This window comes from Muscardinus avellanarius, assembly GCF_963383645.1.
Source record: "Muscardinus avellanarius genome assembly, chromosome: 5".
NCBI classification, from domain to species: domain Eukaryota; kingdom Metazoa; phylum Chordata; class Mammalia; order Rodentia; family Gliridae; genus Muscardinus; species Muscardinus avellanarius.
This window is the reverse complement of record NC_137790.1, coordinates 77,663,271-77,906,083: the sequence shown is the minus strand read 5'-3', so window position 1 is coordinate 77,906,083 and position 242,813 is coordinate 77,663,271. Positions and strand designations below refer to the sequence as shown.

General features: G+C 38.6%; 2 protein-coding genes across 2 annotated transcripts; both read right to left on the bottom strand.

Annotated features, from left to right (window-relative positions):
* Positions 1-4,941: 4,941 nt before the first annotated feature.
* Positions 4,942-143,654, bottom strand: ACAP2 (ArfGAP with coiled-coil, ankyrin repeat and PH domains 2; the record flags this gene model as incomplete). The annotated part of the gene is made up of 25 exons (XM_080696547.1): positions 4,942-5,042; positions 10,704-10,765; positions 13,499-13,609; positions 15,402-15,511; positions 16,345-16,532; positions 17,732-17,824; positions 18,206-18,310; positions 18,719-18,882; positions 20,983-21,074; positions 25,462-25,531; positions 25,876-26,084; positions 29,008-29,113; positions 30,414-30,514; positions 34,279-34,330; positions 37,624-37,644; positions 43,567-43,679; positions 50,055-50,129; positions 53,404-53,499; positions 57,527-57,571; positions 62,283-62,466; positions 64,378-64,436; positions 81,186-81,239; positions 82,025-82,144; positions 93,230-93,287; positions 143,602-143,654. 25 exons carry the CDS (start codon positions 143,652-143,654, stop codon positions 4,942-4,944), a joined length of 2,442 nt encoding a protein of 813 aa, XP_080552673.1.
* A 52,903-nt stretch (positions 143,655-196,557) lies between these two features.
* On the bottom strand, positions 196,558-227,305 carry PPP1R2 (protein phosphatase 1 regulatory inhibitor subunit 2; the record flags this gene model as incomplete). The annotated part of the gene is made up of 6 exons (XM_080696145.1): positions 196,558-196,649; positions 199,447-199,611; positions 208,678-208,772; positions 209,372-209,449; positions 212,370-212,477; positions 227,184-227,305. 6 exons carry the CDS (start codon positions 227,303-227,305, stop codon positions 196,603-196,605), a joined length of 615 nt encoding a protein of 204 aa, XP_080552271.1. The 3' UTR covers positions 196,558-196,602.
* Between the last annotated feature and the right edge of the window lie 15,508 nt (positions 227,306-242,813).

Below are 242,813 nucleotides of genomic sequence, written 5' to 3'. Positions count from 1 at the left end.
GAAAGACACTTCATGGGCTGGGATGCAGACCAGTGGCAACGTGTTTGCCTTGCAAGAGCACCACCCTGAATTCCATCCCCAATTCACAAAGACAGACAGACAAGACAGACAGACAGACAGACAGACACACACACACACACACACACACACACACACACACACACACTCACACACTCTCTCTCTTTTTTCTATCAGCATGTGTTCTTTCTCTTCAGAGGACTGTTCTGAAAATGAAACTGAATAAAGCATGTTCCATGCAAAAAGTTGATGTGTCTGTTTTCAATTAACTTTAAAAGGAAAGGCTAAAACAAGCAATTCATTTCCATTTTTTTTTTCAACTCTCCATTCCTTCAATCCCAATTCACATGTTTTCTTTGTTTGCTTGCTTGACTACTAAAAAGCTGGAATATAAATGTGCTTCCTAGATTAGGTACTTCAACAGAGTGTTGAAAAAGATAGAACAAGGGCCAGAAACAAAGCCTTCTGTGGTTTTTTAGTCAATGAATTAGGGGCCATAACAGCTCTGTGATTAGAAAGAAAAAAAAATACTTAAAAGATCAAAACAACGGATTTCTTGATTGAAATAATCAGCAACTAGAATCAATGTCAAAGAATAGAAAGGTATATTGTACCTTAACTATGACAGCTATGTCTACAGTGCAATTCACAAGAAAGTAAAAGTCTGAACATTAAAAAAAAAACTATGCCAGAGGTGAAATTTTTATTGACTTATTATTATAATTTTTCAGCATACAAAGTGCTTAATCAAGTATATTTACAATTCTTACATAATATACATTTTAGAATAACTATAAAGATAATGTACTCTGCTCCATTTACAATGACAAACTACAATAATACTACATTCATGAATTAGATACAAATCTTCTACATACTAATAAAAAGTAAATGGAGTGTTGGTTATACATTCTTTAAAATATACCTCTTCACAGATAGCAAGAAATATTACATGTAATTAAGTCTTTATGACTGGAATGATCCAGAAATATCACAAAGCACAAGTAAACACATACAGAAAAGTAGCCCATCATTTCCAAAAATTAATGTTTAGCTTTTGTGTTAAAATAAATGGTGCCAATAATCTTTATAATGTAGCAAGCTTTCCCTGTTTAAAACTCAAAAAAAGGAATGGGGAATTTGAACAAAAATAAAGTCTAGAACATGAAGCAAAGACCATTGTAGAGAAAACTGCATTTAATCAAATCCTCCTTTGTCTCTACATTATCCCATTTTAAATGGATAAATTATCTTAATAGATGGTAGGAGTCGTTAAAACTGAACTCAAGTCCTTTTTAGGTATTTTATCTGAAAGCATCAAGAAATTGCTGTGTGAATTATAATTACCTTTTTATAATTTTTTTCTTTATTAATGTCTATTATTGCAAAAAAATGTGAAATTTCCTACAATTTGATGTCTTCAAATCCCAATCTATCCCTCCAAACCTTGTATTAAGGTTCTTCAGAATATTTGTAACCTGTTATGAAACACAAGGAAAGCCAGCAGTCATTATCAGATTTCGCTGCTTTTACAATGATTTCAAAACATTTCATGATAAAAGTAAAGTGCCGCTGATTTGTTGCCAGCCAGACCCGGGTCATGGTGTCAACTCTGCCACCAACTAGCAAAGGCAGATGCTGCTGAAGCTCTTAGATTAAGATCTCAGAAGTCCTACTGCGAGAATCAGATAAGTAATGTCCAACAACATTGTAAATAGCAGAACATACACAAAGGGATTTTTTTTTAATATTTTCACCCTATTTCATCCACTCATTTTATTTGTGAGGAGCCCTGAATCCAGAAAGGACAGTGACTACTAGTCCACTGCTCTTTCTATTATATCATGCAATTGTAAAGCCATTGTGGACATATAACTCTAAAAAAATACATCATCTTTCCAGCGCATGTCCATGGTCAAAAGTGCTATCACATGGAAGAGTTAATCTGACAACATAAGAGTGAACTGGGAATGTCAATGGGTAGTAAATTTAAGCTTAAACACAATTTGGCTAATTTTGACTATATTTAACATGTATAAAATTATATTTCCAAAATATTTACTAACATTATCACAAACTTAAGTTGTTCAGACTGTGAAGATCTAAATTATTTTTTCCAAAACAAGCTTATGAAAAAACTAACATACATGTTACAAATTAAGTCCCTATGTCTGAGGAAGCCAACACCAAAGTTCATTAAAATCTACAGTGAAGACCAGTATAAATTAGACACTGTAATAAAAAAAAACACCTACCAATTTCTGAATTTCAAAGGATTATACTAAAATTAATTTTTAAAACCTTAGAAATCTTATACATGTAAATGCTATAATAAAGCATTGCAAATCTGCTCAATTACCTTTTGTCTTAGCTCTAAAATCAAACTGTGTTTTATAAACTCTTCAGCTTGTGCTATTATTCTTACTTTGATATTAATCCAATTTTTAAGTTAATGATCGTAAGCTAACAGAATATTGATCATCAGAAATACCAGCAGATAAATTATGGAAAGAAAACAAATGGTAATCATGTAAACATAGACGCCCAGGAGTATGATTAACATCATTATCATTTCTCATAATACACTGAACTGTTCACAGCATAACAAAATTAGATTTGTTATACACTATATAGGTGACACAGCAAAAATTACTTCAGAGCCAACCTACCTTGTAACTATTCATTTAAATCTTTGCTGTTTACTCAATTATTTCTGCCAAATTTAATCCAGATGGGTCTAAGCATATTGAAGAAATTAAGCCACAGAAATGTATTTTTGCATTGCCAGCTTCTCTGCAATAGTAAAGATTCAGCTTTCTCTAAAGATACACAAAACTGTGATCATCTTTATTGCACTTCAAATACCTCTAACCATAAATGTAATTACACTAATTACTGCCACATCAACAACTCACAACTTAAGCCAAAGGAGATAAGCATGTAGTGAGAAATTGCCCTTACAACCACAGAGCTTCCAGAGGTATCTCAAGCACCAGGGGCTGGATGCAAAAGGAAATGAGCCCACCATTTTCTCAAAGGCCAGGAGCTTTAGGAGTAACGTGCAGGATTAAAACAAGAGCAGACACTGAAGGAAAACTGACGTTTCCCTTTCTCCTGTCTTCCTTTCTTTCTGTTTATTTTAACATGTATCTCTTCTTTGAGTTTTTAGGGCAATTTATTTCAAAAGTCATTCTAATAAAAATGTTACAAATCATTAGATATAGTACTTGCAAAGCTAGATGCCATGTGACTGAGGTGAAACAGGAAAAGCTAAATAAATGTCTCTGTTATGTTGTAATTAAAACACAATGCTATGATAGTTAGCGTTTCCTCAGAAATAACTCAAAAATATATAAATATATTTTTATTCTCAGCTAATATATCCTTGTGGCTATTACTAAATAAGCATTACTTGCTTATAATTTGGCCAAATTATGGAACCTTCCCTGTGACCTGAATTTATTTCAATATATTTCCTGCTTGGATTCTGATATAATGTTTAATCAACTTATAAAACTATTTGAGGGGAAATGTTAAAATTTATTATCTAATTAAATATAATTTAACTTTTATAAGTTTAAAAACTTTTTATTTAAAAACAATATCAATAGCATTATATATAATTTATAAAAGACTTAATTATTGACAATATTTGGAAAGGAACCATAAGACTAATTATTGTACATTCTTGATAAGACATAGCAATCAAAGATTAAGTCTGACTAATCTGAAGCATATAAATGATATTCATAATATGCTAAAACTCAAGAGTCTGTGACTGATATAACCAAATCCTAAACAAATCCTAAAGCTGTATACATGATATATTTAAAGGAATGTATACTGCATACAGTACACAGGATAGATGTAGAAACATTAAAAAAAAATTACTACTGAATATCTTAGGATAAACTAAGGAAAAATTTACTTTTAAAAAAATTTCTTTATACAAAGAGACTTTTTTTCATCAGGAGCAATAGCAAATATGTATCTTAAAAAGGACAATTTTCAAATATAAAAATGACCTATTTTATAAATGAAGTTTTCCTTTGAAAGTAACGTTTTGATGGAAGCATTATTTTGCAACGTTCAAGTAACCTTTGAAACACAGTTTTATTACATATAAATTTATCAAGGTTTTAGGACATCAACTCAACAATGAAGAACTACAACTTCCAAACTGAGATTCTTTGGGTGGTTGAAGAAAAAAAAAAATTAAGAGCTTCTTTGCTTCATAAGAGGAATTAACCCTAAAGAGCTGAACTATAGTTTTCTTGTACAGCTGTTCTGTGTTTGTTAAAGTACTGGGCAAGAACTCGATGACCTAGTATCTGAGGAGTGTAATTATTTTTCTAAGCAAATGGAGGAAAGCAGATTCTCTTGTTCTAATAATTAAATCATACAGTGTGTATAACAGATAAAGTACCAAAAAAAAAAGGCCCAAACAACTAATTCTGAACCAGCAAAAATCATGAGAGAGGGAGGCAGAAAGAAGAAAAATATATGTATTCTTAAGGCAGGCAGGATAATTGGCTCCCACTTGAAACACACATGCTTGACTGATGATCCTGGGCATGATATGTGGGGGGAAAAAAAAAAGCTACCACCCATTGGCAAACAGAAGGGGAGGTTTCTAATATTTTAGCATGTTGTAACCTAGATATAACTTTCATCTATGAAAAAATAGCCTTTTTTATTAAACAGGCTTTTCTTTTTAATGAGAAGTTCTATTGTAGATTTCCTCTCCCAACTATTAGAAGCCTATGTTTTAATTTATAAAAATATCAACAGATATCTTTCCCCTAAACCATTCAATATCTACCAAATTAAGTAAATAGAATTACAGCAGTAAAAGTTGTGAGTTTTCAGCTGTACACATTAAGAAATCATTAGATTTCATATTTTCCCCCTTATTAAAAAAATTCAGAGTTTCTGTGAATCTTGCTGGAAACGATTTAGCTTCTCTGGATTATTGGATGCCATTTGCGAAAAATCACGAAAAATGTCTTGGTAAGTTTCATCACCTGCATGAAAGTAAAATAAGGACACTAAAAATGTATACAATGAAAGTATTGATAACACTCATTTTTATGACTAATAACTATTTTATAATTCATTACACTAATATTTTTTCATACAAGCATTTTCAAAGAGAATAGAAGATTCAATAAATATAAATGCCAGAAAAGTATATAATGAAAGAAAAAGAAAACTATACCTGAAAAAAGCCCCTCAGACGCAGCCACAGAAGAAAGTTAGGTTAGAAAAGAGCAAAGATGCAGTGTTTTAAAGCAAAGTGAAGAAATATTTATTAACACAGGAGAAATGAAGTCACTCTAAATGAGGGAGAGTAAACAAGGCAGTCTTTAGATAGTTCTTTTGATAAATTCCAAAAGAATTCAGAAAAAACAAATACTAATGTTTCCGATGGATGCAAGTTATTAACAAAACAAATTGATAATCAAGTAGGAAAAAAGCTTCCCATTATAGTACTCTTTTAATTAGAAGAAATTTAAATTAAAATAGCATGTGAAAAAGTAATTCTTAACTCAGCTGTAATGCATAAAACTAATATACCTAATTCACTGCTTACTCAGCTTAGGAAAAAAAAAGCCTAAAAAAATCACAATAAAATCATAGTTTCACATTGCTAGACGTTTCTCATTTACTGTAGGTCATATAAGAAAAAAAATGTTAGAATGCTATAACAATATGGAAATAAATACTAAAGACATTTACTAAATTAGAGAATTAAACATGTGCATACATACATTATAGCAGATTAAAAACTTTTTCTTGCCATGAGAAACTATATATACACATACAAATTAATCCCTCAAACAAAGGAATCTCATTTTCAAGATGAATCATTCATCATGAATGCTTCTTGCTAAACATTAGCACTATAGAGACACTTGGAGTAATTCTGCTCTCAAGATTTTGAGTATGAAATACTATTTTAGGTGATTATTGCTACAACATGATTTTGTAATTATTTCTGTTGAGATATCTTGCATCCATCTTTTATAACAAACCCATTGCTACAGTCTGTTGTTAACAGTACAGTAAGTTTTGTCAGTTTTATAAAGCTAGATTGTTGAAGCAATAGAAGTCATACCAAAAGCAAGAGAACTAGAAAAATGTTGGGGATGGGGGATAAGGATCTAGTAAAAAGGCCTAATGGCCTAACCTAAGGTTTTCAATATAAAGATTTTTAACATTAAATATTAAGCTTAATATTTAGTTTCTTTTAATATTTAGTCTATGTAAAAAGCAATTTATTAAAATCAGTAGATAGTTTTCACTTAGCCCTGGAAATCTAATCATGACCCAGAATCACCATTTTAATCTAATCAATCCACTTTAAAGAGAAAAAATAAATAAAAGTAAGAAGTGAATCATAATAGGTTGGCTGAGAGTAGCATCTAACCCATGTCATTGTTACTAAAGAAAAAAATAAAGGTTAATATACTGGAACAACTGGTAAGACAATCTAATTGTACTTATGATTTCTTAAAGATTTACTTCCACAATAAAAGACAAACTACAATCTATTCCATTTTCACCATTCTGAAATATATAAAACAAACTGAGAAGAGAGCAACATTAAATAGCAATTAACAAACCATACAAAATATTTTAAAATTTTGCTTATTTTTAGATGTTGAATCAAAATCTGTAAAATATTTATTGTAAACATTATAAATATTTTAAAATACTATTTAAACTAGATAGTCTAGAATCTTACTTTCCAAGAAAGTGTAAAGTGCAGATTATAATACAAAAATACCACACTAAGTTTACCATTCAACACTAGAAGTAACTTAAAAGGCACACTTTATACATTCAGGAAGAAATAGGAAGAAGGATCTAGCAGATGCTAATGTCAAATAGTTTACAGATAGCACCAGATGAGCATTCTTAAGTATTACAACAGTACAATGGCAATATATGGCTTCTACAATTGGCAATGCATATTTTGTATAACAAGCTGTAAGTTTTTAAAATGTTTTTCCAGTTTTTGTTTTCAAATCATCAAGTACCAATTACACAAGTACATTTTAGTAGGACCATTGTACCATGCAAAACAAATCATAAGACCTTTCATTTGCTGAATTAAATGCTTCCTTGAAGGAAAGTATTGGTGCTATAATAATCATTGGTTTCACTGACTGAATACATTTTAAGAGTTAATACAACAAAGCAAGTTTCCATCTTTACAACACACACACAAAAAACTTTTCGCTAACACCCAGTTTCTAACAAAATATTAATTAGTGCACTGCTAAGATACTACCTTTCTTAGACTTCAAAATGTGTTGTCAAAAGCAAATGTTACAAGAACAATAGTGACTAAGATATTTAATATAGCTAACACAAACTGAACTTCAATGTTGTTATTCAAAGCTTAAATATAATTTTAATCACTTGGAATTTTTCCCAAGGCAAATATAATTTGTCTACACTAGAACACATAAACAAAACCCAGAATATCCTTCCCTGGAATGTTCCCAGAAGTACAAATAACACTTTATTACAAATAATAAACAACTAATCTCCCATATGTATAACGCTAAGCTGAGCATATTCTTTAACTTATTTAAGAACATTTTTTTTTCCTTTCATAGAGTTAGCTTTTTTATGTGCCTGGACAATTCTGAGTTTTTCAAATGTAGATTGATATGTTTCCACTGAAAGTATATATTAATTTTTATTTTTGGTATTTAGAATATCTATCAAAACAACAGTTAGGATGACTCAAGAGTTTACTGACTCTGCTTATGAAATGAATTCCCTCAAAATGATGGCAGCATGGAGCCCACTGCCAGGCAGCCACAGGCATGAGCCTGCCCTTTCTGGGATGGTAAGTTTCTTTTCTGGATCTGATCACATTCCTGGTTCCCAACCTCTGCCAGCTATGTACTCATATAACCAATAGCAGTTCCCTACAGGAGCCGTTCTCAACTGGCTGAGAATTTGCCAACAATCAAGAAGAGTCACAGAGCCAAAAACTGGGAACCACCGAACTGATTTCCAACACTGGAGAGCGGGTTGCGCTATTTCCTTCTGCCACTCAGGCCTCCTAAGAGCTTTGTGGACTGCTAAAAAGGAACATATCCTTTCAGTGATTTTGTGCTCTTAACATTGCCCTGTTTAAAAAGGGGGGTGGGGGAGTACCAGGTTCTTAGGGTTGTAGATAAGAAAGTTCAGAAATGGAGTTTCCTAGAAATATAGGTTTATGATGGCCAAACTTTACATCTGAGTCTTTTAAATGGCATGCTGTTCATTACAAGATTGAAAACTTGCCAACAATTTGAATTGAAAATTCTACAACTGTGAACCACCCAGAGTTCTAAGGTTTTCTATTACTGAAACAATTTTTTTAAAAAAGATCTCAATAAAACAATCAATTGAGGTCTTAGAGAAAAATGTTTAGTGATAAGCATAAGAAAAGGAAAGATCTGCTATTAGAGCCAAACATATCTGTTCTCCATAGACTCATAAAGGAACAGAAAAGTACCCAGAGAGCAAATGCTGTGCTATTTCACCACATCACCTGTAGAAGCATAAAATTACTCTGCTTTAAATATTAGGCCCTGCAAATTCGTTACAATCTAATTATATTCAAGATGATTCTCTAATTGATCCAAACTAATCTCAGTTTATTCTGATACATATACTACGTCCAGTATCATGACCTATTTTTTAACCTCTAAACTAAAATTTGAAAATGGTTTTTAAAAAAAGCTTGTTTTAAAATAAGGCCTGTTTTTGTCCAAATTTAAAATAAATTGAAAAAAATCTATTTTTCTACCAATGAATGAAGGTTGTATAGTTAAATGTAAACTCAGACATAAACAACAGTGAAATAGACATCTCAATGTTCCTAATGATGGCAGAAGAAGCCCAAGCAATTAGGTGGAACTAGAAATGCAAGAACACAAAGGTTCTGTACTTTCAAGCTTCCAACTCGAAAGAAGAGTCGTCCACTGACCTTCTGACTAATCAGTTGGGTGAACTTCATCAGCAAACACCTTAAGGAAAGAGCAACTGACCAAACACTTATGTTAAAATTTCAGGAAGAAAAAAAATTGTTTAACTTAAAATCATGAAGTTCACTATTATCTCACAAATGTCAGATCATCTCCTTTGACCAATTTTTATTTTAAAGTGCTTAAACACAAAGGCCTCAAAAATGGCCTAGTAGTAATACTATCACTTAAGTTTATCTGCTATAAAATTATAACTTATTTAAAATCTAACATTCAAGTTTAAAACAAATGGGTGAAATCCAGAATTAACACTAGAGCTTCACCCAAATCAGCACTCTTACATCTTGGAATACCATGAGTCAGTAATGTGTATGATCCATAGGATTAAAATGGGACACCCTAGATTAGAAGTATCTAGCTGCAGTGCCTCTATTCCCAAAGTCCTTACTTGCTCCCTATTAAGTCAGGTCAAAAATAACTAGTAAATATTGTCCTCTGAGAAAAGAATAGCCCCACACTATTACTTATATATTCGTTTAGTTAAAATAAAGTGAATGGCTGAATGCTAGCTTCAGCTAGCATAAACTATAGAAATCTCAAAACATATATAAACAGAAAGAAGAGATGATAACACCAGGCCACTTTTTAAAAAATGTTATCAATATTCATTTTTAAAAAATAAAATATACTCATGTATTTTAGTCATTAATTCTGGAAACTTTTTACCAATGTGTATGAATTTAAAACAGATTCATAATTCATGTACTCAAAATCATGAAACTAGAAATCAAATAATTATTATTTTCTTTGTGAAGAATGTCTAGTTAGCATGTATATATAAAAGAGAGAAATATGATCAACATTTTTTTCCTTGCTTGATATCCTGACTCACAGGTAAATATTACTCAAAATGAAATTTGAGGTTATCATGAGTTGAGTTTTCTCTAATAAGAATAAGTATACTTTGCCATCAGGTTCACAAAATACTGTTCTAAATACTTTGATATTGTACAACTGCTTAGGGCAAAGTTAAAGATAAAATGAGACCTTTTTTTCTTCATCTTTTAAAAACTAACTCCACTCCCATTATGGCTCTTCTAAGCCTACTGGTAAATTTTGACTTTAAATCTTCAACTCAGTTCTTAGATTGGAATATAGATTTCCTCACAAGACTTTTTCTTGCTATTTTCCATACTGACTTTTTATATGCCAAATACAAAGTGATTTGTTTGTTTGGTTTTTTTTTTCCCTGAACATAATTTATAGAAATTCCCTGAATAACAAAAAGAAAGCAATTTATATTTACTGGATAACTAAAAAGAAAACAACTATTTTGCTGCTGGAAGTATATAAAGAATACTTCATCATTCCATTCACTTCCCTGGAATGTATTGGAAGACATCTGTACAGCAGATAAGGAAGTCAGCAGCCAGAGTTTAATACAGCAAGTAAATATGTACTGGAAGAGCAAGAGTCACTGATTTTTAAAGGCCCGAGATTAGCCACCAAAGAATTCAGTAAATACAGTACATAGCTAGCAACTCATAATTTACAAGTATGTTATAAAAAAAAACCCTCTAGAGCATCATGTTCATTGGCTAAAGAACTATGAATCTTCCAATTGTAAACTGATAAATTCCTGAATGCATTTCTTATACTGCATTTCAGTATGGTTATTAGTGGAATATTGACCTGGCTGTCCATAAAGTCCTTCTGATTCCCTCATTTCTTCATTCATTCTTGCTAAACGTAACCTAAAATTAAATAAAAAGGACCTTTTAGATGAGGTTATACAATATAAGTGTTCATAAACAAATGACTTATATAAGCAGGCAATATGTGAATTAATGTAACTTTTTTCCCTTTATCAATATTTGCCACTAGCTTCTAGTTTGTCAAGCCCAACCATCAGAAACACAAAAATAACTTTCACCTTCATACAGTTTTCATGAAAATAGACAATAAAAGATTTTTTTTGTGTGTGTGGTACTGGGGGCGGAACCCAGAGGCTTTCTATCTCAGAGCTATACTCCCAGACCCATTTTATATTTCATTTGGAAACACGGTCTCACTAAGTTGCTGAGAGCCTCACTAAGTAGCTGAGGCTGGCTTCGAACCTGCGCGATCCTCCTGTCTCAGCCTCCCAAGCGCGGGGATTACAAGCGTGCACCACCATGCCCAGCTTTTTTTTTTTTTTTTTTTTTTTTTTTGGTACTGGGGTTCCTGGGAGCCCTTCTACCTCCGGGCTACACTCCCAGACCTATTTTTTTATATATATATTTTTGAAACAGGGTCTCTTATGCCAGTGCGGCTGGCTTCGAACCTGAGCGATCCTCCTGTCTCCGCCTCCCAAGCAAGGATTACAAGCATGCGCCAACACGCCCGGCCACGCCCAGCTTTAAAAGATTTCTGACAAGTGCATTTTAGTTTTACTTAAGCAGGTTCCCTGCAACATTTTCAGAGTTTTGAAAATTCCTGGCTCCTATGGCAACCTGTCAATATATCAACTGTCAACTCTTGAAATTATTGCTTCTATAGTATGGAAGCAACAGCCTGTCAAACCCATTCTTAAAGGAGGTAGTTCTCAATTATAAAGACCCTGTGTTCCCTCTAAATATTAGGAATATACTTTGTTATAAAAAAAAAAAACTATAGAGCTGGGTGTGGTGGTGAATGCTTGTAATCCCAGTATTCAGGAGACTGAGACAGGAGGATCACAGTTCACAGACAGCCTCAGCTACTTAGTGAGGTCCTCTGCAACTTAAGTGACACCCTGTTTCAAAAATAAAAATAAAAAAAAATAGGGCAGGGGATGTGGCTTGGAGGTTGAATGTCCCTGGGTCCCATCCCCAGGCCCCCCCCCAAAAAAAAAACTATAATAAATGACTATGGATTACCAAAATTTTCCCAAGGTTATTACATTGCTTATACATTCCTTTTGGGGTTATTTTTCCTAGCAGAAGACATATAGCATTTGATTAAGAAGACAAAAGTTCCCCCCATGCCCTTTTTTTAAATCTAACTTTAAGCAACAATAATTTTTTTTGTGGTACTGGTGGTGGAACCCATAGGCCTTCTACCTGCGGGCTATACCCCCAAATCTATTTTTATATTTTATTTGGAAACAGGGTCTCACTAAGTTGCTGAGAGCCTCACTAAGCTCCTGAGGCTGGCTTTAAACCTGTGATCCTCCTGTCTCAGTCTCCCAAGTACTGGGATTACAAGCCTGTAACACCACACCCAGCTCTTAAGCAACATTTTTGTGTGTGTGTGATACTGGGGTTCCTGGGAGCCCTTCTACCTCCGGGCTACACTCTCAGACACCTATTTTTTATATTTTTATTTGGAAACAGGGTCTCTTAAGCCAGCATGGCTGGCTTCGAACTTAGGCAATCCTCTTGTCTCTGCCTCCCAAGCACAGGGATTACAAGCACGCACCCCACACCTGGCAGCAACATTTTGAAATAGTCAAATATTCTCTTTGCAACCCCTCTCCTACTTTGCACTACTCATTTGTACTTCTGAGCCACCAAATATGCCCTGCCTTCTATCACTCTCTTCTTACATGTTGTCTCTGGCAACTGTAGCATCTGACATGGACTTTTCCTGTTTTTAAACAACCACAGCTCCCTTCATCTCCTCTCTCAACCACTGTGTGAATTAATGATAGCTTCATACATCTTTCTTTAGTATGTGGATTTTTAGAGAGAACACTTGCTCTCTACTATTCCAATCATTTTTATTACTATTTTTCTCCTAAGTTTATAATTGTTTAATAGTTCTATATTCCCCTACAATACCCTCTACAATAATAATAAATCATCTAGTGGGGAAAGTGAGCTCTGCTGTTTTGTTTTCTTTTCTAATTTGGCAGCAATCAGAAGGAGCAGTACATGGCAAGTCAAGATTTCTTAGTGGGCACTCAGGAGCTTGAGGAAGCCATGGGAGTTTCTCTTTGTGATTGACAGTAGTAAAAATGGGCCTATTTCTACTCAAATGAGGGAGGGTGAGTGAATACAAATTTAGGGCTTCAGCTAGCCCAGAAGAGAATAATTCTCTAGGTAAGAGAATTATTACCTATTACTCTACCAGTTCTAACCTTTGGTCCTAGTAGTGTACTACTAAGAATTAAAGAAACCACTTCAGAGAAGGCATTGTTTTACTTCCTATGTGTACAGCAATACAACAGAAGTGACTAAGTGACTGTAAGTCTCAGCTCTACCACTTACTAATTCCTCAAACTATCTGTGGCTTGGCACCCTTATATATAAAATAAGGAGTAATATCTTCCTAATATGGTTGTGGTGAGAACCAAATCAGTTTGTGCATTGGAAGTGCTTATTAGCTTTAATTTGTTTGGAGATGTACACAGCACATAGCAAATACCAACCAAGTTTAAAGTTCACACAAAGCATGAAGCTCTATGTTAACACCTGTACAAGTAACACACTGTAGAGTCAATAATGGAGTATAACAGGAATACATACAAGGTTACTATATCAGCATTGGCTGCTTCCACAGCAATGCTCAACGGATCTTTCCCTTCTTCATCAGTGGCATGTTGATTGGCACCTCGCTTCAGGAATAAACACACCTGCCTGTTTAAAGAAACAGCATTTTTGAAATATTGTAACAAAAAAATTAATATTCACCTTTTTTTTTTTGGTGGTACTGGGGTTTCTGGAAGCCCTTCTACCTCCGGGCTACACTCCCAGACCTATTTTTTATTTTTGGAAACAGGGTCTCTTAAGTCAGCGCGGCTGGCTTCGAACCTGCACGATCCTCCTGGCTCCGCCTCCCAAGTGCGGGGATTACAAGTGTGCGCCACCACGCCCGGCTTAATATTCACCTTTAAATCAGCTTCATCTAGCCGAGCGTGGTGGCGCACGCTTGTAATCCCAGCATTCGGGAGGCTGAGACTGGAGGATCGCGGTTCGCGGACAGCCTCAGCTACTTAGTGAGGCCCTCCGCAACTCAGTGAGACCCTGTTTCAAAATAAAGAATAAATAAAAAAAAAAAAACAGCTTCATCTAACTTAACTAACACTTTCATTAGAAAATTATTTATTTATTCTATAAATACTGAATGAACACTGACTCCAATAATAAATATCTACCAAGATCAATGTTTTACAAGTTTCAAAGTATTTTCATTTACATTATCTGGTGCTATATAACATTGTGGGGTATATAAACTATGTTTCATACCCTTAAAGAATATCATAAAAATATGTACACAGATAATGAGAATTCCATTATTTGGGAATGAAGGAAGCCAAACCAGTGAAACACTAACATACTAAAATTATAATATGCCAGGCGTGGTGGCGCACGCTTGTAATCCCAGCGCTTGGGAGGCGGAGTCAGGAGGATCGTGCAGGTTCGAAGCCAGCCTCAGCTACTTAGTGAGGCTCTCAGCAACTTAGTGAGACCCTGTTTCCAAATAAAATATAAAATAGGTCTGGGAGTATAGCCCGGAGGTAGAAAGCCCCTGGGTTCCACCCCAGTATCACCCCCCCAAAAAATTATAACAGCATATATTAAGAAGTAATCTTCCTGTTATACTTTACAAATGTGCATAACTTGAACAAATTGGGTAAAAGTTTAAAATAGAAAAAATGAATAAATAAAGCCTATAAAATGCAAAGGATTATGATAATTTAAGAAAATACAATGGATGAATTAACTACTACCATTTTTAAGGTTAGAAAAGTTTTTATGATGAAGTTATTGAACTAAATCTCTCTGCTGATAAAAAAAATATAATAAAAATGAAAGTTTGTTAAGTTTTTTTTTTTAAGAACAGCTTCTTTATGCAGGAAATAATACTTGGAAACCCTAACATATTTTATTGAAAAATCAATCGCTTATGACACAAACTTTTTATATAAAACCAACATTTACTTCACTTATATTTTCTAACAGAAAGTCCATTTTCATGGCTTTATTGTTCTGTGAGTCTTAATATTGTTCCAAAAGCCACAATGTCAATTGACCAAACAATTTTGTTCACAATTTAACTAGCTGCCACATGGAAAAACTAAAAGCTCCACAGGTGCAAAATTCTCCCAAAATAGGTTGTAAGTATGTGCACTGTGTAGATAATCACAGAGTGAAGTTGTCTGAAAAAAAGCACCACTACTGCAATATAGGAAGTTAAATACTAAAATTGATTTGTTTAATGACAGTTTAAGGTCCAATTAATCACTGTAATCTTCATATCTGAAAACTAACTGTAGCTTTTTATATATAAATAAGAGCTTTTAACTCTAAATCATAGGAATATTTCTCTTTACAAAATCGACCTAATAGCTTCAATCTGAGAAAAAGCAAACCACTATTTCAAATTTCTTAAATAAAATTGACCTAAAGGTTTAAGCACTGTAATTACCCTGTGTGCCCTAAGACCGTGGCATGGTGCAGTGGTCCCCGCCCTTGGACATCTCTTTGGTTCACGTTAGCACCATTCTGCAGGAGGAACTCACATGTCACCAAAGAGCCCTTAAAGGGAAAAAAAGAAAATAAAGGTGTACAGATACAAAGTATGAGAAACAGAGAAACCTTTCTATTTAAAACCATTATAAGAGCTGGGCATGGTGGCACACACTTATAATCCCATTACTTGGGAGGTGAAACCAAAATAAGAAATAAAGACAGATGGGAATGTAGCTCAGTGGCAGAACACCTCTGGATTCAATATCCACTTAAGTACATTCAATCAATCAACAAATTTTAAATATTTGCTCTTTGACAAGGCTATTAGAGCCAGGTAAAATGGCACATACCTATAGCCCCAGCGACTTGGGGAGCTAAGGCAGAAGGATGGCAAGTTTGAGGCAGGCAGGACAACTTAGGGAGACTCTTTATAAAAAATAAAAATAAATTTAAAAAAGCTGAGGATGTAGTTCAGTACTAAAGCATGTGCCCCTGGGTTGGTTTGATTCAACCCCTTGTACCACAGAAAAAAAACTACAGTTTTATTTTATAGTGCTTCTATTTCATTCCTCCTGCCTCCCTTCTAAAAATTAACCCCCAGTAAAGGCAAAAAATGATAGGTTATATTAGTTTCTTGCCAAGAGTTCCTTCTAATAGGGAATAATAGGTTCTGATGCAGCAAAATAGACTACTGTCATTATCAGAATTCTCTTCTATTAAGCAAAAAAAAAAAAAAAACTGGAACAAGCAAAGGATGTTTAGAAGTCACTTTTAGGTACACAAAGTCTTCTTTATTTTCCAACCATCTCTTAAAATAAAAAAAGTACTAGATCCATGTTCAGAGTTTACAATATTTTATATTTTACCATCAAAGAAAATCTCAATGAATAAATCCATACCCCTAATACAGCCTGAATAAGTGGCGTTGCTTTGTTTTCCTCTGAGTTAGCCCAGTTCACATCTGCACCGTGAGCCAAAGCCTCGGCCATTTTAGGAAGGTTTTTTTCATATGAAGCCCTATAAAGCTGAAGTCCTGGATTAAAATGTTTAGAGTCAAGAAACACAGAAGAATCTTGCCTTTCTCCTTCTGAAAAGCAAACACAAATACATTAATAAAAATACTCTCTTGGCAAGAAAAGTATGAGTTGCTTAACAGATACAGTGTCAGTTTTGCAAAATTAAAAAAACAAAGAATTCAGTGGGTAAACAGTGGTAACAGCAGCACAAAAAAGTGAATATACACTAAATACCACTAAAGAATACATTTAATCATGGATAAAATGGTAATTTTATGTTATATGTATTTAACCACAGTTTTTAAAATACAAACTCTGAGTTTACCACAATGTGAAAGTTATGACAAAAGAAACCATTAATCTAGCATAATGAGCTTATGAGAAATTCTCACACAGGTATCTTATTTCCTACAGACTAATCACTCCCAAAACATTCAACCATCTCTTATAAAGAAATCAACCGGTAACTAGGCCTTTGTGGTCTTGCTGTTAACACTGATCATATTCCTACAAACCTGTACTTAAACAGCAACAAGAATCCCTAAAGAATTTGAATACTAGACCAAACCTTGCTTCATTCCTAGATGATCCAATATCATCACAATTTGCACTATTAGAAGTTCAAATAATGTGAAGAATGCCTGCTCCTCAGAGAATTCTACAAGACTAAACTCATTGAAATCATGAGAGAATACAAGCATAAAACACTAGGCAGAGAAAAGCCCCAATGAAGGAGTTGCTTGCTGATCTCTATTAATAAGAAAAGATAACCACGGGGGAAGATAAAGAATAATAAGACATACAGTGCAAGTGGATTAAAAACTATCCTTGGGGCTGGGCGTGGTGCCACATTCTTGTAACCCCAGCATTCAGGAGGCTGAGACTGGAGGATTGCGGTTCCTGGACAGCCTCAGCTCCTTAGCAAGGCCCTATGCAACTCAGTGAGACCCTATTTAAAAAATAAAAAGACTAAAAACTAGGACTGGGGGTGTAGCTCAGAGGTAAAGGGCCTGGATCCATCCCCAGTACTGGTTCGGGGGGGGGGGGGGTTTCCTTGGCTAATGAGTCTTGGAAGAATGTACAAGTAGGAGAGAACGCAAAATATGAAGAGGAGAAGTAGCTGCTTAGCTGCTTTCTCATTTAATATTATTACGCCTCCCTTAGTTTCCTCTAAAAGACTAAGAACTTCATTTAGAAACTATTAATCAATACTGGATAAATTACTACATAAAAACTACACCAATTAACGCGAAATGTCATCAAAACTCACCAGGCTCATATAAACTATTGGCTGACACTGTGGAGGGTAAAGATTCTCTTCCATCATCAGAGCTTTGCTGAATCCCACTGTCATTACTTTTGACTGTTAAAGAAAAATCAGCTAGTGATTAAAGTTCACGCCATTTAGAAAGCAATTTCCCACAACCAACAAGGTTTTAAAATGAGCTTTTACATGTCAACAAAGACTCAGCCACCACCAGTAGAATAAATTTAATGAAATTTTGATCCTTTTGAACACTTAGCTTATTATGATATAAATCAATCACCAAGCCTGAAACTTATTTTCTCAGTTGTAATGTATCTCATTACCCCATTAAATGTGAGGGGTAGTAAAGAGCTAAATTTATCATATGACTGTAAGTAATGTGTAATTCTGAGACGATGGGTAACATCCAGAGAAATGGCCACACCGCACAACGATCACTGGCACAGACTCGGAACGCTCCACAAGAGTAGTACTTACTACTACGCAGTTTTGAAGAAGTATCAAAGTAGGAGAAGAGTGAGTCTAGCTCATCAGGACAGAACAGAGACTCCCGCCTGGCCTCGTCGCTATTTACAGCAACCACTGGGGACATGCAAGTTAGCAAAGCACAAAGCAGGCCATAAGAAGGGAAGAGGGCAGGAAAAAAAAAAAACGTTACTGGGAAAAATTGAGGCGGAAAATATAGGAAGGAAATCAGGTAGTTAATCAGATACTTAGGGCTTTGGGCACAATAGATTTTAATTCCCATTTCCCCTTGCATTTTAAGCAGTTTTATTCCTTAGAATATACACATTACCTAGAAATGTGAATGATCATGGTACTATTTAAATTTAACTGTTTTAAAGATGTAGAAATCCAATTTTCCCTTAGAATATGCAAAAGGAAACAGGCTTTTTAGCATTCAAAATATCTAAAATGGGCACTAATTCAGAGATTAAGAAGGGCAGTTTCGGCTCTAAATACATTTACATTCACAAGAAGCTGTGATACCTGAACTCTGGGCAGATGCCCTGACCTGGTCACCAGGCCTCTTTTCTTCACAACCTTTGGAGACAATCTTTTTTTCTTGCTCAGGAGGTGATGATAATAGAGAGTATTTATCCACAAATTTCCTCTCCACATATTTTGCTCTGATATATGCCTCTTTCTCCTGTCTAGTACACATAAAAAGAAATGATTAATCATTAGCTTGGCTAATACTGAAAAGATACCATTGTATATTAAATATCTTTTTTTTTTTTTTTTTGCAGTACTAGAGATGGAACCCAGGGGCATTCTACCTCCAAGCCACACCCCAGCCCTATTTTTTATTCTTTATTTTGAAATAGGGTCTCATTAAGTTACAGAGGGCCTCACTAAGTAGCTAAGGCTGTCCACAAACAGGGATTAAATATTTTCTAACAAAATCTCTTAATGCAAAACTGAACCTGTAACATTACGCATGTTCTTATTACAAATATTAAATGAGCTGGTTTCATAGTCAAATAAAATGCAAATAATAACCTAACTGAAAAATCACAAGTCTCAACATGGCAGTCTCTCATTCTCTCAAGTTCTGTGCCCATTCATTTCTACACATACTACCCTCAAGCTTTGTAACAGTATAAAAAAAGTTACCAGGAAAACTATAAAAAATTTGCCGGGCGTGGTGGCGCACGCTTGTAATCCCCGCGCTTGGGAGGCGGAGACAGGAGGATCGCGCAGGTTCGAAGCCAGCCATGCTGGCGTAAGAGACCCTGTTTCAAAAATATAAAATAGGTCTGGGAGTGTAGCCCGGAGGAAGAAGGGCTTCCAGGAACCCCAGTACCACCAAAAAAAAAAAAAATATATATATATATATATAGACAGATAGATATAGATATTAATTTTAATTTCATTTTTACTAAAAAAGATAGTGTCACATACTAAACTGATGGCCATAATTTTCATAAAATAGCCATGTTAAAACAATACAGCAACAGAGTGTAGTGGTACATCCCTGTTATCCCAGGACGAAGGAGGCTGAAATAGAAGAATGGCAAGTTTGAGCCCAGCCTGGGCAAATTAACAAGACCCTGTCTCAAAAATTTAAAAAGGCTGGGAATATGGGAGTGTAGCTTGGTTATGATACAGCACCCCTAGGTTCAATCTCCAATACCAAGAAGAAAAAAAAAAAGCCATGCTAATTTATAGATGAAAAAAGTCATCACATTTTAAACTTTTGACTTACGTTACGTTCATAAAATACTAAGCCTGCTCCATGGTTTTTCTTATATCCTTTTTAAATCTTTTTTTTTTTTTGGTGGTACTAGGGGTGGAACCCAGAAGCTTTCTACCTCCAGGCTACACTCCCAGACCTATTTTACATTTTATTTGGAAACAGGGTCTCACTAAGTTGCTGAGAGCCTCATTAAGTAGCTGAGGCTGGCTTCGAACCTCCGTGATCCTCCTGTCTCAGCCTCCCAAGCGCAGGGATTACAAGCGTGCGCCACCACGCCCGGCTCTTTTTAAATCTTTTGATCTTTGGCTGAAATAGGACATTTCAAGACTAAACTAAGTCATATTTTAGCAAACACTAAAATTCTGATTTAAATGATATAGGCTTAGAGAGCTAAAATTCTATAACATAGAACTGTGACAAAATGAAATTTTGATACTAAAAATAACAAATGAGGACTAAAAACAGCATTAATAACAAAAATTATATGCCTTGAAAGCAATGAATCCTAACTGCTTCCTCTAGTAAGCCTCCTTGCCTAGAAGCAGAAGTGGAATTTCAGAACAGCAAGTAAGCCCTCTCCTCCACCACAGCTACCTTCTTTATCTTTGATTTCTTCACTGTTATATATGAATGAAGTATGTGATTAACAAATATTTGCTAAACTAAGTCAAACAATGTAGAGCTATTCACAGTAGGTAAAATAAACTTGATCCTTGGAGAAAATAATGAACAGATTCTTTTTATTGCCTACCATGAACAGAACTTTGGAATATATTAACGGCTAAGAGCTTTTACAATCCTACACAGAGATTTAATTTTTAGGAGTTCTTCTAATCTAAAGACTATGATTGACTATCTGCTTTTTAGTCAAATATAATTACCTAATTAATATGATCAAGACAGAGATGGCCACATTTAATAGAAGCAGCAATTATTACTTCAAAACACTCATATTGATGTTATATATTATTTATGGTGAGGTAAAGTCATAGTTATATTCCTGATTATGAAAAAGAAAGGGCAGCACATTAAGACAACTGAAATAGTAGAGTACCTTTGTCCTGGTTGTGGTTTCTTTATTCCCATTTTTTCCACTTTTGCTTCATAAACACGATTTATAACATCATTCCCCAATTCACACATAAGCTGTTCATCAGGGGAAACAGAAAAGCAAGCTATAAATTAAAAGTCCTAAAAATTAGCAAACATTTAGAAGTCCTTAAAGAAATTTTGCATTCTACAAAGAAGTTTAAAGTTAAAATAAAAATGAGATAAGGACTGAGAGTAATATTCTCATTTTGCAATTCTTCATCAAAATACCTTTCCTAAAACATTACTACTCCTATACCAAATACTATCTACCTATCTAACTAACCATATACGTATACAGACACACAAGCACAAAATCACATCTACTTATCTACATATCACAACTGTTTTATCTATATGACCATAGCAGAGAAAGAGGTATGATAATAAAACATTATCTATAGAGTTTGTTACATTTAGTACTATGCGGGTTTAGGACAATAAGTTAAAAATATCTATTTTTTTTCAGTTTCTCGTTTCCACTTCCTAGAAATATGCAAATTCATCAAACACAGTTTGCTGAAATTATTTCTGGAATTTTCCTTCTCTTTGAGTTCTTTTTCCAAATAACTACTACTTTATTGTTATACATTATAATATGTTTTAGATTTTCATTTCTATCTGTCCATTCCCCACCTTTTTTTTGTGTGTGTGTGGTACTGGGGATGGAGCCCAGGGGCATTCCATCTCTAAGCTACACCCCTGGCTCCTATTCTTTTTTTATTCTTTATTTGGAAACAATGTCTCACTGAATTACAAGAGCTTCACTAAGTAGCTGAGGCTGTCCTTGAACCGCAATCCTCCTGTCTCAGCCTCCCAAATGCTGGGATTATAAACTTGTGCCACCATACCCGGCTTTCCATTCCCCACTTTAATTCAGTCTGACCATTCTGTACCTCACTAATAAATTATATCTCTAGTCACTAGGTAAATTATATTGTGATATTGAAATTTTTCATAATTTTGTAATTATATTTATAATTATTTTAATTATATTTATAGTTATTTATAATTATTTATAAGTAATCAAAATTAATTATATTATGCCCAATTCTGCGCTTCACTATTAGACTAAACGTGTTTGCTATACCAAGGGCACCCAAATATTTTCTCTGAAAAATCCTACCTGGGTAAAAGATACCCAGATAAATGGATAGACATTAGGATGATACAGCTAGCAACTTCAGAGAATAGAGTTAAGATGCTGAGACATGTGAGTTGGTGGAAGACAGAAAATGCCTGTGATGAGACAGGAAGAAGGTAAAAATGCAACCTGAAACCAAGAACAGCAGCAGTCTAAGAAGGGGACTCTCCACAAATGGGCACTAGGCAGGAAAAAACGGTTTCCCTTTCTCTCCTTTTCCTTAGCCATGAGCCCTGTTAGAATCTCATTACTTCTCTGACATACCTCTTCTGTCATGTATCCTGTCCTTGCTTCTATTGCTTCTCCTTTCTCTCTCCCACAATCCCACAGCCCAGCTACCTCTTATAAAATTTAAATGAGCTATTTCTGCCTGGCATGCTGGTACATGCTTGTAATCCCAGTATTTGAGAGGCTGAGACAGGAGGATCCAGGTTCTGGCCAGCCTCAGTTACTTAGGCCATCCCCAAATTGGTGAAGCCCTGTTTCAAAATAAAGAATAAAAAATCGAGCAGAGGTGTAACTAAGAGGAGAATGCCCCTGGGTTCAATCCCCAGGACCATCAAAAATAAATAAATAAATAAATAAATAAATAAGCAAGCTATTTCCTTCTTTGAGCAATTATGACTTCCAGTTTTTTGTTTTCTGCTTTTTAGGATGATTTTCAGTACTGAGGATAAACCCAGGGCCTTGCACATCCCAGGCAAGTACTCCACCACTACATGTGATAGTTGATTTTATTATAGGACTAAAGAATGGGAAAGAATATATTACTGACCTAAAGTACATTTTTCATTCTTAAAGATACTAATTATTATATATTGGCTTTAATAAAACATGTGCTAGTACTATAAGATTAATAAATATATCTGGATGAAAATTAGTAGCATAGAAATCAATCCTATTTAGAAAAATTTAATATAGGGCAAAGAAGAAATAGAAAAATGATGGAAAAGAAATAACTATTCAATAACTAATGTTAGAAAAGTTGGTTAAGAATTTGGAAAAATTTTAAGAGGGAAGCATTTTATACTATCCACCAAATAAACTCCCATATACACTATGATTAAAATATATGCAGTATTCTTACAAAAATGAGTTAATTTCACCAAAAATAAAATTCTGTTAAGAAAAATAATTATAGGAATTATTATTTATTTTCCAAAATTTTAGATCTGTAAGCTATTGTTCTATCACTTTCCTTAAACCGTAAGGGATATTACATAAGGACAGACTAAAAGTCTGGAAAGATATGTGGTAAAATATCAAAATATTTAACTTTGAGTTGTTTTTGTTTGTGGTTCTTCTTCTGAGGATTGAACCCAGGAGTGCTCTACCACTGAGCTATATTCTAAGCCTTTTTTTTTTTTCTGAGACAGGTTCTCACTAAGTCACTGCATCAGGCCTCTGTATTCATAATTCCATTATTTAAAATTTGCACTAAGATATCAAGTGCTCATATCTATCATCTAAAAATCTTTACTTATATTTGCATTCTTTTGTGTGTGTGTGTGTGTGTGTGGGTCTGGGAATGAAACCCAAGGGCATTTGACCTCCAAGCTACACCCCTGCCCTATTTTTTATTCTTTATTTTGAAACCGGGTCTCACTAAGTTGCAGAGGGCCTAAGTAGTAGCTGAGGCTGTCCGCGAACCGCGATTCTCCAGTCTCAGCCTCCCAAATGCTGGGATTACAAGCGTGCGCCACCACGCCCGGCTTATATTTGCATTCTTAACACCCTCGTGAGTTTAAGCTTCTTAACAGTATGGTAGCCATCTTTTACTAGTTTTCCATCTCTCCACTATAGATAGCACAATGTTGCAAATTATTCACAACATCTGAAGTAATTGAAAAAAGAAGCCAACAATCAGACAAAGTTTCATTTATTTATTTATTTATTTATTTATTTATTTGAAGTACTGGGATTGAACCTAGGGCCATTCTACCTCCAAGCTACACCCTAGACCTATTTTTTATTCTTTATTTTGAATCAGTGTCTAAGTTGCAAAGGGCCTCACTAAGTAGCTGAGGCTGGCCGAGAACCTGTGATCCTCCTGTCTCAGCCTCCCAAGTACTAGGATTACCAGCATGCACCACCATCCCTGGCTTTTAAGTTTTAACCACAGTTGCAACAGCTGGCATTGCCCGGGATGTACTGGACCCACTGCAGCGCACTTTCTCCTTTCAATAATTTCTCCTTAAATTTGCATATAGTACATTAAAATATTTTGTTTAAAAGTTTCACTAATATTTTAATACATCAGATAGACATGTTTCAGTTTTCTAAATTGAATCCACTGAATTTTTATCTGCACACAAAGTTGATATGGAAATTAGATTTCTGCCTCCTATCCCCCAATTTTCTTTTGAATTAATAAAAATTCATAGACTTTATCTAAATAGGAGTCAATTTATCACACTTATTTAGATACTTACAGAATTCACAAAGCAAAATTCTAAGTTACATAACTGATATATTTAACAATTTATCTATAGATGAATACATTAAAAACACAACTTTTTGCCGGGCATGGTGGCGCACGCTTGTAATCCCCGCTCTTGGGAGACAGGAGGATCACGCAGGTTCCAAGCCAGCCTCACTGGCTTCAGAGACCCTGTTTCCAAATAAAAAGTATAAAATAGGTCTGGAAATGTAGCCCGGAGGTAGAAGGGCTTCCAGGAACCCCAGTAACACCAAAAAAAAACAAAACAAACAAACACAACTTTCAGACTGAAATAAAAGTAGAGTATAATCCAGTCTTTAACCTATTTTCTACAACATGGTAAACTAGACAGCGGAAAATAAAGCAGTATAATATTAACTACTAGAAATTTTGTAAATATCAGAGGCCTAGTAGTGGTTTAAAATTACTTAGGACAGTTTCATATATATAAATTCTTAGACACAGAAACAAAGAATATCTTGGTTTGATGACTCCTACTATAACAAATAAAAACAATTCATGGCAGGATTTACTATAGCAATATATCTATTTAATTTAATAAGATTTAATTATAAAAGATTAAAATCATGGCACAGAATCTGAAATTTTTTAACCACAAAAATGTGTCAGAACACTGATTTTCTTAAAGAGTGAAATGACTTAGAGTTGAGAGTGTTATATAAACTTAAGAATTTCAAAAATCTATTATAAAAACACCAGGTTTACCAAAACAGCCTCAGATGTATTATAACACAATTGTAGTGCGTTGTTAGTGCAAATAAATCATAAATCTGCAAACCAAGATTATAAAACCTTCTCTTTTATGTGAAAATATAAAATTTTTTCATGAAAATATTTACCTTTAAAAGTTCAGGCTCCCAGGTGTCTAAAGTTAAAGATCGTACTTTTGAAAAGTGAACCCCAAGACTCCTGCATGGAAAAAAAAAAGGCTGATTTATTTATTGATTGAGTATAAAGCTATTAATTCTCTACTTGCATATATTGTGCAAATTCTTTTTCTCTTTGGAAATGGCATATAAACTAATATAGCCCTCAAAACACATACAAATAGGGACAGATATTCTCTGACTATAAATGGGAAGATAAAGTCCTCAAAAGCAAATTACAAACCATAATTATACAATGTATAAAAGGTACAAAAATACTAACAGTAGTTCAATTAGGAAAATAGGAAAGCTCCTCTAACAAACAGAACACACTAATTTGCAATATATGTTTATCTAAAAGTCTCCCATCTGGGCAGGCCTACCCACCGGTGAATCCCAGAGCACTCTATGCACAAGGTGATGCCCAAGTTGATGCTGGCCCATCGCGGATCAGCCAGACCACAGTCACAACAGCTGGCATTGCCCGGGATGCATTGGACCCGCTGCAGCGCACTTTCTCCTTTTAATAATTTCTCCTTTGACTCATTTCCAGAATCTAAGCTTCCTGTTGAAGGAGATGATTTCTTATCCAGCTTCTAAAAGAATAGGAATTATTTGTTCCTTTTTAATTAAACAACATTATTGCTTTAGACTACATTTTTAAGGTATTAAATTAATTGAAAAAAGCTATTTTAATCACTGCAGTCAATAACTTGTAAATATATGGTCTTAAATAGTTTATAATTATGATTATAATAAAAAACAAAAAGCCTAAAATTTCAAGGACTATTATGTAAACCAGGCTGATAAGCAGAAAGTTAATTTGACAAGTACACAATAAAGTTTATACCAATAATTAAGATATTTAATAAGCACTTGTCTACAAAAATCAACAACAACCAAATACAAAGATGTGGTTGATAGATTCTAAGCAATTAAAGATAACAATATATAGAAAGTCTTCTGGTTTAAAAACATTCCAAACTTAAAAAACCAGTATTTTAGTACAGAATGATTACAATGTAATCTCTTTTTTTGTGTGTGTGTGGGTCTGGGGATGGAACCCAGAGGCATTCGACCTACGAGCTACACCCTCTGCCCAATTTTTTATTCTTTATTTTGAAACAGGGTCTCACTGAGTTGCAGAGGGCCTAAGTAGCTGAGGCTGTCCGCGAACCGCGATCCTCCTGTCTCAGCCTCCCAAATGCTGGGATTACAACAGTGCACCACCACGCCCAGCTCATAATCTGACTCTTGCTTTGTCCTTCCTGAAACTCAATTCCATGTCAGTGAGGTAGGGCCAAGCAAGGTAAGTGAATGGACCAGTATTAAACAAATGATTGACTGCATGAGGAATGTTATCTACTTGAGAGCACAACCCTGTGCAGGCTAGGCCTCAAGCAGGGGAAAAAGCATGTCTGCATAGGGAGGCAGTCCAGAAAGGGAAGTAGGAGCCTGAGGAGGGAAAGGAGGGCATCTAAGAAGTGCGCCTAGTATGAGGTGTCAGGGGGGACTGAGTGGGTAAGAGGGCACCAGCGCAGGGCTGGCAGGACAAGGTCAGGGCCAATGGCAGCAGAGACACAATATTGGTACCATTTATATAATGTTCCTGCCAAAGAATCATAACCTCTTGTAAACATCATAAATAAATAAAATTGAGGCATATTCTACAAGATAGTTTTTTTCACAAATGGGAGAGTGTCAATCATAAACAGATAACTAGGAGTAAAAATAATGAGAACTAAATTTCTCACAGAAAAGAAAGGCATTATTTAAATAGAAAATGAAAAAACTAAGGCCAGGCATGGTGGCACATGCTTGTAATCCCAGCATTTGGGAGGCTGAAACAGGAGAATCGTGGTTCACGGACAGCCTCAGCTACTATTTAATAAGGCCCTTTGCAACTCACTGAAACCCTGTTTCAAAAATAAAGAATAAAAAATGAGGCTGGGGGTGTATCTCAGAGGTAGTATGCCCTTGGTTATATCCCCAGTACTGCAAAAAAAAAGGAAAAAATCTAGAATAAATCTTATTATAATAAATTAGAATTAGATATACCAGTTAGCATTCTAATAGTTTTCAATATAAAGAAACATACACACACACACACACACACACACACACACACACACACACACACACACATATTATGAACTTTATCTTGGTTTCTAAATATCATTCACCAGCAAAAGAAATTATAGCTCTCTGGAGAAAATGGTCAATTTCGTGCCTAATACAGATAAAGCAAAAGAAGATGAGCCTGAAACATCTTATGCTAAGAAATAAAGAACTCAAAGAAAACCAATAAGGACAAATTAAAAGAATAAAGAGAACTCCACTAGCCAAACCTGGATCAACTTCAGGAACAAAAATTAATAAGGACAGTATTGGATTATAACCCATTATTTAAAAAAGGAGTCCATACTAACCTAACTAAATTTTGTCATAAAGTTGAATCAGCCAGGTTTAGTGGTGCATGCTTATAATCCCAGTACTTGGGAGGCTGAGACAGGATTGCAGGTTCAAGGCCAGCCTCAGTTACTTAGTGAGGCCCTCTGCAACTTCATGAGACCCTGTTTCAAAATAAAATGTAAAAAGCCGGGCGTGGTGGCGCACGCTTGTAATCCCCGCACTTGGGAGGCTGAGACAGGAGGATCACACAGGTTCAAAGCCAGCCTCAGCTACTTAGTGAGGCTCTCAGTAACTTAGTGAGACCCTGTTTCCAAAAATAGGTCTGGGAGTATAGCCTGGAGGTAGAAAGCCTCTGGGTTCCACCCTCAGTACCACAAAAACAAAACAAAAAACAAACAAAATAAAATGTAAAATAGGGCTGGGGGTATAGCTCAGAGGTAGAACACCCCTGGGTTCCATCCCTAGTACCACAGAGGAAAAAAAAAAGTTGGAAGAAAAACAAAATGTTTATATAATATTAAAGTACTCCCCCACAAAATACTTATTGCCTACAAAGGCTAAAAACTGTACTTAAAGAAATCTAGCAAGAATGTACCTTAACCAATTACTCAAAGTTCATATTACCAGTAATAGGACAAATAAATATCATTGCCATTTACAATAGAACACAGTTTCGTTTATATAATGCTTCTTCCAAAAATTTATAACTTCCTGATTAAACATAAGGAAAATCAAAATTGAATTATATTCTCAGAATTAACTAGTCTTTAATTTTCAACATTTTCAAGATCAAGAAGATCAGGTTGGGCTGGGGATGTAATTCAGTGGTAGAGCACTCATCTAGCATGTGCAAGGGCCTGGATTCAGTCCCCAGTAGCACACACACACACAAAAAAGATTAAAGTTAACAATGAGGAACTATTCCTGAAGGAGAATAAAGAGACATGATAACCGATGCTACCTGTGTTTCTGGAGTAGTTTTGTTTTTGTTTTTTGTTTTTGCTATAAAAAAAACATTATTGGGACAATTATAGTCATAAAATGTTGCAACTAAAATTTAAAACTTTGGACAATATGCCACTTAGTATTGACAACACCTCTACTAACCTCAGATTCATCACCTTTCTCTCTATAAGCAGTTGCAATACTGGTCTGAACAGCCTTAATCCATGCCTGGCGCAGCTTTTCAGAATCTGCCTGGAGCATACAACTTCTAAAAAGAAATAACATATTGTTTTCTAAGATATCAAATTAACCCAAAAAGACAACAAAAGAAAAAAATGGAAATCCATAGGCATTACTTTTGTCCACTTTTCTATTTAATAATTTTCTAGCAAAAAAAAAAAAATTCTATTGAAAGAAGTTTTATAAGCTGGGCATGGTGGCAGACACTTGAAATCCCAGCATTTGAGAGGCTGTAGACAGGAGGATCATGGTTCTCGGACAGCCTCAGCTACTTAGTGAGGCCCTTTGCAACTTAGTGAGACCCTGTCCCTGTCTGTCTGTCTGTCTGTCTCTCTTTTTGGCGATACTGGGGATAGAACCAAGGGGCATTCTACTTCTGAGCGACACCCCCAACCCTATTTTTTATTCTTTATTTTGAAACAGGGTCTCACTGAGTTGCAAAGGGCCTCACTAAGTAGCTGAGGCTGGCTTCAAACCTGCGCAATCCTCTTGCCTTAGCCTCCCAAATGCTGGTATTATAAGCATGCGCCACCATAACCGGCTTCAACCCTGTTTCTAAATAAAGAATAAAAAATAGGGCTGAGAGTGTCGCTCGGAGGTAGAATGCCCCTGGGTTCCATCCCCAGTAACACAAAAAAGAAAATAAAAAGGTTTATTTTAGTTGTCTTTAGGACAAAGTATGTTCACAAAGACATCAAGGTTCTAATGAAACAAATTATTTCTTAAAAATAAATCATACATTCCTGTACATTAAATATAAATGGACTCCTAAATTTATCATATGAACATAACAACCATCTTTAATTGGTACAAATATAAAATAATAGTCATCAAAACAATTCATGTGAAGAATGATTTCAATTCACTATTATAATAGCAAAAAAATCTTTTATATGGGCACATAAATAATCTTTGTAAATTTTAAAGAATATGATGGATGGGAAGAAGTTACTTAATATCTGGTTATAATATTTGTAATCATTAATTGTTAATTTTTTTGTGTGGTACTTGGGATGGAACCCAGGGGCATTCTACCTCTTAGCTACACCCCAGCCCTATTTTTTATTCTTTATTTTGAAACAGGGTCTCACTAAGTTGCAGAGGTCCTCACTAAGTAGCCAAGGCTATCCTTGAACTGGGATCCTCCTATGTCAGCTTTCCAAATGCTGGGATTACAAGCATATGCCACCACCACACTGGGCTTGAAATTTATTTTTAAAATAGCTTTTCCTCTTCAGTATGGAAAACTGTCAATCACAAAATTCTCTATTGTGGATAAGTTCTATTGAAACATAAAAACAATTCTCAAATCCTTAAGACCTACTTACTTTGTTGGAGAGACCACCTCAAAGCAGAATCGTCTTTCTATGTCTTCACAATGCTTCACTGTACATAGCCGCAGGTCTTCAACTACTACAGTGGGGTTATCCTACAATAAGGAAACAAAATGTCCATACTTATTCACTTAGATTTTAAATACTACTACAAATAATAACACACTTTCAAAATTTTTAGACTTGAAATAAATGTTCTAATATTAAATATTTCTATTTACCTTATTTTAGATAAGATGGGGTTACTGACAGAGATACAATCAGTGTAGGTAATTCTGTCCTGTTAATAATTTTATATGCCTCACAAAATTATATACAGTTAAGCAGTATATATAAAGAGCTTAGTCCAATGCTTGGCACGTAGTAAATGGTAAGCAGATGGGTGTGGTGGCACACGCTTGTAATCCCAGTACTTGGGAGGCTGAGACAGGAGGATCATGGGTTCATGGCAAGCCTTGGCTACTTAGGTCCCCTGCAACTCAGTGACAACCTGTTTCAAAATAAAGAATAAAAGCCAGGTGTGGTGGCGAAAGCTTGTAATCCCAGTACTTGGGAGGCTGAGACAGGAGGATTGAAGGTTTGTGGCTGGCCTAGGCTACTTAGTGAGGCCTGTTTCAAAATAAAGAATAAAAAATAGGGTTGGGGGTGTTGATTGGAGGTAGAATGCCTCTGGTGCAATCCCCAGTGCCCCCCATACACACACACACACAAAATGTTAGCTCCCTATTTATTTTATACCTTTTTTGTGGCATTTTTTTCTTTATTTTGAAACAGGGCCTCACCAAGTTGCAGAGAGCCTTGCTAAGCAGCTGAGGCTAGCCAGGAACCACAATCTTCCTGTCTCTGCATCCCAAGGGCTGGGATTACAAGTGTGCACACCACGCCTGGGATTTTCTACCATTTTTATTCATATTCATTACTCCCCTAATCTACACTCACATATAATAAAAGCTACTTTTCCTCCAAAAGGCAATTCTTTAATGAATCATAAAATTTCAGGGGAAATTTATAAATCCTTCTTAAAATACCTAAGAAAATGAGAAATATTTATTTATTGCCTAGTCCTTAATTTTAAAAAACTCAAAATCAAGTTTATTAGAGTAGAAAAACCATGAACTAATTAGCTAAAGAATTTACAAGAAACAAAACTGCTACTATAGAACCTAGCAAGTAGCCAGGCGTGGTGGCACACGCTTGTAATTTCAGTACTTGAGAGGCTAAGACAGGAGAATTGCACAGGTTCAAAGCCAGCCTCAGCTACTTAGTGAGGCTCTCAAGAGTAAAGTGGATACTTAAAATTTACAGTTCACTGAATATCATTTATAAGGACCAACTAAGGAGAAAGTTATCAATTAACAAATGATTCTTTTTCCCATTTCAGTATTCTCAAGTCACAAGTAACCCCAGTACACCTTGCAAATTAATAAAAATCCCTTACCCTTAAAATAGGCTTGCGGAAAGCAAACATATAAATATAATATTAAGAGACCTGGGATATGTGAGAGTACTGAGATGCAGGCTCCTGCTTGAAGGGTTAATGAAGCAACTCTGGCTCCTGAGAAGCAGCTTGGAATGCCAGGCTGGGAGGCAAGCATACTTCCTCTAATTAGTGAGCTATGAGTCTTGCCAAGTTGCCTTCAAGGTCAGAAGCAGCTCAGGCCCTCTCGCTGAAGGTCCTTCCCAGCATAGACATCTCTCAAAAAACTTATTGGTATGATAAACAGCTTGAAAAGTTATGAGCAGTCACAGGAGTTCTTTGCTACTAATTGTAAAACAAAAAGTTGCTTTGAGACTCCTTTGGCTTTACTCACACACAGGTATTGTTGCTTTAAGATAACCTTGTAGCCGGGCGTGGTGGCACACGCTTGTAATCCCCGCACTTGGGAGGCGGAGACAGGAGGATCAGGTTCGGAGCCAGCCGAGCGCGCTGGTTTAGGAGACCCTGTTTCCAAATAAAAATGTAAAAATAGGTCTGGGAGTGTAGCCCGGAGGGAGAAGGGCTTCCAGAAACCCCAGTACCACCAAAAAAAAAAAAAAAAAAAAAAAAAAGATAACCACCTTGTAATGTCTAAAATAGTTAACTCATCTATGGATCCCATGGAAGCTTTCTCTATAAAAGTCTGATGGCTCTTTCAATAAAACATGCAGTGTACATGAAACCTGCATCCCCTGTGCCCCGTGAATCGGCTTTACCCTTAGGTCTCCAGTGCACTAGACACTGACACTGGGGTTTTTATTTAAATTACTTGGAGTCCACATTTCAATTAATATCATTTTTAGCCTATGTTAACACTATTGGCCTTTACATGATATTTTTTAAGAGACAGACTCTCCTTTGGCCTCAAAATAGTGCTATGGAATGATGCTATTCTTGTCACACAACTAAATAAAGAAACTATATAAGTAATCCTGAGACATAGAATAATCCATTTCAAAACTAGGAATTAAAAATTCAATGCCAGGCGTGGTGGTGCACGCTTGTAATCCCCAAGTTTGAGAGGTGGAGACAGGAGGATCACGCTGATTCGAAGCCATCCTTGCTGGCTTAAGAGACCCTGTTTCCAAATAAAAATATAAAATAGGTCTGAGAGTGAAGCCCGGAGGGTAGAAGGGTTTCCAAGAACCCCAGAACCACCAAAAAAAAACAACAAAAACAAAAAATTTAAATTTAAAAAATTTAAAAAATAAAAATTCAAGATTCAAAATCAAGCTATGTGTGGTATTTGGGAGGCTAAGACAGGAGCATTGCAGGTTCAAGGCCAGTCTCAGCAACTCAGACCCTGTTTCCAAATAAAAGATAAAAAGGGCTGGAGATATAGCTTGGAGGCCAAACATCCTGAGGTGCAATCCCTAAAATAAAAAATCTAAGAGGGTTCAAAGTCACTTTTTTAGAATCAAATACAGCCAAGTGTGGTGGTAAACGATTCTTATCCCAGTACTTGGGAGGCTGAGACAGGATGATCACAGTTCGAGGACATCCTCAGCAAATAGTGAGACTCATCAACTTAGCAAGACCCTGTTTCAAAAAAAAAAAAATAGGGCTGGGGACATAGCTCAAAGGTAGAATGCCCATGAATTCAATCAACAGTTCCCAAAAAAGAAAAAAGATCAAATGTTGGTTAAGTTTCTACTCTAAAGTCCTCCTATACTTGTCCAAACATAACTATAGTAATATTGTATATGTGTATTTATGAACTTCAATACTTACCAAGAAAATTAAAAGACAAAAATTAAAGAAAACGGGTGTGGTGGCACATGTTTGTAATCCCAGCGCTTGGGAGGTTGAGACAGGAGGACTCCACAGGTTCAAAGCCAGCCTCAGCTACTTTAGTGAGGCTCTCAGCAACTTAGTGAGACCCTGTTTCCAAATAAAGTATAAAATAGGTCTGCGAGTATAGCCAGAGGTAGAAAAGTCCCTGGGTTCCACCTCCAGTACCAAGTATAAATTAAATAAATAAATAAATAAATAAATAAATAAATAAGAAAGAAAGAAAGAAAGAAAGGAAGAGAAAGAAGAAAGAGAGAGAGAGAGAGAGAGAAGGAAAGAAGGAAAGAAGGAAAGAAGGAAAGAAAGAAGGAAAGAAAGAAAGAAAGAAAGAAAGAAAGAAAGAAAGAAAGAAAGAAAGAAAGAAAGAAAGAAAGCCGGGCATAGTGGCGCACGCTTGTAATCCCCGTGCTTGGGAGGCGGAGACAGGAGGATTGAGCAGGTTCGAAGCCAGCCGCACTGGCATAAGAGACCCTGTTTCAAAAATATAAAATAGGTCTGGGAGTGTAGCCCAGAGGTAAAAGGGCTTCCAGGAACCCCAGTACCACCGGGAAAAAAAAAAAAGAAAGAAAGAAAGAAAGATTTTTTACCTACCTTAAACTTTTTCTGGTACACCAACTGATTGTTCTGTATTGAAAACCAGCGTCTAAATAAAGACAAAAGAAAATTAGTTTTCATAAACATGTTACTTCTGTAGTTGGTAAAAATAAAATATTTAGGAAAGACTGGAAATCAGTTTACAGTAATTACATTTTAAGAAATACACTGATTTGTTTTGCTTTATATAAACTGATGGAAATATAGGGTAACTACTAAAAATAAAGAACATTTTAAAACCACAGATGAGGAAAATAAAAGTGATATATTCTGATTCATTTTGTTATAAATTTATAACCTAACACAAACTAATTTTATGGTATCACCAAATAATTGCTTTAAAGTACAAATTTATAGTTTTTTGAAGTTCTTCAAAATAACTGATGTCTTCCCCAAAATTATTTTATTATAAAGTTAAAGTAAATTTATATCATTAATAAAAATACCCATTGTTATGCAATAAAGCATTAAGATAAATGGTGCTTTATTTACAACCTTTCAGCAGATAATTCATCCAGTGTTTGATAAGCAAAACAGAAAACTAATCATTCAGAGCTTATATCAAGTAGAAGATAATCCCCAATTAGCTTGGTCTTACTTTTATACAAAATGCTTCAAAGCAAAATAATTAAAATTATTACTACAAATGATTCACCCAACTATCTATATGATTCTGCTCATTATTTTAAATTATTAAGGAAACAATTTACTTGCAATCTTCTTTAGAAGGAAAGGCTAAATTATATATACCATATTTACTAATTCTAACTTATTGAAACAATAAAAAGTCCTAAAGACTTATGGGAAAATAAAATCACAGCCGAAAGCCATTCCTAAAAGGAAGCAGAACTGCTCATCAAGCATGAAAGGTGAAACAATATTTGAGTCATTATTTTAAAATTAGTTTCATGTGAGATGATTTTAGTTATTAATTAGCAGATATTCTACCTTTTCATTGATACTAATACAAACACTAGAAATTGTAATATATCTAGAATTTCTATTTTTAAAAATTTAGTTACTTTGCCAAAGCTAAGAAAATGAATAGGAGATGCTTTTTTGTTTTTAAGCCTTTTACTAGATAGACTGTTAGGTTTTCTTGCCACGTAAAAAGGTATCACATAGAGACATGTGTTAAATAAGCATCTAGATAAAACATGTGTGTTGCCTCCAAATGCAGATCATCAAGAGGCCAGCAGAAAAGGAAGAACTTCTGGGTGTCTTTATTTTGGGAGAGATAGTTGGTTAGAAATGTTAACAGGAAATACCTACAATACAAACAAAATGGTGCAGCCCTGCCACATGGGATGACATGCAATGGAAATTGTCTCTGACACTGAGTAAAGCACTTTGAAAAATATATTTATTTATTTGAAGGAGGGTAAACTACATTAATAAAGACTTGTAAGTTTTATACCATAATAATGTCTTTATACAATTTGTGAAACGTACAGTTTTACTGGACAATGAAAAACACCCATTTAACACATATTAACTTTTCATGCTTCTGAGTTCTCAAAAAATAAATTTCTTAGGACAATATCCTCTTTAAAAACAGGATGTACAAGATAAATATCTTTGTCAGAGAACACTCCTTCTGATTATTAACTTTATAGAATATATATATATATATATATATATATATATATATATATATAAAAATTTCTGAAACCCATTTATCTACTTCTGGATGATTTCACATCATTGTTCTTTGCACACTTGGGAAAGACAACATAAATTAATCTTTATTTGGTCTTTCTAAGGAAAAAAGTCATAAAGTATATATCCTAAAAAAATTGTAATTACAAAGACCTGTATGTCTTGACACTCTCTCACCTCCAATGCCATTAAAAATAAAAAGAGCTAACTATACTCATCTAACATTGGTCAAAACTTTAATCAGGTAAATAAAATGAAATATAATTTTAATTGTTCTGATTAATAATCCTAGTTATTAATAACATTTCTAAGAAAAAAATAAAGATGAGCACGACAGTGCACACTTGGAATCCCAGTACTTGGGAGGCTGAGACAGGAAAACTGCAGGTTCGCTGCCAGCCTCAGTAACTCGTGAAGCCCTCCATAACTTAGTGAAATCCTGTTTCAAAATAAGGAATTAAATACAGATGAGGTATATCTCATATCTAGAATGCCCCTCGATTCAATTCTCAGTACCACAAAAAAAAAAGGAAAAACTTACAAACAACTCATGGCCTATGAGATACAGAAAAATACTTAATATCTGAAACACTTAGCATCTAGAATTTGAAAGTATTAAAATAAATATTATATACAATCTGGGCCTGCTGACCATGATTGTAAATCCCAATATTTGAGGGGCTGCAACAGGCTCACAGCCAGGCTCTGAAATTTGTGAGGTCCTGCGCAATTTAGTGAGACCTTGTTTCAAAATAAAGAAAAAAATTGGGCTGGGATGTAGCTCAGAGATAGAATGCCCCAGGTTCAATTCTCAGTTACCACAAAAATTACAGATCCAAAGTGATTAAAAAAAAATAATGGAAAGCACTGTGCTAACAATATTCTACTCTACCAGATTAAGAAACTAAGCACAGAGCCAAAATACAAGGCACTTTTCTAAAAAGAAAAACTTCTTCTTCATTAAAAAAGACATCATTTTATATCTCAAATTAAATTCAGTATAGTTAGACCAAAATATTAAATTTGTAAAAATTTAAATATGAAAGCTCTCCTATGAGAAAATTGGAGCGGGAAAGAAAAAATATATGTAAATTAAGTTCTTTTACCATGTTTGATTCCTTAGTTTCAGAAATACACTTGAAATCAGGAACATGAGTAAAAGTCAAAGGGCTAAATGTGCAGAAGCTATAAAAGTAACAGGTTCATGCACATATTCATCAAGGGGCCAAGTAGATAAACAATAAAATAAAAGCTTGAATACATACCCTCATTTATTTTAAATTCAGCTTGTTTTATCACAAGGAAAAAAACTGGTAAAACAAAGTAAACCTAGAAACTGACATAGATTCTTTCAACATAATTAATATTTTTGTTACCAAAGGGACTAATCCTAATTAGTATTCAAATGTTTCAAAAGGGTTTGCATCTTTGGGTAATCTTAGACATATCAAAAAAAATTGCAGATTAAAACAAATTGAGGATATGGGCAATTAAAAGGTATAATTCCATTCCTTGAATAAAATGCTTTTTATTTTTTGTATTTTCTTTCCAATTTGAAACATAAAGAGACCTTTTTATCCATTGCAAGTAATCCAACTAAAATGCAGGTTAATTATGAGCTTTATCGTGCCAAAGAGGAAACTGGAGTAAGATGAGGGAGAAGGGAAGGAAGCCATTTGGTACCTGATATGATCGGGCTTTTTCCTGTCATGTGAAAAAATGGGGCAGGATTAAAACAAAAAGGAAAGGTGGTAAAAGAATGAAAACGCAAATGTGCAAAATAAGCAAAGGACTAGCATGATACGAAAATAAAGCAAGAATTAAAGGAACAAAGCTTAAGCTCATACCTAACAAAATAGCCAAAAGTGTCTATTGTATTGTATTATGACTATGAATTTGTAATCAACTCCAACTCTTAGGAATCTAAAATGCTAATATTTTGAAAATATTCAAAAACTTGCTTCAAGTATTAATTTTTTAAAAGTTCTGGTAGGACTTATCATACTTGGGCATATCTCTACTATTTTATCCCTCTATGGTGATGACTATAAAATATAGTTAATACCTTGGTACATCTTAAGAAGCTGCTCCTAAAAATTGAGGGAAACAAATCACTGTAGATACATCTATATAATCCCAGAATAAAAACTTTTTATACGGAAAGTAGAGTCACTAATTAAGAATTTCAAAGAACATAAAATATTAGCTAAATAAACCTCACATCTGCCTACTCTATTTTCATCAAATCAATGACTCTAAGGCCACATACATATATAGGATTCATTTTGTAATCTATGTAGGCACTTACTTTTAAGAAAAAGCCAATAAAACCAAAATATGTTTACCAACAGCACATAGGCCATTTTGATTTTAAAAATTATGCACTATATATTATGCTCTTAGATAAATTTTCTAGTTCAACAGAAACATTAGCTCCTTTATTAGCCTTTCCAAGTTATTGCTAAGTAAATCATGTTAACATTTATTTTCTTCATTGTTCTTCTTTTCTAAATTTATTATGAAAAGCACGGAGGAATATAGGCTTTAGTGGTTCACTGGTTTAGGCCTGAAGTTAAATTGCTCTATTGAAAAAATGAGGTGAGCATGGTGGCGCACGCCTTTCAGCTCAGAACTTAGGAAGCTGAGACAGGAAGATCACTAGGTTTGAAGTCAGGCTCAGCAACTTAGTGAGTTAGTGACGCTATCAACTACTTAGCAATACCCTTTTTCAAAATTAAAAAAAAAAAATAGAGCTGGGAGTATAGTTCAGATGTAGAATGCCCCTGGGCTCAATCACCTGCACCACAAAAAAAAAAAAAAAGGAAAAAAAGAAAAAGAAAAAGAAAAAATGACTTAATCCAAGAAAAAATCACTGCAGTAGACCTTACATGTGTCTTTGGAAAAATAAGTAGTTCCTTGATATCTATGATTCGTTCTAGCGCTCTCCCTTAGACATCAAAATATGCAGATGTTTAAGTGCTTTATATAAGACATAGTATTTGCATAAAACCTACATATATTCTCTAATATCCCTTCCCTTCCTCTTCCCTCTTTCCTTGCTTCCTTCTCCTCCTCCCTCCCTTTCCTCGTGTTCTCTTCCTTTCTCTTCCCTACTTCCTACAGTCTAACTATGTTGCCCAGGCTGTCATCAAACTCCTGGGCTCTAGCAATCCTTCTGCCTCTGCTTCTTGATTAGCTGGGATTTACCCATGCCTCCATTAAAACTGGCTCTCTCATATACTTTAAATCATCTATAGATTACTAATAATACCAAATATAATATAAATACTCTATAAGTGATCATCAGATTATATTGTTTAAGGAATAATGGCAAGAAAAATCTACATGTTCGGTACAAACTTAATTTTTCCCCAAATATTTTTCAACCCATAGTTGGTTGATTTTATGGATGTGGATCTCTGTACATGGAGGGCCAACTGCATCATCTATACGTACATAAAATTTTGAGACAAAATCTAAAATCATTCAGAAACAAGCTCAGCAGTCCATAAATGATGTAAAACTTTTCATTCCTTATACCATTTTGGATCATATCACACAAAATATTCTGTTCAATTTCAGATTTTAGAATGCTTCTTTCAAAAAATACTTGTAATTTATAAGGCATGGATGAGGTTTAAAATCTGGAGTAAATTCCTGGTCATACTTGCATATGACTCAGAAGGGAGTTCTTTTTAAAAGTATTTTGAAAATATATGTCATAATTCCATAAAATTAAAGATTATGACAAATGTGTCATTATAAGATTGGTACCTTATGGTAACTACAACAAAACAATATTCTCTGAAACTAATCAAATAATCTTTTAAAAAATACTTAAGTAGTAGGTAGAAAAAATCTTAATATCTAAATAGCTAGAGTCCTGGATGTTTTTAAAGTCAAGTATAAATATCACAAAGACTCTACTTAATCTTACTAAGAGACCAATAGACTGTATTAAATTAAACTGAATAGAGAACAAATTAGAGAAGTAGGCCAGCATCTAAGCCAAACATGGGTAAGGGGAAATTGTGTTTTCCAAGATTAGATTTTTGATAAATATCATTCAAGAAACTTAGATACATTCTAAATTTTTAATATTAAAAAAGAACATTCTAGCGCCCGGCGTGGTGGTGCACGCTTTTAATCCCTGCGCTTAGGAGGCACTGACAGGAGGATCGCGCAGGTTCAAAGCCAGCCGCGCTGTCTTAAGAGATCCTGTTTCCAAAAATAAAAAAGTATAGGTCTGGGAGTGTAGCCAGGAGGTAGAAGGGCTTCCAGGAACCCCAGCACCACTAAAAAATAAAAAAAAAGAACATTCTAAATAATACTTCATAGATTATTCTCTTTTCCCATTTACATAATTCCTTACTGTCATGCTTTGGATATAATTTGTGCCCCAAAGGGGGACTATAGCACTGGTCTTCAATGTAGCACTGTTAGGGTGACAGAATCATTTAAGAGGCAGAGCCTGGCATCAGGTCATTTGGTCACTGGGAGCACTGCCTGCAAAAGGGATTCATTCTGACTTCTTGGAGAAAGTCAGCTCCCAGAAAGTGGGTCGGTATAAAGAGAAGACTGGCCCTTTCCAGCTCTCTGGCTTCTTATCTCATTGTGTGATCTCCTCCCCACACATTTCTGCCACTGTGGTGCCATCTTCCTGCTGGTGATGCCATCAACCATGAAACCCTCCCTGGAGACCAAATCGATGGGGCCACACAATCTGAAGACTTTGGGTCTCCAAAATTTCGAGCTAAATAAATCTCCTTTCTCTCATAATCATCTCACCAAAACTCCATTTCTTAATTGAAAATTAGAGTGCTGAACTACAATCTATAGTTCACTGTTCTCTCACTACATACAAACGGCATCTCCTTCAAAGCACATCCTAATGCTGGATGTGGGGCACATGCTTGTAATCTCAGTACTTGGGAGGCTGAGACAGGAGGATTGCAGGTTTGAAGACAGCCTCAGCAAGTAATGAGACTCTCATGAACCTAGCAAGACCTTGTTTCCAAATAAGAAATAAAATTGGGCTGGGCTGTAGCTCAAAGGTAGAATCTCTCTGTGTTCAATTCCCAGCAACACACACACACACACACACACACACACACACACACACACACACACACACAATCTATCATCCTAGTTTCCAAAAGCAATGTCTTTTTCTACTTTGTAAGTGGTAGATAATATATCTACAACTGAGGATTTGGTAGTGACTCCTTACTTGATTTTTTTATATTTTAGCATCTATATCAATTAAAAGAATTTATAAAACAAAAAATGAAAATGCCCACAATTAAAGCAAAATTAATTTTCTTTTATTGCACTGAATGGTAATGTGATTTTCCACTACACTTACTGTGCTTTATTTTGAAGTCTGAGATGAGTTCTCATTGAAGTAGTCCATGGAAGTTCATTTCTTTTCTTCTTAATAAAAGGTATGTTTCTATGTATTTATTGTTTTGATTTTGTTAAATTTAAAAGGTTGCTTTGAAATATGAAGGTTAAATTCAATTCTAGCATTATATAGTAAAGCCTTGAGTTGAATCATCTGCTTTATATAAAGATTCATCAATCACACAATTTTTAAAAATATTCCTAGTCTAGCTACAGAACTTTGTTAGGAAAGACTTAAAAGATTATTGCCTTAATATTTAAAGCTTAGAAAATGTAATTTTTCATTTTTACTTTATAATTATTAGAAATTATTATTTCTAACCAGATCACTTTAGATGGTCTTTTATATTATGTATTATTTTGAAATTTCTAAAAAAACTTGAGGCTTATTATCAAATAAAATCACTATTTTACCACTTTATATTCATTCTAAGATAAAGAAAAATTGTTTCAAACAAAACCATGTACCACTTAAATATTGGTCAATATCAAATGCTAGGGAAATGCTCAATAAATCACTGGCAATGGAAAATGTTGGTGAATATATTTTTATGTAACTTTAAAATCAAAAGAAACACACTAGAAACTCATTTCAATAAGGCACCAAATATTTCTCTTTAAATTAACAAAAATATATGCTAAATTAAACTTACCAAAAAATTCTATTTATTTTGCTAATGTCCATTTGTTTTTAAAAAAACAAAACCAACCTTCTGAATCATTACGTGAATTCATATCCTGTTCAAGTAATAAAATATATACATTTCAACCAATAATACAATAAACCAATTGCCCAGGACCAGAATACAACTCAAAATTACTACAAAATTGTTCTAACTATATTGGGAGGGAGAAAAAAAATAGACATCCTTGAATAAAAGATTAATCAGTGATATTCAAAAGGATAATTCTGAGCTAAGCAGTCTTTTGGTGCATTATCTGACATTAATATTTATACATTCATTCTTATAATAGCTATTTAGTGGGTTTATCTTTTATAAAAACTAATTTAGCAAAAATTCAAGGTTTTTGGGTCACCAGGCGTGGTGGCGCACACTTGTAATCCCAGCATTCGAAAGGCTGAGATTGGAGGATCGCGATTCACTAACAGCCTCAGCTACTACTGAATGAGGCTCTCTGCAACTTAGTGAGACTCTGTTTCAAAATAAAGAATAAAAAATAGGGCAGGGGGTGTAGCTCAGAGGTCGAATGCCCCTGGGTTCCATCCCCAGCCCCGCAACAAAAAAAAGAAAAAGAAAGCAATAGCTACCACAATATATATATTCCTCAAACCCCTGGTTAATTACAGTGATAACAAAGACAAAAAACCAGAGTCATCTAGCTTAAAGACTCCTAAGCAAGCCAGGCACAGTGGCCCGAGCATGCCTATAATCTCAGCTGCTCGGAAAGCTGAAACAGGAGGATCTTAACTCCCAGGCCAGTCTCAATAACTTAGTGAGACTCTGTCTCGAAATACAAATATAGCCGGGCGTGGTGGCACATTCTTGTAATCCCCATGCTTGGGAGGCTGAGAGGAGGATCGCGCAGGCTCAAAGCCAGCCTTAGCTAGCTTAAGAGACCCTGTTTCCAAATAAAATAAATAAATAAAAATAAAATAAAAAATAGGTCTGGGAGTATAGCCCGGAGGTAGAAGGCCCCTGGTGTTCCATCCCCAGTACCACCAAATAAATAAATAAATAAATAAATAGCTGGGGATTTAGCTCAGTGGTAGAGCACCGAATCCCTAGTACTGCAAATAATAATAGTAGTAGTAATAATAATCATAACTAAGATTCATAAGCAAACGCTAAATAAATTTATATATAAGCATCAAATAAGAGAGGAACCAAAAGAAAAAATAGTTTACCTATTCTATTCATTCATCAATTATATTCAACATGAAACTTGTACTGCAATCTATTTGATAACAATTATGGGAAGCAGCTCATATTGATAATTTACTGTGATGATCTAGTCACTATACCAAGCACTATCAAAATTACCCTGGTGTCTTCCTTTAAACTTTGCTTACATTTTAGAATTAAATATGAATGTTTTCATTTTTTCACCTGTTTCTAAGAACCATCTTTTCTTCAATGGACTGGGTTTAGAAAGGTTACTAAGAAATTTAGAGAATTATAAAGAAAAGAGTTGCTAAATCACAGGGAAAATCATAAAACTGTAAATATGAAAGTATTAAGACCAATACTTAAAATTTGTTACCTGTTCCAAGTTTTGAAAGCATTGCTGGCTCGTTTGAACAGATATCCTTCCATGACAATACCATTTGCAGCATCTACATTGTATTCTAACTTAGAATCATCACTGGAGAAATCCTAGACAAAATAACACATAAAAGTTCATAAGATTTGATTATGTTCCCTAGGAAGACAAACTGATCCTAGGGGAAAAACTCAAAAAGAAGAAAATCTTTGTATTAAAACTGTTATAACAACAATATTTATAAGAAACGGGGAGAGGGACCTAAATAATCAATAATTGCTCAACATATTAAAGTATTTGAGTTCAGTGGACTGTTACCCAATAACTATTATAATGATGGCATAAAACACAGATGATTAATTGAATTTACTGCAAAGGAGAAACCGTATAAATTGTATTAAAAGTAAAAATAATATGCATTTGAATAGACATAGGGAACAACTAAATATTACACATGATGTTATGTTTAAAATGCTTTCATTTTATCCCTGTATTTTATGGTTATGTGTTTGTTTGTTTTTTTTTAAAAAGGCGTATTTAATTGAAATTATTTAAATCTATTACTGTTTTCTAAATATATTGCTACCATGGCAGTTTTTAATCTGATAGAAGTAATAACTCTACTATTGAGGAAAATCAGAAATAGGATAAATGAACTATGGAAATTTTTCCCAAAATAAAACTTAGTTTCTCAAAGAAGAAAACTACAGTTTGGAGTGGGCACAGCAGGCTCACTCTTTTGAAGACTATGGAATCACTCAGTCTTCTCCTGTCACTCTACCCATTCAAGTACACATTTGAATGCAAGTCACAATTTCAATTTTCTTCCAAAGATTTCTGATGTTCGGAATCAGAAATCTAATATTTAAAATGTTTCCTAATAAACTTCCAAAGTATTCTAAACAAAACTGCAAGATTGCTGGTATCGCAGCAAATTTAAAACTCTAAAAATCAGTCTCAGAACTTTCAAAGTTACTCCTGCAGCAATGATTAAAATTAGAATGCTACCTGTCTTGAGAAACATTTTGGCAGAGGCTGGATGACCTCCTGCTGAGAATGCTGAGGTGTGAAGGACCTGCATTGGAGGGGAGGCAGAGTGAGAATCGCCCAAGAGTCTTCTAAGTCTAAGAGTCTATTCTACTAAGACGTGAAAAGGAAATAGATTCAACTCAGAATTAAGAAACCTAGTGATACCTTTCAAACTTAACCATAAAAAACATAATAATTCAAAATAATCAAATGAAGTAGAATCGATAAATAAGTCTTTATACTTCTTCCTACTTTTTCTTTGAAAAACAAATCAGAGAAACTTTAATTCCCTCATTTAAAAATTTTGAGGCTATAATTTATTTATTATTTTTACTTTTATTTTTATTTTTACTTTGCAGCTAGGCATTGAACCCAGGCGCTAGTATGTGATAAACAAGCACTCTACCACTGAGCTAACTCACCAACCCAAGGCAATAATTTACTTAAATTTGCAGACCAGATAAGATCCTAAAGTTTTCATTTGTAACATCTGCAGTTTTTTAAATAACCCTGACACTAATTAAAACATAAAATAATGGGGTTAGGGCTGTAACTCAGTGGTAGAGCACTTGCCTAGCATGTGCAAGGCCCTGCTTTCAATCCCCAGAACTGCCAAAATAATAAATAAAACATAAAACAAGACTTTCTTGAATGTGCAAAACATTAAATGTTTCTCTATTTTTCAACTATATTTCTTGAAATAAACTAAGACTTAAATTTAATTACTATTAATATCAATTAATATTTAAAGCACTTAATGTGTGACAGATTAGAGTATTTAAAATGTACAAAAATCACAATATAAGCAACTAATAATGTTAGATGAAATATATACTGTCACAATATCTCTAAATGAATCGGTGATCTGACAAATTAGGAAAGAATATTGAAAGGCAAAAGATTAAATAAATGAAAATTGGAAGCTAAAGGAAAAACTAGTAAGATTCAGCTTTCACTTTCAAGGCATCTGCCTCTCAGGAGAACTTGAGCTCTAATGTGAAGCCTTGAGAATAAATGGGAAGCTAACAGCTTTTCTTTTAAAATCGCAGGCAAGACAAGAAAGACCACCTCCATTTGAGATATGATAAAGGTCCTAGCCAAGGAGATAACAAGAAATGGAAAAAACTGGAAAGGAAGAAAGAAACTATCATAATTTGTGAATACACAGAACATTCAAAGAATCCGTAGATAAATCAATATGAAAGGAGAATTAGGAGCTGGGTGTGGTGGCATACACCTGTAATCCCAGTACTTGAGAGGCTGAAACAAGAGGATGCCCGATTTGAGGACATTCTCAGCAATTTAGCAAGATTTTCAGCAACTTAGCAAGGCCCTGTTTCAAAATAAAAAAATAAAATAGGACTGGGGCTTGGAGCCAGAATTCCTCTGAATTTAATCCCCAATACCACAAAAAAGAAAAAAGAAAAGAGAGAGAGAATGAATTAGGAGTCAGGACTAGTGGCACACACCTGCAATCCCAGTATTTGGAAGCATAAAACAGGAAGATCACAGATTGGGGGCCAGCCTGGGCCACTAAGCAAGACCTTGTCTCAAAATAAAGTAAAAAATAAAGAGCTAGGAGTGTAGCTCAGTGGAAGAACACTCCTGGGTTCAATACCTAGTATGAGGGGGGAGGTATTAGCAAGATTACTGGTTGCATAATCAATACAGAAAAATCAATCTTACTCTAATAAAGAAAAAATGATAAAATAAAAAAATTTAAAAATAACATTTGCAGGCAGGTGTGGTGACACATGTTTGTAATCCCAGCCTTTGAGAAGCTGAGACCGGAGGATCACAGTTTGTGGATAGCCTCAGGTACAAAGTGAGACCCTTTGCAACTCAGTGAGACCCAGTTTCAAAATAAAGAATAAAAACTAGGGTTAGGGATGTAATTTGGAGGTAGAATGCCATTGGGTTCCATCCCCAGTACCACAAAAATAAGTAAATAAATAAATAACATTTGCTAGGCATGGTGGTGCATGCCTGTAATCCCAGTATTTAGAAGGCTGAGACAGGAAGATCACAGGTTCAAGGACAGCCTCAGCAACTTAGCAAGATTCTCAGCAACCTAGTGAGACCCTGTTTCAAAATACACAATTTTAAAAAGGGCTGGGAGTATAGCCAGAGGTAGAATGTCCCAAGTTCAATCCCTAGTACCAAAAATAAGATAATATTTACTAGAATATGTGCAATATAAATCTAGGAATAAATCTAACAAAATATGTATAAAAAATCATAAAATTATAAGAACCATTAAAGAAAACTTAAGTGGAGAATATAACAAAAACATGAATTAGATGATTTAATAAAGATATCAATTTTTCTCCAAAACTGATGTATAGATCTAATTAGTCCAAATAAAAATCCCAAAGGTTATTTTTTATGAAACCTGAAGAGCAGCTCCTGAAATTTAGATGGAAATAAACAAATACGGTGATTCATTTTTTAAAAAGAGAAGGTAGGAAGTTTTACTTTATTTGATACCAAGACACTATAAAATTTACAATACTAGACAGCATAGCATTGGCATAATTAAGATAAAAGGACAAATGGAACAGAACAGAGCCCCTAAAAAAGCCTCAGATACAAGGAAATGTGAGGTGTAGCCCAGCATGTATGACAGAGCACTGGGAAAGTAAAACTTGTGATAACTGATCTGGATCAACTAGCTACCAACGAAAAATAAATGAAACTTTATACCTGACACTGTACGCAAAACCCAGGTGTGCACGAAGTCGAGCTATAAACACGAAAAACAAAGCCATACAGGAGAGGGTTTTGGTATCTTGGAATGGGAGGGATTTACTGAACAAGACACAGAAAGCATCAAACATAAGACTGATAACATAAAACTATATGAAAATTTCAAACACATATATCCCCAGAGTGGCTTATACCCAGAATATAGAGATGATTTGATCAACAGGCAACCTGGCAGAAAAAGGGAAGAAAGAGTAAGAGACATTCTACAAATGAACTGTCCAAATGACCAATAGACAAAGGACAAAGTGCTGAAGCTGTACAAACGAGAGCCACAATGAGATAGCCGTATCTGTCCACCAAGCTGGCAAAAATTAGAAATTCTCACAATGCAATGCGGTGCCAAGGAATAATGGAACTCTCACACAGTGCTGTGAGGCACAAGTGAGCATCTCCTACTACACATACACACATGCAACACAAACACACTGACGCAGCAGTTTTACTTCTAGTTACAAATTCATCAGAAACATGTCATGTATACTAGGCATGCATATCAATATCCGTAGCATCACTGTTTCTCCAATTGATCAATGTCAAATTTTTAAAAATCTAAATAATAACATTAGATGTACCTTCTCTTAAATTTTAGTTGACTGGATTTTTATTTATTTATTTATTTTTTACCTGTAATGCAGCCTTGTGTCAGCATTTAAGGGCAGAAAAAGAGTAAGTATTCATAATAAGCAAAATGGCATTATTTTCTTAAGAACAGTCGTATGTTATTTAAAGCTAAATTAATTAATTAATCTCAGCTTTAATAATTTACCAGGGCAGGACAGTCAGAACAACACCAAACTATGCACAAAATTGAGAATGATATTAAAAGAAACATTCAAAGACAATTTGATTTAAGCAAATATTCATATATTTCTATAAACATGAGCTCTCATTTTAATTAAAAATGATTAATACCAACTTGAACAATCATTTTATTGCAGTATTATTAAAACAAATTAATCATCAAAATACCATATGTACATCCTAAATATGTATAATTTTTATTTCCCAGATAAAAGGATAAAACAACTTACTCAACCAAAAGTTAGTCTAATGTATTTATTTATTTATTTATTTATTTTGCAGTACTGGGGATGAAACCCAGGGCATTCTACTTCTGAGCTATATCTCCAGCCCTATTTTTTATTCTGTATTTTGAAGCTGGGTCTCACGGAGTTTCAAAGGGCCTCAATAAGTAGCTGAGGCTGTCCTTGAACCGCTATCCTCCTGTCGTACCTTCCCAAATGCTGGGATTACAAGCGTGCACCACCATGCCTGGCAAAAGTTAGTCTAATTTTAAACAAAAGAAAATATGTATGCTCATCTAACAATAACCAGGAATTAATTAATTTAAAGATAGCCTGAACTGGGTATGGAGCATGCCTGTAATCCCAGTATTTGGAAAGCTGTAACAAGGGGATATAGCAGGATTGAGGCCAATCTCATAAACCAACTGAGACCCTGTTCAAAACAAAAATAAAAAAAACTGGGAGTGTAGCTTGGAATTAAAATGTCCTAGGGTTCAATTCTCAGTACCAATAAATGAATGATTGAAAGGATGAATGAATGAATGTGATCTGATAGGAAATCTTTACTTTTTCAAACTAGTATCTCTCTGACTGTAAGAATACATCAATTAAATTTTCCTTCCTTTTATTACTAATTGCTGCTTTCACTTTTTTCCACTTTTATCAGATCTACAGTATTTTAAATTCTACATAAACCATAACAAAAGTTGGCTTGACTGAGCAATACTGAGAGAACAGACTTAAAGCCACAGGCATCGTATCACTCGCTTGTACTATTGCATCCGACCTCCAACTCTCCCCTTTTATTTTATTTTATTTTTCTGGGGATGGAACCCAGGGGCTTTCTACCTCCGGGCTACACCACCAGACCTATTTCATATTTTATTTGGAAACAGGGTCTCACTAGGTTCCTGAGAGCCTCACTAAGTAGCTGAGGCTGGCTTTGAAACTGTGTGATCCTCCAGTCTCAGCCTCCCAAGCGCGGGGATTACAAGCGTGCACCACCACGCCCAGCAATCCCCCTTTTATTTTTATATCACTGCAAAAAAAAATTACTGATAATTTAAGATAAAAAAATTATTGAGGTTGAGGTTCAGTCATATCACACTCAACTCATCATGAATAAACAAAAACTGCTTAATATTTGAGGTTTCATTTTTTAAAACGTATTTTTCAAAAATCTCCTTAGCTATGAGGCAATTAACAAGCAATGCAGTGCCAGCACCCCATGCCAGAGGAGGCTGCTCCTGAGGCTCCCTGAGGCTGGAGTCTGGAATACTGGCAGCACCTTGTCTCTCATGTGCTTACTCGCTGATGTGCTCACACTTTGACTGCAGGGTGGTGGTATCTGAAATAAAACTTAACAGTGTTTCAAATTCTAACTCTGGGCCACCTTTAACTCAATTCAGGCCTTGAGTGAGAAAAGTTTTTTTATAAACTGGTTTAGAAGCCCATGGCTTTCAAATGTTTAAACTGAAATCATCATAAAACACTTACCTCAATATCTGAAAAATCTTTTACTTTTTTGTAAAAAAAAAAAAAAAGGAATTTCTCTAACCATGTAATTATTAAAGCAACTCAAATAATTTATTCCAACACTTGCTTAAACCAACACTAATCAAGCAATTAAGCAAAATGGGAATCAATCTTTCCGCTTTCCGCGTGTACCTTTTGCTGAATGGTGGAATGTTTCTGCTCCATCTCTCTTTTCTCCTTTGCTGCATCAACAACCAGTCGATCCAACTACAAAGAAAAAGGAAAATGCGGGGCGTTTTAATTTAAGAAGATATGAGTATTTTTCATACCGTATTCTAAGTAACTGTACAGTTAAACACAGCAGTATATCACTGAATTTAAGTTTACCTAAAAAGGCAATTTGGCTAAAGTTTAAAGTTCCTACTTTTTCTGGTATTAACTACTCTTTGAGCAGGTCACTCTCTCTAAGGAGAAGGTTCTGAAGAAAAGTCATGGTGTCAACTACACAGGACAAGAGGCCTTGACTTGGGCACTGCTCTGGTGCTCATTCCTTCAGTAAGGAAATGACTCTAGTTTAAGCTGCCTGCTGACCCACCCAGCAAATTCAGGTAGGTACAATCAAAATTATAAAGAAGAGCCGGGCATGATGGTACATGCTTGTAATCCCAGCGTTTGGTAGGCTGAGACCAGAGGATCGCAGTTTGTGGACAGCCTCAGCTACTACTTGGTGAGGCCCTTTACAACTCAGTGAGACCTTGTTCCAAAAATAAAAAATAGGGCTGGGGGTGTAGCTTGGAGTTGAAATGTCCCTGGGTTCCATCCCCAGTACTGGAAAAAAATATTATAAAGAAGAGTTGCTGCTGACTTTCTTCCCCCCAAATAGCAAAAAGTCATACAGCTAAACTAGTGCAGCCATTTTCCACTTCCAATCACTTAAGATGCTTTGTGTTCTCAAGTTGGCTTCCTAACGTTATAAGCACATCTAATAGGTAGAAAAGATAATTGACAAATAAAAGAGAGCAGTAAAGAAAAATAAAAGAATAACAATCCCTTAGTTTCAGATCCCATTATCTACTAACTGAATTACTAAAAAAATATCCTAACTGGTCACTTCCAACTAGGCTGTATTATTATCCACTAGGCACTACAAGAAGTGTGGTTTATTAGATGTTTTTCAAAAGCTTACAGACTTGTTCATCATCTGAAGAAAAAAATCCAGTAAAACTAAAATATCTAAAAAGAAATATTTCAACTCATCAACTACAATTCAACTCAATTTTTTTATAAATTATACTTAATGTAAGATGAGAGAGCAATATAACATTTGATAGGTTGTGAGGAGTGCCTAGAATCTAGGACAGTCTTATTCCCCCCCAAGACAGTCAGATGTCCTGTTTATATGCTCCTACAATATCCTGACCCTCCCCTATACGGAAGAAAAAGCTAACTCTTCTCAATATCTATTTTCTCCTTCCTGAACAATAGAGCCCTCAAATTCTAGCCGGTCACATTCTGGCACTGAAGCTGTGTTTCCCAGGTTTCCCTGCAGTGAGTATGGCTTTGTGACTAAGCACTGGCCATTGAGATGTATTCCAAAGTGACATGTACGATTTCTGGGAAATGTCCTTAAGAAGGAACAATGTGTCTTTCTTCCCCATTTCCTCCTTCCTGCTACCTTGAATTTAAGTATGATGGCTAGAGCTGTACTAAACCACTTTCAACAGTAAGGTAGAATCAAAAAATAATTATGTCTGGGTCCCTGAGAATCAAGCGTCCATGATACCATGCCTTTGACTTCACATAGAAGAAATAAAATTCTAACTTTTGGAACTACTAGTATTTGCAGTTTTCTATCATTTACAAATAAACCTTACCCTATAATCAGAGCATTTAGCATAGAGATCAACAATCTATTGACTTGGTAGTTTATTTCAATAGTTGAACAGAGACAGAATGTATATAATTCACAGCATATGCTCTGCACACCATCCTTTTCCCACAACACACATACACATTTGTAATCCCAGCATTCGGGAGGATGAGACCAGAGGATCACGGTTTGTGGACAGCCTCAGCTAGTGAGGCCCTCTACAACTTAGTGATTCCTTCTTTCTTTCTTTCTTTCTTTCTTTCTTTCTCTCTTTCTTTTTTTTTTTTTTTTTTTTTTTTTTGGTGGTACTGGGGTTCCTGGAAGCCCTTCTAACTCTGGGCTACACTTCCAGACCTATTTTATATTTTTTTATTTGGAAACAGGGTCTTCTTGAGCCAGCAAGGCTAGCTCCGAACCAGCATGATCCTCCTGTCTCTGCCTCCCAAGCGCAGGGATTAAAAGCGTATGCCACCATGCCCGGCCCTTAGTGATACCCTGTTTCAAAATAAGAATAAAAAATAAGGCAGGGGGTAGCTCAGAGGTTGAATGCCCCTGGGTTCCAATCCCAGACCCGCAAACACACACACACACACACACACACACACACACACACACACACACTCACACACACACACACACACACACACACACAATCACATACTTCAGTCAGTGAATGCAATTCTCATTTAAATCTTATCTTTCTTCCACTTCCCTATTTTCATCTTCAATTCCCTCCCTCCCCACCAAAAAAAAGTACACTGAACCATCTTGGAAAGAAACCCAACTATGAACATGATTAAACCAAGAAAACTCATCAGTCAATAAAAAATAATGTCCCTAGGGGCTGAGGTTATAGTTCTACTTGACTAGCAATGTGAAAGGCCCTGGGTTCAATCCTCAGCCTCCAAAAAAAAAATTTTTTTTTGAGAAACCAAGTCTCTAGACACATTTAATATAAAATTCTAATAAGATGTAAAAAAACATAATTTAACATAATAAATTTGTCAGACATGTCAGATTCTTAGTATATGTTTATTTTTAACATATACATATATATACACACATACACACAATGAATTCATTATTTAAATAGCAGGATATATTATTTTAAAGAATAAAGAGCTGAGCCGGGCGTGGTGGCACATGCTTGTAATCCCAGCATTCGGGAGACTGAGACCGGAGGATCGTGGTTCGCGGCCAGCCTCAGCTACTTAGTGAGGCCCTCTGCAACTCAGTGAGACCTGGTTTCAAAATAATGAATAAAAAATAGGGCAGGGGGTGTAGCTTGGAGGTAGAATGCCCCTGGGTTCCATCCCTAGACCCGCAAAAAAAAAAAAAAAAAAAAAAAGAAATGAAAAGCAAATTAGGACAGTAACTCAATTACTCAAATATAAGTAATTTAAAAATAAATCCAGCTATGTGAACTATAAAAATGGACACTTTATTCTTACATTATCCTTTTTAGTGCCTTCATATATATCTCATAGCATAATATTATTTTTACCTTTACTTTCATCTTTGGTTATACATTTAACCCATACATAAATCTGCTACAGTATCAAACCTCTTTAGTAACTAAATGTCAAATACCCAAATATACCAAGTTTATTTAAAAAGAAAACCCAAATGTCAATGTATAACACAGAATCAAGAAATATAATTCAATATTACCTGTGCTCCAAGATCTTTCATGTAGGGCCCAAGTTCACTAAACAGATCATATCCTTGATGAAAGAAGGCCAGATGGGCATACATAAAGGATAACATCTAATAGGGGAAAAATATTGCCATTTAAAATCCATTTTTAGATAAGTTTATGAAAAATTTTAAAGTTATGATCCTATAACGTTTAAAATATATCACAAGAGCTCAAAGTGGCAAACCTATTTAAAATTAAAAGTAATTTGAGTCATTTTTCTTAAGATAATTTCATAAATATTTTCAAATATAATGGGAATAAATTTTGTTTAAAAAATTTTGCTTAAGAGTATAAATTTAAAACATTTTAAATGACCCATATTTTAGTTGTTTAAGCTATATCCAAATAATTGGATTTGATTGTATAACTGACTCAACTAATTAAATTTCTAATAGCTTACTATCTTTCTAGGTATATTATAAAATATCCATGTGCAGCTGGGTATAGTGGTAAACACCTGTAATCTCAGTATTTGGGAGGCTGGGATAGGAGGATTGCAGAGTTGAGAAATTTAGCAATGCCCCAAATAACTAATGAACACAGTTTCAAAACAAATTTAAAAAGGGAGGAGGGGCCAGTGATATAGTTCAGAGGTGGAATGCACCTAGGTTCAATTCTCACTAAAAAGAAAAACAAAACAAAATACAAAAACAAACAAACAAAAAAAACAATGTGTCAATGTGCTCCTTGAACTAAACTCACTGGCAAACCTTAAGCAAATAAGATTAAAATATTAAAAGGGAAAATAGATAACACTCTCAAAAGAAAGTAATTACAAATACTTCACAGCCTATGAGATCACCAAACACAATATAAAGACACCAAAGATATCAAAATAAAATGAGTCAACAGACTTTGTCCATAGAAGATTTTTTATATTCACTCCACAAATCCAAAAATGAGACTTTTTCCCCAAGTTTTTCTAGCTTTAACCTATACCTAAGGGAAAAAGTTATCCTTATTTTTATTAAGTTTTTACATGGAAAGGAATTAATATAATTAAGTGTATACTACAGAAAGACTCTCTTAACATCCTTGGCATTTTTAGCAAGAGGCTTCTGTTTAATTCTCTGAAATATAAAATAGGTCATATGGTCCATAATATTCAAAAAATGCTCCAAAGAAAATTGTGTTTGCAGGAGAAAAGCAAATTAAGTAAAATACAAAGATGAAAGACAAAATGCACCCAAAAGGAAAATTATTCTAGAATTAGATAATACCAATGATTATATAACTCTATGAATATAATTTTAAATACCCACGAAACTGTTTTAAAAGAGAGGAGGCTAAGGCAGGACTTAACAGGGCTACATAAAAATGTAGATGCCTTTACATCAAAACATATAATAGACATATTAAAAGACAGATTATAAACTAGGAAAAATATATGACAGCATTATTAACTTTATAAAAGACGTTACAGCCAGGCGCGGTGGTGCACATTTGTAATCCCAGCATTTGGGGGGCTGAGACAGGAGGATCACTGTTGGGGGACAGCCTCAGCTCCTTAGTGAGGCCCTTTGCAACTCAGTGAGACCCTGTTTCAAAGTAAAGAATAAAAAAGTAGGGCTGGGGGGTATAGCTCGGTGGTAGAATGCTCCTGGTCCTGACCCTGGTACCACAAAAAAAAGATGTTACAAATCAGTCCAACTGAATAAGAGAGGAAGGCTCTTAGGCTCTTATACAATGGCTATATATATATGTATATATATACGTACATACATACATACATATGAAAAAAATCAAACTAATGTGTATTAACAAAATGCAAAAAACATAAATGAGATCTCAATTTACAATTTCCATCTATAAATAGGGTAGTGGGGGAGGAAACTATACTTAGTAAAATGTTGAGAAAATGTTCATTTTCACCCACTATTAGTAGAAATATTGTATAACCCTTGAAATTTGACAATATTTTTAAAAACTCTTATTCAATGTTTTAACTCTCTAAGTAATCCCTTATCTATAAATCCATCCTAAGGTAATAATCAGACTATTCATTAGCATGATCACTAAAATGCTATCTTTTAATGTCAAAAACCTAGAAGTTACTTAAATTTCCTCTAATGAATAAATATAACCTATAGGATTATCAATGTGAGAAAACTATATCCAACCCTACCACCTGTTTTTGATTTTTACAGTTCAAAATAATTGTAATCCCAGAGCTTGGGAGGCTGAGACGGGAGGATCACGCAAGGTTTGAAGCCAGCCTCAGGTACTTAGTGAGGCTCTTAACAACTTAGTGAGATCCTGTTTCCAAATAAAATATATTTTTTTTAAAAAATAGGGCTGGGAGTATAGCCTGGAGGTAGAAAGCCCCTGGGTTCCATCTCCATTACCATAAATAAAAAAAAAATCAAAAGAAAAAACCAAGAAATTCATCTAATAAAAAAATCATATAAAAGTGAAATTTCTGTGTCCAAAAATAAAGTTTTTTTTTTTTTACAATACAGCCATGCCCATTCATTTACATATTGACATATGGTTGTTCTTTTATTATAAGGGTACAGCTGAGTAACTGCACCAGAGACCACATGGCCTGCAAAACATACTGTATTTACTACCTAGCCTTTACAAAAAGTCTGTCCATCCCTAATGCATCCATGTAGTAGAATTCTACCTGGCCACAAAAACCATCATTAAATATTACTGTCCGCCGGGCGTGGTAGCGCACGCTTGTAATCCCCACGCTTGGGAGGCGGAGACAGGAGGATCGCGCAGGCTCGAAGCCAGCAGAGCTGGTTTAAGAGACCCTGTTTCCAAATAAAAAAGTATAAAAATAGGTTTGGGAGTGTAGCCATAAGTTTGGGGGTGTAGCCCGGAGGTAGAAGGGTTTCCAGGAAACCCGGTACCACCAAAAAATTAAATAAATAAATATTACTGTCCACACAGTACTGTCAATCTGGAAATGGGGAAAGGGAAAAATATCCTCTTTTAAAAAAACAGCAAGTACATCACCGGCGTGGAGACACACGCTTATAATCCCCACGCTTGGGAGGCTGAGACAGGAGGATCGCATAGGTTCAAAGCCAGCCCCAGCAACTTAGTGAGACCCTGTTTCTAAATAAAATATAAAATAGGTCTGGGAGTATAGCTCAGAGGTAAAAAGCCTCTGGGTTCCATCCCCAGTACCACCATAAATAAATAAATAAATAAATAAATAAATAAATAAATAAATAAATAAATAAATATTTAAAAGTAAATAAAAATAGAAAAACAGTAAGTACAATGTACTTACCTGGCAAAATAAGACATGAATATAAACATAAAATTTAGAAAAAGGCTAGGTGAGATAAAAAATTTAAACCACCTTAAATATAGCCGTTAGAGAAAAAAATAACTTCTGCCAATAGGGAGAAATTATTTTGATACTATACTTGATCTCAGCCAAAAGACTGAGAAGCGATGAGGAGAAATTATTTTGAAAGTTCTCAAAATAAGAGAGAGTATGACACCACATCGTACCATCTCTCTGCTCACTTTGTTAGCTTTCAGACCAAGTAAGAAGGAGAGGGTATAACAACTATAAATCACTGTCACCATGGATGACAACTGCACACCAAAGAACAAACCAAGCGGCTCACACATCAATTTTATGGGAAAAATTCTCCAATGATACTATTCATGTAAGTCTTCAGTCTCAAAGATTTTAAAAGTCTAAATAGCAAAAAAAAATTGTGGAGAAAAATGCAAATGCTTCAAAAAGGGTTACACAGAAAAACTCAAAAAGCAATACAAATGAGAGAAAACTAAAATCCTAAAAGTAACCGTAATTTCTTTTTTACACTTTTTTTTTAAAATCCTGAAATATTCTCACAGGTTTTTATAACCACTTCCAATTATTCACTAAATATCACTGAGCATATAGTTTGTGTAAAACATTGTATTAGGATAATAGATAATAAAAGCAGAACAGTACAGTCTTTAACACGAAGATATGAGAAATTACTTTGATATAAGAAATAAAGATCAAAAGAAGTTAGAGAAATTATGAGCCAAGAATGTATATACTAGATGCTGTTATACATACATATATATAATTAGTTTCATATTATAGTATTTAAAACATTAGATCAATTAGTATCTTACTGATTTTAAGATTTCTGATCTCCTTTTTGATTGAAGAACATTAATCTAAGGGAAAACACATTTGGTTAATCACCCAGGCACTATTTTTAAAAATCCATATTACAATACTGTAAAAATTGTTTATCCTAGTGGTTTAATAATTTTTCAAAATAAAAACAAAACTCAAGTTCTTTATCCTTTAACCCTCTTTTGCAAAAATAGTTAAGAAAAACATACCAATAAAATTCTCAGTGATTTTTTAGTTCAATGAAAACCAAATTTATAGTATTGTAATAACAGAATTAATTTGATATTTAGACTTCTGAAAATTCCATCTCTTTCCCACCACTCTTACCTACTTGCATATCAAAGGTTCAAAATACAGCCTTATGCAAACTCTCATCACTGTACCACCATCATGTCTTCTCTGGACTGTTACAATAGTCTATGAACTAGTCTCTCTGCTTCCATTCTTAACCCCCCCCCCAATTCATTCTCCACACTGGCACCAGAGGGACCTTCTAAAAATAAAAATAAAGCTGGGCATGTTGGTGCACACTTGTAATCCCAGTACTTGGGAGGCTGAGACAGAAAGATTGCAGGTTTCAGCCAGCCTCAACAACTTAGCAAGACCCTGCTTCAAAATAAAAAGTAAAATAGGTTGGGGTATAGCTCAGAGGTAAAATGCCCCCTGGTTCAAGTCCTAGTAACCCCCCCACAAAAATTGTGTGTATATGTATGTGTGTATATATATATATATATATATATATATATATATATATATATATATGATGGAGATGATGGTGCATGTCTATAATTTTAGCACTTGGGAAACTAAGACAGAAGATCAGTAGTCAAGGCCAACACCAGCAACTTAGTGAGATCCTCAACAAAACAATATCCTGCTTCAAAATAAAAATAAAAAGGGCTGAGGGTACAGTTCAGAGGTAGAATAAACCCTGGGTTCAAGCCCCACCAATACATTAAAAATACATAAATATGCCGGGCATGGTGGCGCACACTTGTAATCCCCGCGCTTGGGAGGCGGAGACAGGAGGATCGCACAGGTTCGAAGTCAGCCGTGCTGGCTTAAGAGACCCTGTTTCCAAATAAAAATATAAAATAGGTCTGGGAGTGTAGCCTGGAGGTAGAAGGGCTTCCAGGAACCCCAGTACCACCAAAAAAAAAAAAAAAAAATACATAAATATAAATAACATCACCTCTAATTTAAAACTCTCTAGCTTTCTGCCCTGTCCCACAAGGTTCAATGTGAGGAGGCCCCTTCTTCCCTCTCCAACCTAGTTTTCTACTACTTTCTTCCTTTCTGTGCTCCAGCAACAGCCCAAGACTTCCTGTCCTGATTTCTTCATACTAGCTGTTCTATCTCCACACAAGGACGTTCTGCCTTCATGGGCATGGGCTCTGTCTTTACCAGTCAGGTCCACCTCCTCGCAAAGGTCTAAGGTAGCCCCATACACACTGTCTAGTATAATAACTCTACTTATTTTACCCATAGCATGTATAACACCTTGCATTTTCTTACTATGTCTTTTCTCTAGCTAACATATAAGTTTCATGAGATCAGGATCTTTGCCTTATTCTCAGCTCTAGTTCCCTGCTTGGGAAGCACTCTGCATACTGTAAGCACTCAAATAAATATTTGATCATTAAAATAATGGACCTTAAATAGTATAATTACTTATTGAAAGATCAGTAAATTAAGAAGAATGCCATTTATGGGATCTCTCTCAACTCCAGAAATTCATGACAAACATTTTTGTCTGTTCAGTGAAATAAAATATTTATTCAAGAATCTTTGTTAATACTGCCAAAAGATTACAAAATATATTCCTTTGTAATATGTCCTTTCTACTGAATTATCTGTCTATATTATATGATCATTTAAAAGCACTGATTAGAAAACAAAAAAGACCAAGAAAAAATCTAAATCATCTTCTTTGTGAGGAGAGGGTACTAAGAATTGAAATCAAGGGGGCTCTACCACTGAGCTATATCCCCAGGCCTTTTATTTTTTCATTCATTTATATATTTATTCATTCATTTACTTATTTGTGGCACCAGGGATTGAACCCAAGGACATTCTACCTCCAAGCTATACTCCCAGCCCTTTTTATTTTTTATTTTTAATTAGAATTTCATTCATTAAGTTTATGAGGCTGGCCACAGGACAGATAATGGATTGGTGAGAGAGCAGGTACAAGTAGTGTAAGAAAGCCCAACTTTATAATAATATCTTAATCCTCAAGAAGCACTAAAACTAATTTAAGACAGCAGCAAAGGTAAGGGAAAAAACTGACTGAAGAGGAACATAGGAGGAATTTCCAAGATATTCTAGTGGCAAGACATACAGCTTAGAGCCGGGCGTGGTGGAGCACGTTTGTAATCCCTGCGCTTGGGAGGCAGAGACAGGAGGATCGCGTGGGTTCAAAGCCAGCCGTGCGCACTGGCTTAGGAGACCGTTTCCAAATAAAAATGTAAAAATAGGTCTGGGAGTGTAGCCTGGAAGTAGAAGGGCTTCCAGGAACCCCAGTACCACCAAAAAAAAAAAAAAGATATATAGCTTAGGATAAACGTATCTGATATAATTCTCCCACTTTCAACTTCTGTGAGTGTAAGGGGATGATAACAGGCAGTTGGATGAGGGCAAGAGAGAAAGAGAAGCCATTTTGGAAGATGACAAATTTCAATTTTAGACACAAGCAGAATAAGACACATATAAGAAAAATAGATTTTATCCATGTACACATGGCAGTTAAAGCAAGAGACATGATGAGAATGTCAGAGAATAAAAAAGGAAATAGAGAATACAACCAAAGGTGGAACTCAAAAACAGAGATTTCTTTTTTTTTTTTTTTTTTTTTTTTTGGTGGTACCAGGGATGGAACCCAGAGGCTTTCTACCTCCGGGCTATACTCCCAGACCTATTTTCTATTTTATTTGGAAACTGGGTCTCACTTAGTTGCTGAGAGCCTCACTAAGTAGCTGAGCTGGCTTTGAACCTGTGCGATCCTCCTGTCTCAGCCTCCCAAGCATGGGAATTACAAGCCTGCGCCACCACACCCGGCTGAAAACACAGAGATTTAGAAGACAAAGGAGAGAAGCCAAGACAAAAAAAAAAAAAAAAAAAATTTGAAAAGAAAGAGAAGTTAGTAGGAGAACCCAAAAGTAATGTCAAGTAAATCAAGACAGAGGTATGTTTCAAGGAGAGTGCGGTATGCCATCTCAACGAAACAAAAATAGTTGAGTATAAAAACATAAGATGTACATTCCAAAACATATCCAAGTCAATCACTAAGCCAAACAAGAGAAGGGGAGAGGGGGAGGAAAAGGGATGGGAATTGGGGATGGGCTAAATGAATGATGGGTGCATGTATGCCTCTACCATCTTGTACCCCATTAAGATATATGACCAAATGCACCAATAAAAAATGTTTAAAAAGACAGTATGTCTGATGAATAGGACCTCTCATGAAACACTTCAGTGACATGTATTAGGAAGGTTGGCAGGAAAGGTAGGACACTGGACACAGGAAACAAAGACTACTCCATTCTAGAAGCCTTTCACTCTCAAAGACAGTATACTGCATTTTAAAATTTTTAATTTCCCACTTACCAAGCTGGAGCTTACTGTGGGGGTGGGGGACTTAATTCATTTTCTACTGTTCTGCAAAGTTACCTAAGTAGTACTTAACTACTAACTTGTGTACAGTTATATACATACACATATACATATTTTTTAAGACTCTGCAGTCATCATGAAGTCAATAATCCCTGAGGCCACCACTGTTTTGTAGAAGGAAATTTAGAAAAGTAACTCTCTAAGCTTTAAACTCCATGGTATATAGAAACACATATTGTACATATAAAATAATATAGCATGCCTTCATTTTTCACATGTCTCAAATTATTTTGAAGATGTCTCACAAACTTGTTTTAATTATACATTGGACATGTTGACAAGATCACCAAGCAACTTATGAAATACACATCTCTAATTTTTTTTCGGTTTTTGTTTTTGTTTTTGTTTTTGTTTTGTGTGTGTGTTGCTAGGGATTAAACCTAGGGCCTTAAGCTTGCTATGTAAGCACTCTATCACTGAGCTACACCCCCAGCCATAGATGTCTAGTTTTTAAAAGCAGCACATAATGAAAAATGTTTTAATTTAGCAATATAGTGAGACTTAATACCCTCTAAGAATCTGCTTTAAAGAAATAACCAGAAATGTGACAAAAGGTTATAAAAATATCAACACATAAAATTATTAAAAATTCATATTTTCACTATTGCCAGAAAAAAGTGACAATATCACAACAATCTGAGAGTCAAATATTAACTAAATTGATATAGCAACTCCATAGAATACAGTACATATTGCAACTAAAAATGCTTTTTAACATTTTTTAAAATCGGAAAGTTATAATTAAGTTAAAAGAAAAAGCCAGGCATGGTGGTACAACACCCGTAATTCCAGTACTTTTGAGGCTGAGACAGGAGAATTGCAGGTTTGCAGCCAGTCTCAGCAATTTAGTAAGGCCCTTTGTAATTTAGCAAGACCCAATTTCAAAATAAAAAATAATTGTGTTGGGGTGTATCAGAACGCTCCCCAGAATATCACATACAACCATACATACATACATACATTCAATAAGATGTCTTATTTTAAACTCAAATAAAAAATGTTATTCTTTTTAGTGTAATCACTCAAAAGCAACAACCTCTCATTAAGCACCTTTTGAAAACATAGTAACTTGGATACCTGAAGTACATAGTCCAGGGCGATGTGTCGAAAACATTTTCTTGTTGCTGTCAGAATGTTTGTGGCTTCTTCAACTTCATGCTGTTTATTCCTTTGTACTTGGGCATTTTTTACTAATGCATTCTCTTTTTCCTCACTGACTTTTTCAAATTGCTTCTTGGCATCTTTAAATTTCCTGAGATCTCTAAAAAATAAAACCTTAGTGAAGCTTTCATGAAATTTTCTTGATTAAAAATCTTTGGCAAAATAATTTTGGAATTTAATTTTCATGTCCCTCAATTTGTCTCATTATGCATTGATATTACTAGCTTTTCCAACTAAAATATATGTTATTTCCCAGTTATAGGTTGAGTATCCCTTATCTAAAATGCTTAGGACCCAAAGAATTTCAGATTTTGTAGGTTTCTGACATAGAATTACTTGAATAGATTTTACCAGCTGAGCATCCCCAATCTAAAAATCTAAGTTCCAGTGCTCAGAAATATTCAGATTTGGGATTCAAAGCATTTCAGATTTTAGATTTGGAGTTAGAAATGTTTAACATTCCTAACCCAAAACATACACATTAATCCTGATACACTGAGCTAAGATTTGATTATTTGAGTTTATATAATTTGAGTTGGAAATAAATGATCAAACTAATGACAGAAACATAAAGACAAAGCTAATTTTTTTCTAGAGATAAATTCTGGGACATGTAACATTGTTTTATAAAATGGTTTTTCAACAGTAGTGTACCTAAGAATCACAAGAGTGCACTTGTGTAAAATACAAACTCCAAGACCCCTTCCCAAAGATTATAGTTGATCAGTCTTTGGCATAAATCCCCAAAGTTTGAGGGGTTTCTTTTCTTTTTCTTAGACATATCCTTGATTTTACTGCTATGGGTGGTCTACAGACCACACTTTCAGAAATAACATTCATCTCTCACCAGAGGAAATCACTGGATCAAAGGGCACAGGTAAAATAAGTGTTGTCACACACACATGTACACACTTGTACACACACATATGCACGCACAAATTTTTAAAATATTATATCAATAAAGGGCAATTTCCCTTTCAATAAGGCTAAAAATGTGAAATCCTTGGCTCATTAATGATTTCAGGTAAGTCTAGCATCTCTTTGCTTTGACTCTTACCACTTGGGGATAAGACAAAGTAACTTGTACACAAATACTTTTAATCATAACAAAATATACCTAAGAAAGACTTTAAACTCTTTGAACGATGGCTAAGATTTTAGATAATGCATCCTATAAAGACATTCTGACTGTTAGTCTATTAAGAAGTAATTTATACAGAATCTGTTCAGTATCATCTCCAGGATAAATTTTACGAAAACAGCAGTATATCATGTTAATGGGATATGACACTATGTATAATTTGCAATCTCTATACTTAATCCTGAATGCCTTATCATAATCTTTATCTATAATTTTACATATTCTATCAGGAAATGAAAAAAACTAATAATGTGAAAAAGGAAAACATTCCTAAATTGGAAAGCTCAAACTTTTTTTTATTTCTAGTTCAGTTTTATTTCACTTATAAAATGTGATGAATCTAACACAAAGGTTTCATATGTTTAAAAATGTGCTTTTATAATTAAAGAAATGACAATTTCCAGTGTCAGGGAGGAGGAAGGATTAATGACTACTAAGGAATCTTTTTCCTCATATATTACATACATTATCTTTTCTTCAAAGAAAATACCACACTACAAGAGAAAACCTAGTTTCAACTACAATAACTAACAGTATTTTATCAACATTTGGGTTTTTGTTTTGTTTTGTTTTCTTAATTTCAAAAAGCCACTGGATTTTTTATCTACATTAAAAACTTTCTTAAACCTATGACAATCTTAGCTATATATTTTGAACACATATTCATGTTATGATTTACTGAAAAACATAAGATCTGATTCTCTTATAATAATTGAGAAAGAAATGTAATATACATTTCACAAAGCAAACAAACAAAAACTACCAATATTTTCAGTAATTTATTTGCTAAAATTTCTTTTAAAAGATACCAATTCCCAGATGTGATCATTAACTGGTTACTTTCTTTCCTCTTCACTGAAATTGACTTACTCTTTGACAAAGTTCTGAAGCTGTGCTTTAATTGATCTCTGGGTTTGATCAAACAGGATCTAAAAGATAAAATGTAATACTGGGTGACTGGAAAAGTAAACAAAAGATTATTTTCTTGTAGTTCTATAAATACGCATCCCTTTGTCAATGTTCCAATTATACTAATACCTATATTTATTCTTATTGAAGACAACAAAAGAAATAAGCAATTGAAAATAAGAACCTGGAACCAGGTTGGGTGACTATAATCCCAGCTACTAGAGAGGCTGAGGCAGGAGGATCACAAGTTCAAGACTAGCCTGAGCAACTTAAGAGAAACCCTATCTCAAAATAAAAAGCCCTGGGATATAACTTAGTGAAAGAGAGCCCTGGTTCAATCCCTACTACTACAAGGAAAAAAAAAAAGAACCTGATACCAATTTTAAGCCAATTTTATCTCTTAAAAAAGTAAACTTGCTTTTTCTTCAGAGAAAAATCTGTTTTGACACTGAAATAGAATGTTTGAACAGTAAAGAAATCTATTTCCTTTCCTTCTAATTCCAGCTTTGGAAGAAAACCTAAAAGAGCAAAAATTCTACTCCTCCCACTGCATGTTTCTTACTCTAAGACATGGAAGTCCCTCAAAGGGAAATCAGGTCAGGACTGCTTGATGCTCTACTTAGAAGCCATTCACTCGGGAAAACTTAGAAGTCATGCTCTCAAGCCAAGTCAACATTATATATAGTCCTTTGAGTTAAAGGACAGCTCAGATTGGAGACAAGAATGAACTCAGTCCTCATTGGCTGAGGATGTAGCTCAGTGGTAGAGGACTTGCCTAGCACATGTGGGGCCCTGAGTTCAATCCCAAATACCACACACACACACACACACACACACACACACACAAGCTGATTCCTCAGAACAGTATTTTGCTCCACTTAAATAGGCATACTTAACACTGATGGTTCTAAATATGGCAATTTTCACAGGATCCATTGTGGGAATTTTAAATCGTTTCATAATTTATAGAATTACTTTATTCAGAGTTTGGAACAGAAATAAGGACAGAAGAAATATTTTTTTTTTTTTTTTTTTTTTTTTTTTTGGTGGTACTGGGGTTCCTGGAAGCCCTTCTACCTCCAGGCTACACTCCCATACCTATTTTTACATTTTTATTTGGAAACAGGGTCTCCTAAGCCAGCGTGCACGGCTGGCTTCGAACCTGCGCGATCCTCCTGTCTCTGCCTCCCAAGCGCAGGGATTACAAGCGTGCGCCACCACGCCCGGCAGAAGAAATATTTTTTTTTTTTTTAATTTTTTGAGGTACTGGGGATGGAACCCAGGGCCGTTGTTCCTCCAAGCTACAACCCCAACCCTAGTTTTTAGTCTTTTTTATTTTTGAAACAGGGTCTCACTGAGTTGCAAATGGCCTCGCTAAGTGGCAGAGGCTGTGCGCAAACTGTGATCCTCTGGTCTCTGCCTCCTGAATGCTGGGATTACAAATCTTTCTTTCTTTCTTTCTTTCTTTCTTTCTTTCTTTCTTTCTTTCTTTCGTGGTACTGAGGATGGAACACAGGGGCACTCTACCTTTGAGCTACACGCTCACTCCTATTTTTTATTTTGAAACAAGGTCGCACTAAGTTGCAGACAGCCTCATTAAGTAAGTGAAGCTGTCCGTGAACCATGATCCTCCTGTTTCAGCCTCGCAAGTACTGGGATTACAAATGTGTGCCACCATGCCCAGCAGTAATATCAATATTAAAAACAACAATAACAAAAAATCCTTCTACTAAAACAGCACTGCAATTCCATTTCCTCTGAATCTGGACTTTTGGATTTTGAAATCTGTCAGTTTACTTCTAGAGAGAAATTTTTTCTATGATATGTTAAACCCAAAGTATTACACCCCAAATAAGCAGAAGAAAGGAAGTAGTAAGGATCAAAGTGAAAGTCAACTAAAGAGAAAATAGAAAATCAATAGAGAAAAATCAGTGAAACCAAAAGTTGGTTCTTTGAAGAGATTATAAAATTATGATACTTTAATACAATGAAATACTACTCAGTAATAAATAGGAAAAACTACTAACACATACAACAATATAGGTGAACCTCAATGCACTTTTCTAGGCATAATAAATCATATGCAAAAAGCCACAAAAGTTCTATCACATTTAGGAAAAGGCAAAACTATAGGAACAAATACCAAGCCAGTAATTTCCAGTGGCCAGAAGAAGAAATGGTTAATGAGGCCTACAGAAGGGCAATGTGAGGGTATTCCAGGAGTTGATGAGCTGTTGTGCATCTTGATGACGGGTATGGAGACACAATTGTCCAATCTCATGTAGCTTTATGCCAACAATAATCAATTTTATTATATTTAAATTTTAAGCAGCTTCAAAATATGAAGAACATGAGCAAAAAGCCTGAAGCCACAAATATATATTATTGGTGCACTGTATTCATACATCATAATGGGATAAAAAAAAAAAACTATTGTAGACATACATGCACACATAGCCCAGTTAGCCCCTACCCGATCCCCACCGCGTTCCCTCCCCATCCCTCCTTCCCATGCTTGCTTAGTGGTTGACAGTATTATAGCAATTTATCCAATATTAACGATGATAATCTCACAGAACAGTTTCATTTGTCTGATACCAAGCTTTTGATGACTTAAAGATAACATTTCAATATTTCTTTTTGCTTTCTTTCTTACCAGAGAATATTTTTTTATTTTTTTAGGTGAAACTATCATACATTTATTTTTCAGAAAAAAATCTATCCTAATATGGAATATGGACTCTAGATACCCAAAATGATCTCGAAAAAGAACAAAGCTAGAAGATGTATATTTTCTGATTTCAAACCATATAAAGCTACAATAATTGAAACAGTGTAGTACTGTTCTAAAAGCAGATATATAAACCACTGGAGTTAAAAAAAAGCCTAGAGATAAATTCTTCCATATATCGTCAAGTAATTTTTGACAAGGTTTCCAAGAACATTTGGTGGAGGAAATACTAATCTTTTAACTAAATATTGTTGAAAAATAATAATTACATGAAAAAGAATAAAACTGGACCCTTACCTAACACCATATACAAGTATTAACTCAAAATAGATAAAAGACCTAAATATAAATCTTAAGACTATAAACTTTTAGAAGAAAATCTGGGTCATAAAACCTCACAACAATGAAATTGGCAGTGATTTCTTGGATATGATTTCAATGGCACAGACGACAGAAGGATAAACAAACTCCCTAAAAAATAAAACAATATTGTATATCCAAAGACAATGTAAACAGAGTTAAAAGTTACTGATAGAATGGGATAAAATATTTCCAAATGCTATATCTGAAGGTATAGTAATATTCCAACTAGAAATCCTAAAATTTAGCAACAATTAAAGTAAACAATACAATTTAGAGATAGGTAAAAGACTAAAATAAATAATGAATCTCCACAGATAACCAATCTTAGTTGTCTGTTGGATGGAAAATCTTGTTTCTCTGGTTCTGGTGTGTGTTACCTATTTCTTCTTTGTAGTTAATCTCTTTGAGTATTTTCTCTAGCGCTGGTTTTGAAGACATAAATTCCTTCAGTTTCTGTTTGTCCTGAAAGCTTCTTATTTACCCATCTAATTTGATAGAAAGTTTTGCTGGGTAGGAAATTTTTGGTTGGAAGTTGTTTTCTTTCAGAGTTTGGAATATATTACTCCAAGCCCTTCTGGCTCTCATGACTTGGTTTGGGAAGTCTGGAGTGATTCTAATTGGTTTGCCTCTGAATGTCACTTGGCCCTTTGTTTTTGTTGCCTTTAAGATTTTCTGCTTGGCTTCCACATTGGTCATTTTGACAATTATGTGGCGTGGGGATCCTCTTCTCCGATCCTGTCTAAAGGGAGTTCTATAAGTTTCCTGGACCTGTGTATCGACCTCTTGCTCTGTTTGGAAAATTTTCTGCTATGACTTCCTTGAAGAGATTGTTGATCCCTTTGGTTTCACCTTCTTTTCCCTCCTCTATTGCCAAGACTTTGCCCTCTCGGCATCTGCATTCTTATTCATGCAGTCCATAGGCGATTCTCAACATGAGAAATAGCCCCGAGAGAAGGTGTGGTCGCTGCCCAAAAGTATTCTCCACTCTTAGATATTCTTTAATAACTATTATTCTTTTAGTAATGATTCTTTTAACTCTCCACACGAATTGCTCCGATGGTAAAATATCAGGACTGTGAGAGAAACTGAGTCCGTGAAAAATAAACTTTCCGGTAAACTTTCAGCTTTGTTCAAATGGTAATAACGAATTAGATGCAGTAGCAGCATTCCAGTTATTAATTACAAATGCAGAAACCCCCCCCTATCTTTGACCTTCAATACAATAGAGCAAAGGCTAAAAGGAATCTTGGCTTTTGCACCTAGTAATAGCGATGCCTGGAGATATAGCGACACCACCTGGTTAAAAATAGCTATGTCAAAACAAAGGACAGATGTGTAAAAGTGAAAGAAAGAAAATATGGTGAGAATAAGAAAGTATTTTTGTATGAAGAAGAGCTTATCCTAAGATTGTCCCGAATGGGAAAGAGAATTAGGGTAATCAGAAAAGAAAAGGAAGTTGCAGAGGGTTAGTGATAGGAATATGGATTATTAAAAGAGGAATAGGCTTCTAATAAGCCTATCGTTTGAAGAAAAGTGCTCAGCAGCTAGAGAGGTATATTTGACAACTAAATCTAAAAACTTCATATTATTTTTTGGTATTTACCTGCTAAACTGTGTTATGAGTTTGCTTAAGCTTTCAGACAGCAGATTTTATTGCAGACAAAATCCAGCAGACATTCATCGAAATTCTCTAAATCATCATAAAGGAACACGAATTTTCCCTATGACAACTATATGAAAGCTGACAACTATATGAAAGCTGGAATTTCGGACTTCGTCCCCCATTCAGCTCAAAAGGAGGTTGATAGATAAAGAAGGACATTGGACTAAGCCCTAGGAATGAAAGTTCCGAAAGGGTTAAAGAAAATCGGACTCTTCAAGTGATTTTGGGTGTGACTTTTATTCTTCTGGAATTAGCCAAATAAAAGCCTCTGCAGCTGCAAGGCCAAAGGGGGCTGAATCGAGGCACAAGACCCACCTGGGATAATGGGACTGATCTCAATCACAAAGACCTGTGATATCACAGGCCTTTACTTTTGTCTTGTCCAGGGTTGGTAATCTGCACGTGTGTCTCTCTATTGTACCTTGGGTGTTTTGCACTTTTTTACTAGAAATTCACTGGGAGAGGGGAATATATAAAAATCTTGTGTCCAGAATAAAGTGTTCGATTGCACAAGAAGCATTGATCCATATCAGGTTCTTTTCAAGAGCGCCGTCACTAGGGACTTAAAGAAATTTAGTCCCTAAAAGGGAAAGAATCACTGCAGATAAGAATCTGCAGTATTTCACTCTATCCTTCCCCATCCTTACTGAGATTCTCGACCGCGAGTAAATTCGCGCCCCAATTGGATTAAGCTGGCCTTCGGCACTCTATTCCAATTATTCTTAGGTTAGCTCTCTTAAAATGGGCCCATATTTCTTCAATGTCAGATTCCTGCTGTCGGATTTTTTTTTTCTAAATTAGAAACTATGAGTTCATTTTTTGAATGATCTTCTTCTAAGAGCGATATTCTATTCTCCATGTGGTTTAATAGGTTGTTTGTACTTTGAATTGAGGCCTTTACTTCATTAATTGCATCCTTTATCTCTTTTTGGCTCTCTCTGAATTCTTTACCAAACACCTCTATTATTTCTACAGTTATTTTCCTGATTTGATCTTCTAGAAATCTCTGAATTTCTGTTTTATCAGGTTCTGATGTTGTGGGGTTGTGGGCATTCATTGCTCCATTGTTATTCCTCTTTCCCATGATTTAGGAAGTTTGTGCCTTTTCTGGGTTCTTCCGTTGGGTCACTAAGACTTCACTTAAGGTACTCTGGATCTCGAGTCTGTGGTATCTCAGTCCCCACTACTCCTTTACTGGGTTGTATCACAGAGTCTCAGACCCAGGGAGTCAATCGAGGCTGCTTTAGACCATGGGGGTGCCAGGCTGGGCATTCTCCTATGGTGTGATATCTCTGCCACCGCCACTCCCCCACTGGGTCAAGTCCCTGGGAGTACAGTACTGGGATTTCTCCTCTAGGGGCTGCAATTTGACTCACTGTTGTTGAGTGCACAGATGGAGCTGTAGTGGACTCGGTAAATTTGCTGCTGCTGCCGCTGGTGGCAATATGGCGCCACTGCCGCGCCTTAGGCCCTGAGGCTGGTGTATTTCTTCTCTGTTTTTGAGCTCCACTCTGAGTCCCTGCAGGGTGTGCTGAGCCCAGCTCCTGGGAGCTTTAGATGCTCCCTGTGCTGAGAAATCTGCTGAATTCCTCCCGGCTGATCTGCAGCGGCTCACCTCAGCTCGCTGTCTGCCCCTCCTCTCTGGAGCCTAGTAGGCTGTTGAGTGCATTGGTCTGGTGCCGTCCGGTGAACTCGCCGCTGCCGCTGGCAGTAAGGCGCTGCTGCTGCATCCTCAGGCATTAGGCCGGCGTATCTCCTTTGTGGCTCTGAGCTCCGTTCTGAGTCCCCCTCCTCTCTGGGGCCTGGTGCTGCAAGAGAAGATGGCGCCCGCCGCTTCACGCCATGGCTCCGGCTGCAGCACTGTGGTCTGGTTTCTTTCTGGTGTCTCGTTTTTCCAGCCCTCTTTTTCTCTATCCCTTGTAATTACATTTTTTGTTTCTCTACTGATGGTGTTTTCTGGCTATGAAAGGCGCCGATTTTGTAGTAATAGAGATTGGTTGTTAGCGGGGCTCGTAAGCCCCGCTTTTCTCTATCGCCATCTTCCCGGAAGTCCACAAATTTTTAAATGAATTAAGAAAAAATAGTCAACACATTTAAGGACAGATACAGAAATATAAAACCAACAAGAAGAGAAGACCATGTTTCTGAGAACACTAGCAGCATTTGTGAAAACCGAACAGGCAGTAAGGTATAAACTAAGATTATAGTATCCTGTGGAACATATTCACTGACCTTAACAAAATTAAGTTACACTACAAAGTATTCATGAGAGAAAATGAGTGACACAGGCTACAATACAAATTGATCTCAAAAATTTTATTCCAAGTGAAAGAAGTCATACACACACACACACACACACACACACACACACAATACTATACTATACTATACTATATTATATGATTCCATTTACATGGAATTATAGAAAAAGCAAAACTAGTTTATAGGAAAAATTAGATCAATATTTATATTTGGAGATGTAGGATGGTACTACCTGATAAAAGGAAGAAATTTATGGATTATTATAATGATCTATATCTTAAAAATAATTTAGGAGGCTGAGACCATGTATGTCACAGGTCTGAATCCAGACTGAGCAATTCAGTGAGAACCTCAGCAACTTGGTAAGACTCTGTTTCAAAATTAAAAAAAAAAAAAAGGCCGGAGTACATGTAGCTTGGAGAAAGAACACCCCTAGGTTCAATCTCCAAAATCCCCAAAAAAGGGTGAAAAATGATCTGAGCTACAAAAGCATATGCACTTATCAAGACTCACTGATAAAAAGTATCAGGAAAAAAACACATACAAAGTTAAAAAGATAAAAAGAAAAAAACCCTCCTACGAAATAATAATAGAGCTACAAAAAAAAGTGTTCACTGCTGAACTCTACCAAGCATTTAAAGAGGAGAAAATAATAATAATACTACACAAACTCTCCCCCACAAAAAAATATAAGAAATTTTCTGATGCTAGAATTCTATGCAGACATCATAAAAATCCCTGGGGGCTGGGATGAATTTACTACCGTCAAGGTTCCCAACACTTGAGTCATGGCACACAGGTGCTAAAAGATGTGTGGACTATCTGTATAGATAGCCACCAATAACTCTTCCTATCCCTGCAGGTGTGTGCCACTTCCCAACAAGAGAGAGAGTTTATTTCCCTTATCTTGAATATGTCTTGACTTGGCCCTAAATCTTGCTTTGATCAAAGAATTCAGCAGAAGTGACTTTTAAGTCTAGGACTTAAGGACCATCACCTGCTGACTTCAAACCCTGGAAAGACAGCGATTATATTAAGAAGTCTGATAACCACATGCCTATAATTCCAGAGCTTGGAAGGCTGAAACAGGAGGATTGTTCATGGTCAGCCTAAGCAAATTTTTGTTTTCAGTACTGGGGATTGAACTCAGGGGCAGTCTACCTCTGAGCTACACCCAGAGTTCCTATATTTTATTCTTTATTTTGAAACAGGGCCTCACTAAGTAGCTGAGGCTATCCCCGAACCTTGATCCTCCTTTTTCAGCCTCCCAAGTACTGGGATTACAAGCATGTGCAACTATGCCTGGCTTCAGCCTCAGCAATTAAATAAGACCCTCTTTAATTCACTGAGACCCTATTTCAAAATTAAAAATAAACAATAAAGTGGGACTGGGGTGCCGGGCGTGGTGGCGCACACTTGTAATCCCCACGCTTGGGAGGCTAAGACAGGAGGATTGCTCAGGTTCGAAGATAGCTTCAGCTGGCTTAAGAGACCTTGTTTCCAAATAAAATAAAAAATAGGTCTGGGAGTGTAGCCCAGAGGTAGAAGGCCCCTGGGTTCCATCCCCAGTACAAAAAAAAAAAAAAAAAGTAGGACTGGGGGTGTAGCTCCAAAGTAGAACACCACTGGGTTCAATCCCCAGTACCACAAAATAATTAATTAATTAATTAATTAAAAGGGCTGGGGGTACAGCTCAGTGGTAGAATGCCCCTGAGTTCAATTCCCAATAAAATACACACACACACACACACACACACACACACACAGGGATGGGGACTGGAAGAGAAGGGAGGAGGGAAAAGAAAAGGAGAAAGGGGCAAAAAAGGAAAAGTCATAGGACTACCTTGCTGGGGAGAGAAACCAAATAGTCAATACAGTAAATAAGAAATAACTAGCAAGCAGGGCATGGTGGCTCATGCTTGTAATCCCAGCATTCTGGAGGCTGAAACCAGAGGAGGATCGTGGTTCAAGGACAGCCTCAGCTACTTAGTGAAGCCCTCTGCAACTCAGTGAGACCCGGTTCCAAAATAAGGAATAAAAAATAGGGCAGGGGTTATAGCTGGGAGGTCAAATGCCCCCGGGTTCCATCCCCAGACCCAGAAGAAAAAAAAAAGTAACTATCATACATATGATACACACACACACACACACACACACACACACACACACACACACAGAGTTATAATTTTATAGTGATTTTAAAAGACGTAAACTTTGATACAACAATTTTGAAGTTCTCAAGACACTACTGATATTTTGGCAAAATTATACCTTTATTTTCTACATTCCCATTTGAATTATCCAAAACTATTTAAATTATTTTAATAACTTGTCATCACTTCTTGTTCTCATTTTTTCATATTTTTTGTACTAACAAAGTACATATGGTTTATTCCTTAGCATGACTTAGTATTAAGTATTCCTATTAGAATATAATTGATATTATTTTTCAACAGTTATTTGCTAGTATTTATTTATTTATTTATTTTTATTTTTGGTGGTACTGGGGTTCCTGGAAACCCTTCTACCTGAAGGCTACACTCCCAGACCTATTTTGTATTTTTATTTGGAAAGAGGGTCTCTTAAACCAGCAAGGCTAGCTTCAAACCAGCGCGATCCACCTGTTTCCACCTCCCAAGCGCAGGGATTACAAGCGTGCGCCACCATGCCCAGCTTATTTATTTATTATTGGCTCTTGATATTAATTAGTCAAAGTCCGACTCTTGGTGAAATTTTGTCACCTTCATCTTTAATTATTTTTTAAAAGTTATTAATAGGCCAGGCATGGGGGCACAGGCTTGTAATCCCAGCATTCAGGAGGCTGAGACCAGAAGATCGCCCTCCTCAATTTAGTGAGACCCTGTTTCAAAATAAAGAATAAAAAGAATATTTTTATTCTTTATTTTGAATAAAATAAAGGGCAGGGGTGTAGCTCAGAGATTAAATGCTCCTGGGTTCCATCTCCAGACCCACAAAAAAACAAAACAAAACAAAAAGTTATTTATGAACATGAAATTAAATGTATCAATAAATCATTAAATATGTTTAAGTATGTTATAAAAGCCTTTATGGATTTAAAAATATTTGTGAAATTTTGATTTTCTGATTATACTTGACAGTAATATCTACTGAAATTACTGAATTAAAATGAGTTAAATTATTAAAATGAGTTAATATGAATTAATTTTGTTTTATCTATTAAGTGCTTAACCTTTTAATATAATTTATTTTTTAAAATTTAAGAATATAGGGGCCGGGCGTGGTGGCGCACGCTTGTAATCCCCGCGCTTGGGAGGCTGAGACAAAAGGATCGCATGAGTTCGAAGCCAGCCTCAGCTACTTAGTGAGGCTTTCAGCAACTTAGTGAGACCCTGGTTCCAAAAAAAAATTTAAGAATATAAGAAATTAATACATATATTTATATACATAATAATATCTGATACATACATATATAGTTTCTGAACCTTAAGACATATACTATCGTGCTTCATATTTCAAAATACTTATTTTACTACTGTTTTCCCACCACAATGAGCCATCTTTTCATTAAATAAATTACCTTCAGTATGAAAGTAACCTCAGGCCGGGCGTGGTGGCACACGCTTGTAATCCCTGCGCTTGGGAGGCGGAGACAGGAGGATCACGCAGGTTCGAAACCAGCCGCGCTGGCTTAAGAGACCCTGTTTCAAAAATATAAAATAGGACTGGGAGTGTAGCCCAGAGGTAGAAGGGCTTCCAGGAACCCCAGTACCACAAAAAAAAAAAGTAACCTCAATCAGAAGATAAACATAATAGTCCAAAATCTTCTTTCTTAACCAAAATCTTTTGTGTGTGTGGCACTGGGGATGGAACCCAGAAGCTTTCTACCCCTGAGATAACCCCGAGTCCTATGTTATATTTTGAAACAGGGTTTTACTAAGTTGCAGAGGGCCTAAGTGGCTAAGGCTGGCAGCAAAACTGCAATCCTCCTGTCTCAGCCTCCAAGTAATGGGATAACAGACCTGTACTACCATGCCCACCCAAAAAAAAAAAAAATGGCTTTTTATATCAAAAAGTTACTAAATAAAGCAATAGTATAAAAGCAAATCATAAAGCACTTCAACACGATATGGCCATTTTATTCAGAAAAAAGATTTTCTACAAACACAAAATAAGAGTCCTTTTATGAGATTTTTGGTTACAACAATATCAGATCAAACCACTCGTTACCAGATTACCCAATTAACAAGTAGAGCTAGAATACTCATAATATTGCAGAATTACAGAATATGCCAGCCTGCAAGGAAAATGTCAAGAATGTTATTAATTTCCTGAGAAGCAAAGGAAACAGAAAATGTGCCATGTTTGAGTAACAGAATAAACATAAGCATTTACTGTCAAGCCAAAAGACACCATAATGATTAAATGATTAATCCTAAAGCATATGGAGAAGTTGATGATGATTCTACCATTGGTAACCACTCAACTTATCAGCAATAGTTAAAACCTCTAAGCAGAAACTGCCTTGGAAACAGGTTGATTTTTTCCCCCCCAAGTACAGGGGATTGAAGCCAGGGGCATTCTACCTCTGAGCTATACCCCAGCCCTTATTTTATTCTTTATATTCAAACAGGGTCTCATTAAGTTGCAGAGGACCTCACTAGTAGCTGAGACTGGCCAAGAACCTGCCTCTCAATTACTGGGGTTACATTTGTGTGTATATGTGTGGTACTGGGGTGGAACCCAGGGGCTTTTCTACCTCTAGGCTATACTCCAAGACCTATTTTATACTTTATTTGAAAACGGGGCCTCACTAAGTTCCTGACAGCCTCACTAAGTAGCTGAGGCTGACTTCAAACCTGTGCAATCCTCCTATCTCCGCCTCCCAAGAGCAGGGATTACAAGCGTGCACCACCACACCCAGCCTCCAAACACTGGGATTACAAACACGCACCACCATGCCGAGCAGGTTGATCATTTTTGCAAAGTACAAAAACAAACTCCTAGAGATAAAATTCTCAAAATGCTAAGAAAACCACTTTAAAACAAAAATTATCTTCTGGAAATACTATAATTTTACATAGTAAAAAAGTAAAAAGCAAGCCAGGCATGGTGGCACATGTTTGAAATCCCGGCATTTGGGAGGCTTAGACAGGAGGATCGCACAGGTTTGAAGCCAGCCGCATTGGCTTAAGAGACCCTGTTTCCAAATTTAAAAAAAAAAAAAAAAAAAGTATAAAATAGGTCTGGAAGTGTATTCCTGAGGTAGAAGTGTTTCCAGGAACCCCAGCACCACCAAAAATAATAATAATAATAATTAGGACTGGGGTTGTTGCTTGGAGGTAGACTGCCCCTGAGTTCCATCCCAGTACCAGAGGGAAAAAAAAAGTAGAAAACAATGACTACAAGATACAAATTTAGACTTCCGGGAAGATGGCGACCGAGAAAAGCGGGGCTTAAGAGCCCCGCTAACAACAAATCTCCATTACCACAAAATCAGCGCCTTTCATAGCCAGAAAACACCATCACCAGTGAAACAAAAAATCACCAGGCTCCAGAGAGAAAGCGGACTGAGAACAGAGCCACAGAGGAGATACACCGGCCTCGCGCCCGAGGACGCGGCAGACGCGGCAGCAGCGCCATACTGCCGGAGGCACCTGCGAATTCACGGGACGGCTACAGCAAGCAGAGGTGAGCCACTGCGGAACAGCTAGGCGGGATTTCTCTGCGCAGAGAGCATCTAAAGCTCCCAGTGGCCGAGCTCAGCACACGCTGCAGGGATTCAGAGTAGAAATCAAAATCAAGAAGAAAAACGCCAGCCCCATAGCCGAAGGCGTAGCAGCGGCGCCATATTGCCACCGGTGGCAGCAGCAGCGAATTCAGCGAGGCCAGTACAGCTACATCTGCGTACTCAAGAACAGTGAATCAAATTGTGGGCCACAGAGGAGAAATCTCAGTACTGTACTCCGTGGGACTTGACCCAGTGGGGGAGGGGTGGTGGCAGAGATATCACACCATAGGAGAACGTGCAACCTGGCACCCCCCACAGTCTAAAGCAGCCTCTATCGACTCTCTGGGTCGGAGACTTTGTGATAAAACCCAGTAAAGGAGTAGTGGGGTCCGAGATACTACTGACTCGAGATCCAGAGCACCTTAAGTGAAGTCATAGTGACCCAAGGGAAGAACCCAGAGAAGGCACAAACATCGGAAATCATGGGAAAGAGGAATAATACTGGAGCAATGAATGCCCACAACCCCACAACATCAGAACCCGATAAAACAGAAAATCAGAGATTTCTAGAAGATCAAATCAGGAAAATAACTGTAGAAATAATAGAGGTGCTTCAAAAAGAACTCAGAGAGAGCCAAAAAGAGATAAAGGATGCAATTAATGAAGTAAAGGCCTCAATTCAAAGCACAAACAACCGATTGGAACACATGGAGAACAGAATCTCGCTCTTAGATGAGCAATCCAAAAATGAACTCATAGTTTCTAATCTAGAAAAAAATATCCGACAGCAGGAATCTGATATTGAAGAAATATGGGCCCATTTTAAGAGAGCTAACCTAAGAATAATTGGAATAGAGGAGGGAAAAGAAAGTGAAACCAAAGGGATCAACAATCTCTTCAAAGAAGTAATAGCAGAAAATTTTCCAAACATAGAGCAAGAGGTTGATACACAGATCCAGGAAACTTATAGAACTCCCTTTAGACAGGATCGGAGAAGAGGATCCCCACGCCACATAATTGTCAAAATGACCAATGTGGAAGCCAAGCAGAAAATCTTAAAGGCAAAAAAAACAAAGGGCCAAGTGACATTCAGAGGCAAACCAATTAGAATCACTCCAGACTTCCCAAACCAAGTCATGAGAGCCAGAAGGGCTTGGAGTAACATATTCCAAACTCTGAAAGGAAACAACTTCCAGCCAAAAATTTCCTACCCAGCAAAACTTTCTATCAAATTAGATGGAAAAATAAGAAGCTTCCATGACAAACAGAAACTGAAGGAATTTATGTCTTCAAAACCAGCACTAGAGAAAATACTCAAAGAGATTAACTACAAAGAAGAACTAGGTAACACACACCAGAACCAGAGAAACAAGATTTTCCATCCAACAGACAACTAAGATTGGTTATCTGTGGAGATTCATTATTTATGTTAGTCTTTTACCTATCTTTAAATGGTATTGTTTGCCTTTATTGTTGTTAATTTTTAGGATTTCTAGTTGGAATATTAATATACCTTCAGATATAGCATTTGGAAATATTTTATCCCATTCTATTAGTAACTGTTAACTCTGTTTACATTGTCTTTGGATATACACTTTTTTTATTTTTTTATTTTTTAGGGAGTTTGTATACTCCTCTGTTGCCTGTGTCATTGAAATCATAACCATGAAATCACTGTTAATTTCAATGTTGTGAGGTTTTATGACCCAGATTTTCTCCTAAAAGTTTATAGTCTTAATATTTGTATTTAGGTCTATTATCTATTTTGAGTTAATATTTGTATATGGGATTAGGTAAGGGTCCAATTGTATTCTTTTCCATGTAATTATTATTTTTAACAATATTTAGTTAAAAGATTATCATTTCCACCACCAAATGTTCGTGGAAACCTTGTCAAAAATAACTTGACAATATAGGGAAGAATTTAGCTCTAGGCTTTTATTTAACTCCAATGGTTTATATATCTGCCTTTAGAATAGTACTACACTGTTTCAATTATTGTAGCTTTATATGGTTTGAAATCAGAAAATATATATCTTCTAGCTTTGTTCTTTTTCAAGATCGTTTTGGGTACCTAGACTCTATATTCCATATTAGGATAGATTTTTTTCTGAAAAATAAATGTATGATAGTTTCACCTAAAAAAATAAAAAATATTCTCTGGTAAGAAAGAAAGCAAAAAGAAATATTGAAATGTTATCTTTAAGTCATCAAAAGCTTGGTATCAGACAAATGAAACTGTTATGTGAGATTATCATTTTTAATTTTAGATAAATTGCCATAATACTAGATGTCAACTACTAAGCCAAGCATGGGAGAGAATGGGGTGGGGATTGGGTGGGGGCTGACTGGGAAAAGTGTGCATGTATGTCTACAAAAGTATGTATCCTACTATGATGTATGAATACAGTGCACCAATAAAATAAAAAAAAGAAAAAAAAAAGATACAAATTTACATTAAGAATTTATCTGGGGAGCTGGGGTGAAGCTCAGTGCTAGAGTGTTTGCCTAGCCATTCAAAAGCCCCTGTTTTGATGAACCTATATCAAAGAGTCTTTGAAACTTCTGACAATTAACATACATACACTGACAAATTTGGGGGGTTCAAAGTGCTGGAAACTGGTGAGTCAGTGCTATCATCTACGTCCAAAAGGATCATCTGTGTGGGGGAGTGCGCTGTCATTCTATACACCCCTAGTCCTTTTAATATTTTTACTTTGAAAAGAGGCCTCACTAAGTTGCTGAGGAGAAGGAAAAAAAGCAGTAGAAAGTAACCACAGGGTGGTTAAGGAAGACCTTTATGAGAGGTACATAATTTATAAGCTACCATATTTTCAGCCAACTTTTTCAAAACTTAATAAAGGAATTTCATGTTATTCCAAATACAAAATATAAGCTGAGCGTGGTGGCACACACTTGTAATCTCAGCATCTGGGAGGCTGAGACAGGAAGGATCACGGTTCACAGACAGCCTCGGCTACTTAGTGAGGCCCTTTGCAACTCAGTGAGATCCTGTTTTAAAATAATGAATAAAAAAATAGGGCTGGGGGTGTTGCTCAGAGGTAGAATGCTGCTGGGTTCCATCCCCAGTACTGCAAAAAAATAAAAAAAGAGCCAAATGTAAAATATATTCTTTATTCCTGAAGGATTTAAATATTAAACACACATAATAAATAGTTCAATGATTATAGCAATCTTTGATATTGGAAATCGATTAGACAATATATTTGAAAAAAAAATTTTTTTTTTTTTGCGGGTCTGGGGGTGGAACTGAGGGGCATTCGACCTCCGAGCTACACCCCCTGCCCTATTTTTTTATTCTTTACTTTGAAACTGGGTCTCACTGAGTTGCAGAGGTCCTCACTAGGTAGCTGAGGCTGTTCACAATCCTCCTGTCTCGGCCTCCCTAATGCTGGGATTACAAGTGTGCGCCACCACACCCGGCTTATTTGTAAATATTTTTTAAAAATACAGCTAAGCCAGGCATGGTGGCACAAATCTGTAATCTTAGTACTTGGGAGGCTGGTTCAGGAGGATCATAGGTTCAAGGACAGTCTCAACAAGTAGTGCGACTCTCACCAACCTAGTGAACACTGTTTCAAAATAAAAATAAAATAGGGCTGGGTATGTAGCTCAGAGGTAGAATGTCCCTGAGTTCAATCCCTAGTAACACACACACACACACACACACACACACACACACACACACACAACTAAATTAGAAATGACTTTTACTTCTTCCTTACTCTTAAATGCTTAAAGACTAACAGAGTCAGAACTTAAAGGAAAAAATTACTTTAATGAATATATACTTCATTAATATTAAGCTCACCATATTAGAATGGGAAATAAAATGTGGATACTTTCTTTCTCTTCATTCCCCCCACAAAAATAGTATACATTTTAGATCCACCCAACTTAAAAGTTACTGAGCATCAAAGTCATTAAATTCAACTTGTCATTTCACAAAATATTGCCACTCAAGAAAAGTATTGAACTATTAACATGTTAATTATTAACACCTTATCACTGATACTCACTGTGTGAAAATTTATCATTTCTTGAAGACTGTCAGAAAACTTGGTTAAACTTGTCTATGAGAAAGAAACCAAAAGAAAATCAAGTTACTTAAGAGTCATTAAAATAGGCCACAAAAGTGTTACGTTAGCATTTCTGACAGAAGGATGAAGTTATACTGTAAACAGTAACATTGGCTTCCAAAGATAACCTCATGAGCTCATAGGCATGCTTTGTAGAGAGGTCAAGTCTGCACATGGTAACAAATAAAACCTAGAAAAGTCAAAGAATTAGTCAAAGAATTGTCCTCTCTCTGGTAGGTATAACCCAAAAAGTAAAACTGTTTGAGGGTATCAAGACTGTGCCCCTTTAAACATCTATGGATCAAATAATCATTAAATCACACCTAATTTCTTCACCAGTTATGATTCATTATGAAAGAAATATAATACCATAGAGCACAGCAAAGGATTCAAGCTAACCTAGGCTAGTTGGCTAACCTCTATGCACATGGGTAGGTCAGGTTCATAGATTAACACGCTCTGCTTGTGCCCATGTACAGCTACTGGTGACATAAGCCTGCTCTTCCTGTGGCAGAAGCTTCAGCCCACTCAGCAGCAAGCACACCTTAGTAAACTAGCAAAACACTGGGAAGCTGGTTTAGGAGAGATTTGCAAAAGCAAGTCAGCCTTCAAGGGCTAACTCTCAGAAAACAGAATAGTATAGCATAGCACAAAGGAGTGATAGCTTTTCTACGTCTAATTTTAAGTATCATTGCAACTATTAAGAAATCAAATGGATGCATGATTACATAAGGTTTTGCACTTATCACTTTAACTGTAATAATGATAAGTATACTAACCTCAACTACAGCATCGTTACTAGAATACTGTGCTAGGTCTCTAATTCCATTCATGAACTGTTTATTTGCAACACAAAAGGCTTTTCCAGTATCAATCATGGCAATACAAAGCTTCACAAGCTGAAAAAGAAAAAAATTACATCAGATTGAAATTTTACAAATAACATTAATTTTACAAATTACTTAGTTGAACAAGTGTTGACAATAACTACATGACTTAACCTAGTTAAGACAAAGTATACTTCATCAACAAACCAAAAACAGACTAATTGAAAATTCTTCTTTATTCCTTTGGCTTATGAAGTAAATTCCCAGGAAAGCTATACCAAAAGAGTGAACCTTTTAGGACCCAGAGGATATTAGATAACAACAACAACAAAAGTCATTTTATCAAGTCAAATTCAGTTCCATAATATAACCCATAAAGATCTATTAAATACCTCCTAGCAGTAAAATGAAAATATAATTTTTCTTTTTAAAACTTCAGTATGCTGGAGGAAAGGTGAGTAAACTGGTATGGTAGGTTAGTCATGCTGATCATTTCAGTGTAGTTATATAAGATGTCTGAATTGATTAACCCACCACAACTGAAAAAATACTTCTCCAAATGGCTACTGTTTGAGGCACTGTGCTAGCCTCGGGTCTGAGACTCTCTCTCTGTCTCTGTCTGTCTGTCTGTCTGTCTGTCTCTCTCTCTCTCTCTCTTACTCTCTCTGCCAGCCTTTCTTTTTCTCCTCCTTCTTTTCATTCTCCCTTCCACCATCCCTCTCTTTTTACCTTTACAACTTTCTTTCTCTCAGAAATAAAACATTTTTTGTAAACAAAATCTTGAGTGAATGTCAAATATTAAAAACAGATACAAGTGAAGCTGTTCTAGATGAAGAAGGGAAGAAGAGTGAAGGGGTTAGAAAAGAGGGACACCAAGAAAAGCAAAAAGAGCCAAGAAAAACTTTACAAAACTCCTAAGGATCTCAAGAGTATAATTTAAAACTGCTGTCCTAAGACCTAGAGGAACAGAAGTTAAAAATAAAATCTCTGCTCTCTTATTCTAACCAGTAGACAAACAGAAGGAAACAAATTTCTTAGAGCACAGACAAGTTCTATGACAAAACTATCCATGAGCAAATAAAGAACATTCAAGAGAACTGAATTCTAGAAAAGGTAGCACAAGATATTGCTAAACTTGTACACAAAACACACACAGCCTCATGCATGCCAGGCAAGTGCTCTACCGCTGAACTACACCCCACTCCAAAAGCTTTTCACATATTAATGTGCATCAAAAGATGAAATATGTATTTTCCCAAAATATTTGGCCATAGAATTCTTTTTGAAGGAAGCATTCCTATGTGACCAATGCTCTACAGAGCCCACTATAAGAAATGCCTGCAAGGCCAGAGATGTGGCTCAGTGGTAGAGCTCATTCTTTGTGTGTATGAAGTCCTAGGCTAGATCCCCACTGCCACAGAAAGGAAAAGAAATGCTGGAAGAGATGTCTTTCAAATGGTTTGCTATTTACAATATAAAATATCAGCCAGTCGTGGTGGCACGATTGTAATCCCAGCATTTGGGAGGTAGAAACTGGAAGACTGTGGTTTGCAGACAGCCTCAGCTACTTAGTGAGGCCCTTTGTGACTCAGTGAGACCCTGTTTCAAAAAACAAAAAGACTACAAAATAGAACTGTGGGTGTAGCTCGGCGGTACAATGCCCCTAGGTTCCATCCCTGGTACCATAGAAATAAAATATCTTAGCAGAAAAACTGACTCTCAAGTTCATATGAAGTAACCAACATAAAGTAGCAGAAAATAATTTTTCTAAAAAAGTAACAAAGTGAGAACATTAACCCTACATGATTATTAAAATACATCACAAAAATACAGTAACTGGAGGTCTAGTAGTGAATGTAAATAAACAAACTGATCATTTGAATTAGAATACATAATCAAGAAACATATAAATGTGCAGGATTTCATTAAAGTGATATCCCAGTTGGGGAGGGTGTTATCTAATAAATGACATTAGAGACACTGGATAACCATCTGAAGGGGAAAATAAGAGAAAAAAATTCCAAATTCCAAAATTAAATTCAGATTAAACTAAGTTCAGATTTAAACATAAAAATATGAAATCAGAAGCAGGGAATGGTGGCTCATGCCTGTAATCTCAATACTTGGGAAACTGAGATAAGAGGATGACATGTTTGAGGACAGCCTTAGCAACTTAGTGAGACTCTCAGCAACTTAGCAAAACTGTTTCAAAATTAAAAAAATAAAAAGGGGTAGAAGTGTAGTTTGAAGGTAGAACATTCAATTCCTAGTACCTAGTTTCAAAAAAATAAAATAAAATCAGAAAGCAAGAGTATTTTTTTACAATCTCAAAATGGGAAACACCTTTTCTGAAAAGGATGCAAACCCCAGAAACCACAAGGAAAACTTGTAATCCCAGTACTTGGGAGGCTGAGACAGGAGGACCGCAGGTTCAAAGATGGCCTCAGCAACTAGTGAGACTCTCATCAACCTGGCAAGACCCTGTTTCAAAATAAAAATTAAAAAATAGGGCTGAGGGTGTAGCTCAGAGGTAGAATTCACCTGGGCTCAATCCCCAGTAACACACACACACACACACACACACACACACACACACACACCAGGAAAAAGAAAAAGGAATTGATAAATTTGTCTATAAAATAAAATATTTCTAGACAGAAGGATCACAGGTTCAAGGCTAGTGAACAGTAACTTTGTAAGACCCTGTTTTAAAATTAAAACTAAAAAGGGCTAGGGGTGTAGCTCAGAAGTACAGCAGTCTTGGGTTCAATCTCCAGTACCACAAAAAACAGCAATAACAAGATAAATGTATAAATTATCATTTTTTTTACAGAACAGGATCAAAATAATATGGTTAAATACTATTTAGGGAGGATAAATAAGGGCAAACACGTACTCCTATACATTGTTAGTAGGAATATAAATTGGTTATATTTCTATTGAAGGCAATTTAGCAAGAGCTGTCAAACTTTAAAATATATATATATATACCCTCTAGCTTAGCAATTTCACTTTAAAAAATGTATCATACAGATTTATTTGCACATAAGCCACATGACATATCTGAAACTATTATTTGCAGTAATGGTAAAATAGAGATTGTAATCAATCTTAAGTGTCCATCAAAAGACAATTAGATAAATTATATCCATATAATGTAATAAAATTCAACCATAAAAAGAGGCTGGGTGTGGTGGAGCACCCTTATAATCCCAGCATTTGGGAGGCAGAGACGGGAGGATCATGGGTGTGCTGACAGCCTCAGCTACTCAGGGAGGCCCTTCGCAACTCAGTGAGATTCTGTTTCAAAAATTTTAAAAAGACTAAAAGAATAGAACTGGGGGTGTAGCTTGGAAGTACAATGTTCCTAGGTTCTGTCCCTGGTACCGCAAAAAAAAAAAAAGAGGGGACAGGCCAAAGGTAGAGTGCTTGCCTAGTTACGCACCACCCTGGTTATCCCACTGCACGCGCACACACACACACACACACACACACACACACACACACAAAGGGACAGCTCTGATTAATAACAAATATCAGTATCTAAGACATAAAAAGAAAAATCAAAATATAAAATGGCATTAATTTTTTTGTTGTTGTACTGGGGTTCCTGGAAACCCTTCTACCTCCGGATTATACTCCCAGACCTATTTTATATTTTTTTTTACTTAGAAACAGGATCTCTTAAAGCCAGCAAGGCTGGCTTCGAACTAGTGCGATCCTCCTGTTTCCACCTCCCAAGCGCAGGGATTACAAGCATGTGCCACCATGCCCAGCTAAAATGGCACTAATTTTTTGTTAGAATGGGAAGATATTTGTACTAAAGAGTGCAAATCCATGTAATCTTTCTTTTGTGTGTGTGTGGTACTAGGGGTGGAACCCAGGGGCTTTTCTACCTCTGGGTTATAATCCCAGACCTGTTTTATACTTTATTTGGAAACAGGGTCTCACTAAGTTGCTGAGAGCCTCACTAAGTAGCTGAGGCTGGCTTCGAACCTATGCAATCCTCCTGTCTCAGCCTCCTAAGCGCTAGGATTACAAGCGTGCGCCACCACATCTGGCAAATCCATGTAATCTTTCATATACTGAGAAATTTACTCCAAGGACACACAAGAAACTAGGTCAGTGTACTCCCCTAGCAAATCAATTATAAGATAACTAATTTTCACTGGGCACATACTTTTTTACCTTTGATTCTAAACCACACAGGTGGTACTACTTATTCAACAAATTAAATAATTCAAAAATAATTAAATCAAAGGTTCCTGTAAAGTAAAAAGGGACTATTAATAGCACAGCATAGCTAAAACACAGAGTTCTCAGCTCAGTCTGCTTAGGTTTAAATCCTGTTGCCATGCTTAACCATCTACCTGGGCCTGGGTAACATTAACCTCAGGAAACGTTTACTCTTTCTTCCATGTGGTACACAACAATGGTACTAAGCTATGTTAGGTTTCTATAAAAGTGTACAGTAATATACATGAAAACATAAGGACCACAGCACAACTTGTTAGGGCACGTGGTAACTGTCCAAGAGATTTGAGCTTCCTTGACAGAGAAGTCTCATCGATATCTGCTTTTGTTTTGTTTTTCTAAGAAACAACCTTGAGCATCTTTATCTGCTGAAGATAAACAGAAAGGAAAGAGATGGTAAAAGCAAACTGCTGACGAGGTAGAAAGTTTGGAATTACACAGGGAAAGATACTTACTTGCTCAAAGGAGGAAACTGAAAGAACAGATTCTAAATTTCTAGATTAGGAACAAGAAAGATATTCCCACCAGCAGAAAAAAAAGTCATTCTGCTAAGAATGAAGAAGAAAGTAGTAAATCTTGAGAAAACAGTGAAGTATTAAAGAGCCACGAAAGGCAGCAAGAGAAGAACTTAATTGCATTTTGGAAAAATTATTTTGTGTCCAAAATTTCAAGGATGCTCAGGCAAGTGGTTTCAAAGGGCTTTATAGCCTAGGTATAGGGCAGATAACAGAGATGGTTAGATAAGACGATGAGCGTTCTGCTGGATTTGGTCGTGTGTGCCCACAGTTGCAGCACTCTGGAGGCTGAGGCAAGAGAATTACTTGAACTCAGGAGTTCAAGACCACCCTGGACAAGATCCCATCTCAAAACAAAAAGTATAAATTCTGTAGGACAGGTGTATTATAGAAGGGAAATGAAAGTCTCTGGAGAGAATTGAATAATGTAAAATTAAAAGTAGGCTGAAGCCGGGCATGGTGGCACATGCTTATAATCCAAGCATTTGGGAGGTTGAGACAGGAGGATCACGGTTCACAGAAAGCCTCAGCTACTTAGTGAGGCCCTCTGCAACTCAGTCAGACACTGTTTCAAAATAAAGAATTAAAAAAAAAAATAGGGCTGGGGATGTAGCTCGGAAGTAAAATATCCCTGGTTCCATTACCAGTACAAAAAGGAAGGAAGGAAGGAAGGAAGGAAGGAAGGAAGGAAGGAAGGAAGGAAGGAAGGAAGGAAGAAAGAAAAGGAGGCTGAAAGGGCTAATCACAGAATCATTCATAATAGAAAAACAGAGAAAGAAATGACCCAGATGTCCATCAACCAATGACTAGATAAATATGGTATGCAGCAACATATAATGCTGCTATAAAAAAGAAGTGCTATACATGCTACAGCACTAATGAACCTCAAAAGCCTTCAGTTAAGATGGGCGTGGTGGCACACGCTTGTAATCCCAGCATTTGGGAGGCCGAGACAGGAGGATCGTGGTTTGAGGACAGCCTCAGCTACTTAGTGAGGTCCTTTGCAACTCAGGAAGACCCTGAGTTGCAAAATAAATAATAAAAATATAGGGGTGGGGTGTCTCTTGGAGTTAGAATGCCCCAGGTTCCATCCCCAGCTCTGCCCAAAAAAAAAAATTTTTTTAAATAAAATAAACACCTTCAGTTAAGTGAAATAAGGCAGTCACAAAAGACAAAATATTATATGATTCCCACTATAGGAAATGTACAGAAGAGGCACATCTATAGAAACAGAAAGTAGAGTAAGTTCCCATAGGATGAAGGGAAGGAGAACTGGGAGTGACTGCTAACAGGTATAAGGTTTCTTTTTAGATAATCAAATTATTTTGGAATTAATGTGATGGCAATACAACACCATGACTATACTAAAAACCACTTTGGTGGTACTGGGGGTGGTATACTAAAAACCACTTTGAAAATGGTGGATTTCATGGTAGGTCGAAAATGATGGGTTTCATGTTAGGTTGATGTTATCTTAAGAGTTTACCCAAAAAAAAAGTACACTGAAGGCCAGGCATAGTGACACACATCTATACTCCTAATATTTTAGAGGCTAAGACAGGAGGATACAGATTTGAAGCAAACCTGGGCAAAACTTAGTGAGACTCTGTTTCAAAATTAAAAGGGCTTGGGGTATAGATCAGTGGTAGAACACCCCTAAATTCAATCTCTACTACCATTAAAAAAAAAAAAAAAGTAAGCTAGGCATGTAGGCATGGTGGTGCATACCTGTAATCCCAGTACTTGGGAAGCTGAGACAGGAGGATTATAGGTTTAAGGACAGCATTAGCAACACAGTAAGACACTCAATAACATGGAAGGACCTTGATTCAAAACAAAACAACAAAAACTAGGCTAAGGGTGTAGCTCAATGGTACAATGCCCCTGGTTTCAATCCCCAGTACCCCCCCAAAAAAAGGAATTTTAGGGCAATACTGGGGATTGAACCCAGGGGCATTCTACCTCCAAGCTATACCCTCAGCCATATTTTTTATTCTTTCTTTTGAAACAGGGTCTCACTAAGATGTGCAGGGTCTCACTAAGTAGCTGAGGCTGGCCTTGAACCTACGATATTCCCACCTCAGCATCTCAAGTATGGGGATTAAAAGCGTGCACCACATGCTCAGCTACAAAAAAAAATTTTTTTTAAAGTCCACTGAAGTGAATTCCCAAAGGATCTGGAATATCCCCAGAAGAAGGGATGAAAGGCCGGAGGTCTGGGTGAGCTTGAAGAGCAGATGTGGCAGTGAGGCTGGGAACCAGGACGAGAGACTGCGTCAGGAAGCAGCTATCAGCATTCCAACCCAAGGGATACTGGGAGTGACAGGCCTGGAAACAGGCAATGAATTTGCATAAAGGTCACCATCACAGGCACCAGAGAAACAAGAAACTGTCCTGAGCAGAGACACAGAGAGACTGAGACTTTGCCTTTTTAGATAACAATGGTGAATGAGATTATAAATGATTAATATAAGCCCAAAAAGGAGGAAGATTTTTAACCTAAGAGTAAATGTCAAGTTAGTCAAAATTATCAAACTAGTAGCCCTAACTCATTCATTCAATAGTGTTGTCATGGTGACATGGTGACATGTGACATGGTGAGGTCACCATGTCACAGACAGCTTGTCAGATGAGAAGAATACAACTTCTCGCTAACTACCTCTAAGTAAGTAGCATCCTAATTCTCATTTTATCATGTGTAAGTCTAAGATGATACCAACTCTGCAACACCGCTGTGAAGATTAGGGATGATATAAGGAAGTACAGGGCTTTGGGCCCAGTGAGTGCACGACAAATGTGGTTTTGTTTTAAAGATGGTCTGCCTTCAAGGAGCTAATAATCTGTTAGATAAACATCATCATTTGATTTTACTATGTAACAAGAACCAAGTTAAGCACTTTACAATGCATTATCTCACTCTATTCTCACAAGAACCCTATGAAATAAACAATATAGATACTCTTATGTTCCCCATTTGGGAGATGAAGAAACAGAGGCACAGAAAGGTTGGGGAGCTCACCCATGTCCACACTGAGTGACAGAGCCACATTCAACCCAGGCAGCTCCTGGCTTTACCCTCTTAATTACTGGGCTGTGTTGCAAAGCAAAAATGACAATAACATTATCATAATTTAAACAGAAGTATGTGCCGGAAACAATGCCACAGAAGAAAAGCCGAAGTTTGGTAGCACTTGAGCTGAGATTTAGAGGGTGCCTACTTGACAAACAGGAACAAGCATACCAGTGAAAAGATGGAAAAGATACAGAAATTATATGTAGATGGCAACTACAATATTTTCAATGCCAGAACCCCTGGCAGCATGGATCAGCAACTGGACCAGCACGCAATGCCGATTCAACCCTTGAAGCATGACTCACGAGAAAGAATGTAACTACTGGCAGCATTCAGTACAAGGAAAGTAGATACCAGCAAAGCCATCAAGCCAGTTTAACCTGCAGTGGCATGATCTACAATGATACTATAGGTGGAACTTGCCTTGCACAAGGTTATGAAATCACTAAACTAGTCTTAGGACAACCCTTCCCCACCATTAGTCTGTCAATGACAACACCCTCACTAACAACCAATTCTTGGTTTCTCAGGCTCTATGACAACTCTCTCAATAAGTATAAATAACAGCTTAAGAATTTTGGAAATGTACATTTTATAAGGTATTCATATTTTAAACCAGAAAATTATAAGAGTACCTATGGAATTTGTAGGGGAAGGAGATATTTTAAATGCTGTCAAGTTTCTACCATAACCTTAGTAGACCTTCAGATAAGAGACTCTAGAATGAGCTTAGAGATCTTAATACTGAATGTCAATACTTTAATAATTTGTTTTAAATTTGAGTACATTGGTTTTAAGATTCTACCAGTGTATCCTAACCCCACCAAAATGAAACAAAGAAATAGAACTATTCATATAAGCAAAATCATTGGCAAAAACAATGTCAGTGGATTCTATCCATTTGGGTACTTTCAATTTTGAGGTACACACACACACACACACACACACACACACACACAGTGTTTCATATGATTTAGATGTAGTTCTTCTACCTAAAAAAGGTAGACATCTTTATTACACTACTATGTGATTCTCTGAAAAGCCTACCTGTCTAATAAACTCTCTGGTAAATTTACCATAAAATCAAAATCACATCTTCTGTTATCAGCCTTTAGGGTTTAAACTTTACTTCAAAAAGAATCTGAAAATTAATGTAACGCCTCAGATAAAATGGTAATAATAATAATGAATAAACTGTACCGAAAATCCCATACATACAATTTTAAGTAGAAAACAAAGATCTTGAAAATAATATACTTGCCTAAAATAAAAATATTAAATTTTTTAAGCACTTGCCTAGAAGCTTGCTACTGTTCCTCAAAAACATCCAAGTAGCACATGCTCCCAACATGGATATTAAAGCACAGTGGTACACAAGAGCACTGAACTATTTTTAAAAAGCAGAGGGAGAACTCTGGGCGTGGTGGCGCACCCTTGTAATCCCCACACTTGGGAGGCAGAGACAAGAGGATCGCGCAGGTTCGAAGCCAGCCACGCTGGCTTAAGAGACCCTGTTTCCAAATAAAAAAGTATAAAAATAGATCTGGGAGTGTAGCCAGAGGTAGAAAGGTTTTCAGGAACCCCAGTACCACCAAAAAAAAAAAAAAAAAAAAAAAGCACAGGGAGAAGATCTGACCCCTAGTTCTGCTCTTCTAAATTAGTGATTTGAATACAAGTCTTCTTTGCTTTCTTATGCTTGAGTATCCTCATCTAAAACATGAGAATAACAACACTTGTTCTACCTACCTCACAGAATTATTACAAAAATCTAAAAGATATTATGTATTACAGCAGCACCTTAGAAATTATACAAGAATAATATTATAACATTACTAAACATTTTTTAAAATTTAAATTTTAGCCGGGTGTGGTGGCACACGCTTGTAATCCCCGTGCTTGGGAGGCAGAGACAGGAGGATTGCACAGGTTCGAAGCCAGCAGCGCGGGCTGGCTTAGGAGACCCTGTTTCCAAACAAAAATATAAAATACATCTGGGAGTGTAGCCTGGAGGATGAAGGGCTTCCAGGAACCCCAGTACCACCAAAAAAAAAAATTAAATTTTTACATAAGTAACTAATATTATTGCTTTATGTAGTTTCTATAGTATCTGTATTATATAGCAATGTAACAATTTCAAGATTTTCAACATTTTAGAATGTTCCCCAGAATGTTCAGCCTAATTAATACATATATTTTATCCTTACTATCCAAAGTATGGTCCATAAGCCAACTACAGGGGTGTCACCTGAAATCTAGTAGAAACGCAGAATCACAGGTACCATTGATCTGTATTTCCACAAAATAAGATCCCCAGGGGATTAGGTATACAGTGAGATTTAAGAAGCACTGCTTTTTACCACAACATCATTTATAAAAGTAATTGCACAATTAGGAAAATATTTTCAGAAAAGATATTTCAAATATATACATATAAGCCAGGTGTGGTGGTGCACGCTAGTAATTCCAGCATTTGGGAGGCTGAGACAGAAGGATGTGATTCATGGATAGCCCCAGCTACTTAGTGAGGCCCTTTGCAATTCAGTGAGACCCTGTTTAAAAATAAAGAATAAAATATAGGGCAGGGGTGTCACTTGGAGATAGAAAGCCCCTGAGTTCCATCCCCAGTACTGCAAAAATAAAAATATATATATATATATATGTGTGCATACATATATTATTATATATATACACACACATATGACTTATTTCCAGAGATTAAAAGGGGCATTTCAGTGAACAACAGTTGCAGAAGAACATCTGAGCAAATGGATCAGAACCTGTATCTTACTCAGTCTATTACTTTTCCCTGGTACAGAGTAGACAATACTTTCTGGCAAGACATCTAAAAATATTATCAATATTTAATATAGAAGGTAGAAATCAATGTACACTTATTCTACATGAAATTTTACTGTATCATTAAGTATTTTAAGTATTTGTGGCATTTAATTGAAAATGGACAATTTTTTTTAAGGTTTAACATATTTTACTGAAACAACTGAACCCAGTATTATGTATCTTTCATATATGGAGATCAAATTCATAATTAAATGTGCCCAATTACATAAAAGATATTTAGTGCACTCTAAAATAAGATGTGAATACAAATTCTCACTCTGACCCTTAGATTGGACTTTAAAAAGAGCAAGCTACATAATGTCTCCAGCCTTAATTTCCTCATATGTGAAACTGGGATAAAAGTATTTACCCTCATAAAGACACAAAGAAATATGAACCAACAAGTACTGTATGTACTAATTGTTATTTACAAAAAATAAGAATTAGTGTTTTAAAAGGTAAAAATGTAAAAATTACCTTATCAAGTTTTAGTTCCAATTCTGCCACATCTCCTTCTACTTCTTCCAAAGCAGCCCTAGAAAAGTATAAAATTAAGTTATTGCATTTATATTAAAATGTATACTTTACTCTTGAAAAATAACTTTTCATTCTAAGTGAGAAGCTAGATATGAATGCTTAAAATATCATACTTCATGACGGGGTACAGTGGTACACACTTTTCATCCCAGCCAACTGGAGGATGAGGCAGGAGGCTGGCAACTTAATGAGACCCTTTCTCAAAATAAAAAGAAGCAGGGGATGTAATTCAATAGGAGAGTGCCCTGGGTTCAATCCTCAACACCACAAAAATAAAATAAAATGTGTGTGTGTGTGTGTGTGTGTGTGTGTGTGTGTATTTCACATAACACATATACATCAAATAAAGTAATAAATAACTTAGAATGAAGAATGAACAATTCGGAACTTCCAGGAAGATGGCAACTGAGAAAAGCACCGTTTACGAATCCTGCTAACACTCGATCTTTATTGCCACAAAATCAGCACTTTTCATAGCCAGAAAACACTATCAGCAGAGAAATAAAATATGTAAACACAAGGAACAGAGATAAAGAAGACTAGAAGAACAACCAGAGACCAGAAAAGAAACCACCCCGCTTTGTGGAGCCCACACTGGCACCATTATACCTCACAGCAGCAGGCTCCAGAGAGGAAAGGTAAGCAAGGAGCTGAAGTGAGCAGATGCGGATCACTCAGGTGTAATTCAGCAGTTCTTCCAGTGCAAAGAACGTCTAAAATTCCCAGTGGCCAAGCTCATCACACCTTCCAGGGACTCAGAACGAAGCTCAAAACCAGAAAATAAATACGCCAGCCTCATGGCCGAGAGCATGGGAGCAGTGCCATATTGCCAGCAGCAGCAGCGAGTTCACCATGCTCGCGACAGCTCCAGATCAGTGCACACAATAGCTGTAAGTGAAATTGCGGCCCCAACAGGAGAATTCCCAGCACTGCACCCCCAGAAACTTAACGCAGCTTTGATAATCTCGCTGGGTCTGAGCTTTTGCAGTCCAACCCAGTGAAGGAGTAGTGGTGACAGAGATACCACACCCTAGTCGCAGCTCCCCATGGCACAACACCCAGCCCAGCACCCCCACAGTCTTGCACAGCCTTGATTAACTTCCTGGGTCTGAGACTTTACAATACAATCCAGTAAAGGAGTAGTGGCGGCTGAGATTACCACAAACTCAAGATCCAGAGCACCCTAAGTGAAGTCGTGGTGACCCAGGGAAGAACCCAAAGAAGGCACAAACTTCTGAAATCATGGGAAAGAGGAACAACAATAGAGCAATGAATACCCACAACCCCATATTATCAGAACCTGATAACACAGAAATTCAGAAATCTCCAGAAGATCAAATCAGGAATGTAACTGTAGAAATAATACAGGAATTTCAAAAAAAATTTAGAGAGAGTCTAAAAGAAATAAAGGATGCAATCACTGAAGTAAAGGCATCAATTCAAACTATATACAATCGATTAGACCACATGGAGAATAGAATATCGCTCCTAGAAGATGATCACTCCAAAAACGAACGCATAATTTATAACTTAGAAAAAGAAATCAGACATCAGGAATCTGACACATTTTAAGAAAGCTAACCTACGAATAATTGAAATAGAGGAGGGAAAAGAAGGTGAAACCAAAGGGATCAATAATCTCTTCAAAGAAATAATAGCACAAAATTTTCCAAAAATAGAGCAAGACGTCGATACACTGGTCCAGAAAACGTATAGAACTCCCTTTAGACAGGATAAGAGAAAAGGTTCCCCATGCCACATAACTGTCAAAATGACCAATGTAGAAGCCAAGCAGAGAATCTTAAAGGAAACAAAAACAAAGGGCCAAGTGACATTCAGAGGCAAACCAATTAGAATCACTCCAGACTTCCCAAAACAAGTCATAAAAGCCAAAAAGGCTTGGAGTAACATTCCAAACTCTGAAAGAAAACAACTTCCAGCCAAAAATTTCCTACCCAGCAAAACTTTCTATCAAATTAGATGGGGAAATAAGAAGCTTCCATGACAAACAGAAACTGAAGGAATTTATGTCTTCAAAACCAGCGCTAGAGAAAACACTGAAAGAGATTAACTACAAAGAAGAAATAGGTAATACACACCAGAACCAGAGGAACAAGATTTTCTATCCAGCAGACAACTAAGCAAAGAATAATAAACAGTATTTCAAACAGAAATAAAATCTTAACATGTTAGGAAAGAAAAGTCATCTCTCAATAATCATACTGAATGTAAATGGCCTCTATTACCCAATAAGAAGACATAAAGTGGCAAAATGGATTAAAAACCAGAATCCATCCATCTGTTGCTTACAAGAAACACACTTTACAAGTAAAGATAGATACAAATTCAAGGTAAAGGGCTGGAGCAAGGTAATTCATGTTAAGTAGCCATCCTAACAAATGTGAAGTAGTATTTCACTATAGTTTTTATTTGTATTTCCTTAATGATTAGTTATATTATGATAATGATGAGTGATACTCATGTGTTTATTGGTAATATAAAAATCTTTGGAGATTCATTACCTATTTTAGTCTTTTACCTATTTCTAAATTGTATTGTTTGCTTTTATTGTTGCTAATTTTTAGGATTTCTATTTGGAATATTAATATACCCTCAGATATAGCATTTGGAAATATTTTATCCCGTTCTATCAGTAACTTTTAATTCTGTTTACATTGTCTTTGGATGTACAATATTTTTTATTTTTTATGAAGTTAGTTTATTCTTTTGCTGCCTGTGCCTTTGGAATCATATCCAAGAAATCACTGCCAATTTCAATGTTGTGAAGTGTTATGACCCAGGTTTTCTTCTAAAAGTTTATAGTCTTAAGATTTACATTTAGGTCATTTATCTATTTTGAGTTAATATTTGTATCTGGTTTGGGGTAAGGGTCTAATTTTATCCCTTTTCATGTAATTGTTATTTTTCAACAATATTTAGAGAAAAGATTATCATTTCCTTCACCAAATGTTCTTGGAAACCTTGTCAGAAATAACTTGACCATATATGGAAGAATTTATTTCTAGGCTTTTTATTTTACTCCACTGGTTTATATATCTGCCTTTAAAGCAGTACTACACTGTTTCGATTATTGTTGCTTTATAAGGTTTGAAATCAGAAATTGTACATCTTCTAGCTGTGTTCTTTTTTGAGATTGCTTTGGGTGTTTAGAGTTCATATTTCATGTTAGGATAGATTTTTTCTGAAAATAAATAAATATGTAAATATAAAAAAAGAAAGTAAAAAAAGAAAGAAAGATAGTTGGAATTGAACACCAAAAAAAAAAAAAAAATTATGGTGGCGCATGCTTGTAATCCCAGCATTCAGGAGGCTGAGACTGGAGGATTATGGTTCATGGACAGCCTCAGCTACTTAGTGAGGCCCTCTGCAACTTAGTGAGACCATGTTTCAAAATAAAGAATAAAAAATAGGGCAGGAGGTGTAGCTCAGAGGTCAAATGCCTCTGAGTTCCATCCCCAAACACACACACACACACAAAAAAAAAATAAAAATAAAAAATAATGCAATCACTTTGGAAAACAGTATGGAAGATCCTCAGAAGAAGGAAAACAAACTTACCATATGACCCAGCAATACCACCTATGGGTTTCTACCAAAAAGAATGAAAACCAAAATACCAAACTAATGCATGAGCAACCATGTTCATAGATGCACAATTTACCACTGCTACACTGTGGAACCAGCCAAGATGTCCTTCAACAGATGAGTGGATTACAAAACTCTGGGATATGTACACAATGGAATTTGCCCAACCATAAAGGAGAGCAAAATTATGGCATTTGCAGTAAAATGTCACAAAATATAAGAAATCAGATGCTTTCCCTAATGTGCAAAAACTAGGGAGAAATGGGTAACAGGAGGAACTCTAGATGAAGAAGAGATCATATAGAGGAGCAATTAAAGTGACCTATCTGAGGGGATGGTGGGGGGAGAGGGAAATTCTTTAAAGCAAATGATGTACTTAAACATATCAAAGTTAATCAGGAAACCAAGCATGGGAAGGAGGGAGGGGGAGGGTAGGGGTTAGGGATTGGGTAAGGGCTGATTGGGTGATGTGTGCATGTATATCTCAAGTTTTTTTTATCATATTAAGAAGTATGACTACAATGCACCAATAAAAATTTATTAAAAAAATAAATAAAGCGAAGGCAAATGAAAAAAAAAAGAATCAAGAGTAACATATTTCCACAGTGTAAAAGCAGAACTGCTTCTCCTCTGACCAACAGTTGGCCATTGTCTTCAGCAGTGTTTTTCAAACTATATATTGTTTGCTTAGTCTATAAAACATTTCTCCCTCAGTCTAATCTCATTCCCTTCATCTAAGTCATCATTTAAACTTATTTCTCACATTAGAACTAATATATCTGTCCAAGGATATTCACTGTTAGAAATAGGCTATACGCCGAGATTTCCAATAGGAATGATGTAAATAAATGATAATCCACCCTATTATACCTGTAAGCAAGTTTTTAAATGAGGCTGATCTCTTATCTGATGGAGAAATATGTACATGGCAAGGAAAAGCAAGTTACAAAATAATGTATAGTATGAAATCAATGTTTTAGAAGAAAAAAATGTTGGCACATATAGGCAAATGTATAAAAACATATATACTAACCTATTAACTCTAACTTGAAGAGTCAGAATTAGAGAACAGAAAGAGTTAATAAGGATTTGCAGTTTTTACTACTTTTACTTCTAAATTGTTTCACTATTTGGAACAACTGCATCTCGTGTAATTTTTAAGTTAATAAAAAGAAAATAAATAAATTTAGTTATCACTCCCCAAGGCAAGCACCTCTCCTCTCACCTACTCAGTCTAGGAAACAATCAAGAGTCTGAAAAGAAAGCCTACAGAATAGAAGAAAATCTTTGCTAACTATATTTCTCTGATATAGGACTAACATCTAAAATATATAAAGAACTTAAATACTTCACACCAAAAAAACAAATAACCCAATCAAAAAGTGAACAACTGAATTGAATAAATAAATCCCCAAATGGCGAATAAATATATAAAAAATATTCAGCTGGGCGTGGTGTCGCATGCTTGTAATCCCCACACTTGGAAGGCGGAGACAGGAGGATGGCGCAGGTTCAAAGCCAGCCATGCTGGCTTGAGACCCTGTTTCCAAAAAAAATATAAAAATAGGTCTGGGAGTGTAGCCCAGAGGTAGAAGGGTTTCCAGGAACCCCAGTACCACCACCAAAAAAAAAAATATATACACACACACACACACACACACACACACACACACACATATATTCAATGGCATTAGTAATTAGAGAAATGAAAATGAATACTACAGTGAGATTCCACTTAACTCCAGTTAGAATAGCAATCACCAAGAATACAAACAATAATAAATGCTGGCAAGGATGTGGGGAAATAGGAACTCTTATACAGTGTTGGTGAGATTTTAAATTAGTACAATCACTGTGGAGATCAGTATGAAGGTTCCTCCAAAGACTAGGAATGGAACCACCATATGGTCCAGCTATATCACTGTTTAGTATTTTTCCAAAATAATTATAAAATACTATAGTGATACATACATAAAATGTTTATAGCAGCATAATTCACAATAACCAAATTATGGAATCAACCCAGGTGTCCATCAACAGATGAATGGATAAAGAAAATGTGTTACATAAACACAATGGAATTTCACTCAGCCATAAAGATCAAAATCATGTCACTTGCAGGAAAATGGATGGAACTGAAGAACATTATGCTATGTGAAATAAGACACTCTCAGAAAGTCAAGGGTCATCTGTTTTCTCTCGTATGAAGACACTAGAGAGAAAATAGGAAACAAAAAGGACTTCAGAAAAAATGAGTAGAGAGACCAGAAGAACAGTAGAAGGAAACTGGGATAGGGAAAAAGGAGAACGGAAGAAGAAAACAGTTCAAAGAAGGTTAATAAGTCCATATATGAAAGTATCACTACCAATCTCACGCACATTTCAGAGAAGGAGGGGGGGTGTGGTTTGTATGTTGGGGGTAAGACATGAAGCAGTGTGTGCATGTATGATTGTATCTCTTTGATTATCACTATAATATATAATTATAATGCACCAATAAAAGTATTTTTAAAAAGTAGGGGCTGGGAATGTAGCTCAGAGGTAGAATATGCCTGGGTTCAATTCCCAATACCAAAAGAAAAAGAAAAAAAAGACTTTCTCATATATGACATACATATAAGAAAATAAGTTTCAGGACTTATATCTAGCTATTTGTACCCTCGTAAGCTCAATAAGCTCAAAATCCAGAAAAATAGATATTTATCTTTTATTAACACCACAACTCATCTATTTTTATATCAGTTTACATCAGTTTTTTATGATCAATTCAGTAAACAGTTAACTGAAAACATTAAAACCAGAAGAGAAAGAAACTCAGCAGCAAGTGTTAACACGGAGTCACTTCTAATCACATGGTGATCACTTTTATCTGTGAATTAAAAGAAACTCCATGAGAGGCACAAAAGTAGAACACACCCCATCTAGATAATTACATCCCCTGGTGCAGCAATAAACTTTTTAAACTACTGAAAAAGTATCCATACAAATTACTAAGTACGATGTGTAATATGAGCATTATATTTTCTATATAAAAATTATTTGAAAGAAAAAAGAAATATGATTAAGGAATTATTTTCCCATCTATTTAAGATTCATAGTGAACAACAACAACAAAAAAAAGCTTTCACTTCAATGTTGGCAATAACCTTAGAATGGAATTAATAATCCGTGGGGGGGCTGTGTGTGTTATTAAGAATTGAACCCAGGAGGGTATGGTGGCACACGTTTGTAATCTCAGCATTTGGAAGGCTGAGACAGGAGGACTGCGGTTTGCGGCCAGCCTCAGATACTTAGTAAGGCCCTCTGCAATTCAGTGAGACCCTCTTTCAAAATAAGAATAAAAAATAGGGCTGGAGCCAGGCGTGGTGGCTCACGCTTGTAAGCCCTGCGCTTGGGAGGCTGAGACAGGAGGATCACACAGGTTCGAAGCCAGCCTCAGCTACTTAGTGAGGCTCTCAGCAACTTAGTGAGACCCGGTTTCCAAATAAAGTATAAAAAAAATAGGTCTGGAAGTGTAGCCCAGAGGTAGAAAGCCTCTGGGTTCGACTCCCAGTACCACCCCCCCCCAAAAAAATAGGGCTGGGAGTGTCACTTGAAGGTAGAATGCCCCTGAGTTCCATCCCAATTACGCAAAAAATAAAAATAAAAATAAAAATAATTGAACCCAGTGGCACTCTGTCTCTGAACTGCTCTTCCAGCCCTATTTTATTAAAATTTTTATTTGTAAACATTCTCACTAAGTTACTGAGCACTGCTGGCCTTAAATCTGCAATCCTGTTGTCTCAGCCTCCCAAATCCTGGGATTACAGGCGTGCACCACCAAACTGGCCGGAATTAATAATTTAAAACCAGGTCACATGGTGATGCAACCTGAAATGCACCAACAGGACATTCAAGATCATGAATAAGCACATAAACATCCTTAAACAATTAGATATGGATTTGAGGCTCTAAGTCATACCTACCTCCTCAGAATTATCAAACAGATAAAATAATAATGCACATTCAAATTATAATACACAGGGCTGCAGTGCTGCTCAGTGGTAGGGCACCTACCTAGAATGAGCAAGGAGAGCCTTGGATTTGATCTCTACCACTACACATCACACACATTTTAATATGTATGTAATGTGCAGGTTTTGAAACTAAAATATGTATTCCTAATCTTATGTCTAGTATATAAAACATATTAGTATATGACATACCATATAACATTATATTCCATGTTATATAACACATTATGCTGTAAAATTATATATTCCTAAAAACTGATTTTTTATTGAATAATCACTCAGAAAAAATTACCAGTGTGTGTCAAGGTAACTACCATCCCTAGCCAACTCCCTCCTTTAGCTCAACTGCCTTCCCCACCTTGGGCAAGGCTGGACGACTGTTGGCAAAGGAAGAGCAACAGCTAGATGCTGGCTAAGCCACTAACCACGAGGCAGCCCATGTCTCGTTAGGTGACCAAAAGAAAGAAGCAACAAAACATATCTCCCCAAAAGACGTTTCCCTTTACGCTTTTAACAAAAAAATACACTTATTAAGTACTCTGAAACAGCCCCTCCCTCTTTTTTCTTTTGTGGTACTGGGGATTGAAGCCAGGGGCACTCTACCACTGAGCTACAGCCCCTGCACTTTTTATGTTTTATACTGAGACAGGGTCTCTGCTAGGTTACCAAGGCTAGCCTCAACCTGTGAGTCTCCTCCCTCAGCCTCCAGAGCCACTGGAATTACAGGCCTGTGCCACCTGCTTCTTAAGAGAAATCACTCATTAAATCTTTCATTAAATCAAATAATCCACTGCTTATTTTGTTTAGAAAAAGTCTAGATCCTGTGTGTGTGTGGAGGGGGGTGATACTGGGGATAGAACCCAGGGACATTTGACCTCTGAGCTACATCCTTCCCTATTTTTTATTCTTTATTCTGAAACAGGCTCACTAAGTTGCAGAGAGCCTCATTAAATAGCTGAGGCTGTCTTCAAACTGCAATCCTCCTGTCTCAGCCTCCTGAATGCTGGGATTACAAGTGTACACCACCACACCCAGCTCTAGATCCTTTATACTAGGTCTCTGTAACACTTTTATGTGGGAAGTGGTGCGATGGAATTAAAAAATAATCTGTTTGATGTCTACTTCTCAGTAGCTGTGTAATGCTGACAAGATCCTTGTTTCGATTTCAACTATAAAATACAGATGATAGAGAAGATGTATGACAAATTTTAAAGTACACATGAAAACTTTAGCACAGTGTCTGACAGTAAGTAACCAGTGAATGCCATCTGTAATGTTTATGTGTAAAAGAAACACACTGGAGTCTTCTCCTAACTTCTTTATAACTTCAATATAGACCCAGAGGAATATGTAATATGATAAACCCCACTTGGTTTCTAGGGTTATCAAGGTGGCATTCTGTCCAACTCCTCTAAGGGCCTATATAAACAAAAGTGAAGCAATAGTGCCATCAGCACAAAGGAAAATTAAGGCTCTAAATGTATTTGTATTACATAAGAATAGTAAACTATCTTTTTAAAAGTCTGCTTTTATTTTTTTCAAGAAGTCTCAATGAATGGAATAAAAAGGTCTTTCTTCTCCAAATATTATCTTAGAAATGTTATAACTGAGCCAGGAGTTACATGCTTGTAATCACAGTACTTGGGAGGCTGAGACGGGAGAATCAGGAAGATTGTAGGTTCAAGGCCAGTCGGAGCAATTTGGTGAGACCTCAGCAACTTAACAAGACCCTTTTTCAAAATAAAAACTAAAGCTTGTAAGCATGGGCTTGGGAGGCTGAGACAGGAGGATCGCACGGGTTCGAAGCCAGCCACAGCTACTTAGTGAGGCTTTCAGCAACTTAGTGAGACTCTGTTTCCAAATAAAATATATAAAAGGTCTGGGAGTATAGCCCAGAGGTAGAAAACCTCTGGGTTCCACCCCCAGTACCACAAATAAATAAGTAAATAAATAAATAAATAAGTAAGTAAATAAATAAATAAATAAATAAGACGGGCTAGAGTATATCTTAGAAGCAGAATGCCTCTAGGTACAATCCCCCAGTACAGGACAGGAAAGGAGAGGAGAGATAACTGTTCCTGTTTGCTCAGATTAAACTACTAAGAAAACCTGGCAGTATCTATAAAAAAAAAATTCAGTCCAATCATGGAAAAGAGAATAGTTTAAAAAAAAAAAAAAGCGTGTTGTGGCACACGCTTGTAATCCTTCTGCTTGGGAGGCGGAGACAGGAGGATCTCGCAGGTTCAAAGCCAGCCTTGCTGGCTTAAGAGACCCTATTTCCAAAAAAATACACACACACACACACACACACATATGTCTGGGAGTGTAGCCCAGAGGTAGAAGAGCTTCCAGGAACCCCAGTACCATAAAAAAAAAAAAAAGGCTAGACATGGAAGCTAAACTAAAATTTTAGTCTAATTCTCTATCAATTACTATAAAGTCTCTCACCCATAAAAGATGAGGCACAGGCTGGAACATTTGAATTATCACTTTAAGATTTAGCATTCTATTTTCTATTATTCTGGAATAAGCATTCAAAGGTAAGCTAGAACCTAAACTTGATTGTCTTCCCCCAAGCAAGATTTCTTCTAGGCTCTCCTTGTTTGTCTTTTCAAGAGAGAGAGAAAGAGAGGCACTTGTAAGTCATGAACTATATTAACTTTAACTTTATATTACCATCAGACTTTATATTAACAAGTTTCATTCTTCTCTCTCCAAGTCTTCTTTGCATACTTTATAAAAGGTAAGGAATATGAATATTGATGGAAATAGTTTTTTTGTTTATTCAACTTAACATTTTAGAGGAAAAAGAGCCATATTTTCCTCCCATCCACACTTTTATTTTCCTGAGCATGCACCATTATTTCTTTTTTTATAGATTGTGCACTTTATCCTTATTTCCCAAAAGAAAAGAATTTTGTGTGTGTGTGGTACTGGAATGGAACCCAGGGGCTTTCTACCTCAGGGTTACACCCCCAGACCTATTTTTATATTTTATTTTGAAACAGGGTCTCACTAAGTAGCTGAGGCTGGCTTTGAACCTGCACAATCCTCCTGTCTCAGCCTCCAAAGCGCTGGGATTACAAGCATGCGCCACCATGCCTGGCTAAGAAAAGAATTTTTAAAGGAGTGTGGTGAAAACTAAATGAACAAACTTTTTCCCTCGAAGCCTTCCCTGTCAATAGAAGTATCCAAAATAAAATCATGAGGGCCACAGCTGACTGTAATAAAAAATGCGGCCCAACTACAGTACAAGATTGAGATAAAAGCAGTAAGTGCTGGTGAATTAATATGCATAAGTTATTTCTCAAATGTCAGTGACCATATAAATCCCAGCTCATCAGTTTTCTGAAAAGGCTAAACTCTTAAAATATCACCCAGATCATCCTTGTGCACAGAGAAGTTGGGACAGGAGGAGAAGAAATGTCCAAGAGCTTCTATTCCTAAGGCTCTGGCTTCTCCCCTCAAAAGGTAGATGATTTCAATAGTCACTTCCAGCATTTCCTCTGTATAATAGATAGCAGCTATGTACTAAGTTATTTTTATCATATGCAATGGCAAATATTCATTACTTATAGAAAATGAGTGTGAGGAAATACAAGGAACACTTTATTTGATCCGATACCAAATAATTCTATATTTTTTCTTTACAAAAAAAAAAACAGTACTAGTTCAGAAAGCCATTTCCATTTCTTCATCCTCCTCTAACAGCCTGTGTTTCCTGTCTAGGGAATTAGCATATTGAAGCAGGTGAAATGGCACTATAATTACAGCAGGAATTAACAGCATTCTTCTCTGTCATAGGAAAGTATGATAGAACAAGAGACAGACAGACAGACAGACAGACACACACACACACACACACACACACACACACACACACACACGGCCTTGTTTCAAGCTAAAAAATAAAGAAATGGTCCATTTGTTATGTTTTGACCAGTAAATAAACAGTAACAAATGAATGGTTAACAGTACCTTCCAGTTTTCACCATAGAGGATATAAACTAAAATAAAGACAGTAGTTCATCTAAAGAGAAAGCTAAGCCACTTTAATGAAGCGCAGGGGAGGGGGGAGGAACTACAAACTTACAGTCTATACAATACTGTCAAAAATCATAACCAGAGACCTGCTATATTTCTGCTTTCATGACTGTTCTTCAATATCATTTTCAAGAACTGGAAACAGCATTTGAAGCACAGGACATCCTACAAATCACAGCAGGTAGATAACCACAAACAAAAACTTTTTTTTTTTTGGTGACAGGTATTGAACCCAGGTCATTCTATCTCTCTGAGCCACACACCCATCCCGCCCCCGCCCCTTTTAAACAAAGTCTTCCTAAATAGAAGCTCTAAATTGTTGAGGCTGATCTCGAACCTGCAACTCTCCTTTCTCAAATCCCCAAGTACTGGAATTACAGGTGTGCACCACCACACCCAGCATTCCCAGCCTCCTCCATTAACAACCAAATATCTGTATTAATACAGAATAAAGCACATAACACCTTCATACAACCAAATATCTATATTAATACAGCAACAATACACATAACACCTTTTATATGATACTGAATTTGTTATATTAAGAGAAAAATATAGAATAGTAACATGAAATATAAGAAAAAATATTAAGAGGAAATGAGCAATAACCCTAGAATTTTGAATTTGAAATATTAGTAAACTGAATGATGGAATCATTTAATGTGCTTAGAAAAGCATTTACATATTATTTCATTTCTATTAAAATCCTGCAATTATACAAGATTTGTAAATAAGACACAGAATACAAATTTAAAATCTTAATAAATAGGCTCAGTGTTTTAAAGGCAATGGTCACACAATAAATCACTTAGGATAGTAAACTTTTAATACTAAAGCACCTTCTACCCTTAGCAGAAAAAGTAGCCCACCACCACCATCTCCACACAGCACCTGGGCTCACTTCAAATAGAGCACTTGACATTCAACACAATGATAATTACTGGTCATCATGCCTGGACTTAGAGGTACCAAATACAGTTCAATTAGCTACCTGCCCATATTTCAGTTTGTTTCCAAGTACTGTTTACTAAATGGAAGGATGGAACAATGAAAGAATGGAAGAATGGAAGGATGGAGGGATAGAAGGATGGAAAGATGGATGGATGGATGGATGGATGGATGGATGGATGGATGGACAGAGCATTTAAAAACAAATGTGTCATTTGAGAGCCAGGACCACTTATAATGATTATATACCTCCATCTCAGTGCAAATGCATTTATGTTAACTTTCCAATATAGCCTGTAGTTATTCCAATCTGCCATTCCCCCATCCAGCCTCACACAGTTGCTACAATAAATCTTCAGAGAAAACAGAAGAAAAACAAAGCCAGGAATGGTCATATACACTGTAATCCCAGTACCTGGGAGGTTGAGACAGGAGCATCACAGGTTCACAGCCAGCCTCAGCAACTTAGTGAGGCCCTCCACAACTCAGTGAGATCCTGTTTCAAAATAAAAAAATAAAATAGAAGTGGGAGTAGAATGCCCTTGGGTTCAATTCCCAGTACAAAAAAAAAAAAAAAAATCATAGAATCCTTGAAAATTCAAAGAATTAAAACAGACTAACCAAAAGTAGGAAAAATGTTTAAAAAAACTTAAAATTTTTCCTAGAAAAATTCTGACAAATGAAGAAACTTGAAATTTCCCTTCTTTTATCAAAAAACAGCAATAAATATTGCTTCAGATGTGTGAATAAAATAAGCAGTGATCCTTCTTTTTTTTTTTTTTACATGGAAAAACCCTCTTGTTTATTTGATTAAGCAAAAATAAAATAAGCTGCATAGGAACAATTTTAAAGTCCAAAGAGACACTTTGTTTTAAGGCGGCAGTAGCTGCTACAGCATCTCCTTGCTACCCCCAGCCTCTTCTCTGTGGACGCAGTGATCCTTCCTAAAGCTTACATTCTGAAGGAGAAGACAGGCAATAAAAGAAATACATAGGGGAAGATGGCGATGGAGAAAAGAGGGGCTTACGAGCCCCACTAACAACTGATCTCTGTTACCAAAAAATCAGCACCTTTCATCGCCAGAAAACACCATCAGCAGAGAAACAAAAAATGTAAATACAAGGGACAGAGAAAAAGGTGGCTGATAAAACAAGACACCAGAAAGAAATCAGACCGCAGTGCTGCGGCCGGAGCTGTGGCGCAGGCGCCATCTTCCCTTGCAGCACCAGGCTCCAGAGAAGAGGAGGACTAAGAACCAAAGAGGAGATACGCCAGCCTCACGCCCGAGGACACGGCAGCAGCGCCTTACTGCCGGCCCGGCGGCAGCGGCGAGTTCACCAGATGGCACCAGACTAATGCACTCAACAGCCCACCAGGCTCCAGAGAGGAGTGGCAGACAACAAGCCAAGGTGAGCCGCTGCGGATCAGTCAGGCAGAATTCGGCAGATTTTTCAGCGCAAGGAGCATCTAAAGCTCCCAGGGGCTGGGCTCAACACACCCTGCAGGGACTCAGAGTGGAACTCCAAACCCGAGAAGAAATATGCCAGCCTCACGGCTGAGGGCGTGGCAGTGGCGCCATATTGCCACCAGCGGCAGCAGCAGCAAATTCACCGAGTCCACTACAGCTCCATCAGCGTACTCAACAAATGTGAGTCAAATTGTCGCCCCTAGAGGAGAAATCCCAGTACTGCATTCCCAGGAACTTGACCCAGTGGGGGAGTGACGGTGGCAGATATATCACACCATAGTCACAACTCCCTGCAGGAGAATGCCCAACCTGGCACCCCCCCCCATGGTCTAAAGCAGCCTCGATTGACTCCCTGGGGTTGCGATACAACCCAGTAAAGGAGTAGTGGTGACTGAGATACCACTGACTCGAGATCCAAAGCACCTTAAGTGAAGTCATAGTGACCCAGGAAAGAACCCAGAGAAGGCACAAACTTCCTAAATCATGGGAAAGAGGAATAACAATGGAGCAATGAATGCCCACAACCCCACAACTTCAGAACCTGATAGAACAGAAATTCAGAGATTTCTAGATCAAATCAGGAAAATAACTGTAGAAATAATAGAGGTTTTTAGAAAAGAATTCAGAGAGAGCCAAAAAGAGATAAAGGATGCAATTAATGAAGTAAAGGCCTCAATTCTAAGTACAAACAACCGATTAGACCACATGGAGAATAGAATCCCACTCCTAGAAGATGATCAATCCAAAAATGAACGCATGGTTTCTAATCTAGAAAAAAATATCTGACAGCAGGAATCTGACACTGAAGAAATATGGGCCCATTTTAAGAGAGCTAACCTAAGAATAATTGGAATAGAGGAGGGAAAAGAAGGTGAAACCAAAGGGATCAACAATATCTTCAAGGAAATAATAGCAGAAAATCTTCCAAACATAGAGCAAGAGGTCGATACACAGGTCCAGGAAACTTATAGAACTCCCTTTAGACAGGATCAGAGAAGAGGATCCCCACGCCACATAATTGTCAAAATGACCAATGTGGAAGCCAAGCAGAGAATCTTGAAGGCAACAAAAACAAAGGGCCAAGTGACATTCAGAGGCAAACCAATTAGAATCACTCCAGACTTCCCAAACCAAGTCATGAGAGCCAGAAGGGCTTGGAGTAACATATTCCAAACTCTGAAAGAAAACAACTTCCAACCAAAAATTTCCTACCCAGCAAAACTTTCTATCAAATTAAATGGGGAAATAAGAAGCTTCCACAACAAACAGAAACTGAAGGAATTTGTGTCTTCAAAACCAGCACTAGAGAAAATACTCAAAGAGATTAACTACAAAGAAGAACTAGGTAACACACACTAGAACCAGAGAAACAAGATTTTCCATCCAACAGACAAATAAGATTGGTTATTTTTGGAGACTCATTATTTATGTTACTCTTTTACCTATCTCTAAATTGTATTGTTTGCTTTTATTGTTGCTAATTTTCAGGATTTCTAGTTGGAATATTACTATACCTTCAGATATAGCATTTGGAAATATTTTATCCCATTCTATCAGTAACTTTTAACTCTGTTTACATTGTCTTTGGATATAATATATATATATATATATATATATATATATATATATATATATATATAATTTTTTTTAGGGATTTTGTTTACCCTTCTGTTGCCTATGCCATTGAAATCATATCCAAGAAATCACTGCCAATTTCAATGTTGTGAGGTTTAATGACCCAGATTTTCTTCTAAAAGTTTATAGTCTTAAGATTTATATTTAGGTCTTTTATCTATTTTGAGTTAATATTTGTATATGGTGTTAGGTAAGGGTCCAATTTTATTCTTTTTCATGTAATTATTATTTTTCAACAATATTTAGTTAAAAGATTACTATTTCCTCCACCAAATGTTTGTGGAAACCTTGCCAAAAATAACTTGACGATATATGGAAGAATTTATCTCTAGGCTTTTATTTAACTCCAATGGTTTATATATCTGCTTTAGAACAGTACTACACTGTTTCAATTATTGTAGCTTTATATGGTTTGAAATCAGAAAATATACATCTTCTAGCTTTGGTCTTTTTCAAGAATGTTTTGGGTATCTAGAGTCCATATTCCATATTAGGATAGATTTTTTTCTGAAAAATAAATAAATGTATGATAGTTTCACCTAAAAAAAAAGAAAAAAATATTCTCTGGTAAGAAAGAAAGCAAAAAGAAATATTGAAATGTTATCTTTAAGTCATCAAAAGCTTGGTATCAGACAAATTAAATTGTTATGTGAGATTATCATTGTTAATTTTGGATAAATTGCTATAATACTAGATGTCAACCACTAAGCCAAGCATGGGAAGGAGGGAGGGGGAGGAAACGGGGTGGGGATCGGGTAGGGGCTAACTGGGCGATGTGTGCATGTATGTCTACAATAGTTTTTTTTTATCCCATTATGATATATGAATACAGTGCACCAATAAAAAAAAATTAAAAAAGAAATACATAAATATATAAATACATAAAGAACTCGATTAGATCATATGCTATAAGGTGATAAGTACCACACACACAAAAAAAGTCAAGCAGAGTAAAGAAAGAATGGGACAGAGGACTATTACAATTTTAAATAGGGTGGTCATGCTGGGCGTGGTGGCGCATGCTTGTAATCCCCAAGCTTGGGAGGTGGAGACAGGAGGATCGCACAGGTTCGAAGCCAGCCTCGCTGGCTTAAGAGACCCTGTTTCCAAATTTAAAAAAATATAGAGAGTAGGTCTGGGAGTGTATTTTGGTAGAACCACAGTACCACCAAAAATTAAATAAATAAATAAATAAATAAATAAATAAATAAGGTGGTCATGATCGTCCTCACAGAGTAAGTGCTATCTGAGCAGACCTAAAGTAAAGTAGTAAGTCATGTAAAGAAGGACATTACTGACAGAATAGCACCAGTGCAACAGCAAGGGATGGCCAAGGCACCGCGAAGATCATGCATGGAGCAGGGCTGCGATGAGCCAAGCAAAGGAGACGCTGAAGGAGACGTTAGAGAGCTGTAGGGAGCCCCATTATGCTGAGCCTTGCAGATCCAAGTCAAAAAGCCAGCTTAACCCTGCAAGAAACTGGAAACTGCTGAAAGGTCTGAAGCAGAGAAGAGACTAATATGACTTCTTTTCTCAAGGCTCACTCTGAGGACTGGTTGGGAAAAATTACAATAAAACAAAATAGGAAGCAAAGAGACTAGTTAGGAGACTGTAGCAGTCATCAGATGAGAGATGAAGATGGCTCAAACCAAGCAGCCACCAGAGGTGAAAAACGCTCAGAATTTGGATACCTTGAGAAGGTGGAGCCAAGAGGGTTTTCTGAAGATTTGGGTGTGATGTGCAAGCATATGCATGGGTCCACCAGAGCATAAGTAACGTATAATCAAAGAATGACTTCAAAGTTTTTGGCTAGAGCAGCAAAAAAGACAGTTAACAACCACCTGGGTTTAATAAAACTCTGGGCAGAACACATTTATAAAGAGGACCTGGAATTCAGTTTGGGACTTGACTCTGAAATATTTATTAGATATTTCATTGGTGGCATCAAATAGGTAGTTAACTATAAAAGTTCAGAGTTCTGGGGGAAAAAGTCTGAGCTGAAGGTATACATTTAGGAATCCTGGGCATATAGACAGTATTAACAACCTTGAGACTGAACACATTTATTTTTGTGGTCCTGGGGATGGAACCCAGGGCATTCTACCTCCGAGCTACACCCCAGCCCTATTTTTATTCTTTATTTTAAAACAGGGTCTCACTGAGTAGCTGAGGCTGTCTGCAAACCACCATCCTCCTGTCTCAACCTCCCAAATGCTGGGATTACAAGCATGTGCCACCACGCCTGGCTCTGAGACTGAACATTATTTGAAAACAACAAAAAGATAGAGGACTAAGCCTTAGGGTATTTTGATATTAACCATCAGGAAGAACGGAGAGAAGTAGGCAAAGAAACTAAAAAGGAGCAATTGACATTATAAGAGAAAACCAAAACAGTGTGGTAGAGAGCAGAAAATTTAAAATTGTATCAACAAAGAGGGAGTTGACCAACTTTATCAAAAGCTACTGACAAAGTTGGGCAAGGTGGCACATACCTGTAATCCCAGTACTTGAGGGTGAGACAGGAGGATCACAGGTTTGAGGCCAGCCTCAGAAACTTAGTGAGATCTTGTTTCAAAATAAAAATAAAGCCGGGATGGTGCCACATGCCTATAATCCCAGTACTTGGGAGGCTGAGATAGGATTGCAGGATTGAAGCCAACCTCAGCAATTTAGTGAGACTCTCAGTAACTTAGTGAGATCTTGTTTCCAAATAAAAAATAAAATAGGTTTGGGGTATAGACTGGAAGTAGATAGCCCCTGGTCCCATCCCTAATACAAAAAAAATGTAAAAATAAAAAATAAAAATAAAATAGGGTTGGGAATATATCTCACAGGTAAAATGCCACCGGGTTCACTCCCTAGTATCACACACACACACACACACACAAAAAAAAAAAGCTGCTGACAGGTGAAATAAGATGATGGCGGCCAAGAATTAACATGAATTTAAGTCAAATTAAAATGGTTGGCTAAGGAGGCTGAGACAGGAGTATCACAGGTTAAAGGACGGCCTCAGCAATTCAGCATGACTCTCAGCAACCTGGGAAGACCCTATTTCAAAACAAAAAAATAAAAAAGGCTGGGGGTGTAATTTGAAGGTAGAATATCCATGCATGCATTCAATCCCCAATATCACACAAAAAAAAATGTTCACAACTTCCCAACTAGAAACTCTGAAATTACATAATATTCAAATCGAAATGTAGAGCCCGGCATGGTGGTGCACCCTTGTAATCCCCATGCTTGGGAGGCTGAGACAGGAAGATCGCACAGGTTTGAAGCCAGCCTCAGCTACTTAGTGAGACCCTGTTTCCAAATAAAATATAAAAATAGATCTGGGGGTATAGCCCGGAGATAGAAAGAAGGTCCCTGGTTTCTATCCCCAGTAGAGAGAGAGAGAGAGAGAGAGAGAGAGAGAGAGAAGAAAAAAAATAGCTCAGAGGTAAAATGTCCCTGGGTTCCATTTCCATTTCCGCAAAATAAATAAATAAATAATAAATAAATAAATAAATAAATAAAAACATAGATTCCCCTTCACCCAATCCCTATCCTAATCCATCTGTAAAAGCTAACAGAGAAACTAGATGAAAAAGAAACTCATTTTCTTTCTCAGATGTCTAAGGCAGAAGTTCTATTGCCACTAATACTACACAGAGTGTAGCTCCTACCTCTCCAGCTCTAACTCAAGGTACAGATCAGGGTCTGTGCTTTCTTATCTATGAAATCAGGATTGACTGGCTGTATTTCAATTCTATGGTTCAGTTTGTGTAGCTAAAGTTACTGTTGGCCAATGAATTCTCAGAATAAAAAGGAACTCAAATACACAAGACCAATCATTTCAAATTAATGCATTAACTGGGATAGATTAGCAAAAGCCAAACTGGAAGACTGGGTTAACTTTGCCTGAATAATATACCTACATTAATCTTAATGAAGTCATATTAATCTTCATATTATAAATTTTATTTTTTCTGAACTTTAGTGAAATCACATTAACTGTATTGCTAGAGATTTAAGAACCTTTATACTCAATAAGACAGTCCATAAGTCTAAAATATTTTGTGTTTAAACAATTCAAGATTTCATGATATTTACTTCCTATTTTGTTATTACCTTTCATTAGTCTTATATTAGCCAAAAATCTAATGGCAGAAAATAATTATACCCAATCTGCTGCTGTGGGGGTAGAAGGAAGAGACTATGGATTGAACGCAGGGCGATTCTACCTCCAAGCTACACTCCCAGTGCTATTTTTTTTTCTTTCAGGTACTGGGGATGGAACCCAGGGGCATTCTACCTCCGAGCTACATCCCCAGCCCTATTTTGTATTTTTCATTTTGAAACAGGGTCTCACTGAGTTGCAAAGGGCCTCACTATGTAGCTAAGGCTGTCCATGAACCATGATCCTCCTGTCTCTACCTCGCACATGCTGGGATTACAAGTGTGTGCCACCACATCTGGCTTAATTTTTATTTGAAACAGGGCCTCGCCGGGCGTGGTGGCCCACACTTGTAACCCCAGCATTTGGGAGGCTGAGACTGGAGGACCGTGGTTCATGGACAGCCTCAGCTACTTAGTGAGGCCTTCTGCAACTCAGTGAGACCCAGTTTCAAAATAAAGAATAAAAAATAGGGTGGAGGTGTAGCTTGGTGGTTGAATATCCCTGGGTTCCATCCCTAGACCTGAAAAAAAAAAAAGAAAAGAAAAAAATAAACGGGGTCTCACTAAATTGCTGAGGGCCTCTCCCAAGTTGCTGAGGCTAGACTCACACTTGCCAGCCTCCTGGCTCAGCCTCCCAAATACTGGAATTACATGCATGTGCCACCATACCCAGTCCAATCAACTATTTTTTTTAAAAGGCTGTAGGCCAAGCATCATTTCAAAGTTTTTTATTAATCTAAAATTAATCAATCAGTTTAAAAGTTGTAAGCCATACAAAGATAAGTCTATGGAAAAATAATTCTTTCTGTAGGTCTAGAACCCAGGGGCATTCGACCTCTGAGCTACCCTTGCCCTATTTCTTATTCTTTATTTTTGGAAAAGGGTCTCACTAAGTTGCAGAGGGCCTCACTAAATAGCTGAAGCTGTGTGAGAACCGCAATCAATCCTCCGGTCTCAGCCTCCCCAGTGCTGGGATTACAAGTGTGCTCCACCACGCCCAGCTTGGAAAAATAATTTTTAATGAACTATTTATAAAATGTCAAAGACTTCCCTGTCAAGCTAACTGTTAAGAAGAGATGGCACCAACATCTTCAGTAAACTCTAAGAAATACCTTGTAGAAATACAGAAAGTTTATATACAAGGGAAAAATAGTTTACCAATGGTTCCCCTCAAAATCAGCTATAAAGCAAACACCCTACATTACTGAACTTTCAAAGCGTCGTATTTCTTCAGAGCCAGTCAGTGTAAAATGTTCCCTTTCCAATTTCAACTGGTCCCTTCTGTAAGCCTTGTTTCTCCTCTCCCCAGTTCCTTCCCCAGTACCCTTCCACTGAACTGTTGCTTTCTCCCCTCATGGACTCAAGTCCCTTTTGTTTCTTATTTTCATTCTAGTTTCTTCATATGAGAAAAAAAAAAAAAAAAAAAAAAACCTGCCCCTTGACCTCCTGAGACTGGCTTGCCTTATTTAACATAATATTCTCTAGATCCGTTCATTTTCCTGAAAATGACACAATTTTGCTTTTCTTTATGGCTTTGAACTGAATATTTAATCAAACCCACAGCCGAGAAGAAAATCAAAACCCTGAAATCCCCACTTCATAAAAATTTAAACTGCTGCATATGCAGCATAAACAAAATATTTATAGTAAATATATAAGGGGTTTCTTTCGTCATATGAAAAGAAAATTTATATTAGTAAAAAAAATAATTTCCAAACTAAACAAATAGAAAAGGACTTTCTCAGCTATCAAAAAAAAAAAACCTTTAAAACAGTGGGATAACATTAATCACCTACTATAATTAACAAAATGTGTGTGTGTGTGTGTGCGTGCGTGTGTGTCTGTGTGTTTGTTCTACTTCTGAGTTATACTCCCAGCTCCACCCTTTTTTTTTTCTTATTTTGAAACATGATCTTTCTAAGTTGCTGAGGGCCTCACAGTAAGTTGGTAAGGCTAGCCTTGAACCTGTGATCCTCCAGTCTCAGACTCCAAAATAATGGGATTACAGACCACCACATCCAGCAAAATTTTAATACTCATTGTCAGCAAGATGAAACTAAATGAAAATATAAACTGCTTTCCAAACGATCACATCAATTTAGCAATAAGTATGGAGCTAAAAATGTTATTTTTTAATTTAAAATACTTATAAATGTTTACATTAAAAAGCAAAAAGTCTCATAATCAACAACCAAATTTGATAACTTAAGGAACCAAAAAACAAAGAATAAATAAATCCCAATCTACCAGAAGAAAAAATAAAGACTGCAGAAAGCTGGGCACAGTGGCACATGCCTGTAATTCCTGTAATTCCTGTATTTAGGAGGCTGAGACAGGATGATGTTTGAGACCAGCCTCAGCCACTTAGTTAGTATGACCCTCATCAACTCTGCAAGACCTGGAAAGGGGGGGAAGGATTCAATGTGATTTCTGTTACATTCCTTGGAGGGAATCTCATAAATATTTAAATTTAGACTTTAAAAGTACTCAAGATGTTCTTTCAGGCTACTTTAGTTTCAGCTGAAAGTCATTGTTGATTTAAAATTTTATTGATTCTGCCCTTTTTTTTCTTTCTTTCTGCTTTTGTACTGGGGACTGAACTCAAGAGGGACATTCTACCTGCAAGTTACACCTCCAGCCCTGTTGGTTAGTTGGCTAGTTGTACTGGGGGTGGAACCCAGGTGCCTTCTACCGCTGAGCTATACCCCCCCCTATTTTATTTATTTGAAAACAAGGTCTTGCCAAGTTGGTGAGAGCCTAAGTTATGTGCCACCACACTCGGCTTATTTTTTATTTTTAAACAGTGTCACTAAGTTGCTGAGGCTGGCCTCAAACCTGCAATCTTCCTATCTCAGCCTCCTCTCAAGTACTGGGATTGCAGGCACACACTGCTTCTGCCTTCATTCTGCCTTATTTTGCAGTACACAACAATCTTGATTTCTTATGTCAGAACATTCACCAATTCATTGGGAAACTAGTCTACAGACAGACAAAAATGCCTGTCATAGACTTAAAGTAAATATTGCTTAAGACAATGAGAAGACAAGCTATATACACTGAGGAAAAAAATATTTACAGAACACATATCTGATTAAAGGCTATTATCCAAAACAATATAAAAACTTTTTTTTTTTTTTTTTTGGTGGTACTGGGGTTCCCGGAAGCCCTTCTACCTTCGGGCTACACTCCCAGACCTATTTTTACATTTTTTTTTTTATTTGGAAACAGGGTCTCCTAAGACAGCATGCGCGGCTGGCTTCGAACCTGCGCGATCCTCCTGTCTCTCTCTGCCTCCCAAGCGCAGGGATTACAAGCATGCACCACCACGCCCGGCAATATAAAAACTCTTAAAATTCAGCAATAAGAAAATGAACAAGCTATATGTGTTGGCGCACGCTTGTAATACCAGCATGTGGGTGGCTGAGACAGGAGGATCGCAGTTCGAGGACAGCCTCAGCCATTACTTAAGTGAGACCTTGTTTCAAAATAAAGAATAAAAAATAAGGCTGGGGCTGCAGCTTGAAGTTGAAGGCCTGGGTTCCATCCCCAGTACCAAACACACACACACACACACACAAAATAAAAAAAAATAAAAAAAAACCCTCAAATATTTATCTCTAGCCCAGATCTTTCTCAGAGAGCTAGACTGCCTAATGAACACGTCTACCTGAATGGAATATCCCTAACTCAGAACTGGGCACTATCTCCTCCACCCAATCTGTCTTCTCTCAGTCAATAGCAACTCCATTCACATCGCTGCTCAAGACATAAATCTAGACGGTGTCCTGAACTCCTCCTTCCCTGTACTCCATACCCACACAACCACAATGCTTATCTTCCCATTCCATCTCCTGCATCTGAACTAACCCATTTGTATTTCCACCAACTCCCAACTCCCAAGAGCCAATCACCATTCCTTCAGCTGAACAACCACCTCTTTCTAAATAACTCTTTCACCCCAATGAAGTTTAATTACATCATCACACTACAACCAGTATGTTTTCTTTTTAACTTTTTTAGTTTAATTTAATTTAATTTTTGTTACTGCGGATTGAGCCCAGGAGTAGTCTACCTCTTAACTACAACCCCCCCCCCCAGCCTTTTTTATTTTTTATTTTGAAACAGTTTCATTAAGTTACTGAGGCTGGTCTTGAGCCTGTGGTCCTCCTGTTTTAGCCTCCCCAAGTACTAGAATTACAGGAACACACCACCATACCCGGCTAATCAGCATGTCCTTTAACAAAGTAAATATGATCAAAAACTGTTGCCTATTACTCAACTTAATAGCTTCCCACTATCTTCAGTTTAAAGTCCTTACTGTGACATAAAAAGTCCATGATGTGGACCTTGCTAATATACCTTCATCCCCCCCATTCTATACTTACATTAATATACCTCCATAATATACCTCTGGAAGTTAATATACCTCCATTCCCCCATTCTACAGTCTCTTACATGTAGGCCCTTGACTTTACAGTTCTCTCTGCAAGAAGCCCTTTTTCTCTCCCTCCCTCTTGTGTGTGTGTGTGGGGAAGGGGTTACTGGGGACTGAACCCAGGGAGCAGTCTACCTCTGAGCTACATCCCTGGCCCTATTTTGCTTTATTTTATCTTGAAACAGGGTCTCACTAAGTTGTGGAGCGCCTCTCTAAGCTGCTGAGGCTGGCTGTGAATCTGCAATCCTGTCTAGAAATACAAGTGTGCACCATGCCTGGAACCCTTCATTCTCTTAAACTCCTCTTCACTTTGATAATTCAGTTTGCCCTTTACAGGTCAACTTCAGTACTCCTTACCATCACAAGCCTTTCTTTCCTAAGCAACCTAGAGGTCTTACTGTTCCCACAGTCCCCAGGATTTACTTCAATTTTACCACTTACCACACTGTAAGTGTCCATTTGCTTTTCCATATAGATAACAAGGTCCAAGAGAACAGGGACTAAGTTCTTTGACCACTAAAGCTCTAAACCCTAGCTCATAAGAGTAATAGGTTGAATTTTCTACAAGAACAAGAAACTGGTTTTTACCAGTTTTACGAATTTAATCTATTTTAGGTGGTTACTCAGCCTTAAAATGCATCTTCAAGATTGTTTCAAATAATTGTTTAACTATCACTAGTCAGTTTTGTTAGTTTGTTTTTACAGTGCTAGAGATAAAACCCAGGGCCTCCCACATGCTGGCCAAGTGCTCTACCACTGACCTTCAGTTCTTAACTGTCAAAGGAATAAACAAGTTCAGGGTTAGAGGTGTAGCTCAATGGTAGAACACTTGCCTAGCATGTGCAAGGCCCTGGGTTTGAACCCCAAAACTACAAAGAAAAAAAAGGCACAGAGGAAAATATTATAAACACTATAAAAGTGTTTTACAGGTGTGGTGATTCACACCTGTGAATCCTAGTACTCCAGAGGCTGAGACAGGAGGATTACAGATTCAAGGTCAGCCTCAGCAGTTTAGCAAGACTATCAGTAACCCAACAAGACCCTATTTCAAAATAAAAAGGCCTGGAGTGTAGCCTGGAGTTTTTGCCCTTGGGTTCATTACTCAGTACCCCTCACCACCCCCCCACACACAAGTGTTTTGTAAGGAGTACCAACATCTAAGTATTATATATGAGCTACAAGAAAACATTGTGGCATTATATAACTTGGAGATACTTAGACTGAGTAAAAAGGAGCCTAGATAAATGTTTTTAAGTAGAGATTTGGAAATATGTATTAGGAGCATAAGCATCTTAAGTTATTTGTTACACAGTGACATACTTCCTTCAATATTTCCATAAATGATAATTCAAATTACACTCACATCAACCATATAAGGAAGAGACCCATTTCTTTACATTATGAGTACTAAATTTTTTAATAAGACAATTGAAAGATTTAAGATAATATCTCAATGTTGACTTAATTCTCATTTAATTAATCCAAAAGGTGAACATTTTCAGGTTTACTGGCCATCCACATTTTTTAATTACCTATCTATTATACTCGCTCATTTTCTACTGAATTAGTTTTGCAATTTAAAAAAAATTTAAATGCAGGATGGGCGTGGTAGCGCACGCTTGTAATCCCTGTGCTTGGGAGGCTGAGACAGGAGGATCGCACACAGGTTCAAAGCCAGCCTCAGCTACTAGTGAGGCTCTCAGCAACTTAGTGAGACCCTGTTTTAAAAAAAAAAAAAAAAAGGTCTGGGAGCTGGGAGTGTAGCCTGGAGATAGAAAGCTTCTGGGTTCCACCCCCACTACCACCAAAAACAACAAAAAATAGGGCTGGGGTTGTAGCTCAAAATGTCCCTGGGTTCCATTCCCAGTACCACAAAATAAATAAATAACAAGGCTAAGTTGCTAAGGGTCTCACTAAATTGCTGAGGCTCCTGTGATCTGCCTGCCTCGGCTTCCCAAGTACTAGGACTACAGCCATTTGCCACCTCACCCAGCGGTTACTAACATAGACATATAATCAAAGATCTTTAATTATTAATTTTTATTATGTCAGCCTTAGACCTAGATATCATAAGCAGAAAAAGGCACATAAGAATAGTGTCGGAAAGTATACCCATCTCTGATTATAGTAAGTTCAATTTTCCAAGGAAAGCCAAAGGACACTCCCAAATAAACAGCAAATGAATTATACAGCCATCTACGTGAGTTAAGAGAATCATGAATGGATGTAAATAGAGCATAACCCTGTTCCATTTAGGTCCATCTGATGTAACTATCAATCTAAAAAGGAACTGACTACTTAACTTTGAAACACTAAATTTGTCTCATAAACTGACTTACATGTTTTCCAAGAAAAATAGAAAGCTGACATGTCAAAAAAGCTATCTTTATTTAGAGGACTCTCACTAAATGTGGAATAAATTATAATAGGAAATCATGAAAATGTATTCAGTGGAGAACCATCTGGAATGGTTTTTGTGTTACAACATTAATTTGGGGGAAAAGGGGATAACTTTGTTGCTTTTTCTTCTTTTAGCCATTTGAATAATCTTTTAGAAACTGAATTTCAAAATAAATGACCTACAAATTATGCTAACTGTAATAAATTTATGCTAACTGTAATAAATCTTACACACTAATGGTTTCCTGAGGCACACAAGAATATGGTTTCCTGACTGAGATTGTTAATGGCTGATTATGCTAGTGCAAGAAATGCAAGAAGGTAGCATTACTTCCTACTTTTCTTCTTCCTGTTTCTCTGACAACATTATTATATTTTTTAAATGTCTCACTGTTGTCAGAATCAGGTCTAAATCATAGGAAATTTCATAAGGACAGATGACCCTTAGCTCAGTATAGGCAATTACCCCCAAAACTTTTGTTTTCTTCATTATTTAAGTTATACTGTTGTAGCCCATATAGTTAAAATGAAAAGAAAAAAATATATATATATATATATATACATAAAATTAAGCTTTTAGCCTGGCATTCATGTAAACTTCTTGGCACTATGATGGTTTCTGATCAATGTATCACTTTGATAACACCCACTGTGTGTTAAAAGCAAAGAATACAGAACTAAATGTGACTTAACAAATGTAATTCTCATTCCTGCATTACCTACTCGAGCAATAATCAATCAGTTATGAGGGGATGACATTCCTTTGCAAAAAAACAATCTTAAAATATCTAGCACCCAGACAATGCGATGAAATTGATACATCATATTTTCTAACCTTATTATCATTAATATGCTATGGCTAGCCAGGCATGGTGGCGCACACCTGTAATCCCCGCACTTGAGAGGCTGAAACAGGAGGATCGTACAGGTTTGAAGCCAGCCTCAGCTACTTAGTGAGGCTCTCAGCAACTTAGTGAGACCCTGTTTCCAAATAAAAATATAAAACTAGGTCTGGGAGTATAGCCCAGAGGTAGAAAGCCCCTGGGTTCCATCCCCAGTACCACCAAAAAAAAAAAAAAAAAAAAAAAATAGATGCTATAGCAAGCTGAGCATAGTGGCGCACACTTATAATCCCAGCATTCAGGAGACTGAGACAGGAGGATCACGGTTCACGGATAGCCTCAGCTACTTAGTGAGGCCCTCTGCAACTCAATGAGACCCTGTTTCAAATAAAGAATAAAAAATAGGGCTGGGGAGCCGGGTGTGGTGGCACAAGCTTGTAATCCCAGCATTCGGGAGGTTGAGACCTGAGGACTGCAGTTCGCGGACAGCCTCAGCTACTTAGTGAGGCCATCTGCAACTCAGTGAGACCCTGTTTCAAAATAAAAGAATAAAAAATGGGCAGGGGGTGTAGCTTGGAGGTCAAATGCCCCTGGGTTCCATTGGGTCTGGGTTCCATTCCCAGACCCAAAAAAAATAGGGCTGGGTATATATATATATATATATATATATATATATATATATATATATTATATATATATATTATTATATATATATGCTATGGCATATTGACCCATTCACTTGACATCTGACTTACTTATTATCTATAAAACTCATAATACTATTACCTACCCTACTGCTCTCAAAAGAATTTTAACAATCCTTAAAGTCTCTGAGCTGGGAGACATAACAGAGATGATAACCAATTTTACTCTTCCATTTTAGAAAAAAAGAAAAAAATTCCAGTAAAGTATCTAGAAGAAATTAGATGAATAAAAAAGAATAAAACATTAAATAAAGATAAAGAGTCATTGTTAGTAAGAAATGAGCTCCACAGAAGTTTAGAAAAGAGAAATCAGTGTAGAATAGGTATGAGATGACTGTGTTAATAAGGAAACTTAGAAATTAAAGAAGGAGAGGCAGTAAGGGCAATTGCAAACATCAATAAAGAGAAAAGACAATATAACAAGAAACAACATATTATGGCTACAGTTCATACCACAGATAAGAATATATGATCAATATCATAAAATACAGACAAAATAAAAAGTAGAGTTCCCACAGTTTCCTTGATCCCAAGCAAAGTATTTTTAAATTAAGTCAGAGTTCAGAAAAGTCCTATTATCAGCATTTAACATGATACTCAACTAAATGTGTCTCAGCCTTAGCTCCAACAAAGTATCTGACAACCAAAACCCAAAGTGAGACGCTAGACTACAAGAACAAAACCTGCAAATAAAGTAATTTAAAAAATATAAAAAGCCAACTTTTACAATACTTAACAGATCAACCAAAAGGGTGGAGATCAGCAAAGTTTGGTGAGATCAAAGATGAGATAGAAATTGGGGAGAAGATCCAGACATGGTGGCGCACACTTGTAATCCCAGCATTTGGGAGCCTGAGACAGGAGGATCGCAGTTCAAGGACAGCCTTAGCTACTTAGTGAGGCCCTTTGCAACTCAGTGAGATCCTGTTTCAAAACAAAGAATAAAAAATAGGGGTGTAGCTCAGAGTTAGAATGTCTCTGGGTTCCATTCCCAGTACCCAAAAAAAAAAAAAAAAGGAAAAGAAAGAAATTGGGAAGAAGATATTTCTTTAGATAGTTATCATTATCATTCCCAAATCAAAAGGTTCTTTTCCCTCATTTGTAGCCTCATAAGGAGACTTCCCAGAACCACTCTAAAAGCTTGGTATTGTCTACAGCCATACCACCCTGAAATCTTAATCTCATCTGAAATCTTGATCTCTCTTTTAGAGGTTATGAACTCTCTGAACTGATTGATTATATCTTTTACCTGAGAAATCTAGAGACTAGCATCTGGTTGAAGTGTGAATGGCAGCAGAGAAGACTAAAACTGCAAAGCAGCTGTACTGTCACTGATGCAGGCCAAGGTGAGAGTTTCCTTCACAAAAGACTTGAGCCCCATGAACGCTGTCTCAGATTTGTTTTATATCCTGGAATGTAAAGAATGCTGCAGAAAAAGGATGGAGATATACCACCACAAATGCTGAGAACTGACAGAAATACTGTAAACGGCCAAACCAACAAGAAGAGGCTCTTCCCTATGACAAGAGAAAATGCAGACTAGACATAATTCCCCACTGATGGGGCTTGGGGAGCCATAGCAATATAAGTCTAACATTTGCTCTAGCTGGACAAGCCAGGTGTGGTGCTGCACTCCTGTAATCCCAGTACTTGGGAAGCTGAGACGGGAGGATCGCAGGTTGAAGAGCAGCCTCGGCAAGTAGTGAGATTCTAAGTAAATTAGTGGGACCCTGTTTCAGAATAAAAAATAAAATAGGGATAGGGATGTAACTTGGAGGTAGAGTGCCCTGGGTTCAATCTCCAGTACAAAAATACAAAAACAAAAACAAACAAACCAAGAAACCTCTCCCACTTTCATTGAGGGATAATTGATACATAATAAAAATTATAAAGTGGACAATTTAATACATTTTGAAATATATATATATATATATATATATATATATACATACATACCCATGTAGCCACCACCACAATCATATAAACATATTCACCACCCCAAAAGTTTCCTTATAGCCTTTTGGTTTTAGGAGGAGTTCTTATTTTTGTTTGTTTTAAATATGAAAAGCTCCACAAATTTACATGTCATAGTTGTTCAGGAGGCCATGCTAATCTCTGTATCATTCCAATTTTAGTATATATGCTGCTGAAGTAAGGACAAGTGTGTGTGTGTGTGTGTGTGTGTGTGTGTGTGTGTGTGTGTGGTAGTACTAGGGATTGGTCCTAGAGGGTTTCTATCTCTAAGATAAATCCTCAACTCCTTTTTAATTTTTTTCTTTTTAAATCAGGGTGTCTGCTAAGTTACCACATGTGCTCATTTGGAAGTTGGGATCCTCTGTCTCAGCCTCCCAAGTACTAGGATGACATGCTTGCAATCTTATACTCTTGCAAGGTTTTTTGGTTTTGTTTTGTTTGTTTGTTTTTGCTTATTTGTACCAGTTAGAATTTCTAATACCTCTAGTACAAAGTTTAATAGAGTGGAGACAGCAGACATATTTGTCTTGTTCCTCATTTAGGAGTAAACAATTTGGTCTCTCACCAGTAGGCACGTCAGCTGCTAGACTGCCATGGGCTCCCTTTGTCAGATAGAGGACTTTCCCTTTAGCACTTAGTTTGCTAGAAACTTCTGCTAGAATTATTATAAGGAACAGGTACTAGATTTGGATTTTATTAAAGGCATTTTCCTGAGTACACTGAGCAAGCGTTTTCTTTTGTTTTTGTTAATATAGCTAATTACATTGATTGGTTTTAAATTTTAAACCAAACTTGCATCCCTAGACTAAACCTCACTTGACATATTATTATGCTTTTTTACAAATTATTACATACAAGTTGCTAAAACTTTAAGAATTTTTGCACACATGTTATTGAAGCATATTAGTTGGTGTTTTGTTTGTTTTTTCTTGTAAGACCTTTAGTTTTCCAAAAGGGTACCGCTGCCCTTGTAGAATGAGTTGGGGGAGTATCCCCTGCTTACCAATTTTCTGGAAGAATTTGCATATAATTAATATTCCTGCTTCCTTAAATGTTTCCTTAAATTCATGGTAGAATTCAACCATGAAGTCGAATCTGGAACTGGAATTTTCTTTCTTGGTAGTTTAATTACAAATGCAATTGCAAAATGGATACAGAACTATTGCTGATATCTATTTCTTCATGAGTGAGCTTTCATTCATATCCTTTAAGAACATTTTAATTTCATAAAAGTTGCCAAGCTTAAAGGCATAAAAGTCTTTGTTATCTTATTATCCTGGGATATCTGTACCAATATCACCTATTTCATGATCCTAAAGTATCAAACTGTTTTATAAGTAACTGAACTGTACCCCCAAGTAAATATCCAAAGATATTTTGTAATATTGATAAATCTAGCACCTAACAACGTAAAACTCATAATATCTAACATCAGAATACCAGCTAAAAACAAATGTTACCATATCACTTGCCTACTAGAAACATTTTAATGACTATTCATTGCAATTTTGAGAGACTTACTTGTTCTACAGTGATAAATAATAGAATTATAGACAACCAGTGAAAAACTATGCCTTGCCTATAACTATCAAGTGAAAAAAGAGAGAGAACTGACTGAAAATTATGTGCTCAATTATTATTATCTGTTAATGAAGACTTCTGGGTCTTCTAGAATAGTGGTCCTTACAGGATCATATCAGAATGACCTAGAAGGCTTTCTGAAAGTACCTACACCTGAGTCCTATTCACCTCCAAGTTCTATTCTGTAGGTCTAGGGAGGAATCCACACAAAGGTATTTTGGCAAAAAGCATCCTAGGTGATTCGGATGCATACTTCTGATTAGGAATTGTTATTTGAGCCAGGCATAGTAGCACATATCTGTAATTCCAGTATTTGGGAGGCTGAGACAGGAGGATTGCAGTTTCATGGCCAGCCTCAGCAACTTATGAGACCCTGTTTCAAAAAATAAAGAATAAAATAAGGCTGAGGGTACAGCTCAGAGGTAGAATGCCCCAGAGGTCAATCCTCAACACACACACACACACACACACACACACACACACACACACACTCACTCTCTCTCTCTCTCTCTCTCTCTCTCTCTCTCTCAGAAGTGCTATTTGACTATACAGATTACTTCATAAATGTTCAATTAGACATTAAAATAAACAAGAGGAAGCCGGGCATGGTGGCACATACTTATAATCCTAGCACTCGGAGGCTGAGACAGGAGGATCGTGGTTTGTGGACAGCCTCAGCTTCTTAATGAGGTCTTCTGCAATTCAGTGTGACCTGGTTTCAAAATAAAGAATAAAATATAGGGCTGGGGGTGTAGCTTGGAGGTAGAATGCCCTTGGGTTCCATCCCCAGTACTGAAAAAATAAAATAAAATATATGTTTCTTTTATTAAGATCAAGTTCTACCTCCATAATATTCTCAAACTTTTACTTCAATGACAGCTACTAACACCTGTGACCAGACACAGCTGCTGGATTCAAATCAGAAGAGATGCCATTGTTCATATCTGCTGGGATCACAGTAAAGCAGTTCTACTAATGCATTAGTGCTGCAGTCATAGGGAAGATTACACACTACTTACACAATAGCTGATTGATAAGCAAGAAATCGCTACAATAGTGTTCAGAATTCTGAGTGGTGACTTGAATTAAGTGGTTTTGTAATTTGTACAGAATTTTTCTAGCTTTATGCCACATTTAAAAGATTGCCAATTTTAAATAAACACTATAAGAGAAAGATTATTTCTTAATACTTTAAAATGCTGGGTTCAAGAAATTAAGAAACATAAAAATAATTTTTGCTAAGAACTCTTTGTCTAACCAAATATTTGGAAATACGTTCTTTTGGTGCATACATCCTTTATTGTGTGTGTGTGTGTGTGTGTGTGTGTGTGTGTGTGTGTGTGTGTTGCTGGGAATTAAACCTAGGGGCATTCTACCTCCAAGCTATGCCCTCAGCACTATTTTAATTAATTAATTTATTTATTTGTTTGTTTGTTGGAGGAGGTCTCACTAAGCTGCTGAGCACCTTGCTAAATTGCTAAGGCTGGCTTTAAACTCACGATCCTCCTGTCTCAGATTCCCAAGTATTACAATTACAAGTATGTGCCACCATGCCCAGCTTGGTATATACATCGTGACACTATTAATATAAAGAAAATTTCTAGAAAGTAACAGAAGTTTTGGATACTACACAACTTTCACATATAATTTAAACTTCTGGTTTTTTTTGTGTAAAAAACAAGGTGGCAATAGTGATATGTTTTTTAATCTCTTATGAAATGAATCAAAGACACATACACACACAAAAAAAATGGCATAATATATACTCCTATGTACCCATTACCTAGTTTTCACAATTATCAAAACCTGGTCATGTTTGTTTTAGGTAGGCCTATCCATTTTATTACTGATGTACTTTATTTTTTATTGTTGTATATTAATTTGGGGAGGTACTGGGGATTGAACCCAGGGGGTTCTACCTCCAAGCTATATATATTTTTTTTATTAACCAAGATTTTTATTTGCTCATTTCTTGCATAGTATATGTGCTGCTGAAGCGAGCACTACTTTTCTTATTTTTATCCAAGACTTTTTATTTTTTATTTTAAAACAGGATTTCATAAGTTGCTGAGGCAAGCCTCAAACCTAAAATCCTCCTGTCTCAGCCTCTCAAGTACTGGGATTACAAGTGTGCATCAACAGAGTGTGGCAGTGAAACTACTTACATACATGTTAGTCAGATCCACTGTGGCATATTCATACATACACAGAACATAATGTGATCAACTTCACCCTCCATTACCTTTTCTCTCCCCTCCCACTAACTCCTTTCTCTACACTAAGTCTTCCTTCCTTCCTTCCTTTTTTCTTTAGCCTCCATATATGAAGAGGAAACACAAAATACCTCTGAGTCTGATTTATTTTGCTTAACATGATTATCACCAGGTTCCATCCATTCTTCAAATGACAGTTCTGTTCTTCTTTATGGCTAGATAATACTCCATTGTGTGTGTGCATGTGTGTGTGTGTGTGTGCATGTGTTGAATTTTCTTTATCCATTCATCTGTTAATAGGCACCTAGACTAATTTTATAATTTGGTTACTGTGGACTGTACTATGATAAACATAGATATGCAAGTATCTTCAAAGTATGCTGGCTTTAATTCTTCAGGATAAACACTAGGGAGTGGTATGCTGGGTTGTTTGGTAGTTCTATTTTCAATTTATGAGAAACCTCTATACTGATTTCCGTAGTGTATGAACTACTTTACTTTATGTTCTTGTGAACAGCACATAAGGCTTCCTTTTCCCTGCCCCACTCCTACCCCAGCATATAATGCTACCTGTATTCTTGATGCTGCCAGTATGAGATGGAATCTCAATGTAGTTTTGATCTGCATTTCCCTGATGGCTAAAGATGTTGGACGTTTTTCTTCATATAATTATTCACAATTTACACAACTTCTTTTGAGAAGTATCCAGTTCATTTTGAGCATTTTTTTTAAATGGGTTGAGTTTTGGTTTAGTCTTGTTTGGTATAAAGTTATTTTAATTCTTTACAGATTCTGGACGTTAATCTTCTGTATGAATAGTAGCTGCAAAGACGTTCTCCCATTCTGTAGGCTGTTGCTACTATACTATTTACTTTGTGATGCAGAAGCTCCTTGATTTGATGCCATCTCATTTATTAATTCTTGCTGTTATTTCCTGAGCTTCAGGAAGTTACTTTCTGCCTATATCTTGAAGTGCTCTTCCTATATCTTCTTCTAGCATTTTCAACGTTTCAGTCTTTTATGTAAGTCTTTAATCCATTCTGAACTGACTTTTAAACAGAAAGATAGAAATCTACCTTTGTTCCTCTACATATGGATAAATCCACCAGTTTTCCCAGCACCTTTGGTAAAGAGGCTACCTCTTCTCCAACGTCTGTTTTTGGTGCTTCTGCTCTTAATCAGATGACACTAGCTGTGTGACTTTGTCTGTGTCTTTATATTCTACTCCACTGGTCTCCATGTCTATTTTAAGCTCTAATATATTTTGAAATTGAGTATTGTGATACCTCCAGCATTGCTCTTTTGCTCAGGATTGCTTTGGCATTCTGGGTTTTTTTTTCTTCCACATAACTTTAGGGTTGTTTTTTATAGTTCTGTGAAGAATCTCATTGGCATTTGATGGGGACTGGATTAAACCTATACTATAGAGAGCTTCTGGTAATATGGCCTTTTTGAACCCAGAGGCTTGCAACCTCCAAGCTACAATCCTTTCCCTTTTTATTTTGTATTTGAAAATCGGGTCTAAGTTGCTGAGGCTGGCTTCAACCCTGCAACCCTCTGGTCTCCAGTCTCCCAAGTACTAAGACTACAGGTATGCACCACCACACCTGGCTAAGGTGGCCATTTTAACAATATTAATTCTGCCTATTCATGAAGATGAGAGGTCTTTCCACCTTCTACAGTCTTCAATCTCTTTTTTCAGTGTTCTGTAATGTTTAGTGTAGAAGTCTTCCACCTCCTTGTTAGGTTCATTCTTAAGACTTTTTTTTTTAAGCTATTGTGAATGGACTTGTTTTCCTGATTTCTTTCTCAATGCATTCCTTGCTAGTAAATAGGAAAGCTATTGGTTTGGGATGTTGATTTTATATTCTGCTATTTTGCTGAATTTATCAGATATAAAAAGTCTTCTGGCAGAACTTTAGGACCTTCCACATATAATATCATATAATCTAAAAATAATTTGACTTCTTCTTTGCCTATTTTATCTTTTATTTCTTTCTCTTGCCTAACTGGTCTGGCTAAAATTTCAAGTACTATTGAAGAGAAGTGGTCAGAAGAGACATTGTTGTCATGTTTCTGATTTTAGGGAAAATACTTCCAATTTTTCCCATTTGGTATGATATTAGCTTTGGTTTGTCATATACAGCCTGTGTAATATTGATGTAAGATCCATCTATCCCTTGTTTCCTTAAGGTTTTTATCATGAAAAGGTATTAAATTTTATTGAAGGCTTTTTCTGTATCTACTAAAATAAGCATGTGATTTCTGTCCTTGATTCTATTTATGTGGTATATTTCATTTTTCCAGAATGTATTTGTCATAGTTTTGTTCAAGGCTGTGTTTTTGTTTTGTTTTGTGGCACTGGGGATTGAACTCAGAAGCATTCTACCTTTGAAATATACCCTTGCCTTATGTTTATTTTTTATCTTGAAACAGGGTTTCATTAAGTTTCAGAGGCCTAGGTAGCTGAGGCTGGCCACTAACCTGCAATCTTCCTGTCTTGGCCACCCAAGTACTAGGATTACAATCATGTGCCACTGTGCCCAGCTCCACGGCTATATCTTTTTGTTCCATAATGGGGTACATGAAAACATTTTGCCAGAAAAGATAATATGCAAATTTGAACATGTCTCGTTTCCCACTATGTTTCTTATAATGATCCACAAACTCTTTAACATGACATCAAATGTCTTGAATGATTTGGCTCTTATCCATCAAGGCCTCAGATACCACTGCAATCTTTCCTAGTTCCAAAATAATCCAAACTTTTATTAATGATCAAAGCACCCTAATGAAAGATGATAGATTAAATAAATCAAGAATGTACAGTTGGATAAAGCAAAGGAAAAGCAACCCAATGACGGACCATGATAAAAAAAAAAAAAAAACTAAATTGAAAGGGGAAGCCAGGCTCAGTAGCGCATGCCTATAATCCCAGTACTTGGGAGGCTAAGTCAGGATGATCACAGGTTCCAGACCAGCCTCAGCAACTTAGTGAGGCTCTCAGCAACCTAGCAAGACCTTATTTCCAAATAAGAAATAAAATTGGGCTAGGAGTGTAGCTTGAAAGTAGAATGCCCTGGGTTAAATCCCCAGTACCACAAAAAGAAAAAAAGGAAAATAACTAGTTATAAAAGGTATCATTGTAGCCACACATGGGGGTACACACTTGTAATCCCAGTAGTTAGGAAGCTGAAACAGAAGGATCACAGGTTGCACCCAGCCTCAGCTACTTAATGAGGACATCTCACAATTTAATGAGACCTTGTTTCAAAATAAAGAATAAAAAATAGGGCTGGGTTTGAAGCTTAGAAGTAGAATGCCCCTGGGTTCAATCCCCAGTACTGAAAAAATAAAACAAAATAAAATAAAAAATAAAAAGAGAAATAACTTCTAATAATCTAAAGTATAGTAGAGTAATTATGGATAACAATTAATTGAATATTTCATAATAGCTAGAAGAGGGAAATGCTGAACGTTCCTAACACAAAGAAATGATAAATGTATAAGATATCAGATATCTCAATTACCCTGATCTGATCCATTATGCACTGACTTTATATTATTTAATTATTTGCTTTTACATACTGGAAATCAAACCAAGGGGCACTCTACCACTGAGCTATATCCTCAGTCCTTATTTTACTTTTTATTTTGACACAGGTTCTCAAGAAGTTGCCCAGGCTAGCCTCCAAATTTACAATCCTGCCTCACCTCAGCCTCCTGAGTAGCTGGGATGATAGGCAAGCACCCCCACACCCAGTGATTGTATACACATATTGAAATGTAACAATGTACCCCATAAATATTTATAATTACTATGTGACCCTTTTTTTTTTTTTTTTTTTTTTTTTTTTTTTTTTTGGCAGGTCTGGGGATGGATCCCGGGGCATTTGACCTCTGAGCTACACCTCCTGCCCTATTTTTTATTCTTTATTTTGAAACCAGGTCTCACTGAGTTGCAGAGGGCCTCACTAAGTAGCTGAGGCTGTCCGCAAACCGCGATCCTCCAGGTCTCAGCCTCCTGAATGTTGGGATTACAAGTGTGAGCCACCACACCCTGCTCTATGTGTCCATTTTTTAAAAGCAACACTATATATGTGTGTATGCATGTGTAAACATATATACAGAAAGAGAGAGACACCTACAGAAAATATTTATTAAAAGACTGAGTAAACTTTTTTGTTTGGGGTTTTTTGTTGTTGTTTTTGAGGTACTAGGAATTGAACCCAGGTACATTCTACCTCTGAGCTACATCCCCAGCCCTATATTTTTTATTATTTATTTTGAAACAGAGTCTCACTAAATTGCAGAGAGGGCCTCACTAAGTAGTTGAGGCTGGCCAGGAACCTGTGATTCTCTTGTCTCAGCCTCCTAAGCACTGGGATTACAAACGTGCACCACCAGGCCTGGTTGAGTAAATTGTTTTAATATTAAAAAATAGAATGAACTGGGTTTGCGGACAGCCTCACCTACTTAGTGAGGTTGTATGGAACTCAGTGAGATCCTGTTTCAAAATAAAGAATAGAAAATTGGGCTGGGGGTATAACTCGGAGGTAGAATACCCCTGGGTTTCATCTCCAATACCACAAAACGAAAAAAGAAAAAAAAAATAGAAGGATAGGATAGCCACCAGATTAAGAACAGATATAGTAAAAATTGTTACAGTCTAGGAATAAGAGTGGGGAGTGGGTATGAGAGTGGGAAAATGACATGGGAAGATAATTTAGCTTTATATTTTATGCTTTCTGTACTATTTGGGCTGTTTTAAAGAAAAATGTACATATATTAAGCTTATAGTTCCAAAAAAACTAAACTAAGACACCTGTAAAAAATTAAAGTTAAACATAAGTGGTACAGATAGGGATAAAAAACATGAACAAAAGATAACAAAATGACAATGTGATTTTTAAAGAGCCAACCTACTATTCTGCATCTTCTTCAAACATCGAAGAAAATCAAAAGCATTTTCAGACAAAAATCAAGATGGCTCACAGACAGCAAACAAGCCCTAAAAGATATACCAAAGTCTTCAAATGAAATGACAAATATGCTAGATATATCTTGTTTTATTCATAAAACCAGCACTTCAAAAATACCTTCTAAAACCTACTCTCCTTACTATTTATTAGTAGTTCAAATACTTTCACTGAAAAAAAAAAAAAAAAAAACCACAGGGGAGCCAAGCATGGCGACACATGCCTGTAAGTCCAGTACTTGGGAGGCTGAGACAGGAGGACCACAAGTTTGGAAGCAACCTCAGCAATTTACCAAGGCCTCTGTAACTCAGTGAGACCCTGTTTCAAAGTAAAAAATAAAATAGAAATAGGGTATAGCTCTGAGGTGGAATGCCCCTGAGTTCACCCCCAGTACCAAAAACAAAACAAAAACAAACCCAAAAGGAAGCCATGAGTGATGGCTCATACCTGTAATGCCACTAGTTGAGAGGCTGAGACAGGAGGATTACAGATTCAAGACCAGTCGAAGCAACTTAGCAAGATTCTCAGCAACCTGGATAGACTCTGTTTCAAAACAAAAATAAAAATTGGGCTGGGGAATACCTTGGAGGTAGAATGCTTCTGGGTTCAATCCCCAGTACAACAACAAAAATAACAACAAAAACCAAACACTGGCATACACCTGTAATCCCAGCTATTTGGGAAGGCTGAGGCAGAAGGATCGTAAGTTTGAGACCAGCCTCAGAAAGTTAGCAGAACCTTATCTCAAAATAAAATTTTATATAAAGTTTTATAGTTGTAGCTCAGTAATATAGTACTTGCCTAGCAAGTGTGAGGACCTGGGTTCAATCCCCAGTATTGCCCTCCCCAAAAAATCAAAAGAAACAAATTTTTAACTTATTATAAAACTTCTCAAGGAGCAGGAAACTGAAACTAAAGTAAAACAACATGCCAACAACTTAAAAGCCATTAAAAAAATCAACAGGAAAAGTTCTGTTTACTTGAAAATAATCACATTCCTGGCTAAAACTATAAAAATAAAAACGATTAGTCTCATCAACTTTCATTTTCCATGATCCAATTTAAAAAGTTTACATACTCTGCTAACATTTTGTCCAAAATGTCTCTAAGATACATATAAAGTTAAATCCTGATATTAAGCATTCTACTGCCCACACTCCACTACTTCTCTTCAATTAAATTGCTCTCCTATGTGGGGGAGGCCAGACTTCCACTTCACTACTACTTTTCCGCTTAACTACTTGTTGTAGGTTCAGGTTATTAGAATACTAAATATTGCAAATTTTAAAAAAAAGAAAGAAAATTCATGTAATCCATTTACTCAGATTAACTGATAACCTTTTCTTTGTATGACAGATACTCCCAGCACCTTCATTCTCACAACTAAATAGAGTATCCTCACATGCCAGAATATATACATATTTTTCTGCTGTGTTTTAAATTGTATCTTCAGAAGAGGTTGGTTTTCTTTCTATACCCATTTATGCAGCTTACAATTACTACGGTAATTATGTAATTACTAGAAATACATAAATCACTAAAATGAGTTCAAAATAAAGTTATTATAAATAAATTGGTTTATAAATACTTGACAAAAATGACTCATTTAAAACTTTATAGTTAGCTGGGCATGGTGGCTCATGCTTGTAATCCCAACATTTGGGAGGCTGAGACAAACAAGAGGATTGCAGTTCACGGACAGCCTCAGCTACTTAGTGAGGCCCTTTCCAACTCTGTGAGACCCTGTTTCAAAATACAGAATAAAAAAATAGTGATGGGGGCATAGCTCAGAGGTAGAATGCCCCTGGGTTCCATCCCCAGTACTACAAAAAAATTTTAAATAAAACTTTATAAACTAGATATAAAATAATAATAGTCTCTTACTGGAAAGTCACTAGTAGTATACTACAGGCCCAATCTTCTAGGCTTAAGTGATCCTCCTGCCTCAGCCTCCCAAATAAACCACTTAGCTCTTTGAAGACCTTTGCTGCTCTCCTACAAAGTTAAGAGAAGTTTGTCCATCTATTTGACTCCTTTATCATCCATTAGATGGATAATTTTTATATTTACAACTACATGCTGAACTTCTATCTTATTTCCTTCATTGGTTCTAAAATGCTTCCCATCAGTATAGTAGTCCCCGCTCCCTATCTGCAGGGGACCTATCCTAAGACTACTAGTGGACACTAGAAATTATGACTAGTACCAAATCCTATGTACTATGTGCTGTCCTACATAGACATACCTATGATAAAATTAAATCATAAGCTAGGCACAAAAAAAGATGAATAACAACTAATAAAAAAGAGGATGGTTGTAACAATGTGCTACAATGTTGGTCTCTCTCAAGATATACTATATTCACACCTCTTCTTGTAATGATGTTAGATGACACTATGCCTACCTGATAATATGAAGTGAGATCACAAGACAGACACTGTATAGTCTACTGTCCATCTACTTCAAGCAGTCCTGGCTCAAGGGACGATGATGATGTTGATAGTTGGAGGTCAGGAGCAAGTGTCAACAGCTGGGGATCCTCAACAGTGGAAAGTTTTCAGGTTAAGAACTTTGGGAGAACACTATAATCAGAAGCTATCTTCACGACTTATGCTCTGGCGTCTACCTTGTGCTTTTATGAATGCAAGTCCAATTGCCTATCCTCTTCCAGAGGGATGGAGTCTCATCACTCAAGACTTACTTTGGTTGGTATCTTTATCCAACTTGTATAGCTCTGCTGGAAATGTTGCAGCAGCTTCTCCATCGGCAGATGCATCCTCTCCAGGCATTTTTATATTTTTCAGTTCAAACATACTCCTGAATCTGTGAAACCAACCCTAACTTGTGGTATCACTTGCTTGGCTTGGCATCCCTTGTTTCATGGGGTCCTTGCTGAGGGCCTTCAATGGCTAACCACTTTCTGGCACCACACACTGCCGTCAATTGAAACAGGTTTTCTGTTCACGTCTTCCACCTACAGACTTAATGCCTTTTGCATCACAGACACTTGCTACATACTGTATCCATAACTTCAGTTTGAGAGATAATTGAAAAACTAACAGGAAACATGAATTTTGTCCCATCTTCACAATTTCAGACATTGAAGATTCATTGTTTTTGGTGGAAGAGGGGGAAGTACTGGGAATTGAACCCAGAGGTACTCGGCCACTATTCTTCATCCCCAGGCTTTTTTGTTTATTGGTTTATTTACTCATTTACTTACTTATTTAGTGCCAGTGAGGATTAAACCCAGGGGCACTCTATCTCTGACATATAACCCCAGCACTTTTTATTTGGAAACAGAGTCTCACTAAGTTGCCAAGGCTGGCCTCAAATCTGTGACTGTCTCATTTTAGCCTCTCAAATACTGGGATTACAGCATGTGCTACCATTCCTGGTAGCAATTTCTTTTCTTCCCTTAGGAATTTTCACCTCTTCACTTAAAGTATTTTGCAGTTTTTCTGTCATATCCAAATTGCCAGGCTCACTATTACTCTTGTACTTTGAAGCACTTTGGGGCCATTATTAAGTACAATAAAGGTTACTTAAATAAAAGCACTGCAATACCAGCACAACCTATCTGATAATCAACACAGCTACTACATTGGGCAGGTAGCACATACAGTGTGGACACACTGGCCAAAAGCATGATTCACACCCCAGGCAGGGTAGAGGAGGACAACATAAAACTTCATCACACCACTCAGAATGGCAAAATTTAATATTTTCAGACAGATTAACGGCAGGTAAATGAGAGCTTGAAAGCAAAACCACAGATAAGGAGTACCTCTATAAATGAGTGGATTCACCTCCAGGTCCATCATTTTAAAAATCCAGACCATTAAACATTCCAAAATACCTAATTTGAGATTTTCTTTTTTTTTTTTTTTTTTGGCAGTACTGGGGATGGAACCCAGGGGGGCACTGTACCTCCAAGCTACACCCCCAGCCCTAGTTTATTTTTTAGTCTTTCTATTTTTGAAACAGGGTCTCACTGAATTGCAAAGGGCCTCGCTAAAGCTGAGGCTGTCCATGAAATACAATCCTCCAGTCTTAGCCTCCAGAATGCTGGGATTACAAACATGTGCCATCATGCCCAGTTTGAGATTTTTTTTAAAAAAAATTAGCTGGGAGCCGGGCGTGGTAGCGCACGCTTGTAATCCCCGCGCAGGTTCTAAACCAGCCGCGCGCGCTGGTTTAGGAGACCCTGTTTCCAAATAAAAATGTAAAAATAGGTCTGGGAGAGTAGCCTGGAGATAGAAGGGCTTCCAGGAACCCCAGTACCACCAAAAAAAAAAAAAAAAAAAAAAAAAAAAAAAAAAATTAGCTGGGCATGGTGGTGACGCTTGTAATCCCAGCATTTGGGAGGCTGAGACAGGAGGTTCGCAGTTTGCGGACAGTCTCAGTTACTTAGTAAGGCCCTCCACAACTCAGTGAGAACCGGTTTCAAAATAAAGAATAAAAAAATAGGGCAGGAGGTGTAGCTCAGAAGTCAAATGCCCTGGGGTTCCATCCCCAGACCTGCAAAAAAAAAAAAAAAAATTTAAAAATAGTAATTGCTACTTTATAAGATATTTCAACAGCTAATAAAAAGAACAGCTGTAAAAGCAAGAAGTATCAACTTTAGGTTTTGTTTTTTGTTGTTTTTTTTTTTTTTTTTGGTTCTACCTCCATGCACACCCCCCAGGCTTTTTTTGTTTTAATTTGGTACCGAAGATTTAATCCAGAGACACCACCATGCCCAGCCCCTTTTTATTTTTACTGTAAAACAGGGTCTCACTATATTGGTGAGGAGCTCTCTAAATTGCTGAGGCTGTCTTCAAGCCTTCAATCCTCCTCTCTCAGCCTCGCAAGTACTGGAATTTATGATATTACTTTTTTTTAATGTGTTTTGCTTTACATTACTAGGGATTGAGCCCAGGGGTATTCTACCTCCAAGCTACACGCCCAGCCTTTGTTTGTTTGCTTGTTAACAGGATCTCACTAGGTTGCTTACAGTCTCATATTGCCTAGCTACCCTTGAACTTGAATCTGCCTTAGGCTCCCAATTTACATTGATACTACTTTTTTTGTTTGTTTTGTAGTACTAGGGATTGAACACAGGGGCGGTGTGCCTATGAGTTTCACCCCCAGCCATTTTTTTTTTTTTTTTTTTTTTGCAGGTCTGGGGGATGGAACCCAGGGGCATTCAACCTCTGAGTTACACCCCCTGCCCAGTTTTCTATTCTTTACTTTAAAACAGGGTCTCACTGAGTTGCAGAGGGCCTAAGTAGCTGAGGCTGTCCGAGAACCACGATCCTCCAGTCTCAGCCTCCCAAATGCTGGGATTACAAACGTAGGCCACCACACCCAGCTCCCAGCCCTTTTTTAGTTTCATCTGTCTGTCTGTCTGTCTGTTTAGAAACAAGAGTCTCACTAGGGTGCTGAGAGTCTCAATGTATTGCTAAGGCTGTCCTAGAACCTGCAATCCTCCTGTCTCAGAATCCCAAGTACTGGGGTTGCAGGCATGTGCCACCATGCCCAGATTCTTTATAACAATACTACATTAAATGAGAATACAGGGACATTCTTCCAACTGCAATGAAGACTATCAGGATTCATGTATTTTGGTACTTAAAATTATAATTCCATTCTACCACTTCAGAGATGAAAATACATTTCCTCTTATCCCTTGCCTACTATATTTTAAATGCATAAGGTACCAATTGTTAAAAGAGTTTATATAAGTTGTTGATTATATTTGTTATAAAAATGTTTATGCCAATTGTTGATTATATTTGTTATTTTAAAAAATGGAATATAAGCCTGGCGTGGTGGTGCACACTTGTAATCCTAGTACTTGGAAGGCTGAGACAGGAGGATCGCATATTGGAAGCCAGGCTCAGCAGCTTACTGAGGCTGTCAGAAACTTAATGAGACCCTGTTTTTAAATAAAATATAAAATAGGCTGGGAGGATAGCCCAGAGGTAGAAGGCCCCTGGGTTCCATCTTTAGTACCACCAAATATAAAAATAAGAAAATTATATATATATGATGTCAAAAAATCAGGCAGGATTGGGACCAGTGTAATAGCAAAACATAACTATCTGGGCACAGTGGCACATGTCTATAATCCCAGTACTTGGAAAGCTGAGAGAGAGGATCATAGGTTCAAGGCCAGCCTCAACAACTTTAAAAGACTTGTTTAAATAAGAAAGAAAAAGGGCTGGGGTATAAATCAAAGATAGAGTGCCCCTGGATTCAATCACCAGTACCAAAAATTAAATAACCAAAGTATATAGCCACTTGAGGGGGGTAGTAGGAGTCTGGTGATTAAATCCAGGGACATTCAATCTCTGGCTATACATACCTAGCTAGTCCTTTTTATTTTTGTTGTTGTTACTGTTTTGAAACAGGGTCTCAAGAGTTACTTAGGATCTTACTAAATTGCTGAAGCTGACCTCAAGCCTGGGATTCCCTCTGTCTCAGCATTCCAAGTACTGATATTATAAGCATACACCACCTGGCCCAGCATATAGTCCCTTTTTATTCAAATGTCTTTAGCTCATTAAAACCTTCCACCCAAAAATGCATTTTTTTAAATATCTTATTGTAAGATACTGAAAAAATATCATATCTGAAATGGAATATATAAACAAAATTTTTCAGGATAATGCACAAGAAAGAATTTTTCTTAATGTGTCAGATAAAGATGTAGTGTTTGAAAGCTTATTAAGACAAATATTTTTATATTTGAACACTGCTTGGGACAAAATTCTTTCATGATTCAGAAAAAATTTAATCCAGATTTTTATTTTAAAAAATATTCACTTCCTGAATGAAACAGAACATGTTTAAATAAAGCAAACACATAACTTTTATTATGAGCTTATAAAATTTTAAAGAGCAAGTACATACATTTTAAAACCCAAACAAATTCAAACTTCTTCAGCAAATTTTTTATCAAAATGTAAAATTTCCACTAAAAAAAGTAGAGTACACATAAGACACATTTTATTCTTGTAAGTTTTTAGATGAACAAGATTATGAACAAGATTTTGACCTTTAAACAGATTTTAGAATGGTGTTTAAAGAACTAAAAAGAGAATCCAAATTACACAATGAAATGTACCCTCCAATCTGAAAACAAAATAACTTTAATTGGAATGTAAAAGTAACCAGTAGGTATATTCAAATTATAAAAGACAATGTTGCAACTGGAACATCCTCTATTTCTACCAGTTCTCCTATCCCCTTATCTTTTTTTTTTTTTTTTTTTTTGGTACTGGAGCCCAGGGACATTCTATCTCCCAGCTATGCCCCCAGCCCTATTTTTTTTATTTTTTTATTTGAAACAGGGTCTGAGTTGCAAAGGGCCTCACTACTCACTAAGTAGCTGAGGCTATCCTTGAATCGCCATCCTCTTGTCTCAGCCTCCTAAGTGCACCATCACCCCTGGCTCACTTTTTCTTTTCTTTTCTTTTCTCCCCCCCCCCCCAGTACTGGGGATGTAACCCAGGGGCATTCTACCTCTGAACTTCACCCCCACTACTATTTTTAATTCTTTATTTTGAAACAGATTCTAACTGAGTTGCAAAGGACCTCACTAAGAAGTTGAGGCTGTCCTTGAATCACAATCCTCCTGTCTCAGCCTTCCAAATGCTGGGATTACAAGCGTGTGCCACCATGCCCAGCTTCCCCTTTTTAATGCTAAAATGAATGCTTTATATCTTGAACAATGGAAAAAATTTTTCTTCAGCAAGCTCTGCCTTTTGCATTAATTCTTGAACAGTAGCAAAATTTTTTCATCAGTAAGGAAGATCTGCCTTTTGCATTAATTCTACAGGCATGTACACATGCCAGGTTTAAATGCCGTAAGATTCACTTGTGGAAGAAAAAAAAATAGAATTAGTGTAAAGATAGCACAATTGATCAGAACACTACAAATGCAGCAGTCTTGCTATTAAAAAAAAAAAAAAATTGGGAACATTGGCACCCACCTGCAATCCCAGCTACTGAGCAGCTGAGGCAGGAGGACTCCAAGTTCCAGTCCTACTTGGGCAACTTAGCAAGATTCTGTTTCAAAATAAAATTTAAAAAAGAGGCAAGGTAGCCAGGCCTGATGGCACATGCCTATAATTCCAGTACATGGGAGGCTAAAACAGGAAGAGTGAAGGTTCAAGGCCGGCCTCATCAGCATACCAAGCCCCTTAGAAGGGCTAGGGGCATAGATAGAATGCCGCTAGGTTCAATCCCCAGTACAAAAAAATAAATAAATAAAAAATAAAAAATAAGAAGAAGGAGAAGGAGGAAGAGGAAGAGGAGGAGGAGGAGGAGGAGGAGAAGGAAGAGATGGGGTGGAGATGTAGCTCAGAAGCAGAATGCTCTTGGGTTCAATTCCCAGTACCACCAAAATAAATAAGAAAAAAATTGTGTGTGTGTGTGTGTGTGTGTGTGTGTGTGTGTGTGTGTAGAAAGAAAAAATTTTAAAATAAGACCAGCCCTCACAAAATTTCTATTTTGCTCTGAGTTTGGTATGAGTTTCAATATGCCACTCATGAAACAAATACTACTCTTGTCAAGTTTCTCTTAAACATAAAGGCATGAATAAAGACTTATGAAATATTCTAATGCTATACAAATCTACATAGTACTAGGTTTATAGAAATAACTATAAACATTAGGAATGTGAATAATGAGACTTCAGCCTGGTGTGGTGCCAGAGGCTTATAATCCCAGTACTTGGAAGGCTGCGACAGGAGGATCACAGATTTGTGGCCAGACTCAGCTACTCAGTGAGGCCCTCCACAACTTAGTGAGACCCTGTTTCAGAATTAAGCATAAGCAGGATATGGTGGTGCACACATGCAATCCCAAAATTTGGGAGGCTGAGACAGGAGGATCATGGTTCATAGACAGCCTCAGCTACTTAGTTAATGCCCTTTGCAACTCAGTAAGACCCTATTTCAAGATAAAGAATGAAAAATAGGGCTGGCGGTGTAGCTCAGAAGTAAAATGCCCCTGGGTTCCATCTCCAGTACCGCAAAAAATAAAAATAAAGAATAAACTGGGCATGGTAGTGCATACTTGCAATCCCAGTTCTTGGGACGCTAAGACAGAATGATCTGGGTTCACGGCCAGCCTCAGCTCAGTGAGGCTCTCCACAACTTAGTGAGACCCTGTTTCAAAATAAAGAATAAAAAATCAGGCTGGGGGTGTAGCTCAGAGGTAGAACACCCCTGGATTCAACTCCCAGCACCACAAAAAATAAATAAATAAATAAATAAATAAATAAAAATAAGGAATAAAAAATAGGACTGGGGATGTATCTCGAAGGTAGAATGCCCCTGGGTTCAATCCCTAGTACTACAAAATCATCATCATCATCATGAAAACAACAATAATGAGTCTTCTGTTTCTTGGCATTCTTCTTTCTATTGCAAATCTAATCTAGTCTCAAAAATGTATACAAGATACTGGAGTTCTTGGACTCTTGGTATCTCATTACAATTTGCAGCTGACAGTAAATGGAATCCTAGAAACAGCTCCTGAAAATCTCTATCTTAATTAAAACAGAATAGGTATTACATTCTAGTTTAATATAAGTTCACTATACTACACCATTCGGTGATTTCTTTATTTTAAAAACAAACATCACATGGGTTGTGACTAACACCAATGGCTAGAAGTATTTCCAAATTACTTCTCAAGTTTTTTAAATCAAATTTATAATGTGAAACAAAGAGAGCACACAGCTACATTCTCCAAAGAGAATAAAAGGCTGTAATTGCATTTAAAACAAACGATTGAATCATATTAGTAAAATGTCACAAAAAAGCATAACTTTCTAGTGTGCCCTTTAAAATTTTGTTCCTTTGTAGCCGGGTCCTGGAAACTAACCTGGAAGACTATCCAAGACAATCCATTTCTGTGAATCCTTCAATTTACCCAGAACATAAAATCTTTAAGATCTAATAGCAATAACAGTAATCAAACCAAGTACAGTTCTTTCCCTACAAGCAAGTCCCTAAATTCCAAATAAAATTAACACCTAGAAAAGATCAAAGGGCAAAGACAAAGTATTCTTAAATTTTCTCTAAGAAGTAGAAGTTTCTTCATTTTACACTTCTTTCCTTCGCTTTCCACTGAAAGGAGAATGGGAAATCAAATTAGCAGTGATAAGAATGAGAACAGTTAGTTCCCAGGCAGAGGATGCAAGAATTTACAATCTAGGCTTGTAGCAGAGAGTTCAGCAAGCACATACACACCAATACTCAGAGGAAACTTTCAAGAAATGTCACTATCCAACAAGTTTTAAGGCCTTCATTTATTGAGGTCGAAAACCAGCCCTGTAAACACACTGTAAAATACAATCTAGAAAAACTCCCTTCTCGAAAACAATTCAATAGTTTCGTACGATGCTTGCAAGGGAAAGAGCATGTGTTCTGGTCCCCGACAGGACTGTGGCCTCTCCCACGGAGAGTAGGCAGCCCATGGTGAATCGGAGTGCCACCACATCAATTTATGTGACAGATCCACTAGGAGCATCCGACTGCGATCCCAGGGCCGCGGCTGTTGGAAGAGTAACATAAATGCAATCTTCAGGGCCCTCCTATTTCCGTTCTCAAAACAGAAATGCACTGTTTCTCCTAGTCCTCGCCCTCGGCCCAGTACCTCTCCACAGTCTTGGAAAGAAAAGCAGACCGTGAAGGACTAGGGTCGATAGAAGGCGGTTGGTCAAAGCACCCACCCCGACTCCCCTGCAAATCAACTGCGGGCGCCTTCCCGGTCGCTTCTTTGGCAGGAGACACCAAGCAGCAGCAGCCGGCGTCCGCAGCTCGCCCCCTACTCCTTCCTCCCCCGGGTAAGGGGAGCGGAAAAGCGCAAAGAGGAACTAAGTGAACTGCTGGAGGATGCCCTGCAAGCTCGCTAAAAGAGGGGGTGGGGAGGGGGTGGAAACCGAGAAGGAGCGGAAGGAAGGGGAAAGGAAGAACAGCGAGAAGAGGAAGGGGCGAGAGCGCGCGCCCGCCAGGATCGGGACTCGGGGAACGCGCTGCACCCCGTTTCCTCCAAGCCGGAGAGGGTGCGCCGGGTCCCGGGGTGCTCCGCCCAGGCAGGGAAAGAGGGTGAGGAGGCGACGGCCCCTCCGGGCCACGCCTCGCCCCTCCGGAGCGGCCGGCGGGCACGGGGCCCTCCCGGGTGGGCGCCGAGGCCACGGCGGCGCGGTCGGAGGCGCGGCTGCGGGCCCTCGCCCCCGGCCCGCTCTCACGCCCCCATCGCCGCAGGCAGCTCGGGGACGCCGGCCGGGAGCCCGCGGCCGTGCGGGTTACCTGAAGCGGGGCGAGTCCTTCAGACACTCCTCGAAATCCACCGTCATCTTCATCCTGCCTCCGCCTCGCCTCGCCTGGCAGGCGGCGCTGGGAGGGCGGAGGGGGCCGCGGGAGCGGCCGCACCGGGGACCCGAACGGCTTCGGCGGGCGCACGGCCGCGACTAGCGCTGCGCGGAGCTGCGGAGGGCGCCTCGCCCGCTGGTCATAGCAGCCGCGAAGACAGCGACAGCTCCTCAGGCCCCAGTCCGGCCCCTCTTTCTCCCGCCCCGAGCAGAGCGCTGGCCTCGGGGAAACGGCCCGGGAGTGACAGCCGCGGCCAGCCAGCCACGAACCCCGCGGCCAATGGGAGGGGCTTCCGGCAGCACCTCCCGCGGGCGCTCGGGCAACGCGCCTGAGTGACAGCAGCCTCAGCCAATCAACAGAGCGACCGCGGGCCCCTCCTTGCCACAACCGCCCCCGACGGCCAACCAGGATACGCGGGAGTCGTTAGGCGGGACGCACCGGTTGCTGGGAGGCCGGCAGCTGAGGCTCCTTGGGAAGGAAGTCACGTGATTGCGCCGCGCTTCCCTCCGAGCCCCCGCCTCTGCTCCAGCTTCCCCAGCCTTGCCCCTGCCACAGCGGAGGAGCCGCCTCCCGCAGATCTGAGGAGATCTGCTCTTTAAAGCAGCTTTGGCAGAAATCTGAAGAGGGAAGGGCAGAAATTATAAAGCAAGAGATAGGCTAAGCCACTGCTTCCTTTCATTTGAGAGAACCTGAGGCCAAGAGAGGAGTGAGGGCAGCTTTCATGATAAAATCCACCTTTCACTTGTTGGTTCCATCGCTTAATAATTTGGACATTGCTCCCACATACAGCTTTTTATGTAACCAGAGACCACTTCTTGAAGGAGCTGGCATTTGGCTGGGCATCGAAAAATCAAAAGGCTGTGTGTGTGTGTGTGTGTGTGTGTGTGTGTTACTGGGGGTGGAACCCAGGTGCTTTTCTACCTCCAGGCTATACTCCCAGAACTACTTTATATTTAATTTGGAAACAGGGTCTCACTAAGTTGCTGAGAGCCTCACTAAGTAATTGAGGCTGGCTTCGAACCCGTGCGATCCTCCTGTCTCAGCCTCCCAAGCGCTGAGATCAAAAGGATTTAGATAGGCGTGAGAGGTGGGGTGTTTCATGTAGAGGCTGTCAAAACCACAGAAGACATTCTTCCTTACACTTTTCTCCCAGCAGTTTTCGCCTGTTCTATGATGATAGAGGTCTGAAGACCAGGCTGATTGTACTCCGCTGTGCAACACCTGCCACTCTGACCCGCAGCTTTTTCTAGAAAGCACAAGCAGAGGATGCATGAATTTACAGCCCAGACTCGGCAGGGAGATCAGCAGGCGCCAAAAACATCATTAATTCTACAAGGCAAATATTTACATATTCCTTGTTTTTAAGATACTATTGATTGTAAAAAAAAAAAAAAAAGTCAATAGTCTATTTAAATGTATACTTTTAAAGCCAAACTTAAAAGCATGGGTGTACCCACAAAAATACTTGGGGAGTTGTAAGAATTTAGTAGCTCTGAGCAAGAATCTGTAGGCAATATTCCTGGATTTATCTCCAAGCTTTCTCACTTTAAAATAAAGATAACATCACTAATCTGCTAGAGTTGTCTAGTTAACACTGCACCAAATAGTAATCATTCAGTAAATGTTGGTTATCATAATTGTACCACTTTCTTCTTCAGTGCTATAATCAGAGGTTGAGTCTAAACCCTCTCATTTTCAGTATAAAATCTTAATATAACCCTTGACCATGTCCCTGAGTATAGCATGACAGCATTCTGTTTTCATAACCTATGTTTATATTTTCATCTCTTTATCAGCTTTATAAAGTAACAGTATAGTCTTAAGGCATTCCAAGGACTGCATAAGTATTATATATGTTTCTTCTTTGGTTATAAACCTGATTTAGTTTTTTTTTATTTTTTATACTTTTATTGGTGCATTGTAATTATACATCACAGTTAGATTCAAAGTGATATAAACATACATGCTCACAGCACTTGGTTATTTCCCTGGGATCTACACAACTTCTCTTGATAGCTAGAAACTTTTTTGGGGGGAAAGGGTACTAAGGATCGAACCCAGGAGAATTCTATCTTTGAACTACACACCCAGCCCTATGAGTTGTTTGTTTGTTTGTAAACAGGGTCTAAGTTGCTGAAGCTGCCCTCAAACCTGAGATCCTCATATCTCGGCCTCCCAAATACTGAGATTACAGGCATGTGCCACTATAAACTAGAAACCATTGATTGTTAAAATGTTTGGTGTCCTCAGATATATCAGATGGTCAGGCTAACATTTTCTAGTATTGTAACTTGCATGTCTAATTTTCCAAAAGAGTTGGCAATTTCTACTGCATTTCATTGAATTCCTGATTTACAATTAGTCTGCATAAACAGTATCATACTATTTCAATGTGTTGGCACAATGTAGTCTTTTGGAAGACACTTAAAGTGACACTTTGGGGGTCAAATTAAAATTCAGCTGCATGGCACTGCAAATGCAAATACTCAGCTAAGCTAATTATCAAATGGACATTTTTTTCTTATGGATGGCTAAATTTGCATATGTCCAGCTAGTGATAACATAATATTTCTTCTCTGCCCAGTGATAAAACCAGCTTCCCTAAGTGTCAACTGTAGATACATCCTAAATTAAGACATTAAAAGTAGGGTGAGATGGAGCAGTCAGTCTTAGAATAGAAGAAGTACAGCTGGGCGTGGTGGTGCACACTTGTAATCCCAGCATTCAGGAGGCTGAGACCGGAGGAGAGCGGTTCGCAGACAGCCTCAGCTACTTAGTGAGGCCCTCCACAACTTAGTGAGTCCCTGTTTCAAAGAAGAAAGAGGAGGAGGAGGAAGAAGAGGAGAAGGAGGAGGAGGAGGAAGAGGAGGAGGAGGAGGAGGAGGAGGAGGAGGAGGAGGAGGAGATGATATAGGGCAGGGGTGTAGCTCAGAGGTAGAATGCCCCTGGGTTCCATTCCCAGACACACACACAAAAAAAAAAAAAGAATAGAAAAAATACATATTATTATCTTTACCAGATAATGGAAACTGAGGCCCCAAGATACAAATATAATTTGCCATGTGACTAAGACTAAACCCGATGCCAAACCCTAACTACAGTACTGCCAACCCTCCCTCCCCTCGAGAATTCCGCCTTTGTATTTGTGGCTCTGCCTGAGCAGCATCTCCTTTTCTTTTTATTTTTCTTTTTTTAATTAATTAATTAATTAATTAATTAATTTTGGTGGTACTAGGGTTCCTGTAACCCTTCTACCTCTGGGCTACACTCCCAGACCTATTTTATATTTTTATTTGGAAACAGGGTCTCTTACGCCAGCGCGGCTGGCTTCGAACCTGCGCGATCCTCCTGTCTCCGTCTCCCAAGCGCGGGGATTACAAGCGTGTGCCACCACGCCCGGCCCAGTATCTCCTTTTTCAACTACTCTCTAAAACACAAGCTCAGGGCTGGTGACGCAGCACACTGTAGACAGCATTTGCCTAGCACATGCAAAGACTTCTGTTAGATCCCCAGCACCACAAAACAAAAAAAATAAAAAAATAAGAGCTTGGAGATGTAGCTCAGATGTAGCTAGTACTTGCCTAGCATACATGAGGCCCTGAGTTGGTCCCCAGCACCCACCCCACACACACACACACACAAAATATACATATACATATGCTACTAAGTGCAACCTCCTTTTGGAAGATTTCTTTTGCTGAAATCTTGACCTCTCTTCTCAACACACAGTGAATGTTAGTCACCAGGCCCAGTCCACACTCTAAAGCATAGGTTCCCCAAATTTATTGGCTTACCGCCCCATTTTCAGAAAAAAAATTACTTGGTGCCCCCCCCCCCCGCCAGGTGCTTCCACTGCTCCCATCCCCTTATTTTAATTCACCATCCTTCAGTTACACCCAAGGCTACTACCACCTCCCTGGGAGACAGAAGTGCCAACTTTGGAAGTCTCTAAAAGAATACAAATTATTAAACCTTACACCTCTGTTGCTGCCTCCAGCCATCTGAAGCCCTACACACCCGTATCCCTTCCTACTATGCTTCTGATTTCCTCTGAAGATACATTAAAAAATATATTATAGGAGCCAGGCATATTGGCGCACACTTGTAATCCTAGTACTTGGGAGGCTGTGACAGGAGGATGGAAGGTTCAAGGCCAGCCTTAGCTACTTAGTGAGGCCCTCTGCAACTTAGTGAGACACTGTTTTAAAATAATAAAATAGGGCTGGAGGTGTAGCTTGGAGGTAGAATGTCCATGGATTCAATACCCAGTACCACAAAAAATAAAAATAAAAAATTACTGGGGATGGAACCCAGGGACTTGTATAAGCACTCTACCACTGAGCTACAGCCCCAGCTTCTACCCATTACTCTAATGTTGAGATAGGGAGCCCCTAAATTGCCCAGTTTGTCCTCTAATTTGTGATCCTTCTGCCTCAGCCTCCAAGTAGCAGAGATTATAGGTGGGCACTGTCGCACCAGACTCCTGAGAATACTTTCAACCATTCTGCCCCCCTTCTCCCTCTTTGTAGTACTGGGGATCAAAGGGGCATTCTATCTCTGAGCTACTACCTCAGCCTTACTTTATTTTTTTGTTTTGAAACAGAGTCTTCTAGGTTGCTGTAAGTCTCACTACTAACTGAAGCTGTCCTTGAACCTGAAATCCTCCGGTCTCAGCCTCCCAAATACTGGAATTACAAGCCCACACCACTGCACCTGGCTTTGACCATACATTCTCTTGAGCAGAGATTGTTTAATCTGTCCTTCCTAGTGTTCCTGGGTCATTATAAGTGGTCAGCAAAAGCTGAGACAGGAGGATCTCCAGTTCTCGGCTAGCCTCAGCTACTTAGGCCCTCGACAACTTTGAGACTGTTTCAAAATAAAGAATTAAAAAGTAGGACTGGGGGTGTAGCTCAGAGATAGAATATATACATGTATATATTTATAAATATTTTAATAAATATATACACTATACTATATAATATTATATAAATGTAAATACATATACTACATATTAGATAACATGATAACATAGCACATAAAATAAAGATAAGTTTTAGAGATATTCTGCAATATGTGCTGTGTGTCTTTTTTTTTTTTATGGCACTGGGGTTCCTGGAAACCCTTCTACCACCTCCGGGCTACACTCCCAGACCTATTTTATATTTTATTTAGAAACAGGGTCTCTTAAGCCAGCGAGGCTGGCTTCGAACCTGCATGATCCTCCTGTCTCCACTTCCCAAGTGCAGGGATTACAAGCATGCGTCACCACACCCGGCATCTATTTCTTTTTTCTTTTCTTTTCTTTTCTTTTTTTGTGGGTCTGGGGATGGAACCCAGGGGCATTTTATCTTCAAGCTACAACCCCTGCCCTACTTTTATTGTTTATTTTGAAACAGGGTCTCACTAAATTGCGGAGGGCCTCACTAAGTAGCTGAGGCTGTTTGAGAACCGCGATACTCCGGTCTCAGCCTCTCAAATGCTGGGATTACAAGTGTGCGCCACCACACCCAGCCCTAGCTCTATTTTATTTTGAAACAGGATCTAAGTTACTGAGCACTATCCTCAAAACTACCATTCTGGGCCAGGCGTGGTGGCACACACTTATAATCCTAGCATTCAAAAGGCTGAGACTGGAGTATCCTGGTTCGTGAACAGCCTCAGCTACTCAGTGAGGCCCTTTGCAACTCAGTGAGACCCTGTTTAAAAATAAAGAATAGCAAGGCTGGGTCTGGAGCCAGCAAGGCTGGGCCCGGAGCCTGTTGCGCGGCAGGCCTGGAATTGGGGCCTGCTCCACAGCAAAGGGCCAGTGGGTTTCTTCAACTGTGTGGCCAGGAAGCACTAGAAGCTGTCGCTGCCTCACCTAATCTCTCAGCAGATTCCAGATCCAAGTAACCTCTATTAAAAAAATTGGTTGTGAGTGGATCATCCTGTCAAAGTTACTCACCTTCTGGCTTTCAGGTTTTTAGTGAGTGGGAATACGTGTGGAGAAATAGAAGCTCTAATACATTGTTGGTGGGATTGCAAGTTGGTGCAACCACTTTGGAGAATAGTATAGAAGATCCTCAGAAGAAGGAAAACGAACTTACCATATAATCAAGCAATACCACCTCTGGGTATCTACCAAAAAGAATGAAAACCAAAATACCAAACTAATGCATGCACAACCATGTTCATAGCTGCACAGGTCATCATTGCCAAACTGTAGAACCAACCAAGATGTCCTTCAATGGATGAGTGGATTCCAAAACTATGGGATATGTACACAACGGAATCTTGCCCAGATATAAGAGAGAACAAAATTATGGCATTTACAGTGAAATGTCACAAAAAATAAGGAATCAGATGCTTTTCTTAGTGTGCAAAATATTAGGGAGAAATGGGTAACAGGAGGAACTCTAGATGAAGAAGGGACCCTAGAGAGGAACAATGAAGGTGACATATCTGAGGGGATAAGAGGGAGGATGAGGGAAACTCTTTAAAGCACATGATGTACTTAAACATATCAAAGTCAATCAGGAAGCCAAGCGTGGGTAGGAGGGAGGGGAGGGAAGGGCTTAGAGACTGGGTAGGGGCTGATTGGTTGATGTGTGCATGTGTATCTCCATAAGTTTATCATCCCATTGAGATGTATGACTACAATGCACCAATAAAAATTTACTTAAAAAAATAAAGTGACAAGCTAAAAAAAAGAAAGAAAAGAAATTAAGAGGAACAAAAGAAGAAGATTCCCCATGATTTAGTCTCTAACACCATTACCTAAAGTGATTTTTGAGTAAAAGGATAAACATTAACACTTACTGAATCCTTGATATGTGTAAGATACTGAATTAAACTGCTATATTGACTTTTTTATTTTTATTAGTGCATTGTAGTCATGTATCTTCATATGGTATAAAATGGTAGTTTCAAATACAGAAGGCACAAATAAATGTAATTGTTTTGTTTAAAACAAAAGTCTTAAATAGTTCAGAGGTAGAATGCCCCTGGATTCAACCCCCAGTACCGAAAAAACAAACAACAACAACAAAAAAAAACCCTGCCATTCTAAGCCTCACAAGTACTGGGATTACAGGTATGTACCACCATGCCCAGCTCATTTCTTAAATTTGAAACAGTCTTGCTAAATGGCTGAGGCTGTGATTCTCCTTGTCTTGGCCTCTTAGGTACTGGGATTATAGGCATGCGCCACCACACACAGATAATTTATGCTCTATGTCTATTGACAATTCCTGATACACGATTTCAACCTATGCTCCTGGTGTGGTTAGTCACTTCAATCTGTTCCCTAATTCCCAGACCTCAGGAGAAAATCACATTACCCCAGCTCATCTTTTCAGGCTATACAGGTCATGGGTCCCTGACAAACCAATAAAAGAGAATGGGATTGCTTAATTTAATCATGTGTATAGGGATGAGAATGGGGATGGGGGCTGCAGGACAGCTGACTAGTAGACAAGGCAATTTCCCTAATAGAGAATGTTGATGGCTGAGCCCCATAAAACGGCAATTAAACTCTCATGCAGGACTTCAGCCCCTGACTCATAGTCCTCCACCTCAACTCCTACCATCAGCTAGGTGACTTCAACATTCATTCATTCTCTTTCATTTGATAATATCCATTGAGCATGTGCTGTGGCTACACTGTACTGTGGGCTCTGCACTGTACCCTAAAATAAAGTCGTCTGCTCCTATGGCTTTCAGATCACGATAAATTCTATGTCAGGACCGTGCACAGGGGTTAGTTAGACCTTAACAGTTAAATCTCCTGGAGAATGAAATAAGGGTTCTCATATCTTTGCAAATACAAAGAACCTTGAAAGAAAAAGATCCAAGAAGAGACAAAGAAGATATTTCCAAGGACCTTCAGTCACAAGGAATTATGTGACTAAAGCACAGAAGCCAGAGAAACACATGGTCTTCAGGAACTATAAATAGAGCATGCAGCTTTGGGAAAGAAATAAAGCTGCAGAGGGAAACAGTACCCAGATGACAAAGGACCTTAGTGGCAAGGTGAGTGTTTGCTAAAGCCATGGGAAGCCAAAAGGAAGAATGAGGTGGCTTCTTGCAAGTAACAAGGTACGATTTGCATTTTAAAGGGGACTAGGACAAGGAAGTGAGGGGTTTAGAACTGAGACTAAATAGTGCAAGCAGCTGAGTGCTGTGCTGGTTACCTGTAATTCCTAGAATTTGGGAGGCTGAGGCAGGCAATGGGATCACAAATATAATCCCAGCCTCAGTAATTTAGCTAGACCCTGCCTCAAAATTTAAAAAATTCAAAATAAAAAAGGTTGAGGATGTAGCTCAGTGGTAGAGCGCCCCTGGGTTCAATCCTCGGTACTGCTAAGTAAATAAATACTGTAAGTACAGCCAGTGCACTGCAATTTCAATTAAAAGATGTTTAGGAGTTGGACATGGTGGTGTCCCAGCATTCAGGGAGCTAACTTGACCAGGAGCTGTGGACCAGTCTCAACAACACAGCAAGACTCCACCCAGAAAGAGGAGAGGAGGGAGAGAGAGAGGGAGATGGAGAGGGAAAAAGGAAAGAGAGAAAGGGAAAAGGAGAAAGGGAGGGGGAGTAAGAGGGGGGGAGGGGAGAGGGGGAGAAGGACAGAGAGGGAGAGAGGGAGAGAGAAAGAGAGGGAGGGGAGAGGGAGAGTAGAGAGGGTGAGGGAGAGAAAGAGAGAGGGAGAGGAGAGAGAGAAGAGTTTAGGAAAAAAACAGTGGCCAACTGAATGTGAAGGAGGGGACAACTTCAGGTTTCAGGTTCGGGTGGCTGAGTGGGAGGTGGAGCCCTTTATAGATAGTGGAGGAAGTTTCTCTCTCTCAAAATATGTCACTTCAGGAAATCCTCCGTGTTCCCACCTTGAACCTTGTTTCACCCAGAACATTCCAGCACAAGCCAACCTTGGCTGTCTCCTGCTGTCTTCTGTTTATTCAGGCCCCATCCCCACCCCAGAACACTCTCTCTCAGGCTGTTGGTATCCACTCTGTCCAGTCTTCCTACAATCCCATGTTCTTATCTGATAGTTTCATACACCCAGCTCTAGATCAATCCAAAATTTCCTTCTGTTTCCTATACTTGTAATTGTCAAGCAAAGCTGGCAACAGTTTATATGTTAAAGCAATGGGCAGGAGGCTTTTGAGTTCGAGGACAGCCTCAGGAAATAGTGAGACTCTCAACCTAGAGAGACTCTGTTCCAAAAATAAGAGTAAAATAGGGTTGGGTGTGTCGTTCGGAGGTAGAATGTCCCTGTGTCCAATTTTCAGTGCCACAAAAAAGAAAAGAAAAGAAAAAAGCAATGAGAAACCACTGGGGAAAACCAAGCAGGGGAATGGTGGATGCAATTTGTACCTTAAAAGTACATAAGTAGGACTAGGGAAGAGGCTTTTAGGGCTGAGAGTCTATGGCTATATTTACTACTGTATACTAGGATCTTCACTTGTCTTTGTGTATTGATCTGTGGCTAGATCCCTGGCCCACTGAAACCACTGCTGTTCTCAAACCTCATCATTCTCCTCAAGCCTCCCCAAACTATGGCCCACCCATCTCAGGATGTATAGATAACCTTGACCCTTCACCAAAACAGCAAGTGTCATTAGGAGTCCTCTGTCTGTCTGTCTACATCCCCACATCTCAGAGAGAAGAGCATCTCTTCCTGCCACTCCTATCTTGGGCTCTGGTCCCCGTACCTGCTTTCTGAAAATAGCCCTACCAATTAGCCTTTCTTTCTCTGCCTCATTAGAGGATCACTTATCTATTCTTTTCCCTTTGAGGAAAAGAGATATAAATGAAATGATACACTATCTGTATCAGGAAGGGTGATTTTCTTATGAGAGACTATTTGAGTTAACCAAAACAAAAGGTTCATGATTAGATATGGTTTCACCCAGAAACCAGGACCTTGAGTGAGATTTGGAAACAAGGCCTCTAAAGCCCGCCTGGATGTTCCCTCCCAACTGACCTTCCCACATAATTGCTTTCTTCATGTTCATACCTATAGCTCACTGCCAGGAGCCAGTTTCCAAAATTACCCAACCAGCCCGGAGTGGTGGCATATGCCTGTAATCCCAGTACTTGAGAGGCTGAGACAGGAGAATCACAGGTTTTAGGACAGCCTCAACAATGCAGCAAAACCCAGCAACCTAGCAAGACTGCTTCAAAATAAAAAATAGTAGGATGTGGTAGCACATGCCTGTAATCCCCGTACTTGGTAAGACCAGCCTTAGTAATTTAGCAATACTCCTAGCAATTTAGAGAGACCCTGTCTCAAAATCCCAGGGTTCAATCCCTAGTACCACAAAATAAATAAATAGCCCAACCAACCAAAGAGAACAGACTTCATCTCTTGGCCCAAATTGTAAACTTATTTACTGGGGGGTTGGTCCAGTTTGGATGGTGTATCCCATTAAGAGTCAATTGACTATGGCCAAGGGCCATAGAAACATGGTTTCCAGATGCACACCCCTGTGGCCATGTGTATGAGAGATCAGTTAGCAAAGAAAGGGGACTTGTGAGTTGAACAACCTATCCTCTGGTTATTGCCAAATCTTGCATTGCTCTGTATCTAAAATTCTGTAAGAGTATAGTCTGTGCGGGACTTGGTGGTGGACACTTGTAATCCCAGGACTTGGAAGGCTGAGATAGGAGGATCACAGGTTTGTGGCCAGCTGCAGCAACTTGTGAGGTCCCCTGCAACTTGAGACACCCTGTTTCAAAATAAAGAATAAGCCGGGTGTGGTGGCGCACGCTTGTAATCCCAGCGCTTGGGAGGCTGAGACAGGAGGGTCGCACGGGTTCGAAGCCAGCCTCAGCAACTTAGTGAGGCTCTCAGCAACTTAGTGAGACCCTGTTTCCAAATAAAGTATAAAGTAGGTTTGGGAATATAGCCCAGAGGTAGAAAAACCCCTGGGTTCCACCCCCGATAGCGCACACACACACAAAAAGGAATAAAAAATAGGGCTGGGGCGTAGCTCAGAGGTAGAATGCCCCGGGTTCAGTCCTAGTACTGAAAGAGTATAAGCTCTATTCCCTGGCTTCACGCTCTTCTTCTTCATTCCACTGTATCTGCATTCAGTTCTCAACTCCCCACCTCCCCTACCCTTCAACTGTCCTCACTCAGGTCACTTGCTTGTGTGCTTGTTTGCTTGCTTTCTTTCCTCTTTTTCTTCTTTCCTTTCTTCTTTCTTTCTTTCTTTCTTTCTTTCTTTCTTTCTTTCTTTCTTTCTTTCTTTCTTTGAGTGGTACTATGGTACTGGGGAATTAATGCAGGGGCATTCTACCTCTGAGCTATACCCCCAGCCCTGTTTTTTATTCTTTATTTCATTTTTATTTTTTGCAGGTTTGTGGATGGAACCCAGGGGCATTTTACCTTTGAGCTACACCCCCTGCCCTGTTTTTTATTCTTTATTTTGAAACAGGGTCTCACTAAGTTACAGAGGGCCTCACTAAGTAGTTGAGGCTGTCCGTGAACCGCGATTCTCCTGTCTCAGCCTCCCAAATGCTGGGATTACAAGCGTGCGCCACCACACCAGGCTTTTATTCTTTATATTTAAAATAGGGTCTCACTAAGTTGTGGAGGGCTTCACTAAGTAGCTGAGGCTGGATGTGAACCTGTGCGATCCTCCTGCCTCAGCCTCCCAAGTACTGGATTAGAGGCATGCACCACCACACCCAGCGACTCACGTCACTTTCTAATTGCCAAACCCAAAGGATATTTTCAATACTTGTTTTCTAACATCTCCTCACTTGATGTTGTTAATTCTTTTTACCACTTTCCTGCTTAAAATTCTTCAATAGTGTATCATACCCTAACACTGTCATATTTAAATTTCTTCAATCATGAAACCCCTTGTTTAAAAGGAAAAGTCTTGCACTGATGCCCACTATGAAACAGATAAAAAGCAGTCAGTGTAGTTGAAACAGGGGGTGGACACCCTGTTTCAGGGTGTCTGCCTGTTTCCTGCTGGCTGCCTCCAGACGACTCAGGAGTAAACTGCAAGGAGTGCTCACGGCTCCCCTGAGTACATCTAAATTCCATAATTTCAAGCCAGACGTGGTGGCGCACGCTTGTAATCCCTGCGCTTGGGAGGCTGAGACAGGAGGATCACACAGGTTCGAAGCCAGACTTAGCTACTTAGCTACTTAGTGAAGCTCTCACCAACTCAGTGAGACCCTGCTTCCAAATAAAATATAAAATAGGTCTGAGAGTATAGCCCGGAGGTAAAAAAAAAAAAAAGCCCTTGGGTCCCACCCCTAGTACCACCAAAGAAAAAATTTTTCCCTTAATTTCATAGATACCTAGCGCCTGCCAACCCCTCCCACTGTCTTCTCTGCCAATCTTCACTCTAAATGGGTTCAGTGATTCATGAAGGCATCCCCTGCCCCAGTGTGCCACTTCCTCAGCCCCACTTTGGTACTTTGGTGCATGAATCTCCTGTGCCTGAATGGGCCCTCTGCCTCCTGTATACCTGGTGAGCTCCTCTTCATTTTCTTTATTTATATTTTATTTGTAAACAGAGTCTCATTAAGTTGCTGAGAGCCTCACTAAGTAGCTGAGGCTGGCTTTGAACCTGTGTGATCCTCCTGTCTCAGCCTCCCAAGCACTGGGATTACAAGTGTGAGCCACCACGCCCGGCCATTTTTATTATTTAAAATTTTTCTTAAATGGAATTTCCTAGCAGGGTGTGATGGCACATTCTTGTAATACCCCTACTTGGGAGGCTGAGACAGGAGGATCGCACAGGTTCAAAGCCAGCCTCAGCTACTTAGTGAGGCCCTCCACAACTTAGTAAGACCCTGTTTCAAAGTAAAGAATAAAAAATAGGACTGAGGGTATAGCATTACAGTGACATGACTTTTTTATATTCTGTTCTGCTACCCATTATACATATATTAAACACTGTTAAAAGCCGGGCATGGTGGTGCGTGCTTATAATCCTAGTACTTGAGAGGCTGAAACAGGAGGATCGCACAGGTTCATAGCCAGCCTCAGCTACTTAGTGAGGCTCTCAATAGCTTAGTGAGTCCCTGTTTCCAAATAAAATATAAAATAGGTCTGGGAGTATAGCCCAGAGGTAGAAAGCCCCTGGGCTCCATCTCCAGTACCACAAAAAGTAAATAAATAAAAATAAACATTCAAACAAGAGTTAAAATTTGAGGTTCCTATGCCCTAATATTTTCTAGACCTCCTGAGTGATGTCCTTTGTTCTTTTCACATTTGGAGCTCTAGAGCCTAGCCCAAAGCCTATGTCTTATTGGGAGCCTAGTAAATGGATGTAGTCCTCTCCTAGTGTGATCTCTTCATTCAAGTTTTTTTTTTTTTTTTTTTCTCTCAGTACTGCTTATTGAACCCAGGGGCATTCTACTTCTGAGCTACACCCCCAGCCCTATTTTTTATTCTTTACTTTGAAACAGGTTCTCACTAAGTTGAAGAGGGCCTCACTAAGTAGCTGAGGCTGGCTGCAAACCTGTGATCCTCCTATCTCAGCCTCCTAAGTACTGGGGTTACAAGCTTGCACCGCCACACCTGGATTCATTCAACTATTTATAATTACTTATGTACATGTATGTGTTTACCCACCAGATAACTGAGCTAAGATAATCATACCTGTTAGGGGAAAAGAATTAAATAAGATATAGATAGCAGTTTCTGATTCATTTGTACTTTATAACTGTATGTCAGAATGATCTGTATCATTTTGTGTTTATTGTTTGTTTGTTTTAACACAGATGTGAGAGCCCCACCTACTGACTCAGAGCTTCCCAAGGTGTGGCCTGGGCATGAGTCTTACAGATGATTCTGTAAGAAGCATTCCATTCTGTCGAAATGAAAACCCAAGGGCTGAGCCAGGCATGGTGGCCCTTGCCTGTAACCCCAACAATTCTGGAAGGTGAGGCAGGAGCATCACATGTTTGAGGCTAGTCTGGATAACCTAATGAGACTATGTCTCAAAATTAAAAAAAAACAAAAATTCTTTTTTGTAAGGGCTGGAATTGTAGCTTAGTGGTAGGGCATCCCTGGGCTCAAAAACAAAGCAAGCAAACAAAAAGAAACTCAAGAGCTAGCTAAGGTTTCTTTTGTAACTCCAGGATCAAGCATGGAGACAAGCAATGTAGTAGCCGTTCACTAAACAGAAGTGGAGTTGGAATTGAAAGAAGTTTTCATCATCCCAAATGAGATCTTTTTGTAGCTCACAAGCCAAAGGCTGAGATGAGAAGGCAGGTTTAGGCTAACGGGGCCCACAGCACAAGCTGTGTCTGAGTCCCTTTTGTTTTATTAAAATGTGTGCATCAGTAAAAAGTTTAAACAATGAGGAAAAAGCCAGGCATGGTGGCGTACGCTTGTAATCCCAGCATTTGGGAGGCTGAGACAGGAGGATCACAGTTCGCAGACAGCCTCAGCTACTTAGTGAGGCCCTTTGCACCTCAGTGAGACCCTGTTTCAAAATAAAGAATAAAAAATAGGGCTGGGGGTGTAGCTCGGAGGTAGAATGCCCCTGGGTTCTATCCCCAGTACCGCAGAAAGAAAATAGGGTTGGTTAAAGTAATGCGCATTATTAACCTGTTTTGGTCATTGTTAGGGACTGTGTTCTGCCATCATTCATATGCTGAAGTCCTAATGCCAATGTGACTATTTTGAGGTAGGCTTTAAAAGAAGGAAATAAGGTTAAATGAAGTCATAGGGTGTTGCCTTAATCCAGTATGACTGATGTCCATATAAAAAGTGGAAGAGCCTCACAGGAATGTACACACAGCAGAAAGGACACGTAAGGACACAGGGGGCACACTCAAAAGAAGCCAAACCCACCGACACCTGGGTCTGGAACTTCCAGCCTCCACACCACGAGAAAAACAAGTTTCTGTTGTGGAAGCCTCCCAACCTGAGGATTTTGTTTCTGCAGCCCTGGAAGACTAATAGGGTCACCTTTGAATACCCCAATGCCCAAGGAATCCTCCAGGTGGCACAGCAGAGTCGACCCCCACTAACGAAATAGGAAGACGCGTACAGGTCTTTCCCAGACCTCCTTGGAGGGAGATGGACTGGGACCCAGTGAGAAGCAGCCCCCTAGACACTGTCTTAAGCCACCCACAGGAGCAACAGCACTCGCACAGAAGCCCCTCCGGGGACAGGACCAACAGCAATGGGAGTGCACCTTGGTTCCCAAGGCTCTGGCCATGGCCCAGGGTGGCAGAGTCCCATCGGCAGGGGTGCTTATGCAAGCTGTAACATTTAGAGCGATGGCAGAGGCAGCATCTTCAATGCGCTACCTCTGGTATGAGCAGTGGGTGCCACCACACCAGGATTTTTTTTCTCTCTCTCTCTTTTTTTTCTTTTGGTCTGGGAATGGAACCCAGTGGCCTTCTACCTCTGGACTACTCTCCAAGACCTATTTTATTTTTTTATTTGGAAACAAGGTCTTGCTAAGTTGCTGAGAGCCTCACTAAGTTGCCAAGGATGGCTTTAAACCTGAAATCATCCTGTTTCAGCCTCCCAAGGACTGGGATTACAAGCATACGCCACCACTCCCAGCTCTGGCCCATTTTTTAAAATTATGAAACAGGGTCTAGGTTGTGCGGATTGGCCTTGAACTTGTGATCCTCCTGCCTCAGCCTCCTCCGTTCCTAGGATTATAGGCATGCACTATGCCTGGCTTTCTACCAGTGTTCAAAGGAATTCCTTTCCTGCTTAAGCCATACACCATTCACTTCTGTTGCTCATTACGCCCACAGGCCGTGACCCTCAGTGGTCTGCAGGACTGGAGTTGGAAGTGGCAGAGTAAGAGGAACAAGGGCTGAGAAAGGCCAGAGGCAGCTCCTGTGCAGCCTGCTGAGGAAACTGGGCAGACAATACAGCATTTTCAGCTTGGGAGTGATGGGACCAGAGTAGGTTCTAAGAAAGGCAGTTTTTAGTAGCTGACCAGAGGCCAGGTCGGAGCGAGTGAGACTATGGCGGGGAGACCAGTTTGGATGTTATTAGGAACAATCCAGGTAAGAAATAACAGACTAGAACCAAGGCAATTTACTGGGGTTTGGAAGAAGGGCATGAATTCAAGATTTAATACATGGGAAAATTGCCCGAATCTGAGGATCAATTAAATATGGTGGATATGAAGCCGGGCGTGGTGGCGCACACTTGTAATCCCCACGCTCGGGAGCCTGAGACAGGAGGATCACACGGGTTCAAAGCCAGCCTCAGCTACTTAGTGAGGCTCTGAGCAACTTAGTGAGACCCTGTTTCTAAATAAAATACAAAAAAGGTGTGGGAGTATGGCCCGGAGGTAGAAAGCCTCTGGGTTCCACCCCCAGTACCACACACACACACACACACACACACACACACACAAGTGTGTATTTCTGGCCGGGTGTACATACATGTATATGTGTGTATGTATGTATGTATTACTGGGGATAGAAACCCAGGGGTATTTACTTCTGAACTATATCCCCAGGACTTTTTAATAAAAAAAATATAAAAAATATGGTGGTTATGAGAGGAAGACATCAGGAGAGGCTAGAGAGCAGACTGCTGCCAAGTCAAGAGTTTGGGAAGCAAAGCCATAGAAATACCGTGTTTTGGATCTGTGGGGTTGTAGCTGGATAGAGAAGACATTTTCTTACTAGGTAATCGAAGAGGAGGATGGGTAGGAATGGGAGGAAAAAAAAGTAGTGGAACTTTTTCCTTAATGTTTAAACTCTTTACTGATGTACACATTTTAATAAAACAAAAATATACAAAGTCAATTATTAAAACATACAACTTTAAAAATTATGTCTAGAACGGAGCTCAAACAGAGAGGAGATATGCCGGCCTCACACCCGAGGACGGGGCAGCAGCACCTTACTGCCGGCGGCAGCGGTGAACTCACCGGACGGCACCAGACCAACAAACTCAACAGCCCACCAGGCTCCAGAGAGGAGTGGCGGACAGCGAGCCGAGGTGAGCCACTGCAGAACAGCCGGGAGGAATTCGGCAGACTTCTTGGCACAGGGAGCATCTAAAGCTCCCAGGAGCAGGGCTCAGCACACCCTGCAGGGACTCGGAGCAGAGCTCAAAACCAGAGAAGAAATACGCCAGCCTCACGGCCGAGGGCGTGGCAGCAGTGCCATATTGCCACCGGTGGCAGCAGCAGCGAATTCACCGAGTCCACTACAGCTCCATCTGTGCACTCAACAACAGTGAGTCAAATTGTGGCCCCTAGAGGAGAAATCCCAGTACTGTATTCCCAGGGACTTGACCCAGTTGGGTAGTGGAGGTGGCAGAGATATCACACCATAGAAGAATGCCCAACCTGGCACCCCCCCATGGTCTAATGCAGCCTCAATTGACTCCCTGGGTCTGAGACTCTGTGATACAACCTAGTAAAGGAGTAGTGGGGACTGAGATACCACAGACTCGAGATCCAGAGCACCTTAAGTGAAGTCGCAGTGACCCAAGGGAAGAACCCAGAGAAGGCACAAACTTCCAAAATCATGGGAAAGAGGAATAACAATGGAGCAATGAATACCCACAACCCCACAACTTCAGAACCTGATAAAACAGAAATTCAGAGATTTTTAGAAGATCAAATCAGGAAAATAACTGTAGAAATAATAGAGGTGTTTAGAAAAGAATTCAGAGAGAGCCAAAAAGAGATAAAGGATGCAATTAATGAAGTAAAGGCCTCAATTCAAAGTACAAACAACCGATTAGACCACATGGAGAATAGAATCCCGCTCTTAGAAGATGATCATTCAAAAAATGAACGCATAGTTTCTAATTTAGAAAAAAAAAATCCGACAGCAGGAATCTGACATTGAAGAAATATGGGCCCATTTTAAGAGAGCTAACCTAAGAATAATTGGAATAGAGGAGGGAAAAGAAGGTGAAACCAAAGGGATCAACAATCTCTTCAAGGAAGTCATAGCAGAAAATTTTCCAAACATAGAGCAAGAGGTTGATACACAGGTCCAGGAAACTTATAGAACTCTCTTTAGAGAGGACCAGAGAAGAGGATCCCCACGCCATATAATTGTCAAAATGACCAATGTGGAAGCCAAGCAGAGAATCTTAAAGGCAACAAAAACAAAGGGCCAAGTGACATTCCGAGGCAAACCAATTACAATCACTCCAGACTTCCCAAACCAAGTCATGAGAGCCAGAGGGGTGTGGAGTAACATATTCCAAACTCTGAAAGAAAACAACTTCCAGCCAAAAATTTCCTACCCAGCAAAACTTTCTATCAAATTAGATGGGGAAATAAGAAGCTTCCATGACAAAGAGAAACTGAAGGAATTTATGTCTTCAAAACCAGCGCTAGAGAAAATACTCAAAGAGATTAACTACAAAGAAGAAATAGGTAACACACACCAGAACCAGAGAAACAAGATTTTCCATCCAACAGACAACTAAGATTGGTTATCTGTGGAGATTCATTATTTATGTTAGTCTTCTACCTATCTCTAAATTGTATTGTTTGCTTTTATTGTTGCTAATTTTTAGGATTTCTAGTTGGAATATTAATATACCTTCAGATATAGCATTTAGAAATATTCTACCCCATTCTATCAGTAACTTTTAACTCTGTTTACATTGTCTTTGGATATACAATATTTTATTTTAATTTTGGGGGAGTTTGTTTACCCTTCTGTTGCCTGTGCCATTGAAATCATATCCAAGAAATCACTGCCAATTTCAATGTTGTGAGGTTTTATGACCCAGATTTTCTTCTAAAAGTGTATAGTATTAAGATTTATATTTAGGTATTTTATCTATTTTAAGTTAATATTTGTATATGGTATTAGGTAAAGGTCCAATTTTATTCTTTTTCATATAATTATTATTTTTCAACAATATTTAGTTAAGAGATTAGTATTTCTTCCACCAAATGTTTGTGGTAACCTTGTCAAAAATAACTTGACAATATAGGGAAGAATTTAGCTCTAGGCTTTTATTTAACTCCAATGGTTTATATATCTGCCTTTATAACAGTACTACACTGTTTCAATTATTGTAGCTTTATATGGTTTGAAATCAGAAAATATACATCTTTTAGCTTTGTTCTTTTTCGGGATTGTTTTGGGTATCTAGAGTCCATATTCCATATCAGGTAGATTTTTTCTGAAAAATAAATAAATAAATATGATAGTTTCACCTAAAAAAAAAAAAAGAAAAAAATATTCTCTGGTAAGAAAGAAAGCAAAAAGAAATATTGAAATGTTATCTGTAAGTCATCAAAAGCTTGGTATCAGACAAATGAAACTGTTATGTGAGATTAACATCGTTAATATTGGATAAATTGCTATAAAAGTAGATGTCAACCACTAAGCCAAGCATGGGAAGGAGGGATGGGGAGGGAACGGGGTGGGGATCGGGTAGGGGCTAACTGGGCGGTGTGCATGTATGTCTACAAAAGTATTTTCTTTATACCATTATGATGTATGAATACAGTGCACCAATAAAAAAATTAAAAATAAATAAATAAAAATTATGTCTAAGCCAGGCACAGTGGTGCACACTTGTAATCCCAGCATTTGCGTGGCTGAGACAGAAGGATCACGGATCTAGGACAGCTTCAGCTACTTAGTGAGGCCCTCTGCAACTCAGTGAGACCTTGTTTCAAAATAAAGAATAAAAAATAGGGCTGGGGGTGTAGCTCGAAGGTAGAATGCCCCTGGGTTCCATCCCTGGTGCTGCAAAAAATAAAATTATGTCTATAAAAATACAATATTTCAATTTGGAAATGCATTTATACACTTCTACAATTTCCTTTCTTCCTTCCTTCCTTCCTTCCTTCCTTCCTTCCTTCCTTCCTTCCTTCCTTCCTTCCTTTCTTTCTTTCTTTCCAGGTCTGGGATGGAACCCAGGGGCATTTGACCTCTGAGCCACACCCCCTGCCCTATTTTGTATTCTTTATTTTGAAACCGGGTCTCACTGAGTTGTGGAGGGCCTCACTAAGTAGCTGAGGCTGTTCACGAACCATGATCCTCTGGTCTCGGCCTCCCGAATGCTGGGATTACAAGCGTGTGTCACCACGCCCAGCTTCCATTATTTCTTTTGAAAGTGAAAATGTTACTTCAAATCTACAGAATACACTGTACATTTTAAGACTGTTCTAAATAAAGCATTCATCAAAATAGCCTGTGGCTTTGGGTCCCTGGTGACAAACATGACAAATTCCATACCTTTCTGGGGGGAAGGTGAGACATGAATGTGGAACCTTCGCTCCTCTCCTACATAGAGCTCCCTGTGTTGGGAGCAGCCTTCCTCAGGTCATCTGCAGCACTGGCCTTCAAAACCCACGTCAGTGCCAGCTGCTCCTTGGACCCCTCACCGGCCCTCCGAACCACCTCCCACCACCACACTTACCACACTGTGCCACCATCAGCTGCGACAGATATATACATCCTGATGATGGCTGAGACTGAAAATATTTTCCCATGCTTCTTGCTCATTTATATTGCCTCTTGGGTGACGTATCTATTTCAGTCTTTTGTCCAGTTTTTACTGTTGTTGTTATTTGTTTTGTTTTGTTGTAATGCTGGGGATTGAACCCACTGCCTCACAAAATGCAAGGCAAGTGTTTTATCACTGATCCATACGCCCAGCTTTTATGGTACCTTTTTTTAGCTGTACTAGGAATGGAACCCAGGGGCATTCCACTTCTGAGCTATACCCCCAGCCCTATTTTTTATTCTTTGTTTTGAAACAGGATCTCACTGAGTTGCAAAGGACCTCACTAAATAGCTGAAGCTGTCAGCAAACCGCTATCCTCCAGTCTCAGCCTCCTGAATGCCGGGATTATAAGCATGCGCCACCACACCTAGTTTATGGTACCTTTTGTTAAACAGAAGTAATTAATTTCTTTCATGTGTATGTGCGTGTCACTGGGGATTGAACCCAGGGGTGTTCTACCTCTGAGCTAGTGGGCACTGTGAGGTCTGGCCGTGAAGTCTTGCTGGAGGAGACTGAGAACAAAGAGACCCAAGAAAAGGCTCAAAAGCAAAGAGAAACGCCCCTGATCTGCCCCCGGCCCCAGCCCATACATTTTATCAAACCTAGCACAGTGTCAAACCCACCAATCAGAGAAATACATGACTGCTTTGCTCTCCCTCCCTCCTGCCCCTCATAGAAGCCTCACGTCTTAAGAAAGCAGTCTCCTGACTCTCATGGGTTCTCTCTCCCGTCAGTGGCTGCCTTCCAGATTTTATCCCTGAGTTAAGCCATTTCCTTGCTGTTGAGCCATATCTCCTTTGTCCCCATATTTCCCCACAAGTTACACCTCCAGCTCTAATATATATAGTTTTTTCAATTTTTTCATACTGAAGATTGAACCCAGAAGTATTCCACCTCTGAGCTACATACCCATTCCTTTTTACTTTTTATTTTGAAACAGGGTCTCATTACGTGCTGAGGGCCTCTCTAAATTGCTGAGGCTGGCCTTGAATCTGCAATCCTTCTCTCTCTGTCTCCCAAGTACTGGAATTATAGGCATGTGCCTCAAAACTTGGCATGAAGACAACCTTTTGTATGCTGTTCTAAAATTTTTGTTTTTCTCATGTGTTTAATCCCACATGGAATTGATTCTGGTACATGTGTAAGGAAGAGACCTTTGCTGTTGTTACTGTTGAGGTGGGGTCTATGTTGCCCAGGCTGGTCTTGAACTCCGGAACTCAAACTGTCCTCTTGCTTCAGCCTCACAAGTAGCAGGGACCATCAGTGGATACCACTGGACTTGGCTCCTAGAGATTTTTTCTTCTCCTCTCTCTTCCTTCCTTCCTTCCTTCCTTCCTTCCTTCCTTTCTTTCTTTCTTTCTTTCTTTCTTTCTTTCTTTCTTTCTTTCTTTCTTTTTCTCTTCTATTTTTTTTTTTTTGGTACTGGGGATTGAACCAAGGAGCATTCTGCCTCCCAGGCATTTTGTTGTTGTTGTTGTTGTTCTGAAACAGGTTCTCTCCAGGTTGCTGTGTGTCTTGCTACGTTGCTGGGGCTATCCTCAAACCTTCCATCTTCCTGTCTTTGCCTTCTAAGTACTGGGATTATAGACATGCACCATCATGCTTCGGCTTCCTAGGAACCTTTTGTGTGTGTGTGTGTGTGGGTCTGGGGATGGAATGCCCAGGTCGGGGCATTCGATCTCCAAGCTACACCCCCTGCCCTATTTTGTATTCTTTATTTTAAAACAGGGTCTCACTAAGTTGTGGAGGGCCTTATTAAGTAGCTGAGGCTGTCTGAGAACTTTGATCCTCAGGTCTCAGCCTCCCAAATGTTGGGATTATAAGCGTGTGCCACCATGCCCTTTTTACAAAAACATATTGGAAGTTGGGCATGGTGGAGCGTACCTGTTATTCTAGTACTTGGGAGGCTGAGACAGAGGGATCACAGGTTCAAGGATAGCCTCAGCAAGTAGTGATAGTAAGATTCTCATCAACCTCATGAAAATCTGTTTCAAAATAAAAATAAAATAGGGCTGGGGGTGTGGTTTGGAGGTAGACTGCCCCTGAGTTCAATTCCCAGTACCACAAAACAAACAAAAAAAAATATATTGAACCATGTGTGGTGGCACATGCCTATAATCCTAGTATTTGGGAGGCTGAGACAGGAGGATCTCAGGTTTGAGGCCAGCCTCAGCAAATTAACAAGACCCTCAGTAATTTGGCGAGACTGTCTCAAAATAAAAAAAGAAAAAATAAGAGCAGAGCGTAGTCCATACATTAGGTGACAGAGGTTTGGTGCTAGAGTCGGGACTCACTTCCATTTCTCCTAAAACCTCAGGCACTGGGTCCAGCTCCACTTACCATGGTCTCCCAGGGCTCTATTACCAAGGACAGAGCAGGATTGGTGTTTGCCACAATGGCAAAGTATTTACCCAGAGAAGTAAAACAGAAAAAGGTGGAAAAGATAAAGAATAGTCATATTAAAAAGTGAGAGAAGCCAGGCGTGGTGGCGCACGCTTATAATCCCAGCACTTGGGAGGCTGAGACAGGAGGATCGCACAGGTTCGAAGCCAGCCTCAGCTACTTAGTGGAGCTCTCAGGAACTCAGTGAGACCCTGTTTTCAAATAAAATATAAACTAGGTCTGGGAGTGTAGCCCAGAGGTAGAAAGCCTCTGGGTTCTATTCCTGGTACCACAAAAAAAGTGAGAGAAGCCAGGCGTGGTGGCGCACGCTTGTAATCCCAGCATTTGGGAGGTTAGTGAGGCCCTCTGCAACTCAGTGAGACCCGGTTTCAAAATAAAGAATAAAAAATAGGGTTGGGGGTGTAGCTCAGAGGTAGAATGCCCCTGGGTTCCATCCCCAGTACCGGAAAAAAAAAAAAAAGTAAGAGAAAGCCGGGTGTAATGGCACACGCTTATAATCCCAGTACTTGAGAGGCTGAACCAGGAAGGATCACAGGTTTGCTGGCAGTTTCAGCAATTTAGCAAGGCCCTCCGCAACTTAATGAGACCCTGTTTCAAACATGAAATAAAATAGGGTGGGGAGACATTCAGGAGGTGGAGACAGGAGGATCTCAATTTGTGGCTGGCCTCAGCTACTTAAGTGAGGTCCTTTGCAGCTTGGTGAAGCCTTGTTTCAAAATAAAGAATAAAATATAAGGCTGGGGTGTAGCTCAAAGGTAGAATGCCCTGGGTTCAATCCCTGTTACCCCCCAAAAATGTGGGAGAAATCAAAATGGACAAAAAAATTACTGAATTCAGAAACTGAACACATGGAACTTAGAAAGATGTACCTTTTGTTCTCCTATAATATGGTAAAACTAGAAAAGGTTACTAGTAATCTTTTAATAGTAAAATTAAAACAGAAAACAACCCATTAGAGTATAAACTCCCTGAGACTGAGGACTGCTGGTTGGCTGGTCAGTATAGTCCAATCATGTGTCTCAGGGCCTGGCTAATAGGCTCAAATAACTTCCTTTCCTTCCTTCCCTCCTTCCCTTCCTTCCTTCCTTCCTTCCTTCTTTCTTTCTTTCTTTCCTTCCTTCTTTCTTCCTTTCCTTCTTTCTTTCTTTCCTTCTTTCTTCTTTCAGTGTGGTACTGGGGACTGAACCTAGGAAAATTCTACCTCCGAGCTACACCCCCAGCCCTATTTTATTTTTTATTTTGAAACAGGGTCTCACTAAATTGCTGGGGCTAGCTGTGAGCCTGAGATCCTCCTATCTCAGCCTCCTACTCAATTAATATTTATTTATTTATTTATCTATTATTTATTCACTTTGTGGTATTGGGAATTGAATCCAGGGTCATTCTACCTATGAGCTACATCCCAAGCCCTATTTTATTTTATTTTTTATTTTGAAACAGGGTCTAAGTTTCAAAGAGCTAAGTAGCTGAGACTGTCAGCGAACCTGTGTTCCTCCTGCCTCATCCTCCCAAGTACTGGGCTTACAGGCCTGCGCCACAACACCTGCCTTCAATTAATCACCTGCCTTCAATTAATATTCAGTAAATGACTTGCACACCTGCCAGATGGAGCCTTCCTTATTGGTAAGGATGGTTTGCAAATCTAAGCCCACAGCCTTCCTCTGACACACATGCAACTTAAGGAAATGCTGGTCTAAGAAGCCTGCCTTGCAATGCTGTACAGTTTTGAAAGCTCTGGGTCATGAGGAGATAAATTACCTTCAAAAAGGAAACAGGAAACATGTGTAATGGGAGAGACTAAGTAAACACCAGTAAGACTGTGCATGTGGAGATTCTCATACACTGCTTACAGGAGCACAGAACTTTCCTGAAGGACAATTCGACAATATATCTCAAAAGGTTGAATATGTATGTCTTTTTGAGTTTAGCCTAAGAAAAGGGTGTGTGTGTATATCTATATCTATATCTATATATATGGAGGTTTGTAGTACTGTTGTTTCCAAAGGAAAAGGAAATATGTTCTAAATTTTTACTAACAGATTGGTTAGATAAATTACACTCTATTAGGGCTGGAGTACAGCTCAGCGATAGAGCCCACATGCACTTGAACCTTTAATTCAATTCCCAGCTCTTGACCTTGCCAAAAAAATCACAGTACAGCCATATAGTAGAATACCTCATAATTATGTTATTCTTAGAAAAAAATAAGAAAGTAAAGTCAGTCTTACCAGTGCTTGTTTTACTTTATTCTTCTGTGCTGTCACTCCATTTTTTAGTAAGCATGCATATTACATTATGAACAGAAGGAAAGATGTTCAATTAAAGGCAAACTTTTATTTTTTATTTATTTATTTATTTTTGTGGTACTGGGGGTGGAACCCAGAGGCTTTCTACTTCTGGGCTATACTCCCAGACCCATTTTATATTTTATTTGGAAACAGGATCTCACTAAGTTGCCGAGAGCCTCACTAAGTAGCTGAGGCTGGCTTTGAACCTGTGCAATCCTCCTGTCTCAGCCTCCCAAGTGCTGGGATTACAAGCGTGCGCCACCACGCCTGGCTAAAAGCAAACTTTTAGACCAAAAAAGTATTATTCTAAGAACTGTGGAGTTTGGAAGTTTCAAATATTATCTAGTAACTTTATTTTAATCATTTATATCCTGCATGCATCCTGAATTTTAAAAATATCAAATAATAATACAGTTAAAATACAAGTTTAAAAAAAAAAAGCTTTACGGGGAAGAAAGTAAAAAGTTATTCCCAGGCCCTAGGCTTGATTTTTGTTTTTATTTGAGACAAGTAAAAACAATAAAGTGGATTGTGATGTTATTCTAATTAATTAAGGAAAGAACTCATGTCAGTTTGACAGGAAAGAGAGCATTTTATTGACTTCCAGCTTGTGTGACCTATTAGCCGCGACCACACACTCCCTTCCCTGACCCTCTCTTTCTGCTGGATTCATGGCCTCAAAAGTGCTCGCATGTGAGCATGTGGTATTATCACAAGGACATTTGGGTATTTCCTTTCAGTAGATATTAAATACATACTCTATTTTCCTATTTATTTATTTAGGCAGTGCTAGGCAAGTTCTCTACCACTGAGCTACACCCTCAGTCCCCACACTTTATTTTTATCTTTTTTGGGGAACGATGCAAATGTTGGAACCCAGGGCCTTTCACATGCTAACCACACACTCTACCTCTGAGTCACTGAGTTACCTTCTCAAACCCCTACTTTTACTATTTTAAAAAGAAACTCAGAGTCCTGCCTGGTGGTGCACACTTGCAATGCCAATACTGGGGAAGCTGAGGCAGGAAGATTGCAGGTTCAAGGACGGCCTCAAAAAATAGTGAGACTCTCATCAACCTAGAGAGACCCTGTTTCAAAATAAAATTAAAAAATAGGAGGGCTGGTGATATAGCTTGGAGGTAGAATGCCCCTGGGTTCAATCCCCAGTGACACACACACACACACACACACACACACACACACACACCTTAGTATTTTCAAATATGGAGAGAGGTTTAATCCACATAACAGGAGGCTTTCGTTTTGTTGCTATTGGAAGCCCCCACACATGCTGAGGTCAGACTGCCCGAGCCTCGGACTTCCTGCCTCTCCACTTAGCTGCCAAAAGTCACCGACCACCTTCAGCACGAGCATCTACTGCTGCCCTCTCAACTGTCTTCTGCCTTTAATGCCTCCAGATGCTTGGGGGCAGAGGGAATGCTAGGGAACAATTAGGCAGTAGATAAATTTGTCTTCCTCCTTCATGTGATAAAGCTGAGACTGATAGACAAAGCCAAGATGTTGGCTTCCTTGGCTAAACTAAAAACATTTCTTTAAAAATTTTTTTTTTAATTAACAGTAGGAATAGAGTCAAATGTGCCCCAACTAGAAAAGATAAAAAGATACCTACTGCAAATTGTCTGCTAAATACAGCTTGTAGAAGATGCCTCATTCCTTAATGTATTTATTTTATTTTATTTTTTGCAGTATGGATGGAACCCAGGGGCATTCAACCTCCGAGCTACACCTCCTGCCCTATTTTCTATTCTTTATTTTGAAACAGGGGTCTCACTAAGTTGCAAAGGGCCTCACTAAGTAGCTGAGGCTGTTTGTGAACCATGATCCTCTGGTCTCAGCCTCCCAAATGCTGGGATTACAAACGTGCGCCACCACGCCCGGAACCTTAATGTCTTATAATGCCAAGGTGGCCAGGGGGCTTGTTGTTGATATTTAATAATTTAATTTAAATAAAGTGTGTCAAGCCAGGTGTGGTGGCACACACTTGAAATCCCTGGATTTGGGAGGCTAAGATAGAAGGATGGCAGTTCGCTGACATCCTCAGCTACTTAGTGAGGCCCTTTGCAACTTAGTGAGACCCGTTTCAAAATTAAGTATAAAAAGAAATTAGAACAGCGGGTGTAGCTTGGAGGTAGAATGCCCCTGGTTTCCAACCCCAGTACCACACACACACACACACACACACACACACACACACACACACACAAAAGTGTGTGGATGAATTTTATCTATTTATTAGTCTTTTTTTGAACACACTGTCTTACATTATAGTATAAGTTTATATTACATTAGTAGCTTCAACAAAAACTTAAAAAGAGGTTTTGTTTCATCAGAAGAAAGTTTTGTTTTTGTTTTTATTTTGGCACTAGGGTTTGAACTCGGGGACATTCTACCTCCAAGCCACACAGTTCTATTTTATTATTTATTTATTTATTTATTTATTTATTACTAAGGATCGAACCCAGGGGCATTATACCTCTCAGCTACACCTCCAGCCCAATTTTATTTTTTATTTTGAAGCAGGGTCTCTATAAGTTGCAGAAGGTCTTACAAGATTACTAAGGCTGGCCACAAACTTGTGATTCTCCTGTCTCAGCTTCCCAAGTACTGGGATTATAAGTGTGCATCACCATGCCTGGCTAATTTTTTATTTTGAAGTAGGGTTTAGCTAAGTTGCTAAGACTGGTCTTGAACCTCAATTCCTCTTGTTTGAGCCTCCCAAGTACTGAGATTACAGGAATGAACTTGTATCTGGTACCCTTTTTAAAAAAAGTTACCAAGTGCTGGCCTCAAACCTGTGATCATCCTGTCTCAACCTCACAAGTACTGATATTACAGATATGTGCCACTGTACCCAGCTAAAAAAGTGTTGTTGTTGTTTTAAGTATTGATACCTAGGAGCACTGTACCTCTGAGCTGCACCTCCAACCCTTTTATTTTTTATTTTTTTCTTTTTTGTGTGTTTTTGTTTTTTTGTTTTTAATTTTTTTGGTGGTACTGGGGGTGGAACCCAGAGGCTTTCTACCTCCGGGCTATACTCCCAGACCATTTTTATATTTTATTTGGAAACAGGGTCTCACTAAGTAGCTGAGAGTCTCACTAAGTAGCTGAGGCTGGCTTCGAACCCGTGCGATCCTCCTGTCTCCGCCTCCCAAGCGCAGTGATTATAAACGTGCGCCACCACGCCCGGCTTCCAACCCTTTTATTTTGAAACAAGGTCTTGATAAGCTGCTGAGACTGCCCTTGAATTTGTGATCCTTCTTTCTCAGTTTTCCAAATACTGAGATTACAGGCATGTGCCCTGTATCCAACCATTTTTAAAACATTCTAAACTGGCACAATGTCACATGTCTTTAATCCCATTACTTGGAAGGCTGAGACAGGAGGACCACAGGCTTGAGTCTAGCCTAGCCAACTTTGTGAGATCCTGTTTCAAATTTTAAAAAAGGGTAGGTTGGGGTATAGCTCAGCACCCTTGAGTTCAACCCCCCAGTACCACAGATGCACACAGAAGATCCTAAAGTTGACATTACTAATCACCTTCTGCACTAAAACAAATGCTTGCCAAAATGCTTAAAGTTTAAAGCTACACATTTGGAAACACCAGATGTGCATGCTCTGGCATGCAGTGGAAAGAAAATGCTTCGTGATGGTGAAAACAGCCAGAAACAAGGAATAAATTGCTAAAGAAATGGAAAAATCCAGAAGTACCAGGCATCAACCAGCCTTCACGTCCCCAAGTGCACTGTGGTTCAGTGTACTGGGGTTCCCACAAGGCTGGTTGCAATTTAGTGAAATTCAGAGAACATAAATCATCCAGCTCCCAGATCCCAGGGGCCACTGCTCTGGTCCCTCATGGTCCTGACTCCTGGCTTTCTTCTCTTTGGGAATTAGAAGATTTATAGGTAGAGCCGGGTGTGGTGGCACACGCTTGTAATTCCAGCGTATGGAAGGCTGAGACTGGAGGATAGCAGCTCGTGGCCAGTCTTAGCTACTTGGTGAGGCCCTTTGCAACTCAGTGAGACCCTGTTTGAAAATAAATAATTAAAAAAATAAAGCTGGGGATGTCACTTGGAGGTAGAATGCCCCTGGGTTCCATCCCCAGTACCGCAAAAAAAAAAAAAAAAAAAAAAAAAAAAAAAAGACTAGGTGGGTAAGAGCCAATGGCACGGTGCCACAGACTAATGTGGTGTGTGGCATCACTGGTGCTGGCCAAATCACCACACACATGCAATTAGGCACAGCCATCTCACTCCACCCCAGCGCAGCTGACCTGCTGGGCAACCCTCTGGAAGCACAATTCTTTTTTTTTTTTTTTTTCTTGTGGTACTGGGGAAGGAACCCAGGGGCTTTTCTGCATACAGGCTATACTCCCAGACCTATTTATTCTTTATTTGGAAACAGGGTCTAAGTTGCTGAGAGCCTCACTAAGTAGCTGAAGCTGGCTTCGAACCTGTGAGATACTCCTGTCTCAGCCTCCCAAGTGCTGGGATTACAATCGTGTGCCACCACGCCCGGCTGGAAACACAATTCAGAGATGACTGTGGGGTGTGTGGGGACCTCCAGTCTTCTGATGGACACAGCAGCCCTTGCTTTCCTCCCCAGCTAATGCCATGAATGTCCTCTGGCTGGGGAGCACAGTATGCAGGGGCCCTGCCACTGAGCGGTGGGCAGCTTGTCAAGAGCAGAGGTGGGCGTCACTATGGAGATAAACAGTTCACACCTCCTCATCCTCCCCCTACTCACTTACTTGGAAACACAAGGTGCCCTGGAATGTGGAGTGCCCCGCCCCCACTGTGCCCTGTCTGCCTCTGCCAAGGCTTCCCTGGCTGTCCCTGGAGGAGTGGTTGGGCTTTGCCTTATAACACACTGTGGTCACCGCAAGGCATTTGGCCACACACCCAAACAGGGAGGATTTCCTACAGCGCAAGTCATAATTTTATAGAGCCTTAAAGATGTCAAAGATCCCGGAGAGACTCACCCAGGGTGACAAAGCCAGCTGGCAAGACAAGAAGTAGTGCAGTGTCTCCCAAGCCTTTGAGACCAGGACCCACCCCCCAGAAACACGTGGCCGGGTGGCTGGGAGTGAGTGTGACACAGACACACGTGAGGATCGGCGCATACATGCAGGTAATTGAAACAGAAATACCATGACTCGTGACTTCTCCTTTCCAAATGCTATGATCTGCTTTCTATTATTCTTTTTTAAAAACTGTTTTGACCCTCTAAATCGGGCTATGATCCACTGATGAGTCACAAGCTGCAGTCTGAAAAGCACCATTCAAATAGCAAAAACTCTGCACTCTCATGCTAAAACATCAGACTCACTTTTAACTATGTAGTACAAATTTCTGAAAACAAGAGTAATCGTCACCCTTAATTTAAAAATGGTGCCATATTTCTTGCAAAGTCCTTGTCAGCTGACGATTATTCCCTTCTCATTCTCCACACATAGCCAGAGCACATCTTTAAAAAAATTTATTATTATTATTATTATTATTGTTGTTGTTGTTGTTGTTATTATTATTATTATGGTCCTGGAAATAAGATCTAGGGCATTCTACTTTGGAGCTACAGCCTCAGCCCGTTTATTATTATTATTATTATTAATTATTTAGCAGTACTGGGGATGGAACCCAGGAACGTTCTACTTTCGAGCTACACTCCCATCCATATATATAATATATAAATTATATATATAAAAATTATATATATATATATAATTATATAATTTGTGTGGGGGGGTACTGGGGATGGAACCCAGGGGCATTCTACCTCTGAGCTACACCCCCAGCCCTATTTTTTATTCCTTATTTTTTTTTGAAACAGGATCTCCCTTAGTTGCAAAGGGCCTCTCTAAGTAGCTGAGGCTGTCTGTGAATCTCAATCCTCCTGTCTCAGCCCCCAAATGCTAGGATTACAAGCGTGCACCACCACACTGGCTTCCATTTTTATTTTTATTCTTTTATTATTATTACTATTATTATTTTTGGTGGTACTGGGGTTCCTGGAAGCCCTTCTACCTCCGGGCTACACTCCCAGACCTATTTTTACATTTTTATTTGGAAACAGGGTCTCCTAAGCCAGCGCGCGCGGCTGGCTTCGAACCTGCGCGATCCTCCTGTCTCTGCCTCCCAAGCGCGGGGATTACAAGCGTGCGCCACCACGCCTGGCTCCATTTTTATTTTTTAAATGGGATCTTGCTCGGTTGCTGAGGGTCTTGATAAGTTCCTGAGGCTGGCCTCAAACCTGTGATCCTCCTGTCTCAGCTTCCCAAGTACTGGCGATTACAAACATGCACCACCAGACCACCTCCTAGCAAGCCTTTGAAAACGTAAGTCCAGGCTGGGCATGGTGGCACATGCCGGTAATCCTAGTACTTGGGAGGCTACAACAGGAAGATTACAGGTTTCAGACTAGCCTCAGAAACCTAAGAAGATGCCTGTAATCTCAGTACTTGGGAGGATCCCAGGTTTGAGACCAGCTGCATGCAGCAACCTAACAAGACCCTTTTTAAAAAATAAAAGGGGGCCGGGCGTGGTGGTGCACACTTGTAATCCCAGCACTTGGGAGGCTGAGACAGGAGGATGGCACAGGTTCGAAGCCAGCCTCGGCTACTTAGTGAGACCTTGTTTCCAAATAAAGTATAAAATAGGTCTGGGAGTATAGCCCGGAGGTAGAAAAAACCCTGGGTTCCACCCCTAGTACCACACACACACACACACACACACACACACACACACACACACACACAACTATCTCATAGGCTGCTGTGATGATTACATGAGAGTGTAAAGTGCTGACTTACAGCACTGGCTCTGTCTACTAGCTGTAAACTGTATTTCTATGTTCTATGCACTCACAAAAAAAGAATAAAACAGCAAAAGGCCAGAGTTGGGGCCTTGCCCTCAGAACTGAGGGGCAAGTCTAAAGGGAGTTCAGTAGATACAGCAACACATGTCAGGTACTCAGGGAGTATGGGAGCTATCCTTGACTCCTCTCTCCTTCCCTCACACCCCACATCCAAGCCCTCAGCAAGTCACCAACTCTCCCTTCACAACAAGGCTCCCTGGCCTGGTCCTCCATCAGCTTCCACTGGAGTTGCCCCGCCTCCCAGCTGGTCTCCCTGCACTGGTCCTTGTCCCCTATGATTCCCTACAGAGCAGCCAGGTGATCCTATTAAAACTTAAGTCAGATCATGATTCTTGTTATAGGCAGAATAACCCCACCACCCCCATAGAGATCCACGTCCTTATCCCCGTGAGTGTTCTGCTTTACAGCCAAAGGATTTTGCAGATCCGCAGGGCGTGGTGGCGCACGCTTGTAATCCCCGCGCTTGGGAGGCGGAGACAGGAGGATCGCGCAGGTTCGAAGCCAGCCGCGGGTGCTGGCTCAGGAGACCCTGTTTCCAAATAAAAATGTAAAAATAGGTCTGGGAGTGTAGCCCGGATGTAGAAAGGCTTCCAGGAACCCCAGTACCACCAAAAAAAAAAAAAAAAAAAAAAAAAAGGATTTTGCAGATGTGATTAAGGTCCTTGAGATGGGGAGACTCTTCCAGATCATTCAAGTGGGTCTGACCTAATTATATGAATCCTTAAGAATGGATGATCCTTGAAAGACTGAGGAGGATCCCAGGTTTGAGGTCAACCTTAGCAACTTTGCAAGATTCTCAGCAATTTTATGAGATCTTGTTTCAAAATAAAAAATAAAATTGGGCTGGGGATGTAGGTAGGAAGTAGAAAAACCATAAACTCAGCCTCCAGTATCAAAAGAAAAAAAAAAGTGAATGATCTTCCCTGGCTGTGGTCAGAGGGGATGTCACTGCAGGGGAATGATCAGAGAAGAGGGAGGGAAGAAGGAGTCTCTAGAAGATGAAAACACAAGGAAACAGAGTCTCCCCAGAGCCTCAGGAAGAAATGCAGCCCTGCAAACCTATCGATTTTATCCCAGTGAGATAACTTCTGACCTACAGAACTGTAAGATAATAAATTTATTTTGATTTAATCCAGCAAAATTGTGGTAACAGCAAAAACTGCTCAGTGCCCTCCAGTGGCTCCCCCACTCACACAGGGTCAAAGAAAAAGTGGCCGGGCCCCTGCCCCTTGCAGGCTCCCCTCCCCCTCCTGGCCCTGCTTCCTCTGCCCCAGCCACACTGGCCTCCTGGCTGTTCCTCCAGCACTCCCTCTCTGGCAAGCTCTTCCTCCTCCTGCGCCTTTCCTCCCATACAAACCCTTGTGTCTGTCTCCCGCTTCCTTTGATCTCTGCTGGGATGCTGTCTCCTCCCTGAGCCTGTCCCCAGCTTCCCAGTATAAAAATAGGTCGTCCCTTGTCCCATGCCCTGCCCATCTCACTCTGCTTTATTTTCCTCAACTCTTATCACCATCAGACCTATTATTTAATCATTCATTATCTCCATCTACCCCTTGTAGAAAGCCTGAGCTGGGAGGGCAGGAGACTTTGTTTTCTTTGCCACTCTATCTCCTTGTATCGGGTAAGTGCTCAGTAAATAATTTATCAAGTGAATTGAATGCATGGAAGGGAGAGAAGGGAGAAGGGAGTGAGCGTGCTGTGGAGATGGCCAGTGCAGGTCGTGTGAGGGGACGAGGGAGGACCTAGTGACAAGCCGGAGGGGCAGCTAGCTGGTGCAGGCGCTGACACACTGCAGACAAAGGGGATGGCACATGTGAGTCACGTACAGGGCCGTGAGGCTGGAGCATACGGGCGGCATGATGAGGCTCGGAAACTATTTTGAGCAGCTGGACTCACAGTTGACTGGGGGACCAGAAAGGCGTGGCCACCAGTGCAGCTAGGAGGCTGTGTGGTCTTGATGCTGGCCTGCCTCTTACATGCTGTGGGTCTTTGGGGCCGGTCACTCATCATCTATCTCTGCCAGATGGGTATAATCATTACCCACCTTCTGGGGTTATTGTGAGAAATGGATGAGTGTAACACAGATGGAGTGTTCAGAAGAGGCCTGGCATGCTGTGAGCGTGGTGTGCGTGCTGTCATGTGGCTGGGGCTGGGGATGCTGAGGAGGCTTATGCAAAGGGGCCACATGATAGGACTTAGGTGGGATGTGTGTGTGTGGGGGGGAGATACCAGGGATTGAGCCCAGTATCTGAGCTACACTCATAGCCCTTTTAATTTTTTTTAATTTTTTTTTTTTTTGGTGGTACCTCCGGGCTATACTCCCAGACCTATTTTATACTTTATTTGGAAACAGGGTCTCACTAAATTGCTGAGAGCCTCACTAAGTAGCTGGGGCTGGCTTCGAACCTGCGCGATCCTCCTGTCTCAGCCTCCCAAGAGCGGGGATTACAAGTGTGCACCACCACGCCCGGCTAGTTACTAGTGTTAATCTCACAAAGTGAGGGAACCAAGACCCAGAGAGATGAAATAATTTATGCCCATGATAAAAGAGCCAGGATTTTACTTCTCATTGATAAATGAATCAATCACCCAAATTAAACAAAGATTTGGTTTCGCTAAATATTCAGACCATGTAGAGAAGGGACAATAGCATAGATTTATAAACATTTTGAAATTTTAGCCATAGAAAAAACATGTCAGAAAACAGAAAAAGTTAGAGCCACTAATTTAAGAATTTTCAAACTATATAGTGGATCTTAGTTGTGGTTTGGTTGTCGTAATGACTGAAACACACAGTAATTTCAGAGAAGTTTTGTAACCATGCTGGAGGCAAAGAAGAAAAAACAGATGACATCAGGCAGAGCATAATGGGGCAGTGGAAACCGCCTGGACCTGCGAGCGAGGAGGGAGGGACACGCGGCTCACTTTAGTCCCAACCACTTACTAGCCAGTACATTTGAGATATTGATTGCAACCTTTGGAGACCAGCAACTATAAAAAGGATGTCATGCTATCTGCCTCCTCCGCCTTGTAGACTCCAGGGAGAAACTAAATATATTCATTCAATAAACACAGAGACTGCAATATGCCTGACACCATCCTAGATGCAAGACATCCTAGGGGCAAGACAGACAGAACTGTCTTCATGCAGTTTGCATTCTAATGGAAGGGAAGGGTGAGACAAAAGCAAATAGTAAATAATTTCAAGAATGATAAATGCCACACAAAAAACTAAGGGCTGTTCAGTCATCAAGGAGAAGGCACCGGTGGGGTGGGGTGATAGACACCTGTAATCTCAGCTACTTGGGAGGCCGGGGCAGGAGAACTGCAAGTTCAAGCCCAACCTGGACAATTTAGTGAGACCCTGTCTCAAAAGAGAAGATGAAAAGGGCTGAGGGAGAGACTGGGTTCTATCCCCAGTACAGCAAAACTGAAACAAAACACAACACAAAGGAGGTAACATGGGACAGAGATGTGGGCAAAATGAGACCAAGCAAGACAGTAAACTGGGGAAGGAGCGAAGGGGGCAGAGGATCCAGAACAGCATGCTGTCTGGAGGTGGGAATGAGCTTGGGGTATCTGAATCATGCAGAGCTTTGCAGGTCATGGCTGAGAACTTGGATTTTATTATGCATGTGGTAAGAATATAATGGAAGCCAGGCAGATGGTACATGCCTGTAATCCCAGTTCTTGGGAGGCTGAGATAAGAGGAGGGCAGGTATGAGGCCAGCCTTTGGTAACTTTTTTTTTTTTTTTTTTTTTTTTTTTTTTTTTTTTTTGGTGGTACTGGGGTTCCTGGAAGCCCTGCTGCCTCTGGGCTACACTCCCAGACCTATTTTTACATTTTTTAAATTTGGAAACAGGGTCTCTTAAGCCAGTGAGCGCAGCTGGCTTCGAACCTGCGCGATCCTCCTGTCTCTGCCTCCCAAGCGAGGGGATTACAAGCGTGCGCCACCACGCCTGGCCGCCTTTGGTAACTTTATGAGACTGTGTTGCAAAAATAAAAAAATAAAATTGGGCTGGGAGTGTAGCTGAGGTAGAATGTCCTTGGGTTCAATCCCCAGTAATCCTGGCCCCCCCTTCCCCCAATAAAGCGGAAACAAAGCATGTAAGGAAGAACACAAGTAGCAGAGGAAGGAAGCGTGGCTTGTCTACGGTGGCAGTACTGGTACACCTGAGACAAGGGCCTGGGCGCTGGAGACTATGTGAGTTGGGATCTTGGATGCACTTGTTCCTGTGCGTGGCCTTGAACAGGTTACTAACGTTTTCTCAGTGCCTCAGTTTCCTTATTTGTAAAGTAGTGGTAATAGGACTTTGAAGCTTAAATCTTACATATATAGTCCTTAGACCCAAGTCACAAAAGGTCTCAATGTTAGCCATTACTACTATTAGTAACTGAGACGTAAACCAGCTGAATTCACTGTGGGCTTCTCTGCTTTAGAATCTGCCATTTTCAGGTGGGCGTGGTGGCACACGCTTGTAATCACCGGGCTTGGGAGGCAGAGAAAGGAGGATCGCGCTGGTTCGAAGCCAGCCTTGCTGGCTTAAGAGATCCTGTTTCTAAATAAAAATGTAAAATAGGCCTGGGAGTGAAGCCCAAAGGTAGAAGGGTTTCCAGGAACCCCAGTACCACACACACACACACACACAAAGAAACTGCCATTTTTTATTTTTTGGTACTGGAGAGTGAACCCAGAGACATTTGTTCTACCTACGAGCTATACCTTCAGTCCATTTTTATTTTTTTGAAACAGAGTCTTGCTAGACTGTTAGGGATGTAGTGAGTCTTACTACATTGCTGCAGCCAACCTCAAACCTGCAATCCTCCTATTTCAGCCTCCCAAGTATTGAGATTACAGGCGTGTGCCACCATGCCTGGCTGCAGTTTGTTTATTTTACAGTACTGAGAATTTGAACCCAGGGACACTGTACCTCTGAGCTACACTCCCAGCCTTGTTTATGTTCTATTAGGGATATTCTACCTCTGAGCTATGTCTCCAGCCTCCCCCCTTTTATTTTTGGTACTGGAGATTGAGCCCAAAGGCATTCTACTTCAGAGCTACACCCCCAGCCCTATTTTTAATTCTTTATTTTGAAATAGGCCTCACTAAATGCAGAGGGCATAAGTAGCTGAGGCTTGTTGCAGACCTGCAATCCTCCTGTCTCAGCCTCCCATGTACTGGGATTCAAGCATGTACCACCATGCCCAGCTTTTTTTTTTTTTTTTTTTTTTTTTTAATTTTGAAACAGGATCTCACTAAGTGACTAAGTGCCTTGCTAAGTTGCTGAGGTTGGATGCAAACCTGTGATCCTCCACTCTCACCCTCCCAAGTACTGGAATTATAGGCATATGACAGCATACCTTGCTGCAATTAATTTTTATTTACTTTGTGATATTGAGGATTGAACGACCCAGGGACAGTCTACTTCTGTGCTATATCCATAGCATATATGTGTGTGTGTGTGTGTGTGTGTGTGTGTGTGTGTGTTTGTGTGTGTGTGTAAATTTTAATTTTGAAATAGGGTCTCACTATTTCCTGAGACACCAGACTCAACTTGCAATTTTTTTTCTGGGTGTGGTGGAGGAGCATGCCTGTACTTGGGAGGCTGAGACAGGGGCATTATACCTCTAATGGACTTTCACTGGTCAGTCAGTCAGTCAGTTAGTCTCTCTCTCTCTCTCTCTCTCTCTCTCTCTCTCTCTCTCTCTCTCTCACACACACACACACACACACACACACACACACACACACACACACACACTGAACATGGTGGCACAGAGGCTGAGACAGGAGAATCAGAGGTTTGAGGTCAGCCTCAGCAACTTAGCGATACCCTATTTCAAAATTTAAAAAAAGGCTGGGGTTGTAGCTTAGAAGTATAATGCCCCTGGGTTCAATTCCCTGTACCAAAAAGAAAGAAAGAGAGAAGAAAAAAGAAAAGAAAGAAAAAAGATAACCCCCAAATTTCATATGGATATAAAGAAAAAACATTGTTTTTATTTATTTGCCTACTTATATTTGGTACTGGGATCAAACTCAGGGCCTCATGCATGCTAAGCATACACACTACCACTGAGAGACATTTCAAGCTTCAAGAAAGAAAATTACTTTTTAACTTAGTGTATATATTTTTAAAAATAAACCGTTCTAGATTTCATTTAATAAATGAAGTAAGCCTTCCCTAAAGTTGCACATGATATTAACTGTAATGGATCTGAATGAACACACCGAATGGCTTTCCCTGCCCCCTCGTTCCTTCTTTTGGGGTCCAGCCCTCCCTGCTTCCCTCGTGATGATTCCTGTTGGTCGATGGAGTCCTGGTGAGGAGTGAAGGTGAAATCCAGCAGATGCTCCCTGGAGATGACTTAGGTCAAGCTTTCAGGAAAAGCAGCGTCTGAAACGGCGAGGCCCTCTACGGGCAGGAGCGTGGCGGTGCTACATCAGCCATCGCTGGAAAAATAGCCATCAATAGCCATCATCTGTTTTCACCAGTGCAATGTGATACATACCCACACATTCACCTATTTTTATAAGTGCTCCCCTACTTTCAAATACTTAGTAAAGCCTTGTCATTGGTTGAATGTAAGGAAATTAGAGAAAGGGGTAATCAAAGCAAACCAGATTAAGAACAAAGCTATTCTAAAACCCATCTACCCAGCCACCTACCTTTCTTAATGTGTTCTTTTGAAATTGAATACCAGTCAAAAACAAAGTCTCTTTATAATTGGTTAAGATGCATGTGGGTAAAAATTCTGTGAAACAAGTCTTTCCATAGCAATAAATAGCTCTAAAGGGAAGAGGCAGATGAAAAATCCCCAGGAGTTTATGAAAACTTGGCAGAGATGTTTATCATTTGGGTTACGCAAGAAATTATCCTGGTAGAAAGAGCACTGAAAAAGTCCTGTGTAAAGCACAGCAAATTTTTACCATCATTTGAAAAATATGTGAAAATGTTTTTGTTCTTAACCTTTCTAAATCCAAACATCCAGTGCCATCAAGAAGCTATTTTTGGTGGTGGTACAATGTTCTGACACCTTTCCCTGAGTAAAATCCACACATTGCTGACATTAACAGTTATATCTCCATGGACCCACATGTTGCCAAAAAATGTATCATTGTGTTTTCCTGCTAACCAGCATTTGGAAGCAGACAGCGGTTCAATTCCTCCTTTAGAGGGGTGCCCCGTATCACTAGTACCTATTGCCTTTGAGTATTGTAAGGTCTTGCACAGGGTAGTTGAACTCAGCTAAAACCAAACTGAATATATGTTTCTGTGGTAGCCCAAATCTCATCTGCTGGGACCCCATGCAGGCTTGCATATCTTGGCAGTCCAGTAACTTTCCTTGGTGCCAAGATCTAGAGACAAGAGAAAGGAACAGCAGTGTAGCTATGGTGCTCTTGTGTCCAGTCAAGAAACAGGTCCAGGCACTTGAATCTATCCAGACGTTCTCCTTGTCTGTCCACACACCTCCACCCCATATGCAGACTGACTAAAGGTTCCAACATCACAGACTGGAACCACATGCTACTGCTTCAATAGTTAATACTTGAAGACTCAGAAATAATTAAACACTCAACATGTGCCTTCCTCGTGTTAGAAAGCACGAGAAAAGAGTCATTGCTGCTTAGCCTTTTGGCTTAGATCAAGTGTAGAAAAAGTGCCATTAGTCTGGGAACACAAATTAGACAGGAACACAAATAGTAACAACACAAAGCAGAATGTGACACAGGAGGAATAAGCATAATATAGAATAGCAATTCAAAGGAAACAAAAATCACATATGAAAAAACAATGTCGGACGTCAGATTTGACCTAAAAGGCCAGAATGTTGGAGGGTTGCTATTCAGAGGAAATAAGGAAGTAAGAGCTATGCTAGAGAGAAAAAGAACAACTGAGCTTCGCCCACATCCAGGGGGCACACAGAGTGGAAGGAAGCAGGGCTAGAAAGTGGACCAGGGCCAGAGCATAAAAACCCAAGGGCAAACTGAATTTGGATTTTATCTATTGGGCTAAGAGAGCTAGGGGCTTTTAACCCTGGGCATATTTTAATGCATAATTACATTTGCTTTAAAAGAATAATGAGCAGCCAAGAATAAGATGGATATAGATGTGTAAGAATGACACAGGAGACTAAACACGTGGGTAACAAAGGATCAGCGTGAGAGTAGTTCCGGAGAAGGTAGGAGAGATTCAAGAAATGTGAAAAAACCATCATTGGAGCTTAATAGCTTTTTAAAAAATTTTTAATTGGTACTGGGCATTCTACCTCAGGGCTACATTCCAGTTTTTTTTTTTTTTTTTTTTTTCAGTACTGGAGATGGAACCCAGGGGTATTCTGCCCCTCAGCTACACCTCCAGTCCTGCTTTTTTTTTTTTAATTCTTTTTTAAATATTTTGGGTCTGGGAGTGGAATCCAGGGGCATTTGACCTCTGAGCTACACCTCCTGCCCTATTTTTTTATTCTTTATTTTGAAACCGGGTCTCACTAAGTTGCAGAGGGCCTCACTAAGTAGCTGAGGCTGTCCATGAACCACGATCCTCCGGTCTCAGCCTCCCAAATGCTGGGATTTCAAGCGTGCGCCACCATGCCCGGCCCAGACCTGTTTTAAAACATTTTTTTAAAATTTTATTTATTTACTTAGTGTTTTTGTTGTTGTTTTGTTTTTTTGTTTCTTTGTTTGTTTTGTGGGTCTGGGGATGGAATCCAGGGGCATTCGACCTCTGAGCTATAACCCCTGCTCCTATTTTTAATTCTTTATTTTGAAACAGGGTCTGACTAAGTTGCAGAGGGCCTAAGTAGCTGAGGCTGTCCATGAACCACAATCCTCCAGCCTCACCCTCCCCAATGCTGGGATTACAAGTGTACACCACCACGCCCGGCTTTTTTTTTTTTTTTTTAAAAAACAGTGTCTCACTACTTGCTGAGGCTGTCCTGGAACCTACAATCCTCCTGCCAGCCTCCCAAGTACTGGGATTACAGGTGTGTGCCACCACACCTGGCTGGAGTCTAGTAATTTAGATGTAAGTGGTGAGGGCATTAAGATGACTTGACGGGTGACAAGGACTTCCTGGGGTGACAGGAAGGTACTGTTCCACGGTGATGGCATTATTTGGTGGGGAAAGTTTTTAGATTTGTATACACTGGGTTTAAGCAAAGAATGTAAACTTAAGACCTGCTTTTTCTCAGATATCCTTTTTAATAAATTGCTTTGACTGCTGAGTTCCAAAATTAGCTGAGATGTTTAGTTCTATGCTCAAGTGTTTTGTTATGGAATGTTGGAACATTCTCTTTCTATAAACCCTGCCATTTTACTGTCTAAAACTTCTTTTAACAAAAATAAGGGGTGGTAATTTTAGATGTTTTTCTAAATAGCCTTTTTTTAACCATCAGTAGATATTTCAGTTTGTATTATAACTAAAATTAGAATGCAATAATCCTCATTAATAAGATGTGTGAACAAAGAATCATAAAGTTTGGGGTTCTAACTTAATATATACTAAGGCATCTGACTCTGAAGATTTCTTAGTTGCTGTGCCATCTGCTTGGAAACTAATTAAAGGTTTAAAAATAGATGATATTTTATTTTTTTTGGTGGTACTGGGGGTGGAACCCAGAGGCTTTCTACCTCCGGGCTATACTCCCAGACCCTTTTTTATATTTTATTTGGAAACAGGGCCTCACTAAGCAGCTGAGGCTGGCTTCGAACCTGCACGATCCTCCTGTCTCAGCCTCCCAAGCGCTGGGATTACAAACATGCGCCACCATGCCCGGCTAGATGATCTTTTGAAGGCAAATAACATGACAATAATGAAAAATATTAATTTAGATTTCAAAAGACCACACTATTGAAAACAATGTTTTAGGCACTGCACTGAGAAAAACAGGATGAAAAGATGCCACAGTGAAGTACTTAGTAAACACTGGTGTATAATACATACATACAAAAAGGTAGCTACAGGATTATCCAGTAGGTACTTTCACAGGTCTTTTCTTTTGGCGACACTGGGGATTGAACACAGAGGCATTCTACCTCTGAACTACACCACCAGCCCTATTTTTTTTTTTTTAATTCTTTATTTTGAAATGGCTTCACTAAGTAGCTGAGGCTGGCTGCGAACCAGTGATCCTCCTATTTCAGCCTTCCAAGTACAGGGATTACAAGCGTGTGCCACCACGCCTGACTTCTTTTCAAACTTATTGCTGGTGATTAATTTTTAAACATCATTTTCTAACTATACAGAGGTGGACTTTCTTTACTTAGTTCCTAAAATCTAATTGTAAACATACGAATCCCTGTCTACCTTGATGTTCTATACCGTCTTTGGCCCGCATCCCTGCACAATGGCCTCTACCCTTACAGGCCAATAAAGTCATTCGCACCAAGCTCACGGATAATCCAGGTGATTCTTAATCTAATGAAGACTTTGTTGTGTTAACCTTATTGCTTTGGGGTTTATTTGCTGGAACTTGGATTGAACCAAAGGGCATTCTGCCATTCAGGTGCAATCCCAGCCCTATTTAATTTTGAGATAGGGTCTTACTAAGTTGCTGAGAGTCTCACAAAAGTACTGATGGAGGCTGGCCTTTAACTTGTGGTCCTGCTTCAGCCTCCACTTACTAGGATTACAGGTGTGTGTTGCCACACCCATCTTGCTTTGGGGATTTAAATGAGTTACTTCATGTAACATAGTAGTGTCTGAAATGTTTGACACCCCAAATGCATATCCTTTACTGGTCTGTCTACATCTTCTGACTATAGGTAAATTCTGCACATTAATCTTTTTATCATTTAAAATAACTGAAATGTTCAGTGCATTTTTACTTTTATATAATCAATCCAGAAAACAATCTGAATTTGTTTCTTTCCTGACAATAGTTAAGTTTTTTTTTTTTTTTTTTTTTTTTGGTGGTACTAGGGTTCCTGGAAGCCCTTCTACCTCCGGGCTACACTCCCAGACCTATTTTTATATTTTTATTTGGAAACAGGGTCTCTTAAGCTAGCAAGGCTGGCTCCGAACCAGCGTGATCCTCCTGTCTCCGCCTCCAAAGCGCAGGGATTACACGCATGCACCACCACGCCCAGCCAGTTAAGTAATTTTGACTTTGCCAGAATTGCCTTCTCTAAAAAAAACAAAATTAGACTAGTTAATTTCTAAAATCCTTCTTGGTTCTAGTATTCAAACATTAAGTATATGAGGAAAGAGTAATGGGAAGGAAAAGGCAAATCACATTATGAACAAGTATTATCCTTTTATTCACTTAGCAAATATTTGTTGAGTCATCTATTGAGCTGGTCCATGCAAAGCTCTGAAAAGAGCAGGAAGTAAGAGCCCTGCCTTTATGGAATTTTCTATATAGTGAAGTCAGTCAATAACCAAGCAAACCAACCAGATAAGGAAACAAGGATCTGAGAACAGTAGGAAAGACATCTTTTTTAGATAGGGTGGAGAAGAAATGCCATCTCTAGAGAAGTTACTTTGAACCTAAAAAAAAAAAAAAAAATCAATAAATTAGTGAAAGGTATTGGGCCTGGTGGCGCATGCTTTTAATCCCAGCATTTGGGAGGCTGAGACAGGAGGATTGCAGTTCACAGACAGCCTCAGCTACTTAGTGAGGCCCTCTGCAACTCAGTGAAACCCTGTTTCAAAATAATGAATAAAATAAGGGTTGGAGGTGTAGCTTGGAGGTAGAATGCCCCTGGGTCCTATCCCCACTACCGGAAAAAAAAGAAAGGTGTCAGGCAAAGTGGTGTACGCCTGTAATACTGTAATACTAGTACTTGGGAGCCTGAGACAGAAAGATCCAATTTTTAGGATTGGTAGTGCATGGAAACTTAGGGAGACCCAGTTTCAAAAAGACCCACCCCAAGCTTGGGCTAGGGATGTGGCTAAAGATAAAATGCTCATGGGCTCTATCCTCAGTAAGACCACAACCAAAGACAAAAGACAACAACAAAAAAAGTAAACTAAGTCAGACACAATGGCACACGCTGGTAATGCCAGTACTTGGGAAGCAGATACAGGGGGATCCCAGGTTTCAGGCCAGCCTCAACAGTTTAGTAACACCCTGGCTTCAAGATATAAAATAGGGCTAGGGATGTGGCTCAGAGGTAGGACCTCCTGGTTTCGACCCCCAGTACCCCCCAAAAAAATTAGTGAAAGGTATTTTAAGCAGAAAACTTGCTAGGCTCGCAAAGAAGGGGGAGAATGAACTGGAGAACTGATTGAAAAACCAAAACTGTAGTCGAAATTATGACTGATAATTAAGCAGGAGAGTAGCATTAGATTTAGAGGCTGGTGGGGAGTATTATCTTGCAAGCCATTCTCAGAAGTCTGGAGGAGAGAGAGAGAGATAGGGAGAGGGAGAGGGAGAGGGAGAGGGAGAGGGAGAGGGAGAGAGAGTGTGTGTGATGATCTCTACCATCGAGTACACCCTTGCTCACTCCCCCCCTTTTAAATATTGAAACAGGGTCTTGCTAAACTTCCCAGGCTGGCCTAGAACTTGCCATCTTTGTGCTACAGCTTCCAAAATAGCAGGAATTACAGACATGAGCCACGTCTCCTGATGGGACTCATTCTTACGGGTGGCAGATTGGTCACTGAGGAGCTTTAACTAGGTCAGCCACACCTGCAGCTGTATAAAGTGGACTGGAGAGAAAGAGAAGGTGGGGAAATTACTTAGAAGGTTGTCACAGGAACAAAGGCAGTATGATGGTGGCTTGACCAAGTTATCTATGGTAGTGACCAGAGAAGGGGAGAGATGTAGATACATGATGTGGTAGAGCCAAAGAGGCTTCTCAATGGGCTGGATCTCTGTACCTGAGAGAAGCTGATGAGTCAAGGTGGACTATGTGGTACCAAGTTATTGTCAGCAGAACAATGTTTGTGGAGACAAAGAGACTAAGGATAGTTTGGAGAAAAAAATAGCTCAATTTGGGACATGGTTTTTGATGTTTAAGACATCTATTGTAAGCAGACATCCTATTAATGTAATTATATACTCCTGAATTCTTTTATTTACCTCTTTATGCATATTGTACAGCAAAAGTCATAGTTTAGACTTTTTTTCCCCTTTTTGATACTGATGATTGAACCCAGTGGGCATATTACCTCTAAGCTATATCCCAGCCTTTCTGATTTTTCATTTTAAAACAAGGTCTCACAAGTTGCTGAGGTTCAGGGCTTTAAGTGGTTGAGACTGACCGCAAACCCATGGTCCTCCTGTCTCAGCCTTCCCAAGTACTAAGATTACTTACGGCATACCCCCACCTGCCCAGTCTTAATACACATTCACTAATGTTCTAAAAAATAGACATCCTTCCCCCTTTATACTTATCAACATATGCTCATCCAAACCATAAAAATTCAGATTACTTTATATATTTATAATAATACCTGAAGCTTAGAAAAAGAGAGAATACTATTTTGGGTCTAATTCGCCTTACAATTTTGTCATTTTTTTTTTTCTAGGACTGCTTTTAGTTTTTTTCCCCCCATACTACTACGGATGGAACCCAGGGGCATTTCACCTCCAAGTTACACCTCTGGTCCTATCTTTTATTCTTTATTTTGAAACAGGGTCTAAGTTGCAGAAAACCTAAGTAGCTGAGGCTGTCCAGGAACCAGAACCACGATCTTCTTGTTTCAGCCTCCTACAGCACTGGGATTACAAGCGTATGCCACCGTGCCCAGCTTAGAACTGCTTTTAGATTGAGAATAGTATGAAAGACAACCTACTGGATTAGGATATACAATGGTGATTTATGATGAAAAGCTCACACTCCTATTTGGGGAGACTAGTACATATTTACTTTTCAAATTCAACACTGCCGGGCGTGGTGGCGCACGCTTGTAATCCCCATGCTTGGGAGGCGGAGACAGGAGGATCGCGCTGGTTCAAAGCCAGCCACACTGGCTTAAGAGACCCTGTTTCCAAATAAAAATATAAAATAGGTCTGGGAGTGTAACCCGGAGGTAGAAGGGTTTCCAGGAACCCCAGTACCACCAAAAAAAAAAACAAAAACAAAACAAAACAAAAAAAAACCTCAAATCCAACACAAGGCCAAGGGCATACTTCCTGAGACAGTTTCAGGATAGAGTGGGACTCCCATATTGTGGTCCTGACCCTGTCCTTCCTTTTCCAGCTCCTGGTCCCAAGTAAACTGATTTAGAGGTGATTAAAGAGGCCACAGAAACTAATGGGCAACAACCTACAAATTTGCTTCAACTTCTGAAATAAATTTTATATTAGACAATGGCATTAAAAAGTCATTTGACAATTCTGGCTTTTGTGGGAATGTTCTATTTCACTTCACAGCAATTTTGTGGTAGGTGACTAAAGAGATCTTAATTTGGTTCTAAGATAATCCACATAAAAATCTCCTAAGTAGCAGTCTTGCTGATCATAGCCCATCATCCCGTTTCATGTACCCAAAAGGCCTCCTTGGATGGTTGGAGGGTGACTGTATGCTTACTCCTTTGTTCTCTTAAAGAAGCGCTCTTTGCTCTGAATGTATATACAACCCTGAAAATCTCTAAAGCTGGGAGTGGTGGTACATACCTGAAGGCCAAGACAGGAGGATCAAAAGGTTAGAGGCCAGCCTCAGCAAGTAGTGAGGCTCTCATCAACCTAGTGAGACTGCTTAAAAAAAAAAATAGGGCTGAGGGTGTAGTTTGGAGGTAGAATGCCACTGTGGTTAATCCCCAGTAAAACACTCTCTCTCAAGAGTCTTAAGTTCTGATTTCCTCATTTAGCTTGGCATGGTGTACAGAAAGTGCTTGTTTTTTCATCTGAGTGTCTTTTTTTACATAAGGAGATGAAAATATACTGTCTTTGTTTTTTTTTTTCCAGTACTGGGGATGGAACCCAGTACTACCTCCAAGCTACACCTCAGCCCTATTTTTATTCTTTATTTTGAAACAGGATTTCCACTGAGTTGCAGAGGGCACAAGTAGCTGAGGCTGTCCTATGAACAGTGATCCTCCTGTCTCAGCCTCCCAAATCCTGGAATTACAAGCGTGTACCACCGCGCCCGGCAAAAAACATACTGTCTCTAATTGTTATATTAAGGGATATTTCAGAGGCCAGGGAATATAAACTTTCTTCTATGTTCCAGTTGTTACTACTAAGTTTTTCAGATTGAATACTTTTATTTGAATGCAGCATGCTACAAAGCTGTCTATAATACCCTTTGCTTAAAAAAGGGAGGTCAGATGATATTAAAATATAAAATATCAGCCTTCATAGTCCTATTTCTAGTCAATAATGCCATCAACCCCAAAGAATCAACAGAGGGGAACAACAATTTTAGAACTTCTCTTCCAATTCCAGTAATTCATACTGGTAAAAGAACTGAAATGCTGAACACTTGGCAGACTTACCACTGATCTATATCCCTAGCCACCACTGGACCTTTTAATATGATAATGTGCATTATTAAAGTTTCTAAAGGGGTAGGAGAATGAAGTACATAGGATGTGCAAAGCCTATTTGTTTATGGAATTCTTTTCATGGTATATCATATGGGATGAGGGTTTTATGGAACATACTGGGAAATACTGGTTTAGAAACAGTTTATTTTGTTTTGGAGGATTGCACTGAGGACCTCATATACACTAGGCAAATCTTTACCACTGAGTTATAGTCCCAGCTTTATATGTTGGTTTTTTTAAGCTAGTGTGGTCACTGACTTTCTAACACTAATGCTATGGAAAATTTTTGTTGAGGACTGCAAGTTCAAGGCCTACCTCAGCACTTCAGTGAGAGTGTCTTAACATAAAAAGAGGGTTAGAGATGTAGCTTAGTGGTAGAGTGACCCTTTGGTTCGATACACAGAACATCACATTGAGTGTGGAAGCCATCTGCTCAGAAACATATTTGTGAAATAGAACCAAACCATGCATTTAGACATCTCTAGCTACTAAATATTTGTGTATTTTCCTACATACTAAAAATCCCAAACAAAATTACTTTCAATTTTTCAGATTAAAACAAAGAAATTAAAAAATACCTGAAAAATGTTCCTCCTAAAAGCTAAGGCATGTATCAATAATCCAAGTAAAATTCATTTATAAGGTAAATTTCTAAAGTAAATTTTCTACAGCAAAAAAAGTATAAAGAGCCAGGTGTGGTGGCGCACGCTTGCAATCCCAGCATTTGGGAGGATGAGACTGGAGGATCGCGGTTTGTGGCCAGCCTCAGCTACTTAATGAGGCCCTTTGCAACTCAGTGAAACCTGTTTCAAAATAAAGAATAAAAAAGAGGGCTGGGGTAGAGATCTGAGGTAGAATGCTCCTGGGTTCTATCCCCACCACAGCAAAAAAAGAAAAGAAAAAGCATAAAGACCATAAGATCTAGTTAGATCAGAATATGAATCTTGTCATTTTCAGGCATAAAATACTAAAGCTGAATAATATGACAAAGAGCATTTCCTTCACTTAGAATAACAGGTAAACTGGGTGTGGTGGTGCACACCTGTAATCTCAGTACTTGGGAGGCTGAGACAGAAGGACTGCAGCTTTGTAACCAGCCTCAGTAATTCAGGCCCTTCACAATTTAGTGAAATACTTAAAAAAAAAAAAAAAATAGCTGGGTGTGGTGACACAAGCTTGTAATCCCAGCATTTGGGAGGCTGGGACAGGAGGATCCTGGTTTGAAGACAGTCTCAGCTACTTAGTGAGGCCCTTTGCAACTCAGTGAGACCCTGTTTCAAAATAAAGAATAAAAAAATAGGGCTGAGGATATAGCTCTCAGGTAGAATGCCCCTAGGTTCCATCCCCAGTACAAGGGGAAAAAAAAAAAAATAGGGCTAGGGTATAGCTCAAAGGCAGAATGCTCCTGGGTTAAATCCCTAGTACCACAAAAGTAAAAGTATACAGGTAAAAATGCCAATGCTAACTCTGTTGGGTTTGGTGCACATACCTGTAATCCCAGTACTCGGGAGGCTGAGGCAGGGGAGTCGCAGATTGGAGGTTAGCCTCAGAAATGTGGCAGAACTCGAGGGTGTAGCTCGGAGGTTGAATGTCCCTGCGTTTAATCCCTAGTATCAAAAAAGAATGCCAGCTTTGTGTAGCAGTTTTGGGGATCAGATATAAGCAACCTAGTTTAACAATGGGTAAGAGCAATAACAGACTCTCAATAAATGGCAGCTTTTGTTATCATTTCTACTACAATTAAACTCCTTAGCCACAACACAGTCCAAGATCCATGTTGGTATCTTGGGCATTTGGTCAATGGAATATGATCTTAAAATACTTGGCAAGCAAGAAAATAAAATCCGCAGGCAAACGTAATATTGTATTTCATTGTAATATGTGTAGTATATGCTAATTAAAAATAAAAATATAAGCAAAATGAAAAGCTTAGGGGGGAAATGGCATTTTGATTTAATCTTTAACTTAAAGTTACTCTTATTTTCTTTTTTTGTGAGTCTAGGGAAGGAACCCATGGCATTCAACCTCCTTGCTATACCCCCTGCCCTAATTTTTATTATTTTGAAACAGGGTTTCACTAAGTTGCGGAGGGTCTCACTAAGTAGCTGATGTCTGGGAACTGCGATCCTCTGGTCTCAGTTTCCCGAATGCTGGGATTACAAGCATGCGCCACCATGCCAGCTTCCTCTTAACAGAAAAAGTGACATTAAAGAGTTAAGTAGAAGTAGTAATACTGATTAAAAGTAAAATCTACCTTGACTATAAATGAACATTTACTTATATAAGATTCTCTAAAGGAAAATCAAACTTGAATTATCAAGCTTTATTAAAAAAAAAAAAGCTGGGAGTGGCAAGGTTGTTTACAGACAGCCTCAGCTACTTAGTGAGACCCTTTGCAACTCAATGTGACCTTGTTTAAAAATAAAATAATAATTAAAAAAATAGGGCTGCAGGTGTAGCTCGAAGGTAAAATGTCCCTGGGTTCCAACCCAAGTACAGGAAAAAAAAAAAAAAAAAAAAAGATAAACTTCTTTTTAGACAGGCATGGTGGTGTATACCTGTAATTCCTGTACCTGGGAGACAAAACAAGGAAGATTGCAGGTTTAGGCCAGCTTTGGTAGTTTAATGAGGCTGTCAGCAATTTAGCAAAGCTAAAGATTATTTAATTTTCAAGATTAAAATACACTAGGATGGGAGATGTAGCTCAGATGTAGAACACTCTTGGGTTCCATTACTATTAAAAAATATGCATGCATGGTAGGCAGGCACGCTACCCTGAGATAAATCCCCAGTCCACAAAGTCATTTCTGACACCAGGTCATTTAGGAAGTTATGATTTGATGAAAACATTTTTAGTAGGTTGTATTTGACTGCCTAAAATCCTACTGACCATGCTTTTTGGCATGTCTTAATCCTCTAAGATAATTATCTACTTTCTGAAACCAGAAATGAGTTAGTTTATGACTGTATACGACTATTTATATGCACCCATGTATTTTGGTAGAACTGTGGATTGAACCCAAGGGTGCTCTCACTGAGCTACATCCTCAACCCTTTTTATTTTGAAACAGGGTCTGGCTAAATTACTAAACACTAACCTCAAACCTGTGAATCTCCTGTCTCAGGCTTCTAGGTACTGATTATAAGAGTGCACCACCATGCACGGCTTGCTTGTGATTTCAGTTATCAAAAAATATGTTTGTAGGAAAAAAAAAAAAAGATGAACTAGGTGTAGTGGCTCAAGCTTTTTTTTTTTTTAGTGGTACTGGGGTGGAACCTCTGGACTATATTCCCAGACCTATTTTGTATTTTTATTTGGAAACAGGGTCTCGCTAAGTTGCTGAAAACCTCACTAAGTAGCTGAGGATGGCTTTGCACCTGTGCAATCCTCCTGTCTCAGCCTCCCAAGCATGGAGCTTACAAGCATTTGCCACCACGGCCGGCTTGGCACAAACTTGTAATCCCAGCACTTGGGAGGCTGAGAAGGGAGGATTGCAGGTTCACCACCAGCCTCAACTACTTAATGAGGCCCTGTACAACTTAGTGAGACTCTGTTTCAAAATAAAGAATAAAATAGGGCTGAAATTGTATCCTCAGAGGAATGCCTCTGGGTTCCATCCCCAGTACCAACACACACACACACACACCAACAAAACAAAAAAACCACAAAAAAAATCAAATTAGTTGTTAAACATCTTAACTTTTCTTCACTGTACAGCAGCTACTTCTACAAATAAAAGAATATGTGAATACTTTCTAAGAATTCAAAAAAATCTAAAAAGAGAGGTCTGGATTTATGAACATATGTACACAAGTATGTATAGGCTTAATTTCCACATCTTTCCAAACAAGCTTAATTCAGAAACCAGAGATAAATATTGTTTTATTTATAAATCAGTGGTATTACTAGTTAAAATGTTTGTAGTTAGAATAATGTACCTGCAGTTCAGAGGTCCTTTGACCAGATTCATTTAAAAAAAGACATTCAAAATAAGCACATTCTTCTAACAGTAAAGAATCCTCCCACTTTTTATTTATTCTGAACATACTGATACTTCCATATACTTGCAAGTAGAAGATAAGCTGTTCAATAAAAGCCACTTTATATATATAATATACAGAGATTATTTTAAAAGTCTGTACATATACTGGATTCTTTTGGTACTAAGAAAAAATTAAGATATGAATAATTGACTAGAAATGAAACCACCACTAAACCAAGATACATAGGAACTGTACTTCATTTCAGGAAAAAAATCCAAATGATTCCTACTGTGTTAGAAGAATAAAGTATATTTGTCATAGAATATATTATCATATTCCCTTAAAGCAGGGACTATTTAAAAAATTTTAATTAAAAACGTTCAGGCTTAATTCAGTCTGTACATCCAGAAAAAATCCTATCACTGGTTACGTATAATTCTCTCATCATGCAAAAAGCCTCAACTGTTTTCTATGGTCTAATTACGTCAAATGCACTAATAACAGCAATTCTTAAGCTGTAAATTAGAGAGGTATAGAAACTGAGCAGTTGTATTTCCTGCCTATAGTATTGCTGCTACTCCGTTCATTTTCCTTATGCATTACAGGAATGAACACTGATGGTTAAAGTGAGAATCGCATTATTGCAGCAGCTTTGTGATGTTTTAGTGTAATCCTTACAATTGTACGCACGTGTGTTTTAGAAAAGAGGAGGACTCAAAAGCAGGAGATTAAGACATATACATAAGGGGAATGCTGAGATAGCTATAACAGAACTATATTTACTAAAAAAAAAAAAAAAAAAAAAACTGTTCTAAAGTCTGCCCAGTATACCAAAACAAGCAGTGAGAGCAGATGTTAGTGCAAGTTTAACCTGATCATTTATTTGTGAGAAAAAGCTAATTTTGATGAGAAAAATTTCAATCTTTTCCTTGCAAACACAAAATTCAACAGGAATTTTAAAGGGAGTAGGCCAGAAAATGCCAGTAATCACCCTTATAATCCTTGATTAAACAGATAAATTCACTTGAAGACAACTGTTAAAATACCTTTCAACCCGAATATTTATCAACCAATATATCCTGTTATTTTCAAGTGGCTTTTGATAAAAACAAAACAAAAAATCCCCAAAAACATTTTATAAGAGGTACATCTATAAGTGACAAAAATAAATTAGCTCCCTTCCCCCAAAAAAGACAGTTTAAACTCTAAAGCATAAAAAGCTATATAATATCTTTTACAAATTAACCAGCGTTATTACAAAAGTAAAGTAGTTTTGGACTGATGACATTACACTGTATTTGTGGTGAAGTACGAGGCACAAGAATATACGCATTAATTAGGCATTTTCAGTCTAATCAGTCTCTAATGTTACCATTTAATTCTTGGCATTATATAATAACCGGTATGCATTTTGGTACTTAAATCATGAATTGTGGAGAACAAGAAGCAGTGTATTATAGTAACAGAGTTTGTATTTGACAAACAACTGCAATGCTGCACAATCTCTTCTACGAACTTTGTGATTTGTTTTGCTGTTGGTCACTTGTAGGAGATCCTGCAAAGATAAAAGGAAAAAGGCAACATAATTTGCATTTGCTGTATATTCCCAACCCTGGAACTATCTTAGCTTAGATTCCCTTCCACTTGCATAGATAAAAAACATGATATAAAAACTTTAAAAACAAATAAGGTCTTCTTCACATAGACTGAATTAGACTGATATGAAAGAACCTCCCTCTCCCCCCCTATATATATTCCTAAATATTTTAAAGAACAGGAGCACCTATTTGGTGGACAGGACAAACAAGTTTCAGACTGAATATTTCTATGAGTAAGTTACAGATGAAAAACTAAGAGTTTATTACAATTTAGATATCTGAGGCCATAAGAAGATTTACATTATTACCTGAAAATTGTAAAATATTATACTTTAGAGTCTAAATACTTTGTTTTTATGAAAATAGCAATAAAACAGGTGAAAATGAGGGGGAGAGAAGGGAGTAAAGCAAAAGGGAGGAGACTGAAAATGCTCAACAAGTAATGGGTTCACAGGCTGGGCACAAAGGCATACACCTGTAATCCCAGCTACTCACTACTCAGGAGGTTGGGGCAGGAGCATCACAAGTTTGAGGCAGCCTGGGAAACTCAGAATGACCCTGTCTCAAAATAAAAAATAAAAGGGGCTGGGATATAGCTCAGTGGTAGACTGCCCTTGGGTACAAACAAAAAAAAAGAAAAAGAAATAAGGTGAATTCTTTAGGACCTGGAGGTTTTATTTATTTTTTATTAATTTATTTTTCTGGTGGTACTGGGGTTCCTGGAAGCCCTTCTACCTCCGGGCTATACTCCCAGACCTCTTTTTACATTTTATATTTGGAAACAGGGTCTCCTAAGCCAGCGCGCGGGGCTGGCTTCGAACCTACGCGATCCTCCTGTCTCTGCCTCCCAAGCGCGGGGATTACAAGCGTGCGCCACCACACCCGGCAAGACCTGGAGGTTTTAATCTAGTTAAAAAAAAATTAAGTGACACAAAAGGTAGGGTATAAATAAAAATTTTATTTCCCTACCCTTGTGGACTTTAATGAAGCAAAGCAGGATAGATTCTATCCACTGAAGAAAAATGAGGTACTGACCTAATACAAATTTTTTTTTTTTGGTGGTACTAGGGGTGGAACCCAGAGGCTTTCTACCTCCGGGCTCTACTCCCAGGCCTTTTTTATATTTTATTTGGAAACAGGGTCTCGCTAAGTTGCTGAAAGCCTAAGTAGCTGAGGCTGGCTTCAAACCTGTGCGATCCTCCTGTCTCAGCCTCCCAAGTGCGGGGATTACAAGTATGCGCCACTACGCCTGGCTTAATACAAATTTTAATAAGCTATTATACTTACATGGAAAAATATGTCTATATATCAAATGTGTGAAATTTAATATCATTTTTGTGAGTGTATGTGTAATTATAGATTGAACCCAGGAGGTTTTTACTGCTGAGTACATACCTCTAGCCCTATTTTATTCTGAAATAAGGTCTCACTAAGTTTAAAGTCTTACAGTCACAGATGGACAAAAGGCCAAAGTTACTTTTCAAAAGTTGTGGGAAGCTGGTCATGGTGGTGCACGCTTGTAATCCCAGTATTTGGGAGGCTGAGACAGGAGGATCCTGGTTTGAGGACACCCTCAGCTACTCAGTGAGGCCCTTTGCAACTCAGTGAGACCCTGTTTCAAAAATAAAGAATAAAATATAGGGCTGGCAGCTGAGCGTGGTGGCACATGCTTGTAGTCTCAGTGCTTGGGAGGCTGAGACAGGAGGATTGTACAGGTTCAAAGCCAGCCTCAGCTACTTAGTGAGGCTCTCAGCAACTTATTAAGACCCTGTTTCCAAATAAAATATAAAAAATAGGTCTAGGAGTAATAGGTTGAAGGTAGAAAGCCTCTGGGTTCCACCCTCAGTACCACCTAAAAAAAAATTATATATATATATATATTCGGCGTGGTGGCGCACACTTGTAATCCCTGCGCTTGGGTGGCAGACAGGAGGATTGCACAGGTTCGAAGCCAGCCGCGCTGGCTTAAGAGACCCTGTTTCCAAAAAAAAAAAAAAAAAAAAAAAAAAAAAGTATAAGGATAGGTCTGGGAGTGTAGCCCGGAGGTAGAAGGGTTTCCAGGAACCCCAGTACCACCACCAAATATATATATATATATATATGTTTGTGTGTGTGTGTGGCAGGTATTGGGGGTTGAACCGAAGGCCTTTCACATGATAGAAAAGTGCTCTATCACTGAGCAATATCCTACCCCTTTTTGTTTTTTGAGATGGGATCTCTATGTTGCCCAGGCAACCCTGAATTTGATCTTCCTTCTTCAGTTTCACCAACAGGGATGAAAGGTATACACAGTAGTGCCCAACAAATCTTCCGTATTAAATACATGTTTCTTTAAAAAAAAGTTGTAAGCAGGGTTGGGCCATAGCTAAGCAGTACAACTCTTGCCTCATATTCATGAAGCCCCTGGTTTGATAAACAGCACTGAAAAAATAAAAAAAAGTTCCAAGCTTTTAGGTTGTTATGACAAATGATATATCTGAAACAGTCAAAACAAATTATGAAGGCAAATATCATTGCGTAAAGACACATAAACCATAAGAAAAAAGCCATATAATGTAGGATATAGTCTTAACTCAGGCATAAAATTTTATTTTCAAATTGGCCACTGGGATTGAAATTTTAAAAACATTGGCATAATAATAAAGTGAATCAGCAAAATTTTCTGAGTCTTTTTGCAAGTTTAAAGCAAAATAAAGGATGTTATCTTAGACACAGAGAATCACGAGCCTCAGTGATGCTTTTACAATATCTAACCTTGATTTGATTCTTCAACATTCATGCTTTCTCCATCTGCAGTCTCTAACATTTCTTCATCATCATCCTCATGTAGGTCTTTTGAAATTAGTTGTCTAGCTAGTTTAATATTCAGTCCTTCATTGTAGTGAAGCTTCCTCTTCATTTCAAATTGTCGCTTTTTTTCTATAAGATACAAAAAGAAAAAAGCAAGCTTACAAAGGCCCAGATTAAAACTGCCCCATGTCTGTATTTTGATAGTACCACAATCATGCTCAATTATTTTTGTCATGTTTAGGCTGCTTTTGTGCTCAATGGCATAGTTGAGAAATTTGTAAGAGACCCTTACAGTACTGAAAATCTAAAATATTCACTATCTGTGTACTTTATAGAAAAAGTTCACCACTTCTGCTTTAAATAGTTCAAGTATATCTCAATGGAAGAATTGGAATAAGAGACATTAGATGTTTTACAAACATGTACACACACACTTACTTTTTGGTAATGAGGATTGAACCCAGAGAAATCTTACCTCTGAGCTATGCAGCCCTTTTAATTTGTTTTAAAACAGGATCAGCTGGGTGTGGTGGTGCATGCTTGTAATCCCAGTGCTTGGGAGGCTGAGACAGGAAAATCGAACAGGTTCAAAGCCAACCTCAGTTACTTAGTGAGACTCTCAGAAACTTAGTGAGACCCTGTTTCCAAATAAAGTATAAAAAAGGTCTGGGAGTAAAGCCCATAGGTGGAAAAGCCCCTGGGGTTTCCACCCCCAGTACCAATAAATAAATGAATAAATGAATAAATAAATAAAACAGGCTCTTGCTAGGTTACTGAAAGTCTCTGTACAGAGGTTTTATTTATGAATAAGCTGTACACGGGATACACACTTTCATGCTTGTAATCCCAGTACTTGGGAGAGAGAGGATCACAGGTTTGAGGACAGCCTCAGAAACAAGACCCTGTTTCAAAATAAAAAATAAAAAGGGCTGGGGGTGTAGCTCAGAGTAGAATACCCTTGGGTTCAAACTGCAGTAACAAAACAAAACAAAAATATATATAAAGTATAAAGGAAAAATTTCCAGCAACACTTGAAAGTGAAAACAAAACAAACAAAAGAGCAAACTATAACACCATATATTATGTGCTATGTTTAAAGCCTACATACATACATATACAGAAAATAAAGCAACAATTAACAGTGGTTAATTTTGGGTCAAAGAATTAGAGATAGTTGTAGTACAACAGTGTTTCTATTTTTATAAGTATGAAAAAAATCCCTTAAAAAGCTACTTATTCTCCATTAAGAAACTGCCATGATTTTAGTCTTTACCATAGAAACATAAAGCTAGCAACACATTTTACTCCCCATTTTTACTAATAGCACTTTAAGGAATAACTTTATGAAAAAATAATTCTAAGATTTAAAAAAAGGGGGGGAGCTCAGTATAAAATTGCCAGTTGTTTCTTTTGTTAATGAAGAGCATTAAAAATCCATCAAAGCCGGGAGTGGTGGTGCACACTTGTAATCCCAGCATAGAGAAACGGAGACCTGAGGATCACGGTTCCCAGACGGCCTCAGCCACCTCAGCTATTTAGCGAGGCCCTTTGCAACTCAGTGAAACTCTATTTCAAAAAAAATAAAAAAGCTTAAAAAAATAGGGCTGGGGTTGTAGCTCAGAGGTAGAACGCCCTTGGATTCCATCCCCAGCACTGCAAAATAAATAAATAAATAAATAAATAAATAAATAAATAAATAAATCCATCATCACTGTTTCAGTCAAGATTTCACAGAACTATTGCCTGGTGTGGTGTGGCGGCATAGCCCTCTAATCTCAGTCACTCAGTAGGCTAAGGCAGAAGGATTGCAAGTTTGAGGTTAGTCTCAGCAATTTAGAAAAACACTGTCTCAAAAACAAAAAATTAGAAATGGGCGTGGTGGTGCACGTTTGTAATCCCACTACTTGGGAGGCTGAGACAGGAGGATCGATGTTGGCAGATAGCCACAGCTAATGAGGTCCTCTGCAATTTAGTGAGGCCCTGTTTCAAAATAAAGAATAAAAAATAGGGAGCTGGGCGTAGTGGCACACACATATAATCCCAGCATTCGGGAGGCTAAGAAAGGAGGATCATGGTTTGTGGACAGCTTCAGCTACTAGTGAGGCCCTGTGCAACTCGGTGATACCCTATTTCAAAATAAAGAATAATACTATTTTTTTTTTAAAAAAAAGGGTTGCGGGTGTGGCTTGGAGGTAGAATCCCCCTGGGTTCCATCTCCAGTATTGAAAATAAATAAATAAATAACATAAATAATTAAATAAATAAGTATCAGCCTTCCAAATGCTGGGATTATAAACGTGTGCCACCATGTCCAGCTCCAGTTCTGTTTTTATTGTCATTTATGCTTTTTTTTTTGGGGGGGGGGTTACTGGAAGTTGAACCCAGGGGCATTTTACCTCTGAGCTTCCCAGACATTTTTATTTTTTATTTTGAAATAGGATCTTGCTAAATTGCTGAGGCTGGCCGCGAACCTACAATTCTCCTGTCTCAGCCTCCCAAGTCCTGGGATTATAATAGTGTGCCACCATGCCTACCTACTGTCATTTATACTTATATATATATATTTTTTTTAAATGTTCATGTCCCTACTCATAAATCATTTTTCAGGTCCTGTATGGGCTGGGAGAGGAAATGTTTTGCGACTGATATTCATATCATCACCCAATAATTTGTTTCAAATTACCAAGATCTTACCAGGCATTTCTCTTCTTCTGGGCCTATAAATTACTTTTGTGATTTGTTTTGCTTTTTGAGGATTCCTTATATAGAGAGAAATAAAAAAAGACTGACAAAAGACTAAATCTTTATGATTAAATTCTTAGTGACATTTTTCAAACATTCAGATGATATAATAGATGAACGAATTAAAAATATGGTATATAAGCCAGGTGTGGTGGTGCACGCTTGTAATACTAGCATTTAAAAGGCTGAGATGGGAAGATCAGTTTGCGGACAACCTCAGCCACCTAGTGAGGCCCTCCATAACTTAGTGAGACCTTGTTTCAAAATAAAGAAAAAATAGAGCCGGGTGTGGTGGCTCATGCTTGTAATCCCAGCGCTTGGGAGGCTGAGACAGGAGGATCTCACAGGTTGGAAGCCAGCCTCAGCTACTTAGTGAGGCTATAAGTAACTTAGTGAGACCCTGTTTCCAAACAAAGTATAAACTAGGTTTGGGAATATAGCCTGGAAGTAGAAAGCCTCTGGGTTCCACCCCCAGTACCACGCACGCACGCACGCACACACACACACACAAAATAAATAAATAAAAATAAAATAAAAATAAGACATAGAAGGAAAGAAAGAAGGAAGGAAGGAAGGAAGAAAAAAGTAGGCCAGGGGGGGTAGCTCGGAGGTCGAATGACCCTGGGTTCCATCCCTAACACCCCCCCCCAAAAACAAGTGGTATATACACACAATGAAATTTTACTCAGCCATAAAAAAATTATGTCATCTACAGGAAAAATGGATGGAACTAGAGAATATCATTTTAATGGGATTAGCCAGTTTCAGAAAGTGAAGGGTTATGTGTGTTCATGCATATGTAGAAGCTAGAGAGAAACTAGGAAACAAAAAGGGACTTGAGTAAGTGAGGGAAAACAGGAGGAGAATAATGGAAGTGGAAATTGGGATGGAGGTGAAAGGAGAGACACCTGATGAATGAAGGAAAAAGTTCAAATAATTCTGTTCGTATATGAAGTTATCAATATCAATTCTAAGATTACACATGGTGAAGTGGAGGTGATAGGATGCTCTGGAGGGAAATACACCAAGTGCTGTGTGCATGTGTGTTTCTATCACTTGGAACCTCATTATGATGTATGGGTACCATGATTCAAAAATTATTTTTTCAGATGATATAGAAGCAAAACTGTAAAGTAGAACATGCCTGTAAATTCTAACTACTTGGGAGGCTGAGGCAAGAGGATTGAAAGTTATGAGGTCAGACTGAACTCTATAGCCCAGACAATTGGCTCAATGGTAGAGTGCTTCGTAGCACACGCAAGGCTCTGGAATCAATCTTAGCAGAAAATATGAAAAAAAAAAAAAAAAAAAGGACTCAATTTCCTCACTTGGAAACTGGGACTAGGAGTATAGCTCAGGGGTAGAGCAAATGTTTGCTCTAACATGCATTAAACCCTAAGTTCAGATCTCAGCACCACAGAAAACAAAAAAAACCGGATGTTACATACTAGAGTAAATTTGGGACATTTTTACTTCTTAACTTTTTTTTTTTTGCGGGTCTGGAACCCAAGGGCATTCTACCTCCGAGCTACACCCCCAGCCCTATTTTTTTCTTCTTTAGTTTGAAACTAGGTCTCACTGAGTTGCAAAGGTCCTCACTAAGCTGTGGCTGGCCTTGAACCGTGATCCTCCAGTCTCAGCCTCCCCAATGCTGGGATTACAAGCGTGCACCACCACGCCCGGCTTACTTCTATAACTTTATATGCACATATATACTGAGTGGATATTGATAAAAAGTACTTTCAATGGGGCACGGTGAGGCATGCTGTAATCCAAGTACTTGGGAGGCTAGGATAGGAGGATCATGGGTTGGAGGACAGCCTCAGTGACATAATGAGACTCTCAACAACCTAGTAAGACCTTGTTTCCAAACAAAAATAAAAAGGTCTCTGGGTATAGCTCAGAGATAGAATGCCTCTGGGTTCAATCTCCAGTGCCACCCCTCCCCCAAAAGTACTTTCAAATGGCCAAAGCATTTTTCATACTCATCAAGTCTATGAGTCTTTCTCCATTATTCACACAGAAAGAAAAAGTCCTTTTTTTTAAGTGCTAGGGAACGAATCCAGGATCTCATGTGCTCTAGCTAAGTATTTTGTTACTGAGCTACACCCTTTGGCTGTTATTTTTAAAAATCTTTGTTGAACCAAAGGAAGGTACCATAATGCTGTTTTAATTTGCAGTTTCTTATTTTCAGAAGTTGATATTACAGTATTTCTTGTAAATTATATAGTTTAAGAAAATTATTTCTAGGTCTGAAAGTTACTAAACTTGGTTTTGCTTATTACAAATATATTCTAATTTTGAAACACTCAAGAGTAAAAGGACATTTAGGTTTCAGGATTAGCTCTATAATGGTCAACTATTTATATGAACTCAGCAAATTAATTATTCTCTTTATATTTACCTTTACTTTTTATGGAGAATACCCTGATAACTTATTAAGAGTTAACACTTATAGAACACTTACAATATGCCAGAATCAGTGCTGTTTTAAGTGATTTGTCTAATTTAAGCGTCACCAACGACTCCAAAATTAAAAAAGGACTTTTTGTTGAGATGAGGTCTCACTGTGCCACTCAGGTTGGTCTTCAGGCTCATGGGCTCAAGCAGTTCTCCTGCTTTAGCTTCCTGAGTGGCTAGGACTACAGGTGTGGCAACCAAATCAGACTCAATATTTTTAATACATCTAAATTTATAAATAAGTAGCTGATGCTCCAAAATTAAGCAAATTAGGCAAGTAGCATACCTAGAACACAAACTTAGGTTTGTTGGACTTCAAAGCCAATAATCTTAACAGATATTCTACTTACAAAGTAATCTAATTTCTAAGCATATCTACTATCAATAAACAATTTTTCCAGAAATGATTGTTTAAATTAAAAATCATCTGTATAATTTAATAACTAAAGCCAGGTGTGGTGGTGCACACTTGTAATCCCAGCATTTGGGAGGCTGAGACAGGAGGAGCGCAGTTCGTGGACACCCTCAGCTACTTAGTGGGGCCCTTTGCAACTCAGTGAGACCCTGTTTCAAAATAAATAAAAAATAGGGCTAGGGGTGTAGCTCAGAGGTAGAATGCCCCTGAGTTTCACTCCCAATACTGGGGGAGGGAGGAACAAAAAAAATAAAAATAAAAACCCCTCTATGAATGGGAACTGAATCAATGAAATTAATAGTCAAGTGGCTCCCCCTGCAGGCTTACTCATAGAACTACAACTTGAAGACGTCCCTTAATGAAAACTGGCAGCTACAGTTAACAATAAATCCCTATTCTTAAATGTTTTTTGGAGAGTACTGAGAAAACAGACTCTAGAAATAAGTTGTATTTGAAACATTTTTTGGGGATTTGGAAGGAATATTTGGGAAAATAAGTCAGGAAAACAGAGTAGAAGAGTTGATAACAACTTGAGAACACGCTATATATGAAAGTCTCTTATAAAAACATTAGGCTCAGACCATCAAAGTTATATTGAATAGGCTACATTCTGAAGCTAGAAAAGAAAAGCAAATTATACCTTAGTATAATTTACCAAATTATATCTTAGTAGTTACACATGACAAAGACGCTGAGAGCTAATTAGCAAATATTTGGACTTCTAAAGTTTCCCAACTTCTTTATAGTACATGTAATACTCATATGGCAAAGCTTCAAGTACTTTTAAGAGGATGTGTTTATTTTTCTTTTCCTTCCTTCTTTCCTTCCTTCTTTCTTTTGGTGGTACTGGGATTCTTGGAAGCCCTTCTACCTCCAGGCTACACTCCCAGATCTATTTTATACTTTTTTATATTTGGAAACAGGGTCTCTTAAGCCAGCGCGGCTGGCTTCGAACCTGTGCGATCCTCCTGTCTAAACCTTCCAAATGCTGGGATTACAAATGTGCCACCATGCCTGGCTTGCTTTTTATTTTTTACTATGTAAAATTATAGTATTTCCAAAAGATAATTTTTGTTTTAAAGTGGTTTTCTTAGCATTTTGAGAATTTTATCTCTAGGAGTTTGTTTTTGTACTTTGCAAAAATGATCAACCTGCTCGGCATGGTGGTGTGTGTTTGTAATCCCAGTGTTTGGAGGCTGGGTGTGGTGGTGCACGCTTGTAATCCCTGCTCTTGGGAGGCGGAGACAGGATTGCACAGGTTTGAAGCCAGCCTCAGCTACTTAGTGAGGCTCTCAGGAACTTAGTGAGGCCCCGTTTTCAAATAAAGTATAAAATAGGTATTGGAGTATAGCCGAAGGGTAGAAAAGCCCCTGGGTTCCACCCCTAGTAACACACACACACACACACACACACACACACACACACACACACACACACTAACCCCAGTACTTGGGAGGGTGAGACAGGAGGATCGCAGGTTCTTGGCCAGTCTCAGCTGGCTTCAAACCTGCGCAATCCTCCTGTCTCCGCCTCCCAAGCGCAGGGATTACAAGCATGCACCCACGACCAGCTAGGATGTGTTTATTTTTCTTGCATCTTTTTCCATATACAAAGGCTTGAGTTTTTTTTTTTTCTTTTTCTTTTTATAGTGCTGAGGATCTAACCTGGGGCCTCATGCATTCTAAGCAAGCACTTTACCACTGAACTACATCCCCAGCCTTTGGTTTTTCCTTTTAAAAAATTGAAAATGAACTATATAGTCATTCCTTGGCATTTAAAGGGATTGGTTCCAAGGACTCCCTATGGACATAACAATCTGCAGCTGCTCAAGTCCTCTATATAAAATGGTATAGTATTTTCATATAACCTTCCCACTTTCCCTGTATGCTTTAAACCATCTCTAGGTTACTTAGCATATCTAATGCAATGTAAATATTTATTATACTGCATCGTTTAGAAGAATAAGGACAAGAAAAAAGTTTGTACACGTTCAGTAAAGACTCCTTTTTTCAAATATTTTCAATCCACAGTTGGCTGAATATATGGATATGGAACCTGCAGATATGGAGAGCCAACTCTACACAATTTTTAAAATTTGAAAATATTATAATTAGTTCAAAAAATAAAAGGCAACAAAGTAATAAAATATACCCCTTCTCTTCCCACCTCCACAGACAGTTATACTTGTAAAAACAGAAACAATGAGTAGGCAGCAATGCCTTAACTATGTATGTAATGCATGGGCTAAGAGAGCCTCTTCCATCCCTATTAAAGAGAGGGCTATTTCCTTTCCTATGACACTACTGCTCTTTTTGTTTTATGGACCCATAAAGATCTTCGCTCTACATCTGACCATTTTGGTTCATTTGATAAACTAGTTGCACTACTATCTTACAATGAAAAAAGCACAAGGAATAATAAATTAGCTCTTTATAGCTATAGATTTCTAGATCACTGAAATATTCAATGACTCTGAAAACATTAATAAGTACAAAGAAAGGAATATTTACAATTAATGACGGCAATATCTGCTCTAAAATCAGGATAAGCTGGGCGTGGTGGTGCATACTTGTAATCCCAGTACTTGGGAAGCTGAGGATAGAAGGATCGCAGGTTTGAGGATAGCCTCAGCAAATAGGGAGCCTCTTAACCTAGCAAGATTTTTTTTTTCTTTTTTGTGGTACTGGGAGTGGAACCCAGGGGCTTTTCACCTCTGGGCTATACTCCCAGACCTATTTTATACTTTATTTGGAAACAGGGTCTCACTAAGTTGCTGAGAGCCTCACTAAGTAGCTGAGGCTGTCTTCAAACCTGTGATTCTCCTGTCTCAGCCTCCCAAGCGCTGGGATTACAAGTGTGCACCACCACACCCGGCGTAAGACCCTATTTTAAAATAAAAATAAGCTGGGTGTGGTGGCGCCCGCTTGTAATCCCCACGCTTGGGAGGCGGAGACAGGAGGATCGTGCAGGTTTGAAGCCACCCACGCTGGCTTAAGAGACCCTGTTTCCAAATTAAAAAAAAAAAAAAAAATGTAGCCCAGCGGTAGAAGGGCTTCCAGGAACCCCAGCACCACCAAAATAAAATAAAATAAAAATAAAAAATTGGGCTGGGGGCATAGCTTGGAGATAGAATGCCTTGGGTTCAATCCTCAGTGCCATAAAGAAAAAAAGAATCTAGGGAAAAAAACTACTATACGATAAACTCAAATAAGTAGAATCTGAATAAAGAGAATGTTGCTTTCCAGCCATGCATGGCAGGGCATGCTGGTAGTCCCAGTAATTGGGAGGTTGCGACAGGAGGATAGTAGGTTCAAGGACAGCCTCAAACTTAGTGAGGCTCTCACTGTTTTCCAAATAAAAAACAAGTGTGGGGATGTAGCTTGGAGGTAGATGGCCTCTTGGTTACATCCTCAGTAACACACACACACACACACACACACACACACACACACACACACACACACGTTTCCATTTCCCTACTCTTCACTTCTCCAAAATGAAAAAGTCACCGATGATCCAAATAATGAATTTATTTTAGAAATATTATTAGCATCATACCAAAAGCAATAAAAAAATACCTTGCTCTTCAGGTGAGAGGTCACTATCCTCCTCTCCACTGCTTTCTTGTTCCTGAATCTGATACTTTGGCTCCGAGCCTTCAGCAGCAGCTAATCTATACAACAATCATTGACAGACAAATTAACACTGTGATATTTTTATATTATTTGTCTTATTCAACTTTTGAGCCTCATGAAGATATCTAGAGATCATTAAAGTACTAGCCAAAACCTGTTTTGAAAAATGAAGAGAAATGGGCATAGAAATGGGTGCTAGAAATCAATGAGCAGAAATGAAGAATTAATTTTTGCCTTTCTAATTTGCAGTTTTAAAATCTAAATACTAGTGAGAGAATATTAACAAACAATTAAAACAAAATCCCACCAGGAAATAGATATGCCTCAGTATTCCTAACTCAGCTAAAGTAATCTTTCTACCACCTGCATACTTTGATTTTAATCAAGAAAAAGACTGTATCAATTGGAATAAAAAATCTAGGTAGGAGCTAGTGATGTCACTAAGTGATCAAATATGAGCTTAGCATACTAAAGACCCTGGATTCAATCCCTAGCACTCCCCTGGGGAGGAAAAAAAAACTCCCCCAAACTAGATAAACTTAGCCTTCTATTTACAGTTGTATACGTAAAACAATGTAAAAGTCTTCAATTTTGCACAATTAAAAACTGCCTAAGTAAAATTAGCTTTAGTACTTACTTCTTAGCTAAGATATCTGGAGTCATGGCTTCAGTGGATTCTGAGTCACTGTATGCATCTTCATCATCACCTATCATACTAGGATGACAAGCACACTGTAATTAGTACATGGAATAAAATTCTTTGACTAGAAAAACATAATTCTGGGCTCAGGATGTAGATCACTGGTACAGCACCTGCCTAGCATACATGAGGCTCGAGGTCAATCCTCAGTTTTTTTTGGGGGGGGAACCCAAAAAAACATAATTCTACCAACTTACCCAATTTAATTAAAATATCAATATTGCACTGTTGTCTGTACCTATTTTTTTTTTTTTTTTTTGGGTAGTACTCTGGGCTATACTCCCAGACCTATCTTATACTTTATTTGGAAATAGGGTCTCACTAAGTTGCTGAGAGCCTCACTAAGTAGCTTAGGCTGGCTTCAAACCTGTGTGATCTTCCTGTCTCAGCCTCCCAAGTGCGGGGATTACAAGTGTGCGTCACCACGCCCACTGTCTGTACCTATTTCATTATTTCTTTCTATTCTTGTCACAATCTTTAACATTCTAATGTTTATTCTTATTTTTACTGTTCTTGTATCAAAGTATTATCTCAAATTATATTCCTAAAGTTTTCACCCAATTGATTAAAAATATAGTATTTCTTTACTTTCTCTCTCTTTTTTTTTGGTCCTGGAGATTGAGCATTGAGCCCAGGGGCATTCTACCTCCGAGCTACACCCCCAGCCCTATTTCATTTTTATTTTGAAAAAGGGTCCTGCTATATTGCTGGAGGCCTCACAAGGTTGCCAAGGCCATCTTCAAAAACCTGACATCTCCTGCCTTGGTCTCCTAAATACTGGGATTACAAGTGTGCACCACTACTCCTGGCTTCTTAACTCTATTTTAACTGGTGACTTACAGATTTATGCCTTACTTCAATAACAAAATATTTTAGGCTTGAAAAATCTTTATCAGTAAATCTTATTTGGGCATTTTATTATTTAGCATCTCCATCTTCTCAAAATGCTTACTGATGGCACGCTTGTAACCCCCCCCCCCCCCCGCTTGGGAGGCTGAGACAGGAAGATTGCACAGGTTCGAAGTCAGCCTCAGCTGGCTTAGGAGACCCTGTTTCAAAAATATAAAATAGGTCTGGGAGTGTAGCCCGGAGGTAGAAGGGCTTCCAGGAACCCCAGTACCACCAAAAAAAAAAAAAAAAAAAAAAAAAAGCTTACTGATAAACCGGGTGTGGTGGTGCACGCTTGTAATCCCAGCATTCGGGAGGCTGAAAAGAGTGGATCGAGGTTCACGGACAGTTTCAGCTACTTAGTGAGGCCCTTTGCAACTTAGTGAGACCCTGTCTCAAAATAAAGAATAAAAAACAGGGCAGAGGATATAGCTCGGAGGTAGAATGCCCCTGGGTTCCATCCCCAGACCCGAAAAAAAAAAAAAAAAAAAAAAAAGTTTACTGATGCATTACTTTTGTCTTCTAATTGGTCACTGGCACATTTTATCATTTCATAATTCATCTAAAAAATTCTGAGACTTGAAACTTGAAATTACAATGTAATTATATGAATTACAGTATATAAGTCCAAAAATAAGGACATAAATTAGGTGTGGTGACATATATCTGAAATCCCAGCTACTCAGGAGGCTAAGATAGGAGGATTGCAAGTTTGAGGCCTACTTCAAAAACTTAGTGAGACTCTTCTCAAAAAATAAAATGTTGGGCATGGTAGTGTAAGCTTGTAATCCCAGTACTCAGGAGGCTGAGACAGGAGAATTACAGGTTTGCAGCCACCCTCAGCAATTAAGCAAGGCCCTTCACAACATAGTGAGAACCTATTTACAAAAAAAAAAAAAAAGGCTCAGGGTATATAGGCCCTTTGCAACTCACTGAGACCCTGTTTCAAAAACTATAGAGACTAAAAAATAGGGCTGGGAGTGTAGCTCAGAGGTACAATGCCCCTGGGTTCAATCCCTAGTACTATAAAAAATAATAATAAAAAAGTAAAGGATGGGAGGGGGTAGAAGTCAGAAGTCAGATGTGGTGGTGCACTCATGTAATCCCAGTACCTGAGAGGCTGACACAGGAGGATTACAGGTTTGAGGCCAGTCCCATCAGGTTGGTAAGACTCAGCAACTTGGAAAGACCAAAGTTTCAAAATAAAAAGGGCTGGGGGTGTAGCTCAATAGTAGAATGCCCCTGGTTCAATCCCCATTACAAACAAACACACCATATAAGAATGGTAATGATCTTTTTTTTTTTTTTTTTTGCGATACTAGGGATGGAACCCAGGGGTATTCTACCTCTAAGCCACACCCCCAGCCGTATTTTTTTATTCTTTATTTTGAAATAGGGTCTCACTGAGTTGCAAAGGACCTAAGTAGCTGAGGCTGTCTTCAAACTGCAATCTTCCTCTCTCAGCCTCCCAAATGCTGGGATTACAAGTATCCGCCACCATGCCGGGCTGGCTGGTAATGACTGTTCTTCTTCTTCTTTTTTTTTTTTTTTTTGTGGTACTGGGGATGAAACCCAGAGGCATTCTACCTCCGAGCTACACCCAGCCATAGTTTTTATTGTTTAATTTGAAACAATTGTTATTTTATTGCTTATTTGAAAAGTAGCTGAGGCTATCTGCAAACCACATCCTGTCTCAGCCTTCCAAATGCTGGGATTACAAGCATGTGCCACTACAACCAGCTGGTAATAACCATTCTTTAAAAAAAAAAAAAAAAAAGCCAGGCATGGTGGTGCACACTTGTAATCCCAGTATTTGGGCTACTTAGGCCCTCTGCAACTTAGTGAAACCCTGCTTCAAAATAAAGAGTTAAAAATAGATCTGGGGGTGTAGCCTGGAGGTAGAATACCCCTGGGTTCAATCCCAGGCACTGCAAATATATATATAATAAATGTATAAGTAAATAGAATGGTCAGCTATTATCTAGAAGCTCCCATCAATGCAAAATAAAAACAAGTTTACAAAAGAAATACATCTATATAATATTACCTATGGTAAGGAGTGCTTGGTTCATCTATTTTCATTAAACCATAGTCTTTGTCTGCTGGATGATACGTAGCCAAGATGTTCATTTCATCCCACTTCTGGGACTTTTTACTAAAATTAAGAAAAAAAGAATATGTAGTATCCATATGTTAAGAACAAAGTATTCAAAAATCTACATTCAAACATTATTATACTATCACATGTTTAGTCTTCATCTAGCTGATAGTTAATTAACAATATCCAATTCTATACCATCACTCAATCTTGGCAGCTACACATTTTTGATCCATTATATATAACTGATATAAACATAACTGATAAAAATAATAGTAATTATATTTCCTTGGCATTATATCTTCAGGACTATCCTTAAGAATCAGAACATATACATTTACAGGGAAATAGATAAAACTAGAGAATACTATGTTAAGTGAAACCAGCCAGTCTCAAGAAAGTGAAGGGTAATGTTTTTTCTTATATGTGGAGGCTACACAGAAACAAGAAATAAAGGGGATTTGAGTTAAATAAAGAGAGAAACCAGTAGAACAGTAGAAGAAGATTAAGAGGAATGTTAGAAGGAAAAGAACAAGGCTTGAGAAAACAGTTCAAAAAGGTGATATGCATACATGAAGGTATCACTAAAATCTCACTAATATGCATGGGGAAGAAAGAAGAGGGAGCAGGGTGGATATGGAGGGTATTACACCAAGTGATGTGTACATGTGTTTATGATTCACTTTGAATCTCACCATAATGTATAACTACAATGTACTAATAAAAGAATAAATGGAATCAGAACATAAAAAATGAGAACATAAAACTACAGAGAAAGCCAGGTATGGTGGTGCACGCTTGTAATCCCAGCATTTGGGAAGTGGAGACTGGAGGATTGTGATTCGTGGATGGCTTCAGCTACTTAGCTAGGCCCTTCACAACTCAGTAAGACCCTGTTTCAAACATAAAAAGACTAAAAAATAGAGCTGGGAGTGTAGCTGGGAGGTAGAATACCCCTGGATTCCATCTCCAGTACCGCAAAAACAAAAACAAACAAAAAAACCAGAAACACAAAATACAACTACAGAGAAAACCTCATCAAATATAGATAACACTAAGACTGCAAGCACAATTTCAGCTCAGTCTGTTTTTAATCTAAAACATTCAAGTTTACTAAAAATGGTGTATTCAGATTTTACTTAAAGGAAATAGAAGTGCTTTAGAAATACATGTTAATATCCATTCAATAAAGTACTTATGCAACTACTAAGGTACTCAATAATTAAATGCCTTAACTATTCATTAAAAATGGCATCAAAGACCTCTATACCACCAACAATATTTTGTTATATATACAGTTTGTAACTTTGTTATATACTTGAAAATAAAATTGCTTTTTAAAGAATTAATGTGCAAGCATGGAGGTGCACACCTGTAATCCCAGTACTTGGGAGGCTGAGACAGAAGGATTTTAGGTTCAACACCAGCTTTGGCAACTGCCTGAGACTTGTAGCAACCTAGCAAGATCATATTTTCAAAACAAAAAATAAAAAAAGGACTGAGGGTGTAGCTTGGAGGTAAAATGCCTCTGGGTTCAATCCCCAGTAACACACACACACACACACACACACACACACACACACACACACACACACAATGTAAACCAGGCATGGTGGTGCATGCCTTTAATCCCAGTACTTGGGAGGCTAAAACAACAGGATTGCAAGTTTGGGGCTGGCCTCAGTAACTTAACAAAGGCCTCAGCAACTTAGTGGGTCACATTCAAAGTAGAAAATAAAACAGGGCTGAGAATGTAGCTAACAGGTAGATATCTGAGTTCAATCCTCAGTGTCTGTCTCACACACATACTCTCAATGTATTTTTTTTCCCCCCGGGTCTGGGGATAGAACCCAGAGGCATTTGACCTCCGAGCTACCCCCCCTGCCCTATTTTTCATTCGTTATTCTGAAACAGGATCTCACTAAGTTGCAGAGGGCCTTACTAAGTAGTTGAGGCTGTCCACGAACCGCAATCCTCTGGTCTCAGCCTCCTGAATGCTGGGATTACAAGCGTGTGCCACCACGCCCAGCTTCAATGTAAATTTTAAATACTGATTCAAATCACCTTTTCTTCATTTGGCCCAGAATGTGGGGTTTACTGTACATATGTTGAAATCCCCAAATTCTGAAATGCCATTAAAAAACAACAAATTTTAACATCATATTCCTTTCTCCATACTCTCAAAAGGGTTTGATGAGTCACCTCAAAAATTATACATTCATCGCTAGCAGGTGAATCTGACCTTATGTTCTCTTGCTTTCTACCCTAAAAGACTTACAGTGTTCACCTTTCAAATAAGAATACTTTTATTATAGTAAAATGTACATAAAATTTACCAATTCAACCAATTTTAAGTATACAACTTTGTGGCATTAAGAACATTCATATTCCGGGCGTGGTGGTGCATGCTTGTAATCCCCACACTTGGGAGGCTGAGACAGGAGGATCGGGCAGGTTTGAAGCCACCTCAGCTGGCTTAAGATAAGCTGTTTCCAAATAAAATATAAAATAGGATCTGGGAGTATAGCCTGGAGGTAGAAGACCCCTGGGTTCCATCCCCAGTACCCCCCAAAAAAAGAAAAAATAAAAAAAAAGAACATTCATATTATTGCACCATCATCACTACTATCCATCTTCAGAAGATTTTCATCTTCCCCAACTCTTAACTCTAAATCTATTATATTACACAAACTTCCCATCTCCCCTTTTTCCCCAGCCCCTGGCAAACCATCTTTCTACTTTCTGTCTCTACGAATGGAATTACACTAGGATCTCACATAAATGAAGTAATAATCAGTTCTCTCATAACTGGTATATGTTACTTAGCATAATGTCCAAAAGGTTCATCCATATTGTAGCATAAGGCAAATTTCCAAAATTTTTCAAGGCTGAATAGCATTCTGCTGCAGACAAACTAAGGGCTTTTAACTAAGCTTTTTTGGTTCAAGTCTTACCTTCTCTTCATCTTCACAACAAAGGTTGGCCAAGGTATTCCACGTATAACTAATACTATAAACTCCCACTTTTCTCAAAAACAAGAAAGTCACAAGTGCTAAAAAAGTCTCATCATGAAGAGTTAAAACCTCCAAAGCTTGTAAGAAGTTAAATTTGAAGACATGTGAGTTGTTTGCTTTTGGTACTAGGGATTGGACCAGGGGCTTTTTTTTTCTTTTTTCTTTTTTTGGTGGTACTGGGGTTCCTGGAAGCCCTTCTACCTCCGGGCTACACTCCCAGACCTATTTTTACATTTTTTATTTGGAAATAGGGTTTCCTAAGCCAGCGTGCATGGCTGGCTTCGAACCTGCACAATCCTCCTGTCTCTGCCTCCCAAGCGTGTGGATTACAAGCGTGCGCCACCACGCCCAGCGGACCAGGGGCATTTTACTTCCGAGCTATACCCCCAGGCTCTTTAGGTTCCAGGGACATACTATTACATCCAGCAAGGGTCATTACTTGTGTGTGTGTGTGTGTGTGTGTGTGTGTGTGTGTGTGTGTTACTGGGGATAGAACCCAGAGGCCTTCTACCTCTAGGCTATACTCCCAGACCTATTTTATATTTTTTTATTTGGAAACAGAGTCTCACTATGTTGCTGAGAGCCTTAGTAAGTAGTTGAGGCTGGCTTCGAACCTGCATGATCCTCCTGTCTCAGCCTCCCAAGTACTGGGATTACAAGCATGCTCCACCACGCTGGCAAAGGTCATTACTTTTAAGCACAGAAACATTTCAAATGCTTTGTTATTCATTCAGCATGAAACTCATATGGCTATCTACTTGATTCACCTGAATTTTCAACTAATCAAATGTCACTAATAGACAAAAAAGTCACTTGACTAAACAGGACTGGGTAAACAAACCTTGCTTCAACAATGCTGATTCTGCAGATGCCTAGGCATCTATATCATAATAAGTCTTGCAGTAGAAAACAAACAAAAAAATTCAAAGCAAACCCAACTAAGAGATAGACATTTAACATTTAAATTTTGATTATCTTCACTAGTCCTGTGACTACAAACAAGCCCGATATACATTCTCTCTTGGGCTAAACTTACCCTACATGAACATTAAAATAAAAGGGAGGCTTTTAAGAACAGTCCAGCCAGGCATGGTGGCGCATGCTTGTAAATCCCTGCATTTGGAGGCCGAGACAGGAGGATCGTGGTTCAAGGACAGCCCCAGCTACTTAGTGAGGCCCTTTACGACTTAGTGAGACCCTGTTTCAAAATAAAGAATAAAAAGTAGGGCTGGGAGTGTTGCTTGGAGGTAGATGCTCCTGGGTTCCATCCCCAGTACTGAAAAAAAAAAAAAAAAAAAAAGTACAGTCCAGTGGGGCATGGTGGCCCATGCTTCTAATCCAAGCACTGGGGAGGCTGAGATTGGAAGAAGGATCCTGCGTGGTTGGTGGACAGTCTCAGCTACTTAGTGAGGCTCTTTGCAACTCAGTGAGACTGTTTTAAAAAAGATGGCTGGTGCCGGGTGTGGTGGCGCACGCTTATAATCCCAGCATTTGGGAGGCTGAAACTGGAGGATCGTGGTTCGCAGACAGCCTCAGCTACTTAGTGAGGCCCTCTGCAATTTAGTGAGACCCTGTTTCAAAATAAAGATTATAAAATAGGGTAGAGGGTGTAGCTCGGAGGTCAAATGCCTCTGGGTTCCATCCCCAGACCCGCAAAAAAATAAAATAAAATAAAAAATTAAAAAATGGCTGGAGGTATAGCTTGGAGGTATAATGTCCCTGGGTTCCATCCCCAGTACCGCCAAAAAAAAAAAAAAAAAAAAAAAAAAAGAACAAAAGAACAGTTCATATGATTTGGAGTTAAGACAATCAGCTGGGTGTGGTGGTGCATGCTTGTAATCCCAGCATTTGGGAGGCTGAGCTAGGAAGATCACAGTTCGCAGACAGTCTCATCTACTTAGTGAGGCCCTTTGCATCTCAGTGAGACCCTGTTTCAGAATAAAGAATAAAAAAATAGGGCTGAGGGTGTAGCTCGGAGGTAGAATGCCCCTGGGTTCCATCACTAGTACCACATATACATACACAAAAAATCAACTAAAATTATGCCTATGAAAACACACAAAGAGTTTTTATGTTTTTAAAATCTAGTGGTGAACTCTATAGCCAGGCATGATAGCACATACTCGTAATCCCAGTACTTGGAGGCTGATATAAAAGGATTACAGGTTTGAGGACTTCCTTACCAACATAGTGAGACTTTCAGGGAGACTCTATTTCAAATAAAATAGGCCTAGGGTGTAGCTCAGAAGAAGACCACTCCTGGATTCAATCCCCAGTACCATAAAAAAACATGTAAAATCTTGGAAGAGGCACTGGCACAGGCCTGTAATCTCAGTGAATGGGGAGGTAGAAGCAAGAGGATCACAAGTTCATTCAAGGTAGCCCAGGCAACTTACAGACTATCTCAAAATAAAAAAGGGCTGGGCATGTAATGCAGTGGTAGAACAACCTTGGTTTAATCCCTAGTACTGCAAAAGGGAAACACTTTCTTTTTTTTTTTTTGGTGGTATTGGAGATGGAACCCAGGGGCCTTCTACCCCCGGGCCACACTCCCAGACCTATTTTTTAATATTTTTAAATTTGGAAACAGGGTCTCTTAAGCCAGCAGAGGCTGGCTTTGAACCTGTGCGATCCTCCTATCTCAGCCTCCCAAGCGCGGGGATTACAAACCTATGCCACCACGCCCGGCTAAGGGAAAACAATTTCTAAACAAGATCTTGATTAACAGAGCAGAGGATGGGCTCAAATAGGGTATCCTAAAAAGGTTTCTACTGGTGTGTGTGTGTGTGTGCGCGCGCGCGCGCGCCTGCAGGGATTACAAACCTACACCACCACGCCTGGCTAAGGGAAAGGAAAACAATTTATAAACAAGATCTTGATTAGCAGAGCAGAGTATGAGCTCAAATAGGGTATCCTGGAAAATGTTTCTACTGCTGTGTGTGTGGTACTGGGGGTGGAACCCAGGGGCTTTTCTTCCAGGCTAAACTCCCAGACCTATTTTATACTTTATTTGGAAACAGGGTCTCACTAAGTTGCTGAGAATCTCTCACTAAGTAGCTGAGGTTGGCTTTGAACCTGTGTGATCCTCCTGTCTCAGCCTCCCAAGAGCTGGGATTATACTAAAAATTTAAACAATTCTGAAATATTTAAGATCTGCCACAGAATGAGTACTTTGAAAAAAGTAATCAGGTGCTGGGGGTATAGCTCAGTGGAAGAGTACTTGCCTACATGCATGATTACTAGGGTTCAATCCCTAGTAACACATAAACACATGTAAAGGTGAATAGAGGAGAGGTATGCTATAGCAGGGTCCTGTGGTGCATGCCTACAATGCCAGTACTTGGGAGGCTGAGACTGAAGGATTCCAAGTTTGAGGCCAGAGCATGTTAATTTAGCAAGATACTATTTCAAAATAAAAATAAAAGGCTGGGAGATAGAGCTCAGAGATAGTACACCCTGGTTTAATCCCCAGGCCCCTCACCCTAACACACACACACACACACACACACCCCAAAGTAATTAGTTTTCTATTTCAGACTAAAGCTAGTTTCAGAAAGATTAGTTTGCTAAATTGTTATATCACCTACAAATTTCTATAAACTTAGCAAATGATTCAGTCTACTCACGGCCATATTCTAAGGTAACTAATAAGAGGAATGATTAAGGAGCTTCTGATTAATAAGGTAATAAAATATACATGTTTTAAATGATTTTATGAGGGAAAGAATGCAATTAACAAAGGGAGACCCCATGATACTATAACTAAATATTCCCTCTGGAAATTTCTTATTAAAGATACTATAAAATAAAACTAGCATATCTCCATTTACATAAAGTACAAAGGTAGGCAAAACTGGAGTGTATGGATAGACATTTACTATTTAGGAGAAAGAGATTTGTAATTGAAAGAGCAGGGGATATTTCTGAGATAATGGAAACACTGCCCTCCCCCCTTCCCATTTTTGGTACTGAGGATTTAATCCAATGGTATTCTACCTCTGAGATATACCCCCAGCCCTTTTTCTTTTCTTTGTTGCAGGTCTGGGGATGGAATCCAGGGGCATTCTACCTCCAAGCTACACCCTCAGCCCTATTTTTATTCTTTATTTTGAAATAGGGTCTCACTGAGTTGCAAAGGGCCTAAGTAGCTGAGGCTGTCCTTGAACCACAATCCTCCTATCTCAGCCTCCCAAATGCTGGGATTACAAGCATGGGCCACTACACCCGGCTCCTTTTTATTTTTTATTTTGAAACAGGATCTTGCTAGGTTTCTTGAGGCTGAACATAGAACCTGTGATCCTATTGTTTCAGTCTCCCAAGTACAGGTGTGTGTCACCACACTTGGCTCAAAATATTCCTTTTGACCAGATATATGGGTATTTATAGTAATTTCTTGAGCTTTAATTTACATTTAATATACTTTTCTGGACATGTATTACAATTAACTATTTTAAAAATAAACACATTTTAATAATTGTGCTGGGTACCTGATCATCAAAGTAACACAGATTATTCCTAAATGGTATTAACAAACTTGAATTAAAAAGGACAACTCATCACTACTGTTTAATATTGAAAAAAAATGAAGATGGACCTTTGGAATTTAAAGGGTAACTCCAATGCAGGGATAGGACATCCACACCCTATAAATATGTTTTGCAAGATAATGACAAGCAAAAGGACTATAGGGCACAAACTATGTTTTCTTAAAGCTAAGAATAAAATTTAAGGCAGAGGTGGTGACACATGTCTGTAATTCTAGTACTTGAAAGTCTGAGATAGGAAGATTGCAGATTTGAGGACAGCCCCAGCAACCTAGCAAGACTCTCAGTAACCTAGTGGGACCCTGTATCAAAACAAAAAATAAAAAGGGCTGGGGGATGTAGTTGGGAGGTAAAATGTCCCTGGGTTTAATCACCAGTACCATATCCACACAAAAGGATAAATTTAATAATTACAATCCCAGCACCCTAAGCCATTAGTTTTGCTTTTTCTATGTCTAAGATGCATATAAGCTATCAATATATTAAAACAGAACATATAGAGACACATATAATATACACCTATCGATACATAAGCTATATGTATTATAATAATCTGCTTAGGTTTTCTAGTTTTCGTTTATTTATTTATTTTGGGTGGTACTGGCAAATGAATTGAGGAATACTCTACCCTGAACTAAATCCCCAGCCTTTATGAATTTGTTTTGAGATAGGATATCACTAAGTTACCTATATTGGCCTCTTACTCTTGATTCTTGTTCCAGTCTCAGCCTCCAGAGTAGCTGGGATTAGAGGTGTGCAGTACGGGTGGCTAATTTTTACCTTTTTGATTGAATAATAGTCAATAAAATGCCCAATGCTGTGTATTTAGACTGACTCTAAGACTTTCCTATTTAAAATATGGCAGAAATGGATATATCTACACATTCTATTCAGTGATTTTAGGATAGGCGCTTTTCCGGGTTAAAATGTATCAAGGGTAGCTAGGTGTGGTGGTGCACACCTGTGTCCCAGTGCTTGGGAGAGACAGCCTCAGCAACCTAGCAATTCTACTTCAAAATATAACCATAAAAAGGGCTGGGGATAAAACTTGGAGGTTTAATGCTCCTGGGTTCAATACCTAGTACTACCAAAAAAAAAAAAAAAAAAAAGTATTAAGGGTGTTGTACTTATGCTACTATATAGCTTTTTTTCTTTTTATTTTTCAGTACTTGGGATGGAACACTGGGTCTCACAAATGCTAGGCAAGCACTCTACTACCAGAGTTAAATCCTCAGTCTCTTCTTTGGGTTTGTTTGTTTTGGTTAGAGACAAGTTCTTGTTATGTTAATCAGGCTGGTAAAAAAAAATCCTGGACTCCAGTGATCCTGCCTCAGTCTCCTGAGTGGCTGGGGCTACAGGGATGCACCACATTGGTTTTAATATAGCTTTTTAAAAAGAGGACTATTTGTAATGTTTACAATAATGACCAAAACACTATGAGGACTATTTGTGTGTTTTTTTTTCCATATCAGTAGATATAAAGTAGTATTTAGAGGCTGTTTTGTGTCTCTTTTGCTCATTATCTAATAAATGACATATTTTACTTTCCTTGTATTAGTTGCTTATATCTTTTGTCTATTTATTGGAAATCTTGTAAATTTAAGTTCTTTAGATTTATATAACCACTATATATGTATATTATGTATATATAATATTGTATATATCCCAAATTATCCTGTTGGCCACTGATTACTTTCCACTGTAAATAAAATTTAAAGTTTTATACATTCAAAGTCACTCTAAGTCTATATTTTCTCAACACTAAGACAAAAAGAATTTTCTTTCTTTCTTTTTTAATTTTGGTGGTACTGGGGGTGGAACTCAGGGGCTTTTCTAACTCCAGGCTATATTCCTGGACCTATTTTATACTTTTTTGGAAACAGGGTCTCGCTAAGTTACCGAGAGCCCCACTAAGTAGCTGAAGCTGGCTTTGAATCTGTGTGATCCTCCTGTCTCAGCCTCCCAAGCCCTCCCAAGTGCTGGGATGATTACAAATGTGCACCACCATGTCCAGCTAAAAAGAAATTTTTATAATTATTCTGATCCAAGAAAGATAACAATACCTTTCAAAAACAAGCACTTAAATATAAAGGTATAAAACAACAGTCTAAAAAAAAATACTAGGAATTCTTAGGTAGAAAGTTATTTGAAGAAACTGTCAATAGAAACCATTGGGCATAACCAGGCATGGTGGCGCACGCTTGTAATCCCTGCGCTTGGGAGGCAGAGACAGGAGGATCACACAGGTTCGAAGCCAGCTGTGCTGGCTTAAATAGGTCTGGGAGTGTAGCCCAAAGGTAGAAGGGCTTCCAGTAACCCCAGAGCCGCCACCCGCCCCCCCAAAAAAAGAAAGAAACCATTGGGCATAGAAATTAGTACTCCTAAAGTTTTGGTAAAATTAGCATTAGCTGTGGAGTAACAAAACCTAAAGAGCAATCATGAGTTTAATCCCAATACCATCATGAACTATATCACAAAAATATGGGCATGGCCACCTCCATGGCAGATTTGCTGTTGACAGTGAAAGTACCTGATGGGTTCAGTTTCCTCCCTCTCTCTTTGGTGACTGATTTTCCTACAGCTTAAATGTGGTCCTGAAAAAGTCACCATCTCAAAAACTTACCTGTGTACTACTTCAGGTGACTTGATAGTTTTGACTGAGCTTGGAGCAGGACCTAGATTTCACTTCAAGGCATTAACTTTTGGTGTACATTTCAATAAATAGCCCTTTCTTTTAATGAAGATTCAACTTATAATACTTTGAAGCCTGACACCATTACTGAGCAATAAAATAAGATTTAACAATAAAAGCAGTTATTATCAAGCAAAATGTAACTTGGAAAACAAACTATCAATCAGTGAGCCTTTGGCTATAATATTCCACATCCTTTAGTAGGCAGAAAAATATAAAGTTGAGCAGGCTTATACCTTAAATTATATCAAAGGAAATTAATTCAAGCATGATTTTTTTTCAAGCTGAATTATCTAAGACTACTATAGAATTTGAACTGAATAGACTAGCAGACTCCAAGGAGACCACATACAACCACCGGATATGTAGGAAAAACCAGATTTCTACATTTCTGTTTCAGTAAGACCAATGGTTGAGAGAAAGATTAAATACATTTATTAACTCATTTAATACTTAAACTAAGATACAGATATAAGGAAAAGCTCACTAAAAATGAGATAATATAATATGCTAAGTGGTAGATAGAAACCAAATCCAGGCAATCTGGCTCCAGATTAAGCACCAACCTATAACAATTCTCACAAGACAGGCTTGCAACATTTACGAACATATTTTCAGTAATTCCAAATGAACATTTTTCATATTTTATTATCTCTAAAAATAATATATCTTAAAATGAATGGCATCTTAGAATCATAATTGGCAGTATTTTTTCTTTCTTGGTGGTACATATTAGAATCAACACTGTCTGTTTTCAATGAAATACACATACATATACAATAATCTGGTAGAATAGATCTTCACTGTGTGCTACATTCAAGGTATCCTGAAACAATAGGAATTCCACAATCAGAGCAGAGGACACTGGTGCTCAAGCTAGTAAAACAATATAGACTATGTTGCAATGTACTGAGATTTGTCTATGTCTAATTATGTGGATTTATGAATTCTATCTGGTTTTAACCCTCAAAAACTGGTACTGGACAAATAAATGATACCTAAGGAAACTGCTCCCTGAAACTAATAGTACTAATGCAAAGTATAAAGAGAACAATAAGCATCGAGTCATCTATAAAACAAACCCCAGCCCATGATAATTTGATCAGTTCTGACAAGAGTTAAAAGCAAAAGATTATTTGAATGTGAACCTCACTTTCTGAGTACATCAAGTCTTGAGAATTATCTAATGACAGCACATATGTCCATGAATTATGAACATACATATCTGAAGTGTTTCATTGTTTTTTCTTAAAAAGTCCTTTGGTAATAAATATCTTCCTGTAAAATAGCATTCTCTCACAATTGGGACATGTAGGAGAGAGGGATCACAGATAAATGCATCAACAAAAAATGTAGGGTTTATCATAATTTGCAGATTCTCTATTCAGCAAGTGACTTCCTTGCTAAAATTTACATGCAATTACAAAACTAATGTTGGAAATGTTTTAGTGGTTGCTCAGAGACATAGAAAAATTTGAGTTGTCCACTGCACACATTCCCAGCTGAGGCTAAACAAGGCAACAAGACAAAACAAAACAAAAAATCCATTACATGGTCTACTCAGTACCATATTTTTTATGCTTTTGTTGGTGAATGGCTCCCAAGAATAAAGTGCTATCTATCTACTGTTCCTAAGAATTTGGCTTTGATGCAACTTGTTAGATAAGCTTCTTCCAGGCATAGATTATAGTGTTGGCCATGAGTTCAATGCTAATGACATTGATTATATATTTAAAAAGGTATTAAATAAAAACACACAGAAAACAAGATTACATATTAATTAGCTGATAAAAATGTGACCAGAGATTTGCAGGAACCTAATCCCATATTTCCCCTAGAAGCAAGGGTTTATAATTAGTATTTATAATTTAATGCCAGTAGGGACTTTACACAACATAATTACTGTAAGTAACAACAACCTAGATCCTTCTTCATTTTTACTTTTATATGAGATTCATCTGCCTTATAACATATCAAGTTACATCACTACCATTATATTATTATATGTTTCTAAATTCTAAGTACACTGTATGTGTATGAACTATTTACTTTCAGTCTTTAATATGAGAGGGGGAATATTGGTTTAAATTAAAATTAAACATTACAGAAAGTTTACTTCAAGTGTATTCAACTAGTTGGGAGTAGTGGCATACACCTATAATCCAATATTTGGGAGGTGGAGACAGGAAGAATCCAAGTTTGAGGCCAGGCTCAGCAAATTAGCAAGACCCTATTTCAAAATAAAAAATAAAATAGAAGTGGGGGTGTAGTTAGAAGGTAGAATGCCTCTGGGTTCAACCTCCAGTATTAAAAAAAAAAAGTGTTCAACTATACTTTTATTGTTTCTGTCAAAGAAACTCATAAAGTTACCAATATTGTTTGCATGAGCTGTGATATAATGTATACTGTACTGCTAATATAATTAGTTTCCTTTCTTTATAGTCATTTAACACTGCTCATGAAAAAGCTCATCTCCTTTTACCACTTGACATGAACTCAAATGAATTAGGGCATGGTAGCTCCTTTTGAAGACAAGTTTATAACCTTCTTGTCAAGTCAATCAGTCACCACCATCTTGTAAAAATCCTTTTTAAGAGAATCTGCTCTAGCAGGGCTTGGTGCCATATGCTGTAATCCCAGCATTTGGGAGGCTGAGACAGGAGGACTGTGGTTTGCTAACAGCTTCAGCTACTTAGTGAGGCCCTTTGCAACTCAGTGAGACCTTGTTTCAAAATAAAGTATAAGCCAGGTGTGGTCCCACGCTTGTAATTCCCAGGCTTGGGAGGTGGAGACAGGAGGATCCTGCAGCTCGCTGTTTCCAAAAATAAAATAGGTCTGGGAGTGTAGCCCGGAGGTAGAAGGGCTTCCAGGAACCCCAGTACCACAAAAATAAATATATATATATATATATATATATATATATATATATATATATATATATATATATATATATATATATATATAAAAATAGGGCTGGGGGTGTAGCACGGAGATAGAATCTCCCCTGGGTTCCACTCCCAGCAACACACACACACACACACACACCCTGGACATAAACCCCAGTCAAAGAGGCTAACCCATAGAGTGAGAGCATAGATTATAAACAGACTGAAGTTGAGAATAGAAGTTAAGGAAATAGAGAAAGAGGAAAAGAATAAGACACTTGGTATTTGGACAAAAAGCTCACACTGGAGAATAGCTAAATAATAAAACCAGTGAAAATCATATTCTTCCTGTCAAGTACTCTCAACTTATTTATCTGTACTTGTTTTATCTTTTTAACTATCATGTTCTTCCTGCTATAGTTATTTTGTGGTGGGATTCTGTTTTTTTAATCTTATGACCTGGTACCCCTTAAACCCCCCATTTAAAGACACTTACTCCAAATACATACGGAAAGTTGCAAGGACTGTAAGATTCAGCATTTAAATGTCAGTGGGAGAGGGGAGAGATGTTACACAAAGCTACCATACTTCCCAGTCTCAAAAGGCCACCATTTTAAGTTGTGCTCCTCCGTATTTTCTTCAAGGTAACAAAAATTCCCTAATTTGCCACCATCAAGTAGTTGTTCCTTCTACAGTCCTAATTTAGATCCTTTATACACGAATGCCCTAGTTCTCATGTCCTAAGATTTAATAAATATCCTTATTTTAGTTTCATGACTAAAAATTTCAGTAACTTTTCTTAAGCCTTATTTTCAGCATGCAGAATCCTTACAGTTTTAGTATTTTAAAGGGCCCCCCTTGCACTTCTAACCCGGTGATTTAATATACACTATAGATATTTTACGGTAACTTTTTTTCCCCCCATTGGACACGTACCTGAGATATTTTTCTCTGTGCACAAACACCTATCTCATTTTTTTAAGGCCTAGAATGGAATGGAATACTGTTCCATTATACAAATGTACCATAATTAATATTTCACCAGTCCTTACTAATGGACCTTGAGTTGGTTCCAATTATTTACAATTACACATAATGCTTCTCTCTAAACTGTTCTGAACGCGGGTACGTCTGAATAAAAGCAAAAAAAAAAAAAAAAAAAAAAACTAGAAAGCACCTCAAACTCTAGTTGCAGATGTAAAAATACTTAGCAATAAAATAACTTTCTATTAAACATAGATCAAAGACTTTGGAACTTTTAGGTTCTCTTCGGGCAGATAATGTCCAAGCAGGAGCTAGGAGTGCGGCAGAAGGCTTCACGGAGAAATGGTCCTTCTGTATTTGAAAGGTCTGTTAGCTTGATCCTAGATCTTAAAGGATTCCCAAGGCAAGAAAATACATTTTTCTTATCGAAGAATTTTAGCCGCCTCCGAGATGAGGTTAAGAAACAATAAAAGCTTCAAGGGTGAAGAAGGTTTGGAACTTGGATGTTGCCAAGTACAGAAAGTTCAAGGGCCCTGTTTGTTTACACAATATTCCATCTGCAGATAAACTTAAAGACCAAACAAAACGCGCGAAGGGGGGGCCGCGCCGGGCCGGGGAAGGGCGCCCGCCGCTGCGGCTCTCACCTCAGCTCGTCGTCCACGCTCCGGCGCGGCTGCTCGGCCGACGCCACCACCGAGGAGGTGGCCGAGCTCTTGTTCTTCAGGATCCCCTTGATGGGCCGGTGCGAGGCCGTCGAGGCCGCCATTGCGGGAAGCTCCGGCTGTCGGCTCAGGGTCGCTGCTGGCGTGGGGTCCGGCGGGAGAAGGTCGGCGCTCGCGGCCCCGAGGCGGCGCGGGCCCGCTCAGGGCCGTCGCGGAGACGACAACCGGCGTCGCTCCCACGACACAACGACCCCCACGCCACAGCCTGCGCGGTGCGGCCGGCGGCCCCCCGCCGCCCTCGGTACCACCGCCCGCGGAGAAGCCGGCCCTGCGCCTCGGCCGGAGCGACGCGACGCCGAAGCCAGGCGGCCCGCCCTCTCGCGATATCTAGGCCGGGGGCGGGGCCAGAACAAAGCCCGCCTCCGGCCCCGCCCCCAGCCCGCTCTGCTCGCCCCGCCCCGGCGCGGCGCCGGGAGCCCGGCAGTGCGTTTAGGGAACTTTTCCTGTAGACTTGTGAGTCTCTCAAGCACCGTCTCTCCTACCAGCTTACGAAGCCGTGATGTTCTAATTTATGCAGACAGGCTTGGAGGTGATCTCACTCCCAAAGGTGTTAGCTGATTTTTCAAAGAAATGATACGTCTCCTCTTTCCGTTTAACTCTCATAAAACAAAAACAAAACTCCCTCTTGTACCGGGCGTGGTGACACAGGCTTGGAATTACAGTACTTGGGAGGCTGAGTCAGGAGAATCACAGGTTCAAAGCCTGCCTCAGCAATTTAGCCAGATTCTGTTTCAAAATAAAAAGTAAAATAGGACTGGGGGGTGTGGGTTGGAGTTTAAATGCTCCTGGGTTCAGTCCCCAGTACCTCAACCCAAAATAACTATTGTCAAAAGTCATGGAATATTAGCCGGGTGTGGTGGTGCACTCTTGTAATCCCAGCATTTGGGGGGCTGAGGCAGGAGAATCGTGGTTTGCGGACAGCCTCAGCTACTTAGGCCCTTTGCAACTCAATGAGACCCTGTTTCTAAATAAAGACTAAAAAGTAGGGCTGGGGGTGTAGCTCGGAGGTAGACTGCCCCTGGGTTCCATCCTCAGTACTGCAAAAAAAAAAAAAAAAAAAAAGAATATTGACACTGGAACAGTCCTTAGGGACCTATTATGAAATCATGGTATATTGACTTTATGAAATCATAAAATGCCTGCATTCTATTTTTTTTTTTTTTTAACCATTGGAGTAGCCAACGGACAGAAAGGGGAAGTGATCACCACCGTCACAGGCCCATCCAAGAATGAGGAAGTGTAGAAGGCGGATGGAGGGCTGAAATGATGGCTCCCTGCCCCATGGTGGTGCCCCATCCCTCTCCTACTTCCAGCTCCCAATCCACTCTGGCTCTTCCCATAGTCAGTCCTAGTCAGGCGTCTTCATCATTCTCATGACATGCCAGAACAGAGAGCCACCCCAAACTGCCACCTCCAGCCGAACAGACCCCTGGGACTCATGAGCTAGGTCTGGACAAGATCTCGTCAAGCAGTTCCATGAGGTAGCTGTCTAGCTTTTTATTCCAAAGACCCCAGGGACCAGGAGTTTGCCACCCCCAGTGCAGCTCATTAGACCTTATGACAGCTCAGAGCCAGAAAATTCTTCTTGGATTGAGCTGGCTCCTGATTCCCTGCAAGGTGTGTCTACTGAGACCAGGGTTGGAGGACAGGGTTCTTCCCAACCCTTAGTAGCACTCTCAAGTAGCATATCTCTGGGTCCCAAGTCTCATCTCCCTCAGTGCCTTGAGGAACACATCCAGCTCCTGTCCTTTGGATTGTGCCCCTCAGGATCAACTTCAAGGTTCCTGAAAACTATTCTGTTTTGATTTTTCTGGGCCCCTAGCCAGTAGCCAGTTCCTCGCAGAGCAGGGCATCAATCAGGGGAGGAATGCTGATGGAGATAATGGAGGGGAAGTGGGTAGGAAGGGGAGAAGGGAAGCAGCTTTGTTAGTCAGTGCTTCCCTGGGGATTTCCCCCAGGCAGAGGCCTCCTCAGATGTCCTGTCCTTCACCTCACCTCTGTTCCCAGGCAAATGTTCTCTACTGCTCTCCCTCCCTCTCCATCCAAGACTGTCCAGTGAGTTTGATATCACAGCCTTCCAGCCCTATCCACCAGCCCAGGGAGGAGAGCGAGATGGCTATGTCCTTCCAGCTTGGCTCCCAACACCCATGGTAGGCAGGAGCCCAGCTCAGCGGTGGCAGTCCTGCTTTCCAGGAAGACACAGAGCTTCTCTTCATCATCTGAATTATTGGGCAGATTTGCTTTGTTCCTGCTTGGGCCTGGCAATCATTGCCCTGAACCTGTGACTGGGCCCATAATGAATGGCTGGTCAGAGACCCTCAAATGAGAAGGGCTCTCACGGTATGACATCATGGGGTTTATTATAGTTAATAAAGTAAAACGTCTGAAAAAAAGGTGATGGAAAATTCTCTGAGGAACCCTGGAAAAATGTTGCCCTCATCAAAGTTAAACTTTTGCCTCATACTGTTTCTTCAATTTCTGACTCCATTAAAAGTGAATGAGCCGAGTGTGGTGGCGCACGCTTGTAATCCCAGCATTCGGGAGGCTGAGACCGGAGAATCGCGGTTTGCGGACAGCCTCAGCTACTTAGTGAGGCTCTTTGCAACTCATTGAGACCCGGTTTCAAAATAAAGAATAAAAAATAGGGCAGGAGGTGTAGCTTGGAGGTTGAATGCCCCTGGGTTCCATCCCCAGGCCCGCAAAAAAAAAAAAAAAAAAAAAAAAAGCGAATGTATATGAAGTAATCTTCCTTAACCCTTGAAAAAGTTAAAAAAGAACAGTTTGGCTGAAAGATTATGTCACTATAACTCTTCCTTATATTTTAGAATAGCTGAACCACTTTATTCCTCAGTGTGGCCCAAAGATGTCCAAATGCTCGCACACAGAGCTCTCCCTCCAACCCTCTGCAGAGGCTTGCTCTTGGACGAGGTCATCTGGACCCAACAGCTCAAGCACTGAGTTTGGCTGTATTTGTGTTACATTTCCTGTGTGTTGATGGTTTGGCTGCCAAGAGATAGATTGTGGATGAAATCTCCCATTCTGGATTCAGTTTCTGGAAATAGTTGCTGAGCTCAAGGCAAAGCATATACAGTATTTTGAAATAAAAACACACTAACTGGGACTATCTAGCAATTGTTTTTGTTCTCTTTTTGAAGATTTCACCAGGGTTGCCTGATCCAGTATAACACATTTGGACAAGGAAAGGAAATACTTTCAATGTACCCCTTATGTGGCTGAGCCAATTGGCTCTGTGTCCCTTGGACTGGATGATTAAAGCCAGTACTACTGGGGTTCCCACCAAGAATGGAATCCCAAAGCCAGAAATGGCTTCAGTATCTGGTTCCACCCAGCCTGCCGAAATCAGCAATGAGAATTCCAGGGGTGGAAAAGTGGACAGAGCCCCACCCCAACCTCTGAAAAACATCCAAAAGTTATGACTTAATGGCCTCTGAGTCAGCGGCAACTTTTTGTTTGCCAAGAATAGCACATTGTTCTTTTCCCTTTCAGGTAATCCCTCCCAGCCAGGAAGAGCACAGATTTTGTAATATGTTATAGAAATTCGTACTAACAGGGACAAGATTATTTAAACAAAATACAAAAAGTATTAAGAATGGGCTGGTAGTATAACTTGGGGCTAGAATGCCACTGGGTACAATCCCCAGTACCTCCCCCTCCATATATATATATATACACACACACACATATATATATACATACATACATATATAATATATACGTATATGTGTGTATATATACATAGATATTATATATACATATATGTATGTATTATATACACAGTATATATATGAGACATATATATATATATATATATATATATATATATATATATATATATATGATGAGATACAGAGTCTGTGAATTCACCAAAGACAAAAAATCATTTTCTGATTAAAAAATATCTTTGATTCAGAACGATGCTAGGTTCTACTGTTTCCCCTCTCTTCAAAGATAGCTACAAAAACAGATGCCCTAACTTCATCACAAAAGCCTTCAAGTGGCCAGGACACTTTTCTGAGGAGACTCACAAAGCCCATGCCCCCTTAGAGACACAAAGACTTTTTTCATTCCTAGATGTTTCTTGACCCTTACAAGCAAGGTAAATCCAGGGAATCTGGATAAATGCTCTTTTTCAAAACCTGTAAGAGAGAAAAAAAAAAGACAGGATAATTCGTGTGAGGAGTAAACGGAATGAGAATTATTGTTTTGGCTAAACTCTGAATTTATCTTGTGCCTGCCAGAAATCACTCAGTTTTGTTGTGTCTGTGACTATAAACTTTTCATAAATGTTAAGTAGTTTGTTTGGCTTGTAAATTATTGCAAGAAGTAAACATGCAAGGTCATATATTATAATTTCAGTGTTTCAATTTGGTCAAATTCTATTGTATTTTGCTATTCTGTGAACTCATAATGGGATAATAACAACTTTGATTCAGAATTTAGCTCAGTGGTAGAGCACTTGCCTAGCTGTGTGAGTCTCTGGGTTTGATTCAGCTTTGAAAAAAAAAGAACAAAATATTTGTGATGTTGGTATAGGCACTTCATAAAAGATCTTTTTTTTTTTTTTTGTACTGGGAAATTGAACTCAGGGGTATTCTACTTCTGAGCTACACCTCTAGCCCTTTTTATTTTTCATTTTGAATAGGGTCTTTGCTAAGTTGCTGAGGGTCTCACTAACTTGCCAAGACTATCCTTGAACCCACCATCTTCTTGTCTCAGCCTCCCAAATACTGGGATTCTAGGCATGTTCCATCATGCCCAGTTTCAAATACCTAATTTTATTATTTTTAACTATTGTTAACAGTCTCCGGATTGGAGCCTCCACTTTCTTCCCTGCCCATTTGTCTTCATTCTGCTCTACCATGTATGGTATTAAGACATGAGACAGATCTTCTCCTCCAGTTTTTTTGCTTCCAGAGTTCAGCCTTCAGTGGCTGCTTATTGCATAGAGGTCTAAACCTGGACCATCACGATCTGGCCTCATCTGTTTTCTGGGTTTCTCTTCTTTTTGCACCCACTTACTATGTGTTGTAAATAAACCCCATGTTCTGCATCTCAGTCGCAATGTCCTTCTCGAGGTACAAAGATGCTCCAAGATGCAGAAGGTCTTAAATCTGACCCAAAGCACAGGCTCACTCAATAAGAACACTTTATAGAGCCGGGCATGGCGGTACCTGTAGTTTCAGCTACTTGGAGGCTGAAACAGGCAGATTGCTTGAGCCCAGGAGTTCAAGGCTAGCCTGAGCAACATAGTGAGATCCCTTTCTCAAAACAAACAAAACCCCACCTGATAGATATGGACGCACCTACATAAAAATAGAAACTTTGCTCTCAAAGAGCACAGAACCAAAACTGGGAGAGACACACAAAACGAGGTGTGTGTGTGTGTGTGTGTGTGTGTGTGTGTGTGTGTGTAGTAAAGATCTTTTCAAAGAAAGAATTCTGAACCTAAAACGAAGAGAAAAGAAATACCTATGTTCCTTCACTTTTTCATGAAGGGACACACTTTTCTAATTTATATGAAATGCCATTCCTCATTCTCACCCTTGAGTTACCCAGCTTCAAAGGCCACCTCCCTCCCTTACTCCACACAAGCAGAGTTAGTCCTGCATCCTCGAGATCCCGAGGTACTGTTTGCATTTCTGTCTCATGGTGTCATCCCATGAGTGTCTGTCTCTCCCACAGTAGCTTCTTTGGGAGCAGGCACACGTTCTTCTCTTACTTTCTAACAGAATAACTTAATATTTGTGGCATCTGGCTTAAGAAGGTCTCCGTAAGTGTTGGTTGAATCAGGGAATAAATGAATAAGTTGTTCTGACGGTCCCTCCCCCTAATGGTGCCCATAAAAACAGCATTTCCTGCCTGAGAATGTAGCTCAGTTGGCAGAGTGCTTGCCCAGCATGCACATGACCCAAGGTTCAACCCCCTGCACAAAAATTAGAAAAAAATTATTCATTTCTTGAAAAGCAATCTGATTATATATCTTGTTCAACATGACAGGTGAGGTATCAACAAGCACAATGCTGGGAAGGAACTAACAGAACTAAGAACTGCTGAAGAGATAGGTTTTATTTATTTATTTTTGTAATACTGGGGGTGGAACCCAGGGGCTTTTCTACCTCCGGGCTATACTCCCAGACCTATTTTATATTTTATTTGGAAACAGGGTCTCACTAAGTTGCTGAGAGCCTCACTAAGTAGCTGAGGCTGGCTTTGAACCTGTGCGATCCTCCTGTCTCAGCCTCTCAAGTGCTGGGATTACAAGCGTGTACCACCATGCCTGGCAGAGATAGGGAGATTTTAAAGGGAGGAGGTTGTCATGTCAATAATCAGTCAGAAATATTTGTTGAAAACTGTTATGTAGCAAACCCTTTTCTAGGTACCATCTATTCTTTGGTTTCATAAAACAAACAACAGCAAGTATTTTTTCAAGTATATAATCTTTTCACTTAAGGCTTATAACCTTTTCTTTAAAACACACACACACACACACACACACACACACACACACACACACACAGTATTGTGTGTTTCTTCCAGCTTTGGTTCTGTACTCTGTAAGAGTGAAGTTGCTGTTTTCACAAAGGTTTATCTTTCTATTTGTGCCAGTCCGGTGTTCTTATACAATGGGCCTTTGCTCTGAATTCAAGATGCTGTGTTCTGTAAATGAGGCTGTGGAGGAATCCCTCAGAAGAAACCAAAAGCTCTCCCAAGAGAAGTTGGTGTCTCCTAGTTTCTCCCTGTGGACAAGGAGCCAGGAGGAAGCAGTGTGAGGAACAGCCCGGCTTGGCAATCGGCAGCAGGGGCTGCGTGGGTTGGTGGTTTCTGTGCAAATGTTCCCATGTGTTTTCAGCAGAACATGCTGAAGGCTTCCAATACTCCTTTTCCATGTCTCCAATCAAGAATATTCTAGGGTACAAAAGAAAATACTTCCCACTATTTCTTATATAGAGAGTTTTTCTAGACAATGTCTTGAATAGAATTGAAAATGATACCAAAGAGGGCTGGGGTATACCTCAGAGGGAACTATGGCATGCTTAGCTTGCACAAGGCCATGAGTTCAATCCCCAATACCTCCCAACAAAGAAAAAGTGAATCAAAGTGAAAACTAGTTATTTTACCTATATATATTTTTTAAAAATGTGGCACCTATACTGTTGGCTTCCAGGTAACCAGTTAGAATATACTGTAACTACCTGTCATTAATGCTTTAACTATTTGGAAACCCAGCCCTATCCAAGACAAATCCTAGTCAACACTAATCTTAATTTTATTTATTTTATTTATTTATTTTTTTGTGTGTGGTACTAGGGGGTGGAACCCAGAGGCTTTCTACCTCCGGGCTATACTCCCAGACCTATTTTTTGGAAACAGGGTCTCACTAAGTTGCTGAGAGCCTCACTAAGTAGCTGAGGCTGGCTTCGAACCTGTGTGATCCTCCTGTCTCAGCCTCCCAAGTGCCTAATCTTAATTTTATAAAAGCCTATCACACACCCTATATTCTGACATCCTTAAATACACTCTTGGCTGTGCTTGTCAAAGGCAGTTCCATTTGCCACATTGCAGAAAAGTCCAGAAGCATGCCTAACTCTGTTAGGAGGGCTGCAGTGCAGGTCTGCAGAGCTTCATGGGTGACCACAGCTGGAACTCACTTTGATCTTGCTGGATTCTTCCACAGAGACAATAGTAAACTAAGGCTAAAGTAAGTTCTTGCAGAGTTTTTCAGGGTCAAAGAAAATGCACAAAAACAGTAACTGCTTTTGTTTCGTGTATCCTGTCCCTCCATAGAGGGACAGAGGAATCAAGAAAATTCGTGCCAGTGGGCAGGAACAAAATCTCCTGGTTAATCAAATTAGCATAGTTATTCAATGTGAAATCATACTTTTTTAATGACTAGAAGCCCGTGCTCTATAAGCCATTAAGCAGAATCTAACAGAATCTTTTGCTCCTCCAATACAAGCTCTGAAGTAACTCTACTTCCAGTCTCTCCAGACCCTGGGACTGGGCCAAGCCCTTCCCTCTGAGACAGCTGCTTTCAGGAGCCAACTGGGCCATCCAGCCAGTCCTCGGGAGTTCAATAGTCTGAGGGACAAGTCCTTTCACACCCAAGGCATTTTCAACCACTAGACTTCCCATCCCTGTCACCCCAGCCCACAGGACACACAACCTCTCACCCCACTATCATCCTCAGGCATCTACCTCAGGCTGCCTTTCATCCTCAGCCCTCTTGGCTGCACACTCTCACTTCCATTTCTCCCAAACACACTGCTCTGGCTCAGGGCCATGTTCAGCACATTTGGTAACAACAATGGTACTGGCTGGCCCCAACCAAAGCTGAATGAAAAATGGCTACCACACAGGCATGGCTCCCTATAATCCGTGGAGGCCTCTGCAGTACCAAGTATTACTTCTTTAGTTTTGGGGCTCATTGAGGGAGCCCAGAGGTGGCTGAATGATGGGGAACATTTTGAAGGCTCAGAAGAATGGTTTTCTACCAAGTGGTACCAATGTGTTAGAGTACACCCACTGAGTGTTGGCTCATCCGAGACCCCAGATGCCTTCCCCAGTGTGGCCTGCACACTTCACCTTGGCACAGTTCTGATTTTTCTCTGCCATGCAACTCTCATAAACACTGTCCGGCAGCTCACCTGTGAGCCATGGTACAGAGAGGTGAGCTCTCTTCTTGGCTCCCAAGGCTGTGGCTCCCTTCGTCATCGCTCTCCCCATCCCTACCCACTGCTAAGGTAAAAACTCCTCCTCTGTGAGGCTCCTGTCAACAGTGTACCTCTCTCTGCCCCTTCCTGTTGCTGCCATCTAGGAGACTCCTGCCAAGGCTCTATATTTCGTCAAGAACCTTGGCTCATCATTTTCTTGTTTAAGAAATAATTATTAGTTATCTACTGGCCAAACAATTTGTTGCATGTACAAAGATGCAGAAGACCATTGTTTTCCTTACATAGAATCTCACAGTTTAATGAAGAAAATTAAAACCAGGAGTCAACAGGCTAGGTGGTAAAGCCTAAAAGGACACACAGACATATAGACATGTGGAAATGGTGGTGCATGGTTTTCTGTGGCTGCCGTCACAAAGTGCCACAAACTGGTAGCTTGAAACAACAAAAATTTATTTATTGTCTTGTAGTTCTGGAGGCTAGAAGTCTGGAATCAGGGCATCGAAAGGGCCATACTTCCTCTGGGGCTATGGGTGGAATCCTTCCTTGCGTGGCCACAGCTCCTTACATTCCTCCACCTGTACTCACACTATTCCAACCGCTGCCTCTTCCGTCTTCTGTCTTCACCTAGCATCTGCCTCTTCTTATAAGGACCTCAGTCGTATTGTATTCGGACCCATCCTAAAGACCGGATCTTAATTTCATTCAATTCACAATGACCTTTTTTTCCAAACAAGGTCACATTTACAGGCGCTGGGGGTTAGGATTTCAACATATCTTTTGAAAAGACACAGTTCAACCCATAACACTTAGGTAGGAAAGGAAGCAAAGGAAGAACAAGAGAAATCTGGCTAGAGGGACTTGGTAAGCGGGCAAATTGGAGTCAAGAGTTAGAGTGGGACAGGATGCTCTGTCCTCTGGAGTCACATGTACCAGTGACCTGGGGCCTGAGGGGATGGTACCTCTGGAAACAGTGAGTGGTCTTCCTGGCAGGTATAAGGGAGCTATATTCAGAAGTGGCAAGAGATAATCCTAAATTGTTCAGGAATCAGGTCCTAGATCTAGCTATGTCTCCGCTACGCCTGCACTCTACTCTCCTTTTGGGAGTGTGGAGGGTCAGCAACAGTCAGCTTGGACTCTCGCTTTCCCATTACTTCCCACCTGTAGTCTATTCCTAAACCCACATAGTTCTGACCCCTAAAAATCTCCGAAATCTGCCCTCTTTTATTCCCACTGCCTAGTCCAGGCCCTCACCGTGGTAAACATCAGTGCCTGTCACCTTGCAGGTCCTCCCACCTCCCTCCATCCTTTCCTGCTGCCAGAAATGTTGCTCAATATTGTCAGCACAGGACAGTGCCCTTCGCAGGGGGAACGTGTCTGGGCGGGGGGGGGGGGGCGCTGCACCACTGACTTCATTACCAGACTGGTACTCCCCGAGACCACTCTGAAGTAGAGCATTTGCTTCCAGAGGATGTCAGCCTCTGAGCTGCTTGTGGTTGTGGTGGTGATGGTAGAGGTGTTGTTGTTGTTGTTGTTGGTGGTGGTGATGGTGTGTGTGTGTGTGTGTGTGTGTGTGTGTGTGTGTGTGTGTGTCTTCCTGGGGATTGAACCCAGGGGCATTCTACCTCTGATCTACACCCACAGCCCTATTTTTACTATTAATTTTGAAACAGGGTCTCACTAGGTTACTGCACACTGCTGGCCTCAAGCTTGCAATCCTCCTGTCTCAGCCTCCCAAGTCCTGGGATTACCAGGTGTGCACCATTTCGCCTGGCTGAGCTGCTCTTTAGTGCTTTTGTTCACTTGAATTAAGAAGTCGGCGGCGTTCTGATTTCTATTATTAAAATGCAAGGCAAGTTACTTCCTAGATTTAAATCCTTCAGTCCCTCTTTACCTTCAGTTTGAAATCTGAGCTTCTTGTCCGTAATCTGAACTTGGCCACCTATTTAAGCGTCAGATTCCAACCGCCCCTCCCCAGGCTTCAGACACTAGAGGCTATTGAGTTACTTGAGTTCCTTCCAGGTGGCAGTCTTTCTTCTGGGGAGGCAGCCTCCTTCCCCTTCTACTTCCTACTAACTCCAACTTGTTTTTCCAAAGCTTGTGGCTTCTGATTTGCTGCTGAAAGAAGCTCTCCCCTCCTCTCAGCGCAGGGTCAAGAGGCCTCCTCTGCTCCCACTAGGCTCTTTTCTACCCTGATTACAGCCTCCTAATCACCTCTGAATCCTATGTTGTAATGGTCAGTTTTCGTTTTCTTTTTTTCTCTCTTTTTTTCTTTTTCTTTTTCTCTCTTTTTTTTTTTTTTTTTTTTGGTACTGAGGATTGAACCCCAGGGGCATTCTATCTCTGAGCTATACTCCCCGCTCTGTTTATTTTGAAGCAGGGTCTCTCCAAGTTGCTACGGGTCTTATTAAGTTGCTGAGGCTAGCCTCAAGCCTGCAATCCTGTCTCAGCCTCCCAAGCACTGGGATTACAGGCATGTGCCACCATGCCTGGCATGGTTAATTTTCTTATTTATCTTTTTTTCCTAGATTGTGAGCAACTCCAACAGGCTCCAGATAAATTCTCCTAAAATCAGTGTACCTAAAACACTGATCTTTTAGCATTCATGGGGATATTCTATGCTTAAAAAATTTTCTTTTTGGCCTAATGTTTGACGGTTTGATTTTGCTTTTCCTTTATGGAATTACTGGATTTTCACAGACATTAGATGTGGACTTCAAGCCATTGCTTCAAAAAGGTAGTGTTTGCAGTTGTCCATGATGGATGCTGAGCAGCCAGGCCTGGCTGAGGTAGGGGTGGAGCAGTGGGAAGGTATCTGGGAGCAGGTTGAGATAACAAGAAACCTCTGAAGACTGTTGTTGTGGGTGGATCTCAATTTGTAAATGTTTGAAATAACTTACTTTCAGTTACCCAAAATATCTGGTACAAGTCAGTATTTATAGCATTTATTAGTACTTAGCAATACTAATTATTATATTATTTTATATAAACTTGTATTCCAGCATATTGTTTTGTGATTTTTGAGATCTTGATTATTAATAAAAGAAGAATATCAGCCACAAGGGAATGAAACAATATCATCACTCATAATATGTTGCAAATCTGTTGTGAGATCATTTTTTTTGTACTGAGGATTGAACCAAAGGGTGTTCTGTCTTCAAGCTATACCCTCATCCCTTTATTTTTATTTTTGAAACAGGATCTCACTAAAGTGTTGAAGGTCTTAGAAGCTTACTAAGGCTGCCCTTGAACCTGCATCCTCCTGTCTTAACCTCCCAAGAACTGGGATTACAGGTGTATACCACCACACCCAGCTCTTTTGTGAGCTAATTTGAAATACAAATTATAAGGTGACTTTGGTGACAATATTTTTTAAAATTCTTGAAATGCCCAAAAGATAAGAACAAAGAACATTTTCAAAAACTATTCCTAAAGTGATTGACTTTTTAAAGCCAGGATCTACAGCCAATAATATGTTATCTTCATTCCTTTGAACTAGAAGCAGGAAATACAAAGATAAAAAAGGCAGAGTTCCTGCCCACCATCTAGTGGGAAAAACAGGCCAGAAAGTTAACAGTTAAAAATAATTTATGAAATTAATTTTTCTCTGGTGCTGGTCGGGAAACCCAGAACCTCATGCATGCTAGGCAAGCATTCTACCACTGAGCTGCATTACCAGATAATTTAGGTAAAAAAATTTAGAGTTCACCCCCCTCCACACATATACATTAGATTTATCTTGGAGATAGAATTTTTCTAGGAACAAGAACTAGCTGCCTTCTTACCAAAGCTAATATGTGAGTATCAGAGTTCTTAGGCATAATTCAAATGAACTAAACCAATCCTCAGAAAAGAAAACTAAAAATGTTCTCTAGGCTACTCTCAGGCAGAAAATCATTTCTTGATTGTATTGAATTTGGTGGTTTAATGGAATGTTCTGTGAATTCTATGTTTAGAAAATTCTCTCTGGCTTGAATAATTTTTTTTTTACTATTCTGAAATGATCATTATTCTTCATTTTAAATTGCTGCTTCTTTGGGTTTGGTGTTTAACATTTCAGTGCCATCCTTATAGCTTGACAGTCATCTCTTAGGAAGGGTGTTAGTCAGATTTTTGCTGCTGTGACAAAATACCTGAGAGAAACAACTTAAGAAGGAAAGATTTATGTTGGCTCAGGTTCGGAGGTTTTAGTCCATGGTGAGTTGGCTCTGTTGCTCTAGGCCTGTGGTGAGGTAGGACATTGTGGTGGAAGGTTGTGGCAGAGGAAAGTTGCTCAGCTCATGGCAGCCAGGGAGGGGAGAGAGAGAGACAGAGAGAGCAAGAGTGAGCGAGTATGCTGGGAACAAGATACAACATTCTAGGGCACACCTTCAATGACCTATTTTTTTCCAGTTAGGCCTCACCTTCTAAAATTTCCACCACCTCCCAATAATGCCGCCAGCTGTGAACCCATCAGTGGATCAATGTGTTGATGAGGTTGGAGTCCTGGTGATCCAGTCACCTCCTAAGTGCCCATCCTCTGAATTTTGCTGCCCCGGGGACCAAGCCTTCAACACATGGGCCTTTAGGGGACACTACAGATCAAAACTACAACAGGAAGCTGCCTATTGGTTGCTCTTTGTGACTTTAAGAAAGGTGCCTTTCTTTTACATGGTGGTGAAAGCATCTGGGATAATTAATAAACATTAATTAATTAATTAATTAATGAACTCAATGAATAATATTAATGAAGATTAATAATGAATAATATTAATGAACAATATTATTAATTAATGAATAATATTAACGGACAATTAACGGATAATTAATGAATAATATTAATTAATAATATTAACGAATAATATTAATGAACTTAATTAATGAATAATATTAATGAAGAGCTTTGTTAGAGAGCTGGGGAAGATGGTCTGAGCTAGGCTCCTCTTTGGTAAACTACTCATCTTCAAAATGACATTGCCATCCATCACTCCTCACTGGGGTGATTCTTCTGCTGTCAGCTGGCAGTGAACTGACTTAGGAGAAGAAATGACCTCAGAGCTTTTATTTGTTTGGAATGGAAAAAATTCTTTCTCCTTTTAGTGACAATGATGCTTTTTTGTTATATCTCAAAATAGATTTCAGAAGGGGTGACATTGACAAGGAGAAAGAAGTAAAGGGTGAATGAGTTGGGGTAAACTTTCTATAGTCTCTATAGGGAACAAGAGAACTAGTTACAGATAAAACACACTTATTCAAAAAGTAGTCCTTTTTTTTTTTGGTACTGGGGATTGAACCCAGGGGCATTCTACCTCTGAGCCATACCTCTAGTCCTACTTTATTTTTACTTTAAAACAGGGTATCACTAAGTTTCTGAGACTCTTGCTAAGCAGTTAAGACTGGCCTTGAGCCTGTGATCTTCCTGTCTCAGCCTCCCAAGTACTGGGATTACAGGTGCACACCACCACACCCAGCTAGAAGTCATGTTTTAAAATTGATGTATTACATATGCCCAGTCAACACTCACCCCTCAAATCACAAGGAGGCAGCATGGAGAGGGGAAGTGGGTTTGGGAAGCTCTCGTTCTTCATGCCTCCTGCGCTTTCCTGTTCAGAAAGCCCCCAGGAGCTGGGATGTCTCGGAGTCATTCAGTCCCTGCTTCTTGATAGAGCTGTCCCTTCGCCATATGAAACAGTATCTCCCTAATGCTAAAAATAAGAGTCTGAGTCCAAGACTTCCATGGCGACTATCTCGCATACCTGGTGGCCCTCGGGAGCAGGACGTCCTCGTCTCCTTCATGTCTAATAACACTGAGTTTCAACAAGCCTAGCCAAAGTTAGCTTCTTAATTATTCCTTTAACTAGTAATTATTGACTTGCCAAATATGACACTGACTTCATATTGATAGTATTTTTTTGTCTCATGAATACAAACCACTTTTTCTCATGGGATATGTTTTGTTTTATGAGAGAAAGGAACAAACTGATATTTAAAAAACCCCACAAATCATTCTTTGAGTAAATTACTTCTCTGATAGGATCAGAGAAGAAAGAATCAGGGTCTAAATTCAAGTCATAACTATAACAAGGCATATGGGTTTGTTCAAGTCACTCTATTTGGTTGAGTTTTGTTTTCCTCATTTAGAAAGTGAGTGTATATGGGGGGGTGATATTTCAGTGGTCAACTGTGGGAACATACCAGAAATAGCAAATTGGAAAGCAATCTTAGCTAAACATGTTCAGGCACGTGAATATAAGACATTTATATCTGAGTTCTGTTTTTACTTCTATGACTGATTCTTTCTGGGTCCTGAGGCATGTGTTAAGCCTTTGCATTCAGTAATTAATTTGTTTGTTCACTCATTCATTCCATAAATATTTGTGTGCCACACACTGTCCTAGGCTCTGAGGATACAGGAGGATGCAAAAAAGGCAGAGTGATTGCTTTCAGACAGCCTACATTCTAGTGGAAGAGACAGACAATACATATGTAAGCAAATAAGTAAATAAGATAATTGAGGATTATGAGAAGTGATGAGAAAGAAATTAAAGCAAGAAGGAATGGAGAGTAACTGGGGCAATGACCTTTTTGGTTGCTACCTCCTGATGTGCCATCTGAGCTGAGACTTAGCAAAAGAAATGGCAGCAACCTCAGCTTCTAAGCCTACCAAAGCAGTTATTCTTATTAGTAATTTAGAGGTGTGAAATGACCCATCTAGCCTGTTTCCAGTGTACAGTACCCTTTGTTGTCTGCCTCAATTTTGTGGGTTTCCAAAGCATCTTGTAGTTGGTTGGTCCTGGAAGTTATTAACTACTCCCTCATTTTGGGAGACATAATTCAGGGTATTCTCTGACCCTGTCATGCACACAGGGCTCTCACCAGTTCA